At 35.9% G+C, this 288358-nt stretch overlaps 1 protein-coding gene and 1 pseudogene across 8 annotated transcripts; one reads left to right on the forward strand and one right to left on the reverse strand.

The window, feature by feature from the left end:
* Nucleotides 1-1802: 1802 nt before the first annotated feature.
* AHI1 (Abelson helper integration site 1) lies at nt 1803-235039 on the reverse strand. Of its 8 annotated transcripts, none has more exons than XM_053591642.1 (26): nt 233861-235039; nt 230042-230105; nt 228483-228607; nt 205302-205864; nt 202740-202921; nt 197373-197586; nt 196215-196407; nt 193461-193556; nt 187180-187365; nt 185363-185509; nt 182132-182264; nt 179619-179742; nt 166474-166703; nt 163142-163248; nt 158989-159107; nt 156082-156212; nt 154223-154363; nt 126340-126536; nt 117228-117254; nt 105914-106034; nt 75724-75779; nt 42018-42180; nt 38242-38339; nt 17554-17612; nt 6908-7007; nt 1803-2495 (listed from the first exon to the last, which is right to left on the reverse strand). In XM_053591642.1, exons 2-26 carry the CDS (start codon nt 230049-230051, stop codon nt 2493-2495), a joined length of 3525 nt encoding a protein of 1174 aa, XP_053447617.1. In that variant the 5' UTR covers nt 230052-230105; nt 233861-235039; the 3' UTR covers nt 1803-2492. The 8 variants fall into 8 exon arrangements, 6 of the variants coding, with proteins under 6 accessions (XP_053447617.1, XP_053447618.1, XP_053447616.1 ...); XM_053591643.1 differs by lacking the exon at nt 233861-235039 and adding an exon at nt 233225-233366 and having other exon boundaries at nt 126340-126533; XM_053591641.1 differs by lacking the exon at nt 233861-235039 and adding an exon at nt 233225-233366.
* On the forward strand, nt 28847-28957 carry LOC128586841 (uncharacterized; annotated as a pseudogene).
* Nucleotides 235040-288358: the final 53319 nt, after the last annotated feature.

Below are 288358 nucleotides of genomic sequence, written 5' to 3' on the forward strand. Positions count from 1 at the left end.
GTTAAGTTCAATTAAGTAGAAATCAACAAATATATAGCTTAACACTTTTGGATTGTTTAAAAATGTTCCAGTAACTTACTCAGATGTAAATCATTTAAGTACATATAAAAATGTAAATTCACAAATTCTTGTTATAGTTTGCAAAACTGTTTTAAAAATAATTGTGAGTTATTATATCACTAAAGTGACATGTGATAAGAAGTCATAAAATGGTAAGTTATTTCCCAGATAGTCTGAACTTCTTAAAGAAAAAATGTCTTTATTTAATAACACTTTTCTAATAAAAATAAAATTAAGGTCAAGTATTTGCTTTTATGTGATAGAAACTTTACAAAATTTCAATAGTACCAAGTGTTAGCCATTTAGAAGCACTGATTTCATTTAAAATGTGCATCTTAAACATAAATTTGCACTGGGTAAAAAATTTCATGTTTTAAAGCTTTTGAAAATTTGGCTTTTATTCTAGCTTTGAAAATCCTATTCTTAGTACAGTTTCAACACTGAAGAAGCCTTAATCTGTAAGATAGAATTGAATCAGTAATGGGAAAATATGTTTCTAAGAATAGCTTAAAATATTAGATACAGAAGTGCCAAATTATTAGCTGTCTGGAGAAAAGAGATGACATGGGATGAGACTCAGTAATTTCTGAATATAGATAAAACAAACTTAGTTTGTTACTAAGACAATGCCAAAAGTCATCAAATGGATTCTGATGTCTGCTTTTCTGCTTGATTATAATCTAAATCTATTACTTGGAAGGCACTGGTATGATGTTCCCCACCCATCTAATCTCAGAGTGTGTGCTGGAGACTTTTTATTAATCTATTTGTGAACACAGCCCTAGTCTTACTTTGTCAACATGACAAAGGAGGAAAGGACTGGGATTTGAGTAGAATCAACTTTTTCTAGTGTTTGCCCCAACAGTTATTTTTTGTCTTCAGTGGTTGTGAAATAAGAATAACCCTTTATTTTTCACATGAATTGAAAATTGAGACAGAAAATGCAAGGCCCTCCCTGACATCTTTTTCATTTGTTTAGATTTAAAGTATTTCTGCAACCTGTTGAAAGTCTTTGTGATTAAAATGTAAATCAGAGAATCAACATTTATCTCAAAATTATGAACTGATACTGTAAAGAGACATTTTTATTTTAAATTACCAAGTGCATTCACAAAACAGAAAAAACAACCTTGTGCAAGGATGACTTAAATTGACTAGGCCCGGCTGTATGTGAAGCACAGATGTATGTGTCCAGAACAAATTTCTGCACTGACAGCTGCAGGCTTCAGGAATCATCAGTGCCAGTCAACACTTTCGAAGAGGCCTTTTTCAAAAGTTCTACACGGAAGGGACATGTTTACCAATTTTTATGCCTCTACCACATGTGCAAGGATAAGAGCTATACATGTTTTTACTAAAAAAATCTCTATTGTCGGGTGTACATCTGGACAAAATTTACACCTCAATGCCCTGGCACAGTTTTTCTCACTTCTTATTTTCAAGGGATCAATTATTTAATTTGGAAGATAAGTTTTTCTAATTTCATATTAGTTTTGACTTTCTTAGAGTTTAATATTTTATTGACAGACTTATCATATAGTTAAGAAAGGAGAAAAGTAAAAACAAAACAAAACAAAATAATTTCCCTATTATAATATTAAAGTTTAGAACTATAGTCACATAATAATAACATTGTTAATCTGGAACTAAAGAAATACATAATGCAATTTAACAATTTAAAAACAAATATTAAAAGTAAAATACATATAAAATATAAGTCTATACATTGTTTATATGCTTAAATATGAAGTGCCTTTTTTAAAAAGTAAAAAAATTTGGAACACTGTTGCCAGTCCAGCCAAACATCTGTTTTAATGTAAGTGTATCAAGTTATATACATGGTTAATTTTTAAGAAACACTAAATTTTAATTCAAAAAGGCAAATTGTTTTCTTTTAATGTGTTTGATACTGGAACCTTTTGAATACACAATATTTTAAAGCTGCTTATCTTTTAAATAAAGTTAATTTCAAAAGCAGACACTTCATATTCTGAGCATAACATCACACATATAACCATATTACAGAAAAAATAATATTAAACAATTACTTAACAGATATCCTAACAATGCAAACACTTTTAATTCACCTTGTGGAGTAGCAGTTATGGTTTATTCTTTGTTAGTTTTCCAACACTGGTAATTTTGATGCAAATATAATTACTTATATTAGTAAATAATATAAGTACCAATACTTGGACCAACAACTATCACAATGGTGTATAACATTTAAGTTCAAAGGTCACATTGATTTTTCCACCCACAACTTGCCTTGCTTCTGATTTTTCTAGAGACTTTCCTAAGAATGAGAAGAAGTGGATCCTTCCTTTCTTCCTTAGCATCTGAAAATTCTGAACTCTGAAGAGAAATTCCATTGAGTTTAATTTGTCGTTTCATCTCTGCATTTGGGTGTCTCTTCATTCTTCTTCAGCTCTTTACTAGGGAGAAAAGTACACAAAATGTACTTAAAAAACTTGAAACATCTTCTGGCTGCAACCAAATCTTAGCATTACCAGGCAACAGTGGAGGTAAAATGCAATGCAAAATGCAAACACACACACACACACACACACACACCCCAAGTATAATAATTACCTATTTTCTGGTTTGCTTCTCAAACATACTGTTAACATCTATTTGTATCACTAGAAGTTGTTTAAGGCCTGCTCCAGCATTGACAAGTTAATATAAACAAAAAAGAAACATACTTCCTAAATATAGACTAAGAACTCCAAACCATGAGTCATTTTTAGAAATTAACAATAGGCAATCAGAGTACATAAAGTTCTTCATTCAATGGAAAAATAATTGTCATGAATGATGCTTCAGGGGTAATAACTGGAAAGAATATATATCATTTTATTAAACAATATTCTTACATTTAGTCTATGGCTGTGTCTACTTTCATAATTAGGTTATTACATTTTTCAAATCAATCAAAAATGGTTTACCTCATTTTTCATTGACTAAAATAGTGATTAAACTATGGTTCTAGATGCAGATTTGATTTCAAACAGATTATACCATTAATAAAAAACAAGAACAAACAGGCAGATGAAACAAGATATGCTTCCTCAGAGACCAGATAGTAGGTGCTCTGCAGCTCGTGGGTACCAGGTAGGTTGAACCTGGAATTTTTCAATGCAGTTATTCATACAGCACTGATGAGTTCTGGACTCACACAAAATGTTACTGTCTTTTCTCTAAACAGAAAGGGCTTAATACTTGGTTGCCCTTAGAAAACAAAGTACAGCTTCAGATGATGGCAATCTGGTCAAGGGAGCATTCAACTCCATCGCTCACTCATGAGGAAAGTGATGGCTGGCAAAAAGGACTAGGGAATACCCATGCTTTGAGGAGCAGGCCCAATCTTAAATAAATGGTTATGCTATCTTTCCATATGAAAATATTTACACAGGAGAGGAAAAGTTTCTTTGTCAGTCCATGTTTCCTGATTTTAAATTTGTTAAATGATGCTATCCCTAGTAAATTTATATGATATACAGAAGCCCTAACGTATATTCAAGTTCATGAAAACAATTGAAGTTGAGTCTAAAATGGTACAGAGATAGCCAAGGTATAATATTCATTAGGGGCAAAAAGTGCCATTTTTGCTCCTGTGTTTATATAGGAAAAGTATGTAGAACTTGATCCAATTGGGGATTGATGAAAATGGGCAAGAAAGTGGTAAAAGTTCAAATGAATGCTGAGCACACGTCATACAGAGACCTATGAACTCTTGCAAAGGGCAGTGAGGATGGCCAAAGGATCTCTGGGGAAGAACAAGATAAAACAAAATGAGTTCACAGTGGTGGGAAGACAAAAAGAAAAACAGAAAAGGGAAGTGGGGAGGAGAACAGCTGGAAATTAGTGAGATGGATCCTGCACGTGCAGAAGACGTGGGACAAGTTAAATCAATCAGGTGGAGACTACAGGGTGAGAAGTAAACAGAAAAGCCAGAAGGACCCTCAGGAGAGGGAAACCAGAAAGGAATTCAACCAGAAAAAGCTGAAGTAGGTGGCAAAGATAGCATCTTTTAGGGAAATGATTCAGACTAAGAGGAAGAAACACACTGGATAGAGAATGGCAAAGGCAACCAGTGAAGGGGAGAAAAAGGACAGAATAAAGGGAAGAGGAGCAGAGACGGTGAGGTGCACACTGAGGACAACTGGCCGCACAATTCTGTGAACAAGGAAAGCTAGTGACACACTGGCACGATGACACTGACAGCAGAGGAGTCTGAAAGCTAAGAGAGATTTGGAGATTTGCTGAAAGAGGGAGGGGCGGTCACCTAGCTGAAAGACAAAAGAATAAACTCCATTTCTTCTCTGAGGTCTCTTCTCATAATATCCTCATAAGCTAACAGAGGGAGAGCATAATAAAGCAAGTGTCCTTTTAAAAGCTCTCACAAAAAGAGAATGGAAAATATGTGTATAGGTTAGTGTTTGCATGTATGTTATATGTGAAGAGTTAAGATTCACAAAAATTCTAGGTCCTATCTCATAAGAAATTCAATCCAATAAATATTCCCTGAAGGTTTACTTTTGTGACCAGACACCAGGATACGTGGTGGAGTGAAAAACTGTGAGCACTGCAAGTATTTACCAGCTAATTAGAGCTAACAGATAAAGCAATGAGTAACAGAAATAATCCTGAACTTGGAGCCAGAAGATCAAGTTCTAGTTCAGGCATTTTGTGGCTGTGACTCTGAAATCTTGGTTTCTTGAAATGTAGAAATATAGTAGAACATCTGTAGGTTGACCACCCAAGGGATTGTAACAAACTGGTCAACATACAGAGGTGGTTCCCATAAGGAACGAGGCCTTTGGTACATGTGGTGCATGTCCAGTCTATGAAAATTAGGTCAAACTCAAGGAGGTGGCCAATGTACAAATGTGGTCAGCTATGAGGTTCCACTGTAATAGGCCATATTAGAAAATTTCTAAAATTATTTTCATTTTGAAAAAATGATCAACTTGCACACACATGTTGTGTAGAAAAATTAGACAATATACAAAATAAAATAGAAGAAAATCACTATAACCTCATCATTCAACTACTGACACTTCTAATGCATTTCATTTTTTATGCACATGATATGTAAACTATTTTATAATCATATTTTTCTTTAAAAATATATGTCTATAAAACTACTTCTATAATATATAATGAATAATCAACATATGATAACTTACTATATACATGTTTCAGAATTTAATCAATCCTTATTTATAGAAATTGACTTATTTTTCTTCTTTTTAAAAAAAATACTGCTTGAAGGTCAGGCATGGTGGCTCATGCCTATAATCCTAGCACTCTGGGAGGCCAAGGCTGGTGGATTGCCTGAGTTCACAGGTTCGAGACCAGCCTGAGCCAGAGCGAAACCTTGTCTCTAAAAATAGCTGGGTGTTGTGGTGGGTGCTGTAGTCCCAGCTACTTGGGAGGCTGAGGTAAGAGAATCACTTGAGCCTAAGAGTTTGAGCCCATGGCACTCTACCCAGGGCAATAAAGTGAGACTCTGTCTTAAAAAAACCAAAACAAATGAACAAATAAAAAACTGCTTGGAAGAATAGTATTTTTAACAGAACTTCTCTATGAATGCTTGAATTTTTTTCAATTTTTCTTTCTTGAAGTCAAACTTTCAGGTCAAAAGATATGAATATTTTGAAAACTTAAAAAAAAGTATTACCCAACTACCCTCCACCAAGAATGGATCAATTCTATCTATTACCAGAAATGCATAAGGGAATGCACTTCCCCATATGCGCATCATCACCAGGTATCACAAGTTTGGAAGCTTGTTGTCATTTTATGAGAGAAAAAACACCATCTCATTTTTTTGTTTTAATTTCTATTAATTTGATTACTGGAAAGTAAACATTTTTCATATTTGTTGCCATTCATATTTAATCCTTTAATAATTTCCTTTAAGACTGTCCTCTGCACACCCTTTGTCAATTTTTCTACTGCTGTATTTATTCTTCTTGTTGATTTCTTGGAGCTTTTTATAAGAAATTCCTTTATAAGAAATTCTCCCCTATCCCAGGTTATTGATCATTTAAAAAGTTTATGGAATTCTTTTTGAAACATATATTATTTTAAAATTTCTACTATTTAAATCTAAAAATCAGTTTCATAATGTTTTCTGATTCTGACATCAAGGTTGAAAAGTCATTTCTTGACCCAAGATTATATATTCATGTAGATGCTTTCTGTATAGATAGATTTTATTTTTTATAATTACAATCTAAAAAATACTCAGGAAAACTTTGAATCTCACTCCTAGAAAGTGACAAATTCATATATTTGGACATGAATAGGGCTATAACATTTCCCTTTGAGCAGACAACCTTCACATCTACCTAACAGAGAAGACCAGGCTTCTGACAGGCTTCCTCTGCCTTTCTTATAGCCTATGGTCTATCAGAAAACACCGTCATTCACACACATTTCCCCACTGGCCTGTCTCAGTGGGAAAAGTGGCCCACTCCTCTTGTCTTGAATTTGAACGCTCTGGATTTCCGCAGGCCGCAGGGATTTACCTCTTGCCCCTATACCTCCAGTGGCTCACTTCTCAAGTGGTTCTTTCGGTTTGTAAATGTTCTTGTCATTCTCCTCCTTATAAAGATAATCTTTATATCCTATGTTTTCCACTAGTTACTGCCCAGCTTTTTCTTTCCTTTAAAGTGTAGCATTTTTGGAGAATAAGACTCTTTTGACAGTCTTTTCCTTCACGGCTGGAGAGAGTCAGATTTAAGTTTCTAGGCCTCTCCATCAAAACTACCTTCCCCATGTTCTAAGTCTTTTCCATTGCCAAAATGGTACAACTTTCGCCTGGTTTTCCTCTTACCTCTGTTAGGGTAACTTTTTGGCCTGTTTGTTCACTCTTCATCTGCAAGTTCATTATGTGTCCTCGGTCCTCAGGGCTCTGTTCTTTGCCCATTTCAGAACTGTAGGTGAGAAAGACCAGAAACAAAGAGGCAGTCAGAAAGCTGGTATAATCCAAGATGAGGCTTTGATCTGGGAAGGGGCAGTGGGAATAGGAAGAAGGATAAATGGGAGGACGTGTGTGAGAAAAACAGTTGGCAGAGCTGTATGAGTGATTATATATGGGGGTGAGAGATATGGATTGCTTACTACATGGATTAACCTTTAGCTGGTTGGGCATGGTTTATCCATGATGAAGAAACAAGAATAAAATATATCATCTGTCTCAGAAAAAAAATGCCTGGAAAAAACCAGAAAGTTATGTCATCTCAGATGGAAACACACATATAGACATATACACGTAAAAGCATAGGACATTCACTCAAGGAAAGGGATGAAGAAAGTTTATACATAAGAAAGATGGGACATCTTGGCGAGTGGAATGGGCAATGTAACTTTCCAAATGACTCAACAGCAACAGTAAAATATAAAACAAATGTTTCATGAATGGGTGTGTATTAGTGTACTTTTTGTTAGGAGGGGAAAAAACCATAAAAACAATACAAAAGAGGGAAAACTGAAGAACCCAAGACAACATCTTCTCTTTAGGACGTTCAGAGAAGGTAGGAAGCATTAATAGAGCTTAAAAAAATGCAAGAATTTCAAAATCAGATAATAAGGACTGAATAGAGATTCTTATGGACCAAACTGTACTCCCCGCAAATCCACATATTGACACCCTAACTCATAATGTGACTGTATTTGAAGATAAAGGCCTTTAGAGAGATAATTAAGACTGATTGAGGCTATAAGGGTGGTGTCCACGTTCAGTAGGACTCACGTCCTTAGGAGCAGATGAAATCAGTGTGCAGGCACATTGTGCCTTATTGGCAGATGAAATGAGTGTGCACTTGTTCTCTCTCTTGCACTTGCATGTGGTGCCCATTCTCCCACACGTGTGCATACACAGAGGCCGTGTGAGGATATCGTGAGAAGGAAGCCATGTGCAAACAGAAGACAGGCCTCCCCCAAAAGCAATCCTGCTGGCACCCTGATCTTGGCCTTCTAGCTCCCAGAGCTGTAAAAACAAATTTCTGTATTTTAAGCCAGTGATTTTCAGCTGGTGGGCTGTCAGAAGATCTTAGGTGTGCACTGAAAATTTTTAAAAATCATTAATTAAATATTTTTGAAACAAGTTCAAAGCATAGTAAGTATATTCTTTTTTTTTTTTTACTTTTGTTTTGATCAACATAATTTAAGTGTAGCGTGAGATAAAAAAGATTGAAAAACACTGGTTTAAGCAATGAAGTCTGTGGTTTTCTCCTATGGCAGCCTAAACAGACTAATAGAGAGATACATAAGTGGAATGATGTCAGATGACTAAGAATGAAAAGGTCAGAAATTCAAAGAGGAAAGGACAAATAAGTACATTTAGAAAGGAATAAAATTATGAGACAACAAACAAAAGGTTAAGCTCTGAAAAAAAAGCACTGATAATTTATAATCTTAATCTGTCTGAAGTACAATCTTTTGCCTTATCTCCAAGGAATCTATGTTCTAGCTTTAAAGTAAAACCTCAAATGTCTGTGGAGGCCAGGGTAATGAAGCGAACAAAAGAAGCAAATCAGGAATAATGCAGCAGGGATTAATGGACTGTGGCAAACTGGAGAGGGGATGACCCATCTAAAGGGGCATTCCACCCTCTCAGCTCCATGTCACGGAGACCATGAGAATGTGGAATGTGGTCTAGAACTCTTTCAAGAGAAGTCAGAAATCTGCATTTCTTTTATGTAGATTTTTAAAAAAATATTTGGACAGTTAATAAATTACACCCACCCCCCACATGTGCAGTGGACCCAACCCAAGTGATCAGGCCTGCATCTGGCTCACCAGCCCTGATTTCTGATCCCTGCTCCAGTCACAGATACTTGTTGGTTTTAGGGTGTCCCATGCAGTTCTGTACCTTTGTGCCTTAGTTCCTGTTATCCTCTGACCTCTAGATCCTTCTCTTGTTCACACTGTCTCTGTATGATCTTTAAGACTTAAATGTTGTCTTATATCTTTGGTTTTCCCTGACTACTGTGGAAGGTGAGACCATAGCAATCCTTTCTCCCTTTAGCTATTACAATCCTCTTTCTGCCTTTATACACAGTGTATCGAAAGGCTACCCAGAATGAATGAACTTTTGGTTGCAGCCAAGGGACCAGCTTTATCTCTTGTCTAAACAACCAAACAAAGGGAACAAAATATAAGAAACAAATTTTAAGATACCGAATCATAGGCAGTGAAGGATAATGATCCCTGAGAGACTGAAAATAAACAAGATGGCACTTTGAGAACTTCTAGGCCAATGCACAGGAAGCCAAAACCCCAGTGAGCCGGGTGGACCCATTTGTGAGAGCTGAAAGTCTGGGGAGACCAAGGTGGATGCAGTTCACAGTGACAGAGAGGACAGAGAGTTTCCTAATGAGAGCCCTTCAAGATCCGCAAAACGTCCCCCTCAAGTATTCAGTGGAGAACTGGTGAGTATCCTTATCTGAGGACATTACCCAAGGCCCAGAGCAGTGCTATCCCCACTAGCAAAAACAGAAACTGACTCTGAGGAAGCCCAGACATTGGACGTATTAGGCAAAGATTTGAGACCCACAATGAAAAATACATTCAAAGAACTAAAGGAAATCATGTCTAAAGAACTAAAGGAAAGCGAGAGAACAATGTGTCACTAAATAGAGAATATTAATGCAGAAATAGAAATTACAGAAAAAATACTAAACCTTCACAAATTCTTCTAGAAAACTGAGGTAGGAATTCTTCCCAATTTGCTTCATGAGGCCAGCATTACTCACACCAAAAGCAGACTAAGATCTTATAAGGAAACCAGAAAACCATTATCCCTGATGAACAAAACTCAAAGACTTCTAAATAAAATTTTCTCAAATCAAATCCAACAATTTTTATAAAGGAAAATACTCTACTACTAAGTAGGATTTATCACAGGAATGTAAAACGGTTAAAATTTGAACATCAACATAATTCACTATATTAATAAATTAAAAAAATCATATGATTACTTAATAAATATAGAAAAAGCATTTGACAAAAGTATAACATCTATTCCTGACAAAAACTTTCAGCAAACTAGAAAATGAAGGATACTTAATAAAGAGGATTTATAAAAACTTACAGTAACAATGTACTTAATGGTAAAAGACTGAATCCTATTCAATTTCCACATGATAAAGAACAAGAAAAAAATGACTACTCTCATTATTTCTATTCAACATTGTATTGGAGGTTTCAGTTAGTACAATTAAGGCAAGAAAAAGAAATGAAAGGCACTTAGAATGTGAAGGAAGAAATAAAACTCTTATTTGCACAGTAGTATGGAAAGCTAGATGGCATCTACTAAACAGCTATTAAAACTAACAAATGAGTTGGGGCAGGGCCTTGTAGCTCAAAGGAGTAGAGCGCCGGCCCCATATGCTGGAGGTGGTGGGTTCAAACACAGCCCCGGCCAAAAACTGCATACCCCCCGCCCCCCAAAAAAAAACAACTAACAAGTGAGTTTAGTAGGGTGGTGTAATATAAAAAAGGATTCAACAATCAGTAGTATGTGGTATTTCTGTAAACTACCAAAAAACAATAAGTTAAAACTTAAAAACAGTACCATTTTCATGTGAAATATATAGGAATAAGTCAACCAAACACTTATGTACTTTATGTCTCAGACCTATATAGTGGAAATTAAGAAACATTACCAAGAGAAATTAAAGAAGATGTAAATAAATGGATAGATAGCATGTTAATGGTCAGATGACTGGATACTGTTAACATGTAAATTCTTCTCAAACCAATCTATGAATTCAATACAATATTAGCTGGAATTCTAGCAGGCTTTGCTATAGAAATTGACAAGCTGATTCTAAAATTCATGTTGAAATAAAAAGGACCTCAATTATTATGAATAATTGGTCAAACAAACTTTGAAAAGGACAAAATTGAAAGCGTAATATTGATTTCAAGCATATTATAAAACTACACAGTAATCAAAATAGTATAAAGATAGAGTAATAGATCAATAATGGGTAGTCAGAAACAGACCCATTATATACAGACAACTAATTTTCAAGAAAGGTATAAAGGCCACTCAGTTGGGAAAGAATTTTTAAGGTGTGTTTTTTTTTTGCAATTTTTGGCTGGGGCTGGGTTTGAACCCGCCACCTCTGGCATATGGGGCGGGAAAGGATTTTTAATAACTGATGCCAGAACAACTGGATATTTAAAGGCAAAAAATATAAAATTGAAAATTATAAAACTTCTTTAAGAAAATATAGGAGATAACTTTTGTGACCTTGAGTGACAAAAGTTTCTTAGATTATTACACTAAAGCATGATTCATTAAGAATATAGAAAAGTTGTACTTCAACAAAATAAAAAATTGTTTGCTCTTCAAGAGCTACTGTTAAGAGAATGAAAAGATAGAGACTGGGAGAAATATTTGCAAACCATGTATCTGATAAAGAACATATTTAGAATATATCAAGAATTCTCAAAACTTAATAAACAACCTAATAAAAACGGGAAAAAGATATGAACAAACAGTTCACTGAAGAAGCTATATACATGGAAGATAATAAGCACGTAAAAGGTTGTTCAAAATCTTTAGATGGTGGAGATATGCAAATTCAAACCACAATGAGATATAGCTACGTGTGTTAAAATGGCTACAATTACAACAACTGATCATGTATTAAGAAGCATTGGTGAGGAAGTGAAACTCTCATACACACTAGTAGGACTGTAAATTGGCATAATAAGAAAACAGTCTGGCAGTTTCTTAAGAAAAGCATAAGCCAACTATTTGATCAAGCCATTATACTCCTAGGTATTACCCAAGAAAAATGAAAGCAGAAGGACGCCCTTATAATTTGGACTCAACCTGTATAAAAAAAAGGTATGTAAGTAAAATATGTGTACTCCCTAAAATTCTGAAATAAAATTAAATAAAATAAATGAAAGCAAAGACATGTATACAAAGACTTGTATATAAATATTGATATTAGCTTTATTTGTAGTAGCCCCAAGCTGGAAACAATCTAAAGGCCTATCAACAGGTAAAAAAATAAACAAACTGTTTAAAACTCTACAAAGTAAGACAGAAACAGATCAGTGATTGTCAGGGGTGAGGGATTAGGAAGGGAAGAGACAGGAGGGCAAAATTACTAAACAGCATCAGAAGTCTTTTGGGGACATGAATATGTTAATTACCTTAACGTGGTGATGGTTTATGGGTACATGCCTATCTCAAAACTTGAATTATATACTTTAAATACATGCAGTTTGTTTTATATTAAGTATATCTTACTGAAAGTGTTAGAAATATATACATATACACAAAATCTGACCTCTTCTCACTAACTCCCTTGTTTCCACGCTTTTTTAAGACACCGTCCTCACCTGGATAATTTCAATGTTACCTTAATTGGTCTCTGATTCCACCCTTGTCCATTAATGTCTATTCTTATCTCAAATGTAGGAAGGATCCTCTTAAATTGTAAGTCACTCCCTTTGTTTAATGGCTTTCTATTTCATGTCACTCCCTCTGTTTAATGGCTCCCTATATCACTTAGTGTAAAAGCCAACAACATCTTACAAAGATTTACAAGGTTTTGTTACTTTCTCTGATTTTGCTACTCTCTCCCACTTGCCTGTACCCACTCTGGGCAGCGCCTGTGGCTCAGTTGGTATGGCGCGGGACCCATATACCGAGGGTGGCGGGTTCAAACCCGGCCCCGGCCAAACTGCAACCAAAAAATAGCCAGGCGTTGTGGTGGGCGCCTGTAGTCCCAGCTACTCGGGAGGCTGAGGCAAGAGAATCCCTTAAGCCCAGGAGTTGGAGATTGCTGTGAGCTGTGTGAGGCCACGGCACTCTACCGAGGGCCATAAAGTGAGACTCTGTCTCTACAAAAAAAAAAAAAAAAAAGAAACACCCATCACTTTCCTGATTTTGAGGAGCTTGGTATCCTCCTGCACCAGGGCCCTTTGCAAGTGCATATTCACACCACTTGTTCGCAGCCTCCTTCCTCTCTTCTCAGTGAGGCTTTCTCTGAACTCCTTTTGAAAATTGCAACCTTCACACTTCCTTCTCCTAGTCTCTACCCATGCTTTTCTCCATAGCACAGCACACATCTGATGCAATTATACATTTTGCCTGTTAGTAAATAAAATTTAGCTCTTTATGGCAAGGATTTTCACCTGTTTACTGTTGTATCCCCAGTGCCTAGAATATTGTGTGTGACATGGCAAGCGCTCAGCATATCTGTAGTAAACAAATGACTTTGCACTATCCTCCTTCCACCCTGAGCTTGCCTACAAAATACACACTGTGTATGTGTGTCACTGCATTTCAGTGCTTAGGACAGCACCTAGTACAGAGAACACTTGGTCATCATTCTCCCAATTGGACTGACGATGTCATTGTCACTCACCTTGAAAGCCTGTTTCTGATCTCTCCTCTTTATAATGGCAGCATCAAGGTCTAGCACAAAACTAAATTCTTCATAGGGACAAGTGATAATTGCTCAGGCTCATATAAAAAGCTGGAAAAATACAGCAAGGTATATTTCCTAGCCCCACCTTCCAATCATATACTGCTCCCCAAACAGCTCTTTTAGAGGCACAATCTCTATCCTGTTTTTTTCTTTCGAGGCAGAGTCTCACTTTGTTGCCCTCAGTGTGCAGTGGCATCACAGCTCCCAGCAACTTCCAGCTCTTGGGCGCCGGCCACAACACCTGGCTATTTTTTTGTTGCACTTTGGCTGGGGCCAGGTTTGAACCTGCCACCCTTGGTATACGGGGCGGGTGCCCTACTCACTGAGCCATAGGCGCCGCCCTCTATCCTGTTTTTTTCCCCAATGTGAATCTCCAACCGTAACCACTCCTTAGTTAGTCTCCTCTCTTCACTGCTGTACGCTCCTTTAGTCTGAAAGGCATGCTTCTTTCCCATTTTACCTCCAAATACTCTCAAAGTGTTAATGCTCATCTGAAGCCTTACCTCCTCCTAGAGGCCTTCTCTAGACACACATGCATACTCTTCCTGCTTTCTCATTCTGCTCTCTTCCGTAATTACAATTTGCACCATACCATTTTGCACCTAAATATATAATGTTACCTTCCAAATGCTTATTTCTATTTTCTTGTCTGACTTGCAATACTTCTTTGACATCTCTCAACACATCAAGCTCAGTGCTGAGAACAGTGATGTCACAAACACGACAATAGATGATTTTGATTTCAGAAATTAGGAGGGAGGGTGAGAAAAAGGTTGCAAAATGAATAATCAAAGTAAGAACTTAGAAAAAAAGTTGCAACTAACAGGTTATTTTAGGAGAAAAAGGTGGACTATAAACTACCTCTTCATGAAGAGAAGGAGAAATGAAGGAGTCTAGAATAGGATTATTATAATAAACATCAGAAAAATATATAGTGGAGGAGCGATAAGACATGTGAAATGTCTACACACAGCTGTACTATATAAAGAAGAGATTTCATTTGTTCTTTCAGTTCATATTTGAATGTTTATAACAAAGGACTTCAATATGATTGGCCATCTGAAGTAGCCTCTCTCTGACCAAAGCTGTTAATGAAATAAAGCATGCTGTGTTAAAAATAACAAAATTCAATATGGAATATGTTGGTAACTAGGGAACATTAATACTACTTGTTAAGGATAACATATGTATAAAAGCTTCATCATAAACTCTGACTTGGGCAGCAGACATTAAGTGAAGAACATCCTAGGGGCATGAGGTACAAGGATGAAAGTTTAAGACTTTCAGAAAATACCTCTGTTAAATTCACCTATAGGTGTTTCTTCTTGCTATCTTAAAAAGAGAATGTAGCTTTAATGAAATGTGTACATTGCGCAGAAGTGATGAAAATTTCTCAAAATAAGGAATAAAGGACAAGAAATTCAAGTGGAAAGTGGTCAGAGGCAGTCTATGTGCCTCATCTATGTATTTTGGCTGAGCAGCTAATAACCAATGTTACAAACAAAAAGGCAGGGCTACCAAGTCACAAAAAAATTAGCCTCTGTGCGTTTACCTGGGTATAACAAACTCATGTAAGTAAATTAAAGAAATGAATTCTACTAAAGAACAGTAACTTAAAAAAAAATTACTCCTTTGTACATACTGGACTATACTGTTTCCACTATCAACTTGCCTATAAGTTTTCAAGTCCTGAGAAGTCTATTTTAATTCGTCCTTACTTCTAAGAAATTGTTAAGTGTAGGGAAAGCCCCTAAGAGGTTTTAGTTGAACTTGGACATTTAGACGTATCTGAACTTCTCATAAAACATTTTTTTAGAAGCATCTTAAGTGCTATATGCTCAAAAAGAGAAGCTGAGATGTTTTTGAGGCTTTACTGAGCTTTATTTAATCTGGAGGGCATGGCACAGATCTCAATATCACCTGAAAACAGGGATCCAAAACAGTTAGAATGAGGTACATGTAGAAGATATTTTTTCATTTGTATAATATTAAGCAAAAAGTTCTAAAAATTCTTATAAAGCACATTCAGAGACACTGATAGCATGTTCCCATAATTCTTAAACGTGGTCATTTTCTTTGTTGTTGAAATAATCTGTTCTCATTGTTTTAGTCTATTTTTTATATGTGTAATCTATTGTTGAGTTTAAGCTTCTGAGGATGGGTGACTATATTATCTACTATGTAAAATTTTAATTTTTCAGAGATTGGAACTAAAAACTTATTTGGCGGATCTAACAAAAACTAAGACGTGAAAGACGTGGGATATATGTCTGTACCGTATGACAAGCTTAGGGAAAGCAAGGAAAGAAGACTACACTGGCATCAAAGGATTGGGTTCTGGTACTGGGTCTGCCACATACCACAGGCAGTGATTGGAGACAGCCACAGTCCTTCTGATCTTATTTCTCCAGTTGTAAAACAGGAGTCAGAGTACTGGTCTGCCTTTCTCCCAGGGATATTGTGAGAATCTAATGTGAGAATGAGTGAATGCATTCTTAAGCAATACAGGCTTCATACAGTTATGTGATTATGAATAGAGTTTACCTCTCAAAAGAAAAAAAACTTAAAATGACACCTTACTAAGGAGCCTGTGAAAAGAAATAAACAAAAGAAACCAATAATCTGGGAATCAGGAGATTTTGGTGTTGGCCCAAGTGCTGACATAAATGTGCTCAATGAAATTTGCACAGGGTCTTTTCCTTTAGTTTTCTCAACTAAAAACCAGAAGGATTATAGAAATAATGTCTAAGGTATTTTCTAGATCATGTTTCTGTGACTCTTTTAAAAATTATGCTTGTCATCTAGGCATGGTGACTCAGACCTATAATCCCAGTACTTAAGGCCAGAAGTTTGAGACCAGTTGGGGCAAAACAGCAAGACCCCATCTTTACAAAAAACAAAAATAAAAATGAAAATAAAAATAAAAAAATTAGCTAGGCATGGTAGCATGCACCTGTAGTTCTAGCTACTCAGGAGGCTGAGCAGGAGCGTCACTTTAGTCCAGAAGCTCCACGTTGCAGGAAACTATGATTGTGTCACTATACTACAGCCTGAGCAACAGAAAAAAATGTTTGCCTTTCATCTATAGAATGAAATATTGTCTAATGAAATGCAATATAGTTTCATTAGCTAATTCCTGCAAATTACTGTCATCTGAATCAGAATTTTTGAACTGCAAGAGACATACTGTCTTTCAAAATGTCAAAGCATATAATAGGGTTAACTTGAACAAATATTTTCCTGAAGGAAACTTAGCAGGGATTGTGTGTGTCCATAAGTGTGTAAGCATGCACCTATCTGTATATGTGGGGACAGCATGGTGGGACAGGAGGGCACAATACCTAAGCTGTTCAAGGTTGTTACACTCATGTTATTATTAGTAATGTAGTGTGAATATGAAGCCTGGACTTAATATTAGGTCCAAGAGAGAGTTTGAAATTAAAATTGAGAAATGTCTTGCGAAGGTTTGGTTTTAATTTTTTTGAGGTAAGAATGATTTTCTATTTATATATTAAGTAACAAAAAGTACTAGACAAAAATATAAAAACCATCGAGACAGCTTTTAAAATAATACCTTAAAAGAAATTACTCAAATATAATAGGTTTTTGTAGAAAATATACAATGATGATGCTCTGGGGAGTAGCTTTTTTCTTTGATGCTTCAAAATAGACATTCATAATTTTATTTTCAGTTTTTTCATATACCATTCAATTGTTTTCAGTTAATGTTATTTCAAAATGTTACTTGAACAAACATAAAGGACAAAATAGTTCCTCTACAGTTACACGACATTATTTTATTTAATATTATTTCTTAAACTCTGTAATAATATATATTCTCAAAGTCCAACTATTAAAATATTCTTTGTTAAATTAGCTGAATTATTAAAAATCAGTTATCTGAATTTTAACTTACAGTAGATAGTGTTATGAAAAAGCGAAATGGAGAAATTAGCCTTAAAAAACACCCAACTCTTTGTCACCACAGATTGTTCAGGAGGAGATATTTATTGCTTACTGTGTCTTAGATTCTGAGCCCCGTCTGAAGTCTTGGGACTTGTCCTTATTGACTGACTGCTGTGGAAGAAGAAGAAAACAAGGAGTAAATAAAAAATGAGAGAAGACAACACAGTCAATATTAACATGCTAAAAGCTACCAACCTCATGAACAATCTCACAAGCCATCTTATGGAAATGGAAAAAGAAGAACAATCTAAGCCTAAACTCAGTAGAAGAAAAGAAATATCCAAAATCAAATCAGAGATCAATGAAATTGAAAACAAAAGAATCATTCAGAAAATTAATGAAACAAGGAGTTTGTTTTTTGAAAAAATAAATAAAATAGATAAACCATTGGCCAGACTTATGAGGAATAGAAAAGTAAAATCTCTAGTAACCTCAATCACAAATGATAAAGGGTAAATAACAACTGATCCCACAGAGATACAAGAGATCATCTCTGAATACTACCAGAAACTCTATGCCCAGAAATTTGACAATGTGAAGGAAATGGATCAATATTTGGAATCACACCCTCTCCCTAGACTTAGCCAGGAAGAAACAGAGCTCCTGAACAGACCAATTTCAAGCACTGAGATCAAAGAAACAATAAAAAATCTTCCAACCAAAAAATGCCCTGGTCCAGATGGCTTCACACCAGAATTCTATCAAACCTTCAAGGAAGAGCTTATTCCTGTACTGCAGAAATTATTCCAAAAAATTGAGGAAGAAGGAATCTTCCCCAACACATTCTATGAAGCAAGCATCACCCTGATACCAAAACCAGGAAAAGACCCAACCAAAAAGGAGAATTTCAGACCAATCTCACTCATGAATATAGATGCAAAAATTCTCAACAAAATCCTAGCCAATAGATTACAGCTTATCATCAAAAAAGTCATTCACCATGATCAAGTAGGCTTCATCCCAGGGATGCAAGGCTGGTTTAACATACGCAAGTCCATAAACGTTATCCATATTAACAGAGGCAAAAATAAAGATCACATGATCCTCTCAATAGATGCAGAAAAAGCATTTGATAAAATCCAGCATCCTTTTCTAATTAGAACACTGAAGAGTATAGGCATAGGTGGCACATTTCTAAAACTGATTGAAGCTATCTGTGACAAACCCACAGCTAATATTTTACTGAATGGAGTAAAACTGAAAGCTTTTCCTCTTAGAACTGGAACCAGACAAGGTTGTCCTCTGTCACTTTTACTATTCAACATAGTGCTGGAAGTTCTAGCCAATACAATTAGGCAAGACAAGGAAATAAAGGGAATCCAAACGGGAGCAGAGGAGGTCAAACTCTCCCTCTTTGCTGACGATATGATCTTATACTTAGAGAACCCCAAAGACTCAACCACAAGACTACTAGAAGTCATCAAAAAATACAGTAATGTTTCAGGATATAAAATCAATGTCCACAAGTCAGTAGCCTTTGTATACACCAATAACAGTCAAGATGAGAAGCTAATTAAGGACACAACTCCCTTCACCATAGTTTCAAAGAAAATGAAATACCTAGGAATATACCTAACGAAGGAAGTGAAGGACCTCTATAAAGAAAACTATGAAATCCTCAGAAAGGAAATAGCAGAGGATATTAACAAATGGAAGAACATACCATGCTCATGGATGGGAAGAATCAACATTGTTAAAATGTCTATACTTCCCAAAGCAATCTACCTATTCAATGCCATTCCTATCAAAATACCAACATCGTACTTTCAAGATTTGGAGAAAATGATTCTGCGTTTCATATGGAACCGGAAAAAACCCTGTATAGCAAAGGCAGTTCTTAGTAATAAAAATAAAGCTGGGGGGCATCAGCATAACAGATCTTAGTCTGTACTACAAAGCCATAGTGGTCAAGACAGCATGGTACTGGCACAAAAACAGAGACATAGACACTTGGAATCGAATTGAAAACCAAGAAATGAAACTAACATCTTACAACCACCTAATTTTCCATAAACCAAACAAGAACATACCTTGGGGGAAAGACTCCCTATTCAATAAATGGTGTTGGGAGAACTGGATGTCTACATATAAAAGACTGAAACTGGACCCACACCTTTCCCCACTCACAAAAATCGACTCAAGATGGATAAAGGACTTAAATTTAAGGCATGAAACAATAAAAATCCTCAAAGAAAGCATAGGAAAAACACTGGAAGATATTGGCCTGGGGAAAGACTTCACGAAGAAGACTGCCATGGCAATTGCAACAACAACAAAAATAAACAAATGGGACTTCATTAAACTGAAAAGCTTCTGTACAGCTAAGGAGACAATAACCAAAGCAAAGAGACAACCTACACAATGGGAAAGGATATTTGCATATTTTCAATCAGACAAAAGCTTGATGACTAGGATATATAGAGAACTCAAATTAATCCACATGAAAAAAGCCAACAATCCCATATATCAATGGGCAAGAGACATGAATAGAACTTTCTCTAAAGATGACAGACAAATGGCTAACAAACACATGAAAAAATGTTCATCATCTCTATATATTAGAGAAATGCAAATCAAAACAACCCTGAGATATCATCTAACCCCAGTGAGAATGGCCCACATCACAAAATCTCAAAACTGCAGATGCTGGCGTGGATGTGGAGAGAAGGGAACACTTTTACACTGCTGGTGGGACTGCAAACTACTACAACCTTTCTGGAAGGAAGTATGGAGAAACCTCAAAGCACTCAAGCTAGACCTCCCATTTGATCCTGCAATCCCATTACTGGGCATCTACCCAGAAGGAAAAAAATCCTTTTATCATAAGGACACTTGTACTAGACTGTTTGCTGCAGCTCAATTTACAATCGCCAAAATGTGGAAACAGCCTAAATGCCCACCAACCCAGGAATGGATTAACAAGCTGTGGTATATGTATACCATGGAATACTATTCAGCCATTAAAAAAAATGGAGACTTTACATCCTTCGTATTAACCTGGATGGAAGTGGAAGACATTATTCTTAGTAAAGCATCACAAGAATGGAGAAGCATGAATCCTATGTACTCAATCTTGATATGAGGACAATTAATGACAATTAAGGTTATGGGGGGGGGTAGGAAAAGCAGAAAGAGGGAAGGAGGGAGGGGGGTGGGGCCTTGGTGTGTGTCACACTTTCTGGGGGCGAGACATGATTGCAAGAGGGACTTTACCTAACAATTGCAATCAGTGTAACCTGGCTTATTGTATCCTCAATGAATCCCCAACAATAAAACAAAAAAACAAACGAACAAACAAAAAAAAGCTGCCAACGTCCTGAATGAGGAAGGACTATGCCTGCTTAAAACAAGAATGTCTGTGCTCATCCTGAGCATGAGTATGTTTCAGGATAACATATTTACTCCTACGGAAAACCAAGGAAGTAGTTCTCTAGACAGTGTAAGGATTCTTTATAAACAAAGTTGGCTCTCAGATGCGTGGCAAGAAAAGTCGGTTGTGAATCAGTTTAAATTAATCTCCTAACACTATGTGGTATATACCTTAAGCTCTAAATTTATCTTTTAAAACTGCATCTTTCCTTTGTAATATTTTTAGTATAGTCTGTATTTTTATTGTAATAATCAAGATTTTGAACTTGAAAGCTCTTCAAGTCTTCTACAAAATGTGTTCAGTGTGTTTTATTAATGGCATCTGTGTGAGGAAAAACACATTAGTAAGCACGTTCAGCAGTACCAAACTATACTGTTTTGGATGCTTCCTCTTAGAATTTAGAATATGAAATTAGAATTTGAAACTCTAAATGAGTCTTCAGAATTTTTAACTCATTTTTTAAATGAAAGTATACTATGGGAAAAGAAGAAAAAAAAAAGAACAAGAAAAGAAAAGAAAATAGTGACTAATTTTCACATAAATTGGTTTTAATTCTGACCCAAGTATATTACTTAAACATTAATTTTTAACTCAACATGTTGATATGTTGTTTAGGATATTGTATCTTCATTTCTAAGTGAAGTATGTTTGTAGTTTCTCCTTTATAATAATACATTCTCTCCAACTTTAATATCACGTGTATTCAGATCAAGTAGAATAAAAAAAAAAGAAAGTATACTGTGGGAAATTGAGTTTGATGTGACACAGTATATTATAAATCAAACCAATGTTGCTACAAAACAGACTGCAATTTTTTTTTTCCTGGTTTAGTTTATCTTTTATTTGGTAAAAAACACATAACATAAAATTTACCATCTTAACTGTTTTTAAGTGTACAGTTCAATAGTGTTAAGTATATTCATCTTGTTGTGAAAAAGATCTCCAGGACTTTATTAAACAACTGAAATTCTGTACCTATTAAACAATTCTCTTTCATCAATCCCTCTTCCCCTAGCACCTTGTAACCACTATGTTACTGTTTCTATGAATTTGACTTTGGACACCTCAGATAAGTGAAACTGTACGGTATCTGCCTTTTTAAAAGACTTATTTTTTAGGGACAGAGTCTTGTTCTGTCACCTGGGTCAGAGTGCAATGGTGTGATCACAGCTCACTGAAGCCTCAAACTTCTGGCTCAAGTGATCTTCCTCTGTCAGCCTTCTGAATAGCTGGGACTACAAGTGTGTCACTGTGCCTGGCTAATATTTTTACTTTTTGTAGATGGGTGATGGGTGCACACGCGTGTCTCACTCTGTTGCTGAGGCTGGTCTCAAATTCCTGACCTCAAGTACTCTTTCTGCTTCAGCTTCCCAAAGTTCTGGGATTATAGGATGAGCCACTACACCTGGCCCACTGTACTTGTCTTCTATCGCACTTAGCATACACATGTCCTCAAAGTTCATCCGTGTCATAGTATGTGAATGCATTTTCTTCTTTTATAAAGCCGAATAGTATTCCACTGTATGAATGCATGACATTTTGTTTATCCATTCTTCTGTCAATGGGCATTTGGGTTGCTTCCACCTCTTGGCTTTGTGAATAGTACTGCTATGAACATGGATGTGCAAATACCTCTTCAAGATCGTACTTCCAGTTTGGGGGGTATAGTGGGACTGTCATATCATAGTTCTATTTTTAACTTTTTGAGAAACCAACATACTCTTTTTCCATAGTGATTACATCATTTTACAATCCCACCAGCAGCATGCAAGAGTTCCAATTTTGAAGTGTTGTGTTTTTATCTTGCATTTGTTTGATGACTAATGACGTTGAGCACTTGTTCACATTTCTTGTTCATTTAGATCTCCATTTTTATAAGGTGTCTGTTCTGGTCTTTTGTCAATTTTTCTAATAGCTTGTCTTGATGAGTTCTTTATACATTCTAGATACGAGCTCTTTATTGGTTATATTTGTTCCAAATATCTTCTCCTACTCTATGATTTCCTGACTTGGGATCACCTGGTTTTCCATTGGCCATGGGGGGAGGGCCCAGGAGGATGGGTGGTCTGACGGGACTCCCATCCTCCTCATCTCCAGTCTCTTCCCACTCCTGTAATGGGGGCTGCTGCTGTGGCGGTAAGTGGTGCAGATTCTCCTTTCGCTTCGGCATAGTGGCTGCGGCAATGGCTGCAGCGGGAATTTCAAATTTTTTTTTTTTTTTCTTTTAGAGAGAAATACATGTAATGGAAAGAATAACATTTAACATTCACAAAGAAAGTATAAATTTTTATGTTACATTTTGAATTACATACAAATGAAAGAGATATACCTTATCTTCTTTCCTTTACAAAGATCGAGAAAATGAAACAAAACAAAAAAAATGAAATGAAAGAAAAGGAGCACACCCTTCTCTTTCAGTCTTGAGTAATTACTGCCTTTCCCAGTATTATCTCTATTGAAGATTGTTTTGCATTTTTAGATTTACTCCTTCATAATCAGATTTCTGCAAGGTCATTCTTCAGCAAGATGTGGCACTGAACATCCTTAAAAAAAATATTGTTTTCTTATCATAAGAGTTTCAAGAAGATATTATACTTTTCTGGACCATAATTATGTGATTGTTATTCCTAACTGTATAGCTTTAAATCAAGCATACAACACAAATATGAATAAAGAACAAGGCTCGGCACTGGTAGCTCAAGTGGCTAAGGCGCCAGCCACATACACCAGAACTGGCGGGTTCAAATCCGGCCTGGGCCTGCCAAACAACAATGACAGCTGCATCCAAAAAATAACTGGGTGTTGTGGCAGGTGCCTGTAGTCCCAGTTACTTGGGAGACTGAAGCAAGAGACTAGCTTAAGCCCAGGAGTTGGAGGTTGCTGTGAGCTGTGATGCCACAGCACTTTACTCAGGGTGACAGCTTGAGGCTCTGTCTCAAAAAAAAAAAAAAAAATAAACAAAATAAAAAAAAGAATAAAGAATGAGCAGACTTAGTGGTGAAAGCTGGGTGGTATGGTAAGTGACCCAATTTGGTAGAACAACAATAGAACCAATAACACCTTGACTTTCTCTGCCAGTGCACTTTATCTGATTCAGTTAAAATATGTTTGGGGAAAAAGCACATACACATGGAAAGTTTCAAATTCCAGGACTAACTCAGACTGCCCTCACCCAACAGACCAAACAAGAAAAGAAAATCATTAAAACCTTACTCAGAAAGCATCAACCATAAGGAAAATCCTTCAGTTTCTTCACAGATTATGAAATAAATTCTAAACACAGCAATCAAACTAAAGGTAAGATGTTGTATCTTTTACAAAGTCTAAGTATTATTTATATCTCTTTGCCCATGGCAAGCTTGGCATCTTACCATAAATATATGTATAGTGTATATAAGAAACTTGACAAAATTACTAGAATTTTTAAAAAGAACTCAACATAACAGCTCTAATCAGAAATTCTCATCAAATTGAACCTATTCCATAGAGATTGAGGGGAGAGAAGTGATCCTAAATTATATATATCACTGTTAAGTGAATGTTACCATTAATTATTTGTTATGACCCTGACAAATGAGTACCTACATATTGCTGTATGCAGGTCTTGCCAATCCTGCTTGTAATAAGTCTGTTCATATGAAATGAAATATGTCCTCAGAAAGTTTGTCTTCAGTAGGTTAAACATTGTTCCTGCCATCTGTCTTTCCTGCTGTATTAGTGCATTTCTGCATCTGGCATACCTAACTCCTTTTTCATGATGTAGATGTGGCTTAGCCTGTGTTCAAATCCTGTGACTCCCAGGGAGTAGGGGATCCACATTAAAAAGTTCGAACAAATATCTGAAAAGGACACTTAGGTAACTGGGAGCAGAACAGAATCTAGAGACTACTGATTCCCAAACCCTCACAACTTTTTAGTGGTCCTTTTAAATTTAGATGCAATGAGAATTAAAAATAAAGGAATTTCACTTCTAAACACCCTTACTCACTCATTCCTTGGTTTCAGCAGCAGCTCACCATATGGGTAGTTACTCATGGAGGCAGAGGAGGGGGAGAAGGAGGTGTCTCTGCGAGCTGTTTTACCTCATCTTTTAAACAAAAAAGCCCCATGGCTGGTGTGCAGACAGCGCATAAACACTACCCCTCACCAACAAGGCCAAGGAGTATGACTGCTCTTCCTTCCCTCCTTTACATACACACCTCTCAGACAGCTGTTCTATGACTTTCCTCGTCCTGGATACCCTTGATTTGGAGAAGAGGGATGACGAGAGGAAGATGGGCAAAAGGAAGATGGTGAAAGAAAGGACCAGAATCTAGAGACTACTGATTCTCAAGCCCTCACAACTTTTTAATGATCCTTTTAAATTTAGATGCAATGAGACTTAAAAATAAAGGAATGATTAATGAAATGATTTTAAATGCTTCCACTGATTATGTGGAAATTTACCAAGAAGAAAACAGTTCATAAAAAGCTTTGTAAAAGAGAAAATGGGCCAGGCAAACAACTCACCCAAATGTTTTTGTAAGCTAAAAGAATGAATATACAATAGGGTAAATGTTCAATCACAGAATGTTCTAGCTAGCCCACCAGCTTTAAATAAGGCAAATGCATGATATAATGTAGCTCCATTTTTGCATGCTGTTTATATACCTTATTATGATAGATCCACTTTTTTCCATAATATAGTTTCTATAATTTTTGTCTACTTTATAGGAATTTTTTAAAAAAGGATGCAAGGGAGGAAAACAAAAAGTAGGGTTGGTTAAATTGCAGTTTTGGTTATGTCATTAACTTTAGGTGGCTTAAGTAAGCCACTTAACAACTCTGGAATATGTATTTTTTTAACTTGCAAATGCTTAGGGGACTCAGAATGAAAGTATCATAGCACCATTCTATGATTTTACAGATGAGGAAATGGAGGCCCAGAGTTATCGGGATTACAGAAGAAGCCTGAAGGTTATACCAGTGTTTTTCAAACTGATTTCACAGAAAAACTATTTTACTATACAGTGTTGTTTGAAAGCCTCATACGCAAACATGTGAAAGTAGAATTACTCTGAGTGAATTTAGGTTGGAATGGCCTGGCACCCCTGGCTCTCCACTCTACTCCCCAAAGCCTTGAGGAATAGGTTATACAGATAACAGTTTACAAACCATTAGGCTAGACAAGCTCTAGACAGGACTAGACAGGTTTCCTCCAAAGCTAAAATTCTGTTTCTGGGAGCATAATTTTATGATTTGAAACATTCGTGTAAGTTCAGAGTTGCTTGTTTGATTTTAGAATTTATTACTGATCATATATCTGATTTATGTGATGCTAAATCCGCCAATTATAATGCTCTTCCTTAGGGAGAAATAAATTCCCCTGCATTAAGATGCAGTTTCTAGAAGCATATTATAACAAAAAATAAAGACTGCCTTGATCATGATTTGTAGTTTTGGATGCGAACTGTGTCAGTTAAACAACAAAAACTACCTAAGGAGCACTACTTTTGTTAGATGCTTTGGGGATACAAAGCTGAGTGAGCCGGAGGCCCTGCCCTCCAAGAGTTCACCATCTAATGAGGAAAAGGTGAGCATGTCACAAACAAGGAAGAGTGAGACAAAGTACAGTAAAGGTAAAAAGGAAATGTGTGGAAATAAAGGAAGAAAAGCCTTGACTTGTAACTGGAAGCTTTTCAGAAGAATTCATAGAGGAGGGAGCATTGAGCTGGACCTTAACGGATGAACTGGAAGCTCTGATACCTGGCGAGACACAAAAAAACTATACAATTTGAAAAAAACAAAAAGAGCGAACAAATGTTTGAGGGATATATCTGCAGAACAGCACACTTAAGGAGGGTCTTTTGGAAGATATGGAAAAATAGGTAAGAACTTTACTGAACCTTTAAGGGGTGGGACCTAGTTAAAAAGTTACGTGATTTGGACTTTATAGACAAATGTGGAATCAAATAAGATTTCTGCTCTGATAAGTTACATAACTTGATGTCTATTTTTGGAAAGTATCTGCAGGAGGCAGGTAAGTAGTGCAATAAAGACTGGAGAAGTGGGGAGGGGAGACTGCTATAGGCAGAGGCAGAGGCAGAGGCTACACCAGGCAGTGGTGGTTAAACAGCAAAGTCCACCCTAAGTTCTTTCCCCTCAGTTCGCTCTTTGAAAACCTTGGCATTTCTTAATTGTCTTCTATTCTTTGTCATTTTTATTCTTTATATTCCTCTATTCCCATGGATTCAACCCTGCACATATATGCTAATGATTTCCAAATCAATACCCTGAACCCAGATCCCAAGTTTTCTTCAAAATGACTTGGCAGTTGTTAGTTTTCAGCAAAGCTAGTTTAAATACAGCAGTTTTTCTGAAAACACAGTTGGATCCATACATTTTCTTTTTTTATTATTTTTTATTTTTTTACATATACATGTGTTTGTTAAGTTTCCACTTTTGCCTTCACAGAATTAAAAAGGCTTAAAATTTAATAACAATAACAAAAGGACTAGAAACAAAAACCCTGTAAAGAACAAATGACAATAAATACATTTTCATTATAACTATCTTGCAGGTCTGATTTTCAGCAAATCTCTCCTGAGCCTCACAGATGCCTGCTAGATAGCTGTAATTGGCTTCTGTACAAGTGCTGCAGACTTTACATCTCCAACTGAAGTTCTTCCTATATTCTTATACTTTGAGATGTTTAAGTTAGAAACTTAAATTTCTTCTTTTCCTTCACATGGATTTAGTTACCAAATCGTAGCTCCTCATTATTTTTGGCTTCAATTATTGCAACAGCCCCTACTGGTCTTACTTCTTTCAGTCTCTAGTCTTTTCAGAGCTTTTAGAATTAGCTTTTGAAACAACCAATGTCATCATATTATCCCCTTGCTTCAAATCCTTTGATGGCTCCCCACTTCCTTCAGGATCAAAGCCAGCTCCATAACATGCCAGACAAGGAGTTTCTCGATCCTGCCCACAGTTCAGTTCAGCCGTTTTGGCTTTTCACCTTGCAACCAAAGCTTCAGTCATGATGCAGCATTTCTGGCCATGTTAGGCTTTTGTACATGCTGCTGCAAATGCATCCTCCTGCCTGCCCAGTTCCCCTTAAAAACTAGCTCACCTCCTTCTCATCATAGGGCCTCACAGTTTCCCTTCACTGTCCTTTTATTGATTATCTAAAGTTTTAGTTTTGTGACTCTTAGATTAAAGGCACTCTCACCTGTTAGACTATAAATTCCATAAGTGCAGGGACTACTTTTGTTTTATTGACCATTACACCATCCAGACTCCAGTCTACCACAGTGCCTGGAAAAACAGCAGGCATTCAATATATGTGTTAAATGAATAAATAATGAAAATACCACGGCTTATCGGGTAGAGGGGATAAGGATCACTGATGGGGTGAGGGCCAGAACATGAGAGGGAAAAATGACCAAAAGCACAGTGGAGAGGAATGCCATGGAAAGAAAGAGCACTGCTTTCACTGACCTCTGAAAACATCTTAGAAGGAGGCTAACATTACCAAGTGTAGAGAAAGGAAGGATGAAAACACGAGAGAATTCATGTTATACAGCTTCTCTTCAAGAACCCGGGAGACAAGGTTGACTTGGAGTAAGAGGTTAGTAGCTTGAGAAATGTGGCCATCATTTTTTGATCAGGTACTGTAGAGAATGGGATAGTGAGAAGACCAAGAGTGTGGGCCTCACTGAGGCAGATAATCACAAGTCTGACACAGAGATAGTCAATATAATAATGTAATTTTTTTTTTTGTAGAGACAGAGTTTCACTTTATTGCCCTTGGTAGAGTGCCGTGGCATCACACAGCTCACAGCAACTTCCAACTCCTGGGCTTAGGTGATTCTCCTGCCTCAGCCTCCCGAGTAGCTGGGACTACAGGCACCCGCCACAATGCCCGGCTATTTTTTTGTTGCAGTTTGGCCAGGGCTGGGTTTGAACCTACCACCCTCGTATATGGGGCCGGTGCCCTGCTCACCGAGCCTTTTGGCTAAGATCAAGTGTAGTATCTGTTCTTATCAGTTTAATAATGTAATTTTTAAAACAATGATTAAATACCAGAGTAGAAGTGAGAAAAATAGGCAGCTGATTGACCTGTAGGCCTGGAGATTGGTAAGACAAGTGATACCCTCCAAGTGCTTTTGACTGCTAAATAATGCTGGCTTATTTCCTAGTGTTCTAAGTGTCTGGTTTGAAAAGAGTGAAAACTGAATACAATAACCAATGAGGCAGGGAACACCAGAAGGGCACTCCTTTTTTTATACTTCGTGTAAGCTGAAGGGTCATTTGGGTCATCTACAAATTTCTTTTTTGGAACTGAACTATTACCTAATCTTCCACCATTAGGGATAGTTATTTCCAAATCAAGTCACTTAGACCATCAGGAAATCCTGTTTTATGATTATTGTAGTGTGTAAGAAGTGACTGCTTAAATGTATACCTCCAGCAAGGTGAAGTAGTAATAGAGGTAAACAGAGAAAAGACTCACTAATACAAAAAAGTTAAAGAGTGATAAAAACAAATTTGTTCCACTATGTTGAAATAGATCCTTCTGTATGCATGGTTTGTCTGGATATTAAAGACCCTTAAATAGGAAAAGGTTCTTTCCTTTTCATGTTACCTAAAGGAGAGCCATGTTAAAATTAGAGATCATTATGCCTACATTATTGTGACTACTAAGAAATTATAAAAACATTGACAGGGTTTATGCAAAGGTTAGTTTATGGTTAATTTGTAAGCAAAGGAAATAAACATTACTGAATAGATACATATATTTAATTATATGATGTTTTTATATATTTATCACCTTGAGCCTCACAGAACTAGGTATATCTTTATGTGAAAGTACTGTTTTTGAGTAGGGTAGTTTATACCTCCTATATCCACACTTACATACATACAAATAATAGAATAATGGAAGCACATTTCCTTAACAGGGTCTTAAAAAAGGGCAGCAATTTAAGGAAAAAATACACTCATATTCATATGTGTGTGTGTATATATATATATGTGTATATATATACATATATAAACATATAGAGAGGGTGCCAAAAATGTATACAGATTTTACAAAAGGAAAAAATTGAATTAAAATTGTAATATGCAAGTCAGGTTTGACTTCTGCAATTACAAGAGGTGCACAATATGACTCGTATTCATCTTTTGTTTATCAGTATATATTGAGTATAACATACAAATACACATTTTCTATTAAAATACTGTAGAGTGGTGGTTCCCAACTGGGAAGTGTGGGGTGATTTTGACAATGTCTGGAAGACATTTTTGATTGCTACAAGTTGAGGAAGGTGCTTCCAGCATTGAGTAGATGGAAGCCAAGGATGCTGCTAAACCTCATACAATGCACAACACATTCCCAGCAACAAAGAATTATTCAGCTCCCGATGCCAGGTGAGAAATCCTGGCCTAGAGTGGTTAACAAGAGGACAGCGGAGTCAGGGTGATAGAGAACTTCTGAAAAAGGGCCATGCTGCTTGTCAAGGCAGGAGGCAGGGTGACTGATAATAATTGATTCTGCCACTATCTAAAGGATACTTTATGACCAGGAATGATTGGTGGAAAGTTCTCCAAATATTTTCACATTTTAGATCTGTAACAGATTTTTAGAGGGAATGCTGATGTTTACGTCAACCTTTAAAAATATCATAATGGAAAACAAATGTTATTCTATCCAACAATCCTTAGAGTCACTGTCAGAATCTAAGTATTGAGCCAAGGGGAGCATTTTGGGTTGAGCATAATATCTTTTATTTGATACTTTTTTTTTTTTTGAGACAGAGCCTCAAGCTGTCACCCTGGGTAGAGTGCCGTGACATCACAGCTCACAGCAACCTCCAACTCCTGGGCTCAAGCAATTGTCCTGCCTCCGCCTCCTAAGTAGCTGAGACTATAGGTGTCCGCCACAACGCCCGGCTGTTTTTTGGTTGCAGCTTCATTGTTGTTTGGCAGGCCCGAGCTGGATTTGAACCTGCCAGCTCAAGTGTATGTGGCTGGCACCTTAGCCGCTTGAGCCACAGGCGCCGAGACTTATTTTATACTTTTATGTACAGCCATCATTCAAAGATTAAAATCTCTACATACCTCACATATGTCTATTAATGGTTCTTAAAAAGCATAAAATACCTATTGCACATATACTTTCTGAGAACAGTGAAGGAATGCCCTCCAAATACTCATCAATGGTTTATTAGATCAATTATAAAATCTCTATTAAAAATTTATATTATTTACTAACTTGGGTTTTTATGGAAGATCTGTATAAGAAAATTAGATGTGATAGAGGCTAAGCTCAGAGACTCAAATCAGTTGAGAAAGAAGTGGGTTGCTAAATAGAAAAACAATTTCATCTCTAGGGTATTTTGTGAAAATTTTAATTAATGGGAGTTTAAGAAGAGATCAAGGAAATGACACATTCCCAACTGGTTTTGGGGTAAAACTATAGGGGGATTTCCTCTTGTCCCTTTATTTTAGAATCACTGGCAACTGTCTCGATCTTACCCTTAGGCTAGATAAATTGAGAAGATAAGCGGCCTGTGGGGCTCACTATAAAGGGTAAGAGGGTCCTGAAAACACAGAACCTCAAATAGCAAGAAACAGAGATGCTTGTGTGGGGCCGGGGGTGGGGGCGGAGAGACAAAGCAGGGGCTGACTACACAGTCAGATACAAGGGGGAGGCACAGGTATGAAAGGAGAAGCAACAGCAAGACTAGTCACCAGATACCGTAAGGGTTTCCTTTAGGGTAGGAGAGATTCTCTATTAAGCTCTGGAGGCTTTTAGAGTTACTCTGTGTGGGATTTTATTGCTGGGAGTGGAATCTGTGAGTGTGAGGTGACTCACACAGGCTTTGCTATCATATCACCAGGGTAAAACCACTTTCTTTATGGGACATGTTATCTCTCTAGACATGAGACCAATAGATATTTTTCACATGTAAATAACATTTATATAAAATTAATACTTTTTCCTCAAAACAGTTGTTTGCTGCAAGTATTGAAACAAATTATAGGGAATTTAAAAAACCTTTAAGTGCTGTCTGCATTGAGATTTGTCAAGAGACACAAATAAATACTAAATTTTGGCTTTAACTTATAAGGTACAATTTCAGATCAGGTTTATCAATATCCTTGATATTACACCATCTATGTACACTATTATAGTAAGTTAGTTTTCAGATTAAGGAAGAAAACTTGGAATATCCCTGAAATTTTAAAGCAAATCCAAAAATAGTTTTTATTTAATATAAGCCAGCGATAAATCACTGTATTCTCTGATAAACAGAATTACTAAAGTAAAAAAAAAGACATAAATTGGTATTATTCTTTAGCTATATGAAAGCAACAATGAATGTGAACATATTATCAATGATTTAGTAAATATTAATTAAATTCTAAGCATTTAGAAAATTTGTTTCACTATATCAAAAATTATCATTATCTATTATAAATTTGTTGCTGGACTTAACATAATAATAAAATCATATTATTCCTATGATTAAGAATAATGCAAGTTCATTTCTGGTAAAAGGTATACAATTTTTTATTGTATAAAGTGATTTTTGAAAATAGTTGTTATATAGCACAATTATTAGATATGGTAGAAATTCCACAATTGACCACCTTCCTACAGTGACCACCTCCATGAGTTGACCTAATTTTCAAAGACTAGCCATGCACCACATGTCCAGAACAGCACAGCAGGCCTAGTTCCTTATGCTGACCATCTCTGTATGTTGACCAGTTTGTTACAGACCTTTGGGTGGTCATCTTACAGACGTTCTATTATACTTTGGAAACTAAGGGAAACACATGCACATTGAAGGCAATCTATTTATTGCCCACTGTTCTGACTGAAAAACAGAATCAATATAAAATTGTGTGTCTGTATGTATCTCTGTGTGTGTATTTGGTTGGAAAAGTAACTACCATGGAGTTATCTGATGCTTTTGGGTTTTATGTTTTTGTTTTGAACTAGACAAAAACCCAAGATATATATATATATATATATATATATATATATATATATATATGTATCTGAACTGAATATAACTAGAGGGTTCACTTTGGCTTAGGAGCCAGTCCTTTTGAATTAAGCCAGCCTACTCCTATTGATTCTACATGCTTCGTAAAACATTGAAAATTATTAAAACACTTCTGTTCATGTGAAGATTACCTATAATGAATATTTTAATAATTATCTTAGAACAGCAAAGAACTATTATTCATTTAATGAGTTTTTAGAGAAAGACATAAGGAAAAATAAATTTATCCATATTTTCAGAAATATAACATTTCTGTACATTATAATTATACATCTGGCATTTATATAAAAACATACTTGGTTGTGTCAAGAAACATTTACAAAAGGTAAACAGCATTTTTGGGCTTTGGTTTTTAGAAATTAAAAATAAAAAGACAATTAAACATTTTCAGAAACAAAAAAGCCCAGCATTTTAGGAATTAAAGAAAAACCACAACTGGGTATTTTAGTACATCAAAACAGTTAAAAAGTCTGTGTTAATAAGAAAATATGCTCAATACACATTGGCAAAAGACAAAGACAGAATATTAAGTATGATGATCTTAGTCTCATTAAAACAAAGAACAGATAAAGACATGTTTATACAGAGAACATTTTTATAAGAAACTTAGAATAAACACAATTTTTGGCAGGAGAGAAGACATTTTTCATTTTACACTATTCCCTACTGATTGAATTTTAAAAACTATGAACATATACCATTTTTATAGTAGAGAACTTTAAAGAATTAAAAAAAGACATTTAACTTCCCTCCCTGAATAAATGAATCTCATAGGTTAATGCATAGGCTAGCAAAAATAAGAGCCTAAAAAACAAACAAAAAAAAAAAATCAAAACTACTAACAAAAAAATAAAACCAAGTTTGTCAGCACTACTTTTTTCTCCCCCAAAGCTTCTGAATTTCTTTTATCCCTGATAGCTCTAATATTTTCTTTTCTACTAGGTACAAATTTACAGCATACCTTGGTATAATGTTCTGGAATGAGTTTGGAGGAAAACATTCTCCTACTGCCCCTGCTCCATATTATATGTAGTTACTGATTTGTTTGGGGAATCTCTGGCCTACTATGGAGAATAACTAACTCCAGCTTGTCTCCTCCTCCTGAAGTGAAGAGCCAGCAACAAATGCTACCATTATTTACTGACATTTCGGTGAACCAGATGAAATGCTGGAAGGTACATGGTACAATTAGCAACAAAGCAGGTGTGTTCCACTTGGAAGAATTTATAAGATGCAGCAGCTGCCAAGCTATTAAAAGGTATAATTTTACTTATTATTCTACATTTGAATAGCTACTCGGGAGGCTGAGGCAGGGTTCATTTGTGACTGGGAATTTGAGGCTACAATGACTGATAATACCACTGCACTCTTGCTGGGGTGACAGAGTGAGAAGAATCAAAAAAAAAAATAAATAAAAAAAAAAAGAAGGAAGGAAGGAAGGAAGGAAGGAAGGGAGGGAGGGAGGGAGGGAGGGAGGGAGGGAGAAATTTTAAAAATAACAAAAAACCTTTGAGGTTTCTTTTCCTTTTTTTCTTTTAAAGTATAGAAAATACAATTCTTACAATTTCTACTGGAAGAGGGATACAATGAAACAAGCAAACAGGGTTATCAAGAGCTAGTGTGACACAAAACCTGGCTAACAGTGCAGGTTGTGACTGTGTGTGTTGTTGACTAGGCATTGGAGAAAGGGCATTGGCCTGAGAATATGGAGGCTGTACTCCTAATTAGCAGTGTCAGTGTAAATGAACTTACAACTTTCTGGATCTTGATTTCCTGTAAAATGAAGGAGCTGACTAGATTATTCAGGGATTATCTCTAAGGTCCTTTCCATGCCACTTATTCTGTGAATATAGCCCCCATCCCCTAATTGTAGTCACTTATCAGATGACTTTTCATGTTCTTGAAAAAATGTAAAATGAAAAATGTGACTTGCCCATGAAATTACATCTGATAGACTTTGTGGGAGGTTTATAAGGCAGGATCTTGATAAAATCAAACCATATATATTTTGATAAAGGAGCTAAATTTAAGAAATGCAACCAGCCAGGTGTTAAGGAAGCTGAATTATACATTTCTCAAGAACTGGCTGTCAGTTTCATGTCTCAAGAGTGTACCCAAGGCATTTTAATTATTCAAAGCAATATTACATTCCTGAGGTACTTCTTTTTACACAGCACAGATCGTCAGATTTTCCCTCACAGGGAAGTTAAACACTGTTTACATGGTATTTTCCCAAGAGAGAAAAAAAACAATATATATATATATATATAGAATTCTATTCTAACACACGAATTCAGATGAAGCAGATCAAATCATGTTCTTTAAGAAAAGAAATCTAAGTATCCCAGACTTTACAGCCTAATTTGGGTTCCATCTCTTCCATGAGAACTTTTTACTCTCTTGCTCAAATGCATTCTTAACTTCTACAATTCCTTTATGTCTTTGTAAATTACCAGGCTCTGTTAAGAGTTAGGATTTGGGTATCCATGCGATTAGTCTGAAGTACTTTTTTGGGGTCAAGATGGGTTTGGGAGATGAATATAAAGGTATGTTTGAAGCAGAGATCAGTTTGTGAGGGGAAAAGCTATTCAAAATTAAAAAACTACAGTCATTAAAAAGTCTCTACAAAATTAAAAAATCAATGATATAGTGAGTCCATCTAAGTAGAGGAGCGGTACAGGCAGTGAGAACTGGGGAGTTTTGAAAACAAGCAAGAGGTCCTATCATTAAGAACACAAGCGCACCAGCAAGAGGAAGAGGTAGTGTCAGCTGCACAGGCTGCCAGTAAGATTTTGGCAGAGTTCCTGATATCTCCTCTGGCAAAGGCAGAATTAATTCAAGGGTACAATTGGACAGGAAAATACTTAGAGGAATTAGATAACCTAAATTTCAAAGGTTGGCATGATGCAGAATCAGGGATACCAGCAAGTCAGTAAAAGTAAAAGGTGTATCTTTCATAGCATCTCACGGTTTTCGATACAGACTAAAAATATTGTTGGCTGTCACAGTGACTCCCTATTCCAATGTTGTAAATGCTTTTACCGCATTAAATGTCTTTAGGTTGTAAGTTTGGATTATCATTGTTATGTACTGCATGCTTGTGGTCCCCCCATTCCCAAATTCATACAATGAAACCCTCACTCTCAGGGTGATGGTATAAGTAGATATTTGGGAGGTAATTAGGTCATGAGGTGAAGCCCTTGTGAATAGGATTAGTGGGTTCTGTTCTTGGTCTTCTTATCTCAGAACTTGGTAACACTCTTTCTGGACTACAGCCTAGATTACAAGCTTCTATTACTGATATGATACAACAAACACCCCAATTCCTCATTTGATTTTGAAGCTCTACCTTCTCTCAAATTCCGGTCCTACATTTCTGGTTCCCTACTGAATATTTCTACCTGGGAGCATTCAAGAAGGCCCTACTAACAAATTGAGATTTTTAAAACTGAACTTATCATTTCCTATTCCCCTCATCATTCCTTGTCTCTTCCCAAATCTTCCTTATTCATTTTATTATTTCTGTGTTATTGCTATCGTTTAGTTATAATAACATAGTAAGCCAGGGCTTAAGATCCTAGATTCCAATTTCACTAATCATATCCAATCAATCATAAAATCTCATCATTTACAGCTTATGTCCCCATCCCTCTAACCACACTAGTTCAGGGTTCCATATTTTATTTTCGTGGATTCTTAACTAATTTTCTTGCCCTAGGTCTTAGCTATCTCTAATTTAACCACTATGCTGCCATTAAAATGATTTTTTTAACATGCAAATCTATTCATATCAGTCCCTGGATTACTTCCTTCAACGGATCCCCTTTGAAGGATAAATAAACATTTTAGTCCAGGTGCTGTGGCTCATGCCTATAATCCTAGCACTCTGGGAGACTGAGGCGGGCAGATCACTTGAGCTCACGGGTTCCAGACCAGCCTGAGCCAGAGTGAGATCCTGTCTCTAAAAATAGCCGGGTTGTGGCAGATGCCTGTAGTCACAGCTACTAGGGAGGGTGAGACAAGAGAATGATTTTAGCCCAAGAGTTGGAGGTTGCCGCGAGCGATGACGCCACATCACTCTACCAAAGGTGACAAAGTGAGACTCTGTCTCAAAAAAATTAAATAAATAAATAAAAATAAATAAAATAAGCGTTTTAACAGAGTATACTAGGCTCTCTGTAGCCTGGATTTCTTTTACCCTTCTTTCCATTAGACCCCAAGCCCAGATATAACCATATTATACCATACTCAAGTATTTCCCTTCTACTGGGATGCTTTTTCTAACTTTACCTACCTAACACATTTTTTTTTCATCTTAGATGCCTCCGGTCAAGCATTTCTTCCTCTGGGAACTCTTCCTGGACTTCCCCAGGGCAGATGTAAGAGGGCTTCTTCCTATGTGTTCTCAACGCATTGTGCACAGGCCTTCATTATAGTTCCTACCAGAGGGTTGCCAGCTCCCACCCATCAGCCTGTTAGCTCCTTAGGACAAGGGCCTTGTCTACTCACTCCTGTTTCAGTGGAAACTAACAGTGCTGGGCACAGAAGTAAGCACTCAATAAATACATGCTGAATGACTGAATGATGGTTCAAATGATGGTCAGGTTCAAATGTCAAAAAACTATCAAGAAATTGTAATGATATGTACATGGCATATATGTGTAAAAATACATATCGTTGTCAGTCCATGATGTCTAGAAGCAGGGAGGTTATTCAGTCTAAGGCAAGAGTTAATGTCACATCATATGTGATAGTACAATGCTTAATAAACTTTCCTACCACAGTATTACTAACATCAGAAGAATACTGACTAATATTCCTAAGGGGTAAATAAATGAGATTTCTCAGGCTGATAATACATTCACAATCTGTTTAAGTGGAAAATATTTCAAATTACTAGCAAATAAAAGGAATACTCCAGTATATACTCCAAATATATATAGGAATCTGTGGTCTCTAGCATAAATATATCTACCAGATAGAGCTCACGACAGTATCAGTATCAGTGCAAAGTGGAAATAGGATCACATTAGAAGTCACAAGTTCTACTTTGGGTCCTTGTCCCATCACTCAGGCTGTGGCTTGTGGGTCTACTTTAACTTCTCTGAGCCTCCTCAGTTTCCTTACCTGAAAAATGGCTACAATAACATTTGCTTTATACATGGCATATTTCATAATATTGGTACAAGATAAAAAAGAGTAATAATGTAAACACGGGAGGATTATAAGCATGAAAAATAAAATATTTTATACAGAGAGAGTGAAAACTCAAATTTCATATGCAATACATATTCTTGAAAACATTTACCTTTTGAGGAGCTGAAGGCTTTTTCATTTTGGTTTTTTCCTTGGGGCTTAAAGGAGGAGATCGCTCCTTTATCGCTGGAGGCAGTTCTTGATAAAGTGCTGAAATTGAAAAAGGAATTCACATCATCACACTGGGAAGCACCAATCCATGGAAGAAAAAAACAATGAGGGAGGAGGCAGATATGAAATTAAAGAAAATTTCAGTTTGTATCTACAAGGGAAAAAAGTGAACACATATATGTATAAAAAATAAGTTAAAGAAATAGATATTCAATTCCTTGGTGTAACAATAAGCTACCTAGAACTTATGGCAATTTGTAGTTTTGCACATTAGTTATCAAAAGAACATAACTATGACTGGAAAATTTTACTCAGCAGGATTTCAGAAATGTAGAAGTGGAATTTTCACTTGTTATGTGGTCATGCAGATCCTTATTTCATTTCACCTCAATACACATTTGCCAGGTACCTACCATATGCAATGTTATCTGCCAGGTACTGCTGGAGGAGACATGAAGATGATCACAAGACAGTCTTTGCTCACAAGGAGCTTATAGTCTGGTCAAAGTCAGACATTCACAAGTCACTAATATAAAATAAAATTTAACATTATTTGAAAGACAGATAATTGCAAAGACAAACTCTGATATGAGGATGGAAAATGCTTAATGGTGGGCGGTGCCTGTGGCTCAGTGGATAGGGCACTGGCCCTATATACTGAGTGTGGTGGGTTCAAACCCAGCCCTGGCCAAACTGCAACAAAAAAATAGCTGGGCGTTGTGACAGGTGCCTGTAGTCCCAGCTACTTGGGAGGCCGAGGCAAGAGAATCACCTAAGCCCAGGAGATGGAGGTTACTGTGAGCTGTGATTTCACAGCACTCTACCGAGGGCGATAAAGTGAGACTCTATCTCTAAAAAAAAGGCTTAATGGAAGTGGTAGGTGTATCAGACTTTGAGAAATAGGTTCCTGGCACCTCTGCTAGGCAGAGGTGTGAAGAAAGAATTACTTGGGAAGATGGTATAAAATGAGTAAGCACAAAGTTAGGACTATATATATAATACTGAATATATAAACAGTGTTGAATCTAAGATTCTTCTAATAATCTAAGATTATGTTATCTATATAATCATTGAATCTAAGCAGGGTATTGGATTTAAAGAGCTATATGGGAATTTTAAAGGGTTAAAGAGTAAATCTGTTGTGTTTAAGAATACCTCTGAATTGAGAAAAATTGCTACAATATATTTGATCAAAGTTGTAAAACTAATATTATATATTAATTGGCTTATGGGTTGATTTTATTATTGGGTTTATCGCTCATTGAAAAGGATTTTAGATGTGATTAGGGGAATCTGATCATGTTTGTCTTTCCAGTGGTTTAAGATACAACAAGAATAACTTTATAATAGTGGGGTACCAATTTTTTTTTATTGTGTTGTTCTCTTACAAGATTGAACAGTGGGGAGAGATTCTATTCATATTTATATGCCCTTAGATCATTTTCTTGCATATCTGGTTTCAGATAAAGATCAAGGATAGTTTTTCCTACTATTTTTGGAGTGGAATATGCTGCCAATAGTCATCTTTTCTCTAATGTTAAAATGGCCAGTTGAGTTTTTGTTAAATTCAGGAAAAAAGAAGGATAAAAAGGAAAGGAAAATAATCCCTGATGAAGTGTAAGAATTCAATCACTATATTCAATCACTATATTATCAGGTCTTCTGATATATATTTTTTTCTGTTTGTTTTGTGCTTTACCAAGCTTCTGCAAGAAGGAGTGACTGATGCCAAAAGAAAACAATAATTATTCTGGGATATAATAAGGAATTATGCAGTTGAAGGATGGTCACTACTGAGATGAGGAATTAACTTCTGTATATAGCTATCAACCATTACTGCAATATGCTTCAAAGGACCGATTTTAGTTATTATGGAAGGAAAATAAATTTTATTAGCTTTTAACTCACAGTAGATCAAATATCTATAGCTTCTCAAAATTTGCAAGCCTAACAAGTTATTTCTGCAAACTAAGGAGACTCTAGGTTAAGGCACTTACTACCACCTTGCCTGGAGATAACACAATCTTTTTGCCAAATGAAACAAATTTTGAATGTTTCTGCTTTTATCTGAAAGGAATGGATTGTAATACCTAGTTAAAATTACAGACATACTCTAGAGTGACTATGTGTAGGCAGCTCCTAATTTAAAAACATAAGCTCCCTCTACTTAACCTTAGCTGTTGATCCTGCAGCAGAGCCAAGCACAGAGAAGAAACCTGAACGTTTTAGACAATGTGGAAGTTAGAAGTGCCAAGTTTTACATGACTTAAACGTTGTCTTATGCCTACGTGGGAATTAACCTGTCCTAAAATTTCTTTCTTTCTCACTGCCTTACATTTTCTCCATTATACATCCTCTTTTAGGCATGAAAATATACTTCTGAGAGACTTAGAGTTATTATTCATTTATTACTTAGAAAAAAATTAAAACAGCAGCACATAAGAAATTATGACTTTTGCTATGGGAGAAGGTGGATAATTTTTGAGGGGAGCAGTTTGCTGAAGGTGGCAGATAAGCAGAGAAGGGGAGCTGCAAGGTGACTCTGTGTACTTGAGAGTCTGGGGAGGGGAGCACTGGGAGGCACCCAGGTGCAGACAGGGTAGTGGGAGGGTACCAGAGATAAATAATTTTACCTAGGCCTAGCCCAGAACCCAGCAATCATGGAAGAAACTCTGGAAGAAACTCTTCTTCCTCTTTTCCTTCATCTCTTGCTCTCAAAATTCAGAACTTAGGTTTGAATCAATAATACTTTTGTTTAGCCACAGTTTTGAATTAAATAGGGTTTCATGGACTAGCCTAAAAATCAATTATAATTTATCACAATTACTTCTTTTTAGAAATAAAATTCTTAATAAATATTCAAAAACAGTTCTCAATTTCAAGGCTGCTTATACTACATTTTGAATCAGGATCATATAATTTCAGATATGATATAGATCACCATCTCCATTTTATAGGAGATAACTGAGGCACATTGGTATAAGCTGCTGAGCTAGGATCAGAAGTTGATTTTCTAGGTTTATCCCTGAGTGTTGTGCTTTTGCTAACATGCTATCAAGTTAACAGAGGATACGATGTATTTTTCTGTAGAACTACTATACTTCTTTTAATAATGGTTTTAAAATTATTTTATTTTCAAACTTTCTATGTTCTATTCTCACCTCTTAAGGCCTAGCAGTGAATCTACAGGTGTCAGAAACTCATATTTAGAATTTCTTTTCTAGTTCATTTTTTTTCTTTCACAAATGAGGGCTTAATTTAGTGGAGAATGATACAATCAATTATAGTTTTATTTTATTTTATAGGTTTATTTTCACATAAACCAGCTAGGAGTGAGATATCCAAAGTAACAGAATGAGAGTTGGGGCACTAGAGGTTCTTAAGATGCTGGCCAACTGAGGAGTCACTGTGGCAAGAGCGGACAGAATAGTGCATGTAGCAGGTGGCAGGGGCAAAGGCGCTAAATAAGAAAGTTGGTAGCCAGAGGAGGCAGGTCCCCTGAAATAAGTCTGTGAAGCAAATATTCCAATTTCAGAATGTAGTAGCTTTCTCACCTACTACTTACTGCCTTCTCTTTTTATTTTTTGCATCATGAGAATTAAAAGTGACATCCATTGGTAAACATATGCAAAGGTTACAGAGACAGTAAAAAATGATAAAATCTTGGACTATCAGTTATACCATATTAGTAAACCAGGAAGGGAGCATAAAACTTACTTTCACTAGCCACATGATTAGCTGGAAAATAACCTTCCTGTCCCTTTCCTATGCTGCCATACCACCAGTCTTCATTATCTTTGAAAAACACTCGGATAATGTCTCCGCGATGGATGGTTAGTTCATCTGATCGATTCGCTGTGTAGTCATAAAGAGCCACTACCTAAGAGAGAGATAAGACCACCACAGCTTTATCACAACTGTACCACAGAGAAAACCCCCAACATTCACTTCCTCTTGCAGAAGAGCAGCTGAAACCAAAGCAGTACTTTGGTAAGTCTGAGGCTGTCTCAAGGTTTGCTAATGGGATCAGGGGTAGTGGGAACACAGCAGGAGAAGCAAGATAAAAGACTGTGGGATTGAGAAATGGTTAAGAACATTCAATACACTAAGATTAGCTTCAAAATAGCAGATGTTAGTTTTTTTAAATGAATTACTTGTGAAGGAAATTAAAAAAAAGCTCACACACTATTTACTTTCTCAGAATTATTTCATACTAACTTTATAATCCATTCTCTGTGCTAAGCAGATGTATCTGAAAAAAAAAAATTCTTCTCAATGTCAATGTCAATAGTTTTACCAAAAGGACAAGTTCAATGGAACAAACTGATTGCGTAACTTTATTGCTTGCTTTATTGCTAATGTCTATTTTTGAGATAAAGTTCTCTACATATACACATATTACTTGATGCTTTATATTAACAACTTTAATCATCTGATTATCTTTTAAAATACCCTTATACGTTTATTTTCACTAGATAGAAATTTAAGGGGAAAAGTCTTTCTATGAGAATCCTCTATGTTACATTGATCATTATATATATATTTTTTCTTTTAAAAAACCCAAGTAAAAATTATACTGACAGTGACAGTAGCTGCACAAGGATTTAAAAATCCCTTATAGCAGTCAGGGCAGTAGTGATAATTTAAATCTACTGGTTCAAATGCCTATTGTACTGCTTGGCATAGTACCTAATTTACAATATGCTATGCAGGATGTTAAGGTTTACCAATTTTTATAACTTTAGTGATACTAAATCACTTCTGCATAAGTGGAATTTTTAACTTTTCTCTCTATTCTTCTTTCTTCAAATATTTTCTCTTTTATTCTCCTAGCTGGCAGTGTCATAGAAAGTTAACCAGAATGTACCGAGTGACTGCTATATTTTAGGTACCATGCTAATTGCTTAGGTGTTATCTTACTGAATCCTTATCCCCCATCAGGGCAGGTATCCTTATTTCCATTTTCCAAGTGAGAAATTTGATGTCCCGACAAATTTAACAGCCTGTAAACTATTAGGTGATAGAATCAGGACTTAAATCCACTTCTTTTCCTGTTTTGTTTCCCCCGAAACTAAATACATTTATAGGCCATCTCTTTCTAGAACCAAATATAAGAAAGAAGTGGTGGAGAGAAAAGGAGGCTAAAACACATTTTTTGGATAGCAGCACTTAAGCAGCCAACTGTGCTGAGAAGACCAATTATCCTGGATCACCTGCAGGTCCACTGTGCTCCTTTATTGCCCCCCAAACCTCTGTAATGGTTTGTTCCTATTATTCCTCATCCTGACTCTGGTACACTGAAACATCACAACTTTAATGAATCTTATGCAAATGTGAGGCTCATTTATGATTATCTGGGGCTCTAAGTGGCTATTGGGAAGAAGAGCAGAGGAGATTAAGTTTAGTCAACAGAGTCAATTAGGAAGTCCTACATCAGGCTTATGTCATTGTGTGGGGGAATTCTGACAATGTGCAGCTCATCAAACTAAACTCTGAAAAATTTTCCACCAGCGTCTATTGATAAAAGAATCTCTTCAGAGGTGCAGGGGTCCAAAAGAACTATGAGATCTCATGTTACATTTTTCCTATTATAGTAACCTCTTCTTGTAGAACCACATACAGCACACCAGTTTTGCATGGCCCACTAGCACTTATGTTCTATAATCTGTAATTTGTTATGGACTGAATTGTGTTCCTCAAAATTCATAGGTTGAAGCCCTAACCTCCAATGTAAATATATTTGACAATACAACCTTTAAGGAGGTAATTAAGGATAGACGAGGTCCTAAGGGTAGAATCATGATCAACAGGACTAGTGGTCTCATAAGAAAAAGAAGAGACACCAGCAGTGTGTGTGCATAGAAGATAAGGCTACCTGCCAACATAGTAAGAAGATGGCCACCTGCAAGCCAAAGAGAGAGATCTCAAGAGAAACCAACTCTGTCCACATCTTGATCTTGAACTTCCAGCCTCCAGAACTGTGAGAAAATAAATTTCTATTGTTTAAGCCACCCAGTCTGTGGTATGTTGTTATGGCAGCCCTAGTAGATTAGTATAGTCTCAAACCGGATGGTATCAGATGAAGCCCTGGCTACAACCCATCCTGAAATTACAAATGGGCAATGTCTCACTTGTATCCTCTCCAGGTCCTCACCAACCTATAGCACTATTATCCACACTAGTAGCACAGCATTATCTCCTGATGTAGAAATATTATCTTTGTCATCAAACTTTATGACCAGCATCCATGGGAGGGTGATGGTTGATGAGGTTATCTTCTCTATAGCCAAAAAGTAATCCTTGGAGCATGTTGCCATGATACCGTTATTAACAATTAAGTACATATTATTAAGCTTCCCTTTATTGAATTTCAAAAACATTGCATTTTTTTTGAAACTTGGACAAGGAGTTCTGTCATTAACAAAATTTATTTCAAAATGTTACAAGGCTACAAATGTTCATGTTACATGCATGAACTGTATAATGCTGATGTCAGGGCTTTTAGTGTGCGTGCCACCCAAAATAGCCTAAAACGTTTTTTTTTTTTTTTTTTTTTTTTGAGACAGAGTTTTACTATGTCACCCTCAGTAGAGTGCTATGGGTTCACAGCTGGCAGCAACCTCAAATCTTAGGCTTAAGTGATTCTCGTGCCTCAGCCTTCCAAGTAGCGGGGACTACAGAAGCCTGGTACAAGGCCTGGCTATTTTTTGGTTGTAATTCTCATTGTTGTTTGGCAGATCTGGGCTGGATTCGAACCCGCCAGCTCCCTAGCCACTGAGCTACAGGCACCGAGCTTAGCCTACAATGTTTTTATCCCCCTCCCTATGCCTTTCTTAGTTTCTAAAGTTCTTTACATCTTCTACATTCAACTCCAAAATACAGGCGAAGCTGTAAACTGTACATTTGAGGGCTCTAGGTTGCGCACTCCTTATGAGAATCTAATGCCTGATGATCTGAGGTGCAGCCATGGTGGTGATGCTAGCTCTGGGGGGTGGCTGCACATACAGAGTATCATTAGCAGAGAGGTTTGACTGTACAGAGATCATAACAAATCAATCATGTGAAAACCATTCACCACTCCCTGGTCTTGGAGAAACTGTCTCCCAAGAAACCAGTTCTAGTTCCAAAGAGGTTAAAGAGGTTAGGGACTGCAGTTTTATATCACTTTCTGACTGACATAGACATTGCATTTTTTTTTTCTTACAAATTGAAAGTTTGCAGCATCCTTGTGTCAAGCAATTCTATTGACACTATTTTTCCAACGATATGTGTACACTTTGTGTCTGTCACATTTTGGAAATTCTTGTAATATTTTAAACTTTTTCATTATTATTATATGTGTTATGGTGATCTATGATCAGTGGTCTTTAATATTACTGTTGTAATTGCTTTGGGGTACCACAAACTGTATCCATGTAAGATGGCGAACTTAATCCATAAATGTTATGTGTGTTCTGACTGATCCATTAACTAGCCGTTCTCCCATTTCTCTTCTTCTCCTTGGGCCTCTTTATTCTCTAAGACACAGTGATATGGAAATTAAGCCAATTAATAATCCCACAATGGCTTCAAAGAGTTCAAGTTAAAGGAAGAGTTGCATGTCTCTTACTTTAAAGCAAAAGCTAAAAATGATTAAATTTAGTGAGGAAGGCATGCAGAAAGCTAAGACAGGTCAAAAGCTAGGCCTTTTGTGCCAAATAGCCAAGTTGTGAATGCAAAGGATAAGTTCTTCAAGAAAACTAGAAGTGCTTAGAAAGTGAAACAAGCCTTAAGCCAAAGCCTAGAATCCAGATCAAGGCCCTGACTCTCCTCAATTCTATCAAGGGTGAGTAAAGTGAAGAAGCTGTAAAAGAAAAGTTGAAAGCTAGCGGGGGTTAGTTCATGAGGTTTAAGGAAAGAAGCCATCTCTGTAACATCAAAGTACAAGGTGGAACAGCAAGTGCTAATTAGAAGCCGTGGCAGGTTATCCAGAATATGAAGGTGGCTACATTGAGCAACAGATTTTCAATGAACATGAAACAGATATTTATATCAGACACTATCTAGGCTTTCATAACTAGAAATGAGAAATCAATGCCTAGCTTCAAAGCTTTAAAGGACAGAGTGACTCTTGTCCTTTGCTGACATAAAGATGGTGACCTTATGTTGAAGTCAATGCTCATTTGCCATTCTGAAAATCCTGTGGCCCTTAAGAATTATGATTTTTTTATGCTTACCTGTGTTCCATAAATGGTACAACAAAGCCTAGATGACAGCACATCCATGTACGGTATGGTTTACGGAATCATTTGTGCCATTAAGGTCTACTGCTTAGGAAAAAAGATTCCTTTCTAAATACTACTACCCACTGACAATGTACTTGATCACTTGAGACTTCTGTTGAAGATGTATAGGGAGATCAATGTTATTTTCCATTCCAACATCCATTCAGCAGTCTGTCAAGGAGTAATTTTGACTTTTAAGTCTTATTATTTAGGAAATGTAAGACAGAAGGCCAGAGCTACCATAGTGATTCTTCTGATGGATCTTGGCAAAGTAAATTGAAAACCTTCTGGAAACAATTCATCATTCTAGATGTTATCAAGAACATTCACGAGTCATGGGAGAAAGTCAAAATATCAACATTAACAGGAGTTTTGAAGAGGTTGATTCCAACCTTGAAGGATGACTTTGAGGGTTTCAAGACCTCAGTGGAGTAAGTAACTGCAGATGTGGTGAAATAGCAGGAAAACCAGAATTATAAGTGGAGCCTAAATAAGATACTACAATCTCATGATAGAACTTGAATGGATAAAATGTTGTTTCTAATGGATGAGCAAAAAAATGTTTCTTGAGATGGAATCTCCTTCTGGTGAACATGCTATGAACATGGTTGAAATGACAACAAAGGATTTAGAATATTATATAAACTTAGTGCTGCAGCAGCGTTTGAGATAATTGACTCAATTTTGAAAGAAGTACTACTGTGGGTAAAATGCTATCAAATAGCACCACAGGCTACAGGGAAATATTTTGTGAAATAAGAGTCAATTGGAATAGCAAATTTCACTGTTGTCTTATTTTAAGAAACTACCATAGTAACCCTAACCTTCAGCAACCACCACCCTGATCAATTAGCAGCCATCAACATCTAGGCAAGACCCTTCACCAGCATAAAGATAATAACTTGCTGAAGGCTCAGAAAATTGTCAGCATTTTAGCAATAAAGTTTTAAAAATTAAGGTATAAATATCGTTTAGATATAATGCTATTATAAACTTAATAGACTACAGTATATTATACACATAGTTTTACACGCACTAGGAAACCCCTAAATTTGCACAACTTGCTTTACTGTGGTGGTCTGGAATCAAACTGGTACTATCTGTCAGGTGACTACAGAATTGCTATATCACAGAGAATCGGTGTGTTTAACATGCCAACAGTCCACATGCTGGCAATGGAATGTGACCACTGGGTTATGACTATTCTCCTAGCATAGTGAAGGCACAGGGTATAAACTATGTGCCTCATGAGAATATGCTTATATGGCAGTGTTTTTGCCCAAGGTGCTCTTAACTTCTCATGTGAAGACCATTGTCATGTTGTATGCAGTTAACTTCTTTACTTAATTGGGCAGCGGATTCTGAATAAATCAAGACTTCCTCGTCTCCAATTACATATTGTTATCTCAATGTTTTTAGGACAAAGTAAAGTTCTCTTAAAAAGCTGCGAGGCACAGTCCTATCAAGAGCTTTGTTGTGAACACATGCTATCTCTATCACCACAGAAAAATCTATCCTGACCACTCTCTTGATGAGTGTCTTCTCTAACAGCATTCCCTCACATAGTAGTCTGACATGAGGTGTGACAAAAGATCTTCAAAAATATGATCCAAATCTTGAGCTGAAAGAGCAGTCATGAAGTATTGCTGCAACAAAAGTTTAAAGACATGAGCATTTAATGTGCTTATAATGGTAATAATAGGTCTGAGAAGAGAGATGTTTCACATAATCCAGTTGGCCAAATTTTGACTACTGTTCAGATATTTGAAAAAGAGCTCCTTCTCCTTTTCAAAGCTTGCTTACTTGCATGGTCTAAATGCCACAGGACTGGAAAGCTTTTTTTGATACTCATTTTTCAGTCATTATAAGCATGTTTTCCAGATAGTATTTCTTGGTTTAAGTAGAATTTGCTAGGATGTTACAAAATAGTAGGTGAATTCCTTTCAGTATTATCTTCCAAGGAATTAAACATTATTACAGTTGTCTGAAGAATTCGCAATGATTGCTGGTATATTGAAACCAATGTACTGAAAGAATACCAGCCAGTAGAATTCAGCAGCATAGCTGTTCCTTCATTTGCAATGCAATCTAATAATCAATGTTCATAATACCTTCAAATCATTTGATAGCTAAATTATGTTGAATAAACTTACATCCTTGAGCACTTTATACTCTAGCACTTCTGTGGCTAGGTCTATAATCATTTGGGAATATTTCTGTGCTAGCCTCCCGCCAATGTGGTTTCTGAATCCATAACCTTCCTTGTGCTTACTCCTTGATTAACTTGATTTCAGACTTCTGGTCTCCAGAATTGTGAAAATCAATTTCTTTTGTTTTAAGCCACGAAGTTTATGGTAGTTTGCTACAACAACCCTAGGAAACTAACACAAGTGAATTTTACTTTGGTGAATGCTGGATTTTCTTGTATTTCTTTAAAGAGTATTGGACCTTGTTCTGGTATTTACTTAAGATCAGTGACCAGGTTTACCTTTAAGTTTTGTTAGAGCACATTCACAGAAGACTTTACCCTAGGGCTAAATTAATCCATTCCCAATGTGTGACCTTCCTGATGATTCTACCTGATGCCCCCATGTATTAGAAGTGCTAAATAAAAATCACAGGAAGCCACTGTGTTTGACTAAGCTCCCACACTAAGCCCCAAGGAACCAGGCTAGAAATCAAAACGGAGTCACTTATGTTAAAGCTCCATGTCACCAAACTGAAACCAAGTTGTTATCTGACATTTCAAGAGAAATAGAAGCAAGAGAGAGATAACATCCAATTTCCCAAACAGGCCAGTTTTAGTCTTCAATCAGTATGAATGAATATTTTAATTCTTACAACAAAAAATAATCTGATGTTAACCAATCAGTTATTTTTCTATTGTTAATCTGTTCCCTCATGACAAGGAAATTAACTTTAAAAAGACCAATCTGCTGTATATTTTTTGTTTTTGTTTTTGTCAGATCTTATCTGTCTATAAAATCAGTCTCTTTTGGTTGGCTCACTGGAATACTTACTCTATGTTATGGAATGAAGTGTTGCCCAATTCTAGCAAATAAAGCCAATTAAAAACTTTAAATGTGTTGCAACTTTACCTTTTGACAGGTACTTTGTCTATTTTGACTGCAGGAATATGAATGGTTCCCATCTGGTTGTGTCTATTTTCTGATGGGTCCTTTGTTTATGAAGTTGTGCCCCATACATGTACAGATCAGCACTCTGCCAAAGACTAAGAGCACTTCTTATGGTTACCAGCAGGATTCTTACCAATTAACTGGAAAGTGAAATATAAAGTAAAATAAATTTTAAGAAAGTTTCATTTCTTAATCAGGCCTGTTAAGGAATATTTGGTCTTGTGTAGTAAAATTAAAGAATGACCACACACACACACAATCCCCAAAATCAAAACTACCAAATTTGGTAGAAACCCAAATTTAATAATAATCCTGGACTGTTTGTACAAAAAAACCACATTTTTAAACATTCAAATTATTCCTTTGATAATAGTGACATTGGGATCATATTTTATTCACAGAAGAAACGTATGGTCTTATTTCTAGCATCATGTGGTAGAAACATAGTCTCTTGCCATTATTTTCATGAATACCACATAAGACAACAGGAAAGATATTTGTAAAAAAGAAATCAAGGTCCTGTTATTTTATACTGATCTTTCCTAGATAATAACACATTAAGAAAATAGAGATAAAGAAAGTAAATAATTGCACAAAGTTTATTGTCTCTGTACTAGATAAAATACCTGCTCCTATCCGGCTAGTATATGCGAAACTTAAACACTTTGTCAAACAAGTATTTTAAAGTATTTAATTCCAAGTATCTTCTGATAAAATAAGGACTAAAGGTAATGGAAAGAATGCAAAATTAGGAATTAAGAGTGAGTTTCAAGCCCTATCTGGGCCTCCAAGATTAAAGTACATCAGAAAACACTCATTTGTCTGTAAAATAAGAGGTTTAGGCCGGATGGTATGTGGTATGCACGCTAGCCTTTGAAAGGAGGGGAATCTTTCACTGCATGGAAGGCTGCATTAATTTAGTTGTAATCAAATTAGGCCTCATTCAAAAAACTTGAATTAGACAATACTTAAAAATGCACACTATTTTGTAAAAATCTAACTAAACTAATATGTAGTTAATAATTTCAAAAGATGAAAACCATTGGTTAATTTTAAAGTTTACTAACCTTTTAATGACTTTGTTGTGCCTACTTTGTTGGAAAGGATTTTGAATGAATATTTGTTTGTAGCCTGGAGGTCTCCAGTTTCAGCTGATCCTCTAGATGGGTACTGGTCATTTGTGACCTTAAGGGTGTCTTGAAGATTCACAGCAATAAGTGGTTGAAAAGCAAGAAAGCATTTTGGGGGCATATTGCTGGAGGGGTAGGGATTCTGCCGCATTTTGCTATATTTCAATCAGATCTTTCTTAGCATCAATGATGAATTTAATCTATTGGGAGCTCAATCAATTCCATCTCTAGTTATTTAAGTACCTTGGTAATATCAACTAGATGAGGCTGAAGTGCTAATTTGAATATTAGCACTTTTCATTGTATTTGCCAATTAATAGGTCTATAACAGCTACACATTCTTCAAATGATTTGCATATATCATCCCGCTCATCAATGACCTCTGTTAACTGGAAATAATGTTCATCCAAAATTTCCTTTTGAAAAAGAAGGGTTTTGAAAAAAGTATTTTGAAAAACTATTTTTGGCTCAGTGCCCCTAGCTCAGCTGTTAGGGTGCTGGTCACATGCACCAGGGCTGGTGGGTTTGAACCTGGCCCAGGTCTACTAAACAAACAAACAAAAAAAATAGTTGGGCATTGTGGCAGGTGCCTGTAGTCCCAGCTGCTTGGGAGGCTGAGGCAAAACAATAGCTTGAGCCCAAGAGTTTGAGGTTGCTGTGAGCTGTGATGCTACAGAACTCTACAGAGGGCAACATAGTAAGACTCTGCCTCAAAAAAAAAAAAAAAAAAAGAAAAGAAAAAGCTATCTTTTTTCGAAGTGATGGGATTTTTGCTACATAGCATACATATATAGACTTCGTTTTACCTTGCAAAGAAATATTCAAATCATTTTGATTTGACATGCCATCACACAGAAACAGTGCATTCCTATCGAAACCTACTTTCAATAATTCACATTGCTGATTCCCTTGTTGATAACATTTACCTATCTGTTCTCACAGAGATAAAATTTTGGCTAACACATGTCTCTGCTATAGCCAACACTAGAATGATATGGCAAATTCACACTGAAAACCTTATCCTTCAACTTCTACATGTTACAAAACTCAGGATGCCATGTTACATTTGCATGAATACAATTAATGATACTTACAACTTGCTGCAAAATGTCTCTTAAAATAGTAGCTTTAGCACAGAGATGCTGCTGATGCAAGATACAAAAAAAAGAAATGAGAGCTTTTGGATCTGTTAGTACTTTTTTAAAAAATTTGTGCAATAAACTCTTCCTGTTTTTCTGTGATAGGTGTACCATCTATATATGTACTCACTAAATTTACCAAATTTAGTCCAATTTCATGGTATTCATCTTTTTCAAGATATCTATTCCCTGTGTTTTGTTCTCAAGAGTACCAAAGTGAGTAACTCTTCATAGCAAAGAAAATTTTGTTATAACCGGGATGAAGTATAAAACCTGTGTTGAGTCAGTAGTATTTTTTTTTTGTTGTTGTTGTTGTTGTTGTTGTTTTTTAGACAGAGTCTCAAGTTGTCACCCTGGGTAAAGTGCTATGGCATCACAGCTTATAGCAACCTCAGACTCTTGGGGCTTAAGCGATTCTCTTGCTTCAGCCTCCCAAGTAGCTGGGATTACAGGCGCCTGCCACAATACCCAGCTATTTTGTTGTTGTTGCAGTTGTCATTGTTGTTTTACAGGCCCTGGCCGGGTTTGAATCTGCCAGCTCTGGTGGATGTGGCTGGCACCCTACCAACTGAGCTACTGGTGCCACCTGAGTCAGTAGTATTTGTTGATTTACCCAGAGCAATTGAATAATACATATTTTCCTTTTGAGGTATTGCATGAAGTTGTCTGTTAAGTTGAAGGTTAATTCATGCTACTGATCAGTTATGGTTCTCCTTGAAAGAGGCAGTTTGTACGTTGAAACATTATTGGGGTCTAAATATTCTACAACTTCAACAATGCATTCTTTCACAATTTCTACATCACTGAATGGCTTCTCTTTTTTCCTGAGTATATAAGATATTTTATAAGTTGCTTCAGTGGCATGATTTCCAGGTTTTATTATTGCTTGAAAAATTTGCCTTTGGTTTTGTTTTTTGTCTTTTAATTTCTGCAATACAACATTTTGTGCCTCTATTTTTTTTTAAAATTTTCTTTATTAGATCATAACTGTGTACTGCAATTATGGGGTATAATGTGCTAACTATATACAATCTAGAATGTTCACATCAAACTGGTCAACATATCATTCATCTCACTTATTCAATTGTTGTGTTTAGACATTTATACTCTTAATATATTTGACGTGTATGCTTGCAATATACATAGTAGGTGAGGTCTCACCAAGTACCCTCCCTCCACCCGTTCCCCCCTTCCTTCCCCTTCTCTCCTTCTTTCTGGGCTATAATTGTGTTTTATCTTTTATATGGAAGTGTGGGTGGTTATATATTGATTTCATAATAGTATTGAGTACATTGGATTTTTTTCCCATTCTTGAGATGCTTTACTAAGAAGAATATGATCTGAAATTCCGATAGCAGACAGTTTCAGAACCCCAGCAAGACTCAATTCAAATAAAGCATCTCCTAGACACATTGTAATTAACTTTGCCAAAGTTAACATGAAGGAGAAAATTCTGCAAGCAGCCAGACATAAGAAAATCATAACCTATCAGGGGAAGAATATTAGAATGACTGCAGATTTCTCAGCTGAAACTTTTCAAGCCAGAAGAGGATGGTCAGCTACCTTTAATCTCCTAAAACAAAACAACTTTCAGCTCAGGATCCTGTACCCAGCTAAACTGAGTTTCATTTGTGATGGAGAAATCAAATACTTTAATGATATATACATGTTGAAGAAATCTGCCATAACCAAACCAGCTTTCCAGGACATTCTCAGACCCATCCTCCACAATGACCAGCACAATGCTCTATAACCAAAGTAAGTTCACTCAGAAATTTTTGATCAAAACCCAACTTCCACAATGGTGAAGGGATCAAAAACGTCCACAGGATTTTTGAAAAATTTAGTGCCTCTCTAATTTAAAACATTTGTAATCCTTAGAGGTGTTACAATGCTGACAAGCATTGAATTTCTGTAATGTTGATATTGAGGTATCAGAAAGCAAGCAAATCATTTTATCTTCAGCAAAAACAAGATAATACTGCAATTCCCAAACATCATTCAAAAAAATCTGTTTACTTCCTTTAGTGTTCGCTTGGTCTTCTTTGACATGATGGGCTGTTAAGTAGACAGAATTAAAAAAATACCGTTCGGCTGGGCAACTATTCACAAATTAGACATCAAACAGAAACACAGGGCGCTTTTATTAAAACTCCCACCAACCAGCTTCCTATGATAGTGGTGACAGGCAGGGGAAGTTAGAACCAAGTCATGAGCTAGGAGGTGTCAATTTAGTCCTTATGGCTTACTAATATTCTAATTGTGCTGATGAATCTTGGAGGATTATTTTGTTGAAACTTATTTTATTCTTTTGTATTTTAAATAAATTCAATTAAAAAATAAAAATATAAAAAAATGAACAAAAATATATTAATAAAAATGAAAGGGTTTGTTCTGGAAGATTTGGATTCAGTCCCGAGGCTGCATCTAAAGACATAGAAGGCCTCATGTGTCTTTAAGGCCACAGGTTCCCCACCCCTGTTCTAGCCTATCAAACTAGGTGCTCAAATAATTATTACAAAAGAATAGCATTCATAGATATTAAAGTAAGTTAAAAATATTTACCGGTTAATAGCATGCCTTTATTATTTGTGATCATACATGACTTGGAAAAGTTTCTGTCTGATTGTTGCAATGCCATACAGGGAAAACCTAGTAATAATTAAATAACAATAATGATAAAGCATTTCTTCTGAATTTGCCATTTGGAAATCTATTTTTTCTCCTTTGACAGATAGAAATGACTGTCCAAGTCAGACAGAACTTGACCTTTGAACTTCAAAAAGCTACTTTACAATTGAAAGCTCATTTTTGTATGATGGTGGGGCTGTCAGCTATGTCCCCTAAAGTCATATGTTGAAACTAATCATCAACGTTATGGTGGGCTCTTTGGGAGACGATTAGATCATGACAGGAGGAATGAGATTAATGCCCTTACAAAAGAAGCCCCAGAGAGGTTTATTTTCCCTTCCACATTATAAAGACACAACAAGAGGTCATCATCTATGACCCAGGAAAAGGACCCTTACCAGACACAAAATCTGCCAATGTTTTGATCTTGGGCTTTCCAGCTTCCAGAATTGTGAGAAATAAGACCCTGTTACAGTAGCCCAAACAGACTTAGTTAAAACTTTTCTTACTGCAAATCATAATTCAAATACTTTGTTATAATGAATCATTAGTGTTTCATCAAAAAAGGTACTAAAATATATCTTTTAAATGGTTATTCCCTTAAAAAAAAATCAGGAGAATTTTGTAGACCTATAGGAGAAAATTGAGAATGTACTTTCATTTTCTTTCTTGGGAGGGATAATCTGCTCACTAAAATTATAAATCACTGGTTTAAATTAGGGTTCTACCTAAACCTGTGCCAGCATCACCTAGAAACTTGTTAAAAATGCAAATTCTTGCGCCCTATTCCAGATCAACTGAATCAATTCAGGGGACGGGCCCAGTAATCTGCCCTTCAACAATTCTTTCAGGGGATTCTGATACACCTAAAGCTTAGTTAACACTTTATTTTAATGATCTGCTCTATAAAACATGCACACTTATTTTCTGCACATATCAAACATTGAATGGAATGAAGACAAATAATCAAAAATATAAAACCAAATATTATTTAAAAATGTTACTGCAAAACTTAAGGAACTAAAATGGCTCTCCTTTTCCATTTACTAGCTTTACTTATCTTGCTTAGTTTCCTTTCTGTTATACTGAAATGTTAACTAGCTCCAGATTTGGGTAATTTAGCATCTATTACTTTCTCATCTTTCTCAACACTTTTAATGCTCCAACTACAACTAGGAGGCATTGTAAACAATTTTTAGGTATCCCTAAAACCTCTTAAAGATTAGCTAAATTTTAATAATAAGAAACAATGCCAAATTTAAAAATCAAATCTGTTTACCAACAGTAATACCAGTGACCTCTTATCAGCTATTCTTACAATAATGCATAAAAGAGACAAAAAGCCTGGTCCTCAGGGAGGTTCTCCCCCCTCCCCTTTTTTTTGAAACAGGGTCTGCTCTGTCACATAGGCTAGAGTGTAGTGTTGTCATCATAACTCTCTGCAACTTTAAACTCCTGAGTTTAAGCAATCCTCCTTCCTTAGCCTCCCAGGACTACTGGTATATGCCACCATGCCTAGCTAATTTCTTTGTTTAAATTTTTGGTAGAGTTAGGGTCTATGTTACTAAGCTGGTCTTGAATTCTAGGCTTCAGGAAATCCTCCTGCCTCAGCTTCCCAAAGTACCTGGCCAGGAAGCTTCCATTTTATTGGATGTTCCATGTTCCATTGTTTTTGGGCCTGGTGGACCTTCTTAATAAATGGTGTACTTTTAACATTTGTACGTTACTCTTTTGTTTCTCTATTATTATGTTTCTAATAAATAGTACCAGGGTACATGCAGATAATAATATTAAAATAATAATTTACTCATGAATTATTTCAGAAAAATATAATGAATTTCTTTAAATTCTCTTAATGAACCATAAGCTATAAACAAAATTACTAGTACAATTAACTTAATGCAGACAATTTTTAAAATAAGAATAAATTCAAGTGTTTGTAAATAATGTATTATTCACAATTTACAGATACAATTTCAAAATTTATATATTTTATACTTCATAGTACAAAGGAGTGATGTATAGAGATTATACATATAAATATATCTCTCATGATAAATGAAACATTATTCTATTTACTCTATTATCTTTACTTGGTTTTCTTTACCTGTAGATGCTACTTTCTAGGCCAGGTCCTTTCAATAGCAACAAGTGTTTTGATAGGTAGCAAAAACATTTTAAAAATACATAAACATCCAAGTTTATAAACACAGTCATGCACCACATAATAGTGTTTTGGTCAATGACAGACTATACATATGGCAGTGGGCCCATAAAATTATAAGAAGGGCCGAGAAACTGTTGCCTAGTGATGATGGTATAACTGCCATTATGTAATGGCAAAACTACTTTATTTTCAAAGTAAATTTAGTGTAGCCTAAAGTATACAGTGTGTATAAAGTCTACAGTAGTGTACAGTAGTGTCATAGGCTCTCACATTCACTCCCCACTCACTGAGTCACTTAGAGCCATTTCCCGTCTTGCAAGTTCCATTCGTGATTAAGTGTCCTATACAGACATACCATTTTTATCTTTTCTACCACATTTTTACTGTTTCAGAATGATTAGAATTTCAGGAATGTCCAATTTTTTTTTTCTCTGCTGCACAATGGAAGAGTTTAGAGTTGTCTTGGGCCACACATTAAATACAAAAACACTAATGAAAGCTAATTAGCAAAGATAAGATCTATGCAGACTTTTTATGATATCTGATACCACAGATGGGCAAAAAAATCTTTATAAAATCAGTATGTGGCCTAAGGGCCACAGGATGGACAACCCTGTATAGGTTTGCAGTCTAGGAGCAATAGGCTATACCATATAGCCTAGATGTGTAGTAGGCTGTACTATCTAGGTTTGTGTGAGTTTACTGTATGATGCTTGCACAAAAACAAAATCATCTAATAATAAAATTTTGCACAATATATTCCTGCCATTAAGTGATGCATAACTGTATTAAAATTTAAATTTACTAATATGTTTGTTAAAAATACATGAATATATAAATATAAAAAAGTATAAAAATAAACACATAGGATAGGTTACGAGGGGACCTCCTATATTACTCAGGAAAAGCACTCAGGAAAAAGTTCTAAATGAGTTATAATTCTCACTGTTCTCTTATAGAGGGTGTATTTTTCTGTGCTTAAATGTTTATAATAACTATAAAAACACATTACTTGAAAATAACAATGAGGTCTATAGATAGGTCTTTCGAGAATATTAAATTTCTCTTTAATGGCATCTCTAGGACTTCTGTAGGGCAGAGAGTTGGTGTCCTTGATATTTCAAGGTAATCTATACAGAAATGTTTCAGAACTACTTAACAGTATTCCTAAGGGATTTAAATTTATCAACAGAAGTTGTTAAAATTATAAATAATGTCTAAAATGAATGAATGAATTAATATCTCACTCATGCACCATGGATAAGTATGGGAAATAAAAGAAATATAGTTTATATCCCTTGACCTGATGAAGCTTAGGACACAGTTAAGAAAACTGTTTCAAACGTTACATATTTAAAAATCCATATTCATTAAGTGAGCATAAATTAATATCTTTGTGATAATCTTAGTTATCATAAGCTTTATGATAAGCTTACTTTTTTGAGGTATTTTATTTTTTAAAAATCTCATTTAGATGCCTTAGATTTTTTTCAACCAAGGTTTTAAAACTCATTATATTTCAAACAATCACCTAAACCTCAGTTGGGGGTTCTCTCAGCATTGATGTACATCTACTGTTATTACATAACAATCTTTTATTATAGATGTGTCTATGTATTTATCTAGCTATATTTGGAAATATAGATCTCTACTATACCTTTAATGCTTGCTATGTACAGGAATGTGCTAATAACAATTTCACGAAAATACACATATGTATGTTCATGCATACATATATTTATAAACACACATACATATTCACAGCAACTATCCTATTTACCATTTATTAGGCCTTAGTCTCTTAAAATATAAACCAAAAGAATCATTATTTATATAAATTATACGGTATGGCAGAATCTAGATGTTAGCAAGTTTGCTTTTCTCCCAAATCAATGCTCCGAATCACTAAACTTAAGTTATGAGCCTTCATGAACGAAGGGAATACAAAAAGCCTGCTTGGATTACTGCTTGTCCCTTCCCTTAAGATTATATCAAAAAAGAGCTCTAAAGCTATGGCATTTCTTTATTAAAGAAGGCACTTGAAGATAACTGAAGTACTTTTCTTTATATTAGTTTCTGAGTCACAATTTGTTGAGGCCACCAAGTGAGGAAGTTACATGGGAAACTGAAATTAGATTAAAGCAACAGTGCAAATATTATATATTTATTAACATCTGTGTCCATCTGATTACTGAAGTGTATATTTACAAATATAGGGAATTAATGAAATGACTAGAGAAGCAATGATAATTTGAAAATGCTGTTAAGACATCTTGAGTTTTTCTTTTTTTTTTTAACACAGGGTTTCACTTTATTGCACAGGCCTGAGTGCAGGGGCAGAGTCATAACTCATGAGCTCTGAGAATGGGCTTGAACTCCTCTCCTCTAACCTCAACTTTCCAAGTAGCTAAGACCAAAAGTTTTTTTATTATTATTATTTTTTTGTAGAGACAGGATCTCGCTATGTTGCCCAGGCTGGTTTCAAACTCCTGGGCAAAAGTGATTCTTCCACCTTGGACTCCCAAAAGTGTTGGGATTATAGGTGTGAGTCACCATGCTCAGCCATGAGTAATAAATTTAAATGAGAAAGATGACAGCCAGACGTCAGTAATTAACTGCTCACTCATTAAAACACTGAGGCTTATCTATTTCTAATTCCAATGTCAACGCACGTATTCTGGGAAAAGCTAATGCACATACATGTGAGTGTGTGGTTTAACGGGAAAGAAGGTAAGGATATAATAAAGAATAATAAATAAAGTAATGGAAAATATCCCTACATTAGCATATATTTCTAATTGTGACAAACAAGCAAATATAGACAGCAGAATAGGGACTCTAAAACATAGCAAAATAGAAAGTAGCAAACCAAATCTTAAAAAGCAAATAAAAACTTCTGAGCTTAAAGATAAATGATTGGAATCACTTTCAGAATGCTTAAGTAATGAAAACTGGCTTCTCCATTAAAGCAAGAAAAACACTGGCAAAACTGTCAACACTGACTTTATCAGAACGATGGAAACTAACCAAGTACTTGCAGTAAACTGAGGAGTGTGTATTTAGGAAAATGGCTCAATCTTCTACAGCAAGCTTTGTGGAATTTTAACTTACCCTGTTCCTCTTACCTCTAGCCAGCTCTGTGGTAGCCTTGAAAGCTAACAAAATCACAAATGGGGAGGTGTGAAATCTAGCAGACTAGTAGTCATGAAATGGAGCAGGATAGTTTAGAGTACCTCCAAAGCCTCAGAGAAGTATCCCTCTTATGTCTTAAGTAGTAGTTACCTAAAAAGCTCTAGCCTCAGGGCTCATCTCTATTTGATATGACTTAGAGTATGCTATGTGGATGGTAGTATCCCTAAAGTGCTTACCAAAAACAATCAATGGCAACTGTTTAACATAATACCTACTGAATAGAGACTAGAGAGTTTGATTTTCTAGTTTGCTACATTGTATTATCTCAAATAACCAGTTATCAACAAAAATTATGAAAGATGTAAAGAAATAAGAAAGAATGACCCCCACATAGGACGCAAAAAAGTTAACAGAATTGTTCATGAGAAAGGTCAGATATTAGACGTACTAGATAAAGATTTTAAATCAGCTATAAAATAGATGTGTTTAAAAACCTAAAGAATTATCTAAAGAATTAAGAGAAACTTAATTCTTAATTCTTTAGATAATTTTTAATTATCTTGATACGTAAGTCTATAAATTAATCTAATCTAAAGAATTAAGATAATGATATCTCACCAAATTAAAAAAAAATCAATGTGAAGATAGAATTAAAAACAAAAACAAGAGAAATTCTACAATTGAAAAGTACAGTATTCACTACAGGGAAATCAACAGTAGATCTCAACAGCAGAAGAATCAGTACACTTAAAGATTAAGTAAGGCCTAGAGGGGAGGAGGGGGTATTGGTAAGCTCTCACCTCATGGCAACAATGTAAGTGTACACAGCCCAGCCCCTGGGTGAAAGGACTTGAACTTCACCTAACAAATGCAAATCATGTAACCCAATTATTTATAACATGTTAATCTGAAACTTAAAAAAAAAAAAAAAAAAAAAGAGGAGCCACCCAAATGAATCTTATCTTTATCCAGATGTGATTATAGATCATAGGATCCTAGACTTTAATACTAACATCAGGATTAGATGAAACTTTGGGAGGTTTTGGTTGGACTAACCATAATGTTTGTGTAGGAGGAATGTAAATCATTAAAGGCAAAGATAGATTATCATAGGCTATTGCCTGAGTAGTCCACATTTCATACCTCTCTCTCTGTATTACGGGCCTGGCCACGTAACTTGATTAGGTCAATAAGACAATAGGAAACATTGAGGCAAGGAGTCTTGAAATCTTTTTTTTTTTTTTGGTTTTTGGCCAGGGCTAGGTTTGAACCCGCCACCTCTGGCATATGGGACCGGCGCCCTACTCCTTGAGCCACAGGCGCCGCCCAAGGCAAGGAGTCTTGAAAAGTGACTGTGAGGCCACCCAAAATCATCTTACCACAAGCCTATCTGACCACAGATACATGAGCGAGTTCAGCTAAGTTTGTCTGGGAAGCACACGACAAACCCACAGAATCAAGTGACAGACAAGCCAGTTTGTTGTTTTAAGTTAGTGAGTTTTGGAGCAAGTAGACAGTCCTAGGATAAAGAAACAGCAGAGACAGCAGAGAAAGTTTACTGGACAGCAGAGAAAGTTTACTGCTGTCCCAAATTGCAAAAGCACAGGACTTTTGAGGATATTTTCTAGCCAGGATAGAGATGGGGAGCATTTGCCAAATCAATGGCTACATACCAAGTACCAGTATCAGTATTAATTTAATCCAGTAAATATGGCATGTAAGTTTAAAAAAAGACAATATACATCCATTTTTGTTTAGCTCTTTTCTTTCCATCTAAGAAACACTTCTGTAAAGGATTAATTTTAAAAAAATATGTTGACAAGCTTACAAGGTATAAAGATACATGAAAGTCACCCCTGAAGTCACCATAATAGGGAAAATGGGAAATTGTAGTTAAATTTGCCTTTATTTACAAAATAGTCATTAAAAAATTTTTAAACAAGAGTGGTCAACACATACAGAATATTTTATAAATAATTTTTAAAATTCTATAATAAATATTTTGTAAATATGGATATATTTAGCCACAATTTCCCATCTTCCCTATTATGGCAACTTCAGGAGCAACTTTTGTGACACCCTGTAGTTTGTATGGCAATGATAGCATAAAGAAGGCAGGAGGGAAAAGAACAATACTGAAGCAAAATTTTAAGCTAGTAGTAATCCTAACTAGTTTGTTTTAAAATAGTCTTAACCACTAAGATAACAACTTAAAATGTATTAAAAGGAAAAGAGAATTAAAATTACATAGTAAAAAATGCCAACTTAGCCCCCCCAAAGTGAGTAATGCAACAAAAAAAGACAACTAAAATATACAATAGACCTATAAAATTCAATACCAAGTTGTACACTTAATCTTACCTTATTAGCAACTAAATATAAACTCAAACTGAAAGCAGACATTACCTGAATGGATACAATACATGCTTTAACTACAAACTGCATAAAAGAGGAACACTTCAGATTTACAGACACAAAACAGTTGAAAAGGATGGAAAAAGCCATACTACACAAACAGAAATCGAGAGAGACTTGGGAGTGACTGTTTCAATATCAGGCTAAGTACACTTTAAGATAAAAACTGTCACTATAGACAAAGTAAAACATTTCATAATGATAAAAGGTAAACCAATCAGAAATATCAAAGTAAACATAAACATATATGCATCTAGTATAGTCCCAAAAGACACTAAGGCACAACCAATAGAACTAAAAGGTGAAACAGACAATTCAACAACAATTACTGGAAAATTCAATATTCCACCACTTGTAACAGAGAAAACTAGACAGAAGGTCAACATGGAGATAAAAGACTTGATCAATACTATAAACTAACTAGACTTAATGGATGTCTATTAAGACATTCCACTTAACAAAAGCAGAATACATATTCTTCTCAAGTGCACAATGACCATTCTCTAGGTTAAAAAAAAGTAAAAAAAAAAACCAAACAAACCAAAGTTTAAAACCTGAAATCAGGGTGGCACCTGTGGCTCAGTCAGTAAAGCGCCGGCCCCATATACTGAGGGTGACGGGTTCAAACCTGGCCCCAGCCAAACTGCAACAAAATAATAGCCGGGTGTATGGCAGGCGCCTGTAGTCCCAGCTACTCAGGAGGCTGAGGCAAGAGACTCGCCTAAGCCCAGGAGCTGGAGGTTGCTGTGAGCTGTGAGCTGTGATGCCATAGCACTCAACCAAGGGCAATAAAGTGAGACAGAGTCTAAAAAAAAAAAGAAAAAAGAATGAAAACCTGAAATCATAGGAAGTACAGAAGTACATTCCCCAAGCACAAGGGATTAAAGATAACTCAGTTACAGAATATTATTTGGGAAATTCACAAATGTGTGAAAATTAAACAACACATTCCAAATAACCACCAAGTCAAAAAATAAAACATGAGGGAAATTAGAAGAGTATAAATGAACAACAACAACAAAACTCCCAAACAACCCACAACATACTAATATCTGTGCTGTGTAAGAAAGGTAGTGATTCTGAACACAATAATTAAGAAAATACCATGAAGGCTATGTTAACCAGTTTGATGAAAATATTTCAAATTGCGGGTGGTGCCTGTGGCTCAGTCGGTAAGGCGCCGGCCCCATATACCGAGGGTGACGGGTTCAAACCCGGCCCTGGCCAAACTGCAACCAAAAAATAGCTGGGCATTGTGGTGGGCGCCTGTAGTCCCAGCTACTTGGGAGGCTGAGGCAAGAGAATCGCTTAAGCCCAGGAGTTGGAGGTTGCTGTGAGCTGTGTGAGGCCACGGCACTCTACCCAAGGGCCATAAAGTGAGACTCTGTCTCTACAAAAAAAAAAAAAAAGAAAATATTTCAAATTGAATATAAAATCAGCACATCGTACCCCATGATTGCATTAATGTACACAGCTAAGATTTAATAAAAAAAAAGAAAAAAGAAAAAAGAAAGGCAGTGATTTGAGGAAATTTCTCAAGATGTAAATGCTTTTATTAAGAGAAAAGAAAGACATCAAATCAATATTTTAAACTTATACTTCAAAAAGTAGAAAGTGAAAACTAAAACCAAAGCAAGCAAAGAAAAAAATAATAAACATTAGTGTGGAAATAAATGAAAAAACAAACAGAAAAGGCATGGAGAAAATTAATGAAATAAAAGATTGGTTCTTTGAAAGTTCAACAATATTGACAGAACTTTAGCTGCTAGACTGACCAATGCAGAAAAAAACAAAAGGTAAGACCAAAATTAATAAAATCAAGAATGACCCTTGATTGCACTTATGTACACAGCTATGATTTAACAATAAATAAATAAAATAAAAAATAAAATCAAGAAAGAAAGAGAAGATATCACTATTGTCCTTAGAGAAATAAGGATTATGAGTATATTATTAATTCTATGCTAACAAATAAAACAGCCTAGATGAAAGGAACAAAATCCTAGAAAGACACAACTTAAAAATCTGAATAGATGTATCAGAGTAAAGAGGTAAAATCAGTAATTTAAAAAAATGTCCACAAGCCCAGATCTAGAATGTATAATTTGTAAATTGCATCAGATATTAATTTCACAAACTTCCAAAAAGTAAAAGAGAAATGAATACTTCTTTATTCACTGTATGGAATCATAATTACTGTAATCTCAAAACCAGATAAGAAACTTACCAGATCAATAGTCCTTATGAAGATTGAAGCAAAATCCTCAACAAAATATTTACAAGCAGAATCTACGACATGTGAAAGGACTATACACCAAGACCAAGTAGGATTTATCTTAGGTATGACAGGTTTGTTTAACACATGAAAATCAGTCAATGTAATAGACCACGTTAATGGCATTTAAGATAATAAAAACACTAAACAAAGTAAGAACATGGAGGATTTAATTAATACTGTCTTCACAATTTTATCTATAGATTCAATATAATTTCCATGAAAATTCTGCAGAAATTGAGAAGGTGATTATAAGATTCTATGGAAGGCTGGGCAATAAAGCGATACCACCAATTCTATAAAAACCAAAAATTAATCAAGTGTGGTAGGATGAACCTGTAGCCCCGGCTACCTGAGTGACTGAAGGGGGAGAACTGCTTGAGCCTGGGAGTTTGAGGCTGCAGTGAGCTATGATCACATCACTGTACATCATACAGTCTTTCTTAAGAAAAGTAAAAAGAATCTCTAAAGAAAAATAAAAAGAATAAAGTTGGAGGACACACCCTGATTTTAAAACTTCTACAAAGGCATAGTACTTATTAATAAAGCAGTATAATGCTGACATAGGATAGGCACATAGATAAGTGCAAACAAATTAACATAGTGACCTTAAATTCATGGTCAATTAATTTTTGACAAGAGTGCCAAAAAGCAGTTTTTTCAATGAATGGTGAGGACAACTAGAGAGCCATATGCAAAAGAGTAAAGTTGGATCTCTAACTTGCACCAAATTCAAAAATTAACTAAAAATAGATTATAGGCCTAAAGATAAGAATACATAAAACTCTCATAAAAAAATAAGAGTCAATCTTTGTGGAGTGTCCTATACATAAGGCACAAATGAACAAAAAACAGTAGATAAATTGGACTTTTTCAAAATAAAAAATCATTGAATGTTGAAGGATATCATCAAAGAAGAGAAAATACAACCTATAGAATGGGAGAAAATATTTGCAAATCATGTATAGTAGGTGACTGGTTCAGGAGCCCTACAGATACCAAAATCTGCCAATGCTCAAGTCCTTTATATAAAAAAAGTATTTGCATAAAACTTACACATGTCCTCCCATATACTTTAAATCACCTAATACAATGTGTTATGTAAACAGTTGTTATGCTTTGTTTGCTATGTTCATTTTTGTATTCTTATTATTTATTTATTTCTGATCATTTTTAATCTGTGCTTGGTTGAATCTGTGAATGCAGAACTCATGGATATGGAGGACCAACAGTAGCTAATAAAAGACAATTCAATAATAAAAAGAGAAACTTAAGTATATATAATAATACCACATTTATATAACAGTAGAACCTCCATATTTGATCACCTCCCTACATTGACCACCTCCTTAAATTGACTTAGTTTTCACAGATCAGACATGTACCACACGAACTCAACGGAAGTTCCTTATGTTTACTACCTCTGTATGTTGACCAATTTGTTATGGTCCCTTAGGTGGTCAACTTACAGAGGCTCTAGTGTAGCTTACATAATTACTCAATTTATTTTTATATAATTTATAGAGATATTTATATGTTATATGATTACCATATACTAATTGCTTGATAAGAATGAGGTATAACCTCTCCCTTTCCCTCCCTCCCCCCCAAAAGAGGTATAATTACAGTAGAACCTCTGTAAGTTGTCCACTCAAGGGACTGTAACAAACTGGTCAACACACAGAGGTGGTAAACATAAGAAAGTAGGCTTACTATACTGACACATATACGTGGTTAATGTCTGGTCTCTACAAATTAGGTCAATTTAAGGAGGTGGTCAAGGTAGGAAGGTGGTCAACTATGGAAGTTCTACTGTATTACTATTCAACTCCTAAAGTTCTGTGAGTGTTATAGATGAACAGTGTTTTCTATGGAAACCCACAGCTATAAATATGATCATATTTTCCAAACTAAATACTGGTCTGGTATTATCAACTCCATTTCTGAAAATAAAAATGTATTTTGGCTGGGTAAAATAAGCTCTGAATTCTACACCCTTCATATGTTAATTAAACAAATATGATTTATATAATTCTATAATAAAATATAATTATAATTTTCATTTCACAAATAGAAAATGAGAAAAGGATTTGATTTAGACATTTCTCCAAAGAAGATACACAAATGTCACTTCAAAAGGTGCTCACATCATTAGTTATAAGAGAAATGCAAATCAAAATCATGAGATACTACTTCCCATTCACTAGGATGGCTATAATAAAAAAGACAATAACAAGTGAGGATGTGGAGAAACTGGAACCCTCATTCATGTCTGAAGTGACTGTAACTTGGTCCAGCTGCTTTGGAAAACCTTTTTGGCAGTTCCTCAAATGTTAATAATAGAGTTGCTATAAACAGCAGCAATTTTACTCCTAAACATATATACCTAAGGGAACTGAAAACTTATGTCCATGAAAAAATCTGTATATGGATTTCATAAAGCATTATTCATAATAGTAAAAAATGGAGGCGACCCAAATGTTCATCAGTAGGTTAACAGATAAACAAAATGTGGCATATCCATATAATATAATATTCTTTGGTCATCAAAAGGAATGAAATTCTGATACATGCTATGACCTGGATGAACCCTGAAAACACTATGCTAAGTAAAAAAAGCTGTACACAAAAGGCCACATAGTATACGGCTGCATTTACATGAAATGTTCAGAATAGGCAATCCATACAGCCAGAAAGCAGATTAGCAGTTGTCAGGGGATAGGCAGAGAAGGAAAAAGAAGGGGATGACTGCTTATGAGTATGGGATTTCTCTTTGGAGTAATGAATGTTTTAAAATGTGATAGAGCTGACAGTTGCATAATTCTCTAAACATACTAAAATCCACTGAACTGTACACTTAAAAGGGTGGATTTTAAGCTATGAGAATTACTTACAAATAGCTGTCATAGAAATTAGTGTTACAGGAGGTGAATTTTTTTTTTTAAGAATAAAGTAGTACAAGCTAAAATATAGATGAGAAGACTATGACTCTCCATGTCAGAGGAGAGAACCTGGATCATGGTTATGGAAATGGACAAAAGAGATTAAACCGTGGAAATATAATCAAAGGAGAGAGCAACACACGTGGGACACGAGAGAGCTGGCTGAACATCTTACACCAACATATCGTTGGAAGGACAAAACAGCTGCTAGTCCCAGTGACAGAAAACTAAAATGGAAAGATCCAATGAAGGCCTGGAGAAGACCCGTTTTTGGTGTCCTTCAGGTTTCCAAACGGTAACAGCTTTTCTAGTAGAGTGGAGAAAGGAAAGAATAAGACTAGAACACCAATAGGAGAGTCATTCACACTTAGGTATTAGCTAAAAGTTAAGTGTATACAGTGAGCTTGCCAAATGGGTCTCAAGAAAGAGAGGAAGAAGCCCCATTACCTCATTTGAGGGTGATACAATTACCTTCTCATTCCTCACTCCTTTTCTTCAAACAGCTGTCTGTGGCATGTGGGTAGCATAGTTTGAAGTGTAGCAGGTGTTTGTAATTTCCTTTCTCAAGGTCACAGGTGACTATCTCAGTGTACTAGAAAAACCACAGCTTCTGGGCCCCCTTCTTCCCACCAAACCCCAAGGTCCCCTTCTCACATCCAGATTACTCTCTGCTACTTACATGTTTTTAACCCACCCCACAGCTATTAGAACTGAAGGGCCACTATTCCTAGGAAATCAGCTTTGATTCTATCTGTCCACTAATCTCAAGTCATTATCTGTTTGAAACTTCTTGGTGGGTAAACAAGATCTTTTCCAAGAAATATTTTAGAAACTAGCACTCACAGATAACTTCTGTAACAGGTTTACTGACAGGGAGGAATCTGTACTTGACTGTATCCTCTCCTCATATCAAGATCTTCATGCACTTTTCAGCAGTCATTTTGGTCAACTTCTTAGTTGTCTCCACTTACATTACCACATCGCCTAAAAAATCTCATTTAAACTCACAGTGATGTTACAAACATTAGATAAGATAACATACAGTATATACTAGGCCTTTTAAAAATACTACGTATAAATTGTTTCACAAGTGCCAACTGCTGTTGATATTACCTGAACTGCTCCCAAATTCTACAAAATCTGCTCTGTGCCACCACACAACATTAGAGTTTAATGGTTTATTCACATAAATTAATTCTGCTTTAGAGAGTTGATACTTTTGGCTCATTTATCATGATGCATTAATATATTTAATTTACATGTTCCTAGAAGACCCTTCAAAACTGTTTATCTCAGTTTCCCCCATGGCAAATGGTAATAATAATAATAATACCTTTATCTTATAGAATTATAATGACATTCAAGTGAGATCAACAACATAAAACACTTTGCATAGTGCCTAGTAAATATTAAGTGTTCAATAAATGTTAGGTATAATTATTATTATTCAACTCCTGAAGTTCTTCAAGTTATCACAGAGTTTTTTTTTTTTTTTTTTTGGTACTTGGAAGTCCAAAATGAAAGGAATAGTGTTGTGTAGTAAAGTATTTCTGTAAAATACCTGCCACTATAAATGTGATCACATTTTCCAAACCAAGTATAGATCTACTAACTTCATTTCTTTTTTTTTTTTTTTTGGCCAGGGCTGGGTTTGAACCCGCCACCTCCGGCATATGGGACCGGCGCCCTACCCGCTGAGCCACAGGCGCCGCCCTACTAACTTCATTTCTAAAACCAAAAATTCATTTTCAGATTTGGTATAATAAACTCTGAATCCAAAAAGCTCCCTCAGAGAAGTCTGTCCACACTGCCATAAGATATTAGTACCTTTGTACCCTCAACAGCCTTCCCTTCACTCCCATTCAGAGAATTCCTATAGCACTCAAAGGCAGTATCAAATTCCTACGCTTGTGCACAAACTGCCTTGGTGACATGACATCCTTCTACTACTGCTCTCACTTTGAATTGCTACTAGCATACCTAATAATAACATCCTTCTATTATTGCTCTCGCTATTGAACCGCTTTGAATTGCTACTAGCATACCTCTCTATTTCCACAGTCCTTTCCTTGGTCAGAACCTTATCACCTCAGATGTGGATTTCAGTAGTTTCACAGCTTACTTACCTTCTTGCTATCTCTACCACCTGCAGTTTCATGAGCTGCTTTTATTTTAATCCTTTTGAAACATTACCCCCTCGATCATATTATTTTCATGCTCAAATGCCTTATTAAAATCCAGTAATCTGTCTAAATAGTGGCCACATCACTTTTTCTGTATCTCTTCAAATTGCCTTCAGACTGTCTACCCATCTAAAACTGTGTGCACTTTCCCTCTTTTATGATCTTTGGTCTAGAACATCCTATTCCTTTTTAAATACCATCTTGCCTTTAACTTTCTTTGAGATCTGGTTTCGTACCTTCGTATTCTAAAGAGCCTTCCCAAACCATTCTAGTCCTGGGAATTCCTATAGCACTCAAGGGCAATATCAAATTCCTATACTTATGCACAAACTGACACGACATCCCAGTCATTATTGCTCTGAACTTTTATCCCTTTCCTACTTTAGGATTTAGCTACTTAAAGATTACTTTGCTAATGAGACCAAGAGCTACTCAAAGACTTAATTTTTTTTTTTTTTTTTTGTAGAGACAGAGTTTTACTTTATCGCCCTCGGTAGAGTGCCGTGGCCTCACACAGCTCACAGCAACCTCCAGCTCCTGGGTTTAAGCGATTCTCTTGCCTCAGCCTCCCGAGCAGCTGGGACTACAGGTGCCCGCCACAACGCCCGGCTATTTTTTGGTTGCAGTTTGGCCGGGGCCGGGTTTGAACCCGCCACCCTCGGTATATGGGGCCGGTGCCTTACCGACTGAGCCACAGGCGCCGCCCTCAAAGACTTACTTTTTTACAATACATTTTATAAAGACATGTAAAACCAGGTTTTCTACTTTTTTTTTTTTTTTTTGTATTTCTACTTTCTCTATGCCACTTCCACAGAGGTTGGTAAAATACTACCCTATGCACATTGTATACCTATTGTTTGTTGATAATTTAGAGTATAAATTTAGTTTATGCCCCTGTTACAATATAGTCCTCCAATGATATAAAATATTCATAATTTTAAGTTTGTTAGGTTAGCAAAACAAAATGAGAAATAAAGGGAAAAAGTCTGAGAAAACCCTAAATGTCAGTGGAGTAAGCTAATGGGAAAAAAATTCAACATCAGTTTTATAATTTATAATGACTGGAGACAAAACTAATACTTGGATACTTAAGAAAAAATATTATATTATAGATAATCATAAGTGGTCTTAAAAAAAACTATGTACCATTTTGTATTTTATATCTGAATTTTAACAGAACCACTTTGGATTGCTACTTTATTGATAAGTGAAAACAGGTTCTTTTATGACTTAAGTTATAAAAGCTTGTAGTTTATCGGTTCCCTCTCCACCCTGCAATTACCAACAGGAAGAGATTGGCCATAGATTCTATTTTATGAGTTTTATAGGGGCACATTCACCCCAGTTTACATACTATGAATTCCTGGAAAATGCTATAGATTATAGAAAATGAAATGCTTCCTTTGAAGAAAAGACATTTATTTGAACTCATGTATTTATACATAACCAAGTTGTCCAAAATATTATGTTAAAATAGGAAATAACCATGTTTTACATGAATATATGTATAAAAGTATATTATACTAAAGTATAATAATTCAATGTGTGGCAATCTTGTGAACCTAAAGAATGAGCTAAACAATGATAATAATCTAATAACAACTACTAAAAATGTTGCAGAATAAGTACTGATAACAAATAATCCAAAAGGTACTCAGAATGAAATTTAATTTGTATGATGCAGATCAATGTATTCATAAGTTTAGTGTTAAGCAACATCACGAAGATCTGAGAAATATTATCAGAATAACAAAAACTAATGCTAAAGTTTAATATTGATACAAATTTATGTGTCAAAAATTTATCAATCAGCCCTTAGAAAACATGAAGTGAAACTACAGAATGAATGAATACTTTGTTTCTTATAAATATCAAGAATTTAGCCTTCCAATTAGATCAGGATGTTTTAAACCCTAACAATTAAAAGAATACTTGGATATAGGGCAAATGTTGCATAATTGGTATAATCCTGATGAGACAATTTGGATTTTTTTCAACCTTCTGTGGTAGATGTGCAGGCTTCTGTGAAAATGCAAGCTGTAATTTTATCAACTACCAAGAATTCAAATTTGCTCTCAGTACCAGTTGTAGGGTCACTGAATAAAAACTAGGAAGAAAGAAGTAATACTGGTGTTATAGATTTGGAATGTAGGAGCTTTACCAAAATTTTAGTGATTCATTAGAATATGCCATATTGATTTTATTTGAATTTTATCATTTCAATTTTCTCTGGAAGAGATTCAAAAACAATACTTAAATCACTAAAAATTTTTTAGATACAGTAGAACTTCCATAGTTGATTACCTCCCTACATTGACCACCTCCTTAAATTGACCTAATTTTCATAGATTGGACATGAACCACAAGTACTCAATGTAAGTTCCTTATGTTGACCACCTCTGTATGTTGACCAGTTTGTTACAATCCCTTGGGTGGTTAACTTACAGAGATACTAACTACAGAGCTCACCATGTTTTAATGTTTTTTATGTGTACCTTAATTCTTTCAGAAAATATGAAAAACTATGGGATCTGCTGTGTAATATGATTATACATTAAAGGACAGATATGTTTTAACTATATTTCTAGGGGGAAAACTTCCTTATGCTAGTTGCTATTTCTTTTGATTTACATGTAAGTCATTAATTTACAGTAAAGTCTGTGCTGACTTAACTATTAACTAACTTTTACACCTGCCTTTCAGGGTTCAGACAATAACCTCTGATTAATCTGAGGCTGATATTATCCTTCACTTACTATAAACAGGTGCAGAGGGTCGAGTTCTTAAAGCGGCATGATCTAATTACTTTCATACCTATGCCTCCATAAAAGAATCAACACCAGTCTGTGTCCAATGTCGCTCCCGCAATATTAATATCAGAAGGCAAAAAATGATCAATGTACACAATGTTAAATGTGTAAACGACCAACGTACACAATGTTTTGAAGAGACAAGGTTATGTTAAAATAATTAAAAACCCTGGCAAGCTATCTCATGTAAAGACAACTGAGATATATTTTTAAATATGTAGACTCAGATAATTCATGAGTCTCATTTTATATTTCTTTTTTTTTTTATTGTTGGGGATTCATTGAGGGTACAATAAGCCAGGTTACACTGATTCATTTTATATTTCTTGAAAAAAAAAACCTGAAAATGGACTCTTAGATGTGAACAAAATTTTAAGCTTAACATGAGCTTAAAAACAAATGACAAAAAAGAAGTGATGATAGGAAGTAAAAAGGAGAAGTTTGATTCTTTCTGATGGAGGGATAATGCCAGGTAGGGATATTCTTTTTCACTTTCTATTAAAGGCATTGGCAAAACAGATATGGTACTATTTATGTCAGAAAAAAAAATTCCCAATTAAAAAAAAAATCAAAGTTCATGTAATAAATGAAAAACAAAAAGGAAACAAGTAAATTAAAAAGAAAATGAGAGAGAATATAGAACAAAGGAACAGAGGTGGTTTTGTTCTCAGGCTAATTCACGTTTACTGAAAAGACACTGCATTTTATTACAGTGCTTTAGAATCAAACTCTCCCCTATAACCATGTATTTACTGAAAAAAAAAGTTCACTCAGAATTCCAACTTGGAATGTCAAGAAACATATTTCCTTGGAATAGAGCTTGAGAAATTATCATTTGCTCATTTCCCTCATCTGCTGACTGGCTACAACTAGCATCTAGCACTCTCCTAACTCCAAGGCACTCATGGCAGAACTTGGAGCACAAGGGACATGGTAGTGATAATGGGTAAAGAAGTAAGCTGGGAACTGGGGGTTGGGTATGGAGTCAGAAAGTCACTCAGGGCTCCAGCCTCAGCCATTCTAGAATCTTGGCCCACTCCTTTTCTATTTTTTTCTCAGATATCAGGAGAGACTTAATTCATGGTATCTCTCTTTTTGGGGCCAATAGAGTATGTTCAGGTTATAATTATTCTACCTTTGTTAAATTTTTAGACAAACTCCTTCCTATTTTTTTTACACTAAACATTTTCTTCTCTTAAATACTTTAAAGAAATAACAGAACATAGGTTCAGGGGTAGAAATTAGTAAAATTCTATTTCTGTGAAAATCAGACTTCACCTGTCCTGGGCACCAGAGGGCAGTGGGTAATAAACAGATTTTGTTTATATTTAGAAATTATGGAGAAAGGGCCAAGGTCAACAGTCCACTAGCTGGAGGACACTAGGAAAGAGAAGTGAACACTCTTAGTTTGTAGTAAAGAGATAGAAGAAGAGTAGCTAGTCCTACCTCAGAAAAACATATCAAAAGGAATCTCAGCTCAAGTCAAAATCTGGGGAACTATGGGAATACATGTCTAGACCAAATACATTAAAACTTACTGATTGTATTAATATGCTAGGAGGTATCATTTCATAGCATAATCAAAAGACAAGCAATACCTAAATTATGCATTAGATTTAGCTTCTAACTCCAGGATTCATTTTGAGATCATTAGGGCACTAATATTAATACCATTATTTCTCATGATTTCATGTGGATTAGCTTCTATTACTTCACTATTTAATAAGCATGGGTATCTACACTCATCCTAGAGCATTACACTTTTTTGATTTCCAAAATGTACAAACAAAATAGAAATGTAAACACAGGTGCTACAGGAAAGCCTTTATTTATTTATTTATTTATTTATTATTATTTTTTTTTTGTAGAGACAGAGTCTCACTTTATTGCCCTTTGGTAAAATGCTGTAGCGTCACAGCTCACAGCAACTTCCAATTCCTGGGCTTAGGCGATTCTCTAGTCTCAGCCTCCCGAGTTGCTGGGACTATAGGCACCCGCCACAACGCCCAGCTATTTTTTTGTTGCAGTTTGCCTGGGGCCAGGTTTGAACCCACCACCCTTGGTATATGGAGCCAGCGCCCTACTCACTGAGCCACAGGTGCTGCCCAGGAAAGCCTTTAGGAATAAAACACATTTCAAAAGTATGTAAAATAATCCAATGGCTGAATACATTATTTAAATATATTAGAATAATAAATTTTTCTTAGTTGTTAATCTTCAATTTTCAAATATTAAAGAATACATTTTACAATGTTATGACTACTCCTTCGGGAATATATGGTATAAATCATCCTATGAATTTTTCAACTGTGATGAAAGATTAGCAACTAATACATATTTCATACAAATATTATATTCAGAAACTAAAAGGGAAATATAATTCTCTTTTACATTATCTTCTATAATATTTTTTAACATAGTAAATAGATACCACGTTCAATGCCTTTTATTGTCTGACAATAATGGAAGAGGGATAAAAACAAAGCAACCTTTAAGAAATAAAGCATACTGGCCTTCTCTATTTGAAAACATTCACTCTAAATAATGACACTAGTACACAAAATAACATTCATTTTTAAACAGGGATAAATCAATTTGCATACTCTGAGAGGCCAAGGCAGATGGATTGCTTGAGCTCAGGAGTTTGAGGCCGGCCTGAGCAAGAATGAAACCTTGTCTCTACTAAAAATAGAAAAAAAAATTAGCTGGGGGTTATGGTGGGTGCCTGTAGTCCCAGCTACTCAGGAAGCTGAGCCAAGAGAATCTCTTGAACCCAAGAGTTTGAGGTTGTTATGAGCTATGATGACACCAGGACTCTCTCCAGAGGCACAGAGTGAGACTCTGCTCTGCCTCAAAAAAAAAAAAAAAAAAACAAATCAATTTGCATAAAATCTTACATTACTTTATCAAAATTATAAATTATTTTTAAGTTAAAAGCCATTCATAAAAAAAAAAAGCCATTCATATAAACAAGTACATATAAAATACCATAATACCTTATTTTCATATATCTTGGCAAATATTAATAAGTTTTCTTCATTGATTAGAAACGTGAAGTTAATTTTCTTACAGAGATATAACTTCTGGCAAAGGGAGGTTATAAGAGTTTTCTACAATGACGTTTTGTGTAACTGTAACCAGTATCATCTTAGAGTTTTATTTTATCAGTTTTAACAAAATAGAAATAGATTGCCTTACCGTTGGTGCTGTATCTATTTGATAGTTACAAGGCTTTCTTTTTATGCCAATAATTCCTGTGGAAAGAAAAGATCGTGAATATTTGATTATTATGTCCATCCATTTTATTTTGAAAACACTTTTGTCAGTAAGACATGATTCATACACCTTATGAGAAAAAAGCCTTATTCATATGGTAATTTACTTTAAAGTTGTATCATGAATTCTTTGGTCAGAAACAGTTGGTGAGTTTAGCTAACTAAGACACTCTTCAGAAGGTTAGCTAAGCTAATTTTCCCATTCAAGTGGCATCTAGCAATAGCACAAGGAGTGTCCATTTGCTTTTAGCTCCAAAATTATACCATTAACTGGGCTCTGCTGCATTTCTTCTATGAAAGTTTTATTTCTGACTCAAGGTTATGAAGTTTTTATAAAGAATTTTCACAAAAGTTATGAAAGAAATCACTGCTACCCTATTTTCTCAAAAGAATAAATAAATCTATTTGAATTTCACTTTGATCATCTGACTTCCTATTATGACATACTTTGCTATTTATTCAATTACCATGGAGTATCTGAAGCAAAAAAGTCTCCCTGGTTCTTTCTTTAAAATGATGGCTAATCTTGGGAAAATTCTTTTGTCAGGTATGGATTTATCTTTTAGTTGCCAATGTCCTCTACTGCATTTCTTTCTTAACAGCTTATAATGTCCTCTACTGCATTTCTGGAAGAGGACATTGTAAGCTGTTCAGGACATAACAGACTTCATCTCATCTATAAAGATACTGGCACTATGCCTACCACTAAATGACAATAAATGTGAGTCTCATTTACTTTCTAATCTCTGTTCACCAGCAAACTAACATGTGAATTAGGGTATTAGAATAGTTTGTTCATATAATGCTAAAGGCTTTGGATCTAGTTAAAAGTAAGAACTACAATGTCTGTTAATAGCAATTTGCAAAATTCCTAGTTGAACCAAAGTGTTAGTTCTTCTTTTTCAAAAGCATTTAAAGTGAGAGCAACACAAAACAATCACTTTTTATCACTTTGCAAGAATATGTTCAAAATGGACAAAGCATCATGAAACATATTAAAATAATATATAACTTCTGCTTATTCATGTGCTGAGAATTTCTGACTATAGGTTAGCACTGCTAGACATATAATCAGTAGAGACTGGAATAGAAAACATCTTCCCTCATACTGACCAGAAGTAAAACTCTACTTCCATTTAGTTATATTGTTTTTTATTTTTTTCTTTTCTTGCTTTTGATCAATTTCAGCGTATGTGCACTTTTTCCCTCCACCTATTAATCCTAAATTTCTGTTTTTAATTACTGTATTACTGATGTTTCAGTTCTGTTGTAGGTTACCTTCTGGATTCTGACAGTAATAAAATACAAACAAAATGTCCAAACCTCCTTCTAACCAAGATACTATATTTACCAATACCTCATCATTAAGATTAAGCTTTTAGAAGGCTTTTACTCCTTTATTCTTCTATGTAAGTTTATATAGTTAAGTTTAAATAGATGAAAGTTTGTGAGCATTTGTAGAAATGCTAAGTACGAATTTAAGAAACAAAAAGAAATAATATTTTTCTTCATGCCTAACAGAAAAAACTAAGGTTTTCCCGTTTTGAGATTTCTGCTCTTATTCAGTTGTCATTTGGTTAGAGTATAGGCAGTCCCTGGGTTATGAATAAGATGTGTTCTGTAGGTTTGTTCTTAGCTGAATTTGTATGTAAGTTGGAACAGGTGCATTTACCTGTTACCTGTAATAGGCTCCATTCGTAAGTGTGAGTCACATTGATATAGGACAGGTGGCGCCCCAGTCAGCTGGGGGAGCTGAGGGACAGACCTGCTGCCTCCACCTTGGTGGTATTGGTGTGGTGGCAGCGGGCAGAGGAACCAGCTGGCTGGAGGGTAGGCAGGGGGCCCCTTATGCAGGAGGCTCTTGTAGCTGGAGGGGCCAGACAACTGCTGAAGAGACACCAGCACCTTAGGTTTCCCTCCCCTTGCTCTGGGGGCTGAACAGGGGACCCCCCCCATCTCCTAGGCCTGGTCAATTTCATGTTTCCTAGGCCTGGGAATGAAAGGGATTGCAGCCATTCATTTGGTACTGCATCCCAATAAATGTCACTATAGAGGACTCATGCGCAGAGGATTCATGCATGCTACATGTAACTACAGATGACCCCAAAATGTAACTACAGAGGATCCTATGTGACTATATATACCCCTGGAAAAAGAGCCCGGGGAGACAGGAGAGAGAGAGAGATTTTTCCCGATTTGGTTTCTCTCTGCCAGGAGCTCTGGAGTTTCTGTATTCTTTTCTATAGATAGATCCTGCCTTACCACTGATCTATTGTCAGTGGATTAATTCTTTGAATCACTGAGACCAAGGACCCTACTGAAGATGAAATTCCAGTATCAACATGTCAGTTGGATGTTTGTAACTTGGGCACTTACTGTGATAGCCTTTCTTCATAAGTGTGAATTATACATAAGTCAGACACTCATAACCTGGGGACTGCCTGTACTCTAAATCCTTGTACATACAAATATGCCTTCCTTTGCTGATAGATAGATGCGATACTTTGTTTGAACAATGGATTTTTGGATAAGAAATCCTTTATCCTGGTAGTCTATATATGATATTATACTACCAGCCAGCTTCTGATTTTTAAATGAGACATCCAATGCTTATCTAATTTTCTTTCCTATGCAAAGAACCTGTTCCCTCCATACAGAAACTTGTGATATTTTGCCTTTACCTAGAAAATCAGGAATTTCATCAGGGTATAACCCAGAGTGTCTTCCTTATCATTGATCTTTCCTGGAACTCGATAAAAACTCTTTAACCTACAGAGTCTTGCTCTTCTGCTCAGGGATATTTTATCCTATTATTTAATTTTTCAGCTCAATTTACCATCATGATTTTATATATGTGATAATCCTTTTAATTAATCTTCCAGGTGAACATCTTCGTTTTAACTCTAATGATTATAAAATGTGAAATCAGGTGTTTTAGTTTCTTTTTAGAGATCTATGACGAATAAGGGAAGAGGCTGGCAAACCCTAGAGATTCCATCAGAGAATAAAGTTCTTCCAGGATTTCAGTGCCTGTATGCCAAGACAAAGGGTAGGGGTCGGAAGGCTCTGTTCTACTTAGTGTTAAGCAAGAACCTAACCAGGCCTCTTAGGTGTAAGCAGGCCTCTTCCAAAAGTGTGGGTTGAAAAATAAGTTTTCATAGTTCACTGAAGGCTCTTGGGCAATAGAAACTCTAAATTCCCCTGGAAACTGGCTAGATCTCTCAACTTGATGTCTGTAGTACATCAAGGAGTTAGTACATCCTACAGACCATCCTACAGACTCCTAGGAGAATTGATTTCCAGGCCCAGACATTGGGAAATGGCTATAACTTGCAACTGATGAGACCTGAGAAAAGCTTACTCCATTAGCCCAGCATTGGGGTATCAGTTGAACAGGTTTTTGATTTTGTTTGTGGTCCCATCTTACTGGGCATGAATAGGCAAAGAAAACTAAATACTTTCTTAAAGAGCTTCAGCAATCTGAAGGAGATCAAATAAACTAGAACTAGCAGTGGCACTGATGCCAATGGAAAAATAAGAGGGTCTCTTAAACGAAAACAACCGACAAAACCAACTATTAAGTATTTTAAGGTAGGTAGTTAACAAACAACAAAAATAACCCCATCTTCAAGGAAGGAAACAGTGGCTTTCAGAAAGTAAATCAGAAGGTAGAAAACATTCCCAAGGTCACACAACCAGTGAGCAGTGGTACCCGGACAGAAACCTACGCATCTAAGCCACAAACCCTGCAGACCCATTTATGCGTTTGTTTAGATCCTGTGGTCAGGGCCTGATTTTATTCATCTTCATATCCATAGTGCCTAATCCAAATGCCTGAAACATAGAAAGTCTTCAAGAGTTGATTTAAATTCATTGAATGAATATATTCTCCTATGTCATGTCCACTGGGTTCATATGCTACAATGCTGCTGTGTTATTAATCATCAGAATGCATCAATTAATGTTCTGAGATTATTTTTTAAAATGTCATGTTACTATTTCCTTTGGTAATGTTCTTGATGCAAAAGTGAAATGCATTATAGTCATGTGCCGCATAATGACATCTCAGTCAACAACTCACTGCATGTAACACAGTGGTCCTATAAGATTTTATTTTTATTGTACCATTTCTATGTTTAGATATACAAGTACACACCAATGATAATTGCTTACAGTATTCAATACAGTAACATCTGTAAAGCAGCGGTTCTCAACCTGTAAGTCGCGACCCACAGGAACTGTATTAAAGGGCCATGGCATTAGGAAGGTTGAGAACCACTGCTATAAAGGTTCCTAGCCTGGGAGCAACTGGCCATATTATGTAGCCCAGGTGTGTAGTAGGCTATTACCACCTAGGTTTGTGTAAATGCACTCTATGATGTACACACAATGACAAATTACTTAAGGATGTATATATATCCCAATATACTCCCATCATTAAACAACACATGATTGTACTTAAAATTTTTCTGAAGGTTGCAGATAGTGACACAGTCTAGAGAAGATAATGGAGGAAATTTTATGTCTTAGGAGACACTCTTACTAAGTTTGTAGAAAATCAGATCATGATGTTTTACCTCACCGTACCTGACTAATCTGAAGTGCAGAATTATATATTTTTTACTTTCCACAAACCAACCTCCACCTCAGGACCACGATCAAAGAAAGATAAGACAAGGACAAACAGACATATTGCAAAGTAAAAATAGGCAGGAATATGGGGTCAACTGTGAAGACAGAACACACATCCAGTAATCTTATGTATTAATACCAAATGATTACGGGCCCCACACTAAGCCAAGGCACTGTGCTACATGAAAGAGAAAGTTTATCTTCTTAGGAGTTATTTGTTTCTGGCAACTCTATACCTATGCACTCTCTGTCAGACTTGGAAATCCCCATGAATCTCTCTACACAGAACAGAGAAAGAATTATGCTTTCACTATTTGTGGCTGTGAAAAAATGAAATAAAATTTATTTTATTCCAGAAGAATATGGTTGCAGAAGGGGAGGTTCTTTTCTACTAGTTTAGTGTAAAGTTGTCTGTGCTGAGACTGCAAGCCCTTCATAAAAATGGGAAAGGAAGTAAAACTATGTTTTTCAGATAATAAAATTTTATACCTTGAAAATTCAAAAGAATCAATACTAAAGCTAACACATCTAGGCTAGGTGTCATGGCTCATGCCCATCATCCTACCACTTTGGAGGCTAAGGCAGGAAGATCATTTGTAGTTAGGAGTCCAAGACCAGCCTGATAAATACAACAAGCCCTTGTCTCTACAAAAAATAGAAAAGTTAGCTAGGTGAGTCCAAGCTGCTGCTACTCAGGAGGCTGAGACAGGAGGATTGCTCAAGTCCAGGAGTTCGAGACTATGGTGACCTATGATGGTGACCCAACAAACAGACCCAACTCCGATGCAGTCTGTCCTAACCAACAGACGGACACCCTGCCTCAGTTAAAAAGAATATATAACTAATAAAGCAGAAAGTGAGCATAATATAAAAGTTAATATTCAAACAAATGTGAAGATGTAATAGAAGAGAATACCTCATTTATAATCACAATATAAAAATACGTAAGTACAAGAAATATACAGTATGAAGAACACCTTAAAATGCTTCTGAAAGATACAAAATTATAGGAGGTCCTCAACTTATGATGGTTTGACTTGATTTTTTGACCTCATGATTTCAAAACAATATGTGTTCAGTAGAAACTGTACTTTAAGTACTCATACAACCACTTTGATTTTCACTTTCAGTATAGTATATAAGAAATTACAGTCTACACTTTATTATAAAACAGGATTTGTGCTACATAATTTGGCCCACCTGTGGGCTAATGTAGATAAGTGTTCTGAGCACTTTTAAGGTAGCTTAGACTAAGCTATGATGTTTGGTAGGCCAGGTATATCAAATGCATTTTGATAATGGGTTTGTTGGGGGCATAATCCCAATGTAAATTGAAGAGCATCTGTCGTCCTGACCTGAACAAATTGAATGACATCCCTGGTCTGTTATAAGACAATCAAACATTATATAAATGTTAATTCTCCACAAGATAATCTATGTCTCTTCATATGATTCCAATTTAAGGGAAAAGCTTTTCCATATCACATGACAAATTGATTCTATATATAAAAATACATATACAGAGGATGCTAAAAAAATGTATACACATTTTAGGAAAGGAAAAAACTGTATTAAGTTTGTAATACTCCAGTCATATATGACTTCTATAATTATAAGAGGTGCTCAATGTCACTTGTATTCATTTTTTGTTATTGTTCTATTTTGAGAATTACAATTTTCTTTTCTTTTCTTTTTTTTTTTTTTTTGTAGAGCCAGAGTTTCACCTTATCACCCTTGGTAGAGTGCCATGGCGTCACACGGCTCACAGCAACCTCCAAATCCTTGGGCTTAGGCGATTCTCTTGACTCAGCCTCCCAAGTAGCTGGGACTACAGGCGCCTGCCACAATGCCAGGCTATTTTTTTTGTTGCAATTTGGCCAGGGCTGGGTTCTCACAGTGGACATATGCTTTTTTGGCATGCTCTAGAACATGCAAAAAATAGCTAAAATATTCCTGCGGAAAAAAAAAAAAAGAGCAACAATTGGAAATAAACATGACAAATAGCAATACATACCATAAAAAGCCTCTGTAATTAGAACAATGGAGTATTGACACATGACCAGACATGGAGACTAGTGGAATAGATTAAAGTGTTGGGAAAATGATCCAAGTACATATTGGTAAAAAAGGGAAGAAAATTTAAAAATATATGGCATTGGGAAAACTGGATGGATATTTTGAAAAAGAAACTGTATCTATAACTTACAATATATGCACTGCAAAGTCAAAAGCCAAATGACAAAAAGGGAGAAAATATTTGTAACTTTTATTATCGGAAAGTGACAAGTCTCCCTATTACTTAACGCAAAAACATACAAATATACAATGAAAATAATGTTATAGTTATACCAGAATTGAAAATATCAATAGAAACTACTCATTGATTTTTAAAAACTTCATTTCCTACATAAGTTCACTGAAAGGGCCTAGAAGCCATGATTCTCCCCAGTAGCAATAAGTGTACTTAGTCCCAGATTTTAGTTTCTAGGTTGCAGTATCCATTAACAGCACCAGAGCTCCTTGGAGAAATGACTGATTTCAGCTCTGCGGTGAAGAACATATAAGATGAGTCTAGGACATCATAAGCAAGTAAGTGCTCAAAGGCTTACTGGACACAAGAACAGACATGGAATGGGCTCTCCTTTGCCACCCCTCTGGAGACAATTTGAGCCACAGATAGAAAATGATAGTAAGGAAGTAAAAAAAAAAAATCCATAGTACTCAAACAGAAAGAGAAATGAAAAAGGAAAAAACAAAACACTATTTGACAGAAGAACACCAGCCAATACATGTAGAAGTGACAACAGCATAGAAAACACCATTTTGTAACCCCTCCCCACTATGACACTCAGTTCACACAAGGATCATCCGTGAATGATAAAACCTCTAAGCAGTCACTCTAAGCTAACTCTAAGGCTCATTAAGGTTGGAGAAAAAAACATTCATGTGGTCTCAAAGTATCATGTCACAGATTACACAATAATTACAAAGAGAAAATTTTATTTTTATAATGGGAAAAACTGGTATTTACCACCCTGATTAAGGATTATAAATTGTAAACTTAGTTACACCAACAGTGGGACAACCTGACATATGCTGCCTGGTATGATGCAAAAAAGTATATATCACCTATTGAATTTTTGCCAAAGAAGTTTTGCCTGAATATAATCACAATGAAATAGATAATTCCAAAATGTAGGACATTTTATAAGACAAATGGCCCATTTTGACTTTTAAAAAAGTCAAACCATGAACACCAAAAGATTCTGGATTAATTGAAATAAAATGAGATTAAAATGTTCTAACAATCAATGTAAGAGTGAATCTGGACTGGATGCTGGATAAAATAAGCAAGAGAACAAACAAGTGCTTAAGACACTTTTAACACAAACAGGGTATTCTGAATATGAACTCTTTGCTAGATTAGAGTCTTTGTTATTTTTCTTAGGTATGATCATGGTACTGTGGTTATATGGGAAAAACACTTTCACAGATGTAAGATGAAGTTTTTGGAAGAAGCAAATGTGAATTTAGAGGTTACATTTTACCTTTTATTTTTTTGTGGTTTTAAAAAATTTGAATGAAGTTGGGGGAAACATTAAAGGCCTCAAATAGACATTTAATAATCATATAGTAGGCAAGCAAATCTTCAGTGGTTTTGAACACTGCAAAATCTTCCACATAAGCACAGTAAACTGGTTTTAAGTTCTTATTGAAAAAATTTCTTATCATTATTTAAAAACAATTAGAAAACAATGGACTCCTTTCTCAAATTTGGATTTATCAGACAACCTTTTTAAAAATAAAAGTTCAGGCCGGGTACAGTGGCTCATGCCTGTAATCCTAGCACTCTGGGAGGCTTAGGCTGGTGGATTGCCTGAGCTCACAGGTTCCAGTCAAGTTTGAACAAAAGTAAGACACCATCTCTAAAAACAGCTGAGTATTGTGGTGGGCAACTGTAGTCCCAGCTACTTGAGAGGATGAGGCAAGAGAATGGCCTGAGCCCAGGAGTTTGAAGTTGCTATGATACCACGCCACAAGGGCAACAAAGTGAGACTCTGTCTCAAAAAAAAAAAAAAAAAAAAAAGTTCAAAAATTAATGCATGAATGAGTAACTATGATAAATTTATTTTATCATATTTATATTTTATACATTGATTGGTCTACTTAAAAAAATTACTGTTTATTAAAAAGTAATCATTTTCAGGCAAAATTAGTATATCAAATCAGAGGTATGAGTTATATATAATTCTTTGGTATTAGTTTTTGTTCTTTTACAATTAGAAAAAAGTACATTTCAAAGGATAATTTATTAGTAGGAGCCACTCTGTATGTATTGCCAAGATTGGCTCTGCTAACTGTTGAACATGTGTGACCTTGGATAAGTTATTTGCAACTCATACTTTCTGGGAAGGTCTCCTGGGATATGTTAGTCTTTAATGATTTGTGCTATTTATTTCCAAATATTAGTCAAAAATTAAATTCACAGCAGATCTATAACTGACTTTTCAACTAATGCCCAAATAATTTAATTGTGCTAACAAATAATCAAATACCAACTATATTCATTCCTACTTAAAACTGCCAAGAACTGCATAGTTTTTAGTATTTGATAAATTTCTGCAGAAAGCTCTAAGAGGAGATTGAAGTCTGTTCAAACCACATCCTTTGTGACATGCTCTACATATCCAATGTGAGGACAGTTATGTATATTTGTATAAAGGCTGCTATATAATTATTATATTGGCAAGGCCAATAAACTTCAAATCTGTGTGTTCAATCCTTAAAATATAACTTAATATCTGTCTTTAATATTATAATATTAGTTATAATAAGAATGTTAGAGTACCTTGAAAATCTTAAGTAAAAAAAGATATGAAGAATATATTATAATTTATATATTTCTTTTTATTCATATTTATTATTGCAGTGAAGACATTTTTTAAAAAACAAAATTAAAAAGCATTACAGATTTTTAAAAAATGACATACAACACCAAGAAGCTTCCCGCATTTTCCAGCTTCCTCGATTCTTCCCCTTACTGTCAAACACCCAAGCTACTGTGTTTTCCCGAAAATAAGACAGTGTCTTATTTTAAGGTGTGCTCCCAAAGATGCGCTAGGTCTTATTTTCAGGGGATGTCTTAGCTTTCCTGTAAGTAGGTCTTATTTTCAGAGGATGTCTTATTTTCGAGGAAACAGGGTATCTACTGCTTAGTCCTCCATAACAGTTCTTGGTGTTTTGGTTTCTTTTTTTTCAATTCCTCTTCCCGCTTATCTCATTAACTCCTGTGGATTCAAATACCACACATATGACAATGATTCTTTAATCTGTTCTCATGCTGCAAGCCTATAATCCAAACTATAGAGTACAGTTTGCAGCACAAGGCTTGACTCATAGTAGGATATTTAATAAAGGAGGTTCAAATGCAGAAGCAAGCCATTAAATATTTTGTTCCAGATGTCTTCTAGGCATTTCAAATTCAATATATTCAAAATATAATATATTATTCAAATCAACATATTCAAAGAATAATACATTATCTTTCTTCCTACATTCTTGTGTTTTACTCTTTTCATTTATGGATCACCATCTACTCATTTACCTAAATTAAAAGCCTCAGTCAGCCTCGAATTCTACTCCTCTACCCCTTACCACTCACATTTCAAATCTCCGTGTCAATGATTTAACATCTCTACTTTCTTACGTCTTTCTCCCACCTCAATTATTAAAATCATCTTTTAACTGGCCTTCCTAGCTGGAATATCCTAACACCTTTCATGATGGTTAGTCCTCTCTCTTGTCTTAAAACAATACCGCCTTCTCTAAGAGACCTTATTCTCTCCTCCAGTGCAGAATTTATCATCTGCACTCTCCAGTATACTTTGTTCATTTCTCTTATAGCAAATATGAAACAATACAATGCCATCCACCTTCCCTTTTAAAAATATGTCCCCAGTGAACACTGGCAGTGCAGGGGGTGGGGCTGAGTTTTGCTCTTCATTCCTACAAGGTTCTGTATAATCTAGCCCCAGTGACCTCCCTTGTTTAACTTGTCCTCTACTCTCCCCTTCGTTCTCTCCAATCCAGCTGTACTGACCTTTTTTGCTGTTCAAAGTACATACCAAGTACATTCCTGTATCAGGATCTTGGTTAGGGATACCATTCACCCAGACAGCATAGCTTGCTTTCTTCTTTAAACTTTTGCTTAACTGTCAGCTTTTTTGTGAAGTTTTCTTGGACCACCCTATTTAAGCTGCAAGCTAACCCCACTAACGTGACTCCCCTTTCCTGCTTTTGTTAAATATTCTATTTTTATTTATAGTTGGCACTTTGTAACCATGCATTCTGCATCCATGGATTCAACCATGAATTGAAAACATTCGAAAAAAATTGTGTCTGTACTAAACATGTGCAGAGTTTTTTGAGTTATCATGCCCTAAATAATACAATGTAACAACTATGCACATAGCATTACATTGCCCTATATATTATAAGTAATCTAGAAATGGTTTAAAGTATAGAGGATGTACAGAGGCTATACGCAAATACTATGCCATTTTATATCAGGGACTTAAGCATTATGGGTTTTGGAATCTGTGGGAATGAGAGTGTTCTGAAACCAATCCCCCATGGATACCAAGAGACAACTGCATTATATCTGCTTACTGTCTTTTTCCGTTAGAAGGTAAGTTACACAGGATATGGATTTTTACCAATTTTGCTCACTGATACATTCAGAGGACCTAGCCGTGCCGTTGACAAACTAAGTACCCATTGGGTATTTACGGAATATATGAATAATCTTGCATTCCCAGCACCTGCATGTGTAGGCATGAACTGTCCTTTGTAAGTAAAATGAAACCAAAAACCAATAAAAGTACAAATTTAAAACAAGAAAGGATTTAATAATGAAAAACATTATTTTGTCTATTATATGTACTGGTATGGTATTGAGCACGTGGGAAAGTAAACAAAGGGGGAAACATTTAAAAAAATCCTAATTATGCCATGAATTCTTCTATAAAAGTTCAGTGAGTATTAAGTACATTAATTTGCCTATATTTATAACTGCCTTTAAAATTAGTTTTTTTTGTTTTTATTTTTGTTTTAAGACAGGGATTTGCTTTGTTGCCCAAACTAGAGTGTAGGGACATGACATAGTGCACTATAACCATGAACTCCTGGGCTCAAGGAACCCTCCTGTCTCAGCCTCCTGAGAAGCTGGGACTATCAACTAAATTTTCTATTTTTTTGTAGAGAGGAGGTCTTGCTGTGGCTGGTCTCGAATTCCTAGCCTCAACCAATCCTCCTGCCTCAGCCTTCCAAAGTGCTGAGATTACAGATGTGAGCCACTGTGCCTAGCCAACATCAGTTTTTATAGTGTTTTACTTTCACCTCTTTGTTAAATCTTCATTTTAAAATATAGATTAAAAAGACTGAGATGACATTAAGTATCAAGTTTCACAATGTCACTACCAAAGAAAAAAGAAAGAGGGAGAACAAGAGAACCACCCCCCAAAACAAGTTGTGCTGATTCTGAGTTGGCCAAAACAAAAACTTGTTCACATTCTACTTTTCTCAGAATTAATGACAATGAGATGTAGATGGCTTGATTCTTTAAGAAATAAAATAAAGGTACGTATGTACAAAAAACACATATACATACAAACATATCTACGTGCCTGAGCATAGACATTATGAAATGAACTGGAGTCTTTTGTAAGTATTTACTCACTTACTTTTAGAATACGAGAATAATCTGAGGAGACTATTTGAAGAAAGCTGCATAGTTACAAGACTTGTGTCACATGAGCCTTATAAAATTTGGAAAACTCCTAAACTCCTATATTGTTCTATATTGCATAAACAACATTTAGAATTAACAGGAAATGAAACTAAGTGCATATTATAAGGATAATCTGCTTAATCAGATTTATTCCTTTCTCTGTGTTCCCACAGTGTTTTATGCACATCTCCTGTTGAACTCTCTACCTTTATATTATTAAGTATTTTTTTTTTTTTTTTTGCATGGTAGCTCCTATAACTAGAGTGGCAGAAATCTGAGGCCTTTTATCCTCCTTTTCCCTCAGTGCTTGGCAGCGTCCCTGTCACACAGTAGGCTCTCCATAAACATTAATTGATGAACTCTATGAATTAATTTTTGAGAACATGAAAAAGTTTCCATTTTTAAAACTGAATAACAACTTTGGAGTATTTCTATTAAAATATAGTATTTCTGCTTCTGCTAAAAAAAGGGGAAACTTGTCAAAAAACATTCTCAATTTTTCCTTCTTATGAAATTATAATTGAATGTTTTTCAGAAGAGAAAGTTGAGGAAAAAGTAAATTGTGTGAACTAGAACTATGTTCTGATTTTTTTCTTATTAATCATTTATAATGCAAAAATTTCTTAAATTGTTTTTAAAAAATGACCAGTCACTCCATTTAGTCATTTGTCAGTTTCTATATTTCTCATTGACTTTGCTCTCAGACTTATAGGCAAGTTGCTGACTAAGAACAACACAAAGAGTGACTCTTACATTTTCATTCACTTTTCATTCAAGGAAGAAAAGCTTCTTGAAAACGTGCATTTAAAATTCTAAAAAATACAAATCAACATTACCTTGAAGTCTCTATCATTACTGGAAGGTCCTAAACCTAATTTCCATTGTTAGTTGACATTTTCAATAAGTGATGGATATTCATTTTCAGAAAACATTGCCAGTAAATTTTATGGTATCACTGACTAGTCACTATGCAGACCAAACTGACTAAACCACAAAATGCAAAAGAAGCACTCACTTCTCCAAGGGAAATCTGGAGATTATTCTGTTTATAGTTTTAGCAGATTGCAAACTAACTAAATAAGAATAAATGACGACTTAAATTATATAGCCTTCTTTTTCTGAATTTCAGCTTTCAGTAGATACAAACTAAAATGTTTAAAATATTTATAGTCACAGTTTTTATTTTTAAATAAGTTACTTTGAGATATAGAAATTTACAAAAGACACAAAATTGTCCTTTTATGCTGTAGATGGTACTTCACTTTTTTCTCTACTAGAGCTTTGCTTGGTTCTAAGCTATACCCACCCTAAGCAAGATTGGTAAAATAAAAAGTGATGGTTAATTCAAAAAACTGATTACTTTTCACAGAATCATAGAATGTAACAGCTCAAGTAGACACTTAGATGAAATATGTGAAAATAAGTACATACGATTAATAGAAAAATAACTTTTCATTTTAAACTTGAAATAAGATAGTTTTCATTATCAGAAACAGTCAACATTTTATGTATATACATTCACTATTCATAATACTGAAAAACTAAAAATCAAAATCTAATAATTAAAGAATAGCTTAAAATTATGGAATACTCATTTTCTTCAAAGGCATGTGTTTAGTGTATTATCAGAAAAAAAGCTACAGAGACATCTACTTTAAAATCTACACATTTGGAAATATACACTATAATATCATTTTGTATGCCTAACTTAAAAATTGAAAAACTAAATTTTAGTTTCAGATTATGAAAATTATAAAATGCATTTTATGGTTTATATAAACTATATTAATGTAGTTATATTCTCAAACTATACAAACAATAAAGTTATGTCTAGTCAAAATAATTTAGCCATTTTATACTTATCCCTCTCACCTTGCCTACTGCAGCCATAAGAAGCTGTTATAATTTTTTCTTCAATCTTCACCTTTGAGTAAATTGATCATTGATGGTTTCATTTACCCCAGAGGCACAGCAGTAAGTTATAAAACATTAACTACTTTCACCACGGTATAAATCATGTTTTAATAAAGAACTTGAAAAGTTTAAAGATTTCTACTTTAGAACTTATAGTAAAAACCACTTTTGTCATGGAAATGTTTTAATTTGTATGCCTAAAGTTGTATTTTTAAATTATACACGCACGCACACACACACACACACACACACACACGAGGAATATGAACTTTAACAGGAGATACTCACTGTTTAATTCCAAGAACACAGTGCTTATCCTTTCTAAAGTTTAGTGGGAAGTTAGATAAATTTAAAGTAAAAAGGTTCAATGATAAAAGTAATTCTGACTATAGTCATAAAGATATAATCTATAACTCCTATTGCCTTGTATAAGCCAAACAAATCTTGATGTTGAAAAACTTTCACCTTTAGTGAACACCTTCCTATCCTCTACTGTCAAGTGACAAGTCACTAAGATGAGGTAATAACTTGCTCAAGGTCACAGTATAAGTAACAGAATCTGGATTTAAATTCAAGTTTCTCTGATCTCTTAGCTAAGTGCTACCAGAATCTCATATAGTGATTTAAATAAGAAAAATCAGAAACTTTTAGAGTCCTTATTCATACTTATCAACATTGTTTATTAATAACATCTTCAAAATCTTTGTAAGTAAATAACAAAGTCTTCAACATCATATTCAGGGAAATTTTATTATTAAAAGTATTATCAGTCTTCATTCAAAAAAAACAATTAATCTATTTTTTTTTTTTTTTTTGAGACAGAGTCTTACTATGACATCCTTGGTAGAGTGCTGTGGTGTCACAGCAAACTCAAACTCGTGGGCTTCAGTGATCCTCTTGCCTCAGCCTACCAAATAGCTGGGACTATAGGCACCCGCCACAATACCCAGCTATTTTTTTGTTGCAGTTGTGATTGTTGTTTAGCTGGCCCAGGCCGGGTTCAAACCCACCACCCTCAGTGTATGTGGCTGATGCCATAACCACTGTGTTACGGGTGCTGAGCCCATTAATCTATTCCTTATGTTGTAATGCTGGATTTGTCTAGGAACAAATACTGAAGATTTCCAAAGAAGTGGATTTTATAGATCTGCACTAGTCCATAGGGTACCTACTAGCCACATGTGGTTTATACAATTTAATTAATTAAAATAAAATTAAAAGTTTAGTTCCTAAGTTATATTAGCCAAATTTCAGGTACTCAATAGCTGAAGGAGGCAAGGGGCTATTGTAATGGATTGTGCAAATCTATTGTTCAGAAAAGAGGTCTACGCTGAAGATAAACATTTGAGAATTACTGGCATATGGGTTTTATTTAAAGTCATGAGATCACCAAGAAACTGAGTAAATACAGGGAATACATGAAGGTCAAATGCAGTAAAACAATCTAGTAAGACATGGAAGAAAAGAGGAAAAATCAGCAAAGGAGAATGAGGAGGGGTAGCTAATGAAATAGGGGGCACACCAAGAGACTGTAGTGTCCCAGAAACCAATAAAAAGAAGTGATTGAATATATCAAATGCTGCTGATGGGTCAAAAAGGGTAAATACATTATAGGTGTTCAATATATATGGAATCAGAATCGAGTAGGAATGGAATAGAATATAGAATCAGCGTATTTGGTGGGAGGAAAAACAAAATGAAACCCAAGAGAAAAGTTTCATATGTAAAAGACCTCAGCCAGAAACTGGAGGCTGCCAAGCATTACTGAGCAAAGAAAAAAAATCAGTGGACTTGTCTCTAAAAATAATATTCAGGAAACCATTTGGGAAAGGTTAAGGCTTCTTCTTAGAGTGGATATGTTGTCCTAGTTATTCTGTTCTCATTTTGGCAAGCTGCATGAAAGCATGACAGGTGGACTTATTCATTTTGCTTATTTAACTATAAGCTGCCAGTTAACTTGTCCTACGCACATATACAAGGTTCTCAATAGACTTTCTACTTAGATGAATAAAATAGTTAGATTATAGAGCTATTCACATGACAGAAGAAAGAAACCATTTTATATACGGATCTTTGTTTAAAAAAATATACACTAAGAATCACTAAATTATGTAAGGAAAAACCACTGACATGAAAGAAAAACACAGGATGTACAAACAGATAAAAAAAAAACTGAACTGAGTGGAAAAATCAATTCAGGGAATAGACCTTATAAAGATTTAGGAAAATGCAATGACATCCATGAAACATCAAAACTAGACAAAAGGAAAAAACAGAACATTAAAGAGACCATAGAGTAAGAAAATGATTAGTGAATTAAGAGAGATTGGAAATTAGGAAATTAGAGGATTCTGAGACAGACTAGAAGAAAGAAGGAGTCAGAGAGGAATTACAAAATTTCCACCTGACAGAATGGTAATGCTACTGCCAGAAATCAGACAGAAGATTGAAATATAGGAGATTCTTTCAGGAATGTCAAGCTCATTCATGGTAATGGTTACATTTCTGTCATATATAAAACAAAAGGTAATTAGCTTACATATCTTGTTACATTAGTTTGATGCTGAGTATCTTTTCTAAAATTAGATCATGTATTTCAAAGCTATATAAGAGCTCTGTTCAATAGTGCCTAAACTCTCAAAAATTTTACAGTTGATCCTTTAAGAAAGATGCTATATGTAAATTACTTCTATAAATATGCAAAAGACAAATTAAAAAGTTAATACATCAAGTTTTGGAAAACTTTGTGAAAGGTAAACATCAGGATACCTAAAACTATGAATTAAATCACCTAGCTTGTAATTGGCTATGGGTAGAATGAAATTGTGGTTTTCATATTCATTAAAAAAGATCTCATATTTTAATTTCTCATAATTTATGGTTTTCAGTAGCTGGCTTTTTTGTTTTTCACTAATTAACTAATTATTTCTCTTTTAAAATTAATCCACTAAGCAAATACTACACTACACTATCACAACTAAACTTAGAAAATTTATATATTTATTTTTTATTAAGTCATAAATACACAAATCATGCATACATTAATGCATTAATGGGGTACAATGTGCTGATTTCATATACAATTTGGAATGCTGATATCAAACTGGTTAACACAGCCTTCACCATACTTATTGTGTTCAGACATTTATATTCTACACTTAATAGATCTGACATGTACCCTTGAAATATGCACCATAGGTATGGTCCCACTGTTTGCCCTCCTCCATCCAACCTCCCCACCCACCTCCCATCCCCATCCTCTTCCCTCCTTCATCCTGGTCTAGTGTGTTTTATCTTTCATATGAAAGTGTGGGTTATTATAAATTGGTTTCATAATAGTACTGAGTACACCGGATACTTCTTCTTCCATTTTTGAGATACTTTACTAAGAAGAATATGTTCCAGCTCCATTGATGTAAATAAAAGAGGTAAAGTCTCCATCATTTTTAAGGCTGCCTAATATTCCATAGTATAATACCACAATTTATTAATCTATTCATGAGTCGATGGGCACGTGGGCTTCTTCCATGAGTTGGCAATTATGAATTGAGCTGCAATAAACAATCTGGTGCAAATATCTTTGTTGTAATGATTTTTGGTCTTTTAGATACACACCTACCCTGTTTCCCCGAAAATAAGACAGTGTCTTATTTTAAGGTGTGCTCCCAAAGATGTACTAGGTCTTATTTTCAAGGGATGTCTTATTTTCGGGGAAACAGTGTAGTAGAGGAATTACAGGATCAAATAGCAGGTTTCCTTTTAGATACCTAAGTGTTCTCCAAACTTCTTTCCAAAAGGAACATATTAGCTTGCATTCCCACCAGCAGTGCAGAAGTGCTCCCTTTTCTCCACATCCATGCCAACATTTGTAGTTTTGGGATTTTGGACTAGAATAGAGAAACAAGAGATGAACCCAGACTCTTACCATCATTTGATCTTTGATAAGCATATCAAAAACATAAATTGGGAGAAAGACTCCTTATTTAACAAATGGTGCTGGAGTTAGATGATATCTCAAGTGGTTTTGATTTGCACTTCTCTGATGATTAAAGATGAGGAGCCTTTTTCCATGTGTCTGTGGGCCATGTGCCTGTCTTCTTCAGAAAAGCTTCTGTTCAAGTCTCTTGCCACGTGAAATGGGATCACGTGTTCTTTTCTTATTAATAAGTTTGAGTTCTCTGTGGATTCTTGTTATCAAATCTTTGTCAGAAACATAACCTGCAAATATCTTCTACCATTCAGATGGCTGTCTGCTTGCTTGACTTACTGTGTTCTTGGCTGTGCAGAAGCTTTTTAGTTTGATCAGATCCCAGTAATGTATATTCGTTATTGCTTCAATTGCCCAGGGTGTCCTCCTCATAAAATATTCTCCCAGGCCAATTTCTTCAAGTGGTTCCTCTGCACTCTGTCCAAGAATCTTTATAGTTTCATGTCTTACATTTAAATCTTTCATCCAGTGAGAGTCAATTTTTGTTAATGGTGAAAGATGTGGGTCCAGTGTCAGTCTTCTATAAGTTGCCAGCCAATTCACCCAGCACCATTTGTTAAATAAGGAGTCTTTCTCCCAATTTATGTTTTTGATACGCTTATCAAAGATCAAATGATGGTAAGAGTCTGGGTTCATCTCTTGTTTCTCTATTCTAGTCCATACATCTACCTCTCTATTTTTGTGCCAGTACCATAGTGTTTTGATCACTACAGATTTATAGTATAGTCTGAAGTCTGGTAGCATGATTCCTCCTGATTTGTTTTTATTTCTGAGTAATGTCTTGGCTATTTGAGGATTTTTCTGATTCATATAAAATGTTGTACTATTTTTTCCAGATTTTAAAGTATGATAGTGGTGCTTTAATAGAAATTTCTTTGGGTAGTATGGACATTTTAACAATGTTGATTTTTCCCAGTCATGAGCATGGTATGTTTTTCCATTTGTTAACATCTTCAGCTATTTCTTTTCCCAGAGTTTCATAGTTCTCTTTATATAGATCTTTCATGTTCTTTGTTAGGCAAATTCCTAGATATTTCATCTTCTTTGGCACTACTGTAAAAGGAATAGAGTCCTTGACTGTTTTTTCAGCTTGACCATTGTGTAGGTTGTCTAATTGCTTTGGTTGTTGTCTCCTTTACCTGTACAGAAGCTTTTCAGTTTAATTAAGTCCCAATTGTTTGTTTTTGCAATTGCCATGGCAGTCTTCTTCATGAAGTCTTTCCCCAGGCCGCTATCTTCCAATGTTTTTCCTATGCTTTCTTTGAGGATTTTTTATTGTTTCATGCCTTAAATTTAAGTCCTTTATCCACCTTGAATCAATTTTTGTGAGTGGAGAAAGGTGTGGGTCCAGTTTCAGTCTTTTACATGTGGATATCCAGTTCTCCCAACACCATTTATTGAGTAGGGAGTCTTTCCCCCAAGGGAACGTTCTGCTTTCTCTCTCTTCTTTTCTGCCTCTTTAACTATCTGAGTTATCGCAAGAGCTTTGTCCTCTACTTCCAAAATTCTTTCTTCTGCAAGGTCTAATCTGCTGTTGATACTTTCTATTGCATCTTTAAGTTCCCTACACAATGGGAAAGGATATCTGCATATTTTGAATCAGACAAAAGTTTGATAACTAGGATCTATAGAGAACTCAAATTAATCCACATGAAAAAAGCCAACAATCCCATATATCAATGGGCAAGAGACACGAATAGAACCTTCTCTAAAGAAGATAGACAAATGGCTAACAAACATATAAAAAAAAGTTTATCATCCCTATCTATTAGAGAAATGCAAATCAAAACCACCCTGAGATACCATCTAACTCGAGTGGGAATGGCACACATCACAAAAATCTCAAAACTGCAGATGCTGGCATGGATATAGAGAGAAGGGAACACTTTTACACTGCTGGTGGGACTGCAAACTAGTACAACCTTTTTGGTAGGAAGTATGGAGAAACTGCAAATCACTCAAGCTAGACCTCCCATTTGATCCTGCAATCCCACTACTGGGCAGCTACCCAGAAGGAAAAAAATCCTTTTATCATAAGAACACTTGCACTAAGCTGTTTATTGCAGCTCAATTTACAATCGCCAAAATGTGGAAACAGCCTAAATGTCCACCAACCCAGGAATGAATTAACATGTGGAATTATTAAAGCTGTGGTATATGTACACCATAGAATACTATTCAGCCATTATAAAAAATGGAGACTTTACATCTTTTGTATTAACCTGGATGAAATTGGAACACATTATTCTTAGTAAAGCACCACAAGAATGGAGAAGCATGAATCCTATGTACTCAATTTTGATATAAGGACAATTAATGACAATTAAGGACACGGTGGGGGTGGGGGAAGTGGAGAGCAGAGAAAGAAAGGAGGAGAGAGGGGTGGGGAAAGGAAGAGCAGAGAGAGGGAAGCAGGGGGGGGAGAGGGGCCTTGGTGTGTGCCACACCTTTTGGGGGCAAGACACGACTGCAAGAGGGACTTTGCCCAACAAATGCAATCAGTGTAACCTGGTTTCTTGTACCCTCAATTAATCCCCAATGATAATAAAAAAAAAAAATTAGCTGAGGTTAGACTTGTGACCTAAGATGTGATCAATTTCGGAGTATGGTCCATGGGCTGATGAGAAGAATGCGTATTCAGTTTTGTTAGGATGAAATGTTCTCTATATGTCTGTTAAGTCCATTTGTTATAGGGTCAAGTTTAAGCTCAAAATTTCTTAGTTTAGTTTCTTATTGGAGGATCTATCCAACACTACCAAAGACGTGTTAAAATCTCTCACTACTGGGGCGGTGCCTGTGGCTCAGTGGGCCGGCCCCATATACCGAGCGTGGTGGGTTCAAACCCGGACCCGGCTGAACTGCAACCAAAAAATAGCTGGGCGTTGTGGCAGGTGCCTGTAGTCCCAGCTACTCGGGAGGCTGAGGCAAGAGAATCGCTTAAGCCCAGGAGCTGGAGGTTGCTGTGAGCTGTGTGATGCCATGGCACTCTACCGAGGGCCATAAAGTGAGACTCTGTCTCCACCAAAAAAAAAAAAATCTCTCACTATTATGGTGCTGGAAGATATCAAATTGTTCATGTCTGTTAGGATCACCCTTAAAAATTGAGGAGCATTCTGGTTGGGTGCATAAATGTTAATAATTGAAATCTCTTCATGTTGAGTGTTTCCCTTAACAAATATGAAATGACCATCCTTATCTTTCCTTATCTTTGTTGGTTTAAAGCCTATTGTATGTGTGAATAAAATTGCAACCCCTGCTTTTTTCTGATTTCTGCTTGCCTGAATTATAGATGTCTTCTTCACCCTGAGTCTATTTTTATCCTCTAACGTAATATGAGATTCTTGTATGCAGCAGATATCTGGTATGAGTTTATGTATCCAGTCAGCCAACCTGTGCCTCTTTAGAGGACAATTTAAACCATTCACGTTAATTGAGAGAATTGATAAGGCTGGTAGTATTTCGGGTGTCAAGTTTTTCAAAAGTCCAGTGGACATTTTTTAATCCTTTCGCCACTGTTGAAGTTGGGTTTTGATCAAAAATTTCTAAATGAGTTTACTTTGGTGGTAGAGCATTGTGCTGGTCATTGTGTAGGATGGGTCTAAGAATATCCTGGAGAGCTGGTTTAGTTATAGCAAATTTCTTCAACATGTGTATGTTATTAAAGTATTTGATTTCTCCATCAGAAATGAAACCCAGTTTAGCTGGATACAGGATCCTGGGCTGAAAGTTGTTTTGTTTTAGGAGAGTGAAGGTCACTCTTCTGGCTTGAAAAGATCTGCAGGCATTCTAATATTCTTCCCCTTGTAGGTTATGATTTTTTTTTTTATGTGTGGCTGCTTGCAGAATTTTCTCCTTCATATTAACTTTGGCAAAGTTAACTACAATGTGTCTAGGAGTTGCTTTATTTGGATTGAGTCTTGCTGGGGTTCTGAAACTGCTATCTAAATTTCAGTATCTCTTGCCATGCTTGGGAAGTTCTCCATTGTTTCTTGGAGTAGAGCATCTGTGCCTTTAGGAACATCCTCTTCTCCTTCAGGAATTCCTATAAGGCAAATGTTTGCTCTTTTGGAGGGGTCCCACAGTTCTCCCAGGGAATGATCTGTTTTTGCTCTCCACTTCTCTGCCTCTTTTAGTGTTTGGCAGCATTCAAAGGATTTGTCTTCAATGTCAGAGACCCTTTCTTCTGTCTGCTCCATTCTGTTTCTGAGGGATTCTACTGTATTTCTCAGATCTTTGAGGGCTGAAATTTCTTGTGTCATTGAGAGTCAATCTTTGGAGATTTTGTCTTTGAATTCATTGAATTCTTTAGACAACTTTTGAATTACTCCCTGAATTTCTAATTTCCAACTTTACTTCCATTCTGTTAATCTTACTTGCCATCCAAATTCTGAACTCGATTTCTGATGTCTCAGTCATTTGTCTATGAATGGGATCTTCTGTTGTGTCTCCTTTGTCATTCCTTGGGGGAGCTGAACTACTCTGATTATTCATGTTGCCAGAGTTTTTCCGCTAATTCCGCCTCATAATTATTTTTCACCACTTAGCTAGAGAAGCTAGTAAGGTGAAATTGGATTGAGGGCTCCTAGAGTTATAATTAACCAGCCCTTTACAAGAGCTGGGACTGGTGACTGTCTTTTCCTCTACAGTTTTACAAAGGTCCCATTCAGTACTGCAGCCTGAGACTCTGGGGACCTACTTGGTACTAGGTGGCTAGGTGGCTCTGTCTTGCATTCAGCTAGTCTCTGTCCAATCCTAGTGAATCCTTTTAATCTTACAGTCAGCATGAAGCATATTATTTGGCCTACTAAAAGCAATTCAGAAGTTGCAAAAATCAAGTGACTTGCTGAATGACTGGGTGTTAATTCCTAATCTGAAGTCCGTTCCTCTACATAGCACTGCATTTGCCAATAAACAAATATAACAAAATGTTTCTGATTAAAAAAAAACTCTTCTATTTTGATATTATCTGCTATAGAACAATATTAATAGAGGAAAAAGTATAGATTACAAAATGAAATTATATAAATTATTTCAATTTTTTTTATGCCCCTTGAAATTATATTTTTTAGAGATGGTCAAATCCTAAGAGAAACAGAGGGTAGAAACGGAATTCTGTTGTTGTTTGTATTCTGTTTCATCATCTGTAGAACAAAAGATTGTCCCCCAAACCAACCCTTGGTCTTTACAGATTTTGGCCTGTTACTTTGATTTTAATCACCTTAAGCTCGCAATGTTGTCTCATTACATGTCAAACATAGATTAGAGTTGGTGCTTATGTGAAAAGCTGAAGTTTCAAAAGTTAAGTGTTCTAGTAGATTAATTACTCCAGTTTGAGATGCTTGTTTGACAATGTTCCTCTAAAAATTGCCTCATTTTAATGTCTTTTTTGGCATGCTTCTAAAAATTTTATACCCATTATTTGTCTCTATGAATGTTCTTTTCTCCCCACAATCATCACTTAACACATTTTATTAAATCTGTCTTAAAATAAGATTTCTTCCATTCTTTTGGCCACTGTACAAATAACATGATTTCAAACTGGTAAAAAAATCGAAAAGGACCTCCCCTAACCTCATGTTGTTTATTCTCACAGTATTTTATGGGTTTCAAAGTGTTAAAAGTATTTTTTTTGATCCCGACATTGCATGCAGTAGAAATGTAGAGGTATTTATCTGGAGAGACAAAGACAATTATGTACTTAAGAAAATAGCTGGGAAGTGGCAGAATTAGGGGTCAAGCCCAGCTCTTTGGGCTGTCTGGCCCCAAGTCCAGTGCTTTTCTCACTGTAATATACTTGTGTAGAATTCAGAAAAGTGACTGTTTGGAAAAATATTCTTGCTTTTAAAAAGTGCATAATAAAAGCATTTTTGATTCTTTTTAGTACCACAAAATGCATTTAAGGATATTTGTCTATAAAAACATTTGTTTACTATCTTTACCTATGACAGTGAATTAATCTTTTCAACCTATCCCACCATCTGTGTTGAAATCCTAGAATTTTGGAACTTTGAAATCAGAATTCAATAAAATATTTTTTTCAATTAATATTTTAAAGTTCATTAAGTAATACTAACAGAAAACTCTGCAAATTATTATGGAATGAGGAAGTTCTCTGAAGTTCATTTTACCTCCCTTAAAATGGAAAACCCCCCTTTTATCGTCAGCTGTGTTTTTTGAGAATCATTCTAATTATTTTCGCCAAAATGTTTTTTCCTTTAAAATACAAGATCCATCACGTTTCCAGTTTAGATGTAATCTACCATCTACAATGGATTACATAAATATATCACACTATATCTGGTGAAGCTATGGCTCAGTATTTATTTTTATATTGCAGTTATATTACCTAAAAACTTCCGCATTTTTATTTTTATTTATTTATTTATTTATTTTGTAGAGACAGAGTCTCACTTTATGGCCCTCGGTAGAGTGCCGTGGCCTCACACAGCTCACAGCAACCTCCAACTCCTGGGCTTAAGCGATTCTCTTGCCTCAGCCTCCCGAGTAGCTGGGACTACAGGCGCCCACCACAACGCCCAGCTATTTTTTGGTTGTAGTTTGGCCGGGGCCGGGTTTGAACCCACCACCCTCGGTATATGAGCCAGCGCCTTACCGACTGAGCCACAGGCGCCTCCCGCAGCTTCCGCATTTTTAATAAAAAATTAAAACTTTAAGAAATACTGAAATCCTGAAAACAAACAAAAATTAACCAGAACATACGTACAATTTTGAGAACTGGTCAAGGGAATACTTGCCAAGGACATGCAAAATAAATGAAAAAATTGAGTTCTTCAAAATGAAGTCGTCTAAATGATTTTATGAAAATCAAGTGTCTTGACTGTCAAGGGAAATAGAATGTGTTAAACAAATAGTAGTTGGCTATTGAGCTTAATACAGGTTTAGAGGGCCTAATTAAGAACACAAACAAAATTTAGAAAAGAAAGACGCTATCAATTGTTTTTAAAAAATCAACTAGTTGAGGTGATATAAACTTTAAAATTAAATTTTAAAATTAATAAAGATGATATGAAGATGGCATGAATAAAGTTACCTATAAAATGATCCACTTTATTTTGCTGACTTTGACTTATCTATTTACTCTGAATTAAATTTAGAGCAATGCTGTGAAAAATATACCAAGTACATAAAAATGAAATGTGCTGTCCTTTAAATATAAACATGCAAAAATGATACGACTACTCTGACGGTAGTGAGCAATTCCTGCTGATTTGTCTCCCCTTCCTTCCTCTTAACAATAGTGATTTTTTTATTACTGTTAAAATGATTACATTGTCTCTAATTTTTATAATTTATAAATTATAAAATTATAATAATTTATATAATTTATAAAATTTATAAATTTTTAATTTATAAGGTAAAGTCTAACCCATAGTTGAGTCCTTCACCCAGAGGGTGACTCAACTGCAAACAATGTAAACTAAATAGTTTGTACCCTTATATTAATATGAAACAAAAATATATATATAATTTTAACATTTTTGATTAAATTATAGATGAGAACCCCTATAAATGTCTCATTTATAGGTTAAAGTTATAATTTTATTCTTATAAAAATTATGTGGGGAAGATAACACATTTCAATTTTAATAGGATGAAATAAGATTATTTTGTTATTCAGAATGTAAAGCAATAGCTTAATACACAGTTCCTAAAATAAGCATCTCATAAGAGTTGTGTCCAACTTCTCTCCTCTCTAACTCATCCCTCAAAACACCAGCTATATATTTTTAAAAGACATTTTGCCATATCTCTTCCATACTGACACCTTAAATAACTCTTTTTTATCTGGAGGGTAAAATGTGAAGTTCTCAGTCTGGCATGGTTTGACCCATTCTACTGCTATAGATTCTGATCTCCCTAAGCACGTCCATCTTCCCACTTCCAGCTAAACCAATATTCAAACCACTCCACAGCCATGTCAAGATCTCTTCTAAATGTCATTAAAGAAAAATGAAATTAACTTGTTAAAGCACAAAAAGAAAGACTTTATTCAAGGCTATTGCAATAGGTATAGAAATCACTGCAATGAGATTGCAGTTGGGGAGAGAGACTAGCTGGACCTGAAAATGGTATTGGCATGAGGGAGAAGGAAAGGAAGGGGGAAACAAGAATCAAGAACTTCCTACTTTTCCCTAAACAACTGGGTAAATGGTGGTGTGGAATACTGGGATTAGGAAGACTTGGTCATATGGGAAGTGGAGGCAGGAGGAAGGTTGAGGGGGCAAGGAATCAAGAATTTTGTTCAGACATGTAAAGTTTCAGAAAACTCACAGTTCTTCTAATCCTCTATTCCTGTGCACTTTCTTTATACTGTAATTTCAGAATTTATGATACTTTGTCTTTTGTTGCATACTCATTTGTCACCCTAACCAGACTCTAAGCTCCTTGAATGGAGAGACTGTAATGTTTGCTCAAGGTCCTAAGGAGAGGGTCTTAAACAAAGTAGCCAGTTAAATAATTTTGTAGAATGAATAAAGGCAGTGTTCTAGAAACTCTGAGGAATGTCAACCAAAGAAAACAGAATTCTTTCTAGCAGTCTCCATTCCCTAGAACCTATCTTGAATAAGTCATAAACCCACTTCTGAGTCTAGCCTTCTAGCTTGTAAACCCACTTATATATAATATATATCAGATCAACCCCTGCTCTTAAGTATCCTCACATGAGAGCTTAGACATCATGATACTTAATAGCTCTGTGTAAAAAGCTTTTCCCTATACTATACAAAGGCCAAACAGATGTGTACTTGCATATTTCAGATAGGTTTTTATTTTTAAACACTTTACCTATATTATATGTTTTCCTAGTTATATAGTTCAGATTCTAATAGATTATTAGTACCTTCAACAGCACTTAATGATTTTTCACCTTTAAAAACTAATTTGAATATTGAATAGAATCATAGAATTTTTAAGACAGAAACTCACCAAATCCAAAGCTCTCATTTACTTGCAGGGAAGAGAAAACTGAGATCTGAAGAAACTGCTCAAGATTCTACATTTAAAAATAGAGTTGGGTCTAGAAACTTGTTCATCTGCTTCCTAGTATAGGATTTTTCTACAAAGAATGGCTTCATAAGGGAAAAGAACAGATTAATTTGGCCATTTTGCAATGGACTGTGTATTTTGTTTTTATAATTTTTCTATTCAGTGACATCTTAATTTTGTTTTTTTAAGGAAGGATATACCTTAAAATGAAGTCAGACATATTAGTAACCGAAACAAAATCAAGTGGAACAGTGTTAACCTGTATCACAGGGCTCACTGGATAGTATACACATGGATTAAAACGACATGATATAAATATCCTACTGTGGCCTATGTGGTCATGGGAAACTGAAGGAAATGGAGCCGGTCCCATGTCTAACTGTGAAGTTTGCGAGACTTGCCTCTATCATATCTGGATTTCTCTTTACTCTTATCTGTTTCAAAGGCCTTCCTATCTACCTTGTTCCTTCTCTTTGCAAGAAATGAAATAATTTTACATCTATTATCAATTCTTTGTTAGCTGACAGATATAAGACACCACTTAAATGAATTTTAAGAAATATATTAACTCAACCATACATTTACCTTTTAAGCCTTTAATCCTGAAATGTGGAATAAAAGTTTCATTCCCAGAAGAATTTTAGACCTCAGCGAATAGGTGGTAGAAATGGAATGGTGGAGAGAAGTTCCCTCCTTCCTAGTCATTAAAATGACAAGATCTGAAGACAAACCAAATATCTATTTAGGATGTGCAAAGAATAAAGGGGCAGCACAGTGTGTACCCTTCATAGGAATAATGCTATTGCTCCAATACTATTGTTCCAACTTCCGGTAGGTATCTGGAAAACTAAAAATTAAAAATTTCTAAGGGCTGAGGTAATTGTTAATTATTATAGTGATCTGAAATTAGAATTCAAAAAAATTTTAAAGTTAGCTTACACATAGTCATCATGTTTACAATATAAATCTGTTATATTTAAATGTGTTAAATAGCACCTTATGCCTATGAGGTGTTTTCACATATGCTATGTCATTTGAACTTCAACAACATATAATGTAAACATCATTTCTAGTTTTCAAGTGAAGAATCTAAGGTATGCAGATAATATAGACAATAAAAGTCATAAGCAGAACTTAACACAGAGTTGTGGATTTCAATCACCAAGGTGTGGAGACAATCCAAGTGCCTATCAATGCATGAATGGGTTAATAAACTGTGATATATGCACACTATGGGATACTATTCAGCCATAAAAAGATGAAGACTTCGTATCTTTTGTATTTACTTAGAAGGATTTGGAGAACGTCCTCTTAAGTAAAAGTATCATCAGAATGGAAAAATAAACATCCCATGTACTCCATACTAAATTGAAACTGGTAAACTAGTAACTACAGACTCATGAGAGAAAAACTCAGTTAAATTCAGGAAGACAGATGGGGAGATCAGGCTTGGTAAGTTCCCACCTAACAGGTACAATGTATGTGTATATGGCACACTTCTTGGGTGAAGGACACAACCACATTCTGGACTTTACCTTACAAACACAAGCAGTGTAACCTAATTATACATACCCTCATATCAATCTGATATTTTTAAAAAAGTTGTGAATCCAACTATTTTCCTACTATAATATGTAACCTATGCACCAATATTAAAGCAACTTGTCTATGTCAATTCTAAATAATACTTTCAAGTAAAAAAGTGATATTGTCTCCAAATTTCTTTCTTTCTTTTTTTAAATTTTGAGACAGTCTCTAACTCTGTTGTCCCGGGGAGAGTGCAATACTAACTTTATAGCTCACTGCAACCTCAAACCCCTGAGCTCAAGTGATCTTCCTGCCTCAGCCTCCCAAGTGGCACTACAGGCATGTGCCACCACACCTGGCTAAATTTTCTTTCCTTTTTAATTTTTTTTTCCATTTTTAGTAGAATTGGGGTCTCACTCTTGCTCAGTCTTGTCTTGAACTCCTAAACTCAAACGATCCTCCCGCCTCAGATTGCACCCGATCCCTCATCCCCAAATTTCTAAGTAAACTTTTTTGGGCTCATATTATTTCTTCTTATAATCTTTGTCAAAGGTAACTGTTTTGTTATTTTCACCTTTCTAAAAGAATTCGAATAGAAAAAATACTGTCAAAGACACAACTAATGAACAGAAAAAGTCATCTTTCAATACCAAAAATAAACATTTCTCACTTAGATGTTTTTTCTTTGATATCCTTTGAAAACCTAATCAGATTCATTTGAAGTACTACCTAAAAATTAGCAATTGTATGGTTCATTTCAACTCAGTGATTCATGTAGATTTTTTAAACTAGCTTTGCATATTTTATTAATTTGCCAACTTTAAAGCAATGTGATATGATTGCAGGTGGTATTCTGTTTCTGCCAAAATGTCTTTTACCTTGGTTTTCCTTGAAATGACTTATAAAATGGGATTATCCATAGACAATGGGTCCTTTATCCAACACAAAAATTGAATCACATTTACTGTCACACAGGATAAGACTCACATGTTTTGCTACTTCTAGATTATTATTATTTGCTTAACAGAATACAAAGTTAGGGTATCTATTGTTAAAGTTACTAAATCCAAATTTACTTTTGAAATAACTTTGGTGATTTTAAGGAAAAAAGACATACTAGAATAGAATTCATCAAGTGTGAAAACTGACCATTACAATGCTATGAGCTTTATTTCTCAAGAAAAATAAGTGGTAATTATTAAACAAAAATAGCATCTGAACATTTAAAAGAATAGTCAAAGTAAGAAAGGGGCTCACCTGTTTCAGTGAAATCAAGCTGATGCAAAAGTCCTTGAGTGGTCAGCATGTTTGACTGTTTTAACTTAGACTGTTGTGAGGAGGCTGGTGATGGTGAAGTAAACGAGAGATTTTTGTTGACCTGTAATAGGAAAAGCAAATCAGAAACTGCAGCGTAATTTCCTGGGTTACTGATGCAAAAACTAGAAGAGAAGTATCTGTTTACTATTTAAACAAAGATATTTGATAGGTCAAAAAAACAGTAATGATTTATAGGGTTAGTTTGTCAAGTTTACAAAAGAGAATAGTTTTCATCAAGGAAGGAAAACAATGGTAGTGAAAACATAACTATATGAAAATAAATCAGCCTTACTAAAAGTTCATCGTTGCATTAACATAATAACTTAAAACAAAGCAGTCTTAAGTTACATAAAGAAATTTAAAAAATAAAAATGAGGTTTTCAAATAAGGTTTCAAATAAGGAAGCTTTCAAATAAGGAAGGCTGAAGGTGTTTCACATTCATATTTCTCTAACATTTTAGTAAAATAGCAAGTACTTCCTTTCTTCCTTTTCAGAGACTTCAGAGAAAACACCTGTACTACTCATGTTTAAGAGATAACACAGCTGTAACCTAACTTGCCATGTGAAATAGTTTCCATTGTACCAAATACCTTATTCTTAACACACTGTTTAAAAATAGCATTCAAATAATAATCAAACAAAATTTCTATAAATAAATATGATGTTCTAAAACACACAAAGCCTATTATGATTGTCTGAGGACAATGGTCTCATCGAAATAAAATGCATAATAATTGCATCATTTTAACTACAACAAGTAAAGAAGAGTTTACTAAAAAGGTTTGAAATATTGGGCGGTGCCTGTGGCTCAAGGAGTAGGGTACTGGCCCCATATACTGGAGGTAGTGGGTTCAAACCCAGCCCTGATATCTTTGAGCTTCACTTTCTATCTTTAAATGGAGATAATGAAAATAATATCTATGCTTTAATGAAAATGTTTCAGGAAAGCACAATAAGATGCTTTATGAAGTTGGTAACCATAAAGCACCAAATAGCATATTTTAAAAAATAGATTATTTAGAATATATTGGCAAGGACAAACCATAAAGTACGATACAAATAAAGTGTCACATAAATATGAGTTATTATTAACATCACAAGAAGTAAGGGTAACTATTATAGGTATATTTAGTGTAGCATTATGATGTAGTAAATTTTTTAGAGTTCTATGCCTTTAAATGGAATTACTAAAAAGACATATTACTTAATAGTTTAATTTACTTCTTTTCAGAATTATTTCTTAGTTCTACTGCTGAGTTCTTAAAAATTTTTACCTTACATGTTAAATAATGCATTTTAAAATCTGGTGGAAACAAACAAGTGTATGCTGAGAATGTGAGATAGCACACATACACGCCTACAGACAATATGCCTTTTATCCTCTTCAGAAATTTGTGCTAAACAAAAAATACCAGGCAAGCTAAAACAGACATGTAAAAGTCTCTGCTTGAATAGAAAAATTGTTACTATTTTTCTAAAAATAAAATGTTACTTAAAAAACCTAGGATCTACTATTATATGTTCTTCCTAAGCATTTTATATATATGGTGTCACCATAAAGTTTGTGTGCAAGTTAAATACACAAACTTCATGGCCACCCTGTATTTCTATTCTTTTTTGACACATTTCTTAGTGACTATTCAAATGTCCAGAAAGTGATGAGTAACAACATAATAGTCCAGATAGCTCAATGTCTAAGCTTGGAATAACCGTGAATTATTATTAGTAGTAATTTGTTTTGAAATTAGAACACAAAGACTTTTCGGAGCTAGCTTATACATATTTACCATTTCACGTAGAGAAAGAAAAAATAATAATAACCATTAAATAGAGTGAAGCAATATCTATTTTTGAAATATATGCTGTGGAAAAGAATTGCTTAATAATTTTACAACAACAGAAAGGTTGGCTAAGATAGTCTACCCTATGTCAATCTACCCTCTTTTTACAACACAGTTTTCTGCTTGCTTCATGCAAAAACCACAGTCTGCCAAAGTCAGTTTAATACCTCCATATTGGAGAAAACTAAAATTAGCATAAAAATTTAATTCATAATAAAGAGAAAAAGTCACCTAGAACTTTTGTCAAGTTCATCACAAAACTCTAAATATTTATTCTGTTAGGATATAAGCAGCCTTTATGCAAAATATGCAAATATGAATTACCTAAAGTGGATTAAATTTTGTGTTCAAAAACTCATATCTCAAACATAGACCTCAATGCACAAAACTAAACGAGCTGATGATTAATTTCTCTTTCAGTGATTAGTTAAAATTTAAAGCCTTTGGGTGAGCTATAACACTCATTTCCACGTAAACTTATAAGCCTAATAATTTTAGCTTATTTCAAATTGTATGCTACATTCACCTGAAGTAGAATTGTTTATGAAGTCTCAAGCTGTGAAGACATTTCAAATTAATTTAAATTATAACCAAAAGGATGTTAGTGCATTTCATATAGTTAAAACTTCAAAAATTTGCCTCTCCCCCAAGACAGTTGTCATTTTTCCCAGTAAATCTGAACAATAATGCAGACAACATTTTAATTTGAAGACAATTCTGGGGGCATTAAAAAAAAAAAAAGAAACTAACAATACCCAGGAAAATGTTCTGTTGCAAATCATGTTTGTGTTGTAAAAATTAAAATCCCAGTGTTAAAGAACAAGTTAAACAGAAAACATGAGCCAAAGTGTGATATATCTGATGTCAGATATATTTTACATTCTCATAATATAAATTCTAATAATAGTTAGAACATGAGGACCTAGAGGTCATATTTCAACTGGGGTTTAAAAATGTGTAGCCTAAGGTATCCTAAACCCCAGTTGAAATATGACTTCTAGGTCCTCATGTTTTCTTTACAAGCTAGGGAAAAGAAGTGAAAGCTTTGGAAGAAATATTCTGTCAAAGCAAAATTTTTACAGTGGTAAAATGTTGGAGAATCTACCTCCAAACCAGGTCATTACTACATTAACTAAAACCAGAATTCAACTCTGAATCAATCACTATTAAGTTTTATTTTGTTATATTTAACCGAGATTTTTTTTAGCTTCTGACAGGTACGAAAGACTGGTGGTTCAAAGGTTATTGATAAGATTCCTCGATGTGAAGTTCAAAATTCAGATCTATTCCTGGCTCAAACCTATCATCCCGCAATATACATTAGGGTGAGGCAATTTACCTCAAGGCATCTTGGTTTTCTCCAAAGCTTTACCTCTAACCTCTTAGAATACTATACAGACTTTCTTCACAGAGAAAATTTGATCTCGAACCACTGCATTCATTCATCAAAGAATCTACTTCTTGCCTGTATCCTCATCTCTTTTTTTCTAGTGTCAGAGGAAGAAGTACACCTTGTTATTGGGAAAATCAGAAAAACATACCCCAAAATGAATGCCTCAGAAGTAGCCACAGAAGCCAAGTTTTTCTCTGCCCTCCTGCTGTCCTCTCAGTTTCATTCTTCCCCAAAGCTAGCCACAGAAACACAGAATCCCTCTTCCCAGAGCCAGTTATAAAACCTAAAAATGTTACTCCAACCCCCATTCTCCACTCCTCTATTCTCTACCTATCTGTGTAAAAACTGGCTATGAAGAAATTATCTGACTTACCTTGTTCAAATGTATTTTGTAAGACCCCCATTCCAGAGAAGGTCCTGTTCCATACTCAGAAGGAAGAAATACGTGCTTAGAGAGGCCAAGAAAACCCACACAACAGACCCTCCTGGGTTTCTCCACTCAATTTGACATTATTAATAGAAGATACCCTTTCTGTCCAATCATATTTCTACATGGCTGTTGATGAACCTCAGCACAAAAGCAATCTCCCCTATCTGTGGGGGATTTTCATTCTTAAGGCTCCTGTGTCATATAAAACTATATAAAATAAATGTGTATGCCTTTTCTCCTATTAATTTGCCCCTTGTCGGTGATTTTCAGCAAAGCTTCAGAGGGCAAAAGGAAAGTTTTCCCTCAACCCAGACATGGTTCAAGATTCATCCCTCTATCAGTGCTTTTGGGAGTATCTTTAAAGTTCTTCTAAAGTCTACTTTAAAATTTTCTATTAGATGTTTTCCCACACACTAGAATGATAGAAACTTGTACTTTAGAAAAAAAATAAACAACAAACAAAAACTCTCCCTCTGATTCCATTATTTCCTTAAATGTCATTAAAAAACAGCACACAACTGCTTATCCACATAGCTCAACTTTTCACTCTTCAACCAGCTACAGTAAAACTTGTCTCTACCATAAAACTAAATCTGGAGTTACAGTCTCCCTGGACTTCAAATGATCAAATTCTGCAGATTCACTTGCTGAATGCCTCCAAATTGTCAATCACTCTCCTCTCTTCGGTTCTGGGGTCCTCTCTTGGTTTTCCTACTCACGTCACATGGTTACACTGGACAGGAAGATTTGTTTTCATTAATTCTGTTGTCTTCTAATCCTGCTGTTTCCTAAATCTCAAACCTGTCTCTTGATCAGTAAGTTCAGAACTAAACTAACCTTTCCCTCACCATTTACTTTCTCAGGGGAAGCTATCTCTTCCACTTACTTGCCCAGTCCAGAAAGCTGGGACTCAAACTAGACTGCTCACTCTGCTGCACACAGATCGCTGAAGCTTATACTACTTCCACGGTCAAGCCAGTCAGTCTTCCATATACTGTTGAAATAATAAAACTTAATTTGCTATTACCCAGTTTTGAAATGCCATGAATAAATGTATTTTAAAAACATTTTTACAAACCTTTCCAAATAACTAAAAATGACTATTCTACTCAAATTTCAATTTTCTTCTTCATTATAAAAATATAATTTTTAAAAAATAAATAGGAGATTAAAAAATTATCTTCTCTGGATTCTCTATTTTTTAAAACCCTTAACAAATGTTTTCAATGAATAATATGTTCCCAAGAGAGGTTAGACTGTAATATAGATTACTACTTTACCTTTATAGTATTCTTCTACTAAATATTATTCAATAAACTTCAGTCTGGCTCCATATATACACATATATGTATATACATGTGTATACACATATGTGTATATATGTATGGTGATATTAATATTTCAAAAATTAAAAGAAGTCCCCTGTCTTTAAGAAACTTAGAGAAGAGGGTGGAGAGACAGATATATAAAGATTAGGAGTGGAAGCAATACCATGTACTATTTAAAATTTAAAAAGGGGTGGAAAGAGAGAGATGCCTCTCTGAGGTAATTCATAAGCTAATTCTAGAAAAATAAAGTCAAAATTAATTATAATTTATATATTATAATTTAATGTAAAATGACCCAATTATATAATATGCCAGGTATGAATAAATATGTTTAGAAACATGACGAAAACAGATTAATTCCATTTGTGAGGGATCACACAAAGCTTAGTGGAAACAGATCCTAGGCAATGCCATTTCTAATATGCTTCAGCCCGACCCTAAACAAAGAGAAGAGCAAGGAAATTTGTAAATTATAACTTCATATGCAGACATTCTAGGGCTACTGTAAATCAGAACAATTCAAGACTCCAATACCAATTACTTATCTGGGAAGCAATCAGACGAGAACTCTTTCATCTTCCTATCATAAAATCTACCTGAGCATCTACCCACAGTTTCTACCTATTTGCCTAGTAAAGGGATGAAAAAGTCAGTCCCTCCGTTAGAAATCAGGATTACATCACCTCTTACTTTTTTTTTTTTTTTGAGTCACAGGCGCTGCCCACCTCTCACTTTTTTAAGGACTTGATTCCAGCACATCACCAGTGAATTACTTCCATCAGTAAATACATATACTACACCTAATGTTCTCCTCCAGCTCCTGGCCTTGTTTCTCTGCTCACCAGTAATGGTATAATTCCTTAAAAGAATTGTCTATTCTTGTAGTCTTGACTTTACGGGATCCCATTCCACCTTAACTCCATTTCAATTGTGTTTCTGTCTTCACCACTTATTGAAATAACTTTCTTCAATGTAACCAAACTCATCATCTTGCCAAATACAGTGGCTAACTCTGCTCACATCTTATTCATTTTCTCAGGAGTGTGTGACAGTTTATCATACCTCTTTCTTGAAATACTCTTCTCTAGGCTTCACTGACTTGCCTTCTCCTGGACGATAGCCTCAGGTATTTAGCTACTCTCTACCTAGGTGATCTCATCCAATTTGACAGCTTAAAAAAAAAAAAAAAAGACTTTAGCCCTGACTACTCCCCTGAGTGTAAGACTTAAATCCAATGGTCTACTTCATAGCTACCCTCATATCCGAACTCTGCTTCTAAAACTTGCTCCTTTACTCTAGCATTCCTTATCTCATTAAAAAGCATCTCTGACACAATTATAAGAGGGAATTTACCTAAGAAATGCAATCAGTGTAATCTAATTCTTTGTACCCTTGATGAATCCTAAACAAAAAAAAAAATAATAAAAACTCTAGAATCTGTATAACTGCTAAAACCCAAAACACAGAAGTTATTCCTAATTCCTCTTTCATTTCACTTCCACCACATTTAATATATTACCAAGTCCTTATGAATCTATTTTCAAAATATATCCCAAATTTGTCCACTGTCTGCATCTTCATTATTACCATCCTGGTCCAGGCCGTCCATCTCTTCTTCCCGGACTACTAGAACAATATGCTAACTGCTCTCTCATTCCCATAAAGTCTGCTTTCATATTCTCCCCCACTTTACACCTCCCAAGGCTTATTTGTCTAATTAAAGCAACATCTTAGTTCCTTACTAGGCTTACAAGGCCTTTCCAAAGGCCCTTAGTGATCTATTCCTGAACTCCTCTCCTGGCTCTCCAGCCTTGTCATGAAACATTGTTTCCTCTTGCTTGCTCACAATGCTACTGAAATAAAGTGGTCTCTTTGAGCATGACATTTTATTCTTAGATTAGGACTTTTGAGGGACACAACTAGCTCCTTGACAAGTGTTAAGATACGCCTTCCACAACCATCCCCTTGAAAGCAGCCTCCCCTTTCAGTCATTCTTTGTCCCATGGGCCCATTTTACTTTCTTTATATCACTTATTATCTGAAATTACTTTATTTCAGATAATAAGTGATATAAAAATTATATCAAATAATTTATAAATTATATAAGTGATTATATTATTATTATATATTATTTATAAGTGATATAAAAATTATATCAAATAATTTATAACAAATTTATAACAAAAATTATAACAAATAATTTAAAAATTATTTGTTTTCTATAGTAAGATGTTCTTATTCACTGTTATATTCCCAAGTACCTAGAACAATACTTGGTAGGCTTTCAACAAATATTTCTTTAAAGAATGTTCATGGGAAAACCAAATGAGCCAACAATATAAACATACAGTTGGAATTTAGAAAAGAAAAACCTTATTTAATAGGCACCTGGTGAATTTATTATACTAAATATAATAGATGGAAACTGCATAAATATACTCTATTGGTAAGATTAAGGACTCTTGACAAGGGTGTCAGAACCACTCAATGGATAAAAAAATAGTTTTTTCAATAAGTGGTGCTGAGACAATTGGATAGCCATATGCAATGCAGGTAGAATGAAACTGGACTTGTAAGATTATACCATATATCAAAATTAACGCAAAATAATTAAAGACTTAAGTGTAAGAGCTAAAATTATAAAAATATTAGGGACAAAATATAAGAATAAATCTTTATGACCTAGAGTTAGCTAGTTGGTTTTATATATACAACACAAAAAGCACAACAATAAAAGAAAAAGCAGATAAACTAAACTTCATAAAAATGAAAACCTTTTTGTTTCAAAGTACATCAAGAAAGTGAAAAGATAATCCACAAATAGGGTACAATATTTGCAGTCATCTGTCATCAATCTATTTCATCAAACACTTATATCCAGAATACAAGAACTCTTAAAAGTAAATAATAAAAAAACAAAAATACTTTAACTTAAAAAAATGGGCAAAAGATTTGAACAGACAGTACTCCCCAACCCCCAAAAAACTACAAATGGCATATCAAAAATGTTCCATATCATTACTCATAAGAAAAATGCAAATTAAAGTCACAAAGATAAATCGACCTTTTCACCGCTAGCATGGCTATAATAAAAAAGAGAATACACAAAATACAAGTATTAGAGACAATGAGAAGAAAGCAGAAGACCCTACATTCCTGGTAGATTTGAAAATGGTACAGCTACTTTGGAAAAGATTTTGGCAGTTTCTCAAAATGTTAAACATAGATTTACCATATGATCCAACAATTCTGCTCCTAGATACACACCCCAGAGAAATGAGAATGTATATCTATTCCAAAACTTATAAACGCAATATTCATAGCAGTATTATTTTAAATAACTAAAAAAGTAAAAACAATCTGAATATTCCTAAGTAGATAAACAGATAATAATATGTAACATCCATACAATGAAATTATTTGGCAATAATAAGGAGTACAATTACCCCTTCCCTTCCCTTCTTTTTTTTTTGACAAGAGTCTCAGGGCTGGAATGTCATGGGCTTGGCCTACCTCACAATGACCTCAAACTCCTGGGGCACAACCAATTCTCTTGACTCAATCTCCTGAGTAGCTGGGACTACAGGTGCCTGCTATAATGCTGAGCAATTTTTTTCTACGCTTGGTAGAGACAGGGTCTCAGCTCAGGCTGGTCTTGAATTCCTGAGCTCAAGAGATCTGACCACTTTGGCCACCAACAGTGCTAGTATTATAGGCATGAGCCACTGTGCCCTCTGTCTAATTGACTCTTGAACAGTGTGGGTTTGACAGCACTGGTCCACTTACAGGTAGATGATATTCAGGGACAGTTACATCAACTCTACCTGCCTCTGCTGCCTTCCCTTCCATCTCCTCCACTTCTTCTGGTACCCTAAGACAATTAAGACCAACCCCTTCTCTTTCTCTTCCTCCTCAGTCTACTTGACATGAAGACAAAGGTAAAGACCTTTACGACAACCTACTTCCACTTAATGAAGGAAATATACTTTTGCTTCCTAATGATTTTCCTAATGTTTTCTTTTCTCTAGCTTAACTTATTGTAAGGATACAGTACATTATACAAACAACATATAAAATATGTTAACTGTTTATCAGTTATCATATGTTATCATGCTTTCAGTCAAGAGTAGACTATTAGTAGTTAAGTTAAGTTCTGGGGGAGTCAAAGGTTATACACAAATTTTCTTTTTTTCTTTTTTTTTTTTTTTGTGGTTCTTTTTTCTATTTTTGGCCGGGGCTGGGTTTGAACCCGCCACCTCCGGCATATGGGACCGGCGCCCTACTCCTTGAGCCACAGGCGCCACCCAATTATACACAAATTTTCAACTGCACAATGGAGGTTGGCACCTCTAAAACCTACATTGTTGATGGGTCAACTGAACTAATACATTGTTACAAATGGGAGATTTTCATAACATTATTTTTAGTGAAAGAAGCCAGTTACAACTGATCACATATTATATAATTCCATTTATATGAAATGTCTAGAACAGGCAAATCTATAGAGACAGAAAGTATATTAGTAGTTCCCAGGAGTTTGGGATATGTGCCAGGATTTGGCATATTTATGTGCAAGAATTGAGAATGACTGCTAAGAGATAAAGGGTTTCATTTGGGGTGATGAAAGAATTCTAAAATCAGATGGTAGAGATGGTTGCAAAATTCTGTGAATACGGTAAAAACCAATAGAATTGTATATTTCACAAGGGTGAATGTTACGGTATGTGAATTATAGCTCAATAAGACTGTTATAAAAAAGAATAACTGAAGACACTAGTCAGGTTAATCTTTCCAGAGCACGATTAATTTTAAAATATATAATCATTTTTTTCAATGAACATTAATTTTCCCTTTGTTAAATACCAGAGATATAAAGATCAATGACAAGATCCTTCACTCTTGGTGAGTTTCCAGATAAGTAAGCCACTCTATAAAGCCTCGCAAAATGTGTGCAGGACACTTCACTATTCTGACATTCAGACAGCATTCTAAAAGAAAGGTAGGCAGTATATTTGTTAAAGATAAACAGCTTTGAATTTGTAGTTAATTTTTTGCCTACTATTTTATATACTATGCATACTTAAGAAGGTTTGGTAATCTTGGAGCTACCATCAATACACCAATCATTACGATCAGGAACAAGTTTCCTGAACATCTGCAGCCTCAGTCGGAATATAGCTTGTTCTCTTTTCCCCCCTTGTCTTCCTTCCTCTTGTCTATATTCCATATCCTGTTGACTTGTGATAATTAGGTAAAAAAGTGATTGGTTTTGACTGATAATGGACAGCTCAGTGATGGGGTAAACCCAGTATTTTCTGACTTTTTTCATTTGAAAAATGTCCCATAAGGAAAGAGACAATAGCATACTGCATCCCAAGTGCCTGCCACATGGTAGCAGAGGTGTCTACCAATTTAAAAAAGAATTTCCACTGCATTGACATTACTTTGTGATGTATAATTATATTTGATAAATGAATGGATGTCTAATTATTCAACAGACTTTTTGGATAGGCAGAAGAAAAGAAGAGGGAAGGATGAACACATGGTGACATTACAACTCTTTATCTTCTCAACAACTGAGTTACACATTGTACGTAAATAACCTGAATGGTAAAAGCCAATAGCTGCTATCATAAGCAAGCAGGATATGATTTAATTGAAATTATTTAATACAAGATCATTTTAATATTACCATTTTTAGACTAACTTTGGGACCTTGGGCAAATCACTTACCTTTGATAAACTTCAGTCTCCTTTCTAAAATTGGAATAACAATAATATCTAATATGTCCCTCAAGATTGTTATGTAGTACAGTTAAATGAGAAAAGAAACATGAAAGACTTTTCTAAATGATGAAAAGCATTATCAGCACAATATATCATTTATGTGTAGCTTGCATCGTTTCAAGGCTTATACAACATACAGGGCATATACCCACTGGAACTGTATTGGTTTGTGTCTCTTCAACATTAATAATCAAATATGATTTTTCTCAAAGAATAAAATGACCTGGTTCCTTACTGAAAGTATATCTCACTCATTTAGTATTCTTAAATCTTTAAAAACATGAAGCTACTTGCTAAATGCTCACCCTTAATGAATTCTCAGGTTAAATTCAAGCTCTAACAAAGAAAGTTTTCATCAGATTAACTTCTGTAAAGGTTCTAAACTATGAATGGTGCATTCCAGTTCTTTGGTATATCATAATGAAAACTATAGCTTTAAAGTTATGTGTCTTCCTGGTAATAAAAACTACTTACTTTTGCAGTACATGATCGTATCACCTCCTAAAAGAAATACAGTATAATAAAGACATTAATAATTTCATTTATATAAACTGTTGGCTGCTTTCAAAACATTCAGATGTTAAATTATAATGGCCCATATCAGTATTTGGATGAGTTTTTTTAATCTATTACTCTACAATTATTACTCTGTATTTTTCCAGTGAGCTAGAAGGAGGATAAATTAAAGAAAGAGACTTAATGACAAGTTCATGATAAATCTAACTTGCCAAAAGTCACTGACAGACTCCTGAGAACTCACATGTATCTACCTTAAACAAAACCTGTCCCCTCAATAATCTTAGTGTAAATACCAAAATTTGTACTAGCACATTAACAGGTCTTTTAGACACAAGCTGAGTTAACTGCATTATATAATTATCTCTTTAAATAATGCCCCCAAATATAATTCCTATAATAATCTTATTCCTATAATACATAATTATTTCTATTTGATAAAATCTAATAGTAAATACTATTTACTGAATGATAAAGAATATGACTAGTATTGAAGGAGCTATAAATAGGAGAAAAAGGAACTGCTTGCAATTCAAGGGACAAGGCCAAGAAAAGATTGTTTTTGAAAGTGAAACTAGAAAAACTCATAGTATAATGGACAATGTGAAAATGGGCTGCTAAGGAGATATTAAAAGTATTCAAGTCCAATTAGGATTATCAGAATATATTGTCAGCCTAGTACACCACTAGACAAATAGGATGATAATCAACATGGATTTTAGAAAGAGGAGAACTGAAAAAGAGAAACATAAATTTCTAAGGGACAGACACAGCTTCTAAAAGATACTGGTAATTCAATCACTAAAGACAGTGAAATGGTGAACACTGGAAATCCAACTACCTGGAGTGTAGCCCAGCTCCAACGTTTACTACCTCTGTGATCTTGGGTATGTCGCTTAATCTCTGTAAGCCTCAAGTTCTTCTTCTGGAAAATGGGGATAATACTAGTACTTACCCCTACAGGATGGTTTGAGGATTAAACACATAAAATGTAAAGCACTTAGCACAGTGCCAGGAATACATTGTGTTAATTATTACTAACAATTAAACAGATGTTATCAGTAACCAATAAAAGGTGAAATCTGGCTGGGCACAGTGTGGCTCATGCATGTAATCATAGTACTTTAGGAGGCCGAGACAGGTGGATTGCCTGAACTCAGGAGTTCCAGACCAGCCGGACCAAGACTACCTCCCCCACCACTACCCTGTGTCTAAAAAAAAAAAATAGCCAGGTGTTGTGGCAGGTGCCTATAGTACCAGCTACTCGGGAGGCTGAGGAAAGAGAATAGCTTGAACCCAAGAGGTTGAGGTTGCTGTGAGCTATTATGCAACCCCAGGGCGACTGAGTGAGATGCTGGTCTTAAAAAAATAATAATAATTGTAGCAGCCCATATATCCTATGGCTAGGAGGAGTGAGAGTTACAAGTAACACCAGTAGCTCAATAATGGAACACCTTGGTGAAAAGGGCATGGGGAGGGATTTAGCTCTTGTAACAGGTATGAGAGAGCTTGCAAGACGAGAGCTTTAGTGAATTGGCAGTTTCTACACCTGTGGTATTGACAGGCACAAGATCAGCCTTATATTGGGCTGGAGGAGAAGGCAGTCCGGAGCGTGCGCATTCTGTCACGGACCCGCTTACTCTGACTCTGTCTCCTCTCCTGCTTGCAGAACGCCAGCAGGTTATCTTTCTGCTGAAGATTACCAAGCTCTGCTAAAGACTGTCAAGATCTATTCTAAGACTGCTTTACCCTCAGAGACTATCTCTCTCTCTCTCTCTTCTGCTAAAGTAGATAGCCCTCAGGCACATAAGAGCAATTGTTCCTGAGCAAGGTAGCACAGCGGTCCAGTCCAGAACCTAGATAATAAGCCAGGCCGGAACCTAGATAAGCAGCCCAAGATCTGGCCAGTCCCAGGCCCTGACAAGCGGTGGCAGTGGTGGGCTGTGACAAATAATAAAAAAATAAAAGGTGAACTCTCCTGTAGGGTAAAGAAAATGAATCAACCTTTTTCAAAAGTGGCATGAAATGTTTTTCAAATCCATCAAATCCCTACTGCTATGGATCTGCCTAACAATCAACTCTGTGATCATTAGCCTTGATTTCAGGTTAAATTTTAGAAAGGGAAAGTTGTCTTGAGTATTCAGGCAGCTGGAAAAGTCTATCTTTCATTATAAGGTGTTTTTTACTGGAATCTGGTTTATAAATCAATTGACTGATAGGACTGACAACTTTTAATGGGTATTTCAGATTCTGAGCATTTCTGGGTGCATTGACAAAGATTAGTTTTCTGGATGTCAAAACTTGGAATGAGTTGCAAAAATGCTCTCAAGATATTGTCCATCAGTGAGGTCTTATCTATTTGCAGAATGCTTTTTACATATTGTTATAGCAGCAACATGCAGTCAAGTCTGCTAACTATTAAGCAATTAAATGATTTATATTATGACTAAATGGTGATGCTCTCAAGGATACAGAATTATCTGTTTTTGCATCCTTTACTCAGTCTACATCTACTGAATACCTAATGAACTGAATTTATTATGCAATTCACTCATACACACAAAAAATCGCACCCTAAATTTGTACGATAATTTGTTAGAAAAATATTCCTGAGGCCAGGCCTGTAATGCTGGCACTCTGGGAGGCTGAAGCAGGAGAACAGCTTGAGGTCAAGAGTTCAAGATAAGCCCTAGCAACAGAGAGACCTAGTCTCTATAAAAAATAGAAAAATTGGCCTAGCATTATGGCATGTGCCTTAGTCCAAACTACTTGGGAGGCTGAGGCAGGAGGATTGCTTGAGCCCAAGACTTTGAGGTTTCAGTGAGCTATGACAATGCCACTGCAATTTAGCTGGGAAGGACAGAGCAAGACTGTCTCAAAAAAAAAAAAAAATCCTATTGTAGTAACAAAACATCAAATAAAGGAATTTGGGATGTTCTGAAATACAATGACAAGAAACTAGAAAAAAGGAATAGTAAGAAAAGGTAGGAATCCAGTCAACCTAAATGTTTGTCAAATATAAAAAGGATGGAGCTGCCACAAGGAAATGACATTTTGTTTTTATTCCCATACGTACTGTATTTGTTCTGAAAGAAAATATATTTAGCAAAATTCACATCAAAGGAAAAATAATGGCTTTGTTTAAAACCACAGCAAATAGACAAACCTTTCATTTTCAAAGGCAGCCTTTATCTACTTCAATCCTAAAGCAGGCATATTTGCAAATAATTTTTAAAAATAAAGATTTGGTAAAAACTAAAAGTAATGATTAAAAATTTAATAAAATTATAAATTTATTTCTCCCTTGTCTTTGATTTTATTACCTAAAAATATTTTACTGATTTTATTTTTCCTTTGTATCTACTTTTGGTTCTTCCTTTCTTTCATTTATTTGAGGTTGATAGGTATATAAAATGAAATTAAAGAAAAAGCACAAAACTTAGCTGATTCCTGGATGTTAATTCTGGATGTTAAATTTTACACTGTAAAGTTTAACAGATTATAAGAAACTCATTTTTATAGATCAATGAATTATTCTTATATCTGTAGATGAAGTTATTTTGTCATGTAAGATTTTAGACAAAGAGTACTTTTTTCCCAGTAAAAAAGTTTTTCTCTCCATCTTTAAAACTCAATGTATCTATTCTAATTTTCTTTTAAAATCTGAAACATCAAAAATTTTTGATTACATTAAAATGTTAAAGAACTATAACACTGAAATTATTATCTATAATAAATGTATTAATTTATAGTTCTATATTCTAAAATTTAAATGAGAATGAGAAATATAAAAAATTTAGTCTGTATGCCAACATATATTCTGAGGTTAGGCTAAATGTAAACCCTAAGACTGAGTGTAAGCTGCATTGAAGTCCCTAACTTTCTAAAGAAAGAGAAGGAGAGAGGAAGAGAGCATGGACAGAACTAAAGCTGTCTCAGTACAGTTCCTTTTATGTTTAAAACTGGCTAAGGTTTCTATCAAGGGAGGAAGGAAAGGATAATATCTGTTAAGTGTCGGGCACTATGCCAAAAGTGAGAATACCTCAATGAATAAGGAAGGCTGCTCTGTCCCTGTCTTCAAGGAACTCAAGGTTAATTCTATTAACATGAATAATACAATCAAAGAGGATGTATTTAAGGATGCTTAGGCTTCCTTACACATTTTACCACTTATCTTTGTGAAAGATTTTCTAACAATTTTCACAAGAGAATGCCACATTAAAAAAACATGCTTCTCCCCTTCATTTATCTATTTTTCCATTTTATGGGCAACACCTGAATTGCGTGACACTTAATTTCTTAGTAGTGAAATAGAACTTTTATTTCTTCATTTATTTATTATTTTTGAGAAAGAGTCTCACTTTATCATCCTCAGTAGAGTGTCGTGGTGTCATAACTCACAGTAATATGTGATAAAGCCTCAAACTCTTAGGCTGAAGCAATCTTCCAGCGTCAGCCTCCTGAAGAGAGAGGACTACAGGTACCAGTCACGATGCCCGGCTATTTTTAGAGACTGGGTCTTGCTTTTGCTCAGGCTAGTCTCAAATTCCTGAGCTCATGTAATCAGGATTATAGGCCTGATCCACCTTGCCTGACAGAGACAGAACTTTTAAAATATGTTTATGAAATATTTGTATTGATTCCTTTTGGAGTACAGTACAGCTTATCTCTTTTACCTATTTCTTTGTTGAAGATTCACTATTTTTCTATGTTGTTTAAATTTTTTTATAGGCTAAGAAGGCTGTTCTTTAATACAATTTATGTAAACATTTTCCCAATTGGTGTTTGTTGCATATATATATGTGTGTGTGTGTGTATACATATACTATTACATACGTTTTTTAAACAAAGAAATTTAAAATTCTATGCTGATAAGTCTATCAGTTTGGGGGAAGGATTACCTATTGCTTTCAAGGTTAACAAGTATTTTATCCATTTGAGAAATATTTTCCAACATTATTTCCCTGGTTTTTAAAAAGAATTTTATGTCATATTTAACTCCTTGGTAAATGAGAATTTGATTTGGGTTTGTGACATAAAATGTAGATGGAAATTGAATGTATTTTTCAGTTAATTCATAGTTAATTAAGTTTTCCCAACACCGTACAAAGAAAAATTCTTCCCTTTCCCCCTGATTTATCTTTCCATCCTCATGAACTTCACATGAATATCACACTATTTGTATTATTTCAGTTCTATACCATGTTTCAAGATGTGGTAAAACAAGAACTGGCTTTATTATCACTTCGGTTTTTGGGAAGAGGTTCTAAGATAGCTTAATTCCTATGTAGATAATCATTTTTTCTACCTGGATATCTCTGGATTTTTTTTCAGTCTTTGAAAATCAATTTCACTAGGATATTTCTAAGATATTGCTGTCTTTTCATTGATTGGCCTGGTAATAGATACTTTTGTTTTACAGATTTGGAACTTCAGCACAGGAAAGCCTTTTGTATTTTATCTTTATTATCTCTTTTTACACATTCTGGTCTCTTCTTTAACGATGCTGATCAACCACATGCACTATCCATCTCTTACACTCATCTCTTCTCTTATTATCAACAATAATAACTAACATTTATCAGTGGTATGATGTATCAGACACCCTGTAAAGAGATTTACATTTAGAATCTCACAGAATTTAAATAATCCTATAAGGTAAGAAATATTGGAATCTCATTTTATAGATGAGGAAAACTACATTTAACTTATCCAGAGTCACAAAGTTGGATATCTTGGATCTTACATCTATGCATAAGCAGTCGCACCTTTCAGCTATACAGTAGAACCTCTCTGTAAGTTGACCACCCATGAGACTGCAACAAAATGGAGGTGGTCAACATTAGAAACTAGGTCTACTGTACTGATATGTACATGTGGTGCATGACTGGTCTTTGAAAATTAGGTCAACTTAAGGAGGTGGTCAGTGTAGGGAGATGATCAATTATGGAAGTTATACTGTAGTTTTCATTTGTTTTTTCTGCATTTCTTAACAGTGCTTTTGAAATTAGTTCTGTAATTTGATATTTTATCAAGATATAAAATATCTCTTGATATTTTAAAGCATCAACTTTACCCTTTCCCACATCTGTAATGTGTAATTAGCTGAAGTTAACTTTTTGAATTTCTTTATTTTTTTTTAATCTTAGATGTCTTTTTTTTTGAGACAAGAGTCTCACTCAGTTGTCCTGGGTAGGGTGCCCTGGCATCATAGCAACCTCACACTTCTGGGTTCAAGAGATACTCTTGCCCTAGCCTCCTGAGTAGCTGGGACTACAGGCATCCGCCACAACAGCCAGCTAGTTTTTCTATTTTTAGTACGGACAGGGTCTCACTTTGCTCAGGCTGGTCTCCCAGCTCCTGAGCTCAGGCAATCTACTTGCCTTGGCCTCCCAGAGTGTTAGGAATACAGGTTTAAGACAGGTGCAGATGTCTTATTTTAATCAAAATCTCAAACTACTTTCTTCTACCTCTTCATTAATAGAAACCCTATTTTCTTCTATTTATTGAAAACACAATCTTAAACCATTCTGTTTCGCCTAGCAAATAGCTTTAAATACCCTTTGCCTTTACTTACTTTCTTTTTATAATGTACATACTTTTTTTAACGCCTCTCTTGTCTTAAATGAGATTTTTCAATCACCTTGAATACCAACAAATTTTACCTTTTTGAGTTTAGGCTGTTCAGTGGGGTTGTGTGCAGCTCTTGAGCCTGTGTCTGGTGGATTGAGGTATTCCTATTATATGGCTCTGAAGTGCAGTCTTCTGTAGCTCTGTCTAGGTTTATTTTTCTCTTTAATTTTGGAGACAAAGTTTTATTCTATCACCCAGGCTAGAGTGCTATAGCATTATCATAACTCACTGCAACCTCCAACTCCAGAACTTAAGTAATCCTTCTGCCTTAGCCACCTTAGTAGTTGGGACTATAGGCATGTGCAACCAAGCCCATCTAATTTTTTCTATTTTTATTAGAGATGAGGGTCTCACTTTGCTCAGGCTGGTCTCAAACTCCTGAGCTTAGGGAATCTACCTGCCTTGGCCTCCCAGAGTACTAGGATTACAGGCATGAACCACCAGGCTGGCCCTATGTCAGTGTTTTTGGCTATGAGGAGACTGTCTTCTTCTATTTCTGGTTCTTCTATTTCTTTAATAATTTCTTGTTCTCTTTCACACATGTAAAATTCTACCATGGTATTTTGCACTAGAGAGGGTAAGTAGTTGTACAATGAAAAAACAATAAGGTCCTGTTGCTTTATATGTAGTTAGAAACATTTCAAGAGAGAATATACATATATTATTTCAACTTGTAAAACCCATAAAACTTTGTATCTGTCTTTTGAACAGAAACAGTTCCCTGGTCTACAAAACAAGGATAATAAGTCACTGCCATGTCTGTCTCACATAACTGCTACATTAAAGGAGGCAATGTGAACATTATACAGGTGGAAGGTATTAAAAAAAAGACTCTGTCTTACATTATAGTTATTTGAATATTTGTCACTACCTACCAGACTTGATGCAAGGGAGGTCAAGGGCTAAATATTTTTGTGTCCCTTGGAGTATCTTAGATGTAGTAGAAAATTAATAAACATTCAGGGTAACTAAGTTTTCTTTGTTCAAACGGTTGGAACCCAACTTGCAAGGCCAATCTATACCTGGTCAACACTTGCTACAAAAGAATTATACAAGTGTGCAGGGCTGGATTTTTTTTTGCTATATGCAGAGGTCATCAGCAGGTAATCAGTACACAGATATATGGTAGCAGGCAAAACAATGCCAATAGGAGAACAGGAAACCAAGAAGTAAGGTCAACAATTAGAAAAATAAGTTAATGAGAAAGCTATGGACAGAAAATTTGAAGGGGGAGATGGATCTCCCTGAAATGAAGATAGCAAAAGAATGGCCAGAGAAAAAGTAAAAAATGGTTTTTAGGTAAAGGTGAGTTTAATAATTCAGTTTTTCGCTGCTCGGGAGGCTGAGGCAAGACAATCGCGTAAGCCCAAGAGTTAGAGGTTGCTGTGAGCCGTGTGATGCCACGGCACTCTACCTGAGGGCGGTACAGTGAGACTCTGTCTCTACCAAAAAAAAAAAAAAAATTCAGTTTTTCCTTAGATCACTCACCAGTATTAGTTATTTAGGGAAAATTAACTATGAAGAAGGGAAAATATAAATAAGATGACAATATTACAACTGCCCTCAGGGAGCTTACAGTTTAGATGAAGGTATGAAACATATATTTATTAAGTTCTTACTAAGTGCTGGGGACTGTGAACTAGGCCAGTTGTTCTCAGAGTGTAGGCTCTCTCCAACCAGGAGCACCACCAGCATCTGTGAACTTGTAGAAATGTAAAATCACAATACCAACCCATACCTACAGAATCACAAACATGGGGGTGCAGCCTGGCGATCTGTGCTTTCATAAGTCTGCCAGGTGATTCTGATGCACACTGAAGTTTAAGAATCACTGAAGGAAATGAAGTTTTAGATAAGATGTTACAGGATTTTGAATGCCTGGGTAGAAATTACTTCTTTGAATATTACCTGTCCTTATAAGAAGCAGTCCTGTTGCTTGGCTCTGAGAATTCATAAGGTTAAAGTCTAAATTTGCTAAATACATGTCTCAGGGATCCTAGTGGGAAGGGCTGAGAAAACTGGAGTTTCTCTTCATTTCCTAGGAGATGAAGAGATATCCATGTAGTAAGTCCTAGCTGTGGTCTTTTGGGTCAGGGCCCTTCCTGGCCTATTATTTACAGAGATACTATGTCAGGATAGCATGATGGATTACACTAAATCCAGTCTATTGCAATTAATGATTTCAGAACAAGTACTTGAAAGGAACTATAAGAAAGCCTACTTTTAAGTAATTAACTTATTTCATTAAATTAATATTTATTGGAATGACAATATAAAATAGAAATGATTCTAAAATTTCAACTGTGGGTGGCACCTGTGGCTCAAAGGAGTAGGGCGCTGGCCCATATACCAGAGGTGGCGGGTTCAAACCCAGCCCCGGCCAAAAACTGCAAAAAAAAAAAAAAATTTCAACTGCATAGGATATAATTAAACATACTGTGACAGTTTCCAATCTCTGTTTCACTAGGTGCATCTTTGTTGAAGAATTTTCAGTGTGGATGAATTCATCAATCTGAAAAGAGCCTTGATGGGGCAGCTTAGGACAGGTGCATAAGGCATCTTGACTTTGGTGTATTCCAGGTAATGGAAATGTTCCATTGTAGCATTTGAACATTTCAGCCTCTTGCTGGGCTACTGAAAAAAGGAATCCATAATTAGTTAAAATCATTACAGTAAAAGTTTAATCAAATTATTGAGTCATGAAATCATAGCATTCAATAAATAATCAGAAACTGCATAACACATTTTAAATACTGGGCAATTATAAGACAATGTGATTAGCAAAATGGAAAATTATTAGATACTATAAAATCATAAGGATATATAATGGTTTCATAGATAATTTCATGTCAGACAACATTCTAATTGGGCCTCGAAGGCCAGGCAAATTGGGATAGGAGCCTTATTTTAAATATATATATATATTTCTATATATAATATAGAAAACATAATATAAAAAAATTAAAGGCACAATATAACAGAATTAAGGGAACTGCTAAAATAATAAAAATAATGATAAAAATAATTACTCTCAAGCCCAACTCCCTAAAAAAACTGTTTCCATATTTATATGCCCTTTTTAATCTTTATACATATGTGTATGTGTTATGTAAGGTATCATAATGGAAATATTTAACATTTCTTAATTTAAATGCATTTTTCATATTTCTACAATGATATAATTATCATATAATTGTTAAATGTCTTACAGTATCTTATCTAATAAAGTGCATAATCTTTTTTAACACACTCTCGTATTAATACAGTTGGCCCTCCATATCCATGAGTTCTCGCATCTGTGAATTCAACCAACCATAGATGAAAAGTATTTGGAAAAAAACAATTAAAAATAATACAAATTAAAAATACATTATGACTACTTACATAGCGTCTATATCATTTTAGGTATTATAAGAAATCTAAAAAAGACATAAGTATACAGGAGAATGTGCATAAGTTATTTACAAATAATATGACATTCTATATAAGAGACTTGAGCATTTATGGATTTTGGTATTCCCAGAACATGGATACCAAGAGACAACTATATTTACAATATTTTTGGTTTTCCCTTATTATAGAGCATGCATGAATAAGTTTGATAATGAATATGACAATGATGAATAAGATAGCACTTGTATTGCAGTTTATGATTTTTACAATGCTTTCACATACATTACATTATTTCAACATTTAAAATAAATGAAATAAATAAATTTAATTTTTTAAGTGCTAGTCTGTACATATAAAGGAGAAGAAAGACATTTAAAAATGTATTTCCTTAATTATATAATCTCAAAATGAAAGTTTTTCCAAATATAACATGAAAGGAAAATCTCAAAATGGGATTTGTAACATGGAATCAATGTACGAGCCTTCAGAAGTGCTATAGATTACTGAAGTTATATACAGAAATATGAGTGTATATATAAGAATGTTTCTGGGAAGTAGACCCATAACTTTATCAGATTGTTCATCAAAGGATTATATAAGTCAGATAAGGTTAAGTTACCAACATTCTTATAAACTAATGAACAAATTTTGATACATGAACATTTATAGGGTTATTGTTAAAATAAAAAAGCCTGCCACAATAAAAATTAATATAAACGACAGGTAATAGGGTCCTTCCATCTCTGAGCAAAATGGAATAAAAGGGACTAGATATACCTTCCCACTTGAAACTACCAAAAACTGGACCAAATGTATAAAAGAAAGCCATCTTTTTTTGCAAATATGATTGTCTATGCCAAGCTATACTAGAGTAAAGCAAGTGAAATATGCAGGGAAAAAAATTTAAGAAGATACTCTCAGGTCCTGGCCTCACATTTATGTATAAAATCTAAATGAAATTTTTTTAAAAAAAGGCACTAGAATCAATTTTACCAAGGTTGCAGAATATGAGATTAACATACAAAAATCATCTCTATGTCTCAATATAAGTAATAAAGAATCAGAAATTGAAATTAAAAACATAAATACCATTTACTCTAGCATAATAATATGTACACTTTGGTAAAAAATCTGATAAAAGATATGAAAGACTTATACACTGAAAACAGAAAGCATTTCTGAAATAAACTAAAGAAACACCTGAGAAAGATACTATGTTCATGGATTAGAATACTCAATATTAGTAAAATGCCAATTCTCTATATTTAGGGCAATCCTACTTAAATGATCTATGGTTCAATGCAATCTCACTCAAAATTCCAGCAGGTTATTTTTGGAGAAATTGTCAAATAAATTCTAAAATTATTTACACGGGTGTTTACCTAGAATAGCCAAAACAATTTTGAAAAAGAACAAAGATAATGCCGGGGACGGTGGCTCATGCCTGTAATTCTAGCACTCTGGGAGGCCGAGATGGGTGGATTGCCTGAGTTCACAGGTTCGAGACCAGCCTGAGCCACAGCAAGACCTCATCTCTAAAAATAGGCAGGCGTTATAGCTACTTGGGAGGTTGAGTCAGGAGAATTGCTTGAGCCCAAGAATTTGAGGTTGCTGTGAGCTATAATGCCACAGCACTCTACCCAGGGCACCAAAGTGAGACTCTGTTTAAAAAAAAAAAAGATAATTAATAACAACCTGACTGCAAGCCTAATAAAGCTATAGTAATCAACACAATTTACTATTTGAATTAAGATAAATAATGTATCAATGGGACATAAAAGAGAGCCCTGTGTATCTAGATAAGTGTAAAGGAAATTCAGTGGAGAGAGGACAGTCTTTTCAACAAATGGTATTGGAATAGCTGGATATTCATGTGAAAAAATGCACTTTGACCCATACGTCACATCATATACAAAAAGTAACTCAAAATGAACCACAGTGGGCTTCTGTGGCTCAAGGAGTAGGGCACCGGTCCCATATGCTGGAGGTGGTGGGTTCAAACCCAGCCCTGGCCAAAAACCACCAAAAAACCTAAAAAAAACCAAAATGAACCACAGATCAAATGCAAAACCTAAAACTATAAAACTTTAGTAGGAAACATAGAACACTTCTGTGAGCTTGTACGAGGCAAATATTTCTTAGATTTAACAACAACAACAAAAAAACCATAAAAGAACAATTTGGTAACTTGGACGTCACCAAAATTTCAAACTTCTGTTCTTCAAACTGTTAAGACAGTAAGAAGATAAGCCAGAGACTGGAGGAAAATATCTGCAGATCATATTCCTGATAGAATACTTGTATAAGAAAAAAACCTAAAGAAGTTTCACAACTAAATAATTAGAAAACAAATAAGCTAACATCAAAAATGGGCACAAGATTTGAACAGATAACTTGCTGAAGAAGCTACGTAAATGGCAAATGAACATGCAAAAAAGGTGCTCAACATCATCAGTCATTAGAGAAAAGCAAATGCACTACAGTAAGATAGCACTGCCTATCTATTAGAATGGCTAAAATTAAAGACTGGCCATTTCAAATTTGGCAAAGACACGAAAATACTGAAACATTTATATGCTACTATTGGGATTGCTAAATAGTACAATCACTTTGGAAAACTGGCAGCTTCTTAAGAAGTAATACATACATCTGCAATGTGATCTAGCCATTCTATTTTTAGGAATTTATCCAAGAAAAATAGGCATATGTCCATACAAAGACTTTCATGTGAATAGTTGGAGCAGCTTTATTTGTAATAGCTAAAAACTGTATATAATCCAAATGTCCTTCAACAGGTTAATGGATAAACTGAAGTATACCCATACAATGAAATAATACACAGCAATAAAAAGAGTGAACTACTGATAAACGTCAAAAGAGATTCATCTCAAAGTAATTATGAGTGAAAGAAGCCAAGGAAAAAAGAGCACAGGGTTGGTATATTGTTTCATTTATATACAATTTTGAAAAGTACAAACTAATTCAGGGTGGTTGCCTGGGGTGAAGGGAATGTACAGAGAGAACACAAAAGAGCACAAAGTAACCTTGTGGATGATGGATATGTGCATTTTCTTTCTTTCCTTTCTTTTTTCTTTTTTTTTTTTTTTTTTGAGACAGAGTCTCACTTTGGCACCCTCAGTAGAGTACCCTGGCATCATAGCTCACAGCAACCTCAAACTCTTGGGCTCAAGCAATCCTCTTGCCTTAGTCTCCCAAGTAGCTGGGAGTACAGGCATGCACAATAACACCTGGCTATTTTTTATTTATTTGTTTATTTATTTATTTATTGAGACGCAATGTCACTCTTACTCAGGCTGGTCTTAAACTCCTGAGCTCAGGCAATCTACCCGCCTTGGCTTCCCAGAGTGCTAGGATTACAGGCGTGAGTCACTGTGCCTGGCCTGATATGTGCCTTTTCTTTATTGAGGGAATAAAGAAAATAAAGAAAAGTTTCATAAATGCATAAATATGTAAACTAGTCAGAGTGTCCAGTTAAATATGTGCACTTTGGAGGAGAGAGCAAGATGGTGGCCGAGTAACAGCTTCTTTGCATCTGGGCACAGTGAGTCTGGGCAGATAGGACCCCAGGCATTTCTGGCTGGTGACATCTGTCTATAATCATCCCTGTGAGGATACAGGGAGTCAGCGAGAGACTTCTGGACCCCAAGAGGAGGACAAAAACACTGGAAAACGGCAAGTGGTCGCATGTGTTCAATTGGTCTAAACCCGCCAGCAACTGTAAGTACAGTAGTAGCAAGACTGAATACGGGAAAGGCCTTACCTGTGAACTGTTTTGGTGTCTTTGGACTTGGCACTCAGTTGAACTGCCTTAGGGAGAGCTTGAGCAGGAGTGTGGAGAACTTTGGCCATTGTCTAGGGTCCCAGTCTGAGCCACTGAGCCAGACAGAGCTAATAGTGTTTGGCTGTGGGCCAAAGGGAGCCATTGGGAGAGAACTGCCCGGGCAGGCTCTGCCCTCAGGGTCGCAGAGCAAGAATCTGTCGGGAGCTGGTAACCTAGTGACTGAGTAGCCTAAGGGTGGGGACTGAGCCGCCTTACAGCCCTAACCCTCAGGGGCAGAGTGAGACCGGTTTTGGCACACTGGGTAAGTGCATAGCCACTTCAGGAGTGATTCCAGCGACAGGCACTTTCCTGGGAAAGCTTCTGCTCAGCAAGTTTACAAGTTTAAAGTGCCTTTTAAGATGGCTGAAGAGAGATTTAGGGTGCCTACTCGGTGGGGTTTGAGAAATCAGCAGCATCCAGTCGTATCAGCACTGTGATTAACATCTCATACCCCAGAAGACCACGTGTTGCCCAGACAATATTCAACAACATATATATACTACTTTGTTTTTGGTTTTTTTTTTTTGCTTTTTTTTTTTGTTGTTTGTTTGGTTGTTTATTTTGATGTTGTTTTGTTTATTAATGTCAACCTTTTCTGTACAGATTTTATCTTTCTCAATTTTTCGAGTTTAATTACAATTTCCCATTGCTGCCTTTTTCAATAACTAGAACTTCATTTTTGCTAGTGTTTCTACCCCTATTATTTGGTTTTTCACCCAATTTATCGCATAAAGTTTTCTGTTTGCCTGTTTTAGTTTGGTTTATAGCATTTTTGTCTTTCCTCTCTACTTGGTGGACATGGGGTACTGTGTCTGATCAGGTTAGCAAAGAGCTGCCGGCCTGAAGGGAACCACCCAACTGGGCACTCCCAGACGTGGGTTTTTTTTTAAGGTTGTGTCAAAGTACCCTACTGTACACCTATATTGCTCTGTCTCCCTCTTTCTGTGCCTCTCTTCTTTTTGTCAACATTCCTTTTACCCACCCCCTCTCCTTTTTCTATTTTCTTTTCTCTTGTTCCTCATTTCTTTCATCCCTTCTTGCTCTTCAACCTTCTTATCCTTCTGGTCCTGTACCAAAAGGACTCATCGAAACCTTAGTCCACAGGTATGGGAACTTAAAGAGCAAGAGGAAGTGAAAGGAAAATCAGGGCAAGGAAACAGACAAAAGAAATCACTCATGAGGAAGAATCAGCAGAAAACTCCAGGCAACATGAACAACCAGTCCAGAACAACACCGCCAAGGGATCATGAGGTAGCTACTGCAGAGGATTCCACCTATAAAGAAATGCTAGGAATGATGGAAAGGGAATTTAGAATATGAAACATGAAAACAATGAAAGAAATGATGGAAACAATGAAGGAAACTGCTAATAAAGTGGAAAATAACCAAAAGGAAATCCAAAAACAGAATCAAATAAGAGATGAACAATATGAAGAATATAGAAAGGATATAGCAGAGCTGAAGGAAATGAAACAGTCAATTAGGAAACTTAAAGATGCAATGGAAAGTATCAGCAGCAGGTTAGACCATGCAGAAGAAACAATTTCAGAGGTAGAAGACAAAGTTCTTCAGATAACTCAGATAGTAAAAGAGGCAGAAAAGGAGAGAGAGAAAGCAGAAAGTTCACTGTCAGAATGATGGGACTTTATGAAGCATTCCAACATACGAGTTATAGGAATCCCAGAAGGGGAAGAAGAATGCCCCAGAGGAATGGAAGCCATAGTAGAGAACATTATGAAAGAAAATTTCCCAAATATCACCAAAGATTCTGACACACTGCTTTCAGAGGGAAATCGGACCCCAGGTCGCCTCATCTCTAATCGAGCTTCTCCAAGACACATTGTGATGAACAAGTCCAAAGTCAAGACTAAAGAAAAGATTCTACAAGCTGCCAGGAGTAAGTGCCAGTTGAACTACAGGGGCAAATCCATCAGAGTGACCGCAGACTTCTCTAATGAAACTTTCCAATGGTCATCTACCTTTAATCTACTTAAACAGAACAATTTCCAGCCTAGAATTCTGTACCCTGCTAAGCTAAGCTTAAAAACTGACGGAGAAATCAAATCATTTACGGATATACAAACATTGAGGAAATTCGCCACAGCAAGACCAGCTCTACAGGAAATACCTCAACCTGTTCTACACACTGACCATCACAATGGATCAGCAGCAAAGTAAGAACTCAGAAATTAAAGGACAGAACCTAACCTCCACACTGATGCAAAAGATAAAACTAAGCAATGGACTCTCACAAAATAAGACGAATAGAATACTACCACACTTATCAATTATCTCAATAAATGTCAATGGCTTGAATTCCCCACTGAAGAGACATAGATCGGCTGACTGGATTAAAAAACACAAGCCATCCATTTGCTGTCTGCAAGAAACACACCTGGCTTCAAAAGATAAATGAAAACTCCGAGTCAAGGGTTGGAAGACAATTTTCTAGGCAAATGGAATTCAGAAGAAAAGAGGAGTTGCAATCTTATTTTCAGATACATGTGGATTTAAAGCAACTAAACTCAAAAGAGAAAAAGATGGTCACATTACATTGGTCAAGGGAAAAATACAACAAGACGACATTTCAATTCTAAATATTTATGCACCCAATTTAAATGCTCCCAGATTCTTGAAACAGACCTTACTCAGTCTGAGCAATATGATATCCAATAATACCATAATAACAGGGGACTTTAACACTCCTCTTTGAGAGCTGCACAGATCCTCTAAACAGAAATTAAGCAAAGATATAAGAGATTTAAATGAGACCCTAGAACAATTGTGCTTGATAGACGCATATAGAACACTCCATCCCAAAGATAAAGAATACACATTCTTCTCATCACGCCATGGAACATTCTCCATAATTGATCATATCCTAGGACACAAAACAAATACCAACAGAATAAAAAGAATCGAATTTTTACCTTTTATCTTCTCAGACCATAAGGCACTAAAGGTAGAACTCAACTCTAACAAAAACGCTTGACCCCACACCAAGGCATGGAAATTAAACAATCTTCTCTTGAATAACAGATGGATGCAGGAAGAAATAAAACAGGAAATCATTAACTTCCTTGACCATAACAACAACGAAGACACAAGCTACCAAAACCTGTGGGATACTGCAAAAGCAGTTTGGAGAGGAAAATGTATCACTTTAGAGGCCTACATTCGAAAAACAGAAAGAAAGCGCATCAACAAACTCACAAGCCATCCTATAGAATTGGAAAAAGAAAAACAATCCAATTCTAAACTCAGTAGAAGAAAAGAAATATCCAAAATCAAATCAGAGATCAATGAAATTGAAAATAAATCATTCAGAGAATTAATGAAACAGCAGGTGCTTTTTTGAAAAAAATTAATAAAATAGATAAACCACTGGCCAGACTAATGAGAAACAGAAAAGGAAAATCTCTAGTAACCTCAATCAGAAATGATAAAGTGGAAATAACAACTGATCCCACAGAGATACAAGAGATCATCTCTGAATACCAGAAACTCTATGCCCAGAAATTTGACAATATGAAGGAAATGGATCAATATATGGAATCACATCCTCTCTCTAGACGTAGCCAGGAAAAATAGAGCTCCTGAACAGACCGATTTCAAGCAGTGAGATTAAAGAAACAATAAAAAAGCTTCCAACCAAAAAATGCCCTGGTACAGATGGCTTCACACCAGAATTCTATCAAACCTTCAAGGAAGAGCTTATTCCTGTACTGCAGAAATTATTCCAAAAAATTGAGGAAGAAGGAATCTTCCCCAACACATTCTATGAAGCAAATATCACCTTGATAACAAAACCAGGAAAAGACAAAACCAAAAAGGAGAATTTCACACCAATCTCACTCATGAATATAGATGCAAAAATTCTCAACAAAATCCTAGCCAATAGATTACAGCTTATCATCAAAAAAGTCATGCATCATGATCAAGTAGGCTTCATCCCAGGGATGCAAGGCTGGTTTAACATACGCAAGTCCATAAACGTTATCCACCATATTAACAGAGGCAAAAATAAAGATCACATGATCCTCTCAATAGATGCAGAAAAAGCATTTGATAAAATCCAGCATCCTTTTCTAATTAGAACACTGAAGAGTATAGGCATAGGTGGCACATTTCTAAAACTGATTGAAGCTATCTATGACAAACCCACAGCCAATATTTTACTGCATGGAGTAAAACTCAAAGCTTTTCCTCTTAGAACTGGAACCAGACAAGGTTGTCCTCTGTCACCTTTACTATTCAACGTAGTGCTGGAAGTTCTAGCCAATGCAATTAGGCAAGACAAGGAAATAAAGGGAATCCAAATGGGAGCAGAGGAGGTCAAACTCTCCCTCTTTGCTGACGACATGATCTTATACTCAGAGAATCCCAGAGACTCAACCACAAGACTCCTAGAAGTCATCAAAAAATACAGTAATGTTTCAGGATATAAAATCAATGTCCCCAAGTCAGTAGCCTTTGTATACGCCAATAACAGACAAGATGAGAAGCTAATTAAGGACACAACTCCCTTCACCATAGTTTCAAAGAAAATGAAATACCTAGGAATATACCTAACGAAGGAGGTGAAGGACCTCTATAAAGAAAATTATGAAATCCTCAGAAAGGAAATAGCAGAGGATATTAACAAATGGAAGAACACACCATGCTCATGGATGGGAAGAACCAACATTGTTAAAATGTCTATACTTCCCTAAGTAATCTACCTATTCAATGCCATTCCTATCAAAATACCAACATCGTACTTTCAAGATTTGGAAAAAATGATTCTGCCTTTTGTATGGAACCAGAAAAAAACCCGTATAGCTAAGGCAGTTCTTAGTAATAAAAATAAAACTGGGGTCATCAGCATACCAGATTTTAGTCTAAAGCCATAGTGGTCAAGACAGCATGGTACTGGCACAAAAATAGAGACATAGACACTTGGAATCGAATTGAAAACCAAGAAATGAAACTAACATCTTACAATCACCTAATCTTTGATAAAGCAAACAAGAACATACCTTAGGGAAAAGACTCCCTATTCAATAAATGGTGTTGGGAGAACTGGAGGTCTACACGTAAAAGACTGAAACTGGACCCACACCTTTCCCCACTCACAAAAATTGATTCAAGATGGATAAAGGACTTAAATTTAAGGCAAGAAACAATAAAAATCCTCAAAGAAAGCATAGGAAAAACACTGGAAGATATTGGCCTGGGGAAAGACTTCATGAAGAAGACTGCCATGACAATTGCAACAACAACAAAAATAAACAAATGGGACTTCATTAAACTGAAAAGCTTCTGTACAGCTAAGGAGACAACAACCAAAGCAAAGAGACAACCTACACAATGGGAAAGGATATTTGCATATTTTCAATCAGACAAAAGCTTGATAACTAGGATCTATAGAGAACTCAAATTAATCCACATGAAAAGAGCCAAACAATCCCTTATATCAATGGGCAAGAGACATGAATAGAACCTTCTCTAAAGATGGACGAATGGCTAACAAACATATGAAAAAATGCTCATCATCTCTATACATTAGAGAAATGAAATCAAAACAACCCTGAGATACCATCTAACCCCAGTGAGAATGGCCCACATCACAAAATCTCAAAACTGCAGATGCTGGCGTGGATGTGGAGAGAAGGGAACACTTTTACATTGCTGGTGGGACTGCAAACTAGTACAACCTTTCTGGAAGGAAGTATGGAGAAACCTCAAAGCACTCAAGCTAGACCTCCCATTTGATCCTGCAATCCCATTACTGGGCATCTACCCAGAAGGAAAGAAATCCTTTTATCATAAGGACACTTGTACTAGACTGTTTATTGCAGCTCAATTTACAATCGCCAAAATGTGGAAACAGCCTAAATGCCCACCAACCCATATACCACAAGCTGTGGTATATGTATACCATGGAATACTATTCAGCCATTAAAAATAATGGAGATTTTACATCCTTCGTATTAACCTGGATGGAAGAGGAAGACATTATTCTTAGCAAAGCATCACAAGAATGGAGAAGCATGAACCCTATATACTCAATTTTGATATGAGGACAATTAATGACAATTAAGGTTATGGGGTGGGAAAAAAAAAGGTTATGGGGTGGGAGGAAAAGCAGAAAGAGGGATGGAGGGAGTAGGGTGGTGCCTTGGTGTGTACCACACTTTATGGGGGAAGACATGATTGCAAGAGGGACTTTAACTAACAATTGCAATCAGTGTAACCTCGCTTATTGTACCCTCAATGAATCCCCAACAATTAAAAAATAAATAAATAGGTCCACTTTATTGTATGTCAAATATGTCTTAATAAAGCTATTCAAAAATGCAAGTGACAAGATTATAACAAAAGGGTAACTATTCTTAATATTAAAAAATTCTTCATTAAAAATAGATAATTGAACAGAAATATGGGTAAAGAACCATTACAGAAAATTCACAAAAGAACTATGTGACCAATAAAAAATATTTAACCTAACTAGAATCTAAAGGAGGAATTAGTATAGAAAACAAAGCAGATTAGAAGATATTATTTTCCAAAGAAACAAATTAAATAAGGTTATCTAGGTGTGGACTGAAGTATTGTTTTAAATGTTGAGATACATATATAATTGTACAACAATTCATTAAATAAACTATGTTGTATTCATTTAATGAAAAGAAATGAGGCCACTAAAATTACGCACAGAATAATTATTAATTAGAAAAATATTTTATAAATAATGTAGTGAGCACACAAAGGGGTAATCACTTTCTAAAATTTTTTTCTTTTTTTTTTATTAAATCATAGCTGTGTACATTGATATGATCATGGGGCATCATTTATTAGCTTTACAGACCGTTTGACACACTTTCATCACACTGCTTAACATAGACTTCCTGGCATTCTCTCAGTTACTGTGCCAAGACACTTACATTCTACATTTACCAAGTTTCACATATGCACTTGTAAGATGCACCGCTGGTGTAATCCCACCAATCCCCTTCCCTCTACCCACCGCCCCCCTCCCTCCCCTCACTTTTCCCCTTCCCCCTATTCTTAGGTTCTAACTGGATTATAGCTTTCATGTGAAAACCCTAAATTCGTTTCATAATAGGGCTGAGTACATTGGGTACTTTTCCTTCCATTCTTTTTTTTTTTTATTTTTTGGCTTTTTAATTTTATTTCGTTGTTTATTTTTTATTTCTTTAATTTTTTTTTTTTTTGAGACAGGGTCCCACTCTATGACCCTGAGCAGAGTGCAGTGGGCGTGGTAGCTCACCACAACCTCAGACTAGGGCTGCGGGCAATCCGCTGCCTCAGCCTCTGGAAGCCGCTGGGATTACAGGGACTCGCCACGGCGCCCAGCTGGGTATTTCCATTTTTTTCATGAGTCAGGGTCTCAGTGTCACGCAGGCGAGTCTCAAACTCCTGAGCTCAAGCGATTCTCTGTCCTCAGCCTCCCACAGTGCTGGGATTACAGGTGTGAGCCACCGTGCCCGGCTTTTTCTTCCATTCTTAAGATACTTTACTAAGAAGAATATGTGCCAGCTCCATCCCTGTAAACATGAAAGAGGTAAAGTCTCCATCTTTCTTTAAGGCTGCATAATATTCCATGGTGTACATATACCACAATTTATTAATCCATTCGTGCATCGATGGGAACTTGGGCTTTTTCCGTGACTTAGCAATTATGAATTGGGCTGCAATAAACATTCTGGTACAAATATCTTTGTTATCATGTGATTTTTGGTCTTCTAGGTATATGCCCAGTAAAGGGATTACAGGATTGAATGGCAGTTCTATTTTTAGATCTCTAAGTGTTCTCCATATCTCTTTCCAAAAGGAATGTATTGATTTGTATTCCCACCAGCAGTGCAAAAGTGTTCCCTCTTCTCCACATCCACACCAACATCTCTGGTCTTGGGATTTTGTGATATAGGCTAGTCTCACTGGAGTAAGATGATATATCAAAGTAGTTTTGATTTGCATTTCTCTGATGATTAAGGATAATGAGCATTTTTTCATATGTCTGAAGGCCATGTGCCTGTCTTCTTCAGAGAAGTTTCTCTTAAAATCCCTTGCCGAGCCTGCGATGGAATCCCTTGTTCTTTTCTTGCTAATCCGTTTGAGTTCTCTGTGGATTCTGGTTATTAAACCTTTGTGGAAGACATAACCTGCAAATATCTTCTCCCATTCTGAGGGCCGTTTGCTTGCTTTACTTACTGTGTTCTTGGCTGTGCAGAAGCTTTTTAGTTTGATCAAGTCCCAGTAGTGTATTTTCGAAGCTGCTTCAATTGCCTGGGGGGGTCCTCCTCATAAAATACTCACCCAGACCTATTTATTCAAGGGTTTTCCCTGCACTCTCCTCTAGTATTTTTATAGTTTCATGTCTTAAGTTTAAATCTTTAATCCAGTGAGAGTCTATCTTTGTTACTGGTGAAAGGTGCGGGTCCAGTTTCAGTCTTCCACAGGTCGCCACCCAATTCACCCAGCACCATTTGTTAAATAGGGAATCTTTTCCCCACTGAATGTTTTTAATTGGCTTGTCAAAGATTAAATAACGGTAACTAGCTGGATTCATCTCTTGGTTCTCTATTCTGTTCCAGACATCTACTTCTCTGTTTTTGTGCCAGTACCATGCTGTTTTGATCACTATCAATTTGTAGTATAGTCTGAGGTCTGGCAATGTGATTCCTCCTGCTTTGTTTTTATTTCTCAGTAATGTCTTGGCTATTCGAGGTTTTTTTTCTGATTCCATATAAAAAAAAGTATTGTTTTTTCAAGATCTTTAAAGTATGACAGTGGAGCTTTAATGGGGATTGCGTTGAAATTATATATTGCTTTGGGTAGTCTGGACATTTTAACAATGTTGATTCTTCCCAGCCATGAGCATGGTATGTTTTTCCATTTGTTAACATATTCGGCTTTTTCTTTTCTTAGAGTTTCATAGTTCTCTTTATAGAGATCTTTGAAGTCCTTTGTTAGATGAACTCCCAAATATTTCATCTTCTTTGGCACTACTGTGAACGAAATAGAGTCCTTAACTGTTTTTTCAGCTTGACTATTGTTGGTATATATAAAGGCTACCAATTTATGAATGTTGATTTTGTAACCTGAGACGTTGCTGTATTCCTTGGTCACTTCTAAGAGTTTTGTAGTAGAGTCCCTAGTGTTTTCCAGATATACACTCATATCATCTGCGAAGAGCGAAAGTTTGATCTCTTCTGACCCTATGTGGATACCCTTGATCGCCTTTTCTTCCCTAATTGTGGTGGCCAAAATTTCCATTACAATGTTAAAGAGCAGTGGAGACAATGGGCAGCCTTGTCTAGTTCCTGATCTGAGTGGAAATGATTTCAATTAACTACATTCAATATGATATTGGCTGTGGGTTTGCTGTAGTTGGTCTCTATCAGTTTAAGAAATGTCCCTTCTATACCAATTTTCTTAAGTGTTCTGAATATGAAGGGATGCTGGATATTATCAAAAGCTTTTCCTGCATCGATTAAGAGAATCATAGGGTCTTTGTTTTTTAATTTTTTTATGTGCTGGATTACATTTATAGATTTACGTATATTGAACCAGCCTTGAGACCCTGGGAAAAACCGACTTGGTCATCATGTATAATTTGTTTGATGTGTTGCTGGATTATGTTTGTTAGGATCTTGTTAAATATTTTTGCATCTATATTCATTAGAGATATCAGTCTATAATTTTCTTTTCTTGTTGGGTCTTTTCCTGGTTTGGGATCAAGGTGATGTTTGTTTCATAGGACGTGTTGGATAGTGTTCATTCTTTTTCTATCTTTTGGAACAGGTTGAGTAATATAGGTACTAATTCTTCTTTAAAGTTTTGGTAGAATTCTGACGTGAAACCATCTGGTCCCGGGCTTTTCTTTTTAGGGAGGTTTTGTATGGTTGATGCTATTTCAGTACTTGATATGGGCCTGTTCAATATTTCCACTTGATTCTGGCTAAGTCTTGGTACAGACTTGGTACAGACTTAGCCAGAATCTATTAGCTTAGCCAGAATCTAATCTTGGCCATTAGATTCTGGCTAAGCTGATGTGCTTCCAAGCATCAATTTCCTTCAGATTTTCATATTTCTGAGAATAAAGTTTCTTGTAATATTCAGTAAGGATTTTTTTGATTTCTGAGGAGTCTGTTGTTATTTCATCTTTGTTGTTTGTGATTGATGAGATTAGAGACTTTACTCTTTTTTTCCTGATTAGGTTGGCCAAATTGACCTTTTCAAAAACCAGCTTTTTGCTTTATTGATCTGTTGTATTATTCTGTTGTTTTCAATTTCATTTAATTCTGCTCTAATTTTGGTTATTTCTTTTTTTCTACTGGGTTTGGGGTTGGAATGTTCTTCCTTTTCCAGTTGCTTGAGATGCCCCATTCAGTTGTTAACTTTCTCTCTTTCCGTTCTCTTGAGGAAGGCTTGTAGTGCTATAAATTTCCCTCTTAGAACTGCCTTTGCAGTATCCCAGAGGTTCTGATAGTTCGTGTCTTCATTGTCGTTTCATTCCAAAAATTTGGCAATTTCTTTCTTAATCTGATCTCTGACCCAGCTATCATTCAGCATAAGGTTATTTAACTTCTATGTTCTTGTATGAGTATGCAGATTCCTGTTGTTACTCAGCTCAAGTTTTATTCCATGGTGGTCCGAGAAGATGCATGGAATAATTTCTATTCCTTTAAATTTACTGAGGCTAGACTTGTGACCTAAGATGTGATTGATTTTGGAGTATGTTCCGTGGGCTGATGAGAAGTATGTGTATTCAGTTTGGTTGGGATGGAATGTTCTGTAGATGTCTGCTGAATCCAAATGTTGGATGGTTAGGTTTAAATCTAAAATTTCTTTGCTCAGCTTCTTGTTGGAGGATTGATCCAACACTGCCAAAGGAGTGTTGAAATCTCTGACTATTATGGAACTGGAGGAAATCAAGTTGCTCATGTCTGAGCAACTCATAAATTGAGGTGCATTCTGGTCGGGTCCATAGATATTAATAATTGAAATCTCATCATATTGAGTATTACCCTTAACAAATATGAAGTGACCATTCTTGTCCTTCCTTACTTTTGTTGGTTTAAAGCCTATTGTATCTGTAAATAAATTGCAACACCTGCTTTTTTCTGATTAACATTTGCCTGAAATATGGATGACCATCCTTTAACCCTAAGTCTGTATTTGTCTTTTAAGTTAAGATGTGACTCTTGTATGCAACAGATATCTGGCCTGAGTTTTTGTATCCAGTCAGCTAATCTGTGCCTCTTTAGAGGATAGTTTAAGCCATTCACATTAATGGTGAATATTGATAAGTGTGGTGAAATTTTGGGTATCGAGTTTTTCAAAAGTCCAGTGGACATTTTTAACCCTTATATCAGTGTGGAAATTGGAGTTTGATCCGAAGTTTCTGAGTGAGTTTACTTTTGTAGTATAGGATTGGGTTGGTCATTATAGAGGATAGGTCTGAGAATATCCTGAAGAGCTGGTTTGGTTATGGCAAATTTCTTCAACATATGAATGTCATTAAAGTTTTTAATTTCTCCATCATAAATGAAACTCAGTTTAGCTGGATACAAGATCTGGGGTTGAAAGTAATTTTGCTTTAGGAGATTAAAAGTCGATGACCACCCTCTTCTGGCTTGAAAAGTTTCAGCAGAGAGATCTGCAGTCATTCTAATATTCTTTCCTTTGAAGGTAATGGTTTTCTTTCTCCTGGCAGCTTTGAGAATTTTCTCCTTGATATTAACTTTAGTGAAGTTAATTATGATATGCCTGGGGGATGTCTTATTGGGGTTGAGTCATGCTGGGGTTCTGAAGCTGTCTGCTATCTGAATTTCAGAATCTCTAGGCATGTCTGGAAAATTCTCTTTCATAATTTCATGCAGAAGGTCCTCTCTGCCCAGCGAGGCCACTTCATCTGTTTCAGGAACTCCAATGATTCGGATATTAGCCTTCTTCGAATTATCCCAGAGCTCTCTGAGAGAATGATCCGTTTTTGCTCTCCATTTCTCTTCGTCTTTGAGATTTCGTGAGAGTTCAAAGGCTTTATCTTCAATGTCAGAAATCCTTTCTTCTGCTTGCTCCATTCTGTTGCTGAGGGATTCTACTGTATTTTTCATATCTTTGAGGGCTGCGAATTCTTGTTTCAGTGTGTCTAAGTCTTTGGTGGTTTTGTCTTTAAAATCGTTAAATTCTTGAGACAACTTTTGAATTTCTCCTCGCATTCCTAATTCCACTTTATTAATCTTGTCTGCAATCCAAATTCTGAATTCGATTTCTGACATCTCAGCCAGTTGTTTATGAATGCTATCTTCAGTTACATCTGCCATATCTTTCCTTGGGGGGGTTGATCTATTCTGGTTATTCATGTTACCAGAGTTTTTCCGCTGATTGCGCCCCATGGTTGTTTTACTCCCTTTGATTTTTTTCCCCTGGGGCTTTGTCGAGGGCCTGTACAGTATTGTGGCCTGAGAAACTGGGGCCCTGTCTGGTGTGGTGGGTCTAAGTGGTTCTGTCTTGTTTTCAGCTGGTTTCTGTTACACCCTAGTGAAACAGATACTCTGGATTGAAGTCTCAGCTCTGGAGAAATATCAATAATTAAGTTACCCCACCCCCCACAGGCAAACAACTGGAAAAGGAAAATCAAACCTTCCGACCACTGTGCCCCCAGGGTACCACCTGATTTGTCCTCAGGCGATTGGCTCAGTTCTAAAGGTTGAAATCAATTGTCTCAATCTGCACCTGTCTCGGGTGAGAGAGTTTAAGATGTCTCTGGGAACTGGATCATAGGGGTCTGGTGACTACTCTGGTGTGGCTTGCTCCAGTGCTATGTGGAGTCAGGAGGAGCCACCCAGCCAATAGATCAGTCTGGGAAGATTGATGCCTCCTTCCCCACCTTGCACCGCTGTCACACCCAGTCACTGATAGCCCTGCAGTTGGCTGACCCAATTGTCTATAGGGAACCAGTACTCCAGGAGTTTGCACCTGCCTGAATCACAAGGACGTCTGCCAGGCCGCTATGGTCTGCCTCTCTCTAGCAAGAGGAGGTGAGGCCTGACAACCTTGGGTGCTTGATGAAGGTTGGAGGGTTTTCACTCAGGTCCAGTCTCACCCCTGATTAATGTTACTGACAGAACAGAACAGAACAACTTTGCGGTTCCCCTGCAGAAGAGAAGCTGAATTGAGTTCCAAATTAGCTTGTCTTTGCTCTTGTATTGTCTATAGGCTGACGATCCCGAGGGCCAGGTGTGTCTTAGGTTCAGTAAAGCAGACCTCTGGGTCAGCCCCGCCCTGGGAATTTCCCGGTTTGCAAGTTTGTGTTGCCTCAGGCAAATCCTATATTCAGAGTCTCTGGTTGCCCAGGGAGACAGGAGGTGTGGCTTCAGAATATTCAGTAGTGAGCCGTATTGCTAGCAAAAGAGGGCTTCTCTTGTATGCCTCAGGGAACCACTGCTCTGGTGCAGCTCCCTTCTGGCCAACCGTCCTCTCTCCGCTCCCGTGCTCCAGAGTCTGCACCAACCGGCTGCAGCCCCGGCACTGTCTACACCCCTCGAGCAATCGCTCAAGAGTCCGGACTCCTGGCGGACAGGCCTCCAGGCCTTGGAGCAGCGGAGGGGATCACTGGGAGCCCAGGGTTGCGGGCAGAGAACACACACAGTTTTACACAGTTTTATGCCTGGCCGTATTGTCGCCAAAAGACGGCTGTCGCACTGTTCCTCAGGGAACCGTCGCTCTGGTGCAGTCCCCTCTCCGCCGACCGTCCTCTGTTCACTCCCGTGCCCTGGAGCTGGCGCCGACCAGCTGCAGTCCCAGCACCGTCCATGCCTCTCGAGAAATCACCCAAGACTCTGAACTCCTGGGGGACTGGCCTCCAGACTTCAGTGTGAGTGGAGAGGAGCGCTGGGAGGTCAGCGCTGGGAGGTAGAGACTATATAACAGTTTTATGCCTGGCAGGATGACGCCGTGGCACCCTAGTAGGGGAGGTAGGTCCAGTTTTTAGAGGGTCTCTCCCGTGGAGTGTAGTGGGATGACCTTTGAACTCTGCCTGATTGTTTGAGGGGCACTCCAAGCCATTCTCATGGGGGAGGGGACTCCCGTCCGCTTGGTGATGGATTTTGTACCTTTCGTTTGTATCCTTGTGGTTGCAGCTCGCCTCAGCGGGGTTGATGTGCGTTCTTCAACCTTCTCTCTTAGTGCAGTTCAAATCCACCAGGTTACTTGCTGAATTTTTGTCCTTTAACTCTCCTTCTGGACAGAAGCCTCTGTGGAAAGCTGGCTTCAGTCAGCCATCTTGTCTCCTCCCCCAGAAGTAAAAAGTTATCTAAACTTCCCTGAACACAACTACAGCTAACAGTCCAAGGTGGTCACCACTTTCTAAAGTTAACCTTGGCTCTACCAATCATGACTTTGAGATAATGTACATAAAAAATCGTAGATCTTTTATTTTTATATTCATATACTATTTCATTCAGGCATTACAGATGAAGAAGAGCTCAAATGAAGATGACTTCAAAAATTTGACCTCTGGTGAATAGCAGAGGGTATTATAGAGGGAGAAGTCTTGCTTACACTTTACCCTTCCAATGATGCGCATTCTTCAATATAAATTACTGCTCTTAAATGGAAGAACTACCATTTCTCTGAAGATTTTTATGTGTTCAACTACTATTTTTTGTCATATATTTTGAACTTTGTAACAGAAGTGACAAAGAACAACCAGAATATTTATTTTTATACTCTGATATTCAAAAACTGCTTAAAGAACAAGAGAAAATTTAAAGCTGTAAAGAAAAATAAATTGGAATTTGGATGGTTTAACATTAGCAGATGGGTTTCAGGAATGAATGAATCAACAAAATGCATATTGTGTTCTAGGACCTTTATCTTACTTGCTTTATTTAAAAAACTGTCCTTTCTGCATTTATTTTTTCCTATGAATGGAAAGTAAAGCTGAGTTTAACTAATAATGGCATTTTCTAACTCCCTATATTTTCTGAGATGATGTACTTGAAAACCACGATCTCATTTTAACCCAAGTGAGCAAGCACACATGGAAATGGCCCAGAATATATACCATAAAAGCAACAGTTACAAAGGTTAGTAAGATTTTAGCATCTGACATCTATTCCTTTTTCCAAACTGTATTTTCTAAGTCTTATGCAATGCTAAAGATGTATCATTTTTCTTTCTTAAAAAGGAATTATTTAAAGTGGTAAAAAAAAAAAAAAAGGCATGACCTAAAAATTTACCTATTTCTTTTTCCAGATATTAACATGCATTTCAGAAAGTATCTAAATGGCCTAAATGGAAGCAGATAACAAAAATGAGCCCAAACAATTATGGGTACTTGGTTACATCACCTAAAGGGAATTTTCTTTATAAAAGTCGTCTGATTGGTATTCAAAGAGTCAAATTCATCCTGCTCCATCTTTAGTACCTCAAGATTCTGTAAAGGCAGCCATTGGAAAAAAAAAATCTGCAGAAATAGTCACAAAGACCTAGTTATTCAGATACCAGAAAAAGAAGCTGCTGTAACATTTTGTGCTTGTACCCCTCCCAAATCTCCTGAAAAATACATATCAATCTATTTGTGTCACGCTATACAGATTATTGTGCTGTAAAACAGTTTATGATATATGACTTCTGATTATGCCCTCAAACTGTATGCTTTTAGCATTTCAGAGCTTTCTAAAATACTTTTATATAAGCTGTGTTTGAAATACGATGTTGCAATTAAATATTTCTTCACTTCATCATTACTCTTCTTTGTGCTAATTTAACTTTGCATGTTTAAAATTTAGTTCTGCCCTCATCCAACATATTTAAAACTCACAATTTCAATAGTCTCATTCCCATCCTTTCATCGCTTTTTGAGGTGTTATCGCATACTGTACACTAGAGCAGGCTCTGGAAATACAAAGACACTGCCCCTTTTGGGGTTTCAGTCTTTTGGAGGTGAACAAATTACTGCAAGGTGCCAAGCAGCGGTATGGCAGAAGAATGGACAAGATGCTGTCAGCACAGACATAGCAACTGCATTTGCTTAAAAAGTTGTATCTATGCTGGGCACACTGTAATCCTAGCACTCTGAAGGCCGAGGCAGGTAGACTGCCTGAGCTCACAAGTTTGAGACTGGCTTGAGCAAAAAGCGAGAGCCCATCTCTAAAAATAGTTGGACATTGTGGCAGGCACATGTAGTCCCAGCTACTTGGGAGGCTGAGGCAAGAGAATCCTTGGAGCCCGAGAGTTTGAGTTTGCTGTTAACTATCATGCCACAGCCCTCTGCCTAAAGTGAAAAAGTGAGATTCTGTCTCAAAAAAAAAAAAGTTACATCAGTCAAATGCTTCTAAATTTATATTTATTAGCTATAATTTGATTCTAAATGTTACAGAATAAAAAAATTCTTAAAATATTTTTATAACTTACAATCCTTTTGATTGTATAATAAACTCAGTTCTTTTGTATATGTTCCTGACTTAAACAATTATAAAAAATAACATGGTTTGTCAGAAGATTGTTATCTTTTTGTAAGGAAGAATGGAGGAAATAAATATTTTAATCCATTGTCCTTTGCATTTGAAGCAAATACAAGGTTTGCTATTATTAAAATGTATGTGTACTGGGCAGCACCTGTGGCTCAGTGGGTGAGGAGCTGGCCCCATATGCCAAGGGTGGTGGGTTCAAACTTGGCCCCAGCCAAAAACTGCAACAAAAAAATAGCTGGGTGTTGTGGTGGGCACCTGGAATCCCAGCTACTTGGCAGGCTGAGGCAAGAGAATTGCTTAAGCCCAAGAGCTGGAAGTTGCTGTGAGATGTGTGACGCCATGGCAATCGAGGGCAACAACAACAACAAAAAAAATCACAACATACTCTTTCACATACACTATTTCAGCATAAGATTTCCCTTTGGTTCAACTTTTAACTCCTGTGTTCAAAATTTATTATTATATATAGCCCTGTTACCACATATGGTCATGTTACTACATACTTAACTCCCTTATTTATAAATTATTATATTTCCAATTATAGTAATTCCCGTAAGACGGTAGTTCTACATTTCTAGTTTCCCACCATTAAGTAGTTATACAACATCCTCTTCTTCCTCTACCATTTGCAGTAAATGTTCAAGGTCACATTTTTTTTTTTTTTTTTAGTCATCAAATACAATTTATTTATTCATAATCCTTGATGGAGATTTCAGTTCTTTCCAATTTCAGGCTAACACAAATAATGCTATAACTAACACAACTTTTGGTGATACATGTGTTTATATTAGTTATAAACCTGGAAGGACATTTATAGATCACAGAATACTAGATCACATACTAGATCATAGAATATATGTATCTTTAGCTTTAGTATATACACAATAAACTCTTTAAGTTGACCACCCAAGAGACTGTAACAACCGGTCAACATAAAGAACTAGACCTACTGAACTGATACGTACATGTGGTGCACGTCCAGTCTGTGAAAATTAGGTCAAGTCAAGGGTGGTCAATGTAGGAAAGTGATCAACTATGGAGGTTCTACTGTATTATCAAACAATAAAATGTTTTTTTAAGTTGTATTTTACCTGGCCTGACTCATTCCTGCTTCAGCTCATCTTAAGAGACCAGCGGATGGATCTAAGAAGTTAAGAGGAACCTTTCAATTCTGATAGCTTGTGTATGTTTCAGGGCCTATCAGTAATTCTCTAATCCCTTGACATACTATAAATGCTAAGTAGAACTTAGAAGTGTTACTAATAAAACTGTTCAAAAGCTGTATGAGAATGTGCAGCATATTCAAGTCTCATAGCCACCTGATGGGAAAATGTCTACCATACTTGACAATTCTGTTCCAACTTAATAATAATAATAATAATGATAGATAAGCAAACTTCCTTTCTTAAGGGATTCTCTTAAATACTGAAATTGAAAACAACACATTTTACTATAGTAATATTTAGCTGCCTTCTTAATTTCACTTTTGTCATAACACAGGAAATGCAAAGTCTAAGTAAGTAGCTGTGACAGACAATGTATTATCAATGTGAGCTCTGAAGTCACGTAGCCTGGAATCAAATGGTGGCTTAACCATCAATTGTATTACTTCAGGAAAATTACTTCATTTTCGCTGTACCTCAGTTTCATTATCTGCAAAGTGAGGATAAAAATGGTAGCCAACTCAGAGTTTTAGAAGGATTTTATGAGATAATATATGTAAAATGCTCATAAGAGTGGCAAATACATAGTAAATGCTTAATAAATGTTATCAACTACCTACTAGTTACTACTACCATTGCTATTAGCTCCAAATTTACTAACTAATGATAACTATCATAAAATATTTTTATAAAATTTAAGGACAAGCGCTATTCCATGGGATTTTTAATTGTTAAGGGCAATTAAATGTTAATTTATTGTACATTAGTGATATATTAGGTACTATGTGAGACATATGTATGGCATTATAAATACTACAAGCTTTCAGTCAATGAGCAAGTTACTTAACACAATTTTATAAGAAGGTAAAGGTACATGTTTCCCTTAACTCTGGTAAAGTATGCCACATGTAAACAAATATTATTAATAATACAATGTAGGTAATCATTAATGAATGTGAATTATATTAATAAAATCATGTGAATGGTAGAAACAAAGCATGGTAATCTGAGTCTGATTCCCGAGTTTCATAGCCTAGTTCAACTTGGCACACAATAGGTGCTCAATAAAGATTTGTCTTGTCCAAGACATCTGAAGTCATGAGTTAATATTGGCTCAGAGGAGACAATGCCACCTAGTGAAAAATTAGGCTCATTACCTATCAGTTAATGCTGTGACCTTCCCAAATTAGATTTGATCTTAATTAAAATACTTATTTGGGCTACGTACTGGTAAGAAAAAGATGAACAAGGCTCCACTTCTGCTTCCTACAAAGTATAGAAAATATAGAGAAAGCACACACTCCACAAGACAAGCATGGAGAAAATGATACTGTAGGGGAAAAAAAGGTTTGACTGTCATACATTCAAAAGCTAGTATTTTGAGAGATCTGCAGAAGAGACAATTTAGTGTAGCAAATAAGAGCTTGGATGCTAAGACCAGACTGTATTTATTTAAGTCCTGGATCCTATAAAATGCGGTTAATAATAACCCCTATGCCACATGCTTACTGTGAAAACTTAAATATATGTAAAGTGTTTTATAAAGTACCAGGAATATAGAAAGTTCTATGTATTAGCAATAATTATGATTAACTGTAGATCAGCATCCTAGAGACTGGGCATAAAAATATTCATTAATAATCAAACATTAAGTGCTAAAGTCTAGCTTCATAAATTTAATTCAGTAAAATCCTTTTCTCTGACTAGTACTGTGTTATTATGGGAATCCTAAAAGTATATTATTTGTGGTATTCTGTGACTAAATTTTGTATTACTAGATGATTAAAAACCTTTCAACATCAGACAAATAAAACTGCCTTCTGAAAGTAAAAATCATATTTCTTACCAAAAAAAGCAAAAAGTCAGTAGAATGAAAGACCCAAAAGACCACAACTTGAACATATGCTTAACAGGGAAAGATGCTTGCTGTCTCTTCACAGATCTTGCTAGAACTGAAAGATGGATGATACATTTAGCTACCACTGTGGTCTCATCCACAGCTTATTTAACGTATGTAAAAAAAAATCTTGCTCCATTTTCCTTGAAAATTATCAGAAGCTCTGATGAACACTACTTAAAAAGCACTTAACTGTTCTGTGTATTTTCAATTTTAAACCATTAAAATTTATATAAAACCACATATAAACTTTATTTTCAGACAAGAGAGTTTGAGCAAAACATTCCTGTATTAGAAAATAAAAGACAAACTATCACATGCAGTAATAAATATTATAATTTTCAATGAAAAATTTAAAGACTATTAGACTCGATGATTCTGGCTTATATTTAATTAGTATAATATTTAGAATCTAAATCAACTTTTCATTTTCTTAGGGATCTACACCATTCATAAGAACTCTGCTAAATCTTGGATGGCTTGATATTACTTAACTTCTTCCTGAGCTTCCTCTTTTTAAAAATAGGCAGCAAAGAGTTGGGAAAATATGTTGAAACATTTTGAGTTTTAATTTGTCTGTAAAGGTACAACAATGCATCAAAAACTGCATATGCAGCCTTAAAAAAAGATGGAGACTTTACCTCTTTTATATTTACATGGATGGAGCTGGAACATACCCTACTTAGTAAAGTATCTCAAGAATGGAAGAAAAAATATCCAGTGTACTCAGTTATATTATGAAACCAATTTACAATCACTCACACTTTCACATGAAGAACAGATCACGACTATGGCCCAAGATGAAAGAAGAGGGTGGGATGGGAGGGGTGGGGGGAGGTCAGCTGAGGGAGGGTGAATGGTGGGATCACACCTATGGTGCATAATGCAAGGGTACATGTCGGATCTATTAGTATAGAGTATAAATATCTTAACACAATAATTAAGTAAATGAGATGAGGTATATATTAACCAGTGTGATGTAAGCGCTCCTAATTCTATATGAAATCAGCACATTATACCCCACAAATGCATTAATGTATACATGATCTATGTGTTTATGATTTAATAAAAAAAAAACTGTGCTCTTAAAACACTCCTCAGAATAATTTTAGTTTCATGTGGCTATTATTTGCATATTTTAATTTCTAAAATGCTCATGGACTTCTTCCTCCTCATTAAAATAGTGTGAATATAATATTATGTTCTTAATTTTATGTACTTATTTTCTCATAAATTGACCCAGAAAGGTACTCACTTAGATATGCTTATCAGCATATTACAATAAAACATACACTCTTATAAAGTCATGTGTATACTGGTAATGAGCATGACAACAACACAATTCATTCTGTGTTTAATACAGTACTTAGCAATTTACAAAGCACTTTCATAATCACTGTTCCATAGTATCCTCAAAAACATCTCTCTTAGGTAGGACGGGTACCTTCTAGTACCATAGTACCTTTCACAAGATGAGAAAATAGACACTTCACGAAGACAAGAAGCTTGCCCATAGTCACTAAAGTAACAAACTGGGGCCTAAAACCATGTTTTTGTACTCCCCAAACACTTTGCTCTTTCTGCTATGTTTCTAAAATGGACTTCTAGGCCTGTTGCCTAAATACCAAATTGGCAAACCTAACTTTCAGGGGCTAATCTAAAGATAAAATCTTCCATTAAAAAAAAAAAATCCTGAGGAAATAAGACAGAGTAAAACTTTAATTTGTATCTGTAGTGAAAATTTCAAAGAAGTATCAAAAGCAAATTAGAAATTGAATGAAGACTATTGTGAAACCTCTTAAGAGTCTGAGGAAATAACTTGTGTTGCTTATTTCCTGTATAATAATTTCAAATACAAAATACTTACATATAACTCTCTTGGTTTATGTGGAAACTTAAGAGTGGGTTATAAAGAAAGAATTGTTTCAGGATACATGAGAGAACTGGACAGCAGGATTCAGACAATGGATGATCTGAGAAATCCCTTTATCTTTTCCTATAATCAAGCAGTGTTTAATTTTGCTAACATTTGCTTGTAATAATAAATAGCACTATGTTGCTTAACAATTCCACCATTACTAATAGTCCTCTATAAATCTGAATATGTGTTACAGAAATTATTTCTTCTCTGTAAAGTTCTATAGTAAAATAAGATGTATCTTGATTTTATGCATTGTTTTCTGATGTAATTCATCTAGAAAAGTATAAATAATCCATAATAAGATAAGAACTTGAGGTTTATAATTTACCTCAATTGCCTAATAACTTAGCACTTATCTTAAGCATTAAGAAATTTAATAGCATTAAATGTTATAGCATTTATAAATAAGCTAAATTTTTCATATTTCATGAATTTAAAATACTTTGCCCAAATAGTTCATTAATATTAACCGATATATGCATTTTTATATTTATGCATTTATGATATCTGTATAACTATACGTAAGACATTGTAGCTTATCAAAACCAATGAATGATACAAAATATCAAACAAATCTAAGAAATAGAGAACTTTTATTTTTGTTTAAGAATTGACATATGGGGCGGCGCCTGTGGCTCAGTGAGTAGGGCGCCGGCCCCATATACCGAGGGTGGTGGGTTCAAACCCAGCCCCGGCCAAACTGCAACAAAAAAAAATAGCCGGGCGTTGTGGCAGGCGCCTGTAGTCCCAGCTGCCTGGGAGGCTGAGGCAAGAGAATTGCGTAAGCCCAAGAGTTAGAGGTTGCTGTGAGCTGTGTGAAGCCACGGCACTCTACCGAGGGCGGTACAGTGAGACTCTGTCTCTACAAAAAAAAAAAAAAAAAGAAGAATTGACATATGAAAATGGAATTATAATTTTTAGAATGATAGCACTATTAGTATAATGCTAAACAAAAAAATCCTAATTTCAGGATAGAAATTAATGAAATACATGAGAAACAGCATAAATCAAATAATTCTTAGAATTCCATATTTATCTTGAAAAATGTATCCAAAGTTTTTATTTCCTTATTATGTCTCAGAATCATAAGATTGTATAATTTTAGACTTGAAAAAGATATTGGATTTCTAATTGCAGATCTTGTTTTTATTGACACTTGATTGTTCTTTTTTTTTTTTTTGGCCTATTTTTTATGTTAAACTTTCAGAAACATAACTTACCAAAACTATATGGTTTTGTAAGAATAAAAACATGGAATAAAAAATTAACTTGATATTTCAGGGAAAATACTGAAGATCCAAATTTCCTAAGTGTTCTTTACCTTTTAAATTTAGTTCACAGATTCCTCAATAATTTTTAGATTAATTTTATTTCTTTAAGTTGATTTATAAAGAAGGTGGTATAATATTTAAATTCCATACTAATTACGCAGGAAAATAAAATGTTATAGCATTGATATATAACACAATCTATTTAATCTGTTTGCCTCTTAGAGTATATTCAAGACAGCTTTGTTAATACAAAAAAAAAGATAGATTTCACAAAGCTTATGATTCCTGGTCTAAACATGAAGGTTATTCTAAATATTCTTCATTATCAAGCAGTGTGTACTCACCACGAAAATCATAAATATACAGAAGAATCGGTTCATTCTGCCCAAATGCACAAAATGCAACCATATTTTCAAATGGATGATAAGAAATGTCTCGAATGGGTGACTTAAATGGCAGGTCAGAATACATGGCTACTTGTTCTCCTAAATAAAAACAGATTCAATACTCTGTATTGTATCATCAGATATTTCTCATTACAAGATTATTCTGTAACTTACTAGAATATATATATATAGTGACAATAAAGTTCACATGATTTATAAGAAAACTTCAAATACTAATAAATGTTTAAGTACCATTACATTAAATATTATCATTATTCCACATTCTGTTGGCCCTCCTTTTTCCCCTTCCTCAATTCAATCTCTTTAAATGAGGTTTATAAAGCACAAAATACAAGGTATCCCAAAAGTCTCTCCTAAAGTGGCCATATGCAGCTAAATGTACCTTTATTTACAAAATGTTCATTTCAAAATTTTTGCAAAGATGTGGTCAACATGCAGAGAATGTTTTGCAAATATTTTGTAAATAATTTAGCTACAATTTCCTATTTTCCCTATATATGGCAACTTTAGGGGAGACTTTTGGGCCACCCTATAAAGACAAAGTGCAGGGGGAACCTATGGCCTCAGGGCCGCATGTTACCTTCTACATCTTTGAATGTGGCCTTTTGACCAAATCCAAACTTCACTGAACATGATGATAGTTTTCCCTGAACTCTGCTTCTGCCTTTTGCATTAAGGATACTTCTCTACATTTGCCTAAATTCCTATTATTAAAAGGATTTGCTCTATAAAATTTGGATTCGGTCCAGGGGCTGCACATGGGAGTCAGGAGAGCCACGTTTCACCACCAAGTCTGAGACCTGATGGAGCTGAACAAACTCCAGCTAACAAAAGCTCTAGGCAGAACTAGTGGAGGAATTACAAGACTAAAACTGAAGAAACTCTCCAGTTTGGTGATATTGGCGAGGGATTAACTTTTCTATTTCTTTTCTCCCAGAGGCTGTTTGCGGTACCAACGACTCAAAAGATAACCTATGATTATGGCTAAAAGATCCCTCTTGTAGAGATCTGTGGAACCCAGGGAAAAACCATTCAGAAGAAACCAAAGAGCAAGGAATCTAGAAGAACAGATTAATGCTTCTAAATTGATACTTAAGTACCAAAACATGGTACAAGAAAAAAATATTACAAAAAAACTCTAAGTTCGCTGACTAGTCAAAATACCTAAAAGAAAGTACAGAGAAAAAACAAAGCAAAATCAAATACTATTCATTAAAGAATTTTAAAGTAAATTTTTAAAAATTCTCTTAATTTATTAAAAAAAGTTCATGTAGTTTCAGCTTTTCTTTTGAAAGTAAGGTGAAAACTTACTTGTCATACTTTGTTTTATTAGAAAAAAACTTGAATCGCCTGTAATTTACGTAAACTGCTATTTAAGTTTCAGATACCAAAAATTTCACAGGCATATTTTTATTACTAATCAAAACATATTATAGATGTTTAACCATTTGTTTACCTAGCTGTACTCCAAATTTATCTTAAACATCTGTATTTTGTATTATAGTCCTCATTAAGTACCTCTCTAAGTTCAGCAATATCTCACTATAGGCAAGAAAGAATAACCCTTCAATTAAAAGTGAAATTCTAAATCCATGAAAATACTACAACAAGAAAGAACAAATTTTAATGTAAGTTTAGACTGCCGCTGAGTTCCTTTAAAAGCGTTCTAATCTTAAAAATCATAATTGAAACCCTGAAATAATTTCCTTGAAAATTATTCCATAAAATGGCAGGGTTTTCACCCTTCTTCAAACCCCTTTTCTCCCCAGAGATTTTTGAAGTTTAAGAATATTTACCTGTTTCTGGATTCCAAACATACACTATACCATCCTCACTTCCAGCAAAGAGAAAAGTCCCACATGGTGTCAAAGTACTATGAATCTTCTCCCGGTAATTTGCTGCACCTACAAATTTCCTTGCTGCTAATCTATAAACAAAAAAAGATTTTACAAATATAACTTGGCTTAACAATTTAAATGACTGGTGGTAGAAAACTTTTTCTTTTAACTTAACTTCCATTCAACAAATAATTTTTGAGAATTTTTCCTAGGGGAGACATTTTACAATGGAGGCAGAATAAAGAAGAAGTCCCACAGCCCAAGGAGTTTGTAATTAAGCAGGAAAGAGAAAAAGTGCATCAATGTAAAACAGAAAGTAGATATAGAAAGTACTACAGAAGAATAACAGAAAGAGCACTTCGTAGATTTGTAGAAGAGACATTCATTCTAGCTATGAAGAGAGACTACTTTATGGAAGCAGCATTTGAATTGGTTATTTATAAAAAACAAATGGATAGAATTTTCATGCTTTTATATTTTCTCCACCTGATGAAGTTTTAATATCACACAAGGAATACTTGATTCCTGAAGAAATATTAGATAAGATATAACATTAAATCATCTATTAAATATAGTGCATAGTCTTCTAGACTGTTCCATATATGAATAATGGTAACACTGTTTCAGTACTTACTATGTACCAGGTAGATACTATTATCATCCCTGGTTTACAGAGGATATTGGATATGATGCTCTGTAATATTTTTTCTTTTACTCAACACAAATCATAAATAATGGATCTCTGTATCAGAAAATATAGATTATACATAATTATTTTAATGGGTCCATATTGTATCATTGTAGAAATATATCTTAAGAAATTTTCTATTGTTGGATGACATTTAGGATGTTTCCAGACTTCTTCTACCATGAACATAATTTCTATGAATAATCTTATGTTTATGTGTGTATATATAATATTATACATACACATTATATAATATACATATATATGTATATATATTTTATATATTATTATATATTAATAATATATATACACACACAAATTAGTACATATATTGCATTGTTTTACATTATTTTTTAACATAAATTCTCAAATCTGGGGCTACAGAACATTTCTGGAGTCTTTGCTATGGCTTTACTATTCTAAGTATTTAGATGTATTCACTTGTTTATTCTACTACAAAACCCTTGAGTATGGTACATTATTTCTCCCATTTGACAGATGAGGAAAGAAAGGCACAGAGAGGTTAATCAGCTGGTGAGGGTTAAAAGGCAGTGTTTGACTCTGGCAGTGCGTATATAGAGCTCAATCATGTTCTTAAGCTATCCACTCTACTGCTTAAAAAGAGTAACCAAACTCCTTAGTTTTGCCCTTCTAATGTGGTCTTGATTTCTATTCCTAAAAAATTCTGTATCTGTTTTCCATGCCAAGAAACCTATGCTCATGCAAATCCACTCTGCCTTCAACACGTATTATCCCACTTCTAAACTTTATTTCATGTTTTACATCCTACTTCTATCTTGTCTAAATTCCACCCATCCTTCAAGTTTGAGCTCAAATGCCTATCTCTCAATAGAGACTTTAACAGAAGATTACATAATAGCTGTCTGGTGTCTAGTTGGAAAAATATAATCCATTTATTATAACTTTATAGTTGTTTCCTATTAAATACAATGTAGTATTTCTACCTCCATCACCTTTCTCATAGTCTTACCAATTGCAAACGTCCCACAGAAAGTTAAATTGTTTAATTTTACTTAATCGTGTGTATGGATAGTATTTATTTTCTTTTGATAAAAAAGTAAAATAAATAGACCTATTTTTACTCAAACTTTTGAAATCATCTAGCTGTAATTTTACTCTGCCCTCCTCCTTACTTTGTCTTTAGAGCTACCATTTAATTTAAGTATATTGTGTTGAGAGTTAAATCTATAAAAACATTTGCTATTTCTAAAGTCTTGACATTATACTAGACTATAATACCTTGACAAAAAAAAAAAATACATGTGGAGTATTTGGTATCTGCCAGGCATGGCATGGATTACACATATACAGAAAAGAAAAAGCAACTTCCAATAATACACGATCTTACATTTTAGCCTAATTGAACATTTTTGTTTTATTCTACAGGCATACAACTAGATGATAAACTGGTAGCCTAATTCTGCTTCTCATTCTACCAGAACACTCATGCCAGTGTCTTAAATTGTTTTACATAAATATTTAAGAGTTTAATGGTCAATCCTTAAAAGATACAGAATTAAGTTAATATAAATCACTACATTTGCCTTTCTAAATATAATAGGAACATCTAATAAAACAGTTTTCTCTTATTTGTTTTATAGAAAGTCTATCATCAAAAACAAAAGTGAACTAGAAATCCATGATAGTTTTATAGTTTTCCTAGAACTCTGCATCTGCCTTTTACATTAAGGATATTCTCCCTACTTGCCTTTATTTAGGAATAAAACAAGTAAGAAAAATAAGGATGTATTAATCAAAAGTTCTCTCCTTCGGTTATGAAATTATACTATGCTATACCAGTATCACAGAGATAATGTCATTATAAATCAGTATCACTGTTGAAAATAGAAGTTTCCTTTTTTAATTGTGAAAATAAAAGCAATTGATTACATTTCAGCATCAGAACTATTCATGTTTTGAGCCAGATAATTCTTTGTGCTGGGGGTTGTCCTTATGAGCTGGAGGGTGCTTAGCCGGATCTTTGATCTTTACCCATCAGATGTCAAAAGCAACATCAAATATATCTCCAGATACTGTCAGATGTCCCCAGAGAGGGGAAATTGCCTAGTTGAGAACCACTGCCGCATTTTATAAATACAATTTAATCCATTACTTATTCTGTGGGTATTTATCCTGTCAAACTGAATTATACTTACATCCGGAGATCCATAATTCTCAAAGTACTGTCTTTGGTATGGATTAACAAACGTTTTCCATTGGGATGAACCTCCAGATAACTTATTGGGACCCCCTTGAACTCAGTTTCTTTAATTTCCTGAAATGATAAAAAAAATCCTAAAATATTACTACTATACAGTTTTTTCTAATGTTAAGCATATTATTTGAGTATAAAATTAATTTTAAAATGTTGTTTTCAATCCTGCCACATAGGAGACTTCCTAAATGTTAGCAAAAGGGCCCCCACTAACTTCAGTTAAGGGTAGAAAATAAGGTTAGCAAATTGTGTTTCTGTGTTGTTATAATGTTGCAGTTAATTAGCATGTGTTTTTGTAGTACATTCTTTTTCCCAAAATTTAGTCAGTCCCAAACCAGAATCCCTTTTAATAAACAATCTAACATTGTATTTTCTGTTTAACATAACAGAAGAAATTCAAAACTAAATATAGAATTAACTTTCAAGTTCCATTACAGTTTTAGGTTTTTTCTTCACATACTTCCACTTGTATTGAAAAATTTATACTATCAACATCTTCTTCTGAAATTATTTAAACTAGTCTGTAATTTTAGTTGGGCTTTTGACAGTTAATTGAACAGCTAAACAAGCTTCTCAACTAATAATGTCAAAAAGCACATAAATACTCAAGGAAAACCTGCCTGCATGATTATTGCATTAGGAGAATTACCAAAACAATTAAAGTGGACCCTTGTCTTACATCATACATAAAAATCAATTTAAAATGGATTAAAAATCTAAAGGTAAAACCAGAAACTATAAAACTCCTAGAAGTGAACATAAAGGAAACACAGGTCTACTCTTGGCAATGACTGTCATATATCCCACCAAAGGCTTAGGCCACTAAAGCAAAAGTAAATGTGATCATATTTAACTGGAAAGTTTCTGTATGGCAAAGGAAACAAAGAGAAATGGTAGCCTATGGATTAGGCAAAATTATTCTCAAGCCATTATTATCAGCCATATCTGATAAGGAGTTAATATCCAAAATTTATAAAGAACTCACATAACTTAGTAATGGAAAAATAAATAAGCTGATTTAAAAATAGGCAAGAGATCTCCAAAGAAGACATACAAATGGCCAGTGATATATGAATAAATGCTCAACATTATTAATCACCAAGGAAAGACAAATCAAAACCACTATAAGATACCTCATACGCTTGAGGATGGCTATTACCAAAAAGTCAAAAGATAAATGTTGGTGAGGGTATGTTGGTGGCAATGTAGGTTGGTATGGCTGTTGTGACAAACAGTATATAGGTTTTTAAGGAAATTAAAAATAGATCTACCATATGACCAAGCAATTCCTTTTCTGGGCCTATCTCCATTCTCCTCAAACCCCCTCCCCCCCCAAAAAAACGAAACCATCACCTCATAAAAATATCTGCATTCCCATGTTTTTTTGTAGCATTATTCACAATACCAGGATATGGAAACAATTTAAATGTTTGCCAATAGATGAATAGACGAAGAAATTGTGAGATATAACATATTATTATTATTCAGCTCTAAAAATAGAAGATCTTGCCATTTGTCACGAGACGGATAAGCCTGGAGGATATTATGCTAAATGAGATAAGCAAGAATCAGAAAAAAAAATACTACATAATTTTACTTATATGTGGAATCTAAAAAGAAAAAAAAAATTCAAATATATAGATAACAGGTTTGGCGCCTATTGCTCAGTGGTCAGGGCCTCGGCCACATACACTGGGGTTGCAATCTGGCCTGGGCCTGCTAAAAACAATGACAACTGCAACAAAAAAATAGCCGGGCATTGTGGCAGGTGCCTGTACTTCCAGCTACTTGGGAGGCCAAGGCAAGAGAATCGCTTAAGCCCAAGATTTTAAAGTTGCTGTGAACTGTGATGCCACAGCAGTCTACCAAGGGCAACATAGTGAGACTCTGTCTCAGACAAACAAATAAAATCTATCCAGAGAACAAAATAGTGGTTACAAGAGTGGGGATGGGGGAGAAAATGGGAAAACATAGGTCAGAGGATACATAGAGTATCAGATTATATAGGACGAACAAGTCTAGAGATATAATAAACAACATGAGGACTATGAGTAATAAAATGGTACCGTATTTAGGATACATATTAAATGAGTAAATTTTAGCTAATCTTGCCACAAAAACAAAAACAAAGGCAACTATGTAACATGATGGATGTTAATTTGTTTCAGTATAGTAACCTTTTTACTATCTATATGTAACTCATAAATCATGTTGTATACCTTAAATACACACAACAAAATTTATTAAAAATAAAAGAATGACAAGAGGTTCTTATTGTTTGAATTACTGGGAGAAAGAAAAAAAAATCTCAAATGCAAAGTTACTTAGACTGAAGTCAAAGGGAAGCCTGCATTAACCTGCAAGGAGAACTCTGAGTTAGCTTTCTTCTCCCTGAAAGATCCCTTAATGTTCTTTGCTTCCTTCATTAACAGAGTCTTCCTTCAGTTGGGGGATGGCTCCACCTCAGAGTGCCATCCTTCAGATGGCTTCAGTTGGGGGATGGCTCCACCTCATTCATATTAGCAGCTGTGCCTCTGCTACTGCTGTTTTGACACTAAGATCTACTGTCAGCTATTTTTTTTTAAGTTACAGAAAAAGTGAAATATTGACATCAAAGATGAGGTGTCAGTGAGTTGAACTATAACAAATTGGGGATGGGGGAAGCACTGTTGGGGATTTGAGCAACTGTAACAGATGCAAAAGTGTAAAATCAAAAACAAAACTGCCTAAGAAGTGTTAGGTATAAATCTGAGAAAGTTACTGGCAGATATAATAGTGTCTATATCTATATTTTTCTTTACCACAGTCATACTCCAACTTGTTTTCAAGCCAGTGTCCTAGTCCATGGAGTGTGCACAATAGCATATGACACACTTCATCTTTAAGGGACAGATGAGTATAATTCAGTATTCCCCACCTCCCACTGCTGGCTGAATAAAACTCTGTATGAGATCAGTTTCCAACTTTCCATACGGTATTAGATAGTAAAAAGATATTCTAACCCATTCCCTAACATTTTATTTTTGACTCAAGCAAAGCCCAGGATGTAGATTTTTCAAGGTAAATATAACTCTTAATTACTATATGAAGGTAAAGAAACACATAATTTTTATAAAAAATGATAAATTCTGCATTGCAAACTCAAATGAATGGAATTAGAGCCTTGCTAATCCCTCAGGTATACAAGTAATTATAAAGTTCTTTCCAAAGTATATAAAATTATAAAAAAGTTCTTTCCAAAGTATATAAAATTCCTAATATACATTAGGAATCCTAAGACATTCATTTATGACATACTAGACAAGAATGATTAAAAATAGAACAGACTGTGTTTTAAACAGATTTGAAAGACTCAATAGATTTAACTAAAGTTAATGAAAATTCTTTTTCATGTAGAGTACCTTTTTTCAAATGAGGACAACTACTGTCACAATTTATTACGAAAAATTAAAGAACAACAGTATATTACATTAGGCAGAATTATGTTGATTTATAGAAAATAAAACTCAAGTTTAATGATTCATTTGTATCATTCACTAAAAATCTAAAAAAAAAACCTAACAAAATGATTAACATAAAAGCCATCTTAAAAATATCTCAAAAATGAAAGAATTTATTCATTTGTTTTTGCCTCTCTAGCACATTTCAAGTGAAATAATTACTATGATTAAATGATAGCCCTCCATCATTGTTATATAATTCTGAAAGACATCACTGTTGACAGAACACTCGATGCGCTGTTTTTAGAAAGATGTTATTGGACCAAGAAAAAAAGGATATGAATAACAGAAAATAAAAGCTATTACTTAGAGATGGTAATATACTATACACCTCATTTTAGTGGACATGTCAGTGCAAATTTGGACTCAAAAAAGTAAAAGTAAAGACTGGTCAAATTAAGAAAATCTTTACATTAATTTTATATCAGGAAATTGTGATAATTAGTTATTGATAACTGATTTTTCAGGGACTGAGAAAAACTGATAATTTTTTGAAATTAGAGAACACTCTGATGTCCTACTTAAATGTTATATAGTTGGACTATTTTACAATTTTTAAAAATACATCTCAAAATATAAAATATGATTTTTTACCTTATTTATAGACCAGTGTCGCACTGAATGTTGCAAATCATTAACTTTTACATAGGTATTCCAAACAGTAATCACCCCTGTGCAGTCTCCTGAATACATGTGATGACCTATTTTAAAAAATAAAATTACTTATAAATGACATACAGTTAGGAGCAAATAATATGAAGTTCATGGAAACATCCCAGAAAAACAATCAAAGAATTGAAGGGTTAGCAAGAGGTATTTCAATTTAAAAACATAAAAAATCAAAATACGACTCACAATCAAGTCCCAATTATCTTTAAATGAATTTTTTACTCTTTTATTTCTGATGACTTATTTCCCTTTGGTGCTTACCTGAATTTAAAAACTGAAAAAAAGAACATCCCAGTGCAGTTGTATATGGTATATTACAAAACCAATTATCTAAAATATATTTATAATTCTCACCTTATTAAGCTATATAATGTTTCATATTCCTAAAAATCCTCTCTAATATATACTGTTAGCATGATTATCTGAGACTCGGTAGGAATCAATAAATAATGAGGGAATGAATAAAATAATAATAGATGTCTCTAATTTAACATCCATTCTTTAGAGTCAAACTGCCTTAAAGTTGACTGGGACCTCAAAGATCATCAACTTCAACCTCATACTTACTCAGGAATATCTTACACATCATCACTAACAGACAGTTATTCAGCAAGTGTGAATTTAATATTTTATAAAACAGCTCATACCACTATTGAACTACTCCATGTAGTATAATGCTCTTTCTAATTCTGAGCAAAGAAAATCTGTCCTGTGCAGCTTTGGCCCTGCCTCTACCTACTGGAGTGACATAGGACTTCCTCGTGTCTCATCATCTTTTTTTTAAATACATTTGGATATCTTATGTCCAAATATTTAAAGAAATTCTTTATTGCTCTTTTATAATATGGGCTACTTCTATTATGGCAGAATGTTCAGACATTTTTTTATTCAGAGACTTTCCTAACTATGTTTCAAATTTATTTATATCCCTATAGTTGAACAGAGTACATTAGCAGTAGCATCATTTTGATCTGGATCCCATACTAATTAATTATAGATATGGTTTACATATCTAGTCTCTGAAATTATATAAAAACTGACTAATAGCTAATAAATTTCTATATTCTTTCAGATAATAAAACAATCGATATTTAACATCTTTAAAGTATATTATTAATATACTAAGATTAACCTTTAATTGCAAAACCTTCTATGTTTGTATATTTAAGAAAATCCTATTGCTATATTTAAAATATATATAATATTTTACATTACCTAAAATATACTACTCACTGAGTAGGGTGTTAGCCCCATATACCAAGGGTGGCGAGTTTGAACCTGGCCCTGACCAAACTGCAACAAAAAAATATCTGGGCATTGTGGAAGGCGCCTGTAGTCCCAGCTACTCAGGAGGCTGAGGCAAGAGAATCGCCTAAGCCCAAGAGCTGGAGGTTGCGATGAGCTGTGATGCCCCAGCACTCTACCGAGGGCAACAAAATGAGACAATATATAGTATATATATAATATTTTCAAAAAGATTAAAAATATATATACATGTAATATTTTCAACATTATTTTGGGAATTTTTCCCCTATGCCCTTTAAATTAAAAAGTCCTTGAAAAAAAAATCTGCTAAAAATGATTATCACAAGTTCAAATAAATATACTTATGAAACGTGGTATATGACTGGTTGTTACAACAAAGATTAACTTAATCTTAATGTTTAGGAATATAATTACTTTAAAATTACAAACAGAGGTCTTTCACTTTCTGAATTAAATATATTCCTAGGCATTTTATTTTTCTTGTTGCTATTGTGAAAGGTATTATATACTATACCTTTTATTTTCTTCTCAGCTTGACTGAGGTTGCCATATATGAAAGGTACTAATTTGTTCACACTTATTTTATAGGCTGAGACTTCACTAAATTTAACAATTTTAGGAGTCTACTGGTTGAATCTTTGGGGTTGTATAGATAAAAGATTGTGTTGTCAGCAAAGAGTGATAATTTGACCTCTTTTTCCCCCCATTTAGAGCCCCTTGATTTTCTTCTCTTGTCAAATTGCTCTAACTCTGACTTCTACCACTATGTTGAACAGAAGTGGAGATAGTGGACAACCTTGCCTAGTTTCAGTTCTAAGTGTGACGACTTTCAATGTTTCCCTATTTAATATGAAGTTGGCTGTGGCTTTGTATTAATCTTTATAATTTTGAGGTACGTCCCATCTATGCCTATTTTGTTAAGCATTTGTTTTATAAAAGGGTGCTGAATTTTGTCAAATGCTTTTTCTTTATCTATTGAAAGGATTATACGGTCATTGGTTTTGTATCTATTTATGTGGTAGATTATACTTATGGATTTGCACATGTCGAACCCCCCTTGCATCTCTGGGATGAAGCCTACTTAGTCGTGATGAATTTTTTTTTTTTTTTGATATGCTGCTGAATTTGGTTTACTAAGATTTTATTGAGAACTTTTGCATCTATATTAATAAGGGATATTGGTCTGTAGTTTTCTTTTTTGGTGTGCCCTTTACTAACTTTGGTATCAAAGTGATACTGGCTTTGTAGAACAATTTAGGGAGGATTCTTTTAACTTGATGATGATGATGATATTAAAATGGTGATCTATTATCTTTTGTAACAACCTGGATAAACCTAGAGACCATTCTTCTAAGTGAAGTAGAACAAAAGTGGAAAAATAAACACACATGTACTCAACACTAAATTAGAACTACTCAATTAACACTTATGTGCACATAGGGAAGTAAAACTCAATGGGAATCAAGTAGGTGGGAGGTGGGAGGAAGGGTTGAATTAATTTACACCTAACTGACATAATGCACACGTACAACTTTGACCAGAAATGTACAAAACAAACTATGTAACCAAAACATGTACACTCCAGTAATATTCTAAAATTTAAAAAAATAAAATACAGACCTCTCTCAGTGTCAAATCTATAATGTGAGTTGTAAAATAAGCATAAACCTAAATATGCACGATCAACAACACATAAAATTCCTCTAAAGCTTAAATAAATATTATTCTAACAAAATCCAAAAAAATTCTTCCTGTAGGTGCTAGTACATGGTGGGGGGTGGGTGAAAGGGGGAGCAGAGAGAGGGAAGGAGGGAGAAGGGTCGGGGTTCATGGTGTTTGACACACCTCTTGGGGCAGGACATAATTATAAGAGGGACTTTACTTAACAAATGCAAGCAGTTGTTCTTTTATCCTCAATGATTCCCCAACAATTAAAAAAAAAAAATTCTTCATGTAGCTTATCTTTGTTTGGAACATAATCTGTGACATACCTTCAGTATCAAAACAGAGTGAGTTGATAAAACTTTTGTGAACGTCAAACTGTCGGACTAGTATAGCAGAATCCTCTCTCATATCAACTTTCCATATCCGTATCATAGAATCATAGCATCCTGTAACCACCAGCTCTTTCATAGCTGGATGGAATTTAGCCGTGTAAACAAATGAAGGATGTGGTAAAACTCTGAAAGTATTTGTATTGTTTATTTCATTTTTCCATATCCTGGAAAAGGATAAAAAGTTACATATTGTTCTAAAAGGCAGAAATTTCTTTTAACAGTTTTTCTAAAAACCAATATAGCCAATGAGTGTTAAGTAAGCAAGTGACAACAACTAGTGGTAAGCTAAGTTTTATAACAGCAAAAAATACAATAGTGAGTATATATTTGATGGCTAGAGTTTTTCACATATTAATGAAATTACTTCTTAGCTATTAGGCATACTATATTCACTAATTATAATCTACGCTGTAAAATTAAAAAATGTATTTGTCTGTTTTTAAAACCTATTTTTAATATTGAGTAAATGTACAACAAATAATTGGTAAAATATTGCACTTAGTAAAATTAAATAAAAATATATAAGGAAAAACATCAATGATTTCCCGTTTAGGTTGTGTATACTGCTTTTGTAAAATGCTTACTAATAGTGGCTTGGAGAATAGAATACTCTATTCTATATTTGTAATTTCAAAGTCATGAACATCTCAAAGACTTGAAAGACATACTGAAATTACTCTGAATTCTCAAGTGAAATAAGATTAAAATAATTAAGCCATTTTGATAGAAATCAGACTATCCTATATTAAGCACTCCTTTTATGTTTAATATTCTCATTATCTTCTAAGTAATGGTTGGATTTTTTTTTTGCAATTTTTGGCTGGGGCTGGTGAACCCGCCCCTCCCCCGCCCCCGCATACAGGGCCGGTGCCCTGAGCCTTACTCCTTTGAGCCAAAGGTGCCACTCCAGTAATGGTTGAATTTTAAAAAATTTAAGATCTTATTATCACTGCTACAGACTTTTTTTTTTTTTTAGAGACAGAGTCTCACTTTATCGCCCTCAATAGAGTGCCATGGCGTCACAGCTCACAGCAACCTCCAACTCTTACGCTTAAGCGATTCTCTTGCCTCAGCCTCCCGAGTAGCTGGGACTACAGGTGCCTGCCACAATGCCTGGCTACTTTTCATTGTTGTTGCAGTTTGGCCAGGGTGAGTTTGAACCCACCAACCTCAGTATATGGGTCCGGTGCCCTACCCACTAAGCCACAGGCGCAGCCTGACTGCTACAGTCTTGATGAAAGAGTAAACCCTAGAGTTAACCTGTTATATTAGGCACTCCATATTTCTTTTTTTTTGTAGAGACAGAGTCTCACTTTATGGCCCTCAGTAGAGTGCCATGGCCTCACACAGCTCACAGTAACCTCCAACTCCTAGGCTTAAGCGATTCTCTTGCCTCAGCCTCCTGAGTAGCTGGGACTACAGGCCCCTGCCACAATGCCCGGCTATTTTTTGGTTGCAGTTTGGCCGGGGCCGGGTTTGAACCCGCCACCCTGCGTATATGGGGCCAGCGTCTTACCGACTGAGCCACAGGCGCCGCCCTGGCACTCCATATTTCTAGCCTTATGTAAAAATAGTCAAAATCCAGCAATAAATAGGTGCTATATGCATGTGGAATATTGAATTTTTTATATGTTTGGTTATTAGAATTAGAAGGCTATATTAACTTTTAATATGAGAATTTATAGTTCATCCTTTTAGCTATTGTCTAAAAACTAAAGCAAATTAAGTCTTTCATAAAATTATTGATCAAAGAAAAAATAACAGTTGCTATTCAAGAATAACATTCTATGAGTTTTCTCAGCAGCTGTTTAAAATATAGGATATGACCTTCAATTCCTAAGAACTATATATAATGAAGGAAGTGAAAGAACATGTTTTCAAGTAAAACTAAAGCACGTGTGTCATTATAAAAATACTTTTGTCACAGTATATTTTTCAATGACATGTGATACATGAAATATGATGCTTATTAAAAGAATAAAATCATTAATTTGAAGGGAATATTAGAAAGAGAATTAAACCTTAGTTGCTTGCTAATAAATCTTAGCAGCATTATTTAATATACTACTTAATAAGGAAAAATGAAGAAAATATATCTTCAAAATTGCTCAATAAAATTTATATATAATTTTTAAAATAAAAATAAAGGTTTTTAATATAAAAACAAAAACTGGTAGTAAGAATGGCTTTTGTTACCCAGAAAACAGTAAAATTGAAGAATTTGGTGTTTGGGGAAAAATCAGACTCATAGAGAACAAGGAAACACAAAGTTATAAAGATTGGAAGAACACGCCAAAAAGTTACTAGATTTAGAAAAGAGAAAACATATCAAAGTTAAACAGTATGTATGAAGAATGGGTAGTGGGGACATGTGGGTCTTTATGGAAGCCATTACACATGGGGAGTCCTTCTGTGTTAGGAGCTGCTGTTTGAGAAAAACAGAGCTTATTCTGGAGATAGCTAAACAAGGGGATTTAGGATAAACTTGTGGCAGAAAGCTAATGGGGGGAAATACTTAGACACTGAGGCTAACATTTGACGGTGATTCTCAGCAATCCAGAAGGAGAAGACATGGGAAGAAAACTACACTCTGCCTTTTATGAACATTTATAATTCGATTTTCTTCCTTTTCATCATTTCACAAGTATTCCTTACCTTTTTCAAAACTCTCCTTTTCTTTATGACTTGAGCCACAATGCTTTTTTTTCACTGTTAATGCTTTCATAATATTTTTATGATATAAAGAATCCTAAATTAGTATCAGTTTTATAGCTACAGAAAGAAAAAAATATACTTTACTATAATAACTATATATTATGTGGAGAAACCTAGGATGGCTTCAAGAAATGTTCAATTTGAGGTAGATTTTAAAGAATGGCTGTGCACCTACTATGGCTCACAAAAAGCACTTATTAAATTTCTGTTGAATGAATTGAGTTAGGAAGGCTAGTGGAAGGGCATTTAAGTATAGAAAGCGTAGGTAAGTCGAAAGAGCATGAAGATGCCAAAGAAGCCAAGAAGGGGCATTTCAAAAGGTTGTGTCGGTGAAGCAAAGGGTACAGGGGGAGTGCACAAGAGAGGAAGGTAAGGTCAATGAGGAACGTGTCTGTCATACTACACTAAGGAACTGGAAGGTAATCAAACAGTTTTTAAAATCAAGTATTATGAAAGATAGTTTTGGAAAGATAAATTTTTAATACAGCAGAGACAGAGGACCTAAAGACTGAGTGGGAAAGTTTAATGGCAACAACTTAAGCAAGAGATAACAAAGGTTTGAATTAAGGCAAAAGCAACGGAGATAAAGAGGATGTGACAGAATGGCGAGCCTTTTAGGAGGAGAATTGGTACACTTTAGTGCGAATTAGGTGAAAAGGAATGTTGGGAAAGAAAGAAGGATGAGCGTTACTCTGAGCCCCCAGCTCAGAGACAGGGTGGATAAAGACGCTGTTAAAAATACATGCAAAATGACTACAAGGAAAAAATGACATTTGAGGAAGTCAGAAAGTTTGGTTTTGGATTGAGGTGGCTCTGGGCCATTTAGACTGAAATGTATAATATAAAGTCAAACTCACAAAAAGGGTGGAAGCCAGAAGATATAAGCATATTAGGGAGATTTGAAGCTGGGGAAGGTGGGAGAACTAGGGTAAGGCTATAAAACCAAAAGAAGATTAAGTAATGGATCCTGGAGTTAAACATATATAGAAAACAGGCAGAAGGAAAAGAACCAAAGAGGATGACTAGAATTGGTCAGAGTTGTAGAAGGAAAACAGAAAAGCTTGTTAATGAAAAAAAAAAAGTGAATTAAAAATATTTCAAGACTGGTCAATAATCAATTATTACAATGAAAGAAAATAGAATAATGGAGAAAACTGGCCAATGGATATAAAAATTAGCAAAAAATTCTTGATCTCTTGAAGAAAAAAGTTTATACAACACAGTGGGATGCAAGCCAGACTGAATGGGTTGAAGTAAGGAGAATGTGTGCAGAAAGCTCTTGATGGTACAGAAAGAAAAAAATAATTGTGCTACTCTAGAAGGCAGGAGGAACTGAAAAAGACTTTTTAAAGATAAAGAGATTTAGGCATATTTCTAAGATGAGAAGACAAAATCAACAGAGAGGAAAATACTAAACAGACCAGAGGGGTAGAAAATAGTAGATGTAGTAGAACCATAGACTCAGGGACTGAGATATAAAGCACAGGTCAAAGATAAGCCTTAAAAAAAAAAAAAAAAATCAGTCCTCATATCTCTTAGGTAAAAGAGAGGAGAGAGATTAAAAATGGGAGAAGGTACAAATATTAGCAGGGAAACCAAATTCATCTCTGTTTACATTTCACTGTAAATTGAAGGTTGTCATCTAATGAAAATGGGAAGATTCTTACAGACCTCAATGTATGGTAAGATTTGGATATGCTGCCAGAGGAATGAGAAAAGGACCTTGAATAAAGATGAATAAAAGGAATGCTCAGTAGAGATAAGAGCTCAGTTGACTTTCCAACTCACAAATCCAGCCAGGCCTTGGAAAAGCTGTGTATTTTTCTCTACCATAACCTAGTATTGGACAAAATGGCAGTGCTAAAAGAACAGACCAGAAAGGTTCTTCAGGATATTTTTAAGGGGGAATAACAGTAGGTGTCCAAGGATAGAAGTCAATTGTTAGTAACTGTCATCTTTTTCACTTAAATATAAACTAAGTACCAGTGATAATATCTTGATCCATCAGATATTTTACGTAGAAAAGGAGGTTGATAGTAGAAGGGTCCCAGACACAAATCCACATGAAGTATTAATACAGTAGGAGACAGAAGTAAAGGGGAGTGAAATCACCATGGATCTCAAATTGCTCCACATGTCACTTTCCTAGTATGCAGAGAGAATAATGTATGGCCACCTAACAGGTGTTGGAATCAAATTAGACAGCATATATAAAAGCACCTTGAAAAATTGCCTTGTAGCATTTTTAGATCACATTCAAGGTAGAAGCAGGCAAAAAAGCACAAATGAAAATTTAAAAATTAGCTATAAACTTTTTTATTGTAATACTTACATTGAAAAGAGATAAATTATTTTTAAGATTGATATTCTGAAAAATGCATATATTTAACAATCTATAAAACTCTTAAAACATAAGGTTCCACTGATTTCTTACAGCTATGTACTGAGTACCACTGGTTCTAGCCATTATTGGCAGCCAGCCAATAATGAAAACAGAATCCCTACCATCTAGACTTAATGTTCCCGAAAAAAAATCTCAGGTGTCTAATAAATGCATCTCAAAGTATTAATCAAACAGTTTACATATAATACCTTAAAGATAGTGAGGACTAGAAGTATTGAATATTATATAAGAATGTTACATAAGTAAGAGATATTTAAGAATAAAGTTTCACTATTTATTAAATCTGTCAGTCTGTATGATGCACATTTGTGATTGTCTTTTCATAGATAAAAAATGAAGAATAAGAGTAGTTATATTGCTGGGATGTGCTGCCACCTGGACTCGCTGCGTGGCAGGGCCCTCCGTTTCCATATTTTGCTAGATCCTCCTTTCTTCTGTAGTTGTTAACTGGTAAAGCAAAACTCTTGGAGCAATCACGAGACAAGTGCCAGAGGAGCCACTTTCTTCCAGGCGGGTCCTGATGACGTCTGAGAACAAAGTTAAAACCTGGCTCTTGCACAAATCCTTGTCATGTAATCTACCCCAGGTTGCCTTTATTTTTAAGGCCTATCTCTACCTTCAAAACTAAGTACTAAGGGGAGACAAGATGGCTGACTGAAGTCAGCTTTCCACAGAGGCTCCCGTCCAGAAGGAGAGTTAAAGAACAGAAATTTAGCAAGTAACCTGGTGGATTAGAGCTGCACCAAGAGAGAAGGTTGAAGAACGCACATCAAACCTCCTGAGGCGACCTGCAACCCAACCCCAAGGATACAAACAAAAGGTACAAAATCCATCACCAAGTGGACGGGAGTCTCCTCCCCAATGAGAACAGCTCGGAGTGCCCCACAAAAAAACAAGCAGAGTTCAAAGGTCCTCCCACTACACTCCACGGGAGACACCCTCTAAAAACTGGACCTACCTCCCCTACTAGGGTGCCACGGCATTCTCCTGCCAGGCATAAAACTGTATAAAACTGTATATATTCTCTACCTGCAACTCTGAGCTCCCAGCACTCCCCTCCACTCTCACTCTGAGGTCTAGAGACCTGTCCCCCAGGAGTTCAGATTCTTAGGTGATTTCTTGAGGGGTGTGGACAGTGCCTAAACTGCACCTGGTCAGTGCTGACTCTGGGGCACAGGAGTGAGGAGAGGACGGTCTGCTGAGAGGGAACCACACCAGAGCGGCGGTGCCCCGAGGTGCAAAGCAGCAGCCATCTTTTAGCAACAATAGGGCTCATTTCCGAATATTCCCCTGTCTCCCTGGGCAACCAGAGGAGGCTGGGCATATACTGAGATGGCAACCACCACGGAACAGATGTGGGATGGAAACGTAGGCCCCGTGAGTAAAGGGTTTGCCAGAGGCGGTACTGGCCTGGGTGGAGCGCGGGGACTAGAACACACGCACTGGGTCCTCTGGCAGGGCTGACCCAGAAGACCACTTTACTGAGCCTAAGATGCACACGGCCCTCAGGGATCGTCAGCCTATACGATAAAGGAAGACAGGACAAAGGAAGATAAGAGGCTAGAACTGACAGGTAACCAAATACAAACCGGCTGGTACAAAGACAGGGCCTGAGGCACAGGCTCTGGGAACTCAAAATAGCTTCTCTTCTGCAGGGGAATTTAGCAGGGACAGAAAAAATTCCCGAAAAGTTGTTCTATTCTGTTCTGTTCTGTTAGTATCATCAATCAGGGGCAGGGCTGGAACTGAGTGAACACCCCCCAGAATCCATCGAGCGCCCGAGGTTGTCAGACCACACCTCCCCCTGTTAGATAGAGGCAGAGGGCAGCAGCCTGGCTGGGCAGAACTAGATTTCCTTGTGATTCAGGCAGCTGCTACCCCCTGGAGTATCTGTTCACTACAGGCAACTGGGTCAAAGCCCTGCGGGACTATCATTGACTAGATATGACACAAGTGCAAGGTGGGGAAGGAGGCATCAAACTTCCCAGACTGATCTATTTGCTGGGTGGGTCATCCTGACTCCACGGAGCACTGGAGCAAGCCATATCAGAGTAATCACCAGACCCCTGTGATCCAGTTGCCAGAGACATTTTAAATTCTCCCACCTGAGACAGGTGCTGACTGAGACAATTGATTTGGACCATTTGAACTGAGCCAATTACCCTAGGACTATTCAGGTGATGCCCTGGGTGTGTGGTTGTAGGAAGGTTTGACTTTCCTTTTCCAATTGTTGCCTGTGGGGGGTGGTTGGGTTGGGGTGACTTAATTGCTGGTATTTCTCCAGAGCTGAGACTTCAACCCAGAGTAACTATTTCACTAGGGTCTAACAGACACAAGCTGAAAATAATACAGAACCACTTAGCCCCACCACACCAAACAGGTCCCCAGTTTCTCAGGCCATAGCACTGTACAGGTCCTCGACAAAGCCCCAGAGGAAAAATCAAATGGTGTAAAACAATCATGGGGCGGAATCAGTGGAAAAACTCTGGTAACATGAATAACCAGAATAGATCAACCCTCCTCAAGGAAAGATATGGCAGATGTAACTAAAGATCCCATTCATAAATAGCTGGCCAAGATGTCAGAAATTGAATTCAGAATTTAGATTGCAAACAAGATTAATAAAATGGAGGAAAATTTGGAATTAGAAATTTGAGCAGCAATTCAAAAGTCAGAATTAGAAATTCAAGGAGAAATTCAAAAGTTGTCTCAAGAATTTAACGAATTTAAAGACAAAACCACAAAAGATTCTGACGCACTGCAGCAAGAATTTGCAGCCCTCAAAGATCTGAAAAATACAGGAGAATCCCTCAGTAACAGAGTGGAGCAAGCAGAAGAAAGGATTTCTAACATTGAAGACAAAGCCTTTGAACTCTCCCAAACTCTCAAAGAGGAAAAGAAATGGAGAGCAAAAACGGATCATTCTCTCAGAGAGCTCTGGGATAATTTGAAGAAGGCTAATGTCCACCTCATTGGAATCCTGAAAGTGATGAAGTGGCCTCGCAAGGCACAGAGGCCCTTCTCTATGAAATTATAAAAGAGAATATTCCAGACATGCTAAGAGATGCTGAAATTCAGATAGCAGACAGTTTCAGAACCCCAGCATGACTCAATCCCAGTTACACATCCCCCAGGCATATCATAATTAACTTCACTAAAGTTAATATGAAGGAGAAAATGCTGAAAGCAGCCAGATGTAAGAAATCCATTACCTACAAAGGGAAGAATAGTAGAATGACTGCAGATCTCTCTGTTGAAACTTTTCAAGCCAGAAGAGGGTGGTCATTGACTTTGACTCTCCTAAAACAAAATAACTTTCAACCCCGGATACTGTATCCAGCTAAACTGAGTTTCATTTATGATGGAGAAATTAAATACTTTAATGACATTCATATGTTGAAGATATTTGCCATAACCAAACCAGCTCTTCAGGATATTCTCAGACCTATCCTCCATAATGACCAGCCCAATCCTATACCACAAAAGTAAACTCACTCAGAAACTTTTGATCAAACTCCAACTTCCACAGTGGCGAAGGAATTAAAAATGTCCACTGGACTTTCGAAAAACTCGATACCCAAAATTTGACCAGACTTATCAATATTCTCCATTAATGTGAACAGCTTAAACTGTCCTCTAAAGAGGCACAGGTTAGCTAACTGGATACAAAAACTCAGGCCAGATATTTGCTGCATACAAGAGTCACATTTTACCTTAAAAGACAAATATAGACTCAGGGTGAAAGGATGGTCATCCACATTTCAGGCAAATGGTAATCAGAAAAAAGCAGGTTTTGCCATTTTATTTTCAGATACAATAGGCTTTAAACCAACAAAAGTAAGGAAGGATAAGAATGGTCACTTCATATTTGTTAAGGGTAATACTCAATATGATGAGATTTCAATTATTAATATCTATACGCCCAACCAGAATGCACCTCAATTTATATGAGAAACTCTAACAGACATGAGCAACTTGATTTCCTCCAGCTCCATAATAGTTGGAGATTTCAACACTCTTTTGGCAGTGTTGGATCGATCCTCCAATAAGAAGCTGAGCAAAGAAATTTTAGATTTAAACCTAACCATCCAACATTTGGATTTAGCAGACATCTACAGAACATTCCATCCCAACAAAACTGAATACACATACTTCTCATCAGCCCACGGAACATACTCCAAAATCGATCACATCTTAGGTCACAAGTCTAATCTCAGTAAACTTAAAGGAATAGAAATTATTCCTTGCATCTTCTCAGACCACCATGGAATAAAAGATGAGCTCAGTAACAACAGGAATCTGCATACTCATACAAAAACATGGAAGTTAAATAGCCTTATGCTGAATGATAGCTGGGTCAGAGATGAGATTAAGAAGGAAATTGCCATATATTTGGAACAAAATTACAATGAAGACATGAATTATCAGAACCTCTGGGATACCACAAAGGCAGTCCTAACAGGGAAATTTATAGCACTGCAAGCCTTCCTAAGAGAACGCAAAGAGAGGAAGTTAACAACCTAATGGGACATCTCAAGCAACTGGAAAAGGAAGAGCATTCCAACCCCAAACCCAGGAGAAGAAATGAAATAACCAAAATTAGAGCAGAATTAAATGAAATTGAAAACAAAAGAATTATACAACAGATCAATAAATCAAAAAGTTGGTTTTTTGAAAAGGTCAATAAAATAGATAAACCTTTGGCTAACCTAACCAGGAAAAAAAGAGTAAAATCTCTAATCTCATCAATCAGAAACTACAAAGACGAAATAACAACAGACTCCTCAGAAATTAAAAAAATCCTTAATGAATATTACAAGACACTTTATTCTCAGAAATATGAAAATCTGAAGGAAACTGACCAATACTTGGAAGCACGTCACCTTCCAAGATTTAGCCAGAATCAAGTGGAAATGTTGAACAGGTTCTGAAATAGCATCAACTATACAAAACCTCCCTAAAAAGAAAAGCCCAGGACCAGATGGCTTCACGTCAGAATTCTACCAAACCTTTAAAGAGGAATTAACACCTATATTACTCAACCTGTTCCAAAATGTAGAAAAAGAAGGAAGACTACCCAACACATTCTATGAAGCAAACATCACCCTGATCCCCAAACCAGGAAAAGACCCAACAAGAAAAGAAAATTATAGACTGATATCACTAATGAATACAGATGCAAAAATATTCAACAAGATCCTAACAAACAGAATCCAGCAGTACATCAAACAAATTATACATCATGATAATTGGTTGGTTTTATCCCAGGGTCTCAAGGCTGGTTCAATACATGTAAATCTGTAAGTATAATTCAGCACATAAACAAATTAAAAAACAAAGACCATACAATTCTCTCAATTGATGCAGAAAAAGGTTTTGATAATATCCAGGATTCCTTCATGATTAGAACACTTAAGAAAATTGGTATAAAGGGACTATTCTTAAACTGATAGAGGCCATCTACAGCAAACCCACAGCCAATATCGTATTGAATGGAATTAAATTGAAATCATTTCCACTCACATCAGGAACCAGATAAGGCTGCCCATTGTCTCCACTGCTCTTTAACATTGTAATGGAAGTTTTAGCCACCGCAATTAGGGAAGAAAAGGCAATCAAGGGTATCCATATAGGGTCAGAAGAGATCAAACTTTTGCTCTTCACAGATGGTATGATTTTATATCTGGAAACACCAAGGATTCTACTACAAAACTCTTAGAAGTAATCAAGGAATACAGCAGCATCTCAGGTTACAAAATCAACAGTCATAAATCAGTACCCTTTATATATACCAACAATAGTCAAGCTGAGAAAACAGTTAAGGACTCTATTCCATTTACAGTAATACCAACGAAGATGACATATTTGGTAGTTTATCTAACAAAGGATGTGAAAGATCTCTATCTTTCAAGAGTATATGTGAAACTTATAAGGCATCCTACAAAAGTATATGTGAAACTTATAAATAAATTTATTGTTCTATAAAGAGAACTATGAAACTCTAAGAAAAGGAATAGCTGAAAATGTTAACAAATGGAAAAACATACCATGCTCATGGCTGGGAACAATCAACATTGTTAAAATGTCCATACTACCCAAAGCAATATATAATTTAAATGCAATCCCTATTAAAGCTTCACTGTCATACTTTAAAGATCTTGGAAAAAATAATACTTTGTTTTATATGGAATCAGAAAAAACCTCAAATAGCCAAAACATTACTCAGCAATAAAAACAAAGTAGGAGGAATCACGCTACCAGACCTCAGACTATACTATAAATCAATAGTGATCAAAACAGCATGGTACTGGCACAAAAACAGAGAAGTAGATGTCTGGAACAGAATAGAGATCTAAGAGATGAATCCAGCTACTTACCGTTATTTGATCTTTGACAAGCCAATTAAAAACATTCAGTGGGGAAAAGATTCCCTATGTAACAAATGGTGCTGGGTGAACTGCTGACAACCTGTAGAAGACTAAAATTGGACCCACACTTTTCACCATTAAGATAGACTCTCACTGGATTAAAGATTTAAGCTTAAGACATGAAACTATAAAAATACTAGAAGAGAGTACAGGGAAAACCCTTGAAGAAATCAGTCTGGGGGAGTTTTTTATGAGAAGGACCCCCTGGGCAATTGAAGCAGCTTCAAAAATACACAACTGGGACCTGATCAAACTAAAAAGCTTCTGCACAGACAAGAACACAGTAAGTAAAGGAAGCAAACAGCCCACAGAATGGAAGAAGATATTTGCAGGTTATGTCTCCGACAAAGGTTTAATAACCAGAATCCACAGATAACTCAAACGTATAAGCAAGAAAAGAACCAGTGATTCCATCACAGGCTGGTCAAGGGACTTGAAGAGAAACTTCTCTGAAGAAGACAGGCGCACGGCCTTCAGACATATGAAAAAATGTTCGTCATCTTTAATCATCAGAGAAATGCAAATCAAAACTACTTTGAGATATCATCTAACTCCAGTAAGATTAGCCCATATCACAAAATCCCAAGACCAGAAATGTTGGCGTGGATGTGGAGAAAAGGGAACACTTCTACACTGCTGGTGGGAATGCAAGTTAATACATTCCTTTTGGAAAGATGTTTGGAGAACACTTAGAAATCTAAAAATAGATCTGCCATTCAATCCTATAATTCCTCTACTAGGCATATACCCAGAAGACCAAAAATCACATCATAACAAAGATATTTGTACCAGAATGTTTATTGCAGCCCAATTCATAATTGCTAAGTCATGGAAAAAGCCCAAGTGCCCATCCATCCACGAATGGATTAATAAATTGTGGTATATGTACACCATGGAATATTACGCAGCCTTAAAGAAAGATGGAGACTTTACCTCTTTCATGTTTACATGGATGGAGCTGGAACATATTCTTCTTAGTTCTTCCATCTCAAGAATGGAAGAAAAATTATCCAATGTACTCAGCCCTACTATGAAACTAATCTATGGCTTTCACATGAAAGCTATAACCCAGTTATAACCCAAGAATAGGGGGAAGAGGGAAAGGGAGGGGAGGAAGGCGGGAGGTGGGCGGAGGGAGGTTGATTGGTGGGATTATACCTGTGGTGCATCTTACAAGGGTACATGTGAAACTTAGTAAATGTAGAATGTAAATGTCTTAACATAATAACTAAGAAAATGCCAGGAAGGGTATGTTAACCAGTGTGATGAAAATGTGTCAAACGGTCTATAAAACCAGTGTATGGTGCCCCATGATCGCATTGATGTATACAGCTATGATTTAATTAAAAAAAAAAGAGTAGTTATTCTCTGAGATTGAAAGCACAGGTGAAAGACAAGCCTTAAAAAAAAAAATCAGTCCCCATACCTCTTTGTTAAGAGAGAGTACAAAGATTACTTATATCATTTTAAAATCCTTTTGCTTTCTTTGATGGTAAACAGCATACACATAAGTACATCTCAAGTATACTCACCTGGCAGTGCCATCAGATGATGATGTAAGAATATAGCGATCATCTTTTGACCAGCAAAGATCATAAATGATATTGAGATGGCCACATAATTCTCTCATGAAACGTCCAGAAGGAATTTCATATACTAATGAAAATATTTATAAATTAGTAGATTCCCAGACACAGGATCCTTAATCTAATAATATACAAATACATAACTTATCACAGTTCAGACAGAAGTTAAGCAATGTCTGTAACAAAATTATAACCAAAGGTATTATCAGTGTAAACAAAATTTCAAAATCTACTTAAGAATAGTTTTTCATTTGCTTTACATAGAATTATATACAAAATCTTAAAATATGCTACAATGATAAATTATTCTCATCCTAAATTTTTCATAATCAATTTATTAATCAAATAAATAATATATACACTGTAATTTACATCAAATATTCTATAATTTGTATGAAATGACATACATACAGTAGGACCTCTGTAATTTTGCCACCCATGGGACGGTAACAAACTGGCCAACATACTGAGGTGGTCAACATAAGAAACTAGATCTACTGTACTGATACGTACAGGTGGTACATGTGTGGTGTATAAAAATGAGGTCAACTTAAGGAGGTGGTCAGTGTAGGGAGGTGGTTAACTATGGAGGTTCTACTGTATTACTTTAATTGAAAATCAATTAAATGCCAACTGGTTTAATTATTTGAAGTAATGAGAAGTTTAAACTGTGCTATTGTTGGGAAAAAATTTAATACTAAAATGACAGAGAAAGTAAGGGAATTAACAGTGACTCCATTTGATAGACAAAGTACTATGGAAAAATTATACATCATATAGACAATGAAATCTAAGGTAACAGAACAAAGTTTCCAAATCTCTACTTCCACCTAGTGGCAAAATCAATTGTCTTTAAAATACTAAGCAGTTCAGAAGAATGGCACTCTCTCCTTAATCTACAATTTTGCTTTCTGTGGTTTCAGTTACCTAAAGTCAACCATGGTCTGAAAATATCAAATGGAAAATTCCAGAAATAAAAAATTCATAAGTTTAAAATTATGCCCCATTCTGAGCAGGGTGATGAAATGTTATATTTTCCTGCCTGAAACACAAATTATCCCTTTGTCAGGAGTTTCTATTTTAAACCCACAATTATAAATATGTTCAAAGATCTAGAAAACAATGTCTAAAGAATTAAAGTGTGAGAATAATTTCTCACCAAAAAAGGAATATCAGTAAAGAGATAGAAATGATTCTAAAAAAGGACTTCAAAAGTATAATAACTGAAATAAATAAGTGAATATTTTATACTTCAAAAGTATAATAACTGAAATAAATAAGTCAGTAGAAGGGTTTAACAGCAGATCTGAATGGAAGAACAAATACTAAACTTGATGATAGGTCAATTTAGATTATCTAGTTTGTGGAACAGAAAGAAAAAGAATGAAGAAAAATAAAAAACATCCCAGATGTATGGGACACCACCAAATATACCAACACAGGGATAATGACGGTACCAGAACAAGAAAGAGAAAGGGGCAAACAGAACATTTGAGGAAATAATGACTGAACACTTACCAAATGTGAAAAACATTAATCTGCACATTCAACAAGTTAAACAGATTACACGCAGACACATCATAACCAAACAGTCAAAAATTAAACATGATTCTGCTATTTTATGAGATTTAAGCAGTTAAGTATATCTAAGCCTATATAGTATTTCAAACTATTTTATTTAGGTACAAAGTAACACATGATTATCATGGGAGTTTTTAAAACACAAATTAGAATGAAAATTCTTTCACTATTCAAAATAAAGAAATCACTATTAATAATCTTAAATAGTGTTCCCCAAGAATCTTTTCCCCCATATATCTAGGTTTTTGGTGAATTTTAAAAACAGCACAGTGGTAATAAAATCACACAGTAATTTTGTATTTTTAAAATACAGAAGTAAGGGAGGGTATAATGCTTCCAAGTTTAGAATACTCCAAATTTAGAATATTAGACAAAAATGTCTAATGCTACAGAAATAATTATTCTTGGCCTCTCTTCTCTGCTGGTTTTCCTACCATAACGAGAAGTTTTCATCTAGGTACTCCTGAGTCAATTTAGAGTGTACAACAAGTTTGGGGTTTTTATAATTCAAATCATCATTGATATCAACTAACCACATCGGACTAAAATTCTCCCTGAGGATTTTAATGTTAATCCTTCATCCTTCTAAACTTCTATATTTAAAATGGCAAATGCTTACAAAAATCCTCCTGCATGTTTTAAAAAATGAATTACTATCTTTTATTTGATCATTCTCATTCTACTATTGAAAAGTTACTATATAGAAAAGTATAAAATTATTATTACTAAAGAACAGTTTCTTTATTTGAAGAAATCTGTTTTCTTTAATTTATTAGTACTGGGGATGACTCAACGTCAGATTTCAATGAATTTTAAAAACCAAAGAATGTCTTCCACACAGGCTATAGTAAGATTAAATAGGTAGAATTATTACTCACAAATAATTGGATATCCATCCCGGCTAGCACAGGCTGCTGCTAATATTCTTCCATTGTGGGAGAAATCAAGACAAAAACATCCTCGTTCTCCTGCATTTAGTGAGAAGAGGTGCTTGTTTGGGATACGGCAAGCCTAAAACACCCACACATTTTAAGAATATAAATTAGAAAATATTAAAATGCAAAGGCCAATTATTAATTTCAGTTACTGTAGTTTTTTAAGCCCCTTTACTGTGATGAAAAGGAAAAGTAAGTAAGTAGGATGAAAAACCATTGAAAATTACATTTTTAAACAGTTCCCATAAAATTTAAAAAATGAATTTGTTCTTCAAGTCTGACTACTACTCAACTCACTTATGAGTAGAAAAATTTCAATAGCTGATATTCTAAAGCTGTCACTGCCACAATGCTTTCATATAGCCACAAAAAAGAACATATGCCGTATCTTTATCCCACGACAGCAACTAGTAAGTCACTTTTGCTAAAGTTACAAACTTGTCTTAAGAACACAAATAAGCTATTGGTTCTAGCACAAGGCCAGGATGTACAAATGTTCATTCTCCCTTAAAATAACTACCTTTTGCAGTTGCCTTCCAAAATTACCTCCTTCATTACCTATTACCAGATGAAACTAAAATTTTGTGGGTATAAGTATCTACTGTAGAAAATACTTCTTTATATATTTATCCCAATTCAACCTCTTCTAACCATCAGCGAGCTTAGTTCTTATATTTATTATTCCAAAAGCTAAAATGAACATACACTGGGCCCTTATATATGCCATGAGTGTTGTACCTTACTACAAATGTCTTTAAGTATCTTCATTACAGCAACCCTAAGAGTAGCTGTTAATAGCTAGGAGTAACCATTATCAGCAATGTATAGCTAATGAGGATTATTCGGAGGGTCAAACCCAGCTTAGAAGGCCTAGACAAAGACTATTATTTCAAAAGCATGATTTTAAGTGCCAGATTTTTAAAAATAGCATCAAGATTTAGCAGTACCTCAGGAGGCAAAATTATGGGCAGTTACTAGGAATGTGACATAGTCAACAGATGTCAATCATGTACCAGACACCATGCTACCTATCTTAATCCAATCACATGATTATAAAAAGGTAGAGAGCTATTAAAAAAAGACAAAAATTGGGTGGCGCTTTATGCTTGTATGCTTTATGGTACAAAACTCTTTGAGAACCTCAAGGTCTATGTTTATGTGGAAATATCTATGAATAATATTAGATTATGAATCATATTAAAAACTGAAATGGAAAAAATTTAAATATATTTTGTACTTAAAAATAACCATATTAAAGCCATTAAATATTAACATAAATAACACCTTTTATGAAAAATAATTACATAAAATGAAATTGCTTTACATTTTTAAAAATCTCTTTAATATCCAGCTTAATAAAAGCTAGATTTTTTTTTCAATAGAAGCATTCCCTCTATTGTGATACCCCCATCTCATTTAGCCTCTGGAAACCTTTAGTGGATACTTGCGAGAGAATAAAATGGAAAAGGACTAATAACATTTCAGAATCATTGTGAAAAGAGATTTACTTCAAGGATACCCTGAAAGGGTCTCTTGACTCTTACAGATCCCCAAACCACACTTGAGAAGCACTGATCTATGAAATTATTTCTATACCTATCTTTCCTTAGACTTCTTTCAGGCATACCTAAAAGTGAATGCTATTATATAACTGCTCTATTCTCACCTAACCTGGAAGGTCCCCAAGGGTATATTCTAAGCGTTATTCTCTCCATTTTATTAAATTTGAAGTATTCTAGCTCCACTAAAATGATTTTAAAATGTATCTGTGAAATTGGCCTCATAAAGAAAGTCAAATGTGATACAAAATACAGAAAATGAAAAATAATAATAAATTCTTACTATTCTTCTATTTTATAAGATATTTATATTAGATATTTGGATAAATTAAGATTTCTGATAAATTTCATCTGGTAATAGACCAGGGGATGGAGAACCTATGGCTTTGGGGTCACATGTGGCCTTATGGATCCCTGAGTGCAGCTTTTTGACTGAATTCAAATTTTAAAGAACAAATCCTTTTAATAACGGGCAACAACAGAGCAAGACTCTGTCACAAAAACAAACAAAAAACTTATGTTTTTTTGTTGACTGCTATTATAATAGCCTGAATTTTGTTCTTCCTCCCCAAATTTATGTTAAAACCCTAACCTCTAATATCTCAAGCTGTAACAGTGCTTGGCAATAAGGTTTTTAAAGAGAAAATTCAATTAAAATGAGGTCATTAGGGTGGCCCCTAGGACTTAAGAATAGGGAGAAATCCCAGGGATATGCGTGTGCAAAGAAAAAACCATGTGAAGAGGCAGCAAAAGGGCCACCTCTGAAACCCAAGAGCTCTCAGAGGAAATCAACCTGTTAGGACGTAATTTCTGCTACACTAAATGCTTGTGTCCTTTCAAAAAATAAAAAGGGGGGGGGAGACCTAATCCCCAGTATAATATTTACAGGTGGGGCCTTGGGAAATAATTAGGTCCCAAAAGTGAAGCTCTCATGAATGGGATTAGTGCCTTTATAAGGAAAGATATGACTAGGAGGCCCAGGCAGACGGATTGCCTGAGCTCAGGAGTTCGAGACCTGCCTGAGCAAGAGCAGGATGCCTTCTCTAAAAATGGCCGGGCATTATAAGCAGATGCCTGTAGTTCCAGCTACTTGGGAGGATGAGGCAAGAGAATCACTTGAGCCTAAGAGTTGGAGGTTGCTGTGAGGTATGACGCCATGGCACTCTACCCAGGGAGACACAGTAAGCCTTTGTCTTAAAAAGGGAAAGGGAAAGGGAAAGGAAAGGAATGATCTTTTTCTACCATGTGGGGACACAGCAAGAAGAAGCTGTCTGCAAATCAGGAAGAGAACCATCACCAGGAACTGAATTGGCTAGCACCTCAATCTTAAGATTTCTCAGCCTACAGAAGTGTGAGAAAAAAGAGTTTGCTTAAGCCATCTAGTCTGTGGTATTTTGTTATAGCAGCCAAGCTAATTAATACAACTGCCCAGGTGCCCAAACAAAGAACCTAAGATAGTCTCTTATAATTTGTAAAATTAATAGAAGACTAATTTATGGTTAAGACCAAGGATGATCAGCATTTTAAATAGTAAACTAGGTATCCTAGGAGCTGTTTATATTTTTAAGGTAATTAGTAAATATCTAAATGAATCCATTATTATCAAACACTTCACCTGCCCTGGCAGTCGGTTCCACTTTATTACTTCCTTTGAATCTTCTAATCCAGGTTCTGAGTCTATTGAACTTGACTCATGGTGTTGTTCACAATACACCGGTTTTTCCTCCTGAAGGGCCATCATAGAGCGGTAAGATGGCTTGATCTAAACATGTACAGAAAATGTAAAAATTTATATATCATATTCACCTTTTTCTCTTTTCCAGGATATATTGCGTTTTTAAAATACTGAAACAAATGATATGAAAATATTTTCAAAATGTAATCCAGAAAAAATTCTTTTATTTGTATATTATTCTAAATAAAATAAAAACCATAGTTCATAAGCAAAAATTCTTTTTTTTTTTTGTAGAGACAGAGTCTCACTTTATGGCCCTCGGTAGAGTGCCGTGGCCTCACACAGCTCACAGCAACCTCCAACTCCTGGGCTTAAGCGATTCTCTTGCCTCAGCCTCCCGAGTAGCTGGGACTACAGGTGCCCGCCACAACGCCCGGCTATTTTTTGGTTGCAGTTTGGCTGGGGCCGGGCTTGAACCCGCCACCCTCGGTATATGGGGCTGGTGCCCTACCGACTGAGCCACAGGCGCCACCCATAAGCAAAAATTCTTAAACACTGGAGAAAGAAAAAGAACCCCAAGGTTACATGAAATGGTTTTAATAATTCTATCCCTTTGTTTCCGCTTCTTCACCAATGAATGTTCCCATTCATTCACCAGATGAATACTATGGCTCTAAAATATTATATAACCTGGCTTTAAAAATCACAAAACTAGTATCATAAAAATCTAAAGTTTGTTAAATTCTCATTCTTTTTTTTTTTTTTTTGTAGAGACAGTTTCACTTTATGGCCCTCGGTAGAGTGCCATGCATCACAGAGCTCACAGCAACCTCCATCTCCTGGGCTTAAGTGATTCTCTTGCCTCAGCTTCCTGAGTAGCTGGGACTACAGGCGCCTGCCACAACGCCCAGCTATTTTTTCGTTGCAGTTCGGCTGGGGCCGGGTTTGAACCCGCCACCCTCGGTATATGGGGCCGGCGCCTTACCGACTGAGCCACAAGCGCCGCCCAAATCCTCATTTCTTAATGATAGATTTAATTCCATTCAAAACAATGCAAATCAACCTTGTGGTCATAGTACATATACTATGGTATATGTGTAAATAACCTAAGAGATTAATGTCTTATAAGAAAGTTTTTCATTTTAAAACTAAATCTTTGCTAAAAATCATTTATAAAATTAATCTATGGAAAACAACAGTGGAAATATTATACATTTGATTATTTGAATATTTATATAATACTCTGTGAAAAATATACCTATAAATCAGGGACCTGTAAACTAAAGCCCACCAAATCTAGACTGTTGCCTGGTTTTGTGAATAAAGTTTTTTTTAGAACACATCTATGTCCATTTGTTTAGTTACTGTACACATATGCCTATGTAGCTACAAAGGCAAAGTTCAGTAGTTGTGACAGTGATCACAGGGCCTGCAAAGCCTAAAATATTTATTATCTGGCTGTTTACAAAAACTATTTGTTAACTTGTGTTTTAAATCAAACTTTATTTTAAATCATAACAAAACATTTTTCTTAACACATAAAACTGCATTTAATACTTAAAATTCATTGAGCATCTTTTAAATATCAGATATTACAGCTTTAATATTACATATATAAAATCTCTGAAGGTACCTTTTTATTCTAAAAATCTATAAAACAATTGTAGAGACCATGTCATTTCAGAAATAAAAAAATATTATACCACCATTTAATTTCAACAACAGAGGTCATGCATTAATATATGCTATTAACTTACACAGTCTGGAACTTTCAGTCCTCTTACAGTTACATACAATGTTGATGGATAACGATTTCTTGGACATTTTGACCACCATTCAAAAACCTCAGTAACATTTGATTGGGATCGAGGCTTAGTAGGTGGGTAATATAGCTGTAAGCGAAGTTTTGAATTGATGTTGGCATTGCCATTGGCTCCCAAAAGCTTAAAATAAGAATTTACATAAAATGTTACCTTCATACAAAATAAATGTATCCAATAAAGCAATCTTTTAAAAGATTAATAAGGGATGCTGAAATTCCTTTTAAGAAGTCAAAATCATGGCTCAGCTCCCATAGCTCAGCAGCTGGGGCACCGGCCACATACACCTGGGCTGGCAGGTTCAAACCCAGCTCAGGGCCTGCCAAAACAACAATGACAACTAAAACAACAACAAAAATAGCTGGGCATTGTGGCGGGTACCTATAGTCCCAGCTACTTGGGAGGCTGAGGCAAGAGAATCGCTAAAGCCCAAGAGTTTGAGGATGCTGCAAGCTGTGATGCCCAGTACCCATGGCACTCTACCCAGGACATCTGTCTCAAAAAAAAAAAAAAAAAAGCCAAAATCATTTTTAGATTATTAACTCATCAAGGTTATTCATTATTATTTTTTCAATAGTTAGTTTAGTATACTTTCTTAAAAAGATCTACTTTGAAAAATCTATTAAACCAAAGAACTTATGTTTGGGCTAAATAAATGGAGAGTCTCATGAGAAAATAAAAAAATCTCACCAACTATGTCATCTAAACCTATTAAACCAATAGGTCCTCATGACCTATTTATTAGTCTTTGTCCACTAGACCATGACACTAAATAGGACATGTCTTTCTAACCTTTGAGTCCTCTACAAATTAGGAGTAGAAAGATAGCTAGATGTCTTTGCAACAGCATAGAGAACATATTTAATAACTGTTACTGACTGACGCAACTTGGAAAGTAAAAAAAGAAGCAGTCAATAAAGACTCTAAGGTAGCACTGTCCAAGAGAACTTCATTTATTTATTTATTTATTTATTTATTTTTGAGACAGAGTCTCACTATGTCACCCTGGGTAGAGTGCCATGGACTCTCACAGCTCACAGCAGCCTCAAACTCTTGGGCTTAAGTGATTCTCTTACCTCAGCCTCCCAAGTAGCTGGGACAGATGACTGCCAACACCAGGCTATTTTTTGTTGTAGTTGTCATTGTTGTTTGGCAGGCCTGTGCTGGGTTCAAACCCGCCAGCCCAGGTGTATGTGACCAGCACCCTAGCCACTGAGTTACAGGTGTGGAGCCCAAGAGATCTTTCTAGGTTAACCAATATAGAATCCACTAGTCACATATGGCTACCTAGTATTTAAAGTGCAGTACTGTAAATGTGGAACTGAATTTTTAATTATATTCAATTTGGTTTGGGGTTTTTTTTAGCCTTCCTGGCATTTTCTTAGTTGTTGTGTTAAGACATTTACATTCTACATTTACTAAGTTTCACATATACCCTTGTAAGATGCACCACAGGTGTAATCCCACCAATCAGCCCCCCTCTGCTCCCCTCCCTCCTCCTCCCCTCCCTTTCTCCCTTCCCCCTATTCTTAGGTTATAACTGGGTTTTAGCTTTCATGTGAAAGCCACAAATTAGTTTCATAATAGGGCTGAGTACATTGGATACTTTTTCTTCCATTCTTGAGATACTTTAATAAGAAGAGTATGTTCCAGCTCCATCCATGTAAACATGAAAGAGGTAAAGTCTCTATCTTTCTTTAAGGCTGCATAATATTCCATGGTGTACATATACCACAATTTATTAATCCATTCGTGGATGGATGGGCACTTGGGCTTTTTCCATGACTTAGCAATTATGAATTGGGCTGCAATAAACATTCTGGTACAAATATCTTTGTTATGATGTGATTTTTGGTCTTCTGGGTATATATGCCTAGTAGAGGAATTATAGGATTGAATGGCAGATCTATTTTTAGATCTCTAAGTGTTCTCAAAACATCTTTCCAAAAGGAATGTATTAATTTGCATTCCCACCAGCAGTGTAGAAGTGTTCCCTTTTCTCCACATCCACGCCAACATCTCTGGTCTTGGGATTTTGTGATATGGACTAATCTTACTAGAGTTAGATGATATCTCAATTCAAATAGCCACATGCAACTTGTGACTACCAAAACAGTATAATTCCAAGCTTAGAAATTTGGGAGACTGGTCAGATGGGTAGAAGTGAGTGAGAATAAGAGATTACATAGAATGTTCATTTTAGGGGAGTGTGAGGTTTCTATGGGTCATCTAAGTTAAAATGTCTTGTAGGTAACTGCATTTACAAATTTTAAGTACTGGTGAGAAAATTTGAGTTCAAAAAAAGCAGATTAAAGATGGAACTATGAGTAGGATTCATATTAAAGATGTAGTTGGGAAAAAAATGAAAGAAACTGAGGGAATGGGATAAAGATAATCAGGAAAGGATGAAAACAAAGGTTTTCTTGGTGAAGAAAACCAAGGCAATGGAGTTTTAAGAGAATGATGTAGTAAATGTACAAATGTGACAAAATAATACTTAAAACATGTTCAATTAATTTTGCCAATAAAAATCATTAGTGATTTGGTTGGAGAAGTTTAATGGCAGAGAGAAAATATAAACTGAATCAACAAGGAAAGAAAGATGGCAAAATACAGCCCATCTTTCCCCCTACCCCTCAAGGAAAGGAAATAAAGACAATGGAGGTTATAAGCTGAGGGAGTAATTAGTGTCAAATGACATAAAGGGGTAAATAACAGTTTCAAAATGAGTAAGACATATTCAGTCATTATATTAGGCACTCCAGACTCTCTTCATAGAGAGAATACTCCTGGAGTATTCCCAAAGCTTAGGATAGTGATTTTAAGTATATATTCCCCAGCTTCTACAGCATACTTCCCATAAGCTGTTTTAATATTCACCAGGTAATCTAGTTCATACCAGTATGTTGCTTAGCAGGAATAAACAACTAAGATCCAGCAAAGACCTTGCTATTGTGGTTATATGTTACATAACGTAAAGCTCAAATAAATAAGACTTTATTACTTTATAGTTTAAAAATATAGCCATATATATATGTTAAAAGAATTAAAAGGGCCTGGAAACTTGAGGCATAGCTGAGAATGAGAATAAAGTCTTATTTGAACTCCTATATTAACTTTACAATTATATGACATTCCTAGAATCAATAATATAGGTAATAAAACATTTAAAATTTTACTTTATTCATGTAATTTTCTCGAAGATGAATTTTATCCTAGTTACTCTTTCTATATCCATTAGTAATTTCCTCTATAGATATTCACCAAACACTTTCTGTGTGCCATCAATATGAAGGAGCTGATCATATTACGAAACAGAAAGTTTCAAGAGAGTGATACATTAAATTCAAAGAGACCTAATAAAATAAGGGCTAAAATTTTTCAAAAAATTTACCAAATATAAGACACTGGTGACTCTGAAAAGGTTACAATCTAACGAAAAAATACATGGTGTTACAAAGGTGAAACGAAGAATATCCTTAGTGAGGGTAGGCATAGGATCAGGGAGAAATCTTGATTGACATTTCTGCCAATGGCATAAGATAATTAAATAGATAAAAATCCATATAATACTTAAAGGTGAGAATGCTATGAAATACGTTACCGTTTCCCAAGGGCAACATAAAGTAAATAATGCAGATCTGCAGAAATCTTAGCATAAATGAAATGCAGTTTCTAATAAAACCACAAGATGGCAATGTTTACTACGTGAAAGTAAACTTTTTGGGTTTTGTTTCATTGGCTTTTTTGCTCTAAATCACTATGGAAAACAATATAGAAAAATGTATTAACAGGTTGATAGAATGGTGATTTTAGATGGTACACTGAACCAAGTGATTCCAAAAGCTACTCTCAAAATAATTCCCCACCACAGCCAACCTACTATTTGGCCATTTGACTACATCTCTTCTAAAGCCTGTCTCTAACCCTCAACATGGATTAAATCCCTCCAATGCATTTTCACAGCATTTATTCTGTAGCACATAATCACGTAGGTAACGGGTTTATGTAGAAATTGAATTGGAAGGCAAGTAAAATGTCTGATTTATCTAAGAATGGTCTGTGTTTAGGAGACTCCCATACATTTTATATATACTTCAAATGCAAATATTTTTTGGATGGACAGAAGTACAAATGAAAAAGCTTTTATAAAATGGTACAAAAGAAAATAACTGCTCAAGACTTTTCATAATTCGGGGGGAGGTCGATGGAGGGAGGGTGAATGGTGCATAATGCAAGGGTACATGTCAGATCTATTAGTATAGAGTATAAATGTCTTAACACAATAATTAAGTAAACAAGATGAGGTATATATTAACCAGTGTGATGTAAGCGTTCCTAATTCTGTATGAAATCAGCACATTGTACCCCATAAATGCATTAATGTGTACATGATCTATGTTCTTATAATTTAATAAAAAAAAACTTTTCATAATTCAAATTTATGACTGAAGTCATAAGTAAAGGATACCAGGAATAAAAGATAATTATCAAATTAAAATTTTCTTTTTTTTTAACATCAATCTATTCACATCTTTCATGTCATTTCCTAGTAAAAGACACTATCCTGTTGTAAATAGATAATGGCAAGAATTTCCTAAGTTGATCTTCAAGCAACTGCATTTGCTCCTTCTCTAATCCATTTTCCACACAACACAGCATCTATCTTTCTAAAACATAGATCAAATTATTTTATCCTTTTGTTAAAATCCAATGATGGCTTCCCATTGCTCATTAAAATCTATACTAGTTTCCTGTTGCTATGATGGCTTAGAACAGCAATCCCCAACCTTTTTGAAATCAGGGACCAGTTCATGGGAGACAATTTTTCCAAGGTCCTGGTAAGGGTGGGGCTGGTTGTGAGAGGATTCAAGTGCATTACATCTATTGTGTACTTTACTTCTATTATTATTACATTGTAATATATAATGAAATAATTACACAACTTACCATAATACAGAATCAGTGGGAACACTGAGCTTGTTTTCCTGCAACTAGATCAGGGGTCCTCAAACTGCGGCCGGCGGGCCACATGAGGCCGTGGGACTGTATTTGTTCCCGTTTTGTTTTTTTACTTCAAAATAAGATATGTGCAGTGTGCATAGGAATTTGTTCATAGTTTTGTTTTTTTTTTAAACTATAGTCCAGCCCTCCAACGGTCTGAGGGACAGTGAACTGGCCCCCTGTTTAAAAAGTTTGAGGACACTTGATTACTAGATGGTCCCATCTGGGGGTGATGTGGGACAGTAACATGACATCCAAAGTGTACGGCTTATTTCCTCAGCTCCACTTCAGATCATCAGGCATTAGATTCTTTATAGAATCTATAAACTGTAACTTAAATTCCTCACGTGCATAGCTTACAGTAGAGTTGAGAATCTAATGGTACTCCTGACATAAGAGGAAGTGGAGCTCAGGCAGTGACGTTAGGAATGGGAAGCAGTTGTAAACACAGAAGAAGCTTTTTCACCCTCCGCTCACTCCCTGCTGTGCGGCCCAATTCCTCACAGGCCATGTACCAGTACCAGTCCACAGCTGGGGGTTGGAGACTATGGGCTTAGAAGACCCTGTGTAATCACGACCATAGCAATCTCTTCATGCACCATTTTCCCCTCAGTCTCTGTCCTCCAATCTCTATGATCTTCTTTTGATTTTCCAAATAAGCAAGCCTTACTTCCTCCATCATTAGGGTAATGCTCTTTCCCACTGCTAATGCTCAGGATAAATCCCTTACTTAGGAAACCTTCCCCTGAACTCATATGACCCTTGTTTTTATCATTTGCCCTGTACTGTCTTACAGTATTTATAAAAATTATAAATAAATGATAAAATTGTGTAATCAATTGTTTTATGTCTTTCTTGGTAGACTATGAAGTACATAAGGTCAAGAAATTTGTCTTCTTTGTTCAGCAACTAGAATAACAGCTGGCACACAGAAAATGCCTAATAAATATTTGTTGAATTGAATAAATAAAGGCAGGGTGGTGTGTGTCTTTTTCAGACCTGTAACCTCAGGGCCAGAGTGTAGCTAGCACACACTAGGCAATCAATATATATTTAAGAATCTGAATGAGCATCAGCTGAGCCTGAGTTAATAACTTTTCACCGCTGTAGTCTTATCTTAGCTCCTAACTCTTGTATGAGACCAGTCTCACTTAGGAAAAAGTAGCCCATTAGATGTGAAGATTTTAAGTATTTAAAATGGATGAAAAACGTACCTTAAGAAATGCCCAGGCAATTTTCTTAAAGCCACATTCTTGATTTTGAATCTCAGAGTTATTCTTAATTTCTTCCATACTTAAGAAATCAAGAATCTACAAATAAATTCCCAAAATTACTTCACAGAAGATGAGGCTGCGTATAATTTTTTCTAGTAATATATTAATAAGATTTAAAAATCATTTGTATAGTACTTAAAAGTCTTTCCCTTAAAAAGAGTAAAAATATTTATATCTCATTTCATTCACCTTAAAATTAACTCATCCAGTTAAGGAGGGTCAATTTTTTGACAACTTCATCTTTTATTAATAATTCTTCTATTAAGACTTATTTGAAATCCAAGGCCAAGTATTCAATGCCTTAACTACAGCCTTGGCACAAATATACCAGGCATAGAATTCTTAAACTGTGATAATTTATTTTTTATGTATCAGACCAAACTTCAAAGGATTATTTGTTTAAAAAAGTCATAGTCCTATTTCTGGGTCCTTAGTTTGTATCATTTTCTTGAAGTTGTGGATTTTCTCTCTACATATATGTTGTAATTAGAGTTCTCAACAGAATTTCTTTATTTTTCCATTCTGTTTGGAAGTTAAAGCTCAGAGATCTGCAACTAACCTGCCACAAAAATTGTCTGTATTCTAGGTACTTGGTCAGAGGCTATCACTTTGAACTTATTGGTGCTTACCACAAGCTCAGTTGAGATAATCTTTATAGAGAGAAGACTGCTTAAAAAACAATAAAGACTTGGCTCAGCTCCTGTAGCTCAGCAGCTAGGGCGCCAGCCACATACACCACAGCTGGCAGGTTTGAATCCAGCCTGGGCCCACCAAACAACAGTGATGACAACTACAACCAAAAAAGAAAAGAAAAGAAAAATAGCCGGGTGTTGTGGTGAGTGCCTGTAGTTCCAGCTACTTGGGAGGCACAAGCAAGAGAATTGCTTAAGCCCAAGAGTTGGAGGTTGCAGTGAGCTATGATGCCACGGCACTACCCAGGGCAACAGCTTGAGATTCTGTCTCAAAAAAACACAAAAACAAAACAATACAGACTCCATTCGTCTTTTTTTTTAAGATACTTAAATCTTCAGATATAATATATACTCAGTGGAAAAACACTTACAATATAGAGAAATATATAAGCAAAGTAAAAACACCTTGTAATCCAGATCCATAGATAATTACCATTAACATTTGATTTATAGGTATCTAAACCTTTTTCTGTGCATTCCTAAACATACATATGGAACTACAAATTTAAAACATGCTATTTTGCAAGCTATCATATGTAGTGGAAATCTCTTCATGTCAATACATATACATGACTATCACCACATGAATGGCTGCCTAATTCTCTATTATAAATACCATAAATTTAAAAAGCCATAATTTATTTAACCAAATCTTTTACTATCTAAATTTAGGTTCTTTAAATTTAGTAAAAACCATAATTTATTTAACTAAATCTCTTACTATCCAAATTTAGGTTCTTTTATCTTCCTAAAATTTTTGCTATTATAAACAGCACTGAAATTTTTGCACACACCTTCATGTACATGTAATTTTTCCCTTACGATAAATACCTAGAAGTACAATCATGGTTTAAAGACTTCTGATAGATACTATCAAGCTGTCCTCAATAAACTATTAAAAAGTTGAAATCAAAAAGTACTTGTATAGGCAATAACACATTATGTTAAAATTGAGAACCACACAAAAGTGTTTATAATCCAATAATATATCATTCTTAAATTTCTTAATACTAAAATGAATATAAAAGAACATTATAATAAATAAAAAATGACAAATGCCTATGACAAAGATAGTTCCTGAGATCTAAATTACATCCCATTTTTATATAATTCATATACAAATAATCACAGATGTAAATAGTGTAGCATTTGTATCATAAATACATATAACCTGAAAGTAAAGGATTACTGAAACAAATCTACAAAATGAATCATCAGCTCTGGTTATACCAGGCCCATTGTTGGTCCCATGCTAAAATCCTATATTTTACTTAAACTAAAAGGGGGGCTTTTGCTACTTTCTTTTTTTTATAGAGAGAGAACATGAGATACAGAAATGTGGTATCCTAGCTTCAAACTATTTCCAAATACAATTTTCTTACACTTGAAATTTAAGTAACTTTAGAGAAATTACTTACACTACAAACCTTGATACCCTTTTCAGTTAAAAAAAAATACTTAGAATAACAAGTCACCTCAAAGTCTGTGTATTCTATAAAACTTTCCTGACTGCTCTGACCCTCCACTAACTCTCCACTCTAAGAAGTTTCAGTTATATATTACATATTATGGCACTTTTGGTTATACATAAATTATACTGTATTTGATCTGTGTATGTTTATTTTTATCCAGGTAGTCACATCCTATTAGGGAACCACATAGCTAAGAGGTTATACTTCGTTAAATAGGGTAAGAATAGAGGACTCCATTCATATAAGTTACATTCATAACTTTACTACACTTAATAGTCATGGGGTTGTTGTAAGGATTAAGTGATACAGAGTCAATAAAATGGCATTAGTAAATGCTCAACAATTACGCTATCACTTGTTTAAGAAGGGCATCTCACTCATACCTCCACAGCATATTACAAACAATTAATCCTAGGGATTAAATTTTCACACTACTTGGTTGCATTACTGAAGTATCAAAATAATGGCTTACATTTGTGCTGTTAAACACCAACTAAAATTCAATTGAAATTGCTCTATTCAATTCATACCTCAAAGAACAAGATGACTTTAGGACTCTCATCAAAATCTCGAAGCAAATATGAAAAACTTTCATTAAATACAATTTGTTCTTCCCACTCTGGAAGTCTTGATTTTAATTGCTTAAAATCATATGGTTGGGTCATAATAGGAAGAATATAATCCACACTCTCTTTTTCATAGTAAGATGACACAGGCCGTTCACTGTTCAAAAAAAGATACTTACATTAACAAAATTCTTTATAATTTGGAGAACATGAGGGAAAAAATATACAGTATACAAGGTGAGGCAACTAGAAATAATGAATAGCCTTAATAATATAAAAGGAAAACTTTTTATCATCTACCTAAAAATTATAAATGTTATGAGACTTAAATGTTGTGACTTGCTATCATCTTGTATTTATACATTCCAGTTGGTCTCACAGAATTGTTTTATTATAGAAATATAAAGTGAGAGGTATGATACCACCTTTCCATACACAGCTGAAATAAAATAATTCCTTCAGAATTTTAAATATTTGTAACAAAACAGTACAGTAAATTTATTTAAATAAAAAATAAGCACAAGATTGCAAATTTTTGAGCTATCATATTTTCTCTGTATGCCCTAAGAAAAGTAAAAGAAGTGAATGACATTTTGGGGACAATCTTCCTTTTCCCATTGTCTGTCATATTTACAAACAAATAATTTTTTGAATTCCAGTATAATCATTTATTTATTGTACTTTTCATTTGGGTCTTCAAACATGAATCAGCTATAGATGTGATGTTAGAAAAAAATCCAAGATTCATTTACCTCACCTAAGGCCCAGGTAACAATTTCAAAACAAAAAAATTAGGTTAGACAACATTTACAATTCAATATAAGATCTTTACGAAGCAAGTTTTATGTCATAAATTAGCCATTAAGCATGGTAAAGCTTTCTACCACTTAATTTCCTCCCCTCCATTAAATTGAATTGCTGAATTAACAGATGTTCTCCATTTCTCCTACTGACATATTGATCAGTGCCAATGGTTGATGAAGACCTACAACTAGTAGACTAGTCTCCAATACAAATCTATGGCTCTAGTCACATTGACTTTCAACTACCAATCGAAGAAAAGAGAACTTATACTATGGACAGTTTTAATTCAAGGGTTAGTTATGCAATGAAAAAAATTACCTATCATCTTTCTTGACATACTGACCAGTATACTCATCAACCACATGAATTTTTACCATTGGATGAGAAATCATAAAATCTGACTTAAGCCGATCAGTTCGATGAATGTAGACTCCCAAGACAAGGTTATCATCGAGCAAACATTTGGGATAAACTGGACTGTCCCGGCTTGTGATTTCATGAACACCATCACTATCTTCATTATCATCAGGAACTACGTGCATGGAAGAAAACAACATTATAATTGTTCCCATAGTGGGATTTACACATAACCTAATCTTTATGGTCTATAATTATTTCACTTTATTAAAAAAACATCAAAAGAAAGAAGCAGCCAGGCAGTAGCATATCATACTCTGAGAGTAAATACCACATCTACTAATGAATTGAAATATGGTAAGGACTCTTTTTTTCTCCCTAACAAGAACTAACAACACAAAAAGAAAAAAATGAGAGTCAAAGACAAAAAAGTAATTTTATCTAGGTATCTAGGTGGAATGTACACCATTCAATTCATTTATGATTGGAATTTCTACTTCTGGGTAGGATATAGCAGGTCAGCCCTTTGGGTAACAACTAGAAAAAGCCAAATAAATTACAAAAACTTTATTTTAAAGGCATCAAAAAAGTTAAAAAAAAAAAAATGTATACTAGACGGACTATAATTCCAGAGAGGAAAATCAGTCAGAGGTAAGTGGAAGGACTGGCAGCTATTATACCTGCTGACTTAGGAGGGTGTGGGCTGAGGTTCAGAGTTGTCCCAACAAGAAGGCCACTGGGAAGAGAAATAAAACAACAAAACTTCTAGTGGTTCCATGGCATTAAAATGAAAAAAACAAAAACAAAAAAATGGAAGACCTGAGTTTTACATAGCCAAAGTTTCTTTCAAAAAGGAATTCTGAGGCTATGGAGAGACTAGAGAAATAGTGAAATCTCCCAGTCTTGTGATGCTAGCAGACCATGGCCTGACAGGTGGAGGGGCCTGAAACAAAATAAGCAAAGATAAAGCCTTAGAGCAGAGGTCCTCAAACTTTTTAAACAGGGTGCCAGTTCACTGTCCCTCATACTGTTGGAGGGCCAGACTATAGTTTAAAAAAAACCTATGAACAATTCCTAGGCACACTGCACATATTTTATTTTGAAGTAAAAAAACAAAACGGGAATACAATCACACCACCGCATGTGGCCCGTGGGCCACAGTTTGAGGACCCCTGCAGAGGGTATAGCCAATTTAAACTGAAGACCTATAGACACTTCACCTGAGGTCATTTACCAATTCTGGGCACAGGTGGAAGTTGAGAATCCAGGCATGAACCCCTTCAGAAGTGTGCTACCAGAGGACAAGAGAAACCAACAGAGATTTGGGCATTCACAGGGGCTGCAGTGATGAAACTAAAGATTTGAAGGGCCTCAAACACATGGCCAGTCTCCTCCCAAAGATGTTTGCCAAATTTTGAAGTCATATGGGCCAGAAGACTAAATAGCTATGCTGAAAAGCACTAAGGGGTAAAAGTAAATCTCTCGCAGTTTTTTAGGGTTCAAGAGACAAACACCTGACAAGGTCTCAATCTGAAACACCAGGAGGATTACATCCTTGAAAAAGAGTGAATCAGAGATAGAGTCTTACGAAAATTACAACCCTGCCCTGACATAGCTCAATTCCTGATTGGTTGAGATCAGTTGCCTACCCTATCTGCGTACAAGAAAGAAGAAAACTTTCTCTAGTGGAAGATAAAATCATCTGGGGCCTCCAGGATTCTACACGCAATGTCTAGTATATAATAAAAAGTTACTAGACACAAAAGAGGCAAGACCATATGACAAATAATCAGTAGAAAAAACAGACAATAGAAACAGACGGAGAGATCACCCAGATTGAAGTTAGCATATAAGGATGTTAACTATAATTAATATGATCAAGAAAATCAGGAGAAAGATGGGCAAATAGTTTTTAAAATGGAGATTTTATTTTTTTACAAAGTATGAGAATCTATAAAAAACATTCTAAACTGTAAAATATAATGTTTGAAATTATAAATTGAACAGATAGTCTAATAGCATAAAGACACAAAAGAAGACATGATTGGTAAACAAAAGAAATGTACATAAATATTCTAACTGAATATAATATAAATACAATATAATATTCCTAAATAAGGCCCAATGGGAAATAAAAAAACAAAGTAGGAACATAAGAAAACAAAAGAAACATGTGGACACATCCAAAAGAACTAAAACATATGAAATTATAATCTAGAAAAAGAGGAGAGAATGTTAAAGAAGACATTAAAAAATCAATGGCCAAGATTTTCTACAACTGATAAAATCAAACAGTGAGTTCTACACAGAATAAATTCTAATAAAACCATATTTAAGCTTACAATGATGAAACACTACATCTAGTCAGAGAAAAAAAGACATTCTTTTCAAAGGGATAGAAATAAAAGTGATGCTAGAAACAGAAATGACAGAACCCAGAAGACAATTATACAACTTCTCTAAAACACCAAAAAAAAGAGTTACTGTTAGTAACCTAAAAATCTATACTAGCAAATTACTTCAAAATGAAGGCAAAGTAAAGTCGTGTTCAGGCAACAAAATGTGATGAAATTAGCAGATTTTCATTAAGAGAAATACAAGGTAGTTGGTCAAACAGATGAAAACAGAAAATTGGCAATTCATTAAGGAAGGAGTTGTTTGGGGGTAAATATAAATTAATATCAATTGTATGAAATGTTAACTGTAGTATCTGTGAAGTTTAAACTATATGTAGAACTAAAATGCATGACAATAAGAACCCAAAAAGCAGAAGGACAAATGGAGTTTAACTATTCTAATGTTTTGCCACTGTTGGAGAAGTGCATTTTATTAGCAAATTAATTTCTAGTAGACCATAATAAGTCAAGAATAAATTTAATGCTCTCCAGGGTAATTAATGACTAAAAATAGTAAATAATGTATAATTAAGGAGTCAATAGGAGAAAAATTTAAAAGTACTTGAATAATTCAAAATATGGTAAAGAGAAAAAGAACAAAAAACAAGTGGATTAGACAGAAAACAAATAGCAAGATGATACAAATAAGAAAACAGAAAGATGGTGCACAAGATAAAAAATGTACTATGCATATGATCACCAAAATGTGGAAACAGCCTAAATACCTACCAATCCAGGAATGGAGTAACAAGCTGTGGTATACATATACCATGGAATACTATTCAGCCATTAAAAAAAGAGATTTTACATCTCTTTTGTATTAACCTGGATGGAGGTGGAACACATTCTTCTTAGTAAAGCATCACAAGAATGGAGAAGCAGGAATCCAATGTACTCAAAGCTAGTATGAAGGCAGTAGATGAGCTAATACAAGGGGGCGGGGGTAGGGGAAAGAGGGAGCAGGAAAATGGGAGGGAGGCAGATGGGGGTCACAGGTATAGCTCACCTCTTGGGGGTGGAACGCAATTATAAGAGGGACTTTATCTAACAAATGTAATCATTGTAATCTTATTCTTTGTACCTTCAATGAATCCCAACCAATAAAAAAATTTAAAATAAAAATTTAAAAAAATTAAATATTCTTGGCTTGGTGACTGTAGCTCAGTGGCTAGGGCACCAGCCACATACACTGGAGCTGGCAGGTTTGAACCCAGCTCAGGCCTGCCCAACGACAATGTCAACTACAACCAAAAAATAGCCAGGCACCCATAGTCCCAGCTACTTGGGAGGCTGAGGCAAGAGAATCACTTATGCCCAAGAGTTTGAGGTTGCTGTGAGCTGTGATGCCACAGCACTCTACTGAGGGCAACATAATGAGATTTTGTCTCAAAAAAAAAAAAAATTCACAAAGCAATACATTTATGATAGATATACCTTTCTCTCTCTGTGTGTGTATATATATACATATATATATATATACACATACATACACATTATGTGTCAAAAGAAGTTTTTTTATGTAGGATGCTAGGATTACAGGTGTAAGCCATCTTGCTTGGCTTCAACAGAAGTTTTTAAAAATTTAATTATAGGAGCCCCATCATACCATAAATTGCATCCTCCAATGAGTACCATAAATTCTAAAATTGCCTATTTTCCAATTTGGGCCAATTAAATGGACATGGCAGGTAGGTAAGTTGACTTTTCAGCAGGGCACCTCAATCCTACGGTATCCAGGGGAAAGGCACATAGATCCGTGGGGGCTCATCAAAACCACCCAGGATGAAAAGAGGCTGGAGGCAGACAGGTGGGACTAGGCCTGTGAGCTGAGAGTCAACAGATGGTAGGGGTTAAGTTATTTGAACTTTCGATATATTAGATTTCGATAGACTAGGAAAACTGGCTTACTTCCCAGAAATAGTTTTTCTCTCCTCCTTTCTAAATTCACCATTGACTGTCTGTTAGCAACCTCCTGCCTTTTACCCAGCCCCTCTCTATCCAATCTTCCTGGGGACTTGGGATTCTTTCAATCCTGTATTTTGGCATTTTTGCATATGCATCTTTGTTAAAAAGCAATAAAAACCTTCTGAAGAGGCCAGAGATGGGCTGCATTTTCTCAGTCTTACTACCTGGCCTGAGACAACCTAAGCCTTCTCTAGGCATTCTCAGACAGTATGTTTTAAACTGGTATAAGTTATTTTTCTTCATGTCCCAGTTGGCTTTCAAACCAAGTTGGGGTTTGTGCGCAATGACACCCAACAAATGGAAACTGAAACGAAATAAAAAAATATAACAAGAAAAAAGGGCAAGAACAGGTCAAGAAAAATAAGAGAAAAGAAATGAGAAAAGGGGAAGACAGAAAGCAACAGGGGAAAAGGAAAGGAGAGAGAAGCTGACTTAGGCTGAGGAATTGGGATGATACCAAGTTTGATGGAGGGATGCAGCCTCAATATCTAAACTGCTAACTAGCCGTTTACCATAGCTTTCAACAACTTAATCTTTGGGACTGTAAACTCAATTGTTTAAAGAAGAAATTTCTATGCCACAATAGCAACTAGAAAGTCAATATAACTCAAGGATTGAATTAAGTCAAGAATTAGAGATGACTTGATAATGCAAACTCATCACAGAAACCCATAGTTACAAATAAATGAATGAGAGTTTTTTTGTTTGTTTGTTTTTGCAGTTTTTAGCCGGGGCTGGGTTTGAACCCACCACCTCTGGCATATGGGGCCAGTGCCCTACTCCTTTGAGCCACAGGCGCCACCCATAAATGAATGTTTTAATCTAGATGAATCCAAAAACAAGTGCTAAATATTCTGTATTGAATTATTTTCAATTATAGCCTTCAGGTTTAGTTTTAATGACTAAAATTCCTAGAATCAGGTTATTTCTAGCAAGGGACACGCTTTTTCACTTAATTTGAACAAACCTGCTTTAGCCTTCTTTTTTATCTTTTTTGGTTTAGATTTTGTGTTATCTTGCTTGTTGTCAGACACATTTTGTTCCCTTGCACTTATTTCATCATCTTGATGAGGATCTGAAGTAACTGCTCCAACTGGAGATTCTTTCTTTTGTTCATCTTCGACTATGTCATCAGAGACAGTCAATGTACTGCAAATATAATCCAAGTAAAAGTCATTACAAATACGTTATGATTATTATAATTATTATCATGATCCAACACATGAACAGTAAATAGAAGCAAAGCAAAGCAAATTCTAAAACTGATATTATTTTCTGCTGGGAAATGCCTATGTGTATTTTCTTATACACAAAAAATGGGTAGCTATCAAACTAGGTTATCATAGGTGCTATTTTCTACTTGCTGAGGAATTATATATGCCATGAGCCAACTTAATCTGAGCTCAAAACCCCAAGAAAAACGAAATTGTATTTTGAGCAATGCATCTGTCTTCACATAGCATTGATCAAAACACCCTTATCCTGCTGCGAAGCAAATGATTAATGAACAAATTTCTAAATTACTTTATTTAAAGGCAAAAAGTGCTCAATGTTCTGTTTTCAAGAAGCTTCATATACAGAACTTTTGATTTCTAGGTAAAAATTAATTTCTTATGTTTTCCAGTGGCTGATGTCACTACATTTTCAGAAGACTATTCTTAAAATTAAAATATGCATCCCATGAATAAACGGTAAGGGGTAGCAGCCCAGAAACACCCAGAAGCACACTGAGCTTAAAAAGAAACAAGCCTATTAAAAGTTTATAATTTGTCACGTATAGAATCTGCATTTAACTAATATCTTTAGTCACTTTCAAAAAAGCACTGAGAAATAAAAAGATAAGAGAAATATTTCAAATCAGTCATTCTAGAAAGCTATTTATCACATCATCAAATACTATTTAAGAACAGCTACCCTTTGCATGCCACTGTCATGTGAGGCATGTTTTTATCTAAAATTCATGAACTAGCCCTGTTTTACAGTAAGTATGCTTATCACTCCTTTACAGATCTGGTAGCTGAGAATAAGAAAGATTTACATATACTGCGGGGTAAGCAGCCTCTAAGATGGCCCCTCCTCACATTCAACTCTTGATATTTCCTTCCCTTTGAGTGTGGGCCAGACCTAGAGACCACTTCTAATAGATTATAGTAAAAGTAATGGATTCCACTCTAAGATTAGGTTCCAAAAAGACTGTGACTTCTGTTTTGCTCCTTTTAGAGCCCTTGCTCTGGAGAAGCAAGTGGCTATGTTGTGAGCAGACCAAAGGGAGAACTCCAAGGGGCAAGGAATTGATGTCTCTGGCCAAAAGCCAGTCAGAAGCTGACATCTGCCAGTGTCACATAAGTAATCTTATAAACTGATCTTCCAAGACCTTCTAACAGATATGTCACTTGGCACATCCTTCCCCAGATGACTTCAGCCCTAGCTAACACCTAGACTACAGCCCTGTGAATTCCCTGTGAGAATCAGAGGCACCCAGCTAGGCTATTCCGGGATTGCTAACCCACAGAAACTATGAGAAAATAAACGTTTGTTGTTGTTCTAAGCTACTTAATTCTGTAGTAATTTTCTAATCTGTTACTACAGCAACAGATAACTAACACATAGCACTTGAGTTGCCCTCTCTTTACTGCTGATCATCTAGCTTTTAGTAATAGGAGAATTATTTTTAGCTGAGGGCTTAAAGGAAAATTACCCTTGAATGCCAAGGAACAGTCACCTATATTAACAGAATTTTCCCACCTCAAGTTGTTTCTTTAAGGGAGAACTGCACAGGGTGGCACCTGTGGCTCAAGAAGTAGGGCTCCAGCCCCATATACTGGAGGTGGCGGGTTCAAACCCGGCCCCGGCCAAAAACTGAAAAAAAATAAATAAATAAGGGAGAGAGAGAGCTGCACAGGGAAAAAAAGTTAACTATAGCAGTCAAAAGTCATTTTTATCTTACTGTTTCCTCCAAGGAAGAGCATAAAAGTATGAGTACACTCCCAGAGACTTATACCCTTATAGACGTACATATAGAGAAAGACTAGAGGAATACCGAATTGCTAACAGTGATTATCTTTCAATAGCTCTACAATGAACAAATGTTCTTGACATAAGAAAAAAAGCCTTATAAATCCAAACATGCATTGGTAACTCACAAAAGGGAGGGGAGTAATTAGGTTCCTATTATTTTAAAAGCAGATATAAGTGACTAGAGTTAAGGGTGGAGACTAGAGTCTAACTTAGAGCTAGACTGCCGAAGTTCTGATTCAGTCTCTTACTAATTCTATGATTTTAGTTCCTTTGACAGAAAAATAGAATGGTAATATTACTTTTCCTCATAGGACTGTTAAAAGAAATAAAGGGGTCAATTCCTAAAAAGCACATAGTACATAGTAAGGAGTTATGTAAAGGTCAGCTGTTATTATCCTAGTGGCAATGTCTCCAAATAAAAGACTAAAAATTTTCTGTTAAAGTACAGGAAACATTCAAAAACTGAAAATAATAGTGTTTTTTTAAATAAGACATTATCAATGTAAAGTACCTTGTTTCATCTTTGGACAGAATTGGAACTTTCTTTTTTTTCTTTTTTCTTTTGTCACTGTTTAATTTGTCATCATGTGATAAAGTATCTGAGGGAAAGTAAGTCAACTGTTCTTTCAGTTTCTTTCTAATTTTCTTCTTAATCTCCTTTGCCATTTCTTCAGCTACTTGGAGCTGATATGCTTGCATTAGTTCATCTTCTTCCTCTAAATTATTGTTTTCTCTTTCCTCATTTGCCTTCTCAATTTCCTGATGATCCACACCTGGCCATGACTTTGTACGTGCTTTCTGATGTGTAGATTGCACCTTCTTCTCAGGGGTCCCTGGTTCCATTTCTTGTGCTGTCACCTGGGACACTGTCTTCATTACCTTTTTATTTGGCTTTCCGTGCTTGTCTTCCACTATACTAACATCATCATTTGGATTTTCAGTTGCTGAGTGTGTATTCCTCAGTTTATTTTTAGTGATTTGCAAGGTCTTCTCTTGGTTATCAGTGTTAGCTGCACTTTCATCATTATTTGTAGTTTCTTTAATATTCTTAAAATTCTTTTTAACAGGGCCAAGCTAAGAAAAGAAGACACAACAGCAAAGTTTCAGCCAAGCATAGCTTTAGTTACATAAAGATAAACACAATAATTAATGTTCAGAAATATGGAATACTGGAAAGATCATTTAGTTTTTTACTTAGATACTGTGATACTGTTCTAGAGCATGTGATGAGTATATCTCTTGGCTAATGCTCCCCAAATTAGATTAGTAATTTCTGAAAGTAATGTCAGATTAAATGAGTTTAATTAACATAGTAAAAAGTACTTAAGAACTTTTCTAATTAAGAGATATTTGAGAAATTCCTATAAGAGCTACTGAATGTAAGACACTCTGGATTCCCCAGTAGAAAACATACATGGGTCATCAATCTTACTTCATAATTATCCTCTAAAACAAAAATTCCATAGCTCTAAGAAAAAAAGATTAAAAACTCAACCTTGCTTGCCTCACACAAAGAAAAACATAGTTAACTTTTCAGAAACTTCTTTTTGAAGAATTTCCATTATGTTAAAATGGGACATACACAAACTTTTCTTTCTACTTTTTCAGTGCAAGAAATGTAGCATCTTAGCCGGGTGTTGTGGCGGGTGCCTGTAGTCCCAGCTACTCGGGAGGCTGAGGCAAGAGAATCGCTTAAGCCCAGGAGTTGGAGGTTGCTGTGAGCTGTGTGAGGCCATGGCACTCTACCAAGGGCCATAAAGTGAGACTCTGTCTCTACAAAAAAAAAAAAAAAAAATGTAGCATCTACATAGATAAATAGTGAGGACAATACTGAAGGAAATAATTAGAAAAAGAGATAACTATGGTCTGAAAGAAGATTCTAAAAATAAAATTCTAATCTTATTTTCAGATACAAGTGGATTTAAAGCAACTGAAGTTAAGAAAGATAAAGAAGGTCACTTCATTCTGGTCAAGGGAACAATACAACAAGAGGACATTTCAATTCCAAATATTTATGCACCCAACTTCAATGCTCCCAGATTTATGAAACACACCTTGATTGGTCTAGCAATATGACATCATCCCATAACACCATAATAGCTGGAGATTTTTAACACCCCTCTGACAGAACTGGACAGATTCTCTAAACAGAAACTACACAAAGATAAAAGAAACTTAAATGTGACTCTGGAACAAATGGTCTTAATAGACATACATAGAACACTCCATCCCAAACCTAAGGAATATACATTCTTCTCATCAGTCCATAGAACATACTCCAAAATAGGTTATATCCTAGGATACTGATCAAACCTCAACAAAATGAAAAGAAGTGAAATTATACCTTGTATGTTCATAGACCACAAGGCAATAAAGGTGGACTCAACTCCAACAAAAACTTTCATCCTCACACAAAAATTTGGATATTAAACAACCTTATTCTGAATGACAGTTGGGTCAAGAAAGAGATAAAGGAAGAAAATGTTAAATTCCTCAAACATAACAACAATGAAGCTACAAGTTACCAAAACCTGTGAGATACTGCAAAAGCAGTCCTAAAAAAGGGATTTATTGCACTAGATGCCTACATCCCAAAAAACAGAAAAAGAGCACATCAACAACCTAATAAATCATCTTAAAGAAATGGAAAAGGAAGAGCAATCTAATTCCAAATATAGAAAAGAAATAACCAAAATTAAATCAGAAATAAATGAAACTGAAAACAAAAGAATCATTCAGAAAATTAGTAAAATAAAAAGTTGGTTCTTTGAAAAGATAAATAAAATCAATAAACCTTTGGCCAGATTAACTAAAAACAGAAAAATAAAATCTCTAATAACCTCAGTTAGTAACATAAAAGGAGAAATAACAACAGATACAACAGAGATAAAGAGATTATCTGTCTACTATAAAAAACTCCATGCTCAGAAATTTGACAATGTGAAGGAAATGGACTGATACCTGGAATCATACTATCTCCCTAGATTTAACCAAGAAGAAATAGATCTCTTGAACAGACTGATATCAAGCACTGAGACTGAAGAAACAATAAAAAATCTTCTAACAAAAAAAAGCCGTGTCCTAGATGGCTTCACACCAGAATTCTATCAAACCTTTCCAGAAGAGCTTGTACCTATACTGCAGAAACTATTCCAAAACATTGAGAAAGAAGGAAGATTCCCAGCATGTTCAATGAAGCAAATATCACCCTGATACTAAACCAGGAAAAGACCCAACTAAAAAGGAAAACTTCAGACCAATTTCATGAATGTTGATGCAAAAACATTTAAAATCTTAGCCAACACTTTAATGAATGTTGATGCAAAAACACTTAAAATCTTAGCCAACAGATTACAGCTATGCATTAAAAAAATTATACATCATGATCAAATAGTCTTCATCCCAGGGATGCAAGGCTGGTTTAACATATGCAAATCCATAAATGTAATTCACCATATCAATAGAAGCAAAAACAAAGACCATATAATCCTGCCAGTAGATGTACAAAAAATTTTTGATAAAATTGAGCATCCTTTTCTAACAATAACACTTAAGAATATAGGCATAGGTGGCACTTTCCTAAAACTGATTGAAGCTATCCATGACAAACCCACAGTTAATATCATACTGACTGGAGTAAAACTGAAAGCTTTTCCACTTATAACTGGAACCAGACAAGGATGTCCTCTATCACTACTACTATTCAACTTAGTACTGGAAGTTCTAGCCAATACAATCAGGCAAGAGGAGGATATAAAGGGCATCCAAACGGGCAAAGGTGGCCAAAATCTCACTTTTTGCCAATGATATGTTATTATACTTAGAGATTATCAGAGACTCAACCACAGGACTTGTGGAAGTGATCAAGAAATACAGTAATGTCTCAGGGTATAAAAATCAATGTCCATAATCAGTAGCCTTTGTATACACCAATAACAGCCATGTTGAGAAGCAAATCAAAACATAATTTCCTTTACAGTAGTTTCAACAAACATGAAATACCTAGGAATATACCTAACAAAAGAGGTGAAGGACCTATGCAAAGAGAATTCTGAAATACTAAGAAAAGACATAGCAGAAGACCATGCTCTTGACTGGGAAAAATCAACATTGAAAAAATGTCTATACTACCCAACGCAATCTACAGATTCAATGCGATCCCCATTAAAATACCAACATCATACTTTGAAGAACAAATAATTCTTCCTTTTGTATGGAACGAGAAAAAACCCTGTATAGCCAAAGCAATTTTTAGTAATAAAAACAAACTCAGAACTCTACCAAACTTAAGACTATATTATAAGTCCACAGGGATCAAAACACACAGAGGCACAGACATATGAAACCTATTGAAAACGAAGAGATGAAACCAGTCTCTTATAGCCATCTAATCTTTGATAAACCAAAGCATACATTGGAGAAAAGAAGCCGTATTCAATAAATGGTCCTGGGAGAACTGGATTACCACATGTAAAAGACTGGAACTGGACCCACACCTTACATGACTTACAAAAAAGAACTCCAGGTGGATAAAAGGGTAAATCTAAGACATGAAATGACAGAAATCCTAGAAGAAAGTGTGGGAAAAACTCTTGAGGATGTTGTTTGAGAAAAGATATTATGAAGAAGACTTCAGGGGCAATTGCAACAACAACAAAAATAAACAAGAGGGACTTGATTAAACTGAAAAGGTTCTGCACAGCTAAGGACACAAAAATTAAAGCAAATAGACAACCTTCAGAACAGGAAAAGATACTTGCATATTATGAATCTGACAAAGGTATGATAACTACAATCTATAGCAGTGGTTCTCAACCTTCCTAATGCCGCAGCCCCTTAATACAGTTCCTGTGGGTCACGACCCACAGGTTGAGAACCGCTGATCTATAGAGAACTCAAATTAATCAACAAAAAAACAGGAAAGAATCCCATCTATTCATGAGGCAAGTGACATGATCAGAACCTTCAATAAGGAAGACAGACGAATGGCTAACAAACATAGGAGAAAATGCTCATCTTCCCTAATCAACAGAGAAATGCAAATCAAAAACACCCTGAGACATCACCTAACCCCAGTAAGATTAGTGCACATCACAAAATCCCAAAATTGCAGATGCTGGCATGGATGTGGACCTTGGTGGGACCACAGACTAATACACACTTTTCAGAAAGAAGTATGGAGAATCATCAAAGAATTCAAATTAGACTTCCCATTTGACCCTGCAATCCCACTATGAGGCATATACCCAGGAGAAAAATAATCATTTTATCATAAAGACATTTGCACTAGATTATTTATCACAGCTCAATTTACAATTGCCAAGATGTGGAAACAACCTAAATGTCTCTCAACTCAGGAATGAATTAACAAACCATATATATATATATATATATATATATATATATATATATATATATATATATATATAATACCATGGAATATTGTTCAGCCATAAAAACGATGGTGGCTTTACATGTTTTGTGTTAACCTGGATGAAGCTAAAACACAGTATTCTTAGTAATGTATCACAAGAATGGAAAAGCAAATATCCAATGTACTCATTACTAATATGAAGCCAGTAGATGATCTAATTCACACCCTTTAGGAGAAAAATTCAATTGAATTCAAATTGAGGGAAGAGGAATGAGGCAAAAAAGAGAGGGGAGGAGTGGAATATGCTCCCACTTAATGGGCATATATAGGAGTGTATATCACACCTCTTAGGTGGGGTACACAAATACAAGATGGACTCTACCTTGCAAATTCAAATGTTGTGACCTGGTTGTACCCTCACATTAATGTGAAATATAAAAAAAAAATAAAAATAAAAAAATACATGAGCTCAGCCGCCGCAGAGGACTAGCACAGCCCGGCCTCCGCGAGAGCCTGGCGAGTCCACAGGCACAAGAACTTAAAGAGCAAGAGGAAGTGAAAGGAAAATTAGGGCAAGGAAACAAATAAAAGAAATCACTCATGAGGAAGAATCAGCAGAAAACTCCAGGCAACATGAAGAACCAGTCCAGAACAACCCCACCAAGGGACCATGAGGTAGCTACTGCAGAGGATTCCACCTATACAGAAATGTTAGGAATGACAGAAAGGGAATTTAGAATACACATGTTGAAAACAATGAAAGAAATGATGGAAACAATGAAGGAAACTGCTAATAAAGTGGAAAATAACCAAAAGGAAATTCAAAAACAGAATCAAATCAGAGATGAACGATATGAAGAATATAAAAAGGATATAGCAGAGCTGAAGGAAATGAAACAGTCAATCAGGGAACTTAAAGATGCAATGGAAAGTATCAGCAACAGGTCAGACCATGCAGAAGAAAGAATTTCAGAGGTAGAAGACAAAGCTTTTGAGTTAACTCAGATAGTAAAAGAGGCAGAAAAGAAGAGAGAGAAAGCAGAACGTTCACTGTCAGAATTACGGGACTTTATGAAGCGTTCCAACATACGAGTTATAGGAATTCCAGAAGGGGAAGAAGAATGCCCCAGAGGAATGGAAGCCATACTAGAGAATATTATAAAAGAAAATTTCCCAAATATCACCAAAGATTCTGACACACTGCTTTCAGAGGGCTATCGGACCCCAGGTCGCCTCAACTCTAACCGAGCTTCTCCAACACACATTGTGATGAACCTGTCCAAAGTCAAGACAAAAGAAAAGATTCTGCAAGCTGCCAGGAGTAAGCGCTAGTTGACCTACAGGGGCAAATCCATCAGAGTGACCGCAGACTTCTCTAATGAAACTTTCCAAGCAAGAAGACAATGGTCATCTACCTTTAATCTACTTAAACAGAACAATTTCCAGCCCAGAATTCTGTACCCTGCTAAGCAAAGCTTCAAAATTGATGGACAAATCAAATCATTTACGGATATACAAACATTGAGGAAATTCGCCACAACAAGACCAGCTCTACAGGAAATACTTCAACCTGTTCTGCACACTGACCACCACAATGGATCAGCAGCAAAGTAAGATCTCAGAAATTAAAGGACAGAACCTAACCTCCACACTGATGCAAAAGATAAAACTAAGCAATGGACTCTCACAAAATAAGACAAATAGAATACTACCACACTTATCAATTATCTCAATAAATGTTAATGGATTGAATTCCCCACTGAAGAGACATAGATTGGTTGACTGGATTAAAAAACACAAGCCATCCATTTCCTGTCTGCAAGAAACACACCTGGCTTCAAAAGACAAATTAAAGCTCCGAGTCAAGGGTTGGAAGACAATTTTTCAGGCAAATGGAATTCAGAAGAAAAGAGGAGTTGCAATCTTATTTTCAGATACATGTGCATTTAAAGCAACTAAAGTCAAAAAAGACAAAGATGGTCACTTTATATTGGTCAAGGGAAAAATACAACAAGAAGACATTTCAATTCTAAATATCTATGCACCCAATTTAAATGCTCCCAGATTCTTGAAACAGACCTTACTCAGTCTGAGCAATATGATATCAGATAATACCATAATAACAGGGGACCTTAACACTCCTCTTACACAGCTGGACAGATCCTCTAAACAGAAATTAAACAAGGATATAAGAGATTTAAATGAGACCCTAGAACAACTGTGCTGGATAGACGCATATAGAACACTCCATCCCAAAGATAAAGAATATACATTCTTCTCATCACCCCATGGAACATTCTCCAAAATTGATCATATCCTGGGACACAAAACAAATATCAACAGAATCAAAAGAATTGAAATTTTACCTTGTATCTTCTCAGACCATAAGGCACTAAAGGTGGAACTCAACTCTAACAAAAATGCTCGACCCCACCCAAAGGCATGGAAATTAAACAATCTTCTGTTGAATAACAGATGGGTGAAGGAAGAAATAAAACAGGAAATCATTAACTTCCTTGAGCATAACAACAATGAAGACACAAGCTACCAAAACCTGTGGGATACTGGAAAAGCAGTTTTGAGAGGAAAATTCATCGCTTTAGGTGCCTACATTCGAAAAACAGAAAGAGAGCACATCAACAATCTCACAAGAGATCTTATGGAACTGGAAAAAGAAGAACAATCTAAGCCTAAACTCAGTAGAAGAAAAGAAATATCCAAAATCAAATCAGAGATCGATGAAATTCAAAACAAAAGAATCATTCAGAAAATTAATGAAACAAGGAGTTGGCTTTTTGAAAAAATAAATAAAATAGATAAACCATTGGCCAGACTAACGAGGAATAGAAAAGTAAAATCTCTAGTAACCTCAATCAGAAATGATAAAGGGGAAATAACAACTGATCCCACAAAGATACAAGAGATCATCTCTGAATACTACCAGAAACTCTATGCCCAGAAATTTGACAATGTGAAAGAAATGGATCAGTATTTGGAATCACACCTCTCCCTAGACTCAGCCAGGAAGAAATAGAGCGCCTGAACAGACCAACTTCAAGCACTGAGATAAAAGAAACAATAAAAAATCTTCCAACCAAAAAATGCCCTGGTCCAGATGGCTTCACTCCAGAATTCTATCAAACCTTCAAGGAACAGCTTATTCCTGTACTGCAGAAATTATTCCAAAAAATTGAGGAAGAAGGAATCTTCCCCAACACATTCTATGTAGCAAACATCACCCTGATACCAAAACCAGGAAAAGACCCAAACAAAAAGGAGAATTTCAGACCAATCTCACTCATGAATATAGACGCAAAAATTCTCAACAAAATCCTAGCCAATAGATTACAGCTTATCATCAAAAAAGTCATTCATCATGATCAAGTAGGCTTCATCCCAGGGATGCAAGGCTGGTTTAACATACACAAGTCTATAAACGTTATCCACCATATTAACAGAGGCAAAAATAAAGGTCACATGATCCTCTCAATAGATGCAGAAAAAGCATTTGATAAAATGCAGCATCCTTTTCTAATTAGAACACTGAAGAATATAGGCATAGGTGGCACATTTCTAAAACTGATTGAAGCTATCTATGACAAACCCACAGCCAATATTTTACTGAATGGAGTAAAACTCAAAGCTTTTCCTCTTAGAACTGGAACCAGACAAGGTTGTCCTCTGTCACCTTTACTATTCAAAATAGTGCTGGAAGTTCTAGCCAATACAAATAGGCAAGACAAGGAAATAAAGGGAATCCAAATGGGAGCAGAGGAGGTCAAACTCTCCCTCTTTGCTGACGACATGATCTTATACTTAGAGAACCCCAAAGACTCAACCACAAGACTCCTAGAAGTCATCAAAAAATACAGTAATGTTTCAGGATATAAAATCAATGTCCACAAGTCAGTAGCCTTTGTGTACACCAATAACAGTCAAGATGAGAAGCTAATTAAGGACATAACTCCCTTCACCATAGTTTCAAAGAAAATGAAATACCTAGAAATATACCTAACGAAGGAGGTGAAGGACCTCTATAAAGAAAACTATGAAATCCTCAGAAAGGAAATAGCAGAGGATATTAACAAATGCAAGAACATACCATGCTCATGGATGGGAAGAATCAACATTGTTAAAATGTCTATACTTCCCAAAGCAATCTACCTATTCAATGCCATTCCTATCAAAATACCAACATCGTACTTTCAAGATTTGGAAAAAATGATTCTGCATTTTGTATGGAACCGGAAAAAACCCCATATAGCTAAGGCAGTTCTCTGTAACAAAAATAAAGCTGGGGGCATCAGCATACCAGATTTTAGTCTGTACTACAAAGCCATAGTGCTCAAGACAGCATGGTACTGGCACAAAAACAGAGACATAGACACTTGGAATCGAATTGAAAACCAAGAAATGAAACTAACATTTTACAACCACCTAATCTATGATAAACCAAACAAGAACATACCTTGGGGGAATGACTCCCTATTCAATAAATGGTGTTGGGAGAACTGGATGTCTACATGTAAAAGACTGAAACTGGACCCACACCTTTCCCCACTCACAAAAATTGATTCAAGATGGATAAAGGACTTAAATTTAAGGCGTGAAACAATAAAAATCCTTCAAGAAAGCATAGGAAAAACACTGGAAGATATTGGCCTGGGGAAAGACTTCATGAAGAAGACTGCCATGGCAATTGCAACAACAACAAAAATAAATAAATGGGACTTCATTAAACTGAAAAGCTTCTGTACAGCTAAGGAGACAATAACCAAAGCAAAGAGACAACCTACACAATGGGAAAGGATATTTGCATATTTTCAATCAGACAAAAGCTTGATAACTAGGATCTATAGAGAACTCAAATTAATCCACATGAAAAAAGCCAACAATCCCTTATATCAATGGGCAAGAGACATGAATAGAACTTTCTCTAAAGACGACAAGACGAATGGCTAACAAACACATGAAAAAATGTTCATCATCTCTATATATTAGAGAAATGCAAATCAAAACAACCCTGAGATATCATCTAACCCCAGTGAGAATGGCCCACATCACAAAATCTCAAAACTGCAGATGCTGGCGTGGATGTGGAGAGAAGGGAACACTTTTACACTGCTGGTGGGACTGCAAACTAGTACAACCTTTCTGGAAGGAAGTATAGAGAAACCTCAAAGCACTCAAGCTAGACCTCCCACATGATCCTGCAATCCCATTACTGGGCATCTACCCAGAAGGAAAGAAATCCTTTTACCATAAGGGCACTTGTACTAGACTGTTTGTTGCAGCTCAATTTACAATCGCCAAAATGTGGAAACAGCCTAAATGCCCACCAACCCAGGAATGGATTAACAAGCTGTGGTGTATGTATACCATGGAATACTATTCAGCCATTAAAAAAAATGGAGACTTTACATCCTTCGTATTAACATGGATGGACGTGGAAGACATTATTCTTAGTAAAGCATCACAAGAATGGAGAAGCATGAATCCTATGTACTCAATTTTGATATGAGGACAATTAATGACAATTATGGTTATGGGAGGGAAACAGAAAGAGGGAGGGAAGGAGGTGGATGGGGCCTTGGTGTGTGTTACACTTTATGGGGGCAAGACATGATTGCAAGAGGGACTTTACCTAACAATTGCAATCAGTGTAACCTGGCTTATTGTACCCTCAATGAATCCCCAACAATAAAAAAAAAAAAAAAAATGCATGAAAATGAAATCCTGAGCAAGGTAATCAGATGAGGCTGTTTTTAATTTCTTTTACTATTGAAGGTAATCAGATGAGGCAATTTTAATTTACTACTCTGTTCCTTTGATGTGTTAGCCATTGTACTAATAACATTGATTTTATATGACTATATATTTGTTATTCCTTTGTCCTTTTCTGTTATTTTTTTTTTTCCCTAAATGCTACAGTAGTTTCCAGAGTATCTTTGGTAATGTCCTTACATTTCACACCATTATACTGATATTGTCATTTCTGTGGTTTTGATTTCCTCCTTCCAGCAGCTTTATGAAATAAATTTCATAGTTTATAAATTCTAAACTTTTGTTATTAATTTCTAGTTTTGTTGTACTACAGTAAAAAAAGTCTCCTTTGTAAAATGTAGTGGTTTCATGTATTAAATTATGATTGGATTTTGAAATGTCCCAAATACATTTGCTCAATTTCCTATTTTATTAAGTCTTTGCCAATTTTTTGCTTCTTTACATTAGTCAGGGTTTTTTTTGTTTGTTTTCATTTTTTTGGCTTTAGTTTGTCTGCTTTTAAAATTAACTTTATTGAGATATAACTTACATACAATAAAATTCACCAATTTTAAGTGTGTACTTACAAGAATTTTGGCAGATGTATGCAGTCATGTGACCACCATCCATAATCATGATGAAATATTTCAATCACCCCATACCCTTTTCCAAAGCCAACCCCTTCCCCTTTGTGCCCTGGCCCCACTAAACCACCAATATGCTTTCTATCGCTATAGTTTTGCCTTCTCTAGAATTTCATACAAATGAAATCATAGCAAATACAGCCTTTCGTGTTCTGTTTCCTGCACTCAACATAAAGCTTCTGGGATTCATCCGTGTTGTTGCATTTATACTAATTTATTCCTCTTTTTCTGAACAGCATTCCATCATACAGATTATATGCCACATTCTATTTCTTCACACAACAATTACTTGACATTTGAATTATTTCTAGTTTTGTGTTATATTTTCATTTCTCTTGGGTAAACACAAGTGGACTTGCTGTGCTATATAAGAAAATATTTAATTTCTTTTTTTTTTTTTTTTGTAGAGACAGAGTCTCACTGTACCGCCCTCGGTAGAGTGCCGTGGCGTCACACGGCTCACAGCAACCTCTAACTCTTGGGCTTACGCGATTCTCTTGCCTCAGCCTCCCGAGCAGCTGGGACTACAGGCGCCCGCCAAAACGCCCGGCTATTTTTTTGTTGCAGTTTGGCCGGGGCTGGGTTTGAACCCGCCACCCTTGGCATATGGGGCCGGCGCCCTACTCACTGAGCCACAGGCGCCGCCCAATATTTAATTTCTTAACTGCCAAATAGCTTCCCAAAGTTTCTATCAGCAATGTGTGAGTCTTCCAGTTACTTGACATCCTTGTCGTACTTAATACCTATACTGTCAATTCTTGTTTTTCAGCTCTTGTAATAGTAATGTAATGTTATTCATTATAGTTTTATTCTTGATGATGTTTTTATTGTTGGGGATTCATTGAGGGTGCAAAGAACCATGATTGCACTTGTTAGGTAAAGTCCCTCTTCTAATTGTGTCCTGCCGTCAAGAGGTGTGCCACACACCATGACTCCCCCACTTCCTTCCCTCCTTCCCTCTCTCAGTTCCCCTATTCCCTGACCGCCTACCATGTACTAGGTCATCAATTGTCCTCATATCTGAATTGAGTACATTGGATCCTTGCTTCTCCATTTTTGTGATGATTTACAAAGAAGAATGCATCCATCCAGGTTAATACAAAAGATGTAGTCTCCATCTTTTTGGTGGTTGAATAGTATTCCATGGTATACATATACCACAGCTTGTTAATCCATCCCTGGGTTGGTGGTCATTTAGGTTGTTTTGCAATTGTACATTGAGCTGCAATAAACAGGCTGGTGCAGATGTCCTTATGATAAAATGATTTTTTTTTTCTTCTGAGTAGATGACCAGTGATGGGATTGCAGGATCAAATGGGAGGTCTAGTTTGAGCTCTTTGAGGTTCTCTATACTTCCTTCCAAAAAAGGTTGAATTAGTTTGCAGTCCCACCAGCAGTGTAAAAGTGTTCCCTTCTCTTCACATCCAGCATCTACAGCTTTGAGATTTTGTGATGTGGGCCATTCTTACTGGGGGTAGGTGGTATTTCAGGGAGGTTTTAATTTGCATTTCTCTGATAATTAGGGACAATGAGTATTTTTCATGTTTGTTAGCCATTTGTCTGTCTTCTTTTTTTTTTTTTTTAGAGACAGAGTTTCACTTTAGGGCCCTTGGTAGAGTGCCATGGCATCATACAGCTCACAGCAACCTCCAACTCCTGGGCTTAAGCGATTCTCTTGCCTCAGCCTCCCGAGTAGCTGGGACTACAGGCACCTGCCACAACGCCCGGCTATTTTTTGGTTGCAGTTCAGCCAGGGCTGGGTTTGAACCTGCCACCCTCTGTGTATGGAGCCGGCGCCTTACCAACTGAGCCACAGGCGCCGCCCCATTTGTCTGTCTTCTTTAGAGAAGGTTCTATTCATCTCTCTTGCCCATTATATAAGGGATTGCTGGCTCTTTTTACATTTATTGAGTTCTCTGTAGATCCTAGTTAGTAAGGTTTTGTCTTATTCATAATATGCAAACATCTTTTCCCATTCTGAAGGTTGTCTGTTTGCTTTGGTTGTTTCCTAAGGTGTATAGAAGCTTTTCCATTTAATTAAGTCCCATTTTTGTTGTTGTAATTGCATAAAAATTTTCCCTAGGCTAATATCTTCAAGTGTGTTTTCCCCACACTTTCTTCGAGGATTTTCCCCACACTTTCTTCGAGGATTTTATTGTTTCATGCCTTAGATTTAGATCTTTTATCCATCTTGATCAATTTTAGTGAGTGTAGAAAGGTGTGGTTCCAGTTTCAGTCTTTACATGTGGTTATCCAGTTCTCCCAGTACCATTTATTGGGGAATAGGGAATCTTATCCCCAGGATGTTCTTATGTGGTTTATCAAAGATTAGGTGGTTCTAAGATGTTAGTTTCATCTCATGGTTTTCTATTCAGTTCCAGATGTCTGTCTCTATTTTTGTGCTAGTACCATGCTATTTTGATTACTATTGCCTTGTAGTATAATTCAAAATCTGGTAGGTTGATGCCCCCAGCCTTGTTTTTATTCCTAAGAATTGCCTTAGCTATATGGGTTATTTTCTGATTCCCTAACTATTGTTTTAAATTGTATTTCTCTAATTACTACAATGCTGAGAATCTTTACATGTACTTATTTGCCATCCATTATCTCTTTTTTGGTTAAGAGTTCAAATCTTTTGCACATTTTTTATTAATACTAAGTTATTTGCTCTCATATCTCTTGAGTTGTAAGAGTTCTTAATATGTTAATAATAAACAACACATTATCAATTAGTGCTTTAAAAATATTTTCACCCAACCTATAATTTATCTTTCCATTTTCTTAGTAATATTTTTAATTTCATAAAGCCAAATTTATCCCTTTCTTTTATGGTCTATAGTTTTGTATTTTGAGAAATCTTTACCTAATCCAAGCTTACAGAAGTTGTATGTTATGTTTCCTCTGTTTTTTTATACTTTTAACTCTTATATATAGGTCTTTGGTCCACTTCTAGTTTAATTTCCAAACATGATATTATACCAAGTTTATTACACATTATATCATATATGATTATCTTATTGTTCCAGTATGATTTATTGAAAAGATTGTCCTTTCCCTACTCAATTACCTTGGTAACTCTGCCAAGAATCAATTGAGCATATACATTTGAGTTTATTTCTGGACTCTGTTCTACACTACTGATTTATTATATGCCTACCTTTATGGCCATACCAGATTATCTTGATTACGATAGCTTTATATTGAGTTTTGAATCAGACAGTGAAATTGCTTCAACTTTGTTCTTCTTTTTCAAAATTGTTTTGTCTTTTCTAGTTTCATTGTTTATCTAAACCAATTTTATTATTTTCCACTTAAAAAACCTGTAGGCATTTTGATTAGGATTGAATTGAATCAATAGATGAATTATCAGAGTATGAACATTTGATATTATTAATTCTTCCAATCCATGAACACGAATATCTCTTTACGTCTTTATTTTCAGCACTTTGGGGGTTTCAGTGTATAGGTCTTGCAAATTTTTGATAAATTTATCCTTGAATACCATACATTTTGTTGCTATTATAATTTTTAAATTTTTATTTCAAATTATTCATTACAAGTACCAGAATACAGCTGGTTTTTATATGTTGACAGTATATTCTGCTAAACTTACTAATATAGTCTCTGACTTACAATGGTACAACTTAACACTTTTTGACTTTACAATGGTATGAAACACACATTCGGTAGAAATTGTACTTCAAGTACACATACGATCATTGCTTTTCGCTTTTAGTACAGCATAGAAATTGTACTTGAAGTACACATACAATCTTCGCTTTTCACTTTTAGTACAGTACTCTGTACTAAACTACATGAAATATTCAACACTTTATTATATAAAAGTGGCTTTCTGTGCAGTAATTTTGCCCACCTGTAGGCTAATGGAAGTTTCTAAGCACATTTAAGATAGGCTTAAGTGTTTGATAGGCTAGGTGTACTACATGTGTTTTTGACTTATGATACTTTCAACCTGCAATGGGTTTATTAGAATGTAGCCCCCATCATAAATTGAGAAGCATCTATAACTTTAGTAGTACTTTTTGTAGATTTCTTAGGATATGAACTTCAACAATTATGTAATCTGCAAATAAAGGTTGTTTTACTTCTTCCTTTACAATCTTTATGCCTTTAAAAATACTGCACCATTGCATTAGTCAGGGTCTCCAATTCAATTTTGAATGTACACAGTGACATATGCTCAGTCTTAAGGCAAAAATATTGTTTGTCCCATTAAGTCTGATGTTAACTGTAGATCTTTTGGATCCCCTTGATCAGTTTGAGGAAGTTCTATTCTTAGTTTAGGATTCATCAAGAATAGGTGATGAATGTTTCAGCATTTATTGAGTTTATTGTCTTTTCTTTTCATTCAATCTTTTGTCATGATAAATTACATCAAATGTATTTCCTGACAATGTATTCCTGAGACAAACCATACCTGTTCAAGGTATATTATCCTTTTCATAATATTGATTTCCTTGTATTTTGTTGAAGGTGCTTGCATCTATGTTCAAGAGAGATTTTGGTCTATAGTTTTCTTATAATCTCTTTGTCTGGTTTTGTATCAATGTAATGATTACTCACAAAAAGGAGTGGAGAAGTGGGTGGCATCTGTGGCTCAAGGAGTAGGGCCCCGGCCCCATATGCCGAAGGTGGTGGGTTCAAACCCAGCCCGGCCAAAAACTGCAAAAAAAAGGAGTGAAGAAGTACTCCCTCTTATTATATTGCCTGAAAGAGTTACATAGAATTGGTATTATTTCTTCATCAACTGTTTGGCAAAATTCACCTAGTTTTGAGGGAAGGTTTTAAACTACAGATTTTTTTATTTTAAAAGATACATAATATTCAAGTTATCTATTTCTTTTTAAATGTGCTTTGGTAGTTCATGCTCTTATAACTTATGCATTTCATCTAAGCTGCTAAATTTATTGTTACAAAGTTATTCATAATAATCTCTTAATTCTTTTTAAGGTCTGTAGCATGCCCCCTTACATTCCTAAGATTGGTAATTTGTGTCTTCTTTCCTTTATTTCTGACCAGTCTGGCTAAAGGTTATGCAGAAGAGTTAACTCAGTGGGTACAGGTTGCTAGGCCTACTTTTAAGAGCAGTCCTTAGAATGCTGTGCTTGACAAGAGTTTCTGTATGCCTGAACCACAGAGTTTCTTCAACCAGAGTTTATGTTAACGAGGTTAACAAAGTTGATTTATGAACATCTAGTTTTGCTCTGATGGTTCTGGAGTCTGAGTAGCTAACCACTGCACCTCCCCCCACCCCAAAAACCCCCATAAATAACAAGGTTTGAGTGAGCATTCCCTGCTTGGCAATGTTTTGCACATTATTACAAGCTGCTATTGGTAGAATTAAGTGAGTCTTATGCAACCCTAACTAGGAAGGTATGCCTGGAAGCTTGTATGCTCTTGCTGCTGTTTTAAAGGGATCTGTACTTTAATTTACCAATGGATTCCACTGTTTTTGTTTTTTATTTCACTGATTGAAAGTCTTACTATTTCCTCCGCTTATTTGGGGTTTAACTTCTTCATACTTTTTGTTTTTCAAAAGGGAAAGCTTAAAAGAGATGAAGCTAAAAGTGAAAAAAAAAAAAAAAGGGAAAGCTTCATCAATGGATCTGAGACCATTTTAATGTAACTATTTAATGCTATAAATTTCCCTCTAAGTAATGCTTTAGCAGTACTTCACAAATTTTGACATGTTGTAATTTCATTTATAGTTAATTCAAGTATTTTCTAATTTCTCTTGTGAATTTCTTTTAAAAGTTCAGAATATTACAGGGGTACAATCATTATGGTTACATGAATTGATTCTGTACAGCTTTAGTCAAAGTTGTAAGTGTGCCTATCACCCAAACAGTGTGCACTGTATCTGTTAGGTGTGAATTTACCCATCCCCTCCTCCCCTCTCCCATCTGCTTGGTTTCCACTGAGTTTTACTACCATATGTACACATACATATTGATCAATTAGTTCCAATTTAATAATGAGTACATGTGGTGTTTGGTTTTCCATTCTTGTGATATTAAAAAAATGGTCTCCAGTCAAATCCCACCTGTTATAAAAGTATTAGTAACAGGTTTTTCTTTTATGGCTGAGTACCACTCCCTAGTATACATATACCACATTTTATTAATATACTCACGTATGGATGGGCACTTGTGTTGATTCCACATCTCTGTAACTGTGAACTGTGTTGCAATAAAAATTCAAGTGAAAAGTGTCTTTTTGGGTAAATACCTAATAGTGTAATGCTGGATCAAATGGTAGTTCTATTTTTAGTTCTTTGATATAGCTCCATACTATTTTTCACAGAGGTTATACAAGTTTGCCATCCCACAAATACTGTGTAAGTATTCCTTTCTGCATCCACGCCAGCATCTGTTCTTTTGGAACTTTCTGATCAATGCCATTCTCACTGGAGTTAGGTGATATCTCATTGTGGTTTCGATTTGTATGTCCCTAATAGTTAGAGATGTTGGGCATTTTTTCATATGCTTTTTGGCCATAAGTCTATCTTCTGAAAAGTTTCTGTTAATGTGTTTTGCCTGCCTTTTTTATGGGGTTGACTTTTTCTTCTTTAATATACTGATTATTTAGGGTCTTACTTAATTCCCAAATATTTTGAGATATTGTGGATATCTTTTGGTTAATTATTTCTAGCTTAATTCTACTATGGTCTAACATATGCTTTGTGTTACTTAAATTTTTAATTTATAGTTATACGTATTTAATATTTATATTTTAAACTAAAGCTATTTAGACTTGTTTTATTACCAAGAATTACGTCTGTCTTGGTGAATATATTGTGTACAGTAGAAAACAAGGAGTATTCTGTTTTTTCTGGCTACATTCTGGCTACAATGTTCTGTAAAACTCAAGTTAAATTTGTTGATAATGTTACTGAAGTTTTCTATATTTTAATTAATTTTTGTCTGTTTCTCAATTTCTAGGATAGGGTACTGAAGTACCTAACTGTAATTGCTGATTTGTTTATATTTCATTTCATTTTCATCAAAAAGACATCTATATTCAAACATTTAATATAGCCTAATTCACAATTATGATAATATGGAATCAACCCAACACCCGTCAATTCATGAGTGAATCAACAAAATGTGGTATATGTACACCATGGAATACTACTAAGCCGTGAAAAAGGAAGAATCAATGCCTTTTGCAACAATTTGGATGGAACCGGAGATCATTATTCTAATGGTCTTGCTGCTCTGGGCTGGCATCCATGTGTAAGCTCCAGAGAATACCACCCAGGTGGCTTCACTGAATCTCTGCTTTTGTAAATTAATTTTTTTTTTTAAAACCATCGCTAGAAGCATCCCATCTGCTGCTCACAATAAAGGGAGATATGTAGGGGGGAAAAAATGAAAGAACGAACACTACATGTACTCTTAAAGTGGAACTAACAGATCAGTACACATGTGCATAGAGGGAAATAAAACACAATGAAAGTCAAGCAGGGGGAAGGAAATGGAGGTGGCACCTAACAGGTACAATGAACATTATCTGGGTGATCGGCACACTTATAACCCTGACTCAGCATTACAAAAGTGACCCATACAACCAAAAACATTTGTACCCCTGTAATACTTTAAAATTAATAAAAGAAGTTTGATTTGGTCTTTATTTTAATATGTCCTCTCTTTTACATCTTTTTATATGTCTGATTTCTCTCCTTGAATGTTTCATGCTTTATTTTATTTACCAAAACTTTAAGAATATTAAATAATTAACAATGAAAAGAGATCTTCTGTTATAGGTCCTGATTTTAAAGGAAGAACCTGTAGGTTAAGTATATACAGGTCATACATGGGTGACCCTCCCTTCTCAAAAATATCCCTACATAAGTATGCATAATTTTTACATACATGAACAAATGTTTTTTAAAAAAAACATTACTTTCCTATTCCTAATTAAAATATGATGACATTTTTGTTAATTTTATATGATATGATTTTATTCAGTTTATTTGTACTAACTTAATCATACTGATATCCAATTATTAAGCTGTAATTAAGTTCTTGGGGTGAAAACTTTAGCTGAGATGGATGGAGTATCTTTTAACATGTTTAATTTCAATTTGTTTATATTTGTATTTATAGTTTTTTCCTTTTAATTACATTCAAAATGAGACAGCAGTTTTTTAGAACCCTCAGTGTCTACTATATTTTTCCACATTTTTCTTTTTAAACTTTGTCATTTTATTATTTGATGTGCAGATTTTGAAAGTAGAATACCTGATATTTTAAACATTAATTTTAGAACCTGCTTTTTAAAATAAGAAGTTTAAACCATTTATATTTATAGTCAAAGCTTAGTTTGCTCCTATTTAAATTTCTTTATTACTTTCTTCCTTTAAAACAATTATTTTTTCTGACTTTTGATGACTCAGAAAGTATAATAATCTATTTTACATACTATATATTACTTACTTTGCCTATTTCAAACTCTAATATAAAATTATAACTTTTGACTATCCCTTGGGGTAAAAATAATAGTTCTATGACTTTTTCCTTTGCAAGGTAGGAAGCTTTGCACAATCTCTGAAAACAATCTGTTTCTGATACCTTACATTATCATATACATATATATGTAAAATATAAATCTTTAGGAATTACTTCTGGCATATATAATTGAGAAAGTTCTACAATATTTAACTAATTTCAAGGCTCATTCAACAGTATTTTTAGGTCATAATTTAAATTTTTTATTGATACATAATAGATAAACATATTTTGAGGGTACATGGGATATTCTGGTATGTGTGTACAATGTATAATGATCAAATCAGAGTAACGGGGATACCCATCACCCCAGTTATCTTTTGTACTGGAAACATTGCAAGTCTCTTCTAGCTATTTTGAAACATACAAGAAGTTATTAACTCTAATTTCCCTACTGTACAATCAAATACTAGAACTTATTCCTTTTATCTAACTGTATTTTTGTATCCTTTAACCAGTTTTTCTTTATCTCGCCTCCCCAGATGATAAATTTTCTGTTCTTAAATTCTTAATTTTGATTCATGTCCAGAAATGGTAGTACATGTTCAACTGATACATCTTCAATAGTTTCTGTTTTTCGGTTTTTTACTTCGGGGAGTCAACATTGGTAATAATTCTCTGTTAACTCCTGTTTGTTTACTGTTGCCCTCAGGAATGACTAACAAGTGCTTAGAATCCTGTGTCATAATTTTTCCCTCATTACTCTATATTTTTCCATTGTCTTTTGGATCTATTGTTTTAGAGAGAAGTCTGAAATACATTAATGTTTTTCTTTTTAGATGTTTACAAAATTTATTTTTCTCTTAAAAACAAAACATTTCTGGTGGCGCCCGTGGCTCAAAGGAGTAGGGCACCAGCCCCATATGCTGGAGGTGGTAGGTTCAAACCCAGCTCCAGCCAAAAACTGCAAAAAAAAAAAAAAAATTCTAGGTATAGCTCCTATCTCACGAATTTTGCCCAGAATGCAAGATGGACTCATCTCTTTCTAGATCTTATTTTTAACCTCAGAAAGATTTCTTCTTCATGCCTGGGTTTCTACTTCAGTAGCATTTCTGGGATACTCGTTTGTAGTCAAATATCATACATCTTCACTATTCTTTCATTTTAGTTTTGGCCTTTTCTTCTCATGGAGAAGTGCCTCAAATTTGTATTCTACATCACTGATGAGATTTTTCCCATGGTGCCAATTCTATTTTAGGCCTGAGATATAGTTTTAAGGAAGAACTAAAGAAAGAACATGGACTTAAAAATTGGAGAGGCTGTGTACTTAAATCCCATTTACCCTATTTTTGACTATATGACATAGGGGCAAACCATTTAACATTTTTATCCATAAAATTTCTCATGTGCAAAATAAGAGTCCAAAGCCCTACATGATTACGATAAGATGAGAATTAGAAATAATATTTGTAAAGTTCTTACTTCAGTGCATGTTACATAATGGGAACATAATAAAATGAACCTATCACTATTGAGAATCTCTTACTGTGGCTTTTTTCCTTGTTTAATTTTATTTCAGATTGCTTTATTTTAAATTTCAACCTGTTCTGTATATCAGATTTCTGGTTTTTGTTTCAAAGAGGTCTTATCTACTCACATTTTATTAAAATAGGAAATATTGAGTTGTGATTAAGAGAGTGGATTCTGCAGTCAGACTGCTAAGTGTTTAAATCCTGGGTCGCTGCTATGTAACTTTTGGCAAATTACTCAATCTCCATGATCTAGATTCCTCATTTACAGATAAAATCTCAAAATTTTGTTTGCATAAGTGAATAAATACATATATATAGTGCTGAGAACAATGCCTGAAAGAAAGTACTCAGGCACCTAGTAAATGAAGGCAGGTATTCATCTTCTACTTCCTAAAGTTAATCATTTCAAAAATATTTTGTTTTTCTCTAAGTCTTCCAGAAATATTCCCCTTCTGTTAAGTTAGAAAATCTCTTCCTAAATATTTTTTCCTAGCATACTTATTTCCAAAAGAAAAGAAGCCTATTCAGGCCTGGTGTTTACCAAGAAAATCTGGGTAAATGTACCTAGCCACTTCATACTTGCGTGCCTCCCAACATCTAAGCTAGACTTTAGGTAAATGGACATATAACCTTTGTTCATACACTGGTTATCCATTTAATCTAGAATCCCTGGCCTAAAATGCATCTTGTTCAGGGCTTACAATCCCAGATCTCTAACAGTGAGAGAAAATATGAGATTCTTTGATCAACTTAGACAATAGAAAGACTCTGCTGACAACTGTTTTCAGGGTTCTATCTGTGCCCAATGTAATCCACTCCAAGGGGAGGGCATATAGCGATATGCAAGGTTCCAAACTCCACATGACACTATTCCCTACCTTATTTGTACTGGTACCAGCAGAAAAAGCAATATTCTATTTAAGGACAGCATTTACTATGGGAGATCTAATCAGTCCAATTCTGCAGTAGTTCTACATTGGCATGCAGTAGAATACTGGTATACTATAAACTCGTATGTGCGGCTGGATTCTGGCCAATGATAGTACTTATTTCTGCCTTGCTTCAAAATACCTATTGTTATGTTGATGGCTGCCAGAGAGATTATTAAAATGAACAAGTCTCATGAAAAAATAAAGAAAGGGATGAAACCTGCTACTAGCAAAATGCAGAATGTATCATAAAACTCCTGCTAAAGAAATACTATTTTTGGTACCATTTACCAGGATACATAAGAACTGAGTTACTTTTTTTGTGTGTGTAAGGACACAAGAGATTATGGTCAAAAGAGTAAAAAATAGAACTGAAGAAGTGAGATAAGTACAGTGAATGTTTCATCAACTGTGGATACTATTTCAGACTCTTTATGATTTACCATGGGAATCAAGTTTAGTTGGTTGCTGGTTTGTTTAGTATTGCTTTAGGTTCTAAATTTTTAATCTCTTCTAGTGTGCTTGCCAAAAATTTTATTATTTTTAAGTACACCTCAAGTGTAAAAGGGTAAATATTGCCTCAAGGCCATTGATTTCTCCTGGTTCTATATAACAAGTCTAAATAAAGACAAGCCATTGAATACCTATGGAGAGATATTTCTTCCTAAGTTCTTCACAATTCTGAGTTAAAATTTTGTATTTTCTTCAAAATTATATATCTTGGCTAATTTTGACTTTACTCATTACCCCTGATAATTCTAACCAGTGTATCTATGTTCTTTGTGAAGGCAGCACACAAGACTGAACTCAATACTTCAAGAGTGATGTTGATTCTAATGTAAACTTTATTTTACCATGTATTATTGACCATGACATATGTTAAATTATTTTTAATTTCTAAAATTCTTTATAATTTCAACATGAAAGCCATATTTTAAGCAAAACACATCGCCAAATTATCAAATGATGAATTACTCACTGAGATGTTTTCTCTAGATTTGACAAGTTTTTTCTTCAGTTTTTTCCTTTCTTGTATTAGGTCATTGTGCATCTTTAGTAGTTCTTCAAAGCGAACTTTGGTTTTTACTTTTGCTTCACTTTCAGCTACAAAAGATAAAGACATGTCATTTTCTAAACAACTCTTTTATAACATATACCTAAATTATTGTTATTTTAAGGAAAATACTTCCATGAGTTCTCTAGTTACATTAGAACCAGTTTCTCCTTAAAATATTTTTTCTTTTGACTGTGGTGATAACACACTCACCTGTATCCCTCTTAGCTTTTAACCACTCCTGATGAAAGACTCCTTTGCTAAGTTAACATTTTACTTCCCATGCACAATAGCATCTACTGCTGTTATGTGTTCTATGGCTTTAGACAAGTTACTTAAATTCATTTTCCTAATCTGTAAAATGACAATAACCCCTTGTCAAAGATATTTTACAAGAAAAATGGCTAACCTGCCTACCCTGCAATCAGCATTCACAAATATTAACAGTTGTTTTCTCCTTTAAAACACAAATCAGATCATGTTATGCCCCTACTAACACCTTGCAAGTTTCCCATTTCACTTAGGATAAAATAAGTCCAAATTCTCTGCAGGGTTCTGCAGTTGCTGACCTATCTTCACAGTTTCAAATCAAGACAAATATCCTTTTAGATTCCAACAATCTAGCCATACTTTCCTTCTTGCAGCTCCACCATCAGAGAAAGCTCCTTCCCCTGTAAAGCTGATTCTACCTAGAGCAAGGATCCCCTAATTCCTCACTTGGTTGATGTTAAGCTGCTTAAATGTTGCCTCTAAAATAGAACAGTTCCTGACAACTTCATCTAAGTTTTCCTTTTTCTCACATAGCAGGCTATTGTTTCTCTTCATAGCACTTAACCCAAATGGAAACTGTACAATTATGTTTTCATCTATATATATATATTGTCCCACTATACTCCAGAATGCATAACTATATCCCTGGCTACTACCATGAGGTCTTGCATGGAGAAGAAACTCAACAAACATGTCTTAAATGAATAAATGCTGACTGAATGAATACTCCAGAGCAAGTGTTGGCAAATTATGGCCTGCGGGCATCTGTGTTAGTAAATGAAGTTTTACTGAAATTAGACATGCCCATTTGGTTAATAATTGTTATGACTACTTTCATGCTTAAGTTGAGAATATGTAGTAGAGACCACGCCTGAAATATTTACTACCTTGACTTTTAAGAAAAGTTTGCCAGTGGCTGCCTGAGAGTAAAACATCTAATGTTGATGATAAAGAATAAGACCTAATCATATGTTGTAATCATTATTTACCTGTTCAGTTGAGTCCCAAACTGCCATCCACTGAAGACATACTAACCTTAATCAACAACATAAAATAGAAAATTGAATATAAAACTAACAAATATCTATCAATGTAGTATTTGGTCAATGGCATCTCTTTATTCATTAATCTGTTAAAGAATCCCTTAAAATAAACCAAACAAAAATATATGTGTAAAATATGAAATTTATACATAAACTTTATAAAAGTCTTACCAGTGGGCATATCTCAGCTTGATGGAGAGCACTGAGAATGTAAAGCATTGACTCAGTCAAGATCCTATTGAAACAAGAGGATTTATTAATAATACAGAATTCTAAAATAAAAATATTCTCTATTCAAGATTATGCCATTGTATGTCTACTACTTCACTGACTTTATTCCAATAAAGCTATATGCCCTTATCTCAATTTTATGCAAATGACTTGGGTATACTTTAATCAATTTAGGGTCCTGAAATCAAGTGAAGCAAACTGGATCATATTTGAATATCTATAGACTTAGGGCGGCGCCTGTGGCTCAGTCGGTAAGGCGCCAGCCCCATATACCGAGGGTGGCGGGTTCAAACCCGGCCCCGGCCAAACTGCAACCAAAAAATAGCCGGGCGTTGTGGCGGGTGCCTGTAGTCCCAGCTACTCGGGAGGCTGAGGCAAGAGAATCGCTTAAGCCCAGGAGTTGGAGGTTGCTGTGAGCTGTGTGAGGCCACGGCACTCTACCGAGGGCCATAAAGTGAGACTCTGTCTCTACAAAAAAAAAAAAAAAAAAAAAAAATTACTATCTGAATATCTATAGACTTAAAATGAAAAATAAAAAAAAATTTTTTCAAGGCAGCAAACATCTAATTTGTTATGTTAATAAACGTTAAGAGTGTTTTAATAAATTAATGAACATTTCAATGTGATTTTAAGAAACCAATTTCCATCTCAGGATTGATTTTCCTATAAGCATACAATATTACATTAATAAAGTATGCTCTGGGTAGCATCCTCACAAATAATTCACATATCTCTGTATCTGCCACTGAAAATTCTGCTACAACAGAGGTTAGCACAAGCATTTGTACCATCTTTCTCAAATAAATATGAGAAAGGTATATAATGTTGTGTCAGAGCTACTCAAAACCATGGAAATTCCTGAATTGCCAATTTTATTTAAAAACAGAGGCATGTGTCTAAAACAAACATATTAATTACCATATTAGGTCACAATATACACAAATTTTTAAGAATAAAACTGAAGACTGGTTCACTTCCAAACACACTCTGTGCTCCAGCCAAGCAAAATTATGTGTAGGCCCTCAAATGTGCCAAACTCTCTTACCTTTGTATCATTTGTATTATTACACACACACCCCTCTCACCAGAAAAATGCTTTCCCTCCTTTGTCATTCTAGCAAACGCCTCACTGATCTTTGACAAACAGTACCCTGGAGGCAGTGAGAGGGAACACTTTCAGCTAAAGGTTAAGTAAGCATTATACTTATTCATGCTCCTGGAGTCCCTTGATCTTCATGCCTCCCTCTACTTCAACCCTGAATTTTCCTAGTAAAACTGCACAACACTGCTAGCTTTTGGAGGGCCAGGCCTATGCTCTCTTTATCTATGTAACCCCATTTTTTAAGGTACCAATAATAGCTTGAGAGTCAAGTAGTCTCAGGCTTGACCTCTCGTTTTGTCACTTACTAGGGTGTGGCCTTGGGCAAGCTACTTAATTATATTAAGCCTGTTTTTTTCTTGCCTCAGAAATCAAAATGGCACCTACTTTATTGTAGAAGGAAAGAAAATAAAAGCAAATTAAGCAGCACATTGAAGATGCTCAATAAAATAACTTTATGTCCCTTATTACTGTATTAAGTAAATAACTATATCATAAATAAAATATATTTAGTTATATGTGTACATTATTAATAGTTACTTGTTAAATAAAGTGTGCATTAGCACAATTGAATAAACGCTACTATTATTATTAATTTTTTTTTTTTTTTTTGCAGTTTCTGGCCGGGGCTGGGTTTGAACCTGCCACCTCCGGCATATGGGGCCGGCGCCCTACTCCTTTGAGCCACAGGCACCGTCCTAAACGCAACTATTATTTAACGGTAACATAACTAATACATTACAGAAATAATCCTCTAAATGTTAACGTATGCTACAGCAAACAATATTATAGAATGACTAACTTTGATTAGTAACATTATCTGCAAAAATTAAGGGCAAACTTAAAACATTCCTGAATCTTATATATACCATACTTTAAAACTTCTCTCTTACAAACCCCTTGACAGGAGCTTCTAAGAGATAATGTGTAGGAAAATTAACCGGATTTCATATCATTTTATCGTTCCCTGATCACCTGATTATTAGCCAAAATGTGACTAAAGATCAAGGGTAGAAAAAGCTAAGGGGGTTGAATATTTCACTCGTTTACCGAATTTTATACTAAGGGAAAAAAGAGACAAACAAAAAATCCTGTATACGTAATTCAATTTATATAAATCAACAAGATTTATAAACAAACAAGATTCTTCGTAAACAAAAAGATTTTAAATTCACAAATATTATTTTTCATAAATAACAAGTTTCCAAACATGGTTTAAAAACGCTTTTGGAATTTGAATTTCTTTCAACTTAAAAAAAAAATTTTCCCAGAGTCCTCAAAACAAGCAATCTTCCTTCTGAAAGCTCAAGCAGTAACAGCATCGTTAATGCAACAGTTGAAAAAAAAAACTTGCTAGCATCTCTTTCTCAAAATAAAGCCATATTTTCACAGTAGATGTTTTCACAGTAATGCTAAAATACAGTGCAACCATTTGATAAGAATTCCCTAATAGTCTACAATTTTTTTTTCAATTTTTAGTCATATCGAAACAACTCCATTGACACTTAAAAATGCTACGCATCCATCACCCCTTCTCAGATGGAATTAACAAAGCTTGTGACAAGTTCAAGGTTCCTTCCTTCTTTTTTTTTTTTTTTTTTGTGTGATTTTTTTTTTTTTTTTTTTGGCCGGGGCTGGGTTTGAAACCGCCACCTCTGGCATATGGGACCGGCGCCCTACTCCTTGAGCCACAGGCGCCGCCCGGTTCCTTCTTTCTAAAAGGAAATTAATACTCAGGTACGCCTGGGATCTAGCAGCTTTTAAACCAGAGTCGGGAATACGAAAGGCAAAGATCAAAGTCTCTGTTAAAGTGCCACGCTCAGTACTCCGGAGACAAGGAGACCAGAGAAGAAAGCGGATTAAGTACCTAGAGGTAGCTCAAAATAGTCTCCCAGCCCACCTGGCAACCGGGCCGTTCAGCAGCGGTGCACTGCGGCCCCTGAGCTGACTGGAGTAGACCCCGCACTGCTGCCCCTCGAGAGGGCCGAGACAGGCCGAGCGCCCCGGCCCTACAAAGTACTCACAAAGAGGGGTGCGCAGAGGTGTCTGTCGCGCCCCAGCAGACAGCCGGCGCGGTACCAATCGGCGCCCTGCGCCAAACAGGACGTACTGGGAATCCGGCAACAGCTCAGCCAGCCCATCCGCCCCCGACCCTGGCTCTGAAGCGCGCCGGGTACCGCAGTGCGGTCAGTGCGCCGCCCGCTGACGTCACGCCTGCCTACGCTACCGTTCCCCTGACGACTGAGGCGCCGGTTCTTAACCTCCACCCGGCCCCCGCGCGGCGCGCGCCTCCACCTCGGAGCTGCCGTAGTGCGCTCCCTCCAAGGGCTCCCGCCTCCACGACTCTGGAAGGCGGAAAGAATCGACACGCCTCTGCCCCGAGCGTGAGGGAAGCGCGAGTGCGCGGGTGCCCGTCTGAGCCTGCGTTCTTCCCCGCGCTCGTACCCCAGAATGGGCTGTCGCCTGAGAACGAGCAGGCAGTGCTCGGGAGGAACTGAGGGGCGAAGCGAGGCGGGGAGGCTGCGGTGGAACCGCCAAGAATATGAAAATGAATGAGGCAAAGGAACAGATTTGTCGCGCGTCCACAAAGTAAAACTTGGCGTGAGGTGTGGAGATTGAAGAGACAATACAGACAAAAATCTTAGGAAAAAATTACTCACAGTTCGTCTAGAGCTGAGTGTTCAACTATGTGTTGAAACAAAACAAAGGTAAAACGTCATCTTTTTCTACACCTAATGCCCCCTTCCACGTTTGTAATTCTGCCACAGGCGCCATCTTCAACTCTGAGTCCCCAGGGACTAGGAAATACCAGAGGCGCTACTCCCAGACTATTGAGGCGGAGGCCATTTTCGCAGTTGGAGCCGCGCGAAGCCTATTGCTTCTCGTGTGCAGTGAAGGTGATGTGTGGAGGCTGGCGTTTCCCTTCTCAATGGCATCTCAGCGCCTTGCAAAGCGTGTCTCAGGTTTCTCCAAATCCTGTGAGAAGGCAATGAGAATGATCACTAATCCAGCGGGTGCCAAGTGGAGTTCACTTCCAGTCTAAACCTCCCCTTCTGGATTTCTGTCAGCCACCACCATCCTCAGAGAGTGTTAGTAGGGTGCATGTCAGGGGTGTCCAGCCTTTTGGGTTCCCTGGAAGTAGAATTGTCTTATACACATTAAGGAAAGCTGATGGGCAAGAAAACGGTGTGCATAATTTTCGTGACATTGCCACCACAGGATAGGCAAAAATATTCTCACATAACAATTCTAGTTTTGCAGCTAAGGTTCAGAGAGTCTTAAAATTGTTGAGCAGATCCCAAGTTTGTGATCACTAATATAGAAAATGTACATATCTAAATAATAAAAGTCTTTGGTGGCTTTTTTTGATTTTTTTTTTTTTTGACACAGACTCTGACTATGTCACCCTCAGTAGAGTACTGTAGAGTCATAGCTCACAGCAACCTTAAACTCTTCGGCTTAAACGATTCTCTTGCCTCAGCTTCCAGAGTAGCTGGGACTGCAAGATGCCCACCGCAACTCTTTGCTACTTTTTGGTTGTAGTTGTCATTGTTTGGCTGGCCCAGGCCTGGTTCAAACCCGCCAGCCCTCGTGTATGTGGCTGGTGCCATAGCCACTGAGCTACAGGCGCCCCAAGCCTTTTGTTGATATTTTTGATTATAAAAGTAAAAGAATAGTGGGCATCATAAAACTAGTGGTATTTGAGTGATATTTGACTTTGTATTTGAGAAACTAATACTTGATTCATGGAAGTAGTAACAATTCTCAGTGAGTTCTCTAGGTGTTCATTAGATATTTGGTTGTAATTTTTTGTGTGCTTCTTTCCTGAAAATACTTACTTGCAAATGTAGGTGCTGCCAAAATTGATGACTTGACTGAGGCATCATTGTGAAGTGAGGGATATTTGCCTCTGGGGAAATAGGACCTATAAAAGTCAATAAAGAGACGAGAAATTTTCCTTTTACTTGAATGTCAGATTGTAGCTGTATGCATTTCATTTGAAAATTGGCAATTAACATTTATGTCAACTGCGAATGGAGTCACAAATGCACCAAAATATTTATTATTTTCCCAAAAATCTTGAAATCTGTTTTCAAATTCTAAAATCAATCTGCCCATCACTCTGGGAGACCAAGGCAGGAGGATTGCTTGAGCTCAGGAGTTTGAGGCCAGACCTGATCTGTACTAAAAATAGAAAAATGAAAGCAAGAGGATGGGTTGAGCCTAAGAGCTTGCCTGTGACTGTGAACTGTGATTCAACGCACTCTACCCAGAGTGATGGAGAGAGACTGTCTGAAAAAAATTTTTTTTAATTAACAAAAAGCAAGGCTGCATAATTTTTTATTGTTCACAGGACTGTTTAGCCAACACATCGAAATGAGTAAAATTCTTTGCCTTCATTTGAGGTTGCCATATTTTAGTTTCATTTGGAATGCTGTTACAGTTTGAAACATATTAATAAGTTGGTTTTCACCTTGAAGATCCATGTTTAACTCATTTAAATGAGCAGTTAAATCCACTAAAAATGCTAAATTTGTCAGTTACTTTTCATCCTCAAATTCTGGCTCAAATTTGGTTTTTTACCATAAATTACTTGATAACATGTTGCAAATCATAAAATCTTTTAACCATTTGGCCTCTACTTAGCCATCATATTTCTTTTTTCCAAAATGTAAATCATGTTGCCATAGTCAGCATCAGTACTTTTAAGGAATTAATGGAACTGGGGATGATTTGATTTTTTGGCCCTTCTAAGCTTTTGCACATAAACTTTCTTGAAGTAGTACTCAATGATACTTTGTTAAAGGTGAGTCTTGGGAGGCAATTGCATCATCCTCTATTAATTTTACAAGTCTTTTTCTTTTAGTTACTATTGTTGGTGCACTGTCAATATACCAGATATGTTGACTATGGACAAAGAAAATTGCTTTAACGTATTATTTACTACTTTGTATAGATCTCTTGATTTAGTTGTTTCTTCATGGCACTGAAGAATCCATTTCTTCAGTGACATATTTGTCATCACTACCTCTACGTGTCATTACTACCTTTGATGATATCAGTGTTGTCATCTATCACCAAAGCATAAAATTTTAAATTATCAGCTTTACTCTCCAGTCTTCTTTCGATAGATTTTCTAATTTCTGAAGTTCGCCTGGCTAGTCTGGTGAGATAAACTGATTTAGACATATCCCACTCTTTTTAAGGGGAAATTGTATCTGCCATGCTTTCCATACATGGCTTAATAAACTCACCATCAGTAATGGTTTTGATTTTTTTGCTATTAAATATGCTACCACATACTAGCTTTTTACAATGGAATCTGACTGAGTTGTAACTTTTAAAATTGTTTTTTTTTTTTTGCTTTTTGTTGAGAAGACAGACTCTTTTCAGTTCTGCTACTTTGTCCTAAAGACAGTCCTTCATAGGCTTCAAATTTGGCGTGTTTTTACATATGATGCCTTTTAGGATTATAGTCTTTGAAAACTTGCACAAGAGCGGCGCCTGTGGCTCAAGGAGTAGGGCGCTGGTCCCATGTGCCGGAGGTGGCGAGTTCAAACCCAGCCCTGGCCAAAAAAAAAAAAAAAAAACCTTGCACAAATCCCTACAAATTACGTAGAATGCCTTACTATTTGCCTCAAGAAAAAAGTAGTCATCTGTCCATTTGTCAATGAATAATCTTCCTTCATCTGTAATTTTCCTTTTTCCAGGTTATGTTCTTTTGAGACATTGCAGAAGCCATGCTGGGATTAAGAAAAATGAACAGGGACTGTATTTAATTTTATTATGAAAATTAATTGATAGAAAATAGAAAGTAAGGTTTGGGTCCTTCCATATCATGGCTGTCCACACAGGATGAGGCCGATTGTCAAGGATGGTGGGTGATGTGTGAGGTGCTGCTGAAGTCAAATGTTTACCTAACTTCTAAATAACATTAAACGGCTAATGTTGCAAGAGTAAGTCGAAATATTATTGATAATCACTGCCTTGCTAAGTCACCACGAGTACATGTAACACCTGATGGTGTCAATTCAACTCTCTGTGCTTGGAAGATAACACACTGGAAGCCACCCATCATCATAAAAAAGAAGCCATGTAATTGTACAGTGAGAGCATATGCATGTTTATTTTACATGGCATTGGGATACTACATTGTTCTTTACAAGGTTCATGCTCAAGAATCACACAATTGAGTTCCACCAAAAAATTATCAAAAAAAATCTCATGATGTTTTAAATAAGTTTACAATTTTCTGTTGGCTACATTCATAGCCATCCTCAGCCACATGTGGCTTATGGTATGGGAGTCAGACCCCCCTGAATTATAGCATATCCTACATGCATCTTATACTAAAGCATATCCATTTCCCTTTTTAACTTCCCCAGATGGCCCCTTTACCATCCCTAACTTCAATTTTGACTCCTAATTCTATTCTCCACATTGCTACCAGAATGACCTCACTTAAACTGCACACTTGATAATTCCTTTCTCTTGGTGAAAATTCTTCAGGAAATCTGTAAGAGAAACTCTAATTACTTTGCCTAGGACACAAGATGCTCCAGCTCCCTGACTAGTTTCATCTCTCATTACCTTCTTGTTTTAGTTTTATGCAATATTGAATTATGTGGATCATTCAAAACAATCCATCCCCTCAGTCCTTGCTCATATTATCCCTGCTTCCTGAAAATTCCTCCTGGTACACTCCTATTTCTGTATGTTTCAATCCAAGTGTTGTCTATCCTTTGAATCTTAAGCAGGTTAACTTGACTCCTTAAAATGCTTCTGCTATACACTCTTAGACTTTGGAAACTCATTTTATGAATTACATTTTTATTTGCATTTATTTTCTCTATCTTCAGCATACCACTGTATCTATGAAATCATTGGCACTTCATGAACATTTTTTTTAACAAATACTGAATGACATATATCAAGCTCTTTCTAGGAGCTATGCATTATAGGTATTTTATGTACTTTTCATCTGTCCTCAGCTGCCATTTAAGTACTGACATTTACAGAAAAATACTCCCTGCTCATTCATAGCTGGGTATTATTTTCAGAACACATTCCCCATGCTGGCTGATATGTATCATCTCTTACCTCAACTTTTACAATAGCTTGCAGGGGTACAGTGGGGGATCAGGGAATAGTTGATAACAGAATTGACATTTAAGTGAAGACCTAAATAATACGTAGAGTTGTCCAGGTTGGAAAGGGTTTGTGAGGTAGAGGAAGGTGAAGTATAGTGTTCACTAAAACTAAGTATGCCCTAATTCAGGAATTGAAGTAAGTTCAACATGGCTGACTAAAAGCTAGATAATGAGGTTAGGGGCTTTGGGAGGAAATAAGACGAGAGAGAGAAGCAAGGTGTAAAGAGATCCAGGCACTATTGTGCAATCAATGGGATACCAGGAGATGGTTTTAAACATGAAGTGAAATTGTCAAATTTTAATTTCACAAGGTAACTCTGACTGCAGTATGGAGAATAGAGTGAGGAGAAGAAAGCAAATCTAGATTCAGGGAATACCACTTAAGATGCTGTTGCTGTAGGCCATGTAAGAGATGAAGGTGTATAGGCAAGACTAGGAACAGTCAAAATGAAGATGAACGGACCAATTCAAGAAATTTTTAAGAGGCAGAAATGTCACGACTTAGCAATTGATTGTATAGAGAAATGAGTGATAAGGAATCAAAAATTATGCCAGCTCCTTCCCTTTCCCCTTCCCCTTACCAAGTGAGGTGGTGTAAAATATTTAAAGAGGCTTATTTTGAGCCAATATGAGTGACTGTGACCTCGGACACCTTATTTAGTGTTCCTGAGGCAATTAGAATGCAACTTTGTTTTATATATTTCAGACAGGCAGGTGTTACCAACAAAGACATAAATTAATACATTAGTTCAGGCCGAAAAGGTAGGATATCCTGAAGTAGACCTTATAAATCATAGGTGCACTTAGAGGTTCATTCTAAAAACTTAAAGTTAGCATCAAGGAATGTTTAAGTTAAGATAAGCAAGTTTGCTGATTACAGAATAAGCCACAGTATAGTTAAAGTGACCTGATAAGCAAAATTGATGGTCTGAAGACATGACTTAACCCTTGCCTGGACGTTGGTCTTATTTATAATTTGGTATCTTATTGCCACAAAGAGTGTTCTGTCAATCTTAATTACCTCTATTTTAAAAACAATGCTGATTATTTGTATCTAAACCACCAAAGGGAGTGAGTATAAAGTGGTGTGTCTGACCTCTTGTCCTATTGTGGTGATGAACTTAGTGTTTTGGATTTCTTTGGGGTCTCCTTGGTCAAGAGACAGTTTATTCAATTGGTTTAGGTGGCTTAGGATTATATTTTAAGTTTACAGTGGCAAGCATGAAAGGAAATAAATATATTGAGGAAATAAATATACTGAGGCCAATGGGAGCCAGGTTTCTTACTATAGAGGAAAGAGTTACAAATTGGGAAATGAGGAATTTCAGCATATCTATAGTGGACTGGAATTGAATAAGTCAGTGGAAACCTATAGTTTTCGTACAGAAATAACCATAGAGGAAAGTGTGTTTTTTGTGGCTGTGTGTCCCTATCTATCTGTTAATATTTATTTTTTACCCTAGCTCTATCTGTTAAAAGGATCTAAGAGCAATGGTAAGTAAAGCAATGAGCACATAGTACCTGTATCTTGGTTTCTAACACCATTCTCCACCAAAAGGAATGCAGGCGCTTTGGAGAAATAGTTGATCCAGAGTAGGAGCAGGGAAAGTACAGCATGAGCCTGGAAAATCATTTTTGCATCATAAATTAAGGAAGTTCTCCCAGAGTGAAAAAACACATCAAAAGGATGCAGAAGCCAGCTTGAAAGAGCCCCCTTTTGCCACATCTAGGTCTATCTGAGCACCAGTGTAATAATATTAATAGACTATAATCCTCTAATTGAAATGGAAGTACTTGAGTCTATACTGAAATAATAAATGAACTTTTTGAAAATGATAAAAATGATTTTATTTCATAAATTAAAATGCTGACTCATGAATGTAGAAGGAACTTATGGGCAGAAACATCACCATTTGCCAATCATACTAAAAGCTGATTCAAGAAAGAATGGTCAATGTATGCTAAAAGTTGCTGCGGACTGCTCAGTCGGTGGCCTGTCCTTCAGGTCCCTGTTCGAGGCGCCACCTGCTACGGCCCGCTCAGTCGGTGGGTTTCAGTCCGAGGGAGTGCAGGGAGAAGGAACGAGGAAAGTTGAGAGGTCGGCGCAGGAAAAATGACAGACTGCCACACAGCATGTGATGAAGGAAGCAGCTGTGAATTTATTGGGTATACATGTTGGTATTTATACATTTTTACAGAGCTTACATAATGCAATCTTTTTGCTTACGTGTGCGGGTTATCTTTGCGTTTACAAGTGTGATTTATCATGCATTGTTATGTTTTAACGTTCTGCTTCCGGAGGGTGGCAGTTATTAGTCAACTCTGCCCGCTTTCTCCTATCTCAGTTTCTTATTATCTTTTTAGAACAGCTTGACATCTTCTTTATGTTTAATGCTTGACTAATTTTACATTTACTATTTGATCTTATTGTTATTGATAATTATAATTTTGATTTAGAGTAAATTCTTTGACAAGTATTATTTTTCCTATTGATTTTTATTATGCGTGACAATTGGTGAAACAAGATGTTCTGAACAGGACTTTATGGTGGGTGGATGTGTTTCAGTGACTTTGTAACTTATGTAGATAATTTGTATTTCATGTCCTTGGGCTTATCGTCTTAGCTCACTGGTGGGAAAACATCTTTATGTGCTCATTGTTGGTGTCACTGAGTTTAGCAGCTCACAAGGCTGTGCTCTATCTGGATTAGTAGTGCATTGTGCTCATTCTTAGGAAAGTACATATTGACAATTTATCAGAACAAACAGACTTCTGGTACAGGATGACAAACACATGAGTAGACGCCACAATCTTTAAACTTAAGCGGGTAACTGAGTATGCTAGGCAACATTTCTGATGCTGTGCATACTGGGGGCAGCTGGGGGCAAAGCTCCGGGGAGCACAAACCACCTTCCCGTCGTTCTGTAACGCGGACAGCACTGCCTCACTACGGCTATATGCCGTGGGTGCGGCAAAAAGTAGGGAGTTTTAAGAGACACATAATATTTAGACAGTCTTAAAAATATCTCCCCATCAAATATTTAGTAATTACAAATAAATTTGACAGTGTAGAAATCTACCACTAGTGATCAAATTTAAGATCACCAGTCAAGAGACAAATCAAGTTCCACCTGGTAAAATGTGCTTAGACCACACTTCTGTGATATTCTTACCAAAAAGTTCACAATCTGAATTATGAGGAAAGGTCACGCCCTCCAAATTGAAGGAAACAATTCAAGTGTCAAGGTCACGAAAGACAAAGGAACAACTAAAGAACTTTTTCAGATGGAAAGACAATTACAAAATGAAGAGACATGACAGCTAAATGACTACATGTTTCTGAATTGGATCTTTTTGCTACAGAGATATTGTTGACACAACTGACAATATTTAAATGGGGTCTCTGGATTAATAGTATTTTAACGATGTTAATTTTCTGATTTTGATAACTATACTCTGGTAACATAGGAATTAACTTTTTTTTGAGAAAATACACATGGAAATATTTATTTTGAAATTTATTGTTAAATCATAGCTGTGTACATTAGTGCAATCAAGGGGTACAATGTTCTGGTTTCATATACAATCTGAAATATTCTCATCAAACTGTTCAACATAGCCTTCATGACCTTTTGTTATTGTATGTAGACATTTGTATTCTGGATTTAGTAAGTTTCACCTGTACCCATTCTAAGATGCCCAGTAGGTGTGGCCCCACCCATTACCCTCTCTTTACCCTAACCTCCTCCCTCCCTGGGCTCTTTCCCATATTCTTGTGCTATAGTTGGGTTATAGCCTTCATATGAAAGCCATAAATTAGCTTCATAGTAGGGCTGAGTACATTGGATACTACTTCTTCCATTCCTGAGATATTTTTCTAAGAAGAATATGTTCCAGCTCCATCCATGTAAACATGAAAGAGGTAAAGTCTCCATCTTTGTATAAGGATGCATAATATTCCCTGGTATACATGTACCACAATTTGCCAGTCCATTCGTGGGTCTATGGGGACCTGGGCTTCTTCCATGACTTAGCAATTATGAATTGGGCGGCAGTAAACATTCTGGTACAGATGTCTTTACTATATTGTGATTTTTGGTCTTCTGGGTATGTACCTAGTAAAGGAATTATAGGATAGAATGGCAGGTCTATTTTAAGATCTCTAAGTATTCTCCAAACATCCTTCCAGAAGGAACGTATTAGTGTGCATTCTCACCAGCAGTGTAGAAGTGTGCCCTTTTCTCCACATCCACGCCAACGCCTCTGGTTTGGGGATTTTGTTATGTGGGCTACTCTTACTGGGATTAGGTGATATCTCAAAGTTGTTTTGATTTGCATTTCTCTGATGATTAAGGATGATTAGCTTTTTTTCATGTGTTTATAGATCATGCGTCTGTCTTCTTTAGAGAAGTTTTTCTTCAAGTCCCTTGCCCACCCTGAGATGGGATCACTTGTTCTTTTCTTGCTAATATGTTTGAGTTCTCTGTGGATTCCGGTTATTAAACCTTTATCAGAGGTATAACCTGCAAATATTTTCTCCCATTCTGAGGGCTGTCTGCTTGCTTTACTTACTATGTTCTTGGCTGTACAGAAGCTTTTTAGTTTGATCAGGTCCCGGTAGTGTATTTTTGATACTGCTTCAATTGCCCGGGGAGTCCTCCTCATAAAATATTCACCCAGGCCGATTCCTTCAAGAGTTTTCCCTGCACTTTCTTCAAGTATTTTTATAGTTTCATGTCTTAAGTTTAAATCTTTTATCCAGTGAGAGTCTATGTTCCTTAATGGTGAAAGGTGTGGATCCAGTTTAAGTCTTTTATAGGTCATCAGCCAGTTCACCCAGCACCATTTGTTAAATAGGGAATCTTTTCCCCACTGAATATTTTTAATTGGCTTGTCAAAGATCAAATAACGGTAAGTAGCTGGATTCATCTCTTAGTTCTCTATTCTGTTCCAGACATCTAATTCTGTTTTTGTTCCAATACCATGCTGTTTTGATCACTATTGATTTATAGTACAGTCTCAGGTCTGGTAGCGTGATTCCTCCTGCTTTGTTTTTATTTCTGAGTAATGTTTTGGCTGTTTGAGTTTTTTTCTGGTTCCATATAAAACGAAGTATTATTTTTTCAAGATCTTTAAAATATGACAATGGAGCTTTAATAGGAATTGCATTAAAATTATATATTGCTTTGGGTAGTATAGACATTTTGACAATGTTGATTCTTCTCAGCCATGAGTGTGGTATGTTTTTCCATTTGTTAACATCTTCAGCTATTTCTTAATGTTTCATAGTTCTCTATGTAGATATCTTTCTCATCCTTTGTTAGGTATACTCCCAAATATTTCGTCTTCTTTGGCATTACTATGAAAGGAATAGAATCCTTTACTGTTTTTTCGGCTTGGCTATTGTTGGTATATATAAAGGCTACAGATTTATGGGTGTTGATTTTGTAGCCTGAGACATTGTTGTATTCCTTGATCATTTCTAAAAGTTTTGTAGTAGAATCCCTAATGTTTTCCAGATATACAATCATACCATCAAAGAGTGAAAGTTTGATCTCTTCTGATCCTATGTGGATACCCTTGATCACCTTTTCTTCCCTAATTACAATGGCTAAAACTTCCATTACAATGTTAAAGAGCAATGGAGGCAATGGGCAACCTTGCCTGGTTCCTGATATAAGTGGAAATGATTTCAATTTAACTCCATTCAATACGATACTGGCTGTGGGTTTACTGTTGATGGTCTCAATGAGTTTAAGAAATGTCCCTTCGATGCCAATTTTCTTAAGTGTTCTGATCATGAAGGGATGCTGGATATTATCAAAAGTTTTTTCTGCATCAATTGAGAGAATCATGTGATCTTTATTTTTTAGTTTGTTTATGTGCTGAATTACATTTATGGATTTACGTATATTGAACCAGCCTTAAGACCCTGGGATAAATCCCACTTGGTCATGGTGTATAATTTTTTTGATGTGTTGTTGGATTCTATTTGTTAGGATCTTATTGAGTATTTTTGCATCAATATTCATTAGTGATATTGGTCTACAATTTTCTTTTCTTGTTGGGTCTTTCCCTCGTTTAGGGATCAAGGTGAAGTTTGCTTTGTAGAATGTATTGGGTAGTATTCCTCCTTTTTCTATATTTTGGAAGAGGTTTAGTAATATAGGTACTAGTTTTTCTTTCAAGGTTTGGTAGAATTCTGACGTAAAGCCATCTGGTCCTGGGCTTTTCTTTTTAGGGAGATTTTGTATAGTTAATGCTATTTCAGAACTTGATATAGGCCTGTTCAATATTTCCACTTCATTCTGACTAAGTCTTGGTAGATGGCATACTTCCAAGTATTGGATGATTTCCTTCAGATTTTCATATTTCTGAGAGTAAAGTTTCTTATAATATTCCTTAAGGATTTTTTGAATTTCTGAGGGGTCTGTTGTTATTTCATCTTTACCATTTCTGATTGATGAAATGAGAGATTTTACTCTTTTTTTCCTGGTTAGGTTGGCCAAAGGTTTATCTATTTTATTGATCTTTTTAAAAAAAAAAAACAACAACTTCTGGATTTATTGATCTGTTGTATAATTCTTTTGTTTTCAATTTCATTTAATTCTGTTCTGATTTTGGTTATTTTTTTTCTTCTGCTGGGGATGGGGTTGGAATGTTCTTCCTTCTCCAGTTGCTTGAGATGTCCCATTAAGTTATTAATTTCTTCTCTTTCCGTTTTCATGAGGAAGGCTTGCAGTGCTATAAATTTCCCACTTAGGACTGCCTTTGCAGTACCCCAGAGGTTCTGATAATTCATGTCTTCATTGTTGTTTTGTTCCAAAATTTGGAGATTTCCTTCTTAATCTCATCTATAACCCATCTATCCTTCAGCATTAGGTTATTTAGCTTCCATGTTTTTGTATGGGTATGCAGATTCCTGTTGTTATTGAGTTCAACTTTTATTCCATGATGGTCTGAGAAGATACAAGGAATAATTTCTATTTTTTTAAATTTGCTGAGGTTAGATTTGTGGCGTAGGATGTGGTCAATTTTGGAGTATGTTCTGTGGGCTGATGAGAAGAATGTGTGTTCAGTTTTGTTGGGATGAAATGTTCTGTAGATGTCTGTTAAATCCAGATGTTGAATGGTTATGTTTAAGTCTAAAATTTCTTTGCTTAGCTTCTTTTTGGAGGTTCTGTCCAGCACTGGTAAAGGGGTGTTAAAATCTCCAACTACTATGGAACTGGAGGAAATCAAGTTGCTCATGTCTGTTAGAGTTTCTCTTATAAATTGAGGTGCATTCTAATTGGGTGCATAAATATTAATAATTGAAATCTCATCATATTGAATATTAACTTCAACAAATATGAAGTGTCCATCCTTATTCTTCCTTATTTTGGTTGGTTTAAAGCCTATTGCTTCTGCAACTAGGATTGCAACACCTGTTTTTTCTGCTTTCCATTTGCCTGGAGTATAGATGACCATCCCTTCACCTTGAGTCTATATTTGTCTTTGAATGTAGGGTGAGATTCTTGTATGCAGCAGATATCTGGCTTGAGTTTTTGTATCCAGTCAGCCAACCTGTGCCTATTTAGAGGACAATTTAAACCATTCACATTAATTGAGAATATTGATAAACCTTTCAAGGGTCCGATGGACATTTTTAATCCTTTTGCGACTGTGGAGGTTGGAATTTGGTCAGAAGTTTTTTGGTGGGTTTACTTTTGTGGTGGAAGATTATGCTGGTCTTTATGGAGGATAGGTCTGAGAATATCCTGGAGAGCTGGTTTAGTTGTGGCAAATTTCTTCAACATGTGAATGTCATTAAAGTATTTAATTTCTCCATCATAATTGAAACTCAGTTTAGCTGGGTACAGGATCCTTGGTTGAAAGTTATTTTGTTTTAGGAGATTAAAAGTCGATGACCATCCTCTTCTAGCTTGAAAGGTTTCAGCAGAGAGATCTGCAGTTATTCTAATATTCTTCCCCTTGTAGGTAACGGTTTGCTTTCGTCTGGCTGCTTTCAGAATTTTCTCCTTCATATTAACTTTAGTGAAATTGATTATGATGTGTCTGGGGGATGTCTTAATCAGGTTGAGTCATGCTGGAGTTCTGAAACTGTCTGCTATCTGAATTTCAAAATCTTTTGGCATGTCTGGAAAGTTCTCTCTCATCATCTCATGGGGAAGAGACTCTGTGCCTTGTGAAGCCACTTATCACTTTCCTGGATCCCTATAAGACAAATATTGGTTTTCTTTGAATTATCCCAGAGTTCTCTGAGAGAGTGATCTGTTTTTGCCTTCCATTTCTCTTCTTCTCTGAGAGTTTGGGAGCATTTGAAAGCTTTGCCTTCAATGTCAGAAATCCTTTCTTCTGCTTGCTCCATTCTGTTACTGAGGGATTCTACTGTGTTTCTCAGATCTTTGAGGGCTGCAACTTCTTGTCTCAATGTGTCAAAATATTTGGTAATTTGGTCTTTGAATTCGTTGAATTCTTGAGACATCTTTTGGGTTACTGCTTGGAATTCTAATTTGATCTTATTTGCTATCCAGATTTTGAATTCGATTTCTGACATCTCAGCTATTTGTTTGTGCATGGGATCTTGTGTTGAGTCTGCCCCATTGTCCTTGGGGAAGTTGATCTACTCTGATTTTTGATATTGCCAGAGTTTTTCCATTGATTTTGCCTCATGATTGTTTTTCACCATTGCCTCTGGGCATCCTCAGAGTTTGGGAGGTGTGTCTCCAAGATTAGACCCCAGTGGGATTACTCTATTGTTGCTGGATCTTTGTAGGGAGTGACCCTGTGTAGCTCCTCTGGGGCTGCCCCAAACAGGGAGTTCTGGTTGTGGGAGCATCTCTGGAGTGTGGCACACCCGGATCCAGCAACCGGGCAGGGAGGTGCACACAGTTCTGTGAGTGCCTGGTGCCTGGTGACTTTGGCAGGGAAAGCCCAAGACTCCAGCAGTCTCTGGCCAGGAAAAGGGTTCTGGAGGGAACTGGGCTACCAGAGTCCCTGGCAAGATGAGCGGGCAGGTGTGGAGGCAGGGAGGGTACAGGAGGGAGGACACGGACTTGTGCGGCTCCCAGAGTTCCTGGTCAGGGCATGCGGAGGCCCAGTGGTCATGGCGCTGCTCTCAGAGGTCTGGGTGGCTCCAGGTCTCGGATCACGCATCTTGGTGCTGCTCCTTGTAGGGCCAGACACCGCAGATCGCTGATTGCGGGTCACGAGTCGTGCACGGAAGTCCGGAAGTCCGTGCGCTGTGGATGGCGGGTCAGCATGCTGCTAGCAGGAGGTTTCATTTATTTTTTTGAGATGGAGTCTCACTCAGTTGCCCTGGGGTTGATTGCCATAGCGTCATAGCTCACAACAACCTCAAACTCTTAGGCTCAAGTGATTCTCTTGCCTTAGCTCCCAAATAGCTGGGACTATAAGTGCCCACCACAGTGCCTGGCTATTTTTTTTAGAGGTGGGAACTTTCTCTTGCTTAGGGTGGTTTGAATTCCTGAGCTCAGGCAATCTACCTGTCTCAGCCTCCCAGAGTGCTAAGATTACCTGCGTGAGACACCACGCCTGGCCTACACACTGAACTATTTAAAAATAATGAGGCATCATGTCTGCGAGTACCTCAAATGGTTCAGAAAAACTATAAATAATATATATAGACAGAAGATGATACAGCTAATGTATTACATCAGCAGTCAAGGAATTTCAGCAAAGGCACAATTCTTTTTACTCTTCTTGCAATTTATAAATTTATAATTTTAAAATTATAAAAAATGTTTTAAAAGTGTTGAGGTTTCTGGTTCAGTTCACGGAGTGAAGAATGGCTAATTAACAATGGAAAGTCAGAAAGCAGGTATGGAGAAAAAGACGTTTAGTTTTAGTGCATGTATCCAGTAGCCAGTTGGGTATTACTAAACATATTAATGAGCTGTATTTGAACTGGAGAAAGCAGATATACTGTTCTGGCATTCATTACCCAAGAGGGAAAGACCAACGTTGCTCTATTGTCCTAAGAAGGCAAGCAATTACGAGTGATAGTGGAATAATAATAATAATAATACTTTGTTGATTATCCATGAAAAAAGTTATATAAAAACTGAATTGTTTAGAAATAAAATAGATCTAGGGTATTTAGAACATTAAACAAAGAGTAAGTATATTCATTGACTGTGATTGATAGGCAAAATCCTTAATCCCCTGTACAGGATGTGCATTAACCAAGCGGAATAGATGTTGGCTTTACTGCTTGTACACCTATTAGTTTGCTAGAGCTGCTATAAAAAAGTACCACATCCTGGGTGGCTTAAACAACAAAGTTTATTTTCTTACAGTTCTGGAGGCTAAAAGTGTGAGATGAAATTGTTGTCGGTATTAGTTTCTTCTGAGGCCTCGCCCCTTGGCTTGTAAATGGCTGTCTTCCTGAATATCTTCTCATGGTCTTCCCTCTGTACGTGTGTCTTAGTTTTTTCTTATAAAGACATAGTCGTATTGGCCCATTTTAACCTAATTACCTATTTGAGACCCTATGTTTATTTATACTCACATACTGAGATAATGGGGGTTAGAAATTCAATATATGAATTTGTGGATGGGGCATAACTCACCCCGTAATACTAACTACTGAGATATGTTTCTGGAGCCATAACTGATGCTATGAATGGCCTTGCTTGAATTCTGATTCAAACGACCAATTGCAGCATAAAGACATTGTTTTAAGCAATCAGAGATTTTTCATTGTCACCAAAGAATTAGATTATATTTAGGATTTTTTGTTAATTTCATTAGGAGAAAAAATGGTATTATGGATGTATAAAAATATGACTAAGTGCATAGATTATACTAGGAAGATGTCTATTCCCCTTATATGCAGTTTGGATTTCCATGGTTTCACTTACCTAAGATCAACCACAGTACAAAAACATAGTATTTGGAAAGAGACAAAGGAGAGGGAGGGGAGAGCGCACATTTACATATCTTTTATTACAGTATATTTTTATAATACTCCTTTTTTTTAGTTATTGTTGTTAATCTCTTATAGTGCCTAATTTATAAATTGAACTTTATCATAGATATGTATGTATAGGAATAAAAGTAGTACATATAGGGTTCAGTACAAGCCACAATTTCAAGCATCTACTGGAGGGCTTGGAACATACCTCTAGGATAAGGGAGGACTACTAACTGCATGATACATAAATTTTATTAAAAATTCTAACTTTGTTAGTAATTTTCATATGTGCTTATGGTAAAAATTCAGACAATCATACAGATGTTTCTAATGTGAAGGTCATTCATATGTTAGTAGAGGATCATAATCATTTATACATATGTTCTTCCAGACTATCTTTTATACACATACTAAATATACTAAATTATAAGGAATAAATCATACTATAGATTTTGTCCTGCTATCTTATCTTTGTCTTCTGTTATGTATTGTCCTTTAAGGATTTTTATGTCAGTAATATATATTTACCCCATTCATATTAATAGCTTCTTACAAAGTCACTTCTAGTCCAAAGTTTCTTTAGCAATATATATAAAAATGTCAAAAGATGATCTGGCAGATTGTTTTTGAAATAAGAGAGCTTTGTTAGCTTATAACAAAGCTCTCTTATTTCAAAAACTTAATAATAAGTCTCACATATTATTAAATGTATTTCTCAGTATTCCTCAGTCTTTTATATATTTTTGGTGTTATTTCATATATATTCGCTTATTATATTTTCTAACTGGTGATTTCACATTTTCTTGCTTGTCCTCTTTCTGGGATTCTTTTGCTAGCTTATCTTTATCCCTTTGACTCTTGATACAAGAATGTCCCAGAGGCAAGTTCCTGGACTTCTCTATCTACATTTATTCACTTGATGATTTCTTCTAGTTCTATAACATTGTTATACAGACAACTTCCAAATGTTTCATCTATCCATTCTTCCCTCCTGAACTTCAGATGCATTAACTTAATTGCATACTAAATGTCTCCACTTAGATATCTAACATGTAGCTCAAACTTAACTTTTCTAACAACAAACTCCTTATGTTCTGTCTCCCTAAACAAACCCTTACTTGAAGCTTTCTAAATCTCACATGACATCTCTGTTTTTCCATTTACTCAAGTTAAACACCAGACATCTTTGATTATTCTTTAAACTTTCTCTCTATACCTAATACCCAACCTATCAGGTTAGTATAGATTTGAACGCAAATCTCAGACTGAAAAGATTAAGGGTATATTTATAATTCAGAAAGGAGTGTTTTCCCCCAGCCAAACTTTAAAACAACTGAAAAACAACTTCTTCGTTTGAGGGTTCCCCTTTTATACAAACTTCTTTTGAGGGTTCCACTTTTATGAAAACATCTTAGTTCCTGAACTGAACAAAGTTTTATATCCTCTGTTTTGGGAGGCCATTACATTCTAAAACAACATTCCTAGTGTCAGCAAATGCTCCCAGAGTAGGAATACCCTGAGTCCTTGATTTCTGTTTCAGTTCTCTTTTCTCTTTGAGCCCCTGAGAATTTCCTTTACTTTCCAGTAAGCTCAATAATGCAATTTAGTCAATATTTCTGTCTGCTTTTCAGATTTTTTTTTCCAGAATCTTTTGACATGCTGAGTAAAGAGGAATTCCTTCTCTCTCAACTCTTAATACATGTTGAAGAAAATTATATGAGTAATGTAATTGCTTAGTAATAGTTATTGTCGTTGAAATTAGCAGATGACTTACTGCAATAATTGAGCATTCCTTATACACTTCTGTGGGGGTGACATAGTAAGAAAACTCAAAAAAAACTATATATACAGGTTAAGTCAGAATGCATAGAGCTTCCCATAGTGTATAAAGCTGTAGATTTGTTCTGTACATATGAATAGTATTTTATTAGGGAAATGATTCTATTTGGGTGTCAGAAGGCTTTGTGAAAAGCAGGGACTGATGCCGAGACTGGAGAAACCATTAAAAAAATAGTAATTAAAAGAATCCTTTTCAGCATGTGGTCAATCCAGGTCTCTACAGCAATGAGCAGTAGATGGCAGCATATCAATGTGTATCATTATTTGTGCCTAAGGCATTATTATTACATTTCACTATGCATTGGTTTGTTATCTGAACTATGTAGTATCCTAAAGTTTAATTTACTAGTTTAAATCTATGGTAGTTGATGACATGCATTTGACATGAAAGTTGAAAAATACAGTTTGTAGATTAACATACAGGGTGTCCCCGAAGTTTCCCATAAAGGGAAAATATGTCCAACACATAGAGAATATTTTGTAAATAAAGGTACATTTAGCTACAATTTCCCGTTTTTCCTCTGTATGGCAACTTAATGTATGACTTTTCGGATACCTTGTACAGAATTGTGTGTACATCATTGTAGTCTGTCTAGCAATATGTACAAGAATCCAAAGCCCTTTCTTGTCATTAAAGGCCATCCTCCAGACAGGTCATCTGTCATCTTCTAGTGAACAAAAAGCACGTTTTTTACACTTGTTCCTGTTCCAGAGCTGTAAAGTCTTTTGTAGATGCTAATGTTTAAACACCTTATGATTCATAAGGCATCTCTTTATTAGATTGGAAACCAGTTTCCTATCTCTAAGTGTGAAAACAGGGGCTTCCTCTCCCCTGTTGTGGGAAGTTATCAGGACTCTTCTCTAAGGGACTCAGGTCAGATGTCTCTACCACAGATGAGAAGGGACTTTCCTTGTTATCATAGTTGAGTATATTTTATTGTATAATTAGTATGTAAAATGTAAAAAAATTATAATTTAGCATAACCCCATTTTTCTCTACTTAACTGAGATAATTTATAATTTTTTGTCTTTCAAATTGTTTAGAATAAATTATGTGTTAATAATACAGAAGGGCCTGCAAGGGGAAATGCCAAGTCTGTGATTCACCTACTGCCTCCGATAGTCCTGCTCCTGGGACTAGACCCCTTTCAGCAGTTTCTGCTTTTGGTCCTCCTGATGATTACCTCTCTCTTATCACTACTACCTGATACATCGCTTTAATATATTATCTTAATCTACTGCTAGAGAAATAATGATGTAGTTATTTGCATAGCCTTCCACTTTCCCAATCCATCCCTTGCCAATGATATTATATAGAGAGGCATAGGTAAGAACACAGACCCTGGAGTCCCACTTGCACCATTTCCTGGCTGTGTGATCTCAGACAAGCTCTCTGATCTTCTTTTTTCTCATCTATAAAATGGGAATGATAATAGTCCATTCATCAGAATATTATTGTGAAGATGAATGTGTCCATACTTTTAAAGCACTAAAGAAGGATTACTATTAGATTATTATATTTAATTCCTCCTTCGATTATCTTTGCATGTTTAAATAATATATTTATCCCTTTATTTTTGATTAATTATATATAATATCTCTTGACACCTCATATTGTAAGATGAAGGTATTGGCAACCTTACATTTTCCTTCACTCCTCCTACCCCTCCCCATCTGAAGTCTCAAATCTTACCTTATCTCTAACTGACTTTTCCATTTTCTAGGAGATTCTCTTAATATTTCAACCATCTATTGAAAATTTTACTTGAGCTATGGTATTTGTAATTTCTGAGAGTTTTATCTGTTTTCTAATGTTTAATATGATAGAATTTTATTTTATTATTATTTTTATTTATTTATTTATTTTGCTTGTATAAAAGTTTTTTATTGGCAAGGGAGGGATGCTGCAGAGCAGCACCAAGGAGGAGAGAAAAGAAGAGAGAAAGAGAGAGGAGAAAATAGAGAGAGAGGAAAGAGGGGGAGAGACGGAGAGAGAGAGTAATATGATAGAATTTTAAAGATAAAATATTGACTATTGCATTAGTCAGAGAACAAAAAATAACCACACTACTAATTTGAATAGGGAAAATAATTGGGAACTAAGATAATTGTAAACTAAATAAAAGATACACTAACAACTAAAAAGGAACTCTGTGGTAAGCAACTACTACTCTTAGGATTGAGGAAAAAGTGAATAAGGAAGAAATTCGGAAACTCTATAGGAGGCCCAGAGGCTGAGATTCAGACCTCCTTTGGGCATGGTTGCTACAGGAACACACAGCCAGTTGGTGTGGTAAACACTGGAGGGACCTTTGCATGCTTGACTATAGGAAAAGAATACCAGAACAAAAAGCACCTTCTGCTCATAGAGTATGATTCTTTTGACGTGGTTGCTGTTGTTTTTATGTTGGGGAATTTCGCATCTATGTTAATCGGGCATATTGGCTTGTAATTTCCTTCTCTTGTAATGTCCTTGTTTGGCTTTGATATCAGGGTAATGCTAGAAAATGAGTTTGGAATTATTCTTTCTGCTTTAATTTTGTGGAAGAGTTTGAGAAGGACTGGCATTATAATAATACCAGTAAAGTCATCTAGTCCTGGGCTTTTTTTGTTGGAAAGTTTTTGATTACTGCTTCAATTTCCTCATTCATGATTTGTCCATTCAGATTTTCTATTTTGTAAAATTCAGTTTTGGTAGGTTGTATGTTTCTAGGAATTTATTCATTTCTTCTAGGTTATCCAATTTTTTGGCATGTAATTCTTTGTAGTAGTCTCTTAGGATCCTTTGTATTTCTGTGGTATCAATTTTAGTGTCTTCCCTTTCATTTATGATTTTATTTATTTGAGTCTTCTCTCTTTTTTCCTCGTTAGTCTAGTGAAAAGTTTCTTGATTTGTGTACTTTTTCAAAAGATAAGTGACTTTCAGTTTTGTTGATCTTTTCTACTGTTTTTCTAGTGGCTATTTCATTTATTTCTGTTCTAATATTTGTTTCCTCTCTTCTATTAATTTGGAGTCTGGTTTGGTCTTTTTCTAGTTCCTTGAGTTGTAAAAGTTAAGTTGTTTATTTGTGATTTTTAATTCTTTTTAATGTAGACAGTTTTCCCTATAAACTTCCCTCTTAGAATTGCTTTTTGCTACAAGTTTTGTTATGTTGCATTTTCGTTTTCATTTGTGTCAAGATATTTTTTTACTTCTGTTTTGATTTCTTCTTTGACCCATAGGTTGTTCAGGGCATTGTTGCTAACTTAAATGTCCAATTACAGATAACTGGATAAAGAAAATGAGGTGTATATATACATACACAATGGAATATTGCTCTTTGAAAAAGGATATCTTACCATTTGTAACAAATGCCCTGGAGAGCATTATGCTAAACGAAATAAGCCAGACACAGAAAGACAAATATGTATGACCTCACTTATACCTATGGAATCTCAAATAATCAAACTTACAGAAGCAGAGAATAGAATGGTGATTGCCAGGGGGATGGAGGGAGGGTGAAATGGGGAGGTGATGATTAAAGAATACAAAGCTCCCACCAGGCCTGTAATCCTAACACTCTGGGAGGCCAGTGCCAATAGATTTCTTGAATAGATTTCTCTCATTCAGGAGTTAGAGACTAGTCTGACCAAGAACGAGACCCTATCTCTGCTAAAAATAGAAAAACAAGCTAGGCGTTATGGTGTTGTGGCATTGTGGCAGGTGCCTGCAGTTCCAACTAAAAGGGAGGCTGAGGCAAAAGGATAGCTTGAGCCCAGGAGTTTGAAGTTGCTGTGAGCTATGATGCCACAGGGTGACTGAGTGAAACTCTGTCTCCAAACAAACAAACAAAAAATTCAAAGCTTCAGTTATACAAGATTAATCACCTCTGGAGACCTATTGTACAGCAGTGTCTATAAGTAACAATACCATACTGTACATTTAAAATAGGCTAAAAGACTAGATCTTATGTTAAGTGTTCTTACCACAGAAGACAGGGAGCAGAGGAAACTTTAGGAGGTGATAGTTATATTTAGGCCTTGATGCTGGTGATGATTTGAGAGATGTCTACTTATTCGCAAACTCATTGAGTTGTATACATTATATATATACATATTTTTATGTCTTAAGCATACCTCAATAAAGTGGTTTACAGTAAATTATAATAAAATAAAAACACCTCCTCTCCTTCTGCCCTTGCAGTGTCTGACTTGCACTTTTTTCCTCCCCGTTCTCCCTATGGGCAGAGCCTGCATTGAGCCAACCAGCAAAGCCCAATATTGAGTCCAATTCCAGGATCACAAGCAAAGTAAAAAGGGACAAGTTTGTACCAAAAGGCAACAAATTATTAACTGCCGTACTATCTCTGAGCATATACAACAAATAGACCATCTTCCTTTTTTTGTTTCCTCCTATTCCTGGAATTATTTCTACTTCTCTGTGGACTTCTTTCCTTGTTTACCTTTCTTGGCTTCTCTTTAATTTTGAAACCTTTCAAAAATGTCTAGGATTCCTTTGTTATTTGTTATTTGTTAAAAATAAGGCAATGAAAAGCTGACTGGTTATGGGTTAGACTTGTCTGTCTACTGATCAACTTTACTCCACTGTACTATGGAGTGTTTTGATGGGAAACATCCACGTTGGCTGCCCTACTCTTCCCCGGGTAGTACAGTTTCTTTAGAGAAGAATCTCCAATTTTTTTTTTCTAGACTGGTAAATATTTGGCTACCTCACTTGTTGGGAAAAGGGAGTGGGGCACATTATCACTTACACTAACTTTTTTTTTTATTAAATCATAGCTGTGTACATTAATGTGGTCATGGACTTATACTCATTTTTAATTAATTTCCCCATATTCAACTCCACATTCCACCACTTGCTTCCAATTGGCGTTTTCTGAACTTTTCTCTATTTCTGCAAGGTCATTTTTCCTTAGCATCTTATAAACCATTTGCATGAATATCTTGTGGCCACCTCTAGCAAATTACCACAAACTTGGTAGCTTAAAAAGTAGAAATGTATTCTTTCCTAGGTCTGGAGGCCAGAAGTAAAAAATCAAGGTCTTAGCAGAACTACACGCTTTAGAGGCTCTAGATGAGTATGTGATCTTTGCCTTGTCCTGTTTATGGTGACTATTGACATTTTTTGGCATGTAGCCACATCACTCCAATCTCTGCTTTTGTCTTCACAGGGCCTTCTCTTTTATGTAATCTCACCCTCCTGCATTACTTTTATAAGGATGGTTGTTGTTGGATTTAGGACCCACCCAGAAAATCCAAGGTGATTTCCTCATTTCAAGACTCTTTTGTGAGAAACCACAGCGATTCTCTTAAGCTCACCCTAGTTGCCAAGGTCCCACATTTAAGGACACACTATATGAAAAAAGGACTTCAAATTTCATGCATTGATAATGTTTTAGCAAAATGGACATTTGTGTGTGTGTGTGTTTCCTGGTCAGCATCTCTCTTTCTGTCTCTTTTGTTTTTGTAAAAGTACACTGATTTTCATACAGAAAATAATCCCTCCCCTGTTGCATTGGGTCTTACAGGGAATGCCAGTGAAAGAGTCTTGCCCCTTTAAGGCAAAGGCACGGAAAATTGGTCTAAGCAAAGACATTCAGTTATCGTTCTGGATATTAAATCTTTTTTTTTTTTTTTTTGAGACAGAATCTTACTGTGTCACCCTTGGAAGACTGCTGTGGCGTCACAGCTCACAGCAACCTCAAACTCTTAAGTTTAAGCAATTCTCTTGTCTCAGCCTCCCAAGTAGCTGGGACTACAGGCACCCACCACAATGTCTGGCTGTTTTTTTGTTGCATTTGTCATTGTTGTTTAGCTGGCCTGGGCCGGGTTCAAACCCGCCACCCTTGGTGTATGTTGCTGGCGCCGTAACCACTGTGCTACGGGTGCTGAGCCTGGATATTAAATATTGAATGGAGTTAGTTGCTGATGATTAGTCTGATGGCATCTATTCAATGATATTATTTATTGGTCCTGATTACTGGATTATTAGAATCATCCTTGTTCCTGTGGTGTTCTACCCAGTGCTTGATTGTTCAGCTTTTTATTTGATTCTGTGAATGACCCCACACTTTTCCAATAAAAATAATTTTTATGTATACTCAAATTAGACAGGTTTTGTTTATATCCTAAAGCCCAAATTGACAAATGCAAATATCTTATTGCAGTGTTCTTCCCAACAATTGGGATCTGGTCTTGGCATCCCCATATCAACTATGCAGAATCAACACTACTAACACCACCACTATCTTTTACTGGGTTTTTAATAATTTTCCACTCTTTCCATAAGTGGGAACTAATGTAACTAAAAGAGATCATGCCTTGCCCCAACCAGCTCAATTTCTGTGTGCTCAGCCCATCATGATGTCAGAACCTCCTCTATTAGGTTCAATGTCGGTCCAAATTTGTCCTACCTAATTCCATAGCCTAACCAATCTTTCTCTTCTAAGCTTGACTGAGGTAAAATTTACATGTGATTTCATTCACCCAATCCAAACATATAGTTCAATGCTATTTAGTAAATTTATACATTACATTATGCTCACCCCAATCCAGTTTGAGATTTTATGCCCAATCTTGGTGAGAATAATGTCCACAGCTACTGACAGGTCTTGATATCATGTACTGATAGGCTATACCCATGTCAGCCGCTAGTAGCAGTTAATACTAGGGATCTGCTTGCGCTTTCAAATTTAACATAAGAGTGAATGGCAGTCTGATAGATTCACAAGCAATTTCTGTGCTATTCAAGAAGCACTGCCTAGAGTCCAACAGAAAAGACATTAGAAACACCAAGTGAGGTCCAAATAATAGGAATTAGCAAGGCAGACAAGGCAGCAGGAAACAGGGCACTTGGAAGAAATGCCATAGAGTTCAGCCTATGTGGCTGGATAGATCCGATGGCTGTGAATGAATGTGGCACATGGCTGCCTGATGATGTCAATTGATGTCTGATGTACCAGATGTTTCAACTTCACTTAATTTAAATGTTTAATAAGTGGGGATGAAAATATTGACAGATATAAGATTAGCCTTGAGACTAGAATTGAAATGCTTTTACTTTTCCTCTTTTATCATCTATTTTAACGTGACTCCATTTATGAAAAAAGTGGGTAATTTGTGTGAATAATATAATGATGATAGATTCTTCTAGATCATATTAAACTGTTTTTGAGATCATCATTGCTTCTCCCATGCCAAACTTATTGATGAATGTCACTGTATAGGAGTGTCATGAAATTAAGACATGCAGATTGCTGAGACTCACTATAGAGGGCTGATGTCAATTGTGAGAAGATCTAATATTGAAACACGACAACTGGAGTGAACGTGGAAGAGAACAAAACTTTTTTTTTTCTTTTTTTTGAGACAGAGTTTCACTCTGTTGCCCAGGCTAGAGTGCTATGGTGTCATCATAGCTCACAGCAACCTCAGTCTCTTGGGCTCAAGCAATCAATCTTCTTGCCTCAGCCTCCTGGGTAGCTGGGACTACAAGCACCAGCCATGTCACCTGGATAGTGTTTCTATTTTTAGTAGAGATGGGGATCTTGCTCTTGCTCAGGTTGGTTTCTAACTCATGAACTCAAGCAATACAATGGCCTCAGCCTCCAAGAGTGCTAGGATTACAGGTGTGAGCTATTGTGCCTGGCCAATAACAAAGCTTTTTATCTTTCCCCTCCCAGCTCTCTTTGCTCTCTGAAATCATCTCCTTAAGGTGGCAAAAGAGTGGCCAGCCTAGCCTTCCTGTTGCTTTCATACATTATTAATATCCTAGCATTATTGCTCTTAGAGACATCACTAAGGTCTAGAAGTATCTTTGCTTGGGTCCAGCTACAGTTTCCCTGAGGAAGACTATGGATTGGGAAATGTACAGAATATATGTTTCCTCATTGGTAATGTTAACTTTTAATATCTTCAAATAATTTAAATTAGATGCCAAGAACTGCCTTTTGAAATATAAAATAATGAAACAAGAATTCTGAAAAAATGTATACCTCACCTTTATTACATGGATTATCATGGAAATGGAAGAAATTAGAATGGAGAGAAAACAGAGAAGATATGGTATTGATAATATTGGGGGTTAGTAACTTTGTAAAATGTTTTCTTTCAAAGATAGATTCTACTAGGATAACTAGTGTTGTCCTGATAACCACAACTCACATTGCATGGTGGACACAAAATGGCCAAAAAACTTCTTAACGTTTCTTCAAAGCCAATGAATTAGGCTGAATTAGGTGACATGCTGGGTCCTCTCAGTTCCCTTCCACCCATGTATTAATCACTACATCTTTCCACTTCTCTGCTCCACTAAGGTGTAAATGCCTGAAGGCATTACGTCTTTTTCACTTTTGTATTCCTATGACAGTGCCTTACATATTATAGGTGTTATTTATGGGATATCTTTTGAGATCCTAGGCATTTCCTAGTGATCATTTTTCCTTCCTGTGGGAACAGATGGATTTAATCTGTTCCATTTACTGTTTTTGAAGCAAGTTATACAAAGGTAGTTATGTTCTTTTATGAATGATATTAGCACAAAGGGAGAATAGTAACATTTGCAAATCCTTTGCTTAAAGAATTTCTTCAGAATTTTGTTTGTGACTTTTAAAAAATAATATATCTAATTCCATAGTTATCTTTTTAAAAAAATGAACCAAATTTGAACTTTTATACACAAATTAAAGAAATAAAAATTGTAATATATTTCACGACAGGCTGCAATTCCTGTCCTGGAGTTGGGGTCAGATCATGGCCTCCATCTGGTTAAGCAGTTACCTGATAGTACTGAACAGGTTGGATTTCCCAGAAAATAGGTTCTGAGAAGGTTTGAATATGGAGGTTTATTTAGGAAGGCTCTTGGGAGCTATACCTGGGGTGGGAGTGAGGGATTAGGGCTGGGAATAGAGTGGAATAAACAGCAGAATTGGTATAGGGAGAAAGTGAAGGACAGTGCAGCCATGATAAAGACCTCACCTAATGCTACAGGAAGGTCTGGAGCTGGGGTGACCCCATTACTGAGGCAAAGGGGGCTACGCCTTTATGTTCCTGCATAGACCCAACCTCCTGTCCCCATCCCACTGCAATCTGATGAATGAGGGCTGTTCAGCTGAGGTCAGTCTCCAAGAAGGGAATCAAATGAGTGCTCAGGGAGTGCTATGGTTTGAATGAATATGTACCTCCAAATTCCATATGTTGAAACCTAATCATATGTTTCCATATGTTGAGGTGGTGGTGTTAGGAAGTGGGGCCTCTGGGAGGTAATTAGGTCATGGAGGCTCCACCTTCCTGAAAGGAATTAATACATTTACATAAAGACTTCAGAGATCGGCCTCTCCCTTCCATCCCTTCCACCATGTGGGTACAGAGAATTTATCCCTTCCTCTATGTGAGGATGCAGCAACAAGGTGCCATCTATGAAGCAGAGAAGCCTCACCAGACACAGAATCTGCTGGCAGCTTCATCTTGGACCTTCTAGGCTCCAGAACTGTAAGCAATAAATTTCTGTTATTTATAAATTACCCAGTCTACAGTATTTTGTTATAGCAAGAGGAATAGACTTAGGGAGTTAAGTGTTTCAGTTCTTAAGCGTCAGGTGGAGATTTTCTTGCCTGTAGAATCTAGGATCCTACAGTTCCTAATTTCTTAGTGAGAAAAGTCAGTTTTAAGTTTCAGGATGATAAGGAGAATTCAAAGATTCCCACATGCATAGAAATGAATGTCTAAAAACAGGATAGGTATAGGAAGAAGGTGTTTGCTTGCAAGTCCATTTCCTCCTTCTTTCCTGCTGTTAAAACTTGTTCATTTCACCATTTCTGTAGCTATTGGTTTGGGGAAAATGACTCAGATCCTTTGTCTCAATGGGATAAATCTGATCACTCTTAGTCAATCATGGTAATTCAATTCTGCTTTTCAGAGACTTGTTTAAGAAGAATCATGTGATCCTTCTGGCCAATGACAGATAAGGGGAAGTTGGCTGCGGTTGCTTCTCAGAAAGGCTTACTCTTAAAAAGAAATGTGGTTGATGAAACAGTAACTTTATTCTGACTCTGGATGTGGCTAGGTGAGGAAATGATGTCTAGAGCTGCTGCAGCCACTCGGGCCATGAAAATAAACAGCATAAATCAGCAAGCTGAGATGCTAAAGGTGGCAGAAAAAGAAAGTGACAAAAATCTGTTCCTTGATGTTGCTGAGTTTCTGAATTAACCAACTTTGCAACTCCCTGTTAGTAAAGGTTCTCCAGAGAAACAGAACGAGTAGATTATATGTGTGTACGTATGTATACATGTATATAAAATGAGGAATTAGCCCATGCAATTATGGAGGCTAACAGTTCCCAAGATCTACAGATGGCAAGGCAGAGATCCAAGAGAGCCAGTGGTGTAATTCCTGTCCAACTCTTGGCAGGCCCGGGAAGAGTTGATGCTTCAATTAGAGTTCAAAGGCAGGAAGAAAACAAAAACCCTGATGTCCCAGATTAAAGGCAGTCCTCCAGGAGAAATTCTTTCTTATTGGTGAGATAGTCAGCCTTTTTTTTCTATTCAGATCTTCAATTGATTGGGTGAGGCCCACCCACATGCAGGAGGGCAATTTGCTTCACTCAGTCTACTGATTTCATTGTTAAATGCATCCAAAGATACTCTCCTGGAAACACCCAGGATAATGTTTGAGCAAATGTCTGGGCATGCTGTGGCCCAATTTTCAGTTGACACATAAAATTAACCATCATAATCCCCTACTTTCATACTTTTTATTAAGCAAAATAATAATGTCTTGTTAGTTCATAGAATAAAGGCACGAAAAACCCTCCAATATGTCTCTTACTTTTATTGATCTGGAATTTCAGTATCATTATGATGATTTTTAACAAATTGAAATACAGTGTAACTGGAAAGGAAAGTTGCCTCCAAATTTTGAAGCCCCCATGGCAATGGGTAGAAAATATTTGATTAATTCACTCTTTAATTCAACAAATGCCTGTTAAATGCTAACTAAGTATGTGCCAGCTAGACACATGACATACTTCAGTGGACAAAAATACAAAGATTTCTTTTGTAGAGCTGACATTCTAGTATGTGAGTGATCAATTTCAATATACTTTTGGATTTAAGGTTATTCCAAAGTAAAAAAAAAAAAAAAATTAATGCCCCAAACTGACTGGTCTTGCACAGCCATGCCCAGCAGGAGATACTACATGATATCAACCTATAGACAGACATAGCACAATCAAATTGTTATTGAAATGAGACTGCAGTTTGGCAGGATGTTAGGAGTTCCATTCTTATCCACAGAGTCTGGAAGTCATCTATCGCCCTAAGCCTACTATTGAAAGAGCCCTGTGTAAACATTTACATGGCTACCAATCTTTAGCCCCTCAATCCTCACCCTAACCCCACTGTTCCCACTGTTTCTAGACTCTTGCCTCTGTTCTTCGTTTGCACTTCATTCTTTGCTGGTAATGGATTCCAGCCCTGAACTACAGCCAAATTGTCTGGGCCTGAGAAGCTGACTGTTCTTGCCAACCTCTTCTCTCTGGGGGATCTGGATCTTATCCCAATGTTCTCCCCTCTGTAGCTCACTGGCTCAGGCCCCATTACAACCCAGACAACTCCTCCCATTCCAAACATAAAACTGTCATCCATCGGATAATAACATTTCCCAAATAACCAATTCCTGGTACCATGTTCCTGGCTGGCTTGGGATGATGACCATCAACATTCACCTGGTTCAGATTCAGGTTTGGTGCACCCACTTAGATGCTGACATTGAAGGGACCCCTATAGTACTATCCATTGGGCTAGCCCTGCCCCACCAATCTTGGCTTACTTCTGTCTCTCCTACAGGGATCTACAGCTGGGGTTCTCTTTTGACTTGTCTGCCAAGGTCAATCAGATCACAATACAAGAATAAGAATTTCCAGCATTCTGTAGAGGCTGCTTTTCTAAACAGTTCTTTAGATTCCAATGCATCGTAATCATAGTTATAAGTAACATTTTATCCTTTCTGTAGCAAATTAGGCTTCCTACATGATAGTCATTTTCAAAAATTGTCTAAGATTCAGTTGCTGCACCCAGTGTTTATGCTTTTTGCAAGCAATATGGTCTTAATCCAACATATCATGCAGAGCGCAAACCAGGGTTTCTTCTAACTTCAACAGTGATAAATATTTATTAAGCCTCCACTATGTTCATGGCAGTATACCAGGTGCTGCTATAATTATTTTTCCTTTCCAGGAAAAATAAATTCAAATATGGAATAAAAAGCTCAAACTCATGAAACTGGACTGACTTTGCTTCTTAAAAATTCAACATGCTGCAGCTGTGTGTTTAAACCTGATTCAAACAGGATGATGAAATAAAACATTGTTATTGTTAGGAATATAATACTGTCTGAATAAATAGCCAAAGTAAAATCTGTCTCTAAAAACCATAGCATATGTATATGTTCAGACTATAACTAAGTTATACAATTCCTTTGTTATTCTGTGACATGACCAATTCAGACTGTCTTACAATTAATCTTGAAGACATTTAAAGATGTTCACTTTTCCAACTCTTCCCTTTGAAAATATATGTGAACCTTATTTGCAATAAAAATCTCATAATATTTTACTACTTTTTAATGTGCCATTTCTGTTGAATAATGTCTGAAATAAATTATCTTTGACTTTTCAGATTGCACATGTTGTTCCAGAGTTTTAGCAGTTGTAGCACACATTTACATTGTCTAATATCCTTACTATAATGAAGATAAATAGACAAAGTTTTTTCATGTGTGTTTATAAGATAAGAACCAGGCCAACTGTGTCCCTATCAAACTTCTTTCAGAAGTCTTCTAATGTTGAATTTTAATTACATACTTGAACAATTAGAACTTTTTGATTTTTATTTTTCAGATATGTGTTAGTAGAAAACAGATTGAAATGTGGTATATACTAGATAAATCTCTAATAATTTTACGTATCAGTACAATGAACTAGAAATATCAATCTTTTGATCTTATACTTCAAATACTAAATTGGTGAACATAAAAATCTACATGGCTATAAATGTCCAAGAAGAAATCTTGCTCAAGTTCACTAATAATGATCCAAGTATTAGGATATTCTGACACGATTACGTGTATTTTGTAGAGTATTTTGCCCTATAAGACTTTCTGACCTAAACATTTATGACTAAGGATCATATTTTATAGATCAAAGGATAGTTACCTTATGGAAGAATAGTGCCAGTGTTTTTGAATAGTTCCAGAAGCAAGTAAATGGTAAATAGCATTACACATAGGCATTCTGCAGATCGGTGAGTTCAGTTCTCATGGTCAAAACTCATGATTAAATTTCCACAGATTAGTAAATGTTCCCAGTTTCATTAACAATTCTATTTTCTTTTTTTCTAGAGAGGGTCTGGCTCTATTGTCTGGGCTAGAGTACAGTGAGATCATCATAGCTCACTGCAACTTTAAATTCAGGTGGCGGGCGGGGGGAAGGGTGAGAGGGGGAAGGGTCAAGGGATCCTCCTGCCTCATTCTCCAAAGTAGCTAGGACCATAGTTATGAGCCACTGTGCTTGACCTCCTTCTCCATTTTTAATAAAAGCCCTGCTTTCCCTATAATTAGGTTGATAAGAAGTTAGTTAAGGCTCGGCGCCTATGGCTCAAGCTGCTAAGGCACCAGCCACATACACCTGAACTGGCAGGTTCAAATTCAGCCTGGGCCCGCCAAACAACAATGACGGTTACAGCCAAAAAATAGCTGGGCATTATGGTGGGTGCCTGTAGTCCCAGCTGCTTGGGAGGCAGAAGCAGGAAAATCACTTCAGCCCAGGTGTTGGAGGTCGCTGTGAGCTGTGATGTCAGATCACTCTACCCAGGGCAACAGCTTGAGGCTCTGTCTCAAAAAAAAAAAAAAGTTAGTTGAGAAAGCTGCTCATTCTCATATAATCATCTTTTATTCAATGCTATTAATTTATGAATAATTTTCTTATTTGTTGAGGCACACATCATGAAGTTCAGATGAAGGTTACTCTTCATCCAATAAACTAGTTAAATAAGAATAGGTTGTAATTTTCAGAAGTAATACCAGAAAATACTTTTTTCAACTTCATGAGAGAACATAATAGCAATTAATGAAATCAAGGAATCCTTAAGTAGAAACTGTCAGAACTAGCAAATGGCATTTTGTGAATCTTTGAGATATGTTTGGTATTTTGGTAAGCACTTTATATTCTTTATCTCATTTAATTTTTATAAGAGCCCTGAATCATTACTAGCCTTATTTTAATGTTGCAGAAGCTGGTGCTTCAAGGAAAAGTAGTGCACCTAAGGACAGACAGCCACCAGCTGGGGAATCAGGGATCCTGAGGTGGGTAATGCACTTCACTTCTGTTTCAGCGGCATTTTGGTTATATTTTTCTCATATAAGTGTGTTTAATCTTCTCTGTTAACATGTAAACTCACGGAAGGGAAAGATTATCTTCTTTTCATCTTTATTCATTACTTATCTGGAGGAGAAGGGATCTATAAATGATATTAACATTTCGTAAAAATCAGTTCGGCACCTGTAGTTCAGCATCTAGGGTGCCAGCCACAAACACTGGAGCTAGCAGGTTCGAACCCAGCCTGGGCCTGCCAAACAACAATGACAACTACAACAAACAATAGCCTGGTGTTGTGGTGGGCACCTATAGTCCCAGCTACTGTGGGGGCTGAGGCAAGAGCATCACTAGCCCAAGAGTTTTAGGTTGCTGTGAGCTGTGATGTCATAGCACTCTACCAAGGGTGACATAGTGAGACTCTGTCTCAAAAAAATTTTTTTTCATAAAAATGTAATAATAATAGTACTGTGATATATAGTAATATATACGTATTTATTTACTTTTTTTTTTTGTAAGACAAGATCTCACCCTGGCTCAAGTTTGGTGTCATTATAGTTCACTGCAACTTTAAACTCCTGCTCTCAAGTGATCCTCCTGCCTCAGCCTCCTGAGTAGCTGGAATTATAGGCGCACACCCCCATGCCCAGCTAATCTTTTAATTTTATTGTAGAGACAGGGTCTCTTGCTCAGGCTGGTCTTGAACTCCTGAGCTCATGGGATCCTACCACTGGGCCCCTTCCCCAGAATGCTAAGATTACAGGCTTGAACCACTGCACCAGGCCTGCTTATGCATTTTTTAATGGTTAAATAGGACCACCAAGTGATCAATTCATTTGATTATTACTTAATGTACTTAAAAGTCCAATATAGCAGATCAACTCTTCTATTACTGATTTGGTCACATAAAGTCATGTTATTCTGATATAAACAAAATGATCCATAAATCCCTTGGTATAGTTTTGTCACCAGGGACTAGAAACATTCATTCAACAAATATTTATTGAACAGAATAAAGCTATATTCTCGTGAAAGTAAACAGATAACAAAGAAGCAATAGAGGTGATTAGGAAAATAAAACACAGTAGTGGGATTCAGATGAGGAAAGGGGTTTCCACTTAGTCTGGGTAGTTGGGAAAGGCTCTATCATGACTCAAATTTAGCTGTGACTTGAAGGGTGAGAGGGACATGAACGTGGCCAGGATGAAGGGAAAGGATGTGGCTGAAGTACAGTGAAACAGCATGATTTCTACCTATCTGAAAACCAAGGTAGGCTTTGCCTGAGGCTTGCCCTTACAGACTTCCCTGATGGGGTGGAATAATTCCAACTCCAATGAACTTTTTATTCTCTAAGACTGTCCCATTTTTTTTTTTTTTTTATTTCCAGGGCTCTCTCTCCTTACACCTTACTCTCCACAGACTTCTATGTCCCCCCTCTTCAAGTGACTGCTGAAATCAGTCTTTTACACCAACACTGCCACATCTCTAACCCCTGGACTTTCCTATCCATGTATCTGGGCTGCAGAGTGGTCTCTGAAAAAAAAAATCACCTGGTATTTGCCGAGGGCCATTATCACATTCCGCTTATCTGGTGTCTTGTCAGTCCTCTTCTGTGTACTTGGTCAGTAACTCTTGCCACTCTTCTCAAGAACTTCTCCAAATCCCTGTCACTGCCCCTTAAAGATGTTAGAGGCACTAAGTGATTTTATATTATAGGCGGCTGAGAGACGAGGAGGCTGAATTTGGGACAACTGGGAACTCAGACTGGGAGAAATGAATCAGAAACAGCTCCTATGATAACACACTGGTGACTGGCAATTTTACACAGAAACTATGTTACTGGGTAACTCATGACTGGTCAGCAACGTGTTAAGACCCTTCCTAACTTTCTGTCGATACCTAGACCTTTTATTGACAATATTGAGGTGTTTAAGAATGAAAACATTCTAACTCCCATAACTTCCCTCAAATTTTGAACCAGACTCATCCTTGACTCTCTCTCTCCAACCCCCATGAAATGGGGTCTTTTGTCTTCTTCTTGAGGCCAGGCCTCCCACTTAGGATCTTAGGGTACACTTCCATCTGCTTTCCCATTTTCTCAATATGCCTTCAACTTTTTCTGCTTCTCCTTATCTATCTTCTTTCTACTCAGGCTTATGGCTCTCCCATTTAAAAATTCTTGAATTTGTGTGCTCCTTTAATGTCAGCCATCCCTCCATTCCCTTCTCAGCTGTGTTTTCTGAAAGAAGAGTCTCTCTCTACCTGACCACACCACTTCTTCACTTTCCCTACTTATTCACCTATTAAAATCTGGCTTCTTCTTCTATCCTCTGCCCTGACGCTCTTTCCAAATCCAGTTATTCCTTAAGTACACTTCTCTACTCCTTTACAATATACTTCACCCTTTTTGAAACCCCCCTTAGTTTCCATGACACTCCCCCTTTTCTTATCATCGAAATTTCCTACTTATTGCTTCCTTGCTCTTTTTTCTCTTTTTATTTTGCTGTTTTTCTTTTTTTTTGGAGAAAGAGTCTCATTGTCTGGCTCTATCACCCAGGCTAGAGTGCAGTAAGGTCATCATAGCTCACTATAATCTCAAAGTCCTGGGCTCAAGTAATCCTCATGCCTCAGCCTCCCAAGTAGGTGGAACTGCAGGCATGCGCTACCATACCCAGCTAATTTCTATTTTTTGTAGAGACAGGGTCTTGCTCTTGCTCAAGCTTGTCTTGAATTTCTGGCCTCAAGAAATCCTCCCGCCTCAGTCTCCCAGAGTATTAGCATTGCAGCCATGAGTCACTGTGCTTGGCTATCTTTGTATCTTTCTTTGTACAATTCAAAGTGTGGGTACTCTTAAGGTTCTGATTTCAGCCCATCACTCTTCTCATTCTGCATTCACTGCTTCAGGTGTGGGCAGACAGGGCATGACTCTCATTTAATTTCACAGTATTTACCATCACCTTTAAGAAGATTCCTCCTCAAATCTGTTCAGCAACTTAAACTTCCACTTGGCAGGACCATTCTAGGGGAAATAAATATACCCCAAATAACTACCCATCCTCTATACTGGGTCTGCCTGCCACATACACATGCACCTTAAAATTTTAAAAAATTATATAAAATATTTTACTTATATAAAGCAAGGTAAATTCTTCAAACAAAAGAAAAGCAATTACTAACTTCCCAAATTATTCTCCTTACATCTCAACTGTAAAACCTAACCATAAATTATTAACCAACACTTGCCTCCAAAGTTGAGCTACATGTCTTATAAAATCGAGACTATTATTTTGTGAACAGTTTCTAATGTCTTATAATCAAGGTACAATCTCTTAAACAATCATCTTTAGAATAAAATATAAGCAAAAGAAAACTTACCATCTAGACAGCTATATTAGATAACATGGTTCTTATCTTTGCAATGTGTATTCAATAGCCTGTGTTTCTCAGTGGCTATCTTTTACAATACTCAAACTTTAGATTTCAGCTTAAAACCCTCAGAGTCATGAGACTGATGATATGACTGGATTTAAAGGAGAAAAAAACTGGCTGGGCGCCGTGGCTCACGCCTGTAATACTAGCACTCTGGGAGGCTGAGGCAGGTGCATTGCCTGAGCTCAGGAGTTTGAGACCAGTCTGAGCAAAAGCAAGACCCCTGTCTCTACTAAAAATAGAAAAACTGAGGCAAGAGGATCACTTGAGCCCAAGAGCTGGAGGTTGCTATGAGCTATGATGCCACAGCACTCTACCCAGGGTGACAGCTTGAGACTCTGTCTCAAAAAAAACAAAGGAGAAAACAACCAAAGAGGAATAAATTAATTACCTGAATTTTAGTTAATCTTAGATTTCTTACTCAAGAACTTACAGGAAAATTTGACTATTAAGGAAACACTCTTGAGAGGGACAAGTCTTTATTAATTCTGAAAATGATGTTCTGGAGCATATGGAAAATAGAGATGTTCTGATAAAGTGCCCATGATGAAAGTGCAAATGAGTAGGCTTAGAAAACTACAATCCCAGAGCTGTTTGCTTAATATTTTGTTCAATTTATTTTTGATTATTTTACTTCTGATAGTGAGGTGCAACACTATAGTTTTTCTTCTGGTATGTATTCTATTATTTTTCTAAGTATGAGACAATGACTTTATCTCCTTCATCACTTGTCACTCTTAAGATATCCAGAATCATTAAAAGCCAAATTGTCATGGCTAGAAAACTGGTCCATTTGGTCAAAAGTTCTGTCCTGTGTGTGAAGCCAATAAACACTTTGTTAAGGAGCATTTTTTTCTTCAAAAAAAAAAAAAAAACACCAAACATCTTAATAAGATGTATTAGTTGACCTAATGCATTTATTAATATTTTATTGATAACTTTATATTGCATAGTCATTTCCAGGTTGTAATAGGCCCATTGGCTATTAGCAGGCACATCAGTGTACTCCTGGACCTACCAGAAAACCTGTCTCAGATTCTGGTAGTAAATCCCCCACAAGAGGTCACCAAAGCTCTAATTTTTTGGTGTGTGATTTTCTGAGTTTTTGTCCTTTTTGCAAAGGGAATTGAAAAAGATTTTCTGTCTCCAGATTTTTGACCTGCCAGTTGGCTCTAGGTAGATGTGAAGGTAAGTAACAGAATTGGGGCTTAGTTAGGGCCAAGGCAGCTATGGAAGTTTGTAGCCATCTAGAGGACGTGCTCAAATCCATTACATGGACTTTAGAACCTTCCTTACAACAATTTACACAAGAAAAGAAAGGGAAATACTACCAGGCACTTTCTGACCTTGATAACTAAACTCTGTGGACAAAAATTAGACCCTTTCAAGTCGCAACAACATTTTTCAGGCCCTGGGTTGATGTTTCAGTCTCTTGCACATACCAGATTGATAAAATGAACATCTAAAAGAGAAAAACTTCTCTTTAGGAAAGCTCAAATAAAGAAATACTAAAAGTACATTCCGTGATGGAAAACTGCTGCAGCATCTAACTTTTTCAGAGGATTTTTAGACAGCAGCAGTCAGATTCGATTTAAAATTAGGTTTAAAACAAAGTTGATCTTTTAAAAACAACCTCAATATTCTTTTTTTTTTTTTTTGTAGAGACAGAGTCTCACTTTATGGCCCTCGGTAGAGTGCCGTGGCCTCACACAGCTCACAGCAACCTCCAACTCCTGGGCTTAAGCGATTCTCTTGCCTCAGCCTCCCGAGTAGCTGGGACTACAGGCGACCGCCACAACGCCCGGCTATTTTTTGGGTGCAGTTTGGCCGGGGCTGGGTTTGAACCCGCCACCCTCGGTATATGGGGCCGGCGCCTTACCGACTGAGCCACAGGCGCCGCCCAACAACCTCAATATTCTTTATCAGAAACATAAACAATTTCAAAAAGACACTTAACATTATGTTTTAGAGCAGTGGTTTTCAACCTTCTTTATCTCACAGCACCACTTGAACTTATAGTTAAACTTCCACGGCACACTTAAATTATGTAGACCAAAATAAAGAGTAAAAAAGAGAATATACTTACTGTGCTTTGAACTTCTTTCGAAAATATAATTAATGATGTTTGAAAATGTTTGCATCGGGCGGCGCCTGTGGCTCAGTGAGTAGGGCGCCGGCCCCATATGCCGAGGGTGGCGGGTTCAAACCCGGCCCCGGCCAAACTGCAACAACAACAACAAAAAAAAAAATAGCCGGGCGTTGTGGCGGGCGCCTGTAGTCCCAGCTGCTCGGGAGGCTGAGGCAAGAGAATCGCGTAAGCCCAAGAGTTAGAGGTTGCTGTGAGCCGTGTGATGCCACGGCACTCTACCCGAGGGCGGTACAGTGAGACTCTGTCTCTACAAAAAAAAAAAAAAAGAAAAGAAAATGTTTGCATCATACCTAAGATCCTCTTAAAGCACACCAGTGGGTTGCAAATCACTGTTTTAGATGAAAGTTGGCTTAAAATTTGAGGTTATTTCCCCTCCTTCACCCTTAGAAGCATTTCTCTCACCCTTAGAAGAATATTGCGCTAATATAAAAGAGGAGACTTTCCTTGATTTCTCCATCTCTCACGTCTTAGAAGAAATAATGCTACTTTTTAGTACCCTTGACCAGTAATATTATACAGAGGCATAGGTTATACACAGAGTTTCTCTAATAATCTCTCTCTCTCTCTCTTTTTTTTTTTTTTTTGAGTGGCTTCATCATAGCTCATTGGAACCTCAAACTCAAACTTCTGGGTTCAGGAGATCCTACTGCCCCAGCCTCTCAAATAGGGGGGAACTACAGACATGTACCACTGTCCCCAGTTAATTTTTCTATTATTATTATTTTTTTTAGAGATGGGCAGTGTTTCATGTTTGCTCAGACTGGTCTCAAACTCTTGGCCTCAAGCAATTTTCCCACCTTTCACCTGTGTCAAGTGCTAGGAGTACAGGTATGAGCCACCACTCCTATCCTCTAACGCAGCGGTTCTCAACCTGTGGGTCGCTACCCTTTTGTGACAATGAAAATACACCCTGCATATCTTATATTTAATTACAATTCATAACAGTGGCAAAATTACAGTTATGAAGTAGCAACAAAAATAATTTTATGGTTGGGGGTCACCACAACATGAGGAACTGCCTTATAGGGTTACAGCATTAGGAGGCATTAGGAAGGTTGAGAACCATTGCTCTAATGATGTTTTCACTTTCCTTTTCTAAATGGGGACTATTTAACTTAAATTCTGTGATTTAAACATATATTTATCTATTATTTGCCATTATGAATCAAGCATTTGAACAATCTCAAGTTTTCATATTAATGAAGAGTATTAAAATATAAAAATACTAAAATTATAAGGATGGACAAACCTGCAAAGATTCTAACTCTATTAACAGGAAGGGACTTAGACAAGATGATTTCTAAGGTCCCTTCTGGCCCTAAAACGTAATGACTCTATTTAAATTCTCATGCTTTTGAACTATAAAAAGCCCACTTCTATTTTAATGAGATAGCTTTAGATGGAGGACTTTCTTATTCAAATAGCTGTCTTGTTGGGGCGGCACCTGTGGCTCAGTGAGTAGGGCGCTGGCCCCATATGTCAAGGGTGATGGGTTCAAACCCAGCCCCGGCCAAACTGCAAAACAAAAATAGCCGGGTGTTGTGGCGGGCTCCTGTAGTCCCAGCTGCTCGGGAGGCTGAGGCAAGAGAATCACGTTAAGCCCAAGAGTTAGAGGTTGCTGTGAGCCGTGTGACGCCATGGCACTCTACCCGAGGGCGGTACAGCGAGACTCTGTCTCTACAAAAAAAAAAAAAAAAAAAATAGCTGTCTTGTTATGGCACTATGGTTCAGGAGTAAAAATCAGATAATTAAAATTTAACTTTCTACAGCTATTGAGATTTTATATTATTTCATCAACAATAATTATTTAATTTATATCTCCGGCTTCTGTGTAAATGGACATAACTATTTTAGAAAACGGTTTTGTAAAATGATAACATTATTCTTCCCTCGTTTCTTTTTGGAGGGAGGAGACCCATGTACTTTTATCTGAGATGCTCATGAATTAAAAGTCCCAGGTGAATAGTAACAGAGGGATTCTGAATTCCTATTTGACTTGAACTATGAGGCAGAAAAAAGGAAAAATGAAGGAGTCTGGCAAGGAGAGGGGAAGTAGACCAGTTGTAATGTATCAAAAGGCAAATCACTGCAACCAGGATCCCAGAGAATTACACCACCAGCTGTTTTAAAATGCCACTACCATCTACTGCACCTCCCCTGGCTTGTCTTAGCTGACAAGGCACGTTGCTGCCCCAAAGTTATCCACATTAAGCCCTGGGTAGGCACACAGACAGAACACTTCAGATGTGTGCAGGTTACGAGTAAGTGTGAGTCACTGACTCCCAGCTCAGGTGAATTTATCATTGTCAGGAGAGATTAGGACCGTATCTGCCTTCCATGCACTTACCTTGTACCTCACACTGTGTTCTGTGTTTAGGACAATGGTGTTTCTGGTCTTTGCTCTTAAGTAGCTCACCGTACTGTTGTGGAAAAGAGGCAAAAAACCAGACAAGCTAGAGTATTGCATCAGTACTAAGACATACATCACCAAACCCCTACTGCTGTTTTATGTCTTGAAAATCAGCTTGCATCTTACAGTTGATGGTATCTTACAAATGTTGTGTTTAGGCTGCAACTGTGAGTAGTCTTGGTTTGTGTGGGTGTAAACTTGGTTGAGGTACATGCATGGTTGATATACACATGTTATTTGCCATTTCATGTCGTTAGAAAGCTAAGCTATAATTCAGCATTAGAAAGAAAAGTTAACATATATGCAAGAAAGGCTGGAAACAGTGCAGTGGGATGTATATTTGGTATCAGCGAGATAAAAATTTATTGCTGGAGGGATGATCATCATTTCTTGTTTTCCTGAAAATTAATGAAACACTTTATGTATCCTAACAAAGGAATGTGCACGTTGAACAGGTCGTGTAGGACATGGTGACTGTGCTACGTGTCATGGGATTGTCTAACACGTGTGGTCTCTGGACTAGGGGCAGAAGCATCATCTTGGAATTTATTAGAAATGCAGAATCTCAGGTCCCACACCAGACTTACAAAATCAGAACCTACATTTTAAGTTCCCCAATTGATTCATATGACATAAAGTCTGAGGAATCACACATACTAAGCAATTCAACTAAGGCAGGAGAAATTGCCAAATCCCTTAGAAAAGATGAAAGACATTTCACAACAAGGAATTGATGTGACCAACTCATTCATCCCACAGGACCATCATTAAGGTGTCAAACTTCAGTATCAGAAGCTTAAGCTTGAACAGCAGCTGCTTAACTTCTTGCGACATATATTTTGATTGAAGAAAAATTGAAACTATCAGTTGATTAAATAAGAAATGCTAACAAAACCCTGGGCTCTGTGATATATTTCAAAATTACACTGAAAGAATCCTTTCAGTGTAAATAAAATAAAAATTCTGAGTGATAAGGCTTTGCTATAATTTCACTGGAAGTCTTTTTTGTTCCTTGGCATTACATAAACTAATAGTGTTTCATAATTGATAGTGTCTTAGAGTTGATGGAAAGCAGTACAGTGCAGTGTAGTAGCTGCTGTAATAGGAAAGCAGGAGTGCTGTGGAGCAATTAGGTGTTTATCTCTCATAATCAGGGAACGTTTATGACCTTGAGCAAAAGTTAGCCAGGTGAAGGTAGGAATGGAGTGAGGTAAGATGCTGGGAGAGGATCATTCCAAGAAGAGAAAGTGACCCGTGCAAGACTGCTTGTGAAGAAGCAGATGGAGAAATCGAACAAAATTGCTTTGGTGGCAGGCTACCGGATCATGTTTTGCCTTAGCTAAGGTGGGACAGAGCAAAGGCAAAGGGAAGTAAGACCTCCACATGTCAGAGGAGGCTTTGGTGGCTGAAAGCGCCCGTTCTCGTTGGGAGGAATAACCCTGTCTGGGACCAGTTTTCTATAGAATTTATTTCAGGGACAAAAGTTGTTCTGTACTTGGATTTTCCTGAATGAGGCTAGTTCCCACTTTAAAAAAAATGGAAGCTTTCATTTTGATGGTTAAGGGTGAAGTTCTCAGCCCTTCTGCACATTCTAATCATCCCAAGGGATGCCTGGGCCTGGCTCACAGAATTTCTGAGTTAAGTGGCCCAGGCAAAGCAGAGGCATTGGCATCTTTTACCCACTGTCTCCATGATAATACTGTTCGGCTTATTTGAAAGTCGTGGGCCGTTGAGGTAGGGTAGGTGAGGAGCTGATCAGCAGTAAACGAGACCGTCAGTGCCTGTGAGCCTACTGGTGAAGCCAAGCATCACTTAAACTCTGGGCTTTAAGATGAAGCCAGGCATTTGGGCAGGTAGGGTGGGGAAATTGGGGATAAATTTCACTAAATATCTTTGATCGTCTTAGAATCCTCTTATTCTAGGATAACATCTCTTTTTTGGCATCATATGGATGATTGGATATAAAAGATACATAGTGTCTATAATTTTCACATCTAGGTCCTTGCATACGCACTTCCCAAGGCAACCTGGAAGGTGGTGCTGCTGTACTAGTGGTCCTATAGTGGTTTGGCAATGCTGGTAGACAATAGAGCTGTCGTTTTCCTTCTTTTCATAAAGAGTGACCTCTTGCAAGGTCGAAGAAAAGAGGCTAACATTGATGTCTGTGCATTTGTGCAGAAGTTTTAAGCTCATAGAGGACATATATATGCTAGGTAAGAAAGTGGATGCTGTCTGTAATGAGAGGATACGGGTGACATTTCTGGTCTTCTTGACATAAATAGCATTTCTGTTGGTTAACTTTGCTTAGTCCCAGGACTGAAAAAGTCAACTGAATGTGGAAATGGAGCGCATGTATACAATGCTGACAGTAGAATTTGAGCCAAAGTGTAGGGCGGACTTAGTCTAGAATGAGTAGGTTTGCAACTGCAGAGGCTAAAGGCAACTTCAGGTAACAGGTTACAGACAGCGCTGTTCTCTCAATTCTCTTTGTTTGTGCCAAGGTGCCCCTGTGAGTGCCCCTGCTAATGTCTACTCGTGCAGGAGCCAGCATGGGACAGTGGATGGTTGGGCTAACTGTACCTTCCTTTGTTCTTCAAAGCCACGTGATGCTTCAGTCTACTATAGGCTACTCTGGGAGGGTTTGTTGTTTTGAAGACAGATTTGTGGTTCAACCAATGGAATATTCTCGGCTTGAGAGTGGAGGCTGAGGCACCAAGGTTATTATAGCAGCCCTGAAACAGGTTTCCTATGTCCACCCTTGCTCCTGAAAATTATTCACAACACAACAACATAACAATCAAAACAATCACTTAAGAGTGAGTCAAATCATATCTTCTCTACTCAAAAACCCTTCTGTGGCTCCTTTATTCATCTTAAAAATCAAGTTAGTCCCATAGTCTCTCCGGCCCTTTGTGATTGAATCACCTCCCCTGCTCTTCTCTGATCTCACCTCCTCTTATTGGATTCCTCTCTCACTGTGCTCCAGCCATGCTTGTCTCCTCAGATGCCAGCCCACTTCTGCCCCAGGGCCTTTGCACTTGCTAGTCTCTCTGCTTTAAGGACTCTTCCTCTAGATATTAGGGGGCTCTTCTCCTTTAAATCTCTGCTAGAATGTCATCTTTGCACAAAGGCTTTCCCTGAACACTTGTTTAAAATGATATTCAATGCTCCTTAACCCTCTTTGCTGCTTTATTTTTTAATTTTCTCCATTAATTAATTAATTTATTCATTTGTTCATTCACTTATAAGGTCCATGAGAGAAAAGAAAGATTTTTACTCTTTTGCTCCCAGCTCTATTCCCAGCTCTATTCCTAGAATAAGGAATAGTTATCAAGAACTATCTCTTTGTTGAATAAATAAAAGACTATATGGATTATCCCTAAACTATATAATTTCTTGTTGTCAGTAATGCTGGGGACTGGGCACTGACCACGTGGTCACACTCAGAATGTGCAGGGCCATCCTGACTGGTGACCTGCTTGTTTTGCTGATGGCGCAGAAAGCAGAAAGTTATATGGGTTATACAGCTCTGCTTCCTGGACTTAGCCCTAGTGGTGAATGGTAGAGGGGGATTAGGAACAGTGATGGGGATCAAGGGGTGGGCTATTTGTTATGGTTCTAGCTTGAGGATGAGTTCTATCAAGTCACTGAGCAAAATGCCTTCAAGCTTTCATGGCCTAAAACTGTGAAAATGTCCTAGTGCTGGGGTGACTGTGTTGCTCAGCACTCCCCTAACTTTGTTTTCGGGGACTACTCATCCCTTACTGTATATCAGTGGTTCTCAACCTTCCTAATGCTGTGACTCTTTAATACCGTTTCTATGGGTTGCGACCCACAGGTTGAGAACCGCTGCTCCATATGCTTCAAATATAATGAGTACTCTAGAGAATGCCACCTATTTTTATAAGCCCTGTGAATGGCTGCAAAAAAAAAAAAAATCAAAAGAAGAAAACATGATACATGAAAATTACGTAAAATTTAAATTTCAGTGTCCCTAAATAAAGTTTTACTGTAACATAACCATGCTCATTCATTTACGTATGGTAGGCTTGAGTAGTTGTGACAGAGACCATGTGACTTGCAAAGTCAAAAATATTTACTATGTGGCTCTTTATGGAAATATTTTGCTGCTCTAATCCCAGATGATTGCTGTATAGTTATTGATATATGGTTGCAGTGAGTGGTTGAGCACTGACTCAGAATTAAACATCCAGGTCTTTTCTTTCACTACTGGGGAAGCTGTCTCTGTCCTTTGCCGCCTCAGGTGAGAAACAGAGGATATCAGGAGCCACCCAGCAGCCATTAAGGATGCTCAGGCTTGTCTGGAATCACTCCAACTCTGGAATTTTCACCTCTGCCAATCATTACATTCTCTTTAATCTTAAATTAGCTAGAACTGGTCTTGGTTGCTTACAGCCAAATAAACTTCACTGATAAAATCACTTGGAAGAAATCCTACTCAAGGTATATAGGGACCAGTATCAATTAGTTCCCAAGATCATTGCCTGATGGTGAAAACAGCAGTTGCTTGATGGAAGACCAGAAATCTGTCTTAATAGCACCCTCTAGGACCCAAATTCATCCTGTTTGGGGAGAAATCCTAGACTTTCAGGAATAAGAGAGATGAATGTGTACTTAGGATCTTTACTGCACATGTCTGGGTCTTCCTAGTGAAAAACACTGGGGACTTCAGGACTTTTGATTTTTATGTCCTCTTATTGGTGTTACCTGCATACTATATGATTTATCTCTTATACACTCTTCACAGTTTCTATGTACACAATGGCAGCACTACTATATTTTTAAATTCAAATTAAATGCATGAAGGTTGTTGGGAAGTAAGGATAGAAAAGTTAAGTAATTAACAATGTTTCATTATTCTGTGTGAATTGGGTTTTCAGAACATTGGCCATTATCTAATACAGACTCATTATCCAATAAGAATATAAACGCTTGTAATGTTTTGATTATGGTGTTCTTAGAAACATAAATCTATTTTCCCTCCTATTAATTAATCCTACTCCACTCCCTGCCACGCAGGCAGAAAAGCGTCTTTCAACTCAATATCTCAGGGAAGAGATGACATGATGGACAACGGGAAGAAAAGAACCTCCCCCCCCAAAAAAAAAAAAAACCCTGGTTAAAAGTTCACACCTATAGGATAATCCCAGGGAAGGACAAATTATTTGAGAAAAATATCTTTCTCAAAGATGACTGTTGATTTTGCCTTCTAGAAAGGAAAAAATTTCCCAGGGTATGCCAGGTACGTGGGAAAGGAAGAGAAAAGGGAGAACGGGGTGCATTTGATGGCATTTGATGGCAGTGCAAATGTGTAGGTTTCAGGGACTGGGTCCTGTTCCACCCCCAGACTTCTGAGCCCCCAAGCCTGTCCCTCAGGTTCTGTGAGGCCGAGGGAGGCGTCCGTGCAATCCCACCCCAATTCTCGGCTCTGTTTGTACTTCTCTCTCCCTCACTCCGTGTTATGATGGGCTGAGGGCCCTTTGTTGGCAGACACCCAGGGAAGTGGCAAAATTCCCAGATCGTGTTGTAAGAGTAATAGAATTTTCACAACCTCCTACTCCTGCCCCCTCATCGGGGTTCAACATAGAAATGAAGTTGAGTCAAATAAAAATATTTCTCACCCACTTGAGCTTATGGATGGAGATGGAGGACCTTCTAGGTCAGAAATTTTAGTTTCCATTAGTGTGGAAAGTTAAGCGTTGACTTCACTCCTCAGTCCTTTCAAGTATGACAGCTAGATTTTGGCTGCACACCAGTGGCCAACAGCATGCAAAAGTTAGAGCAGGTTATTTGCATTTCACGTTGCTGGTTTTCTCTTCATTGTGACATGCTGTTGTTTGTTGTAAAGAACTGCTTTTTTCTTCATCAGATTAAGAATTTGTTCTTCATTGAGAAAGAGTGAATCATGGGGTGTCATTAGGGAGCTTTTGAGAGAGATTTTCATAACAAGTTCGTTTTCTTTAACACATAACCAGTGATATAATAGAACAAAAATACATTTATCTTTTATAATTGTTTCCCTCCTCTAATACATAACAGGTTTTGTGGAAATATTAACATAACAGCTCTGTTGAATAATTCCCCCTTCAGCCAAGCAAAGAGCAAGATGATTAATCTATTCTATTTCTAAAATCTCTTTGGTTTTTCCCATACTGATTTTTCTGATACTGCTTTTTCCATCCTTCGCCTGGGGAAAAAGCAAGAAGTGGAAAATAAACAAAATGAACCATGGTAAAAGCTTTTCACTGGCAACAGAGAATGAGGCACTTGATGGTTTTATGGCTCAAGGCAGTGGGTCGAGACCCCTTTGCCTGAATATCAGATATTTACATTATGATTCATAACAGTAGCAAAATTACAGTTATGAAGTAGCAACGAAATAATTTTATGGTTGGGGGTCACCACAACATGATGAAGCGTATTAAAGGGTTGGGGCATAAGGAGGCATTAGGAAGCTTGAGAACCACTGGCCCAAGAGGAAGCAAGTACTGGAGGGGCCAGAGGTTCTCAACCTGAGGCTGTTTTGCATGTCAGCTGATATGTGGTGATTCTGGAGGCATTTTTGGTTGTCTCAACTGGTGAGTTGGGGGAGGGGAAAGGTGTGTGACTGGCATTAGTGGGAAGAGGCCAGGGATGGCGCTAAGCATCCTACAGGGCAGAGGACAGTCCTATCCACAAGGAATTATCTGGCCCAAAATGTCAATAATAATGCCAAGGATGAGGAAAGAAGGAAGTGGAAAGGAGTTAAGATTTGAGCAAGTTGGGGGCAGCGCCTGTGGCTCAGAGGAGTAGGGCGCCAGCCCCATATACTAGTGGTGGTGGGTTCAAACCTGCCCCCCTGCCCCTCACCCCCACACCCCCCCACCCCCGGCCAAAAACTGGAAAAAAAAAAAGGAGTTGAGCAAGTTGGGAGGATGGGCAGAGTTTTTACAGATTGAGAGGAGGCATATGGACATTTGTTAAAGGGGAAAGGGGAAGAAAAAGGAGACAATTGCAGAGATGGGTAATTCTTTTATATTTGAGGCAAATTTTAAAGGAACACTGTCTTAAAAGGGTAGGTTTTCATTAGCTTTTTAAGGAGAAAATAAAATTTCATGAAAGTTGGTATTATAGTTATTAAAAGCACAAAACAGAAGCATGATTATGTCTCAAAATTTGTCTTGCTAATTTCACATGCTATAATGTTTTATGTACTGAGTGTAGATAAACGTGTAAACAAAAATATGGTGAGAAAGCATGGTGTATTTCCACCTGGCTAGATTGTATTGGCCAGTGAATATCTGGGAAAAGGATCCTGGGGCCAGGCAAGAAAGGCCTCGAGTGGCAGGTGATGGAGTCTGAATCAATTCAGTGTGTGTGTGTGTGTGTGTGTGTGTGTAGAGAGAGAGAGAGAGAGAAACATTTAGTTTCTGAATGTGGGAATGTGGGAGCTGGCGTGTTCCAAATCTGTAGTACAGGTTGGCAAGCTAGACATTTAGGTGAATTGGTGTTGCAATCTTGGAGTCCAAAGTTTGAAAACTCAGGAAGAAATTTTGCATCTGGAGGTAGAATTTTTTTGAGAGCCATGAGAGGCAATCTGTTCTATACCTCTCACTAGGTTTTGGTAACTTGCTGATAACATCAGCTAGAAACATCACCCCGATGTCTGGCTTCATCTCATATGGCATTTTCCCTGTACTGTCGGTGTACAAATTCCCCCTTTTATTTCTATGGACACCGCCATCTTGGCTTAGGCTTCACCCCAGTGATCTTATCTTAACTAATTACAGCTTCCACAACCCTATTTCCAGATAAGGTCACATTTGTAAACACTGGGTTTAGGACTTCAATATACAATTTTGGGGGCGCACACACTTAACCTGTAACAGGATGTTTGAATAGGAAAGTGACATTTTCTGAATTGTTTTGTACTGGCAGCATTGTCCAGTTTTATTCTTTCTCAGGGACATTAGTTATAAGAAAACTAGTATGCTATCTATTATAGCAAAGGCAAATGGGACAGAATCTTAAAATATTTATGAACCTGTATTTTTTCTTACTTTAATAATAATATAAACATAAAATTCTAAAACATTGTAAAATACAGAAAGCAAAATCATTGTTATCACATATTGCTGCACAGAAAGTACCAATTTTGGAAGTATTAGGTATATCTCTATTTAAATACCCACATAGGAATATTTATTTTTATTTCCAGAGACAAGGTCATACTATGTTGCCCAGGCTGGAGTGCAGTGGCTCTTCTCAGATGCAATTATAGCACACTATAGCCTTGAACTTCTGGCCTCCAGGGATCCTCCTGCCTCAGCCTCTGGGGTAGCTGGAACTACAGGTCTGCACCACCCTGCTAGGTTATGGAATAGATATTTTTAGTAAAAAGAGGAATTATACCATGCAATTATCTCTTATTTTTCAAAAATTTTAAAATTTGCATTTTGACATTTTTTCACGTCAGTCCATTAGAGCTACCAAGTCTTTTTTATTGAATGCCTAGTATATTACACTGAATGAGTGTTCTGTATCTATTTAACCAATCCTATATTGAGAGCCAGTTGAGTTATTAAAAAACTTTAGTTTAACAAGAAATGTAACAGTGAATGTCATTGAATATACATCTTTGTGCACTTGTGCAAGTAATTTTTTGCAGGATATATTTCTAGAAGTATAATTGTTGAGCTAACGGATGCAGCCATTTTAAATTGTAATGGACATTTCTCAATATCATGCAAAAAATGCTGCATAAAATTTTTTTCCTGGGTCTACCTGTGAATAAAAATGGTGTGGGTAGTTGACTTGTGGAAAAAAAATTAGAAAAAAAATTTTCCCACTAAAAATACAGAAATTAGATTAATAATCACTACCTAGAAAAAAGTAAATAGGCCATCTTGATACTGTACTTGATGATAATGTGCCAGCACAATAATTTCTATAATAATCAAAGAATAGTTACCATCTCTCTATTAATACACATTCATTTATACTCCATAGAGTGCTAGTCAACAAATATTAGCTTATTGCTCAGATTTGGGACTCCTGTCTGAGTTTATGTTTAAATCCTGATTATATTGCTACCAAAGTGTTCAACTTTATTCATATATTTGTTTGAATGTTTGCTATCAAAATTGTAGCCTTTATAGCCCATTATTTCAATTTCAACTTCTCAAAATGAATAAAAATATATGTTATAACCATAACGTTTGATCACTATTTAAAATGCTCGAAAGGTGAACCTTAGTGCCTTTGTACAGGACTGGATAATGCAAACAGTTTTAAACCTTTTTTTTCTGGGTCTTCTTCTCAGCTCCCTGATATGTGGGTTTCACATCAAATGTGGACTCTTTCCTGCTGTTCTGTTTTCTGGAGCCAAAAATCAGGACTTGCCAAAAGGCTTAAAGTGAATTTAGTCTTGTGATCAGATGATGGAAAAGGGCTGGCAGGCAAGGAGTGGCACTCAAAGAACACTATCATCTCCAATCCTAATTCTGGACATCAGTTTGGTATGAGAGTATCAACAGTTCCCATCAGTGGAGTGGAGCTCAGCCACACAGCCAGGAAGATGGAGGTGCCAGTTAGGGTTCTTGTTCCTGGAGGCACATTAAGCACATCAGAAGTGTTACAGCAGGGACCAAGCAAACAAATGAAACCATGGAATGGATATAGGCTCCCGAGAACTTAGATCCAGTGTTGGACTTTTCTAATTTATTTTTTGAGGCAAAGTTATTAATGTCATGTTTTCCCACAAAATATTGTTTTCTGTACCACATCAGAGATAATAGACGGCATTTCCTTAAACAATGCTATTGTATTTTGGTTTCTCTTTTTAGTTGTGGACACTCATTCTGCCAGTTTTGATGAAGGTTCTCAGCCAATGATCAGAACTCATACTTCTTCCAGAAATTATTCTGAAATGGTTGTAATTTCAGGGAAATGTGGAAGGGTTGCATTCATGCGGTCATGTCACCAGAAATAACAACTAAATTTATCCACAGCTATTATGAGATACTGTCAAGATAAATCTTAACTTCAAAGGTAGTAAAATGTGAATCTTAGAACTGAATGGAATATGGTAAACAATTTTAAAATATGAAGTGGTTTAATTACTTCCTTTAATTATTCAGCAAATGTTGAATGAACCCTGTACTAAACCTGGCTACCACCAGTTTTTTTTTTTGTTTGTTCATTTATGTATTTGTATCTTCTCTCAGATTTTTTAAATTAGCTTATCTAATTATTTATTTACCCTTTTTTCATTAAATCATAGCTGTGTACATTAATGCAATCATGGAGTACAATGTACTGGTTTTATATACAATTCGAAATATTTTCATCAAACTGGTTAACATAGTCTTCACGGCATTTTCTTAGTTATTGTGTTAAGACATTTATATTCTCCAGGCGTCCTCAAACTTTTTAAACAGGGGGCCATTTCACTGTCCCTCAGACCATTGGAGGGCTGGACTATAGTTAAAAAAAAAAAAAAAACTATGAACAAATTCCTATGCACACTGCACATATCTTATTTTGAAGTAAAAAACAAAATGGGAACAAATACAATTCACACTGCTTCATGTGGCCTGTTCTACACTTAGTAAATTTCACATATACCCTTGTAAGATGCACCACAGGTGTGTCCCACCAATTACCCTCTCTCCACCCATTCTCCTCCCTCCCCTCCCCTCCCTTTCCCCTTCTTCTTGGGCTATAATTGGGTTATAGCTTTCATATGAAAGCTATAAATTGGTTTCATAGTAAGGCTGAGTACATTGGATACTTTTTCTTCTTCTTAGCAAAATATCTCAAGAATGGAAGAAAAAAGTATCTAATGAGTTATTAATTTTACTTTTTCCTTCCAAAGATTGAGCTCTTCCATTTATTTATTAATTCTTCTATTTTCTGTTTCATCATTTTCTATTATAATTTTCGTTTCCTTTTATTTGTGTTTGTTCAACTTTTTAATTTGAACTTATGGGTTTATTTGTATTCTTAATCATTTAAATATATAAGTATTTCAATACATAAATTTCTCTCTGCTCTTGCTGTGTTCTTTCTTTTTCTGATTTGCAGCATTTGAACTATTGCTACTATCTAGATGCTTGATTATTATTTTTTTCTTCAATGCTAAAATTGTATTAAAGAGAAATTTAAACTTAGATGTAACAGTATTTTGTTTTTCTAATTTTGTAATTAATTTCTATGTTGTGGTAGAAGATCTTATTTGTATTATTTTGACTTTCAGAAGTTTATAAGCTTTTTGTTTCTTGATATATGGAAACTTTTAAAGTGATTTATGTGCATTTATGTGCATTTGAAAAGTACATTGAGTTTAGTTTTAATTAATGTATATATCTTATTGGGTGGGTCATTTGCCTCATTATTTTTTCTTCCACTTAATCTGTTATCACTGAAAGAGATGAATTCACTTCCCACATCTACTTGTATTTATGTGAGGTTTTTTTTGTATTGTATTTCTTGTTTATGTTTTAAGAATTTTTTTTTTTTTTAAAGGGACAGCGTCTCACTATGTCACCCTCGGTAGAGTGCTGTGACATCACAGCTCACAGCAACCCCAAACTCTTGGTCTTAAGCGATTTGCTTGCCTCAGCCTCCCAAGTAGCTGGGACTACAGGCACCTGCCAATTCGAAAAAATGATTTTCGAATTATATTTTTGAATATTTATTGTAGTTGTCATTGTTGTTTTAGCTGGCTGAGGTTGGGTTCGAACCCTCCAGCTTTGATGCATGTGGCTGGTGCTGTAACCACTGTGCTATGGGTGCCAAGCCTTAAGAATATTTTGTTGTTACTTGGTGCGCAGATGTACCATTAGATCCTTATAGTGGGCTACAAGGCATTATTCTAAAGTGCCTCTCTTTGCCATATTTTGTGCTTTTTGACTTCCATTCACCATTGTCTTATATCACCATCATGGCTCTGATTTCTTTTGGTTTATATTTGCCAGATAGATCTTTCTTGAGTCTTTCCTTTTCAACTTTACTGCATCATGTTGTTTCAAACTTAAATTTTCAGTAGACCATGTTTTACGATGTGATCTCATCTTTTTCTTTTATTACCTTTCTATTTATTTTCTCTAATAAGTATATATTCTTAGGTTTTTAATGAGTATTTTTCTATTTTTATTGATGCATAATGTACATGGTTTCAGAGTATATCTGATTGCTTAATACATTTATATAATTTGTAAAGATCAAGTCAATGTACTTGGGATATCATCACCTTAGATATTTGTCTTTTCTTTATGTTAGAATCATTCAAGTTCTTCTCTTCTAGCTATTTTAAAATATACAATAGATTGTAAACTCTAGTCACTCTCCTGATCTACCTAACACATCTTATTTTTTCTATCAAACTCTTATGAAAACCCATTAAACTCTATTAAAAATTTAATAGGGTAGAGTGGGGCCTGTGGCTCAGTGAGTAGGGTGCTGGCCCCATATACTGAGGGTGGCGGGTTCAAACTCAGCCCCGGCTGAACTGCAACCAAAAAATAGCCAGGCGTTGTGGCGGGCGCTTGTAGTCCCAGCTGCTTGGGAGGCTGAGGCAGGAGAATCACGGAAGCCCAAGAGCTAGAGGCTGCTGTGAGTCCTGTGACATCATGGCACTCTACCGAAGGCGGTAAAGTGAGACTCTGTCTCTACAAAAAAAAAAAAAAATTAATAGGGTAAAATAGTTTACATAGAGTGTTATTTGCATTCTACGTGAATTATTTGTTTAAATAACCTTTATCAATTCATCCTCCTTTCCCTCATTCTGTCTCACAACAACCTTCCTACTTGGATGAGTCATAGTGCCCTGTACATTGGCAGGGCTGACAAAGTCCACAGGCTGACCCGTGATTGCCATGGCCCCAGTCGTTCATTCTCAGTTCTGCATCAAAAGGATTTATGTTCCTTTGACAGCACTTTTGCCGTAGCTTCTCCTTCCTTTTGTTGACTGAAGTTTGTTTCTTTAAGAAGTTTTCAGGGAACTAGAGTTCCCAAATTCATCCGTGTTTGAAAATGTCTGATATTTGCCTCTTTATGCCTGGAAAACATTTCAACTATAAAAATTTCTGGAGTGCATGATCTTTTTCCCTGAAGACTTGACATTTCTGTATTATCCTTCAGCATTATATTGTGGCTGTGGGAAAACTGAGGCTTATCTGATTTTTACTCTTCATAGATTCTTTCCTTATCTTTGAAGTTTAGTATCTTTACCAGAAAAGAGACTTTACCAGTTTGGTTATTTGCATGCATTTTTTAGCTGAAACATTATGTGAACTTTGAATTGACAGATTCCAATATTTATTTCAAAAATGATTTTCAAATTATATTTTTGAATACTTATTGTTTCCTTTTAAAGAGAACTTAAATAAGGTATATTTTATTCCTTTATTTCTTCTCTCGTCCTTTTGAACTCTTTTGGTTTGGTTCAATGTCCTCAAGCTTGTCTTGCACGTTTTTAATTGTTTTATCTATCCTCCTTTGCATTGCTGCCAAACGTGAATTTTATTTTTGTGAGGGTCTTTTCTTCCCTTTCCATTTGTCCTCCAAGTTCTTCTAGCATTTATAAGGGATAGCGTTTCATTAAGTTCTCTGATTTCACAAATGCTGTTCAAAATTTTCACTAGATTCATGACACTGTATTTCAGGTGTATGTCATGGGTTTCTCTCTACTTTGTAGAGGGATATTTCTTTCTTATCTTTTACTTACAATATTTTTTATATTGATATCATGCTTTATAAAATTTGTGCTGACCTATGAATGAGAGAGGTTCTCATTTCTCTAAAAGATGTGTATTCTTAGGTTTTTAAAGGGTGTCTTAGTTGAATTACTGAGTAGTACTAGTTTTACCTTAATCTGTCTCTAATAGCATTATTTCTGATGGTTCGAATCCATTCCTAACAGGAAAATTCTTTTGTCGAGGGAATTCCAAACCTGTTTTACTCATTAAAAGAAGCTAAGTGGACTTGGGCCTACGAATATAGTTTTTCATTAAATTTCTTTTGCTCAAAATGGAACTTTTCTGTTTTATTTGGTTATAAAATAGAACCTTATAGGAAGTATAAATCATAGAAAGCATAAAGAAATAAGCATCAACTGTAAGTTTCCACTTAGCAATAATCATCTTCCATTTTGATGTATATAAGACAAAAAAGTATCAAAAAAGTATGCACATTTGAAGAAAGGAAAAAACTGCATTAAAATTGTAATAGTATATACCAGTAACCAAAGTTGAATACAAGCCAAGTTGAGCACCTCTTCTAATTGCTGAAGTGTAAGATGACTTGAGAATTAAAAATTTAATGTAGTTTTTGCATTTCTTAAAATGTGTATACATTTTTTGACACCTGTCTATGTTTGTGTATATAGTGTATACACACAAATACACAAAAATGGAACATATTTGCATGTGTATACATATACGTGTAATACACATATAATGTATATATTTAGTATGTACATACAGAAAATAATGTGCTCATACTACACATACATAATAATGGGGTCTCACTTTACTTTTTCCCTAATAGTTAGATCTGATGTCTTAAAGTGTGCCTTGCTCTAGGGCATTAGAGCAAATTCACAGGGTGCCATAGGAAGTTTTAAATTTTAGAGGGGAATGCAGTGATAGTGATATATTTTAGCTACACTGTGAACTAGTAGATGGAAGTAATTCACAGTTCCAATGTTAGATTGAGCTGTATACCTTTCAATAATGTCATCTTTGCAAAGCCTAGTCTATGTGATTAAAAGCAAGTAAGTACTTTGTGAAAATTAGCTCAGAACAGGAAATGAAGTTGCCAGTATCCACTTTAAATCCAAGGTTTGAGAAATTGTGTATTGCCTAACATTA

Source organism: Nycticebus coucang, chromosome 5 (assembly GCF_027406575.1).
Source record: "Nycticebus coucang isolate mNycCou1 chromosome 5, mNycCou1.pri, whole genome shotgun sequence".
In the NCBI taxonomy this organism is placed as follows: domain Eukaryota; kingdom Metazoa; phylum Chordata; class Mammalia; order Primates; family Lorisidae; genus Nycticebus; species Nycticebus coucang.

Bases quoted from the DNA above. Each gene is read 5' to 3' on its own strand.
- AHI1 (XM_053591642.1), bottom strand. The intron at 205,865-228,482 runs GTGAGTAATTCA...TTCTTTTCTTAG, and splicing joins AATCTAGAGAAAACATCTCA to CTTGGCCCTGTTAAAAAGAA. The intron at 196,408-197,372 runs GTAATTTTTTTC...TTTTTTGAACAG, and splicing joins TATGTCAAGAAAGATGATAG to TGAACGGCCTGTGTCATCTT.